A 244,059-nucleotide genomic window follows, 5' to 3' on the forward strand; every position below is an offset into this window, starting at 1 on the left:
ATATAGACTACCTAAGATAGAATCATTCTCACTCAATACATCAACACATAGATAATATGACATTCTCCTTCAAAGGGATATCAAAAGACTTACTTAAGTAAATCAAGAAGATAATATCCATGATTAACCTCTTCAAGGTTACCTAAGTTTGGATCATGTCCACATAAACAACCATCTTCCCTAACTAGAGTCATTCTTAAGACTTATCTAGGTAAGATAAGAAGTGACCATTCCCATGCCCCCTTCACACCTTAATTGGACAACCCTTAACTACTCTAGATAAGTACTTATTCATTTAACATAATTTCTTAACTTAAGTCATTACATTCATTAGTTCATTTAAAACTCATTCATCACATAAATACATTCAAGTAATGGTCTGGGAGAAGACCTAGGGACTCCAACTAACACCTTCAAAGCCTATTGTGCAATGTCTAGATAGCGTCTCATACCACCACTTAAACTTCATAGAACTTCTCTAATGCTAGTAAGTATCCCATATGATGAGAATAGACAATAACCGACATAGAACATGGTAGCAAAACATGGAATCCGAAGTTTTAACCTACTCCGATGAGGGTCTTCTACTTGTCAATGGTAGAACTTGGACACATCCCATGTAGGCACATGGTTAAGTAATATGAAGGGCATGCTTTGTATTCTAGTCTCATCCTTTTAATAGAACTACTTCCCTTACCATACTCACTCGGTGCTAGCCTTTATTCTCATAGAGTAATTTGCACTTAAGGTTCATACAATTGGATTCCATATCTAGTTCATAACCTGATCACATTTACCCTAACAAAGAGGTCCTCTTAGGGCTACATTCTAATGGCGACAAGAAGCTCATCATGACTTTTCTAAGTATTGATATGACACCATTCCAGCCAATCAACCTTAAGTCCATCATTCATTACATAAAAGATACCATTACGGCTTTCGACTTCAAGTTTCATAACCATACCACTAGGTTCAAGGTTTCACATAAAGGACCTTCTTATCATCATTCAAGGTCTCACATATCATTCATACATTCAAGCCTAAGAGACTTTAGCATCCTAAGTCAAGACATCTCATAGTCACTTTCATACATGCCTCAAGTAAGGGACACAAGTCAACCAATACAAGACACCACATATTTCACGTTAACACATTTTATATGTTATTTTTAAGTCACTTAGGGATAAAAATTATCATCTTTATGTCATCCTAACACTAACATATCATCATCACTATAACCATCATAGACTCATATAGTCAAGTAGGTACAACCATGCATAAACTCTAAGACTACTCATAGAAGAACATAGTCATAGTCTACATGATCACCTAAACAACATCAATATAAGAATACATAATTTCACATTACTTCACATATAGGTAGATATGATAATACTTCACATAATCAACTAAAGAATTCATCATAATAATTCAAGTAGTGCTGACAAAGCCATGATCATCATATCGCAAAAAATAATGCCGACAAGACCATGATCATCATATCGCATAAAGTAATGCCGACAAGACCATGATCCTCATATCGCATAAAGTAATGCCGACAAGGACAAATCAATTCACATAGCACAGCCACAATAAGTGGACCATACAAATCACAACATAATTGAAGTCTAATTAACATGAAATAAAGGGAATTAGGGCATCATACCACCCATTCCATCTTACCACTTCAATCCAAAGTTAAATCATCCAATTCGATACCGTAAGGCCCTTACCCATGGCCATGAACATCAATTCAATACATAAACTATAGTACTCAATGAAACTAGGTCAATTCAATATATGATTATCAATCTATGACAAATTTGACATAAATTAAATACAATTATTACATCAATAAATAGCCCATAGAAAACTATACTAAAATTCATAAGCCTTAAGTCAATATCAATTCAATAAGCATAATATTCAATAGATCTAACAATATGCAATAATCAATGATAAAATTGAAACAACCTATAAACCAATTAATCATAATCTATAAATGAATCAAAGCCCATAGAAATCTATACTTGAATTCATTAATCTCAAAGCATGATTACATAACCCATATTTTAGTCAAATTGCGAGATTTGTGAAGGTCAAAGGATTCATGGAGAGTTTCATAGGAAAACATCATTTTAAATCAATACTCTCATATCTAAATGTTTGAAAACCTTAAATGCAAGAACCCAAGACTTAGAGTACAAATTGGACTTTTTCATCTTTGAAAATCATATTTGAAATTGGCTCTAAGATGATAGCAAGCCTTAGATGAAGAACTAACATACCTTATTAGAAAAATCCAATGATAATTTAAGAATAAACTCTAGTTAAGAACCATCTTCAAGCTCCATCTTCACCTGGAACTCTCATTGAGGTTTTTGAAGAAACTTTGGAAGGGAATGAGTTTTGATTTAGGTGTTACGGTTTAATTGAGAGTTTAATGTCTTATATACTCACAAAATAACCATAAACACTCAAAATAAAAGTCCAAAGTCTTATTGGGACGTGGGGTGAATTTACCGATTCACCTCTTGAGCTTACAGTGAACTGCACACAGGACACTACCATCCACGAATCGACTATTGGCTGCTCCTCCCTTGACCAACGGACCGTCTTGTTGGTCTGTGGTCTGGGACTAAGGCTTGTATTTGGTCCCTAATCTCCCATAAATAATTCTCAAATAATGATACCTAACCAACGGGGCGTCGACTGACCCAATGGGCGTCAATTGCCAACCATTGGTTGGGCTGTCTTGGACAGGTTTAGCCAACAACTGGGGTCCTTCCTCAAGGACCCTTGGACGGTCCTTGAAGATTTTTTTTCTCGGACGTTTCTGACCCAAACATGATTATATACAATTTTAGGACCTGATACATGAATTTCATCCAAAAATAACACGTAGAACTCGACGAAACATGCATAGACATAGAAGGTCGTTTCAAGACAAACCTTTCAAACGTCATGGACGTTCTTGGATGTTTAACCTCCAAACTTCACAAAATTTGACACACTTCCTATATACACTATAGTAACTAATTTAAGGAACCTATAACCAAATTAATCATATAAAATCACATATGAGGCACCTAGGTGACTTAGTCCTCGAACGTCATGGTCTTCCCTTGACATTTGACTTCCAATGCACCTAAACTCTTAGACTGTGACTTAAACCCATATTATAAACCATTTTAGGACCTTAGAACATAATGACAACCATGTTAGTCTCTAGCTTTACCTATGTCATTTTCGGGATCTTACATTCTCCCCCACTTGGACAACATTCGTCCTCGAATGACACTTGCCACTCTCCGAACACTTCCAAGTTTAGAGACTCAATTAGCAAATCATGACCATACCATGTAACATCTCTTACAATACAAACATCTAAAAGAACATCAATTTCACATAATTAAGAGAATCAGAACACAACAAGAAACATTCTATAACTCATCATGCTTCAAAACTCACATGATTAATCCCAAATAGAAAAAAACTCATTTTATATTCAATATCATGCTCATATAAATCAGTTCTAATTACATTACAACCATTTTCGAGGCAAGAATGAATAGTCAATTTTTGCAAAATGTTATAGTGAGTAGGCAGTCTTTACAGTGAACATGCTTCAAAATCTAACAATGCAACACTTTTGAAATTCCTTACAAATTCTCAACAAATCAATCTCATGTAACAATTTATACATGCTCACTATTCAACTTCATGAAACAATTAGCAACTTACACTAGATTCACATGAACTATAGGGAAGATACCATATTCAACAAAGCTTCAATCAAAACATGCATATCATAAGGAGAATATTTGGAACTCACCTTCCACAAGAGACTCCTACACCAATCAAGTTACTAAGAACTCTTTCTTTTAGGCTTGAGTAAACACATAAAGAAAAGTTAAGGGCACCTCACTCCCAATAACCATACCTTCACCATACTCCCCCACTTAGGATAAACCCATTCTAAGGTCAACATAACATCTACTACAAGGAACTCACTCAAGGCACCTTAAAATTTGCTAATTCTTTCTCACCAAATCTATCTCATGAAGACTAAAGACTCTAAAAGGTCTCATCATCTAACCACTACATCCCCTTTACTAGGAGAACTCGCCTTTACTCTTTCAAATCTCAACACCTCCATTCCTATGGTTGGGTTCTTAAACAACTTCAAACTATCTCAACCACCACTCCTTCACATTTCTAATAATATACCCGACCATTCTTTCCAACTTAACTACCCTGCAAAAGGTAACTAAGCCAACCTATGGTCATCAACACCATCTATCACACCTCCTCTAACAAGTCACATCTCATCTTTTCTCTCCCTCAACCCAAACTCAATAAATTCACCCTCAAGGGACCAACACATAAGGGGAACAAGGGAAAGACACCATATACAAAATCTCTTAGGCACGATTAGATGAATGAAGAAGTGAAATTTTTCCTACCACCCAATAGCCTCCTATTCATAATGTGGCGCGCTTCACATTATAAACAAGACTCTACTAGATGTGCTTCATGAGACAACTAAGACACTCCTAAACCTTATGCTCTGATACCAAGCTTGTCACGACCTGCAAGTACACCCTAGAAGTTATAGCGTCCTTGTGTCATCACATGGCAAATGAGACTTCAAGAAGTCTCATCTAAGCCACTCGTATCCCTCATTGCATAATAAGCATACTAAAATGAGTAAGAATTTAACACTTTCTTCACACACAAAGAAGTCTTTCAATAAATACTATACAAGCGGAAGACTTTCATTTAATAAGTTAAACCTTTACAACATCTCTTTGAACCATCTAAACATTTGAGTATACAACACTTGGGACTAAGCACATACAAGACATAATATAAAGAGTAAGATATAAAGGAACATGTTGATAATGTCCTCAAATCGATGAGCACTCACCAATACCTAATCTTCAACCCTTAGAAACCTATCCATCCTCAATGGAACATCAAGACTTCCAATTCCCTACACTTTAGTCAAAAAGGGAAAAGAAGGGTTAGCACATTAGATGCACTAAGTATGGAAGCAATGCAAAAATCATGAAAAAGGGAAATTTAGTAAATAACATGATTTTCATGAATTTCTATTAAAACATCATACTGTAATCATAAAAATAACATTTAACAACTTAGAAACACATAAAAAATCATTTAAGCAGATAGTCACCTTCTTAGGAAATATTACAGTGAACTCACTTCACTGTTATAGTATTCTTTAGCTTCACCTTTCACCCTTTTAGCATATAATTCCCTCACTAAAAGCTATGCTAAGACTCACATACGTAATACAAAGAGAGACCGCCCATACACCCTCTCTAGGCACACCTTAATGATCCTTAAGACCACCCAAAATGACATCAACATACATTTACAAGACATCAAACACATGAACATGAGATCCTCCTACCAAAGTTGATTTAAACGGATTACCTGAGTGAGTTGTGAGTCGTCCACCCATACAGTCCCTTATACACACCTTTAAGAGATCCTATAGACTACCTAAGATAGGATTATTCTCACTTAAACATCAACACATAGATAATATGACATTCTCCTTCCAAGGGATATCAAAGGACTTACTAAGTAAATCAAGAAGATAATCTTTAAGATTACTAAGTTTGGATAATGTCCACATAAACAACCACCTTCCATAACTAGAGTCATTCTTAGGACATATCTAGGTAAGATAAGAAGTGACAAGTCCCATGCCCCCTTCACACCTTAACTGGACAACCCTTAACTTCTCTAGATAAGTACTTATTCATTTAACATACTTTCTTAACTCAAGTCATTACATTCATTAGTTCATTTAAGACTCATTCATCACATAAAGACATTCAAGTAATGGTCTTGGAGAAGACCTAGGGACTCCAACTAACACCTTCAATGCTTATTGTGCAATGTCTAGATAGTGTCTCATACCACCACCTAAACTTCGTAGAACTTCTCTAATGCTAGTAAGTATCCTATATGATTAGAATAGACAATAACCGACATAGAACATGTTATCAAAACATGGAATTTGAAGTTCTAACCTACTCCGATGAGGGTATTCTACTTGCCAATGGTAGAACTTAGACACATCCCATGTAGACACATGATTAAAGTATATGAAGGCCGTGATTTGTATTCTAGTCTCATCCTTTAACTAGAACTACTTCCCTTACCATACTCATCGGCTCTATCCTTTGTTCTCATTGAGTAATTTACACTTAAGGTTCATTCAATTGGGTTCCATATCTAGTTCATAACCCAATCACATTTACACTACCAAAGAGGTCCTCTTAGGGCTACCTTCCAATGGCGACAAGAAGCTATCATGACTTTCCTAAGTATTGATATGATGTCGTTCCATCCAATCAACCTGATGTCCATCATTCCTTACATGAAGGATACCATTACGACCTTCGAATTCAAGTTTCATAACCTTACCACTAGGTTTAAGGTTTCACCAAAAGGTACCTTCTTATCATCATTCAAGGTCTCACATATCATTCATACATTCAAGACTAAGAGACTTTAGCATCCTAATTCGAGACAAATTAAATTCACTTTCATACATGCATCAAGTAAGGGAAAAAAGCCAACCAAGACAAGACACCACATACTTCACCTTAACACATTTTACATGTCATTCTTTAGTCACTTAGGTATAAAAATTATCATCTTTATGTCATCCTATACACTACCATATCATCATAAATATAGCCATCATAGAATCATATAGTCAAATAGGAACAACCATACATCAACTCTAAGACTACACATACAAGAACATAGTCATAGTCTACATGATCATCTAGATAGAATCAATAGAAGAATACATAATTTCACATTACTTCACATATAGGTAGATATGATCATACTTCACATAATCAAGTACACAATTCATCATAATACTTCAAGTAGTCCCAACAAGGTCATGATCATCATATCGCATAAAGTAATGCCTACAAGGCCACATCAATTCACATAGCACCGCCACCATAGGTGGACCATACAAACCACAACATTGTTGAAGACTAATTAACATGAAATAAATGGAATTAGGGCAACATACCACCCATTCCGTCTTACCAATTCAATCCAAAGCTAAATCATCTAATTTGATACCATAAGACCCTTACCCATCCATGGCCATGAATTGATGCTCAATTAAACTAGGTCAATTCAATATATGATTATCAATCTAAGACCAATTAGACATCAATTCAATAGAATTATTACATTAATCAATATCCCATATAAAACTACACTAGAATTCATAAGCCTTAAGTCAATATCAATTCAATAAGCCTAATATTCAATAGATCTAAGAATATACAATACTCAATTGATCAAATTGAAACAGCCTATACCCCAATTAATCATAACCTGTACATGAATCAGAAGCCCATAACAATCTACACTTTGAATTCATTAATCTCAAAGCATGATCACCTAACCCATATTTTAGTCAAATTGAGAGATTTGTGAAGGTCAAGGGTTCATGGAGAATTTCATTGGAAATCATCAATTATACATCAATAACATCATATCTAAATGTTTGAAAAACTTTCATCCAAGAACCCAAGACTTAGAGTAGAAATTGGACTTTTTCATCTTTGAAAATCATATTTGAAATTGGCTCTAAGGTGATAGCAAGCCTTAGATGAAGAAATCCCATACCTTATTAGAAGAATCCAATGAATAATTGAAGAATTAACTCCATTGAAGAAACATCTTCAAGCTCCATCTTCACCTTGAACTCTCATGGAGGTTTTTGAAGAAACGTTGGGAGGGTATGTGTTTTGATTTAGGTGTTAGGGTTTAATTGAGAGTTTAATGACTTATATACTCTTACAATACCCAAACCGTCAAAATAAACATCCAAATTCTTATTGGGACATGGGGTGAATTTACAAATTCACCCCTTGAAGATACAGTGAACTGCATGCAGGACAGTATCATCGATGCATAGACCATCGACTACCCGTCCCTTGAGCAACGGACCGTCCTGTTGGTATATGGTCTGGGACTGAGGCTTGTCTTTTGTCCCTTCTCACCGATGACTTAGTCTCAAATTACGAGACCTAACCAAAGGGGCGTCGAGTGACCCAGTGGGCATCGTTTGCCAACCGTTGGTTGGGATGTCTTTGACAGGTTTAGCCAACAACATGGGTCCTTCCTCAAGGACCCTTGGATGATCCTTGGGGATTTTTCCCTAGACGTTTCCAACCCAAACATGTTGTATACGAGTTCAAGACATCCTACATGAATTTCATCCAAATAGAACACGTAGACTTGACGAAACATGCATAGACACACAAGGTCGTTTCAAGGCAAACCTTTCAAACGTCATGGACGTTCTTGGACGTTTCACCTCCAAACTTCACAAAATTTGACACATTTCCTTTATGCACCATAATAACTCATTTAAGGACATTATAACCTCATGAATCACACATAAGCACATGAAACCACATATGAGGCACCTAGGTGACTTAGTCGTCGAAGGTCTTGGTCTTCCCTTGACGTTTGACTTCCAATGCAGCTAAACTCTTTGACACTGCCTCAAGCCCACATTATAAAAAAATTTAGGACCTTATACCATCATGACAGCCATGTTAGGCTATAGCTATTCAATGCCACTTGCCACTCTCCAAACACTTCCAAGTGTAGAAACTCAATTAGAAACTCATGATGATACCATATAACATCTCATACAATACAAACATCTAAGAGAAGATCAATTTCACATAATTAAGAGAATCACAACACAACAAGAAACTAGAAAACATTTTATAACTCATCATGCTACAAAACTTTCATGCTTCATCCGAAATAGAAAAATCTCATTTTATATTCAATATCATGCTCATATAAATTAATCCTAACAATATTACAAAAATTTTTGAGCAAAGAATGAATTAGTCAATTTTTGCAAATTGTTATAGTGAGTAAGCAGTCTTTACAGTGAACATGTTTCAAAATCTAACAATGCAACACTTTTGAAATTCCTTACAAATGCTCAACAAATCAATCTCATGTAACAATTTAGACATGCTCACTATTCAACTTCATGAAACAATTAGCAACCTACACTAGATGCACATGAACTATAGGAAAGATACCATATTCAACAAAGCTTCAATCAAAACATGCATATCATAAGGAGAATATTTGGAACTCACCTTCCACAAGAGACTCCTATACCAATCAGGTTACTAAGAACTCTTTGTTTTAGGCTTGAGTAAACACATAAATAAAAGTTAAGGGAACCTCACTCCCAACAACCATACCTTCACCATACTCCCCCACTTAGGAGAAACCCATTCTAAGGTCAACATACCATCTACTACAAGGAACTCCCTCAAGGCACCTTATACATTACTAGTGCTTTCTCACCAAATCTATCTCATGAAGACTTCAAACTCTAAAAGGTCTCATCATCTAACCACTACATCCCCTTTACTAGGAGAACTCGCCTTTACTCTTTCAAATCGAAACACCTCCCTTACTATGATTGGGGTCTTAAACAACTTCAAATTATCTCAACGACCACTCCTTCACATTTCTAACAATATACCTTACCATTCTTTCCAACTCAACTACCCTTCAAAAGGAAATAAGCCAACCTAAGGTCATCAACACCATCTATCACACCTCCTATGACAAGTCACATCTCATATTCACTTTCATACATGCATTAAGTAAGGGGCCCAAGTCAACCAAGACAAGACACCACATACTTCACCTTAACACATTTTACATGTCATTCTTTAAGTCACTTAGGGATAACCATTATCATCTTTTTGCCATCGTATACACTACCATATCATCATCAATATAACCATCATAGACTCATATAGTCAAGTAGAAAAAATCATGCATCAACTCTAAGATCACACATACAAGAACATAGTCATAGTCTACATGATCACCTAATAGCATCAATAGAAGAATACATAATTTCACATTACTTCTAATATAGGTAAATATGATCATACTTAACATAATAAAGTACACAATTCATCATCATACTTCAAGTAGTACCGACAAGGCCATCATCATCATATTGCATAAAGTAACAGCGACAAGGCCACATCAATTCACATAGCACCGCCACCATAAGTGGACCATACAAATTACAACATAACTGAAGTAGAATTAACATGAAATAAAGGGAATTAGGGCAGCATACCACCCATTCCATCTTACCACTTCAATCCAAAGCTAAATCATCCAATTTGTTACCATAAGACCCTTACCCATGGCCATGAACATCAATAAATACAAAAACTATAATACTCAATGTAACTAGGTCAATTCAATACACGATTATCAATTTAAGACCAATTAGACATCAATTCAATACAATTATTACATCAATCATTAGCCCATAGAAAACTACACTAGAGTTCATAAGCCTGATTTAAGTATCAACTCAATAAGCCTAATATTAATTAGATCTAAGAATATACAATACTCAATTGATTAAATTGAAACAGCCTATAAACCAATTAATTGTAATCTATACATGAATCAAAAGCCCATAACAATCTACACTTGAATTCATTAATATCAAAGCATGATCACATAACCCATATTTTAGTCAAATTGAGAGATTTGTGAAGGTCAAGGGTTCACGGAGAATTTCATCGGAAAACATAATTTATATATCAATAATATCATATATTAATGTTTGAAACTCTTTCATGCAAGAACCCAAGACTTAGAGTAGAACTTAGACTTTTTCATCTTTTGAAATCTTTGAAAATCATATTTGGAATTGGCTCTAAGGTGATAGCAAGCCTTATAGTAAGAACTCCCATACCTTATTAGAAGAACCCAGTGATAATTGAAGACGAAACTCCATTGAAGAAACATCTTCAAGCTCCATTTTCACCTTGAACTCTCATGGAGGTCTTTGAAGAAACTTTGGGAGGGAATGTGTTTTGATTCAGGTGTTAGGGTTTAATTGAGAGTTTAATGAATTATATACTCTAAAAATACCCATAAACACTCAAAACAACTGTCCAAAGTATTATTGGGACGTGGGGTGAATTTACCATTTCACCCCTTGAACTTACAGTGAACTCCACGCAAGACAGTACTATCGACGGATGGACTCCCGACGGTCCATCCCTTGACTAACGGACCATCCTGTTGGTCCGTGCTCTAGGACTGAGGTTTGTATTTTGTCCCTTCTCTACCATTAATAAGTATCAGAAGACAAAACCTAACCAACGGGGCATCGAGTGACCCACCGCGCGTCGATTGCCAACCGTTGGTTGGGCTGTTTTGGACAGCTTTAACCAACAACTTGGGTCCTTCCTCAAGGACCCTTGGATAGTCCTTGGTGATGTTTTCCTGGATGTTTCCAATCCAAAAATGATCTTATATGATTTTATCACCTCCCACCTGAATTTCATCCAAAATGAACACGTAAAACTTGACGAAACATGCATGTCTCACAAGGTCGTTTCAAGGCAAATCTTTCGAACGTCATGGACATTCTTGGACGTTTGAACTCCAAACTTAATTTGACAAACTGACTATATACACTATAATAACTCATTTAGGGACCTTATAACCTCATGAATCACACATAAACACATAAAACCACATATGAGGCACCTAGGTGACTTAGTCGTTGAACGTCTTTCTCGTCCCTTGACGTTTGACTTTCAATGCACCTTTACTCTTAGACACTTCCTCAAACCCACATTATAAACCATTTTAGGACCTTATACCATCATGAGAACCATGTTAGGATCTATCTTCACTTAAGTCATTTTCAGGGTCTTACAAAGGTGATATGGTTGTGGTATCCTGCCACCATGAAGCTCTCCCTTGAAACTTAAGCCTTAAGTGTTGATCAATTTGCAGGATATGAGTGTAGGATCGGTGTTGAGTTTTATTGAAGGTTTTTTTCCACTCGTTAAGCATGTTATTGGGGCAACCAAGTATTTCAACATTACAGTAAATTGTGGTCAGTTTCATCGTATGCTCAATTACTATTTTCTAAGATCATGTTTTCATATGAAACTACTTCCTAATGACATTTTCCATCTCAATATTTTCCTGTTGATTACTGTAAATATACAACTATTCTTTCTCTTTGGTAAGACATAAACTACATTCTCTAGAGGATGAAAACCATATGAGTATAAAAGAACAACTTTTTGAATACCGTATCTAAATAGCAAACCTTAATAATGAGTGATTCCTAAAGAGGTGGATGTATATGCAATCTGCCATGACACTAGGGCAATCAAGGATAAAGGCAAACTGAACAATCAATTAGACGTATATGTAAAATAACCTTTAAACTGAACCTCTTACTCTTAATCTAACAGAAAATGAGGAGATAGCTTAGTGTGTTGGATTATTACATATCCAAGTCAACTAAAGTATATTTGTGTCCTGCTCGACCCAACTTTCTGAATCATGATGACACCTACTACAAACCACCAGTAGGTAAGCCAACCTGTAACCAGAAGGACAAGTAAAACGACACTCCTCCGCGAACACAGACCTTCTTTTGATTATTTCTTTTGCTTAAATACTTCCTAATACACTTTTAAAGTGTCCACAAGAACTTTTGACATTTTCTGCTTTATTTATAGGTGTTTTGAACTAAAAATGGCTTTTGAAACCAATTCAAATTATCAAAAAATGGCTCTAGAATTGAGGAGAGAAGAGTGTTTTTGGTGAGAGCAGGTTCTTATTGGAAAAATGTGCCTGAAAAAATAATGATTACTTGACCCAAGTGAGGACACAATATTATTTTCAGTTGGAGATTCCTCCCTTGTAATTATTTAGTTGATTTTCAGCATACTGTACTATGTCCTTGTTGGGCGAACTTTTCTTTCTTTGTAATAGATTGGTGTTCCCTTGTCAGACTTTGATATTTTCGATGTTTATGTTGATATTGTGTTGGATTGGTATATTTTTGTTTTTGATTTGTAGTATGTAGCTTCTTTGTTTGTTTTGATAATAAGATTTGGATTGACAATGTCCGATGAAGGATAGTGAGTGACGACTTTCTCAAGAGTAAATCATTTATTGCTTGTGAGTGTTTGATTGGCGTTGATTGGGGCGAAGTCTGAGTAGGTGGTCCTGAATACATCCATGAGATTTCTTGATGATGGATTAGTTGACAAGTTTCTTAAGGGAAAAATCGTCGTTCTTTTGGGAAAGTTTTGAGTTGGTTGATACTAAGACCATATTCATGCATATGAATAGTTTTGAACATACCCGCTGTTTTTGAAACGTTGAGCATGTTATGAATGATTTTGTGACACCTCTTATGACTCATTTTGTGACTTTTGATTTGTTAGCGGTTAAAATGTTCAATGCTACTTGTATTTTGAAAAGGAAGTAACAACTTGCCTGGTTTTTCTTGATTGATTTTGGTTGATCAAATAATCTTAGGCTTCCTTTATGTTCTTGAAGTCCACTTGGCCTAAATATCTCATCTTTGAATTAAATATATATCCTTTATAATTGGCTACCACATTACAAGCCTTATCTTTTATGAAAAAGTAATCCTCTTTTAAACCATTTCATCCTTGAACTTGAGGTTGTGAAAGGGAAATTACCTTTGTGCTTAATTGAGAAAGGAAATTACCTTTGTTCTTAATTGAGAAAGGAAATTGATTTGTGGTGTGTCTTGAAATAAGAGCCTCTTGTGTTTTTTTATTTTCCTTACTTGAGTACAAACGAAGTTTCTAATTTGGGATGTTGATTAGTGGTTGAGTTCCACTCATTTGAGGCTCTTTTCGTAGTTATTTTGGCTTGATAGTTTAGAATTGGTGCTTTTAACGTGGGTTTTTCCCTTTTTGGATGAAAATGAAATGAAGAGTTGATTTGCGATATTTGAAGAAACCAAGTGAACTTGAGGTAAAAAGTGGTCAAGATCTCAAAATTCAATGAGGAGTTTGAAGAAAAATTCAATAAATTCGACATTGAGAGGAAGGAACAAGAACTGTTGCCAAAAAATGCTCAAAAGCCATCAATAGAAAGTGGAGAGATTCACTGTGACTGAAACAAAAGAAGTGGAAATCGATGAATTTGAAATTACTGAAGGTAGTTTTCCCTAAGTCTATTGCATGTTCATTTTGTTATTATTATTTCATGTTCTATTTACTAGGTTCTAATTTTGAAAAAAACATGGCGGAGGGAACTAGAGCTTTATGCTTGAATTTGATTTCACCTACAACAACAACGACAATGTGCACAACATAATGTCATAAAGTGGAATTTGAGGAGGGTAGAGTGTACATCATCCTTATCCTTACCTTGGGAGGTAGAGAGATTAGACTTTTTTTGATAGACCCTTTAGATGTATTTTCTTGCACCTTCGATGATAAAATTGTGGAAAGGCCTGGTTTATCTTCTTGATAACAGTGGTATATGGGCCACCGTGTATTGTAGTACATAGTACTATCTGTTTAACTATGCACATCAAGGTTTAGGTAGATAAAAGATATCACCTAGTGTTGTCTATTGTGAAAATTGGACCACAGTTCCCAAGCTGCTACTTGATCTATTTGATTGCTAAGCCACCCTATTGGGAAGATGAGGATTTACGATTTAATCGGGAACCAAGTGGCAAAATTTGTTACGCCTCGTATTTTTATACGTAGTGCGCGTGATGAACTAGTAGATGTAAGTCCAGGGAATGAGATTTTATTTTAAGTTCCAAGTGATTAAACAAATATTAGGCAAGGATGTTAATTCCAAATGTGATATTAAGTATGATTTGGATAATGTAAGTGTCATTAACATTAAGTGAGGGATTAATTAGTGGCTGATTAGGATTAAATTAATCAAGTGGGCCCCACCTCTCAAGGCAAATTAAAAGAAATCAGATTGGAAGCTGGCCCTTAGTGGGGCACGTGTAGAGGGGGGCTGCCTCCACTTCATATTCTGAATGAGGTGTTGAAATGTATTGCAAACATATCATCTTCTTCACCACTTAGCTTAGGCAGCCAAGGAAATGGAGAAAACCAACCATGCAACTCTTGGCCAGCAGCTACAAAAGAATTTGGATAGTACTCTCTTTTTTTGGTGTGTTGATTCCTTAGAATGCCATTGTTAATTAGCCATTAATGTTAAGAAGGGGGCGTGACCAGTAGCTTAGAAAATTTGTTTTAGTTATTGAATGTGCTAAGTATGAATGGAAACCATAATCGGATTATTAGTGGTGTCGTGTTAGTGTTTGGGCTGTTTTGATTAAACTGATTTATAGGTATGAAACATCTTTACACCTGTGGTTGGTTTTAGAATATTGTGTTGGATGAAATCCCATAAGGCTGTTGCAGCAACTAAGCGCTGGCAGGTCTCTCTCTCCTCCTTTTCCCTCAATTGAACAAAAGAAAAGTTAAATTTGTGGCATAACTGTTTGGAAGTTCATTAAAGGTAAACTATTTGGAAGTGTGTTGACCAATTATATGACATTAAAGTTCAATCATTGTTCCTCTTCTTCGTCTAGTTCTTATAAAAATATGATTTCCCTGATATCTCAAAACCAACTACGAACCTTTCAGATATTATTCGGCATGCATCTGCTCTATCATTCAGACATGTAATGCCTAGAAAAAAATTAGATAAAGGTTCAAATGCAATTCCTTTAGTTTCATTTTATGCACCTCAACTGTCTGATTTTTGTCAAAATCAAAAGATCAGTACGAATAGTAGAATCATCAGTATTGTTGGTGTTCTAACTAAGTAATTTCAATATCTTGATGGAGAATGCACAAAAATTTGCTGAATATTTATCTTACCATCCACGAGTGAACAAGGTCAATTATGCAAGTCTTCGTGACCATCAACGGTGGATCTTTGCACTTCTATGAGGTATTTGAACTTGTGATTTTTTGGAATTTTGAACTAAGGCATTATGTTTTTCGATATCCTTCCACCATGAAGTTCTGCCTTGAACTCTTTAAGAATGTTGTTGGGGCTACCAAGTATTTCCGCATTACAACAAATTTTTGCAAGTATCATCTTATGCTGAATTACTATTTTCTAAGATCATGTTTTCCTGTCAAAGCACTTCTTAACTACATTTGCCTTCTCAATTTTTTACAGTTAATTATAGTAAACGTGCAACTATTCTTTTGCTTTAGAAAGCAGAAACTATATTCTATGGATTATGAAAACCATATAAGTATCAAACAACAACTTTTTGAGTACCGCATCTAATATCAAACCTTAAGAATGAGCAACGCCTAAAGAGGTGGAAATATAGGCAATCTGCCTTGACACTAGGGCTATCAAGGATACGGGAAAACTAACCAACCAATCAGACGTATTGGAAAATAACATATGCATGGAGCCTCTAACTCTAAATCTAACAGAAAGATGAGGAAATAGTGTGTTGGATTTATTCATACCCAACTCATCTAAAGTATATTTCTGTCATGACCCAACCTCCCGTGACACAATGACACCTATTATAAACAACCAGTAGGTCAGCCAAATTGTACCTAGAACGACAAGTAACATGATACTCCTTCGCAAACACGGTAGAGACAATTTAGCTTTAATCACAATCATATAACTAAATTTGCGGAAAATTTAGAACTTCTAAATCATAGTTAAGTACACATAGACTTCATATGATTACTATATATAATAATATTTTAGTGAGCTCAAACTAAAAAACCATCTATAATCGATTAAACAATTCAAATGAAAGAGTCAATATATCATAAGAGTTTGTCAAACGTCCTTAATACAAATCTTTGAATAAAACATTTGAAATGAAATACTAGGGACAACATCCACTAGCTATTACTAAAGTGGAAAGTTAGAATGATAGATGTAGCATCCTTGAACTCAAGAGGAGCTACCAAAGTCTGGAGATCGCAAATCCAAACCGGGTCAATGCGTCTTCAATCTGTTCTCTGACCTGCACCTATAAAAATAATAATAGTATAGGTTAGTACACACTTGTACTATGTATGGGTGTATTCACATATACACGTAAGGACTATGCATGATCAAGGAAAGCTCTTCCTACAACAACATGTCATTTCTTGAAAGTGAAGTCACTAGACTTTCTTAATTTGTTATTTGTGAATCATGGTATGAATATGGAATATTTTAATGCATTTAAAGCACACAACTAATTTTCTATATGAACATAAGACCTTGGTATCATGAACATAATTTTAGAACAACTCAAGTGAAAATTTATAAATTGCTCCCATTAGGCCGAGAGCTCCCTTTCACAGCCTTAGTTTATTTTTCAATCTTTTCTTCTTTTTGTTGTGTAGTTCAATGATCTCTTTTGATCTTATGTTTTACTTACAAGTGCAATGATTCATTATAGTTCCATACCTACAATGAATCAAGTAAGTAATCCAAGAGATTAAGGAAATGATTTAACTATAATTGGGCGTGAAATCTTTATAAGCCAATCTTTATTAGCTAGGCCACTTATTTCATCATCTTCATATTATGAAGATTATGGGCCATTGATTAACCATTATGTTTTACTCCCCTTTATTAGCATAATATAAGAAGTCATTATAAGCCAATTTTATTTGGCTATGCCCATTATTTAATCATTCGCATAATGTGAAGATATTGAAGCATATATCTTGATTTGGCACAAGCCAATTACTTGTTAAAACTTCATTCTTATCAACCACAGATGATTTGACATACTTAAACTTTTGCTTTCTTAGTTCACTTTAAACTTACATTTCTTATTTTTTTCTTTCTTACTTTCTTAAAGAAATCTTTAACATTAAGATCATGCGAGCTAACATAAAATCCAGTGTCTCCCCCACACAGAAAAGGGGTGGTTCACTGATCATAGTGAACCTAGATCATGTGAGCTAAACATTAAATCCAGTGTCTTCCCCATACCGAAAAGGGGTGGTTCACCGGCTAAAGTGAAACCAAGTCCAGTGTCTTCCCTACATCGAAAAGAGGTTGTTCACGGCTAAATTGAACTAAATACTTTCTTTGAGCATTGAATGACATAGATCATGTGAGATAAACATGAAATCCAGTGTGTACCCCACACCAAAAAGGGGTGGTTTCACCGTCCAAAGTGAAACCGCATCATACCTATCTCTCTTAGGTGGAATCCACTGACTAGTTCCTATGAAGGAAACACAGTTAATAGACTAGGAGATTTTCGGGGAATCTTATCCACCTTGGTGGAGCCTCATCTCATGAAGCTTACATGTGCTGTCACAAGCTCATTGCTAGTCTACCGGTGCTTTTCTCAACTTCTTTTATTTTTATAACTTTTTGAGTTTACTCAAACATTATGGAAGTTTGCTTCTAGTTATGAGGTTTACTTAATCTTTGGATAACCGGTCATCCCTTTCTTTACTTGATGAAATGTGAATTTAACCTTACATTATCATCTTGATGTTAATGAGACTTGTCTCACGATTATTAACACCCTCTTATGTGAATATATTTAACATAATTGTCTAGGTGTGAGTGAGGCTTGTATCACTTCTTTTAACACCTCATTCTGGTCACTGTCATAATTTTTAAACTTTTAATTATGGCATTACTCACCTTATCTTGTTTAATGACATTTGATAGCTTTATACCATTCTTTATGAACGTTATAAACTTTGTTCAATGTACTTACTTATATTCGTAGTTCATTTGGAAAGGATATGTTGGGACTTGTCCCACTGATTGACATACCCTTGGTTATGAATTCAAAGTTACATTGGTCATGCTTAATTTTGTATACCTTAGTCATAAGCCAATTTTGTATCATATTTTGGAAATACATTGTAAGCCAATTTCTTGGCATAAACTAAACTTTCAATATTAGGGTAATCTAGAATATTGTTAGCCAATTATTGGCATAAGCCAAAATTTCACTAGACAATGGTCATGAGAATATGATTATCCAATTCAATGAACTTCATGAATATACTATAGTGATTTAATCATTCTAAGCAAGTCGACATTTAACAGTGAACTAAACTTCATGAACGATTCATAACAAGTTCATCTTCTCAAACACAATTTGGCATTACAACATTCTTTAACTCATGTAACTAATGCCCTAATCATACAAATCAAATCTATAGGCCTCACTAGACATTAACAGATCAAGAACCCTACACATAATGATCAATTTTCACCACATACCAACATGTTTGAGATTACATCTACATACTATTAGAATCGAAAACAAGGATAACTAGGGAGGTGGACGTTCAACAATGTCATTGGGAACAACCCTAGCTTCGATTTTCTTGAATTCATAAGACGTGTGACAAGCCTCCTGAGGAAAGGAAACCAAGAGAGAAAAAACATACCTTTTGTAGAATTGAATATACGAAGATCACCTTGCATGACAGCCTTGAAGAATATTTTTAAATCGCCTAAGAGAACTTTTTTTTCTTACGTTTTTTCTTACTGTTTCCAGTGGTGAGTTTTCTAGTGTTTGAACGTGATTCTAAGTCTTACGAAGTGATATTGACTAATTCAACTTATGATAATTAAGTTAATTAAATAAATTAATTAGTTAATTACTAAAATGCCCCTCCTAAGTTGACTAGACATAGGAGAACATTTAACTTAGCCAAATCTGAAAATTGAATAAGGGTCTTGTCCTAGCTTATGAAATTTCATTAATTAATTAAGTTGCTAATTTAATTAATTAAGGGATATATGTTAATAACTAAAGTACCCCTAAGTCATTAGGACCATAACTAACACTTCTTAACCATCCTAGGTTAGGTACTAGGTTGTCTTTTAGTTAGTTACACGGTTTGGTGTCACCCGACTAGGTCTTAGGTTGTCGGGTCCCTTAGTTAGTTATTTTTGGTTGGTCCTAGGTTATTTATTTAGTTAGGTCAGTTAGTTAGAGTCTAGAATTGGTCAGGGAATTAGGCCTCACATGGAGGGACCCGTTCGCGAGCGCCTTCCCTTAACCACCCATAACCGAATTCGGTTAGGTTGGTCGCGTGGTCCCCCTTGGTTGGTTACACATGTTCTTGCAAATGTGTTGCTGCCCACTTTCCCAACTAAATATTTTGGAAGGATCATCTGGAATGTTTACTTATTGTCACAAGGATCATCACTATGTCCTTGGACACTGCTTAATCTACATGATCATTTTAAATGATCATGTGCTATGGTACCTAGGCTTGACACTTGGATGCCTAGTACCTCATGTGTTGGGTTTAGCATCAATGTGTATTTTTAGCTTAGGGTTTTCATGGTAGGTACATTTCTTAGATAAGCTTGGATTATTATACACCCTTGTGTATATATAGAAATTGGCTAACACTCTTAAGACAATAGTTTCTAATATGTCCAATATTTCTCAATATTGGGCATTGGGATGCCTATGTACCCCCAATACCTATTCATAAAACATAATAGGTGATATACCGTGGTTTCACGGTATTATTAATACTTTTTCCTTAAGTTTAGTGTGTCCAAAAGCCTTTTTGTGCTAATTTTCATATAAGTTTCTTTTTATTTTATAGGAAATCTGTCCAAAGCTGAATGCGGAGATTTTGAGCGAAAAATGCATAAGAGACCACCTACGGGGCTTATGACGGTCCGTCATGCTTGTGACGGTCCGTAGGTGGCAGCGTAGTGCAACTGCTGAAGGAAGATGGGGAAGTCTGACCAAGTGTGGGGTTACGAAGCTTGTGACGGTCCGTCGTGTCTATGACGGTCCGTCATGCAGGTTCGTCATGAAGTTCAAAGAAGTGATCCCAGTACCCATATTTCAAGAGTTGAAGTGTTTTGAAAGGAAGGCCCTCGACGGAGCGTTGTGCCTATGACGACCCGTAATACTTGCCGTAGAGGGTAATGAAGAAGAGCAGCAGAAGAAATTGCATAAGTATGGGACGACGGAGTCCATGACGGTCCGTCGTGACCATGACGATCCGTCGCAAGGTCCGTTGACCCAACCGCGTTTTGGCAGATTTCCAGCAAATAGAGTTCTTGTTTAATTAGGTTTTTTTTTTATAAATAGTTCGAAAAACCTCGTTTTTGAGGTTAGACTCTGGATCATTGTTAGACTCTTAGACGGTTAGACTCTGGATTGTTAGACATCATACTATTAGACTTTGTGTATTAGTGTGAGATTCTTGATAATTATTAGACTTTTGATTATCATTGATTGTTGGTGATTTTTGGTGATTAATCAAACAAACTTTTGGATTTTACGCTTTCTCATTGAGGTAAGTACATGAATTCTTATTTGACATATTTGAATATTGTGATTATGACTATGGGTAAATAAACACCATAACTAGGGTTGTGGGAACCATAGGCAAATAATGAGATAAAACCTAACTAAAATAACAATTCTAGAATAGTGTCTTGCATGTATTACGCTTAGAAGTCTTTTTAACGGATGGCCAACGTTATAACTCACCTTAATGCTACTTGCCGGACCAAGTAGGTAGATAATAGGAAAAGAATTATTAGCATAGATTTAGTGTTTACTCTCTAATAGACTAGTATTGATTGGTATGAGGTAATAACTTAGTTAAATATCGAATACGATGCTTAATATGAGGTAAAGATAAGGGATAGGAAAGCAACACACGTAGCCGAACCAAGGTGCGGAGTGAAATTTTTAGATGCCAGACCAAGGATTTAGAAATACATAACTTATCGCTTTGCATGCAAGATACTAGGAAAGAATTGTTATAGTTAGAATTATCAAGTTATGAACCTGTGGGGAACACATAAACCCTAGTTACTTTGATTAATTGATTAAAATCCAACATTCAGAGCTGTTAAGTGTCCCTTTCAATTGCGTTAGTTATTTTCATTCATTTAGAAGAAATATAATCCCCCGTTTTATTGTTTTTTACTTTCCAAGGAAGTCATTGACCAAACAATAGTAATAACAGGTTGAAGTTAAGTCTAGACTATTTTCCTCGTGGGAACGATCCCAACCTCACTAGTTGGGTTATTTACTTGACACGACCGCTTTACTTCTTATTTGAGAAGTAAGTTTGAGCGTATCAAATTTTGGCGCCGCTGCCGGGGATTTTAGCTTTTAGATTAACTTGAACTTATTACTATAGTTTAGTTGATATTTTCTTGATTTTACTTTGTTTTATTGTTTTTGATTTTTTTAGAACTATCCTCCTTGTATGCCAAATACACGGAGAGGAAGAGAACCCTTGTTTCCCTACGATCACGAGTTAGAGCGTACACTGCACAATATGAATCGAAACTTGGGAATAAATGATGATGATCCGAACCAGAACATCCCAGCTCTGGTTGATATTCATGGTCAGATGTTACCCGATGCTCCGGGTGAACACTAACAGAGGGGACAAAATCCCGCTCCACGGCCCCAAGCATACTACAGAGGCTATGATAACATAGCAGACTCGGACAGGCCACTAGTTTTGCCTCCTCTACCCACAGGCCACACTTTTGTGGTAACTAGTAGCCTGATGCAAATGCTCACTGCCAGAGGTTTGTTTTCAGGGCTACCTTCTGAGGACCCACATGCCCATATAGCTAAGGTAAGGGCAGTGTGTAAAAGCTGTGTAGGGAGGCCTGATTTGGATCTAGATGTAATAGGTCTCAGAGTGTTTCCTCTCTCACTGACGGGAGAGGCTGCTATGTGGTTCACTGAGCTCCCATACAAATCAATCTTCACTTGGAACCAACTAAGGGATGTCTTCTTAGCACGCTACTATCCGGTCTCCAAGATATTAAACCACAAAGACATAGTGAACAACTTTGTGGCACTACCAGGAGAGTCAGTTAGTAGTTCTTGGGATAGATTCACCTCATTCTTGAGAAGTGTTCCAAATCACCGTATAGATGATGAGTCACTAAAGGAATACTTCTAACGGGGACAGGATGATAACAATAAAGCAGTGTTGGACACTATAGCAGGTGGATCTTATGGGGAGTCCTTTTGCTGAGATCGCTGAAAAATTAGAGAAAATCTCCCGGAATAACAAAGCTTGGAGTACTAGGAAGTCTGATACAGGGAGAAACACCTTCGCAGTGCAGTCCACTCACAACCCAACCACAGATGAGATTCATGAAGAAATGGCTCAGATGAGAACCGAGCTTGGGTTGGTACTAAAACATGTCACTGGGGTGCAGAAAAGATAAATGCAGTCAACTACTTGGCTAAACCACCACCTCCTAATGATGAATGCTATTATGCGGAGGACACTTATGCAGTAAATGAGCAGACGGGGGGGGGGGGGGGGGGGGGTTCTGACCAAGCGCCAAAGGCTCAAATCAGGATAATTGGCACCAAGGTCAAGGGAACCAAGGTCGAAACTATGGTAACTACAATCGTGAGGGTCATTATGTCCGAGATGGAAACTATAACCGCGACAACAACTTTAATAGGGGTAACTATGCTAATAGAAACAACAGGAATGGGCCCTATGTCCCTCCTCAAAATCGGGAAGTTACTCCTAGGGATGGTGGAGATAGTATGGCGCGAGTTGAGGATATGTTGCACAAAATGATGAGGAGGTTCGATGCTAGTGATGAGCACATCAAAGAGTTAAGGGGTGATTTAGCTAGTATTGGGCAAAAAGTTGATACACATGCAATTTCGATTAAACAGATCGAATTGCAAATGGCCCAATTATATGCGACAGTGAACACACGGCAACCGGGCACTCTTCCTAGCAACACTGTCCAAAATCCAAAGAATGATGTGCACTGTATGGCAATCACTACTCAGGGTGGTAAACAAACCATTGACCCACCTATGCCATCTACTGAGGAAAATATGAGAAAGGATAATGATAGTGTGGTAAAGGGTAGTGGTGAAGCAGAGAAAAGTAATGGAAAAGATGCAGAAGTACCTATCAAGGTAATTCCCATGCCTAGGCCACCACCACCCTTCCCTCAGAGATTAGTGAAAAAGACCGAGGATGGTAAATATCGGCGTTTCATAACAATGTTGAAGCAGCTTTCTATCAATGTCCCTTTTGGTAGAAGCTCTAGAACAAATGCCCGGTTATGCCAAATTTATGAAAGATCTGGTCACCAAGAAAAGATAGGTCACTTTCGAGGATGATGATAGACTACAGTACTGTAGTGCTATTGCTACAAGATCACTCGTAGAAAAGAAAGAAGATCCTGGTGCGTTCACTATTCCTTGTTGCGAAAGCATTATGTGAACTGGGAGCAAGCATAAATCTCATGCCCTCTCGATTTACAAGAAGTTGGGTTTGGGGGATCGAAAACCCACTGCGATGCGGCTACTGATGGCTGATCGGATAGTGAAACGACCTATAGGGATACTTCATGATGTGCTAGTAAAAGTGGAGCCATCGGACAGTGAAACGACCTATAGGGATACTTCATGATGTGCTAGTAAAAGTGGAGTCATTCATATTTCCGGCTGATTTTGTTATTCTTGATTGTGAGGTTGATTTTGAAGTGCCTATTATCCTTGGGAGGCCATTCCTTGCTACAGGTAGAGCCTTAGTTTATATGAAGAAGGGACAGATGACATTTCGGTTGAATAATGAAGAAGCGACCTTCAACATTTGTAGGACCATGAGGCAGAGTGGTGAGATCCAATCGGTATCTGCCATATCCCACAAAAAAAAGATGAAGAAGGAGAATGAAAAAAAGATGCAAAACAAGAGTTTATGGTTGGAGATTTGGTGCTTGTAGACAGTTCTGGGTCGCCTTGTCTTCCGGGCAAGCTCAAGTCCAAATGGACTGACCCTTACTTGATTACCCAAGTATTCCCTCATGGAGCAGTTGAGTTAAAAGCCAAGGAGGGAGTGCGGTTTAAGAGGAATAGAGATAGAATAAAACTCTATTTTGGGCATAAAGCATCAGGGAATGAAGTGATAGAGGCATACCATCTTGATGAAGTCTGAGTAATCAAGGGTCCCCAGTCGTGCCGCGACATTAAATAAGGCTCTTGTTGGGAGGCAACCCAATACTTATAGTCTTTTTAGTAATGGTAGAATTTTTCTACTAATGGGTTTTTAAATTTGCAGGCACATCACCAGGAAATTCTGCAGAAAATTACTCTGCATCAGTCACTGACGGATACATCGACGAACCATTGCGCCTGCGATGGACCGTCGTATGCCTCCATCATACTAGGTACATCTTTCTGTTAGTTTCAAACTAGGGCACACACAACAGAACCAATGACGGGTCGTCACAACTGCAACGGACCGTCATCGGGGAATCGTCGCGTGATTAATGAGTCGTACCTGACCCAACCCGGCTGGAGTCTTTTTCAAAATTAGACCGTTTAAACTCTCCAACCCCTAATTTCACCCCATTCCTTCATTATTCCTCCCACTACTCTCTCTTTTTCAACTTCCACAATCTATTCCTCTATCAACCACCGATCATTTCCCCCCACAATTCCCTAAAGCCCTAAAAGTGTTAATCTACTAGTCGGAGTTGCTGCTGTGGGTGTCTTCCTGGCCACCGAGTACTTGTCCATTTGTTTTCTCCTATTCTAAGGTATGTGTCTCTAATTTCTACTCATTTATCTTGCATTTTTGTTTATTAGTTAGTATTAGCTTAGTTCTTAGTCATATGTTGTTTCTTTTATACGATTCCGTCTAACCTAGGTTAAAAATGTTCGAAATTGCCATGTTTACAACCCTAGATATAGGTGCTTTTGCATTACCAATTTCCTAGGTAGTTGGGTTAGACAAATGTAGGTCCAACACACTACAAGTTCAATTTTGGGTTCGACGGGGATGAATGGGGTACACCATTTCTGTCACTGATCTACAGAACGAGACCCTGATGACGGACCGTCGTAGGGTCCGTTCCAAAATCCCTAACTCCCCATTGTCCATTTTTTCTAAGTGTCCCCCAACGGACACATGTGACGGACCTACACAACCGTTCTGGTTGTCAGAGACCCTGTTTCTAAGGGTCTCTCACCTTTTCTAAGTGTCCTTCAATGGACACATGTGACGGACCGTCATACCCACGACGGTCCGTCCTGCATGACCGTCATGACGGTTAGAGACCCCTCTCCTATGGGTCTCCATATTTTCTCCAAGTGTCCTACGACGGACCGTCGTACCTGTGACAGTCCGTCCTGCACATAACATCATACTAGTAAGAGACTCCTTCAGGGTTCTCCATATATACATAGTCTAAGTAACACACGACGGACCCCATGACGGTCCGTCATAGTCACGACGAGCCGTCACCAGGCCCGTCGTGTGTCACTGTTTCTATAGCAATGACATACTATTTTCTATATTTTATTTAGTATGGTTTTGCTTGTCTTGTTTGCCACTACTCGTACTAATATTGATCCTTTACAGGTACTATCTACTATGGCACCCAAGCAAGACAGAATCTACGCACGTGGGCGATCTAAGTCTGTCGCCCCGTCTGCCCGCATGGTCATTGGCTCTGATGATGAGCGTGACCCTGAGTATGTGCCCCCAGGTACTTCCACCCCTTCCCATGCTGCACGTGCTCCCAGAGCCACACCCAAAAAGGTGGCGTCTGGCTTAGTCACTGCCTCCCAGTCTGATGAGGAGCGCACCGTGACCGGCACACCCTCTGAGTTAGCCACAAATGAAGAAGGAGCGTCTGGATCCTTAGGAGTATCATGGTCCGAGGAAGCCTCCGGCTCTCCTGAGGTTCCCGCACCCGCCACCGCTGCAGCGTCGGCCTTGTCTGATGAGGCTGACAGTTCAGAATCTACATCAGGCTCACCAGCTCAGGTCCCTACCGCAGCCACTGACCAGCCCAACGGGTGGTGTGTCGATGGGCAATTTCAAGTCTACTCCGACGCTTAGTTCCTGACTGATAAAGGAGTGATGACTCAAACACTCATCTTGGAGCGGTGGGTCCTTACAGGGAGCCTCCCGACGATGCCTGAGATCCAAAATCTCTTCACTAGGCATCACTTGGAGTGGACAGCACGTCTGTTGGGACGTTACAGTGAAGAAATGGTTCGAGAGTTCTACGCATCCTACGTAGCGACTCTCTGATCGCAGATAGATAGGCGGGCTGCCCCCGCTAAACAGGCCCCACTGGAGAAGGTCCGAGTATGGGGCGTACAGGTTGCACATTTCCCTGCCTGCCATCCGACGGTTTCTATACAACGAAGGTGTTGATGCTACTCGGACCCCTCTCACTGCCGAGTTCGACTATCGCTTGCAGATAGTTAAAGATGGCCAGTTCCTGCGCGAGCCATCACTGAGAGAGACCACCAAGAGGTGGATGGCCCTGCACCTGTTAGTAGATGGAGAGGGTGCCGACTTGGTAACTGAGCCAAAGGGGGCCATCAAGAAGGCCAACCTCACTTTCATGGCGAAGTTCTTGTGGCTGCTTATCCATCACTGCCTTTCCCCCACAGCTGCTGATAATATCGTTACATGGGATCGAGCAGTGTTGATGGCGGTGATGATAGTCGGGTTCGATGTGGACTTCGCGTGCTTCTACAGGCAGTCATGCACGAGAGGGCATTCAAGGTCACTACTACTTACCCTTTCCTGTGCATAATCTTCGCTCTCTGCAGGTCCGCAGGTGTGCCGATATGGCACGTAGATCAGCTCAAGACCCCATAGGGCACTGTTGACGTCGGCCTCATTAGAGACGAGGCCAATGAGTTGGCTCCATGAAGAGGGCCCCGTCCAGAGCTGCCCCTACTTGCTGATGATCTTGCTGATACGGTAGCCCAGGCCCGCACGGCTACAGAGGCGGCGGCGTCCACTGACACTACCCCAGTCGAGTCTATCTCGGGTAGTAGCACTGCCACGAGCTCCTCTTGCACAGCCCCTCTACCGGCACTGGTCCCGCTTGCTAGGGTCCAAAAATTGGAGGCACAAATGGCTACCTTCTACATCATATCCAGCCGTGGATGCAGAAGTCGATTATTGAGTCAGAGGAGCGTCTAGAGCGGAAAATGGTACAGTATACAGAGCGAAAGATCGCTGAGGTTAACCAGCGCTTGGACGCCTTCGAGTTGAGGGTGCTAGCCCGACCAGCTCCTCCGGTGGATGTATCGACTCTTCAGGCTGCAGTTGACAGCCTTCGTGCAGATATCAACACGATCTTAGAGGCTAGGGTGCCGGAGTATGAGGCCCCTTCTGTCGAGCCTGCTGAGGACACAGTGCTAGCGGCCCTATTCGCCACCTCAGAGATTCCACCACCTCCCACTCGAGAGAATGCCAAGAGGCGTAGGGGTCGAGCAGAGGACGAGGCGCGAGCACGGAAGAAAGAGCACCGAGAGATGGAGGCTGCGAGGAGAGCCTCACTTGCTGAGGAGAGGCGCACCAGATGAGAGCATCAAAGTTAGCGGCTGGGGCGTCTAGCTCCCGTACTGTGGAGATAGCAGGAGGCACTACTGATAGTGCGGTTGTTGTTGAGGATGCTATTGAGGGTGTCTAGATTGTAGAGGACGTGAGTTTTGGGGAACCGGACCCACCAGCTTGCTGATCGACGGCGCAGGTTTGCTTCACCTACCACTCTAGTATTTAAATTTTTATGCATTGGGGACAATTGCATGCTTTTTTGTTGGGGGTGGGGTAAATGGAAAGTGAGTGTTAGGGTGAAGTCTGAGTAGCCCAATTCACTATCCTCTTTTGGGGTTTTCTTGCCTGTGTTCCCCAAAAGACTGATTACTTTTTCTGTTGAACCGACATGTTTATATCTTTTGTACATCGTTTAATTCTGGAGCTTGATGGCTAAAATGATATCCTGATAAACTGGAAAATGATGCATGACTAGGCATAGTAACTGATAATTGTGTGGCTCTAAGCATGACATAGAGTTACACCATTGCATTACCCTAAGTCTTAAATTCGAACTAGGTGTCTGATAATCTGGTATAGTGATGAGATGTCAAGTGAGTGTGAGGAAGATTTGAATAGTCCACTGTTTGTAGTGAGCTAGAACTTGCCTGGTTAGTCCTGCTAAAAGTAAGTTGTAATAGACAATTAAGAAAGGATCATAGAACCTTATTCAATATAGCCCATTTCTAGCCTAGATAAAATAAACCAAATGAAATTTATCCTTCTTTGATCCAAATGATCTGAGCTTAAATTAGACCTTTCTTTTTCACCCCAACTGATCTTTTCTAGGAACAATGTATTGTCCCTGGTCACCCTTGGACATGTGCACCACAGCTTATGCCAAAAGCATAAGTTGAGGGTGGCTAATGCAGTAAACAACCTTCGTTATGGCCATGACCCAACTTTGGGTATTGTGTTCCTTGACTCATGGAAAAGCCATGAGTTGAGGGTGGCTACTATGAGGAATGCTCTGGAAAGTGGGGTTGAAAGAACAAAGAGAGAGAAAGAACAAAAGTAAAGTAACTCAACAATTAGTCGAAAGAAAAGAAAAGAAAAAAAAAGGAAAATATACAAGAAATACAAGCAAGAAAAGAAGAGAGTCACTTACACAAATGAAGAAATAAGAGAAAATAGCAAGGTGAAAGAATATGAGAAACTGGGCAAGATAAAATGATAGAAAGTGGAAGGTTTAGCCAATATGTCAACGAGGGCAAAAAGTCACTAAAGTATACCTAAATATACCCTACCTGACCCTTAGCCTATGTTACAAGCCAAGAAAGTCCTATCGTGATCCTAAGGGTTGTATAGCGAACTTAAGGCAGTGAAAATAAGGGCAAGCTTATGGCAATAGGTATGAATGAGTGTGACTATTTTCTGAGAGCGTGTGTTGAAAAGTAATCCTTATACTCAAATTGAAATCATTGTGTGAAAAATGAGAATTTTGTTTTGAAGTGAGGACACTAGTTGCAATACCAGAATTGTTAGCACCTTAGTGAGAAATTGAAGAGGATAGGTGTTAGTGCATGGTGAGTCTGTGTCATGTTCTGATCCCACATAGTTCAAGCCTAATAGTGATAACATGCATAGTTTTGATGAGATTAATCGGGATTGATAGCCAAATGATTGCAATGGATGAAACATGGATACTATTGTACAAAGATATTGTATTGAGTCATAGTGCGTCGCTTGAGGAAAAACACGAATTTAAGTTGAGGGTGTTGATATACCGTGGTTTCACGGTATTATTAATACTTTTTTGTTAAGTTTAGTGTGTCCAAAAGCCTTTTTGTGCTAATTTTTATATAAGTTTCTTTTTATTTTATAGGAAATCTGTCCAAAGTTGAATGCGGAGATTTTGAGCGAAAAAATGTAGAAGAGACCACCTACGGGGCTTATGATGGTCCGTCGTGCTTGTGACGGTCCGAAGGTGGAAGCGTAGTGCAGCTACTGAAGAAAGATGGGGAAATCTGACCAAGTGTGGGGTTACGAAGCTTGTGACGGTCTGTCGTGTCTATGACGGTCCATCCTGTAGGTTCGTCATGATGTTCAGAGAAGTGATACCAGTACCCATATTTCAAGAGTTGAAGTGTTTTGAAACGAAGGCCCTCGACGGACTGTTGTGCCTTTGACGGTCCGTCATACTTGCCGTCGAGGGTAATGAAGAAGAGCAGCAGAAGAAATTGCATAAGTATGGGACGACGGAGTCCATGACGGTCCGTCGTGACCATGACGATCCGTCGCGAGGTACATCGACCCAGCCGCGTTTTGGTAGATTTCCAGCAAATAGAGTCCTTGTTTAATTAGGTTTTTATTTTTTATAAATAGTTAGAAAAACTTCATTTTTGAGGTTAGACAGAGATCATTGTTAGACTCTTGGACGGTTAGACTCTGGATTGTTAGACATCATACTATTAGACTTTGTGTATTAGTGTGAGATTCTTGATAATTATTAGACTTTTGATTATCATTGATTGTTGGTGATTTTTGGTGATTAATCAAACAAACTTTTGGATTTTACTCTTTCTCATTGAAGTAAGTACACATATTTGAATATTGTGATTACGACTGTGGGTAACTAAACTTCATAACTAGGGTTGTGGGAACCATAGGCAAATAATGAGATAAAACCTAACTAAAATAACAATTCTAGAATAGTGTCTTGCATGTATTAATAATTCTTTCACTTAGAAGTCTTTTTAACGGATGGCCAACGTTAGAACTCGCCTTAATGCTACTTGTCGGACCAAGGAGGTAGATAATAGGAAAAAAATTATTAACATAGATTTAATGTATACTATCTAATAGGCTAGTATTGATTGGTACGAGCCAATAACTTAGTCAAATATCGAATATGATGCTTAATATGAGGTAAAGATAAGGGATAGGAAAGCAACACACGTAGCCGGACCAAGGTGCGAAATGAGATTTTCTAGATGCCGGACCAAGGATTTAGAAATACATAACTTATCACTTTGCATGCAAGATACTAGGAAAGAATTGTTATAGTTAGAATTATCAAGTTATGAACCTATGGGGAACATATAAACCCCAGTTACTTTGATTAATTGATTAAAATCCAACATTCAAAGTTGTTAAGTGTCCCTTTCAATTGCGTTAGTTATTTTCATTCATTTTGAAATAGAATCCCCCCTTTTATTGTTTTTACTTTCCAAGGAAGTCATTGACCAAACAATAGTAATAACAGGTTGAAGTTAAGTCTAGACTATTTTCCTCGTGGGAACGATCCCAACCTCACTAGTTGGGTTATTTACTTGACACGACCGCTTTACTTCTTATTTGAAAAGTAAGTTTGAGCGTATCAATAGGCTCTTCACTAACAAGTACATTTTATGGAAATATTACGTTATCCCCCCTTAGGAAGATACGTCCCCGAATTACACTACACATCATTTTGAATTAGAGAGGGTATTTTCAAAAACACATCACTATACTTGGAACTTCATCTTTGTAAATATATGATTCACAACTTACCCTTGATAATGCACAACAGTCAAAGCTTATCTGAAGCTTCATATCTGAGATTAAGGAACTTCCTTCTCAATCTTACTTTAATGCACATCACACTCATGCAACACAAATCAGAAAATGCTATACAAAAATAGCTACATGAATGCAAGAATGAACTCATATTAACTCATATAGTGCAAGTATAAAACACACAGTTATGGAATTAAAAACCAAAACGAACTTATGCACTAAAATTTAGAGTTTCATAAACAGTATTAGACTTAGGAATAGTATATCTAACCTCAAGAACTGAACAAGTGAGGGTAACGTGATCTCATATCGGCCTCGGCCTCCCATGTTGCTCCCTCAACAAGGTGGTTCCTCCATAACACCTTTAAGTGGCAAGGTCCTTGTTCCTCAGCCGCTTCACTTGGCGATCTAAAATTTCAAGTGGAACCTCTTCATAAGAAAGGTTCTCATTGACTCCTAACCCCACGATAGGCAGAATGGATGCTGGATTGCCTAGACACTTTTTAAGAATCGAAACATGAAATACTGGATGAACAGAAGCCAACTCATTTGGTAATTTCAGTTCATAGGCAACATTCCCTACTCGTGGTAACATCTCAGAGTCAACTTCCCTTTCTTACCAAACCTCATCATCCCTTTCATGGGTGATATCTTCAGGTAGACTTGATCACCTACCTCGAATTCAAGAGCTCTCCTCCTGTTATCAGCATAGGATTTTTGACGATTGTAAGCAGTAGCCAATCTATCCTTGATCATTCTCACCTTTTCCACAGTCTCATGTTTAATGTTAGGGCCAAGAATGTAAGACTCTCCCACTTCAAACCACCCAACTGGGGACCTACATCTCCTCCCATACAGTGCTTCAAAAAGTGCCATCCCAATGCATGAATGGTAGCTATTGTTATAAGAGAACTCAATCAGTGGCAAGTGATCATCTCAACTCCCTATCTTCAATGGTCTGAATGGTACGCTCTGCTTGTCCATCCGTATGGGGATGAAATGTAGTACTGAGCTTCACCTGTGCAAGCAAGCTCTTTTGGAAAGATCTACAAAAGTTAGAAGTGAACTGGGATCCCCTATCCAAAATGATAGATAAAGGAATCCCATTCCACCTCACTATCTCATCAATATACAGATTGGCATAATCTTCAATCGTGTAAGTAGACTTCACAAGTATAAAGTGAACAGACTTAGTCATTCTGTCAACAACGACCCAAATGGAATCATGTAGTCTCCTGGTCCTGGGCAGACCAACTACAAAGTCCATATTAATAGCCTCTTACTTCCATGTCGAGATCTCAATCGATTGGGTAAGACCTCCAGACTTAAGGTGTTCGGCCTTAACCTGTTGGCTATTGGGGCACTCTTGCACAAACATAGAAATATATCTCTTCATACTTTCCCACCAATAGATCTCCTTGAGATCATAATACATCTTGGTGGAACCTGGATGAATAGAATACCTGGACCCATGAGCCTCTGCAATAATTTTAGACCTCAAATCATCAATATTTGGCACACAAAATGTGCCCAGGTATCTAAGCACACCATCCTCCCCTAAGGAGAATGATTCATTTAGCTTACTCAAAACTAAGTCGTTCAACTCCATGAGCACTGGGTCGAGATGCTTCTTATCTTTAACATCTATAAAAAATAAGGATTTAAAACTAGAATTAACTGAAACACCCGCACTTGGTGTATCTACAAGTCGTACACCTAACCAAGACAATTGGTGTACCTCTTTAACCAGCTCCTTCTTCTAATCTTTAATATAAGACACACTGCCCATGCTCAATCAACTCAACACATCAGCCGCTACATTGGCCTTACCTGGGTGATAGTGGCCACTCATGTCATAATCCTTGAGAAGCTTTAGCCATTTTTTTGGCAGAGATTCAATTCTCTCTGTGTGAAAACATACTGAAGACTTTTATGGTCAGTAAATATATCAACATGTACACCAAATAAGTAATATCTACAAAGTTTTAACGCAAATACCATAACAGCTAACTCAAGATCATGGGTAGCATAATTCTTCTCGTGGATTTTCAACTGTCTTGATGCACATGCAATCACCTTGACATCCTACATAAGAACACATACCAAACCTACTCGGGAATCATCACAGTATACCACATACCGTACACCACTACTCAACAATGCGAGAACTGGGGCTGAAGTGAGTCAGTCTTTGAGCTCTTGAAGGATCTTTTCACAAGTTTCAGACCACTCAAACTTCACCTTATTCTTTGTTAAAGTTGTCAATGGGGCATCAATAGTTGAAAAGCCCTCAACAAACCTGCGATAATTATTAGCCAAACCCAAGAAACTACAAACATCGGTAGGAGTTAGGGGTCTCAGCCAATTCTTTACTACCTCAATCTTTTTTGAATCAACCTCTACACTCTGGACGGACACAAATGACCAAGGAAGGTCACTGATCTCAGCCAAAACTCACATTTGCTTAATTTTGCATACAACTGATGTTCCGTGAGTACTTTCAATGTCATTCTCAAATGATGTTCATGCTCTTCTCTGGTCTTAGAGTATATGAGAATGTCATCTATGAATATTATGACAAAAGAATCAAGGTATTCATGGAAAACCCTTTCTTAAGGTCCATAAAAGCGTCTAGTTCGTTAGTGAGACCAAATGACGGAAAGCAGTCTTAGGAATGTCCTATCGTCGCACTCAAAGCTGGTGATACCCTGACTGGAGGTCTATTTTAGAATATAAACTTGAACCTGGGAGCTGATCAAATAGATCCTCAATTCTTGGAAGAGAGTATTTGTTCTTTATAGTGACTTTGTTGAGCTGCCAATAATTGACACACATTCTAAGGGTTCAATCATTTTTCTTAACGAACAACACTGGAGCACCCCATGTGGATATGCTCGGCCGGATGAAGCCCTTATCAAGTATATCTATTAACTCTAACTTCAACTCTTTGAGTTCAGCTGGAGCCGTTCTATAGGTAAGAACGGAAATTGGTTAGGTGCTGGGATCTAACTCAAAAACGAATACCCCTTAGATAACATCTTATTGGCTTAATGATTGGAAATTATTTGGCTTGTTGGATTTGAACCACAACCTTCCCATTGCAGGTCTAACTCATTTGGAAACTGACACCTTACTACCCTGGAGCCAATCCATACCCAAGATCATATCAAAATCAAGCATGGCTAATTCTATTAGGTCAGCATAGGTGACTCTATCAAGAACATTAATTGGGTAATCTTTATATACTCTTTCAGCTCTAATGTCGTCTCCTATGGGAGTACTAACTATAAAAGGCTCATGCAAGATCTCACGAAGCAAGTCAAATTTACTGGCTACTAAAGGATTAACAAATGACAAAGTGGATGCTGGATCTAATAATGCATAAACAGGAAAATAGAAGACATGCAACGTACCAGTGACCACATCAGTTGACTTCTCCTGCTCCTCTCTACCTTTCAAAGCATATAATATGTTTCTCTTGGGAGGTTCGGTTGCAGTAGTATGATTAGGACGAGGCTGAGTATATGCCTTGGACTGATTCCTCACCTGTGAACAGTCCTTGACCATATGCCCACTCTTGCCGCACCCATAGCAGATATTATTACCTACCAGGCACTCACCTCCTTGGAAACAGCCACATTTACCACACGACATATTGTTATGCTAGGCATTTCTATCATTGCCCCATTTTGGGCCAGACTTGTCCGCTTTATAATTCGAGTTCCTGGAAGGAGTAGGATTACCTAAGCGCTGGTGCCCCTTCTTGAACTTGGATCTGTCTTGAACTCCAAACGAACAAGCTGGTGCCCCTTCTTGCCTTCTCGTCCTCTCTTTCTCTGACGATTCTCCTCCACCTAATGTGCATGAACCATCAACCTACCAAGGTCCATGTTATCATGCAACATAGCTGCCCGACACTCCTCCTCTAGATCCTTCGATACACCAGTCATAAACATGTTCATCTCATCCCTGCTATTGGACACTAGAGAAGAAGCATATTTCGAGAGCTTAACAAATTTCAAGGAATACTCCTTGACTTACATTACTTCCTGTCATAGGTGGATGAAATCTTCAACCTTAGACTCCCTCTGTTCTTTGGGAAAAAACCTCTCCAGGATTGCATTCTTGAGGATATCCCAAGTGATGGGAACTTCTCTAGGTGCTCGATCACCTGTCCATGTTGTGTACAACACATGTGCCACATCTTTGAGTTGATATGCAACACACTGAGCCTCTCCTTTTCATTCACCCCCATGGCACAATGAATCTTGTAAATTTAATCCACAAACTCTTGTGGATCCTCATTAGTCTTGACCCGTAGTAGACTGGAGGATTCATTGTAGTGAAGTCTCTCAGTCTGCTAGCCGTGGTGCTAGCATGTGGGTTCTCCCTGGGAGCACCCTCTCTAGTGGCCTGGGATGTGATAGCATGTGCCTGAGTAGTGATGGATTGGGCCATCTGAACTAGTGCTTCTCTTACTTCTCCATCCGTCAACGCAGCTACGTTGACTGTCACTTGCACTCCAGCAACTAGGGCTTGAAGAGAAGCTTAGTTGCCTCCAACAGCTGCTTCTTCGACTCTTCTGCCTGTGTTTCTCCTTGTGTTCATTTTCTACACTTATACACAAGAAGGAGTTAGACACTTAAATTACACAAAAATTTCAAAGCTCTAGAAGAAGGGAAATTCCTAACATCACAAAGTCTCTAAGTCATGATTGTGGTGCACTTCACAACCATAAGTTAGAAGCTACGCAACGTGGTTGTTTTGAGCCTTAGTTCCTAGGTAATTTGACCTCATGCTTTGATACAAAGTTTTTCACACCCGGATTCTAGAATCTGAACACAACAGTCATCATTAACCTCTCAGAGGTCGCAGACAAGCCTCTTCTTAGCGTTCATCACTATCATATAGTTAAATTTGCGAAAAATTTAAAACTTTTAAAACATAGTGAAGTATACATAGACTTGATATGATTACTATATAGAACAATATTTTAATGAGATCAAACTAAACAACCATGTATGTCTAAAATGCTAAGCTAGAATGATAGATGTAGCATCCTTGAACTCAAGTCTGGAGATTGCTAATCCAAACCGCGTCAATGGGTCTTCAATCTATTCTCTGACCTGAGCCTATAAAAATAGTAATAGTATAGGGTTAGTACACACTTGTACTAAGTATGGGTGTATGAACATATACACGTAAGGACTATGTATGATCAAGAAAAGCACTTCCTACAACAACATGCCATTTCTAGAAAGTGAAGTCACTAGACTTTCTTAATTCGTTATTTGTGAATCATGGTATGACTATGACATATTATAATGAATTTAAAGTACACAAATCATTTTCTATATGTACAAAAGAACTTGGAATCATGAACATAATTTTAGAACAGGTCGAGCAAAAATTTATAAATTTGCTCCTTTAGGCTGAGAGCTCCCTCTCCCAGCCTTAGTTTATTTTTCAGTCTTTTCTTCTTTTTGTTGTGTAGTTCAATGATCTCCTTTGATCTTATGTTTTACTTAAAAGTGAAATGATTCAATAAAGTCCCATACCTACAATGAATCAAGTATGTAATTCAAGAGATTAAGGAAATAATTTAACTATAATTTGGGTGTGAAATCTTTATAAGCCAATCTTTATTGGCTAGGCTACTTATTTCATCATTTTCATATTATGAAGATTATGGAGCATTAATTAGCCATTATTTTTTACTCCCTTTTATTGGCATAATATAAGAAGTCATTATAAGAAAATTTTATTTGGCTATACCCATTATTTAATCATTTGCATAATGTGAAGATATTGCAGCATCTTATCAACCACAAAATATTTGACATACTTAAGCTCTTGCTTTCTTAACTCACTTTGAACTTACATTTCTTCTTGTTTCTTTCTTACTTTCTTAAAGAAATCTTTAGCATTAAGATCATGCGAGCTAACATGAAATCCAGTGTCTGCCCCACACCGAAAAGGGGGGTTCACCGATAAAAGTGAACCTAGATCATGTGAGCTAAACATGAAATCCAGTGTCTTCCCCACATCAAAAAGAGGTAGTTCACGGCTAAAGTGAACCGAATACTTTCTTTGAGCATTAACTGACATAGATCATGTGAGATAAACATGAAATCCAGTGTGGAATCCACTAGCTAGTTCCTATGAAGGAAACATAGTTCAAAGACTAGTAGATTTTGGGGGAATCTTATACACCTTGGTTGAGCCTCATCTCATGAGGCTTACATGTGATGTCACAAACTCATCGCTAGTCTATCGGTGCTTTGCTCAACTTCTTTTTATTTATTACTTTTAGAGTTGACTCAATCATTATGGAAGCTTGCTTCTAGTTATGAAGTTTGCTTAACTCTTTGGGTAATCGGTCATCCCTTTCTTTACATGATGAAATGTGAATTTAGCCTTACATTATCATCTTGGTATTAATGAGAGTTGTCTCACGATTATTAAAACCCTCTTATGTGAATATATTTAACATAATTTTCAAGGTGTGAGTGAGACTTTTCTCACTTCTTTTAAAACCTCATTCTGGTCACATTCATGATTCTTAAATTTTTAATTATGTCATTACTCGCCTTATCTTGTTCAGTAACATTTGATAGCTTTATACCACTCTTGTTCAATGTACTTACTTATATTCATAGTTCATTTGGAAAGGATATGTTGGGACTTGTCCCAAAGATTGGCATACCCTTGGTTATGAATTCAAAGTTACATTGGTCATGCTTAATTTTGTATACCTTAGTCATTAGCCAATTTTGTATCATATTTTGGAAAAACATTGTAAGCCATTTTATTGGAATACACTAAACATTCACATATTATGGTAATCTAGAATATTGTTAGCCAATTTATTGGCATAAGCCAAACTTTCACTAGCCAATGGTCATGAAAAATATCATTAGCCAATTCAATCAACCTCATGAATATACTACAGTGATTTCATTAATCTAAGAAAGTTGACATTTAACAGTGAACTAAACTTCATGAATGATTCATAATAACTTCATCTTCTCGAACACAATTAGGCATTACAATATTCTTTAACTCATGTAACTAATACCCTAATCATAAGAATCAAATCTATAGTCTTCATTAGACATTAACAGATCAATAACCCTACACATTATGATTAATTAGCACCACATACCAATATTATGTTCGAGATTACATCTGCAAACTACTAGAATAAAAAACAAGGATAACTAGGGAGGTGGACGTTCAACAATGTCATTGGGAACAACCCTAGTTTCGTATTCTTGAATTCATAAGACATTTCAAAAGACTCTTGAGGAAAGGAAACCAAGAGACAAAACCCATACCTTATGTAGAATTGAATCTACGAAGATCACCTTGCACGAAAGCCTTGAAGAATATTTTGAAATCGCCTAGGAGAACTTTTTTTTCCTTATGTTTTTGCTTACTATTTCCAGTCATGAGTTTTCCAGTGTTTGAACGTGATTCTATGTGTTAAGAACTGATATTGACTAATTCAACTTAGGATAATTAAGTTAATTAAATAAATTAATTAGTTAATTACTAAAACGCCCCTCCTAAGTTGACTATACATAGGAGAACATTTGACTTAGCTAAATCTGAAAATTGGATAAGGGTCTTAGCCTACCTTGTGAATTTTCATTAATTAATTAAGTTGCTAATTTAATTAATTAAGGGACCTAGCGTAATTACTAAAGTACCCCTAAGTCATTGGAACCAAAACTAACCCTTTTTGACCATCATAGGTTACGTACTAGGTTGTGTCTTAGTTAGTTACACGGTTAGGTGTCACCCGACTAGGTCGTAGGTTGTAGGTACCTTAGTTAGTTATTTTTTGTTTGTCCTAGGTTAGTTAGTTAGTTAGGTCAGTTACTTAGAGTCTAGAGTTGGTTATGGAGTTAGGCCTCACATGGAGGTACCCGTCCGCGAGCCCTGCCCTTAATCACCCCTAACCGAATTCGGTTAGGTTGGTCTCATAGTCCCCCTTGGTCGGTTACACATGTGCTTGCACATGCGCTTGGACATATGTTGCTGCCCACTTTCCCAACTTACTATTTTGGAAGGATCATTTGGAATATTTTGTTATTGTCACAAGGATCCTCACCATTTCCTTGGACACTGCTTAATCTACATGATCATATTAAATGATCATGTGCCATGGTACCTAGGCTTGATACTTCGATGCGTAGTACCTCATGTTTTGGGTTGAGAATCAATATGTGTATTTTTAGCTTAGCGTTTTCATTGCAGGTACATTTCTTAGATAAGCTTGAATTTTATTATACACCCTTGTGTATATTTAAATATTGGCTAACACCCTTAACCCAATATTTTCTAATATGCCCAATATTACTCACTATTGGGCATTGGGATGCCTATGTACCCTCAATACCTATTCTAAACTTAATAGGCTCTTCACTAATAAGTACATTTTCTGGAATGTTACAATGATGGCAAGCCCAAAATAGTAGCTTCGATTATCTTAGATCAGACCTTCATTTAATGATTTCTTTGGCTTAAATACTTCCTAATACACTTCTAAAGTGTCCACAAGAATTATTCACATGTTGTCTTTAATTGTTGGTGTTTTGAACTAAAAATTGCTTTCGAAATCAATTCGAATGATCAAGGAATGGCTCCAGAAATTGAGGAGGAAGAGTATTTTTTAATGAGAGTAGGTTTCTATTGGTAAAATGTGCCTGAAAATATGATGATTACTTGGCCCGAAAACAGGCACATTCTCATTTCAGTTTGGCAGGCCCCCTTTGTAGTCATTTTTATTGATTGTTTCTGCGTAGCGTGATTGTGTCCTTGTCGGGCGTACTTTACTTTCATTGTTATTGATTGGTGTGCCCTTGTCGGACTTTTATATAGAGGATGTTTTGTCGATATTATGTTGATCAGTTTATTTTTGTTTTTGATTTGTAGTTTGTGGCTTCGTTGTTTTGTTTTGATAATAAGATTTGAATTGTTGATGCCCGGTGATGGATAGAGCGTGATGACTTTCTTTAGGGTAAATCATTAATTGCTTGTAAGTGTTTGATAGCATTGATTGGGACAAAGTCTGAGTAGTTATTTCCCGATAGATGCATGAGGCTGACTAATGATGGGTTAGTTGACAACTTTCTTAGGTGAAAAATCGTTGTTTTTATGGGAAGGGTTTGACTAGGTTTGTGCTAAGAACATAGTTATGCATGTGCACAATTATACCATACCTCTGTGAGGTTTTCAAAAGGTTGAGCATGTCATGAATTATTTTGTAACAACTCTTTTTGGGACTTTTGATTCGTTAGCGGTTAAAATGTTTAATGTTACTTGTATTTTCAAAATGAAGAAAGATTTTGAACCATAGTTGCCTGTGTTCTCTTTATTTCCTAGAACTTGCTCGTTGGTCTTGAATGTTTGTTTTGATTGAGTTGATTGGAGAAATGATCTTAGGATTTCTTTGATGTTCTTGAAGTCCACTTTGCCACGCCCCGTGCTACCCCTAGGACGCAGACACAGGACTTAGAATCACAAGTGATCCCAAACTGACCCTGATGGCATGATCATGAGCATACTAAAGATAACAAACTGATGCAGAAGCAAATCATAATTAAAATTAAAAGATGGGGAATACCCACATACTTTAACTTAGATATATGAAAATTGATGATTTTAATACAAAGAAGATAGTAACTCAATACTAAGTTGAAATTAACCATCTCTAAAATAGCCTCTAATTGACAAAAAATGTTGGGACAGGCCCAGCTAAGTCTAGCAAAAAAGAAACTAGAGGACTAAAAATACTAAAATAAACTCATGACTCATGACTATTGTCCTCAAAGAATGAGGACTCGCCACTGATTTTGTAGAAATGGAGATCACGAATTGATCTAAATGTGATCTAGATGTTGAGAATGTTAACCTACATCATGAGAAGATGTAGCGCATGTATGCGCCAGTACTTGCAAGGTACTGAGCATACAGGATAAAATAAAACTAAAATAATAGTGACTGAACAAGCACAAAAGCAATTACAATATTAATAATAGTAACTGAACAAGCACAAAAGCAAGTGCAATATTCTGAACATGATATACTGAATGTTGAACTAATTGGATGCAAGACCAAATTTATTACATGCTGAGACTGAATATTGACTGAACTATAAATACGGTCAATGCAATAGAGTATGAATGAACTGTGGGAGTTACTAATAAGGATAATAAAATCACATGAGCTAAATGTGGAGTCCGATGTATACACCTTATCGAAAAGTCAACATACCTTGACGGAGGTATAGAGGCATGCTGGCATGATCACTAAAGTGATGCCCACAGAAGGGACTTACAACCTACTTGGCTAGTAGTTCTAGGACTATTTGATTGTAGTGAATCCTAGTCCAGCTCGGTATTATGCTACTCCTAATGAATTAAGTTATTAACACATCATGACTGAGTTTCTGTAATATTGGATAGCTAAAAACTGAACATGCAAACTGAGAATGTAACAATTAATCTAATAATAATGCATTAATAGTTGAGGCATGTATAACTGAATGACTGATATATCTGACCTAGAATGTGTAATTCAAGAACTAAGGAAATGCATAGCTAGGGTTCAGAAATTCATGCAATACACTTACTAGTAACATAATAATCTTTGAAGATATAACTAACTAATTCATGATGATCTACTGTAATTGTAGAAATCCTATGTTTATTCATAATGTACCTAATGGGCGAAAGGAACCCACTAGTGAAATCTCACATACCTGGTGAAGAATTCCACAGAGAAATCTTTGGATTTTGGGCTTGGACTAATGGAAACTTGTTGGGTCTTGAACTCGGGTTCTTGACATTTTCCCCTTTCTTGCTTTTAATTTTCTAAGTTTTTATTAATGATTTGACTTAGGTAAGTTTTGATTATGTTTGTAGACTTAAACTGATTAAAACCTCATGATTTAGGGTCTAAATGATGTAGCTTAGGGACAAACAAACAAGGAAAAGACCAAAATACCCTTGACTTGAAAGTTGTCACTATCACTGATGGACCGTTAGTCGACTGACAGTCCATACTGGTCGACTGTCGTTCACGACTGAGGACTGAAAGTTCATTGGACCATTGATGGAGTCGAACTGACGGGCCGTAAGTTGACTGTCGGTCTATAATGGTTGACCGTCATTCACGACTAAGGATTGTAAGTTACTGGCCAATCGGCAGAGTCAATTAATGGACTGTAAGCTTACTGACGATCCATACTCGTCGACCGTCATTCATGACTGAGTATTGAAATTTGACTGTTCCATCGATGGAGTCGACTGACGGACTGTGTGTCGACTAACGGTCTGTAGTTGGCTATGTCACTAGCACCTACAACTAACTTCTTAAAATTGCATTTTCTACCTGTTTTGGATATGGGGTGTTACACACTTTGCCTAAAAGTCCCATATTTGCACTAAATATATCCTAAGTTACCCCCTTTGATCCTAATCCTTTTTAATGGTAACCACATTACATGCCTTATCTTTATGAAAAAGTAACCCTCTTTTGGACCCTTCCATCTTTGAACTTGAGATTGTGAAAGTTGAGGCTTACAAGCCTAAGTTGGGGTTGTTATGGGAAATTCATTAATGTTTATTATATTAAACAACTAAAAAACAGAAGAATAGAGAAATGACTAAATGAGACTTGAATCTATCCAAAGTTGAAAATGGTTTCATGGGGGACATCCACAGTGGAAATAAGAAAAGAAAAGGCTTACATCATTCGCAACCCCTTAAAGCTATCCACATATTTCATTTAAGCACCTCAACTAAGGCTTATACCTATTGAATACTTTTCTCTGACATGGCAAAGAGAGTGCAAACACATACATAGGAGCACGTGAAGAGACAATTATTAGTTATTTTTTGAAATATCTCTTTCTTCTTCCTTCTTCTTTAGTTATAACCCTTTTTTCAACAACACCCATTTTCGATGACGTCGCCGACATCCTCCATCTTCTTCTAAAAGCTAGTGATTTGATATTTTTTCAACTAGTATAAGTTTGTGTTATCTTTCTATCCAAAAGAAAAATCAAATCTAAGAATGATCGTTTCTGGTCAAATTTTATTTTTTCCGAAAAGTATGATCTCTACATAAACTTATGTTAATGTAACCCACCAATAAACATCCGCATTAATTAAGTAAAATTGATATTAACAAAACTAAGAGTTCTTCAAATCCAAGAAGTATCAGCTCTGCAATTGGAAATTATTTCAGTAATAACATTTTTTTCCGGCCATTGCGATAGGAATTTGTTATTTTTCACCGAAACCTTATTCATGTTCCTCGTACACACTCCATATGGAGAGAAGAAGATTAGAATTGAGAAATAGACTTATGGAAGAATTGTGTATTGGGAAGTTACATTTTAGAACTGGAGAGAAATATGGGGCTTGTCGTGGGTGGTTGAGGTGGATGGGTTTTTTCAAAAATTCTTTTTTAATTTTTTAGTAGTTAAATAGATTAAAATAATAAATTAATTCTAATTTAATTTTTTAAAATAATTTTTTGGTCTCCAATTCAATGTGCCATCGTTTAATTTTTATCAATTTTCCTTGTCATTGTCACGTCACAACGAGTGTAGTACACACATCTCATATTTTTGGTTGATTGTCAAAAAAATGTCAAATAGGTATCAACTTTAAGGGGTATAAGTGTTCAATAGGTACAGTTCTTAGTTGAGGTGTTTGAATGAATTGTGCGGACAACTTTAAGGGGCTGCATATGACTTAAGTCAAAGAAAAATGAAAAATAGTGTGGAATGTGCATTGGTTTGCAATTCTTCTCTTTCATCTTGAAGTAACTGCAAAGAACTACATATAAGAAATTAATAAATTTTAACAACACCCACATCAAAAGCAAAGCGTTAGGAGCCCGAATTTCAATAACCAACTTTTTAAAAAAAATAAAAATATCAACAAATAAATAGGGAAACACACATGGGAAGTAGAAAATGAACCATAAGTGATGATATCTAATTAGCCCTTAATTCGATGCATGTAATGTTATTAAAACCCAAATCTCTGAAACTAAGTCTAAATGAAAACAAAATAAACAAAAGGAAAAAAAGAAAAGTAAAGCAAATGATAGGAAATAAGTGTATATGGGGAGAAACCACTGCTTCTTCGTTGGTAGCTCCAAGAAGAAGCATCTCCAGCAAGGTCAGCAACATCGGCCACCTTCTAGTCACCGACATTAAGTTAAAATGATCAAGAACGTAGGCAGCATCCACCTGGGCGTGGATTGAAGAAAGCAAACAAATAAATAAATTGGGTTCAAATTTATGGTACAATTAACCATTATTGTAAAATTTAATTAGTATTACTAAATTAAATATTTTTAGTTAATAATTATAATTGAATGAACATAAGACAAGTGCTTTTAAATGATTAGTACAGATTGTCATAGAGTTGTATTTTGTAATCAAAATGGCCAGATATCATTGAAACGTTTCAAAATACATTCAAAGTTTAAATATGGGAGAAAGTGACATTTATTTAGTAGTAGTATTTATTTCTTCAATCAATTTTGTAAATAAATCTAATAAAAAAATAGAAAAAAAATATCCATTCAAAAAATGATACTAATACCCTTTCTATTGAGGTTATAAACATAAATGATGTACACCAATTAAGTACAAATTTTGGATAATTTTGAATTTAAATGTTCATACTTGAGATTTAATATTTAGTATGTGCATGAGACTAATTTTATGATTACCATAAATATTGCAATATTTTATCTTTATATATAATATATCTCATATAAAATATTATTACTCAAAGTAATATTTGAGTAAGGCTATCATAGAGGTAATTTTCTAAATAAAAAAATGTATTTTGTTGTTATAAAGAATGATGGTTAAATGCAAGTTTGAGTGTATGCCAAACATTTAGCTTGACCAGCTTTTTATTTTATATATATATATATATATATATATATATATATATATATATATATATATATATATATATATTTCAGTAGTATAATTTTATTTTAATATATGAACACCACCTTTGGTGAAAAATATTTTGATATGCCTCGTCTTTTTATACGTAGTGCGCGTCATGAACTAGTAGATGTAAGTTCGGGGAATGAAATTTTATTTTAAGTTCCAAGTGATTAAAGAAATATTAGGCAAGGATGTTAATTCCAAATGTGATATTAAGTATGATTTGGCTAATGTAAGTGTCATTAACTTTAAGTGATGGATTAATTAGTGGCTGATTAGGATTAAATAATCTAGTGGGCCCCACCACTCAAGGCAAATTAAAAGGAATCAGATTGGGAGCTGGCCTTAGTGGGGCACGTGTAGAAGGGGGCTGCCTCCACTTCATATTATAAATGAGGTGGTGAAATGCATTGCAACATATCATCTTCTTCACCACTTGGCTTAGGCAGCCATGGAAATGGAGAAAACCAACCATGCAACTCTTGGCCAGCAGCTGCAAAGAATTTGGTTAGTAATCTCTTTGCTTGGTATGTTAATTCCTTAGAATGCCTTTGTTAATTAGCCATTAATGTTAAGAAGGGCGCGTGACAGTAGCTTAGAAAATTTGTTTTAGTTATTGAATGTGCTAAGTACGAACGGAAACCATAATCGGATTATTAGTGGTGTCGTGTTAGTGTTTGGACTGTTTTGATTAAAGCAAACTGCGGGAAATTCTGTTTTGGCGTTATGTATATGTTAATGTGATTATGGGTATATACTCCAAAGGATGAATACGATAAGGTAGATGTGTTGCGAATTATAAAACGAGTTATCGCTCGGTGTGTCGTTGCTTCGTTACTATGGTTGCCGAGACGGAACTATTTTTTTTGAGGGGGGGGGGCTGTTTAATATGATTCGTTGGGTTATATGTGTTATTGGTATTGCTGTGGATAATTTGGTTTATTGTCGGATTGGGACGAAGTAAGGAAAATAGGGGAAGTGGTGCCGGAGTTTTGTTAGATTATTAGCTAGCTTACAATAACTAGTAAAGCGCGACGTTTATCTAATTGCGGCACGATTGTTGCTTATTATAGATTAATAGCTTGAGCAGTAAATATTGGACGTGCGGCTCGACTATACGGTATGTAACACTATCCTTTCTTTCTTTGTTTGGCATGACTTTTAAAAATGAGCGAATAACGGACAGGTTTGATACTTACTTCTAGAGCTTCTAGGTGACGTATATTCTTGCTTCCACAACTATTCCTCTATATATCGGCTATGTCTAAGGCTATGGTGATTTCTCATATCTATGGTAGTGCTTCTTAGAGTCATTGAGATTTTACATTTCCATATCGTATTAAAGGTTCATGATCTTGATAAAACGCTAATCTTTGGTAATACTCCTTGCTGGTTCACGTTGATTGTTCTATTGAGTTATAAGAAATGATTTTAATTGCATATGGTTGCTCATAATATTCTGCTGGTGCATAGAGTCATTTATCATTTCACCGAGTCCCGGGCCGGGTAATGTTCGTGCGGAGTTTCTTGCATATGTCACTGAGTCCCTCACTAGAGGGCCGGGTATGTATATTATATATATATTATTGGTGATGAGGATGGTTATGATGATGATGATGACGGGGATGATGTGATGACTATTTCACCGAGTCCCTCACAAGAGGGCCGAGTACGTATGATGTATATATATGATGATTATTTTGCCGAGTCCCTTACTAGGGAAGCTGGGCACCTTATATGTTAAAGATATGCATGATTTTCACTTAAAAGGTACATGTGTAGCAATATCTTGTTTCGACTTATCATGTTGGTCTTCTGTCATCTTTACCTTATGCTTTACATACTCAGTACATTGTCCGTACTGACCCCCTTTCCTCGGGGGGCTGCGTTTCATGCCCGCAGGTGTAGATGCACATTTTGGTGATCCTCCCGCATAGTATGTGTACTCTGCTGATTGGGAGAGCTCCACTGTTCCGGAGCCCAGTCGTTTTGGTACATAACTTTTTGTGCAATCTTTTGCTTGTCTATGGGTATGGCGGGGCCCTGTCCCATCGAGTTTCACTACTATACTCTTAGAGGTCTGTAGACATTATGTGGGTTGTATATATATGTTTTGGATAATGGTCTGGACATGGTTTGTTTGGGATGTCCGCTTAGACAGGGGCAGCCTTGTCGGCTGCGTACATCATTGTGTATTGTGTAGTGGCAGCCTTGTCAGCTTGCGTATGCTATTATGCTTTGGATAGTGGCGGCCTTGTCGGCTCGCGTATGTTGTTACGATTTAATGGTTATGACTCCTTATGAGACATGTCCACTTAATATATATATGGCGTTGGGGTTGTCTTGATTTGATTAAATTCCATATTGTCTTAGTTTTAGTTGGTTATACTTAGCAGGTTTGTATGTGAGTGTCCAAAACGGGCACTAGTCACGGCCCATCGGGTTAGGTCGTGACAACGAGTGGTATCAGAACGGTTCTTCCTTGGAAGTGTCTACAGACCGTGTCTAGTAGAATCTTGTTTATCGCTGTGTTGTCCACCAGATCTATAAACAGGAAGCTACAGACATTTAGGATGTCATCCTTTCTTCTTATTCTAGATCGTGCGATAGAGCTATATTAACAGGATAATCCCTCTCTAACGAATCCCTGTGTTTTCAGCTATGCCTCCAAAGAAAGCGACAGCCGCCCAGAAAGGCAAATTGGTAGCAGAAGGTACTAGTCAGACCCAGAGAGTTACTAGGGCCCGTGCCCAGTCTATGCCTGGTATTGTGCTCCAGTCGGAGAGCTCTGCTACACCGCCACCGCCTGAGGAGCTTAGAGCAGCAGCAACTGCAGTTCGGGGGACACCACCACCAGCCCCCGAGGCCCCAGCACCTGAACCTCCAACTCCTTAGCCAGGGGCGGAGGATAGGGCCATGAGAGATGCGGTTCAGTTTCTGACTAGATTAGTGGCTGGTCAGGCTCGCAGGCATTGACTAGGAGTTGATCATGCGGAAAGATCTGATAGCTTAAGGGCTCATGACTTCTTAAGTTGTAATCCTCTAGAGTTTTTGGGGTCAAGACCCTAGGATGATCTGCAAGAGTTTATTCATCGGATGCAGCGTACATTGAGGATAATCAAGGCTTCAGAGACCGAGTCTATTGAGTTGTCTACATATCATTTGCGGGATGTAGCTATTAATTTGTATGAGTCTTGGGAGTTATCTAGGGGTGAGAGTGCTCCTCCAGTGGTATACGATGAATTTGTGGAGGCTTTCCAGGGCCACTTCCTGCCTCTAGAGATGAAGCGAGCTAGAGTCGATAGATTCTTGCGTTTGAGGCAGAATGGCAGGAGCGTTCGAGAGTATATCCTCGAGTTTGATTCATTGGCTAGGCATACGCCTACTATTGTGGCTGATATGGCAGACAGGGTACATCGTTATGTGATGGGATTGGATCGTTATTTTGATTGACGGTTGTATGGCAGTGACTCTTCAGCCAGGTATGGACATTGCTCGGGTGCAGGCATATGCACATGGGGTAGAGGATCAGCACCGGGGACGTCCGCCAGATAGAGATTATAATAGAGGCCAGCATAAGAGGGCTAGATCAGCAGGTTATCCTGACGAGTTTCGAGGTGGGTAGTCTCAGCAGCAAGTTAGATTTTCTTCCCAGCCAGCACAGAGTTCACCCCACGTTCCATGTGTAGGGGGTTCGATCGTACGGGATATTTGGAAGCTGGTCAGAGCTCTAGGGCATCAGGGTCACAGATGGGCAGGGGTTTGAGCCAGTCGAGGCCACCTTGGCCTCGGTGTTCTCACTATGGTAGGTCCCATCCTGGGAAATGTCGTTGGGCTATAGGTGCGTGTTTTTCTTGCGGCCTTCAGGGTCATACTATGAGGGAGTGTCACCTTAGAGGTAGTGCAGGTGGTATGGCACAGCCTACTGGGTCCGTTGCTAGTTCATCTTCTCTTGTGGCTATGCGCCCTACGGGGCAGGGTATTTAGGCGCCAGCAGGCCGTGGTGGAGCTTCCAGTTCTAGCGGTCCCTCGAACCGTATATATGCTTTGACTAGTAGGCAGGATTAGGAGGCGTCACCTAATGTGATCATAGGTATATTATCACTATTCTCCCGAAGTGTGTATGCATTGATAGACACAGGTTCCACCTTATCATTTATATCTCCCTTCGTTGCTAGTAGGATCGGTATAGAGTCTGAGTTGATAGAACCATTTGAGGTAGCTACACCTTTAGGAGATTCTGTGATAGCTACATGAGTAAATAAGAATTGTTCAGTGGTTATATATAGTCGTTGTACCATAGCAGATCTAATAGAGTTAAATATGATTGAGTTTGATATTATCATGGGCATGGATTGGTTGGCTGCTTGTTATGCTAATGTTGATTGCAGAGGAAAGATAGTTCGATTTCAATTACCAGGGGAACCAATTATAGAGTGGAAGGGGAGTACAGTATCGCCGAAAGGTAAGTTCGATTCATACCTTATGGCCGGGAAGATGGTTAGAAAAGGCTATATTTATCATCTGGTTTGGGTGCATGACATAAAGGCAGAGGCACCGACTCTTCATTCAGTCCCGGTAGTTAATAAATTTCCCAATGTATTCCCAGAGGAACTTCGAGGTCTTCCTCCAGAACGAGAGATAGAGTTTACTATAGATGTACTGCCAAATACCCAGCCTATATCTATACCTCCTTATAGAATGGCACCCGCTGAATTGAAAGAATTGAAAGAGCAATTGAGAGATTTGCTAGAAAAGGGCTTCATCAGGCCTAGTACGTCACCTTGGAGAGCACCGGTACTATTTGTGAGGAAGAAGGATGGGTCGCTGCGGATGTGTATTGATTATAGGTAGCTGAACAAAGTTAACAGGTATCCCCTCCCAAGGATTGACGATCTATTTGACCAGTTGCAAGGTGCTAAGTGTTTTTCAGAGATAGACTTGCGGTCAGGTTATCATCAGGTGCGGGTAAGGGAGGCAGATATTCCAAAGACAACATTCCAGACCCGATACGGGCATTATGAGTTTAGAGTGCTGTATTTTGGGCTGACTAATGCTCCAGTGGTGTTTATGGATTTAATGAATCGAGTGTTTAAAACATTCCTTGATATGTTTGTTATTGTATTTATAGACGATATTTTGGTCTATTCACGTTCAGAAGAGGAGCATGCAGACCATTTAAGGACGGTACTTAGGGTGCTTCAGCACCAGAAGTTGTATGCTAAGTTTTCTAAGTGCGAGTTCTGGTTGACTTCAATGGCATTCTTGGGGTATATTATTGGAGCTGATGGTAATCGGGTAGACACGCAGAAGATTGAGGCGGCAAAGACTTGGCCCAGACGTACGACACCTACTGAGGTACGCAGCTTTCTGGGGTTAGTAGGATATTACAGGAGATTCATAGAAAAGTTTGCCTCAATTTCAGCGCCTTTGACAAGGCTAACTCAAAAGGCAGCCAAGTTCCAGTGGAATGGTGCTTGTGAGCGAAGCTTCCAGCTATTGAAAGACAAATTGACAACAGCTCCAGTCCTAACTCTTTCGGAGGGACCAGACGGCTATGTTATTTATTGTGATGCTTCGGGTGTTGGGCTAGGATGTGTATTGATGCAGCATGGCAAAGTTAAAACCTATGCCTCCTGACAGCTTAGGAAGCATGAAAAGAATTATCCTACTCATGATCTGGAGTTAGTAGTCGTGGTTCATGCCTTGAAGATATGGAGGAATTATTTATATGGTGTCCATGTGGACATCTATACAGATCATAAGAGTCTCCAATTGGGCTTTTGATCCATGTATAGATTATAGTTAATTGGTTTATAGGATGTTTCAATTTGATTAACTAAGTAATAAATACTCTTAGACCTATTGCATGCTAAGCTTATTGGATTGATATTGACTTAAGGCTTATAATTTCTAATGTAATTTTCTATGGGCTATCTAATGATGCAATAATTATATTCAATTGATATCTAGGTTGTATTAGATTTATAAGTATGTATTGAATTGACCTAGTTTCATTGATTATTGATATAATTGTATCGAATTGTTGGTTATGGCCTTGGGTAAGGGGCTTATGATATTGAATTGGATGATTTAGTTTTGGAATCAAAGTGGTAAGATGGAGTGGGGTATGCTTCCCTATTCCATTTATTTTGATGTTATTTATACTTCCATTATGTTTTGGTTGGTATGGTCCACTTATGGTGGTGGTGTTATGTGAATTGACGTGGCCTTGGGCGTTACTTTATGCAATATGATGATCATGGCCTTGTCGGTACTACTTGATGTAATGTGGATTTTGTGTAATCATGTTAGACTATGAATATGTGCTTAGATGTGTAGTCTTAGATGTTGATACATGATTGTTCCTACTTGACTATATGAGTTGTGATGGTTATATTGATGATGATATAGTAATGTATAGGATGACATAAAGATGATAAGGGTCATTCCTAAGTGCTTAAAAAATGATATGGTATATGTGATAAAATAAAAGATATTGTGTGTCTTGTTTGGTAGACTTGTGTCCCATGCTTGATACTTGTATGAATGTATGAGATTATGATATGTCTTGACTAGGTAGGCTTACTGCACCATTTTCATGTATGAATGAAAGATATGTAAGACCTTAGAGTATATTAAGAAGGTCATGTACGTGGAAAAGGTTATGTTATGAATGTTGAAGTTGAGAAACATCATGGTATCCTTCATTTAAAGGGATCATGGACTTAGGGTTGATTGGCTGGAAGGGCATCATATCATCCTTAGGAAATTCATAATGAGCTATCTTAGTCGCCATTGAAAGGTAGCCCTAGTGGACCTATTTGGTAGGGTGAATGTGATTGTGCTATGAACTAGATAAGCAACACTCTTCATGTGATCCTTTAATATAAATTACTCTATGAGATCAAAGGCTAGCACCGAGTGATTATGTTATGGAAAGTAGCTCTACTTGAGAATGAGACTAGAGTACAACGTAGCTCTACTTGAATATGATACTAGAGTGCATAAAAGCCCTTCATACTCCTTAACTATGTGCCTACATGGGATGTGTCCTAGTTCTACCCTTGGCAAGTTTTACAGCCTCATCGGAGTAGGTTATAACTCTGGATTCCATGCCTAGCTATCATGGTCTTTGTCGGTTATTGTCTATTCTCATCTTGCGGGATATTTACTAGCATTAGAGAAGTTCTATGAAGTGTAGGTAGTGGTATGAGACGCTATCTAGAATGGGTCTTAAATGAACTAATGAATGTAATGACTTAAGCTAAGAAAGTATGCTAAATGAAGTAATACTAGTCTAGAGTAATTAAGGGTTGTCTAGTTAAGGTGTGAAGGGGGCCTAGGAATGGTAACTTCTTATCTTACCTAGATAAGTCTTAAGAATGACTCTAGTTAGGGAAGTTTGTTGATTATGTGGACATGATCTAAGCCTTAGGTAATCTTAAGGATTATATAGGTAATCTTGAAGGGGTCACTATGGAAGTTATCTTATTGATTTACTTAAGTAAGTCTTTTGATAGCCTTTGGAAGGAGAATCTCATATCACCTATATGCTAATATGTTAAATGAGAATAATTCTATTTTAAGGAGTCTAAAGGATCTCTTAAGTGTGTGTGTAAGAAATCGTATGGGCCGTCGCTTCACAACTCACTCAAGTAAACCTTAGAGTCGCCTTGGTAGGAGAATCTCATGTTCTTATGTTGATATCTCTTAAGTGTGTATGTGACTCATTATAAGTAATCTTGAGGGTGGTTTAGGCACATCTAGAGAAGGTGTATGGGCGGTCTCTCTTAGTGTGACTTAAGTGAATCTTTGGATAGATTTTAGTGAGAAGGTTACATGGTAAAGGGTTTTTAAGTGAATTGAAGGAACTTCACTGTAACATGAATTGAGTTCATTGTACAGTGAAGTGACCTCACTATAATGTTTTCTAACAATGTGACTTTTTGTTAAATGGTTTTTATGTGTTTCTAAGTTGTTAAATGTTGTTCTTATGATTATTGTATGATTTTTTAATCGAAATTCATGAAAATCATGTTATATACTAAATTTCTCTTTTTCATGGTTTTTGCATGGCTTCCATGCTTTTAGTACATTTAATGTGCTAACCCCTTCTTTTCCCTTTTTGACTAAAGAGTATAGAAATGGAATGTTGATGTGCCATGGAGGATTGATAGGTTTCTAAGGCTTTTAAGATGATGTATTGGTGAGTCCTCATCGATTCGAGGAAAATATCCGCAAGTTCCTTATGTCTAAGTCTTTACCTTTTATGTCTTGTATGGGACTAGTCCCAAGTGTTGTTTACTCTAAAGTTTAGATGGTTCAAGGAGATTTTGTAAAGATTTAAGGTTTTAATGAGAAGTCTTCCGCTTGCCTATTGTTTATAAAAGAGTTCTTCATGTGTGAAAAAAGTTATAAATTTTACTCATTTTAGAATGTTTATTATGCAATGAATGATACGTGAGGCTTAGATGATACTTCTTGAAGTCTCGTTTGTTGTGTGAAGACACAATGATGTCTTAACTTCTAGGGTGTACTTGAGGGTCGTCACAAGATCCACCTAGAAAGCTACATTTATGTTTAGTTTTACTTTGGTCGGTTGACCACCTTCCATTAGTGTAAGGTTTTGCAACACCAAATTCCACACTTAGCTCTTGTGGTCTATGTCGGTTAAGGCAAGTGTTCCCTAAACTAAAATGAAGTAATGAAGTATATACTAACTAGAGTGACTTAAGGGGTTTGACTTAGACTAGGTAGAGGTATGGGACTCTACCTACGCCTTGCACTAGTTTGCCTTGAGGGAAGCTTTAGTAAGTTGGTACTATATATGTATATGCTAATGATGTGAATGATGATAATATGTTGACTTTACATGTAAATTATATCATATAATGATGGTTATTATTATGAACGTGTATCTAGTCTATGATGTTAAGTATCCTTAAAGGTTATATTATGTGAAGTTGGACATTGATTATGGGTTCTTGTTGGGTTACTTGATTCAGTAACGTTATGGGGCTTTGCTTGATTATTGCACTTGTTGACTTGATAGGGATTCATGAGTACTTGTGTTGCTTATTGTGCTCCGATAAACTCTTATTCATGCTTTTGATGTTATTCCTTGATGATAGGGTTGTAATAGATAATGGGTTCAAGTATGGTGGTATTCATATTACTTACTTTGCCTTAATGAATATGTCTTGTTTCTTGGTATGGGTTGTGTTATTATGCATAAGACTTTCAAAGGATAAAATGGCATGATTTAACTAAATATCCTTTTTAGCATGATTTCACATTATATGTGCATATGGTCTCACACTTAGTATAAGTGGCGTACTAACCCCATTTCCTCCCTTTTCCCCAAACATTTTAGGTTCTAGTCGTTGAAGGCTCATTCAAGACGACTTGCAGAAGACTTGAATATTCTCTACCATCCGATGGATAGGTCCTCACTTCTCGAGGGCGATACCAATATCGAGATTATGTTGTTTAGTTCTACACTTATATGTTCCTTCTATTTTCATTTGAGTACGATTTGTATAAGCCTATATGTTGCTTCTTTACATTGATGTAGGGATATGCATAATTTGTTATGATCATTTTAGATGGTTATGAGATGAGACAATCCTTAAGACTATGTTCTATCTTATATATATATATATATATATATATATATATATATATATATATGCTCAATAAAAGTAGAAGGGTATGAACCCTTCCTATATGAAGGGTCTATGTATACTCGATACGGTTATATATTTTGTGTATGTAGAGGTCTATGTAAACCTCCAATTAGAAATAATGAAAAGTTTTAAATTCTTTTGTACTTTGACTTATGAATGCAATGATTTAAACTAAGAGGCTAGTCTTAGTCCTCAAAGAGGATGACGATGCCGGTTACGCCTGGGGGGGTAAATCCGGAAGTGACATCAAGTTCATAAAAGCTACAAGTGCATTAGTCAATCCAAAAGACATAACCAAAAATTCATAGTGCCCATAACGAGTCCTAAATGTCTTTCTTTGGAATATCTCCAGGACTAATCTTCAGTTGTTGATATCTGGATCTTAAATCAACTTTAAAGAAGACCGATGCACCTTGCAATTGATAAAAAAGATCATCTATTCTAGGCAAGGGGTACCTATTCCGAATAGTGACCTTATTCAATTGTCGATACTCTATACACATCCTCGTGCTACCATCTTTCTTCATAATAAATAAAACCAGAGCACCCCATGGGGAAGCACTAAGATGAATAAAACCCTTATCAAGAAGCTCTTGGATTTGAGCCTTGAGCTCTCTCAACCCTGTCGGAGCCATGCGATACGAAAAGATAGAAATGGGGCGAGTACCATGCTCTAAGTCAGTACAAAAATCTATGTCTCTATACGGAGGCATGTGAGGCAAGTTATTTGGAAAAACTTCATTAACTTCAGACACCACCAAAATAGACCCAATGGGTGGAGCTTCAATCTCAATATCCCTAACATGAGCCAAATAAGCTAAACAACCCTGATCTACTAGTTTACTAGCCCGGATAGAGGATATTATCTTAGCTTGCTTAGGCCTCTCCACCCCTTCCCACTCTAATTTTTCCTTTCCCGGAATTTCTAGAGTCATTGACTTAGTACTACAATTAAGCACATCATAGTTGGGAGACAACCAAGTCATGCCTAAGATAATATCAAAATCATCCATATCCAAAATCACCAAATCACCCCAAGTCTGAAGTCTCATAAACAGATGAAGGCAAGCATGATAGACATCGGTGACTATGACTGACTCTCCAACCGGTGTAGAAACATGTATATGTGCATCAAGAACTTCAGATAGCATCTCAAAATTAGAGGCAAAACTCATAGACACATAAAAATAGGTAGAACCGGGATCAAACAACACATTAGTCATCCAGTCACAGACAAAAATAGTACCTGTGATCACTGCATCAGACGCCTCTGCCTCATTTTTGCCTAGAAAGGCATAGCATCGTGCTCGCTCATCCACACGAGCCACCTCTCTGCCAGGTTGTGTGTTACCCCTACCTCTTTTATCATCTCCTCTGCCTCCACAACTGCCTATTTTATTTCCTCCTTGACCAATTTGTTGACATCCTTTATCATTATTACTATTTCCCGCGGGTACAATTGCTGGAGAAGGTTGTTGTTTGGACTCGAACACATGCGGTTGTGGACAGTCTTTCATTATGTGTACAAGTTCCCCATAATTAAAGCAAGTGCGGCCGCCAGATGGTCTGCTTCCTGCCACATGCACAATACTCTGACAAGCTATAAAATTATAAAATGGAGTCCCCGAATAGTTACTTCTAGAGGTGGGCCTGGCAGACTAAATTTGCTTGAACGCGAGTGTAGGTCGACCGGATCCTATAGCATAGGAGCCTTGAAACTTTCTAGAATTCTCGGCCCATTTTTGGAACGCCTTACCTTAGCAGTCTCGCTTCACCCGTCCACTTTCTTGACCTAATCAATCACCTTACTAAAACTCTTTCCTTCAGAAGTCATGTGGACTCAGGATCCAAACCTTTAACAAATACACGGATCCTCTCCTCTTTAATGGTAACAAACTGTAGCATATTTAGATAAATCTTGGAACTTGGCCTCATCAACAGACACAAACACACTACTCTGCTCTAATTCCATGAACTCATCCTTCTTGCGATCTCTCAAAGTTCTAGGCACATATTCCTCTAAAAACAAGACATGAAATTGGGTCCAAGTAAGTAGAGGTAATATAGAAGACCTACACTCCACATAATCTCTCCACCATTGCTTCTCCTCACCTTGAAGTTGAAAGGATACAAACTTAACCCATGTTGGTGAATAATACCCACTCATTACCGGTCATCACAGAACCTAACAAAGGACAGAGCATCGTTACCTCCAACTTCACTCGTCTTGGACGCGGTCCTAGCTTCTGGAGGATTAGTAGGGGATTGATTATGTGGAATCATCCCCGGACCAGCCATCCTCTTTCAAAAATAAACATGATTTGTTGAGCTAGCACTGGATCAATGGGAGGAATCCCAATAGCTTCATCCTGCACTTCTTCCTCATTTTCAACCTCCTCAACATTCTCGAACTCAACTTCCTCTTCTATCTCTTTATTATGAACTGGAGGATTCTCATTTACTAGAACATTGTCATTTGGCACCTCATTCATAGAATGTGCCACTCTCCCACGGCCTCTTCCCTTAACTCTTCATCTCCTATGCCTCTACCTCGACCACGACCTCTATCTGTGGGTTCCTCAGCTGGAGCATTAACAGGAGCTACGAGCCTAACGCCAGTCTACCTAATTTTAATTATCTGTGGATAGAAAAGTGAAAGAAGTTAGATAACAATTTGAATTGACAGTTACCAATTAGAATCGAGTTATAGCACGAAGGAGACAAGAGAAAAAATGGAGATCTCCTAAAGTCCTATAGCCTCTCGAAAAAAGTAAAGGCAATCCCCGTACCATTCCATGAGACTTTACTGACTCGTTTTGGTATATCAAGATCAACAAACCTAGCCTCTGATACCAACTATGTCACGACCCAAACTATCATGATTGGCACCCACTCGAACATATCGGTGGTAGAACAATTATTATCACCCAACTAAAGTGTATAAGCTAAAATCTAAAGCAGTTAAATTATGAAAGTGAGCAAATAACTAAATTAAGTCCCATTACTAATATAAATAGCTACAACTAACTCATAATGCGGAAGATAAACCTAGAATCTGAAAGTCAATGCACCAAAACTAGAAATGATATCCAAGTCTATACAAGATAATTATATTGAACTATCTAAGAAATAGTCTAAATCTGGAAAGGTTGGACTATAGATAAGGAGAATTCCATGGCAGCCCGAATGAAGTGGCTCACCCTTAAACTCGAAGTGATCACTGATCACCTAAGTGAGGTATGTCAATAGTCGTGTGAAGTTGCGTTGTACTCAAAAAAATAAGAGCAAGTGTAGAATCAGTACACAACCACAATGTAATTGTAGTATCACGCGGCTATACCACTAGGGCAACATAAAGAAGCCAACAACATTATAATAACATGCATATATATATCAACATATTCAATATCATCATAAGGATAAAATAACACACTTCACATGCTTAATCACGTAGTTGGTCATCTCACATAACCAAACCAAAATTGTTTTAATGTTGAAACATGGCAATCCGATCAAAAAGTTAGCATGCTGGCGTATATGGCTATCATATCCAAAAGTTAGCATGTCAGAACGTGGCAATCTGATCCCAATCACAAGAATGCATCAAGATCACACATTCAAGTCATGATTTCATGGTATCAATAACCATATATCTCATTTCAACATTTATGATCCATATCTTAACATCCATGCATAATACAACTATCACAATGACGAGAGAACAAGTATATATCACACAATCATAGAATTACAACCATCACCTACCTCAAAAAAAAGCTTAGAACCCTAAGAAACTTGATCCTTCCCTTCTGAGTTTCGTTCCGCTTGTTCTTGGTCTACAAACAGTCAATAATATTCAGGAATTAATAATAAATCGCTAAATTCCCGAAACTTTAACAAATTCATGAACCTTCGGTCAAATACATGACTCCAACTAGACAAACTAGGTTGTTTCCTCCATGAATTCTATCAAGAAACCCTTCCCTATAAATGATGACCCATTCTAAAGTGTTCCACAAATAAAAAAGTGAAATTGGGGAGTGAAAACTTACCTTTGGCCTTAAGAATGGTGAAAATGTGTTGAAATCGCCCAAGGGTCGTTCTTTAGCTCAAAAATTTGAAAAGTTCCAAATAAGGTGGTTTAAGGGTTTTATTATGAATTAATAACTCACCATTATCTACAACGACACCCATCCCATGCAGTGGCAGTATTTGAACAAGTGAGATCTTATTCGATAAATCCCAAAATCTCATAATTTCAAACCCCGTCTCATCCGCTATAATGACACACATCCCGATGTAGTGGCATCACTATAGCGACATCAATCCCCCTGTAGCGGAAGGATTTGAGTCAGTGAGCTTTGTAAAGAATTTCAATTCTCCCTTTCCACAACACCCTCTTAACCCACTACGCTCAGAAAATATCCTTAATGCCACGACCAATTTTCGGAGATCTATATATCAAATCTGATTCCGTAAATTCGTACGATTTCCTCAATGACTTATCTAACCACTCATGCAATAAAATTCACATATTCGATTGCTACTAGATTTCCCTACACCTTGATGACTCCAAATTCCTCCAAGTCTTGTCAAGGTTGGGAAAATCCTATTACTACAAAAAAGTTTTTCTGGTCCTGATTTTTCCCTTGTTTGGCATTAATGTAACAAAGGAACCCGATCGTTAAACTATAAAAGGCTAAAAAGGTCATAATCAATTCAACACAGTTGTTGAAAAATAATGTAATTTATGAATTAGTTTCTATTTTTCATTTTTATTTTTGAGAAGTTTTACAAGGACTAAAAGAGTATATAAATTTGTTTCAGAGGACTGAACTTGCTATATGAAGAAAATACTACCTTTAAACTCTGGTTCACAAGTTTAGTAGTTAAGTTCTCGAGCAAATCTTCACAACAACTAATTATTAGAATTCAAAAGCTTAAGTCAGAAGGCAATTGAAATATAACTTAAAGAATTCATGCTACTATGCACAAATTGAATAATCCGTTGACTATTTTTCTTTGAGAAAATGGTCAAATGCCCCCTCAACGTATGCCCCGATTTCCAACTACATACTTAAACTTCACCGGTGTCCTATCACCCTCCCTGAACTATTCAAAAATAAAATAATTATACCCTTAAAAAGCCATAACCAGATCTATGGTGGCATGTGATTTTCACGCATTTGACACGTGGAAAAGTCATCAAGTATAGTTTTTTTCATTTTTTATATTCCTTTACTCGTTTTTTTATTTTTACCCATCCCTTCCATCACCAAAGCACTTTCACCATTTTCAACTTTACAAAGACATCACAAGTTCATGAAAATTGGGTCTTTGAAGAAGATAGTTGAATAATGAACTGAGTATTTCAAGAAGATAGGTTAATGATGATATTGGAATATTTGAACATTGCTTTGAAAATCTAAAAACCAAATTAATAAAATGAAGGAATAGGGGAGAGAGGACGAACATGGAATATTATTATTGCCATTAATGGAGGTCACCGAAGCTCTCTAGGAAGATGAGGAGTCTTCGATGTCTTCCACATCATCATCGATAATTTTGAAGAGGGAAAGCCCGATGCAATGATGATTGATGATCAAATGAGGTTGATAGCGACAATTTCTGAGGTGTAGTTGAGATGTGTTGCCTCTCAAATGAGGTGAAGATATGAACATAAATCGGTCAATGAATTTGGGAGGAATGATTTAAGAATCCTTGAACTCCATAGAGATTAAGCACTTGATTTTTCTCAAATCAGATCTAAAGTATTTTGAAGTCATATGAATATTTTGAGGTCATATGAATATGTAAATTTATCTACAATTGATTTAGGTTGATTGGTTTTGCAAGAGTTTTACATGAGTTTAAAAAATTGTTTGAAATCAAATGACAAATTCATTGGAGATGGTGCTGACAATAATGGCTTAGAGATTGTGAAAGATGAAGATATTTGATTTTATATTTATATGGACAAGAAGAAAACAAATAAGAACAAGAAATAATTTAAAATAAATATATTTACTAAGAAGAGATATTTAAAACAAAATTTTAATATTGTTTTGGCTGCTCACTCTCTCAAAGGGAATGAGATACACTCACTTTGCCAGCTAAGCATTCAGGGAGGTAATAATTTCAGTTTTATAAAATTCAGCGGGGTGATAGGACCCCCGTAAAGTATGAGTGTGTAGGTGGGAATCCGGCTATAGATCGCGCGGGGAGGGGGGGGTGGGGCTTTTGGCCATTTTCTCTTTTTCTTTTAAAGAATTCATGCTACTATGCACAAATTGATTAATCCATTGACTATTTTTATTAAAGTGATCTAGCGAAGAAAATATCTATAAATAAGTTAGAGAGAAAAATAATTAACAAGTTGATATTCATCAAGTTAAACGCAAAATGTCATTTTCTATATTATTATTAACTTTGCATGTTCTATATTATTATTAGTTTTACTTTTAAAGTTAACTATAGAGAGAGCAAAAGCGAAGAGAAGTTAACTTTTAGATTGGAAGTGATAAGTTGTTCGAAATTTAAAATATTATCAAAGTATTGCATACCGTATTCAGAATCACTGTGTATATTCAGTGGCATTTTCTATATTATTATTAGCTTTACATTCATTTGGAGGAGTATTACAAAGTACGTTCATATTTATGTCTAACTTTATTTTGTCATCATATTGAGTAATATAAAATTCATCCATGACTAAAGGAGTTAATGTATTATATGCATGATTAAGCTAAAAGTAAAGAAAATAACAAAAGTACTTTGGTCAATAAATAAAAATTAGTTACATTAGTTGAAAATAAGCAATATACATGTGAAAGTAGATATATGAAGTCAAATATACCTGAGACATCAAGATGATCATTGGTCAAACATTAATGAGAAACAAAATCCACACTACTCAAACAACCATTTTCATGAGAAATAAACAATGCTAATATATTCATATTAGAAAAGGCATAATTACAAAATTCATGACACTTAAGTTCAGGAGCATACAAATTAAAAATTGAAATAGTTGCTTTTATCTACTTAATTAAAATCAGAATGAGATATCCTTACTAGAAACAACCACAATTTTGTCCCAAACTTTTATTTCCAATCACTTCAAGTCAGGTGAGTCAACCAAAAACTAAAGATTCAGTTCAATAATAATAGCAGTCAAAAAATAGAAGAACATAGAAAATCTTAAATGAGTAATTGAAACCTTAAACCTTACATGTACAATAAATTTTAAAAAATTAAAATTGGTGAGAAAATCTAAGAAGAGAAGAAATGGATATAAACAAGGGAGTACAATTAGAATAAAAAGAGACCCTAAATGCAAAGTGCCAACTTGCAAGTGAAGTATAAATTTGAGGTAGAAAAGAAATTTCTCTTGTATTTATACATAAAGTAAAGGAGGGAATGAAATTAAAAACAGATGGAGTTTAAAATAATGATATTTTAATTATTGATGACTTGTAAAAGCATTCATAAGTTTTATGGACAACCATTCTAATTGTCGCTAAAAATAATTGTATTCATGGCTAATATTCATTTGCCACTAGATTTTCACATCAAAAATATATATATATATCACAGGCAATTTGATTATTGTCGTTAAAGAATCGTCACTTATCATTTTTATGTGTAGTATCATTTACCAGTAAAAATAAACCCAAACAGACCTCCTAAGCTTGATGGGTACGCAAATAACTAAGACTAAAAGAATAAGACAGTCAAACCCAAGTCAAAAAGAAGGCAACTGGGCCTTGAACCTACAATAGTAGGATCTGGGCCTCGAATACAATGTGGTAGAAGCAGGGCCCTGAACCCACAATGATAGAATCTAGACCTTAAAACCAAGGTGATTGAATCTAGGCATCGAAACCAAAGCATTAGTCTCAAGCTGGAAATAACGTCCTCAAACCGTAAAACGTCATCCTCGAGATGAAAATAACATCGACAAACCACAAATAATCACTACAACCTACCAACTCATAAACTTTCTAACAACGGTCAAAGGTGTGTAAATTCGAAGGAGAATCCCATGTCAAGTCTCCATGGGACGCCGCCCACCCAAAGGTGTCAACAGAGGGCTCCAATCCAAGTACAACTTAATCTCCAATCGTCGCATAGCATAAACCTCATGTAACACCTCAGAAGTGCAGAAATAGGGAGACAGATGATAGAAGATATAATCAGCCATGAATTCACTTAAACTAAGGCTATTATCACACGCGAGTCTGTTTTTCTTGTCTAAAAGGATCTAGTTTGTCTAAAACAACGTTGGAGACAAACCAAAGCAACAAAGTTTGGGAGTATAGAAACACTTTTCTATCCTAGGTGAAGGCTGAGAAAGCGAGTAAATTCAAGTAATTCACATAGCATGCACAAAACCAAACCATCCAACTAGCAAGGTACAATGCCCAAAATAATGTCGATCAAACCTAAAATGTGGTGTCTAAGATGAAAATAGGTCTTCGCCCCTGATTCACATAAATCAACATGAATTCACTCATTCAAACTCAATCTGGATAGAAAAGAAGTTGTAGACTACCTATAGGCTGACAGCGCCATCCAACTCTCAAGGCCATACTTTATCCTTTCAAAGATCCTTTGAACTAGGCCTGTGCAAAATTTGGGTTAAACCATTAACCCGAACCGATTTTAGGCTTATCGGGCTAACAGTTTGAGTTATTAGGTAATTGGTTTGGGCTCGGTTCACTTATTTATTTTATTGGATAATCGATTCGGGGGTCGAGTAAGGAAGACAGCTTTTCGGGCTACCTGATACCCCCGATAAGACCTCCAAATATTTTTAATCCTGATTTTTTCTAATTTCACAATTCTCAGTTTCTCACTTCTCACTTCTCAGTTAGGGACTAAGGGTTTAAATGGACTTTAAAAACTTTTCATTCTCGGCTCTCCTCTGACCTCTCATTTCTCCAAATTCCAAACTCCAAACCGAAAGTTTCTCCAAATTCCAAACTCACACGAGGCGAGGTGACAACTACTCCAGTCACTCAGGCGATGAGACAAGGTATGATTCAAACGAAGAACATATTTCCATGGTGTTTTTGCATTGATGAGTTTGAAAAGCATATTAGGAGGTGGTAATAATATTCATGTTTTTATTCACCAAATAAAGATTTCAATATTTGAGTATCGAATTGGATGAACTGAAGTGCGACAATGAGTTATTATGAGTAAATGGTTGTCTTGAAATAATATCTCTTAGCTCTTTCATTGCTTCAGACTCTCTTGCATACATGCTTGTCTCAAGAATTTACTAAAGAAACGCAAATAGTACAAAAAAAAGTTAATTTAAATCAACATGTTCTACATAACACTCGCTAACTTTTGCACAAGTGAATTTCTTATGTCACAATATGGATGAACAAAACAAAAAGTTCATTTTTTTTGTTCATCGAACTTCAGTTACTATGAAGTTTGAAGAAGGGCATGTTGATGCGTACAGACTACAACATACTATTGTGTACAGACTACAACATACTATTGTTGTATCTTCTGATAGTGTCTATCTATGTTATACTATTTTGTTGTCTAGTCAAATTGAGATATGAATTCAGTGCATTTGTTTAGTATATTCTGGTTTAATGTATGATTTTCGTAATGGTGTAGTTCATTTGTAGCACAGTAGCATTGGTTCTAAAATTTCATCCATTAAATGTCATTTTTTGGTTGTCTAATAGGTGAACAAGCCCAAATTTCAGAAGTTAGAAGCTTGTCTGATCGACACTTTGAGTCTTACTCCTCTTAGTTCTCACGACTTTTGTAGTCTGCACAGAACTACTCTGTAGTCGTCTCTCCAGTCTTACATTCTTAGTCGCTCACTGCTCACCTCACAAGTAAGTTTTTGTAATTTGTAGTTCTTGCTTTAAGAACAACTACTGCCTATTGTTCCAAAGTATGTGAATAATGGTTTCAAACTTCAATGTTTTATATATGCAAATAAACAATCACATATCCTTAAATCCAACAAAAAAATTAGAAGATCACATAGGATCAGTTAGTTCCTGAACCACCTGTTTATATTACAGTTGTAAGATCCCAAAAATGACTTAGGTGAACTAGAGACTAACATGGTTTTCATGATGGTATAAGACCCTAAATTTGTCTGTAATGTATTATTGAGGCAGTATCTAGAGTTTTAGGTGCTTTGGAAGTCAAACGTCAAGGGACGTTCAACGACTAAGTCATCTATGTGCCTCATATATGGTTTTATTTGTTTATATGTGATTCATGAGGTTATGAGGTCCTTAAATGAGTTATTATGGCATATATAGGCAGTGTGTCATGTTTTGTGAAGTTTGAATGTCAAACGTCCAAGAACATCCATGACGTTTGAAAGGTTTGCCTTGAAATGACCATTTCTATCTAAGCATGTTTTGTCGAGTTTTACGTGTTCGTTTTGGTTGAAATTCATGTGAGAGATCCTAAACTCGTATAGGAACATATTCAGTTTAGAAACATCTGGGAAAACATCCCCAAGGACCATCCAAGGGTCCTTGAGGAAGGACCCTTCAAGAGTGCTCAAACTGTAAAAAACAAGCCCAGCCTACGGAGGCAATTGGCGCCCGCCCAATGGGTCCGTCAACACCACGTAGGTGGAAAATTAGGCATGGGATAGGCCAATCAAAATACCAGGATCAGTCCCATACCACGGACCAACAGGATGGTCCATTTGTTAAGGGACGGGCCGTCGATGGTCAACCGTCTGTGAGGACTGCCTTCCTGCACAGTTCACCGTAATGTTAGGGATAAAGTTGTAAATTCACCCCACATCCAAATTAGAAGTTTGGCGGTTCCTTAAGGGTCTTTTGGTTATTTTTAACATGTTTATAAGTCATTAAAACATAGAAGAATTCATTCTCCGAAAATCAAAATCCAAAATCCCTTAGAAATTCCTTACAACTCCATTGAAGCCAAACCTTAAGGAAGAGCTTGGATTGGTGATTTGAGTGGTGATTCTTCATCAAATTGGAGGATTATCATCATTGAGGTATGATTTTTGATCCTTGAAACTCTATTCATCAAGGAGCCCCAAATTCAAAGAAGTTTTCTAAAGTTTTCAAAGATGAACTTGTCCAATTTCATGATCTATCCATGGGTTCTTGCATTAAAGGTTTTTAATCATTAAGTGTTGATTATATTGTTTCTAATTATATTATTTTAACTCAACTGACCTATGAACCCATGTAATGGATGAACCCTAGTTTTAGACGACTTTATGGGTTACTTGATATTGACTTAATGCTTATGAATTCTAGTGTAGTGTTCTATGGGCTATTGAATAATGTACAAATTGTATTCAATTGTTGTATCATTTGTATTGGATTGATAAATCTATGTTGAATTGACATAGTTTAAATGAATATTATGATTTATTTATTGAATTGATGTTCATGGCCATGGGTAAGGGCCTTATGGTATTGAATTGGATTATTTAGACATGGATTGAAGTGGAGAGAATGGATTGGTGGTACTATGACCTAAATCTCTTTATTTTATGTTAATTAGACTTCAATTATGTTTTATTTGTATGGTCCACTTAAGGTGGGCGGTGTTATGTGACTGATGTGGCCTTGTCGATGTTACTTTATGTATTATGATGATCATGGCCTTGTCAGTAACTACTTTGAGTAATATGATGATTTGTGTAGTTGATTATGTGAAGTATGATCATATCTAACTACATGTTGAGTAATAGGAAAGTATGTGTTTCTTCTATTGAAGTTTTTAGTTGATCATGTTAGACTTTGACTATGTGCTCATATGTGTATTCTTAGAGTTGATGCATGGTTATTCCTACATGATTATATGAGTCTATAATGGTTATCTTAATATTGTTATAGTAATGAAGAGGATGACATGAAGATGATAAGGGTCATTCCTAAGTGCTTCAAAGAATGATATATTATATGCAATAAAGTAAAGTATATTGTGTCTTATTGTGGTAGACTTGTGTCCCTTACTTGATATATGTATGAATGTGAATATGAGATGCCTTGACTTAGGATGCTTAATCCTTTTAGTCTTGTATTTATGAATGGTATGAGAGGTTGAATGATGTTAAAAGGGTTCTTTATGTGAAACCTTGAACCTTGTGATAAGGTTATGAATTTTGTAGTAGAAAGTCTTAATGGTATCCTTCTTATAATGAATGATGGACTTATGGTTGGTTGGATGGAACAACATCATATTAATCCTTAGGGAAGTCATTATGAGTTTGTTTTCATCATTATAAGGCTTCCCTAGGGGGCCTCTTTGGTAGGGTAAATGTAATAGTTGGTTATGAACTTGATATGGAACCCCTTCGTATGAACCTTTGATGTGAATTACTCTATGAGAACAAAGGCTAGCATCGAGTGATTGTGGTAAGGGAAGTCGTTCTAGTTAAAAGTATGAGGCTAGAATACAAAGTAATCCCTTCATATTCCTTAACCATGTGCCTATATGGAATGTGTCCAAGTTCTACCATTGGCAAGTAGAACACTCTCATTGGAGTAGGTTAGAACTCCAAATTCCATGTTTTTCTACCATAATCTATGTCGGTTTTTGCCTATTCTAATCATGTGGGATTCGTATTAGCATTAGAGAAGTTCTATGAAGTTGAGGTGTTGGCATGGGACACTATCTAGACATTACACAATATGCTTTGAAGATGTTAGTGAGAGTCCCTAGGTCTTTTCCAATACCATTACTTGAATGTCCTCTATGTGATGAATGTGTCTTAATGAACTAATGAATTATGTTACAAATCATGTAAATGAATGAGTACCTAATCTAGAGTGACTTAAGGATTCCCTAGTTAAAGTGTGAAGGAGGCATAAGGGATGATCTCTTCATCTCTTATCTAGGGAAGTCTTGAGAACAACTCTAGTTACAGAAGTTTGTTGATTCTTTAGGCATGATCTAAACTTAGGAAGTCTTACGAATTATTTAGGTAACATTGAAGAGGCTATATGGGAGTTATCTTCTAGGAGTACTCAAGTAACTCTTTTGATAGCCTTGGTAAGGAAAATGTCATGTCATACATGTTATGTGGTTGGTGTCTTGTAAGTGTGCATATGTCTCATTATAAGTAGTATTGAGGATTAGGCATGCTTAGAGAGGGTGTATGGGCGGTCTATCTTTGTATTGCTTAAGTGGGTCTTAGGATAGCTTTTAGTGAGAGAATTACACACTAGAAAGTCTCCATTGTTAAGTTAAAGGACTTCACTGTACAGTGAAGAAACTTCACTGTAACATTGAATTTTTTCACTATAAAGTGACCTTAAAAATGTACTAAATTGTTAAATGTTATCTTTTGTGTTCCTAAGGTGTTAAATGTTGTTCTCGTGACTATATTATGATGTTTAAATGAAAAAGATGGATATATCTAGTAAATGTCCGTTTTCACGTTTTTATGAATTATGCTTTTATCTATCTCTATAGTGGTTGGTAGGTGAGGAGCATTTGGAAAGCAAGAATTGGATCGTACCATCATTCAAGTGAAGTTGAAGTATGTCCTCATTTGACTCGAGGACATAGATGTCTTTTATTTCTCTTATTAAAGTATTGTAATAGACTTAGTAGTACTATATTTCTATTATGTATGGTCTGTGTCCCAACTACTCTTGTGTCTATGATTTGATGAAATGAGACTTAGTATCCCTATGAGTTTTATATGAAAGAAATTTTAAAGAATATAAATTATTTGTGATTAGTTTTAATTCTGCACTACTTTTCACTATCTATATGTGATGAGCAATACGAAAGGGCTTGTATAAGAACTCCGAGAGGTCGAGTACACCGGTCGCACTTCGAGTGTTCCATATCTTCTAGGGTGTGGTCTCAGAATATGACAAGCTTGGCATCAGAGCATAGGATATGAAAGTAGTCTTAGGAATCAAAAAGTCTAATCAAGTCACGTCTAATAGAGTCTCGACCATACGTGTGAGTCACAACACATCTATGGGCGAGTGTCTATAGGACGATAGAGTTTCCCTTCTTTTCTACTCCTATGTCGTTCCATAGAGAAAAAGTTATGAGTAATATTTTTTTTATGGTTTTCGTTGTGTTTCTAGGAAGATGAGTACGAAGAGGACACCGTCTAGGAGGGTTGTGGAGAATGATGTTCATGAGGAGATTCCTCCTCAAGTTGAGCAAGTTGACCATGTTCGTCAAGGTGCTCAAGGAGTCCATGGTGCTCAAGGTGCTGAAGTGCCTCCCAAGGTGATCAAGACCCTATTGTGGAAGGAGGTAATGAGGTTCCAGTGGTTCCCTCGGAGATGAGTATATTGAGATATTAGCGAGGCTTTGCTTGCTTTAGCCCGAGTTGTGACTACTCAAGCGAATTTGAGCATGGTGCCTAGGATGAATGTTGTGGAGACCACTATGACCTCTAGGTTGAGAGACTTTGTGAGGATGAATCCTCCTATCTTTCTTGTCTCTAAGGTGGGAGAGGATCCTCAAGACTTTGTGTTGAGTGCTATGGGGGTTACATCTAGGTAGAAGGCGGAGTTATGTTCGTACCAATTGAGGGATGTTTCTCAAATATGGTACACTCAATGGAATGATAATAGGCCGGTTGAGTCGGGTCCTATAGAGTGGGAAGAATTTAAGGAAACTTTTCTAGGTAGCCCCGTGAGAGGAGGGAGGTGAAGGTAGAGGAGTTTATCAATATCAAGAAAGGCATATATATGAGTGTTGATGAGTACTCTTTTAAGTTCTCAATGTTTTGTATATATGCACCATCCATAGTGTTAACTCCTAGGGATGAGATGAGTCATTTTGTGTTCGGGGTCGCCGACTTAGTGAGGGAAGAATTCCGTCCATGCTACATGATGATATGACCTTAGCTAGACTCATGGTGTATGCTCAATCTATTGATGAGTCTAAACTTGGAAGGATTTCTAGAAACATGAAAAGGAGTGGATCTAGTGATGAAGGTCAATATAGGTTCAAAAAGAGGATAGTCCACCTAAGGTGAAATTTGAGAAGGGGGGGGGGGTTTAAAATGTCAAACCTACATATGTCACTTGTGGAAAGAGGCATTATGGTGAGTGTCTAAGGGGTACCGGGAGTTGCTTTGGATGTGGAAAGCATGGAGACAAAGTGAGAGATTGACCTAATAGAGATGGTAAGCAAGTTGCTCCTAATGTTTCATAAGATGATGCTCCAACAAAGAGGCGTTTCTATGCACTCCGGACTAGAGGAGAAAAGCCGGATGAGGGAGATGATGATGAGGGTAAGTCCTTGAATTTCTCTTTTTAGTGATGTGAGTTCCTTCTAAGTTAAGGAGTATGGTTAGTAGATGAGCTAGAAAGTCATAGAAGCATGTTGCATGTGCATGGTTTTAAGGAGTCTTATTGAAATTAAATTTCATTGATTTATTGCATTGTTTATTTTATGAAGTTCTGATTAAGTATAAAAAGGTATTTATGTGATTTTACCTTGTATAATAGCATGTTTCTATCATGAATTGCCAAAAAGTTGCATTTTTGAAAAATTTGCAGAATTAACTGTAGCCTTTGCTTGCTCACTGTGAAGATTTTGAGAAATTGACTAATTCCTTCTTTGGTAGAAAATTGTTGTAATGTGGTTAGAAATGATGTATATGAGCATGATAATGAATATAAAATGAGTTTTTGCTATTTGGAATAAAAGATGTGAGTTTTATAGCATGATGAGTTATATAATTTATTCTTGTTTCTGGTTGTGCTGTGAATGTCTTGACTATGTGAAATTGATGTTTTGTCTATATTCTTGTATTCTATAATGTGTTATATGGTATGGTTTTGAGCTTCTAGTTGAGTCTCTATTCTTGGAGTATTCAGAGAGTGAGAACGATGTTGTCCAAGTGGGAAAGATTGTAAGATCCCGTAAATGACTTAGGTGAACTAGAGACTAACATGGTTATCATCATGTTCTAAGGTCCTAAATTGGGCCATAATGTGTTATTGACAGTGTCTAGAGTTTTTGGTGCAATTGAAATCAAATGTCAAGGGACAACTAAGACATTCGATGACTAAGCACCTATGTGCCTCATATGTGGTTTTATGTATCTATTTGTGATTCATGAGGTTATGAGGTCCTTAAATGAGTTATTAAGGTATATATAGGCAGTGAGTCACGTTTTTTGAAGTTCGAAGGTCAAACGTCCATGACGTTCGAAAGGTTTGCCTTGAAATGAACTTATGTGTCTAAGCATGTTTCGTCGAGTTTTACGTGTTCGTTTTGGATGAAATTTATGTGAGAGGTCCTAAACTTGTATATGAAAATATGCGTGTTGGAAACGTCCGTGAAAACATCCCCAAGGACCATCCATGGGCCCTTGAGGATGGATGGACCCTTCAAGAGTGCCCAAGCTGTAAAAAAACCAGCCCAACCTACGGAGGCAATCGACGCTCAGTGGGTCAGTCGACGCCCCATAGTTGAGGGGGCGTAGGTGGAAACTTAGGCGTGGGAGATTTCAATACAAATACCAGCCTCAGTCCCAAAACACAAACCAATAGGACAGTCCGTTGGTTAAGGGACGGGCCGTCGATGACCATTCATCGTTGAGGACTGCCTTCCTGCGCAGTTCAGAGTAATGTCAGGGGTGAAGTTGTAAATTCACCCCACGTCCACATTGAAAGTTTGGAGGTTCCTAAATGGTATTTTATGTATTTTAAACATGTTTATGAGTCTTCAACACTTAGAAGAATTCATTCTTCAAAAATCAAAACCCAAAATCCCTTAGAAATTTCTTAGAACTCTATTGGAGCCAAAACTCAAGGAAGAGCTTGGATTGGAGAATTGAATGGTGATTCTTCATAAAAATGGAGTATTAACATCATTGAGGTATGGTTTTTGATCCTTGAAACTCTATTCATCAAGGAGCCCAAATTCAAAGAAGTTTTCTAAAGTTTTCAAAGATGAACTTGTCCAATTTCATGATCTATCCATGTGTTCTTGCATTAAAGATTTTTAATCGTTAAGTATTAATTATATTGTTTTTAATTATATGGTTATAACTCAATTAACCTATGAACCCATGTAATTGATGAACCGTGGTTTTTGACTACTTTATGGGTTACTTGACATTGACTTAATGCTAATGAATTCTGGTGTAGTTTTCTATGAACTACTAAATGATGTAAGAATTGTATTCAATTGATGTATATGTTGTATTATATAGATAAATCTATGTTTCATTGACCTAGTTTCATTGTGTATTATGATTTATGTATTGAATTGATGTTCATGGCAATGGGTAAGGGTCTTATGATATTGAATTGGATGATTGAGACATAGATGATGGATTGGTGATACGCTTCCCTAATTATCTTTATTTTATGCTAATTAGACTTTAATTATGTTATGATTAATATGTTCCACTTATGGTTGTGGTGTTATGTGATTGATGTGGCCTTGTCGGTGTTACTTTATGTATTATGATGATCATGGCCTTGTCGGCAACTACTTGAAGTAATATGATGATTTGTGTAGTTGATTATATGAAGTATTATCATATATACCTGAATGTTGAGTAATGTTAAAGTATGTGTTTCTTCTATTCAAGTTGTTAGGTTATGATGTTAGACTATGACTATGTGTTCATGTGTGTAGTCTTAGAGTTGATGCATGGTTGTTCCTACATGATTATATGAGTCTATAATAGTTATCTTGATGATTTAATAGTAATGAATAGGATGAAATGAATATGATAAGGGTCACTCCTAAGTGATTCAAAGAATGATATATTATATGCAATAAAGTAAAGTATGCTATGTATTGTTGTGGTATACTTGTGTCCCTTACTTGAGACATGTATGAATGTGAATATAAGATTTCTTGACTTAGGATTCTAAAGACTCTTAGTCTTGTATGTATGAATGGTATGAGACCTTGAATGATGTTATGAGGGTCCTTTATGTGAAACCTTGAACCTTGTGATAAGGTTATGAACTTTGTAGTATAAAGTCTTAATAGTATCCTTCTTATAATGAATGATGGACTTATGGTTGGTTGGATGGAACAACATCATATCAATCCTTAGGAAAGTCATTATGAGTTTGTTGTCATCATTATAAGGCTTCCCTAGAGGACCTCTTTGGTAGGGTAAATGCAATTGGGTTATGAAATTGATATGGAACCCTTGTGTATGAACATTCAATGTTAATTACTCTATAAGAACAAAGGCTAGCACCAACTGAGTATGGTAAGAGAAGTAGTTCTAGTTAAAGTATGAGGATATAATACAAAGTAATCCTTTCATATTCCTTAACCATATGCCTACATGGGATGTGTCCAAGTTTTACCATTGGCAAGTAGAACACCCTCAACGGGGTAGGTTAGAACTCCAGATACCATGTTTTTCTAACATGATCTATGTCGGTTATTGTCTATTCGCATATGTGGGATACCTATTAGCATTAGGAAAGTTATATGAAGTTTAGGTGGTGGTATGAGACGCTATCTAGTCATTGCAGAATAGGCTTTGAAGATGTTAGTGAGAGTCCATAGGTCTTCTCCAAGACCAATACTTGAATGTCCTCTATATGATGAATTTTTCTTAATAAACTAATGAAATAATGACTTATGTTAGAAATTTATGTAAATGAATGAGTACCTAATCTAGAGTGACTTAAGGATTCCTTAGTTAAAGTGTGAAGGGGGAATAAGGGATGATCTCTTCATGTCTTATCTAGGGAAGTCTTGAGAATGACTCTAGATGGGGAAGTTTGTTGATTTTTTAGGCATGATATAAAATTAGAAAGTCTTAAGGACTATTTAGGTAACCTTGAAGAGGGTGTAAGGGTGTTCACTTCTAGGAGTACTTAAGTATCTCTTTTTATAGCTTTGATAAGGAGAATTTCATGTCCTACATGTTATGTGTTTGGTGTCTTGTAAGTGTGTATGTGTCTCGTTATAAGTAGTCTTGAGGATCATTGAATGCTTAGAGAGGGTGTATGGGCAATCTCTTTGTGTTGCTTAAGTGGGTCTTAGGATAGCTTTTAGTGAGGGAATTACATACTAGAAAGTGTCCAAGGTGAAGTTAAAGGACTTCACTGTACAGTGACCTTAAAAATGTACTAAATTGTTAAATATTATCTTATGTGTTCCTAAAGTGTTAAATGTTGTTCTTATGATTATATTATGATTTTAAATGAAAAAGATGCATATTTCTAATAAATATCCGTTTTCATGATTTTTATGCATTATGCCATACTTAGCCATACTTAGTACATGTGGTGGTACTAATTGCATACTTTTGTCTATTTCTATGGTGGTTGGTAGGTGAGAATCATTTTGGAAGAAAGACTTGGATCATAGCATCATTCAAGTGAAGTTAAAATACATCCTCATTTGACTCGAGGGCATATATATCTTTTATTTCTCTTTTTGAAGTAGTGTAATAGACTTAGTAGTACTATATTTCTATTGTGTATGGGTTGTGTCCCAAGTACTCTTGTGTCTACGATTTGATGAAATGAGACTTAGTGTTCCCTATGAGTTTTATATGAAAGAAATTTTAAAGACTATGAAATTATTTGTGAAAAGTTCTAATTCCGCACTACTTTTCACTATGTATATGCGATGAACGATACGAAAGGACTTGTATAAGGCCTTCGAGAGTTCGAGTACGCTGGTTGAACTCCTATAGTGCCATATCTTCTACGGTGTGGTCTCGAAATGTGACAACAGTTACCAATTTACCTGGGATTCTATCAATATTAGTATCATTTATTTAGTACTCAGGTGCATAATAAGTGAATTCATGGGCTTAAACTTCTTTTATATTTATTAGTTGAAGAGATTTTTTCTTTTGAGGCTTAAAAGATATAGCTTGATAAAAACATCTAGCGTAGCTGTTGTCTTCTAGTTGCTTCTTTATGTGATTTTTTTGTCATGTGTGTAAAATTTGCTACTACTTTTGGTCTTTGCCTATTGTTTGTACTTTGTAGTTCTTTATTTGATGAAACTACTTAGTCTTTGTTTAGTCACTCAAAGGCTTCAACAATTCATTACTTTATCGACCTCTTTAAAAAATAGTTCAATAAATGATTATTTTATATTTTTTTTTGCAGTTTTTGGTGAAATAATGGCTAAAATATCATAATTGATAAGGTTATTGGTGAAAGTGGGGCTTCTAATTCAAATGCAACATATCAAACTCAAACTGTTAAGTCTAAAGTAAAGAAAGGAAGGAAAAAAAGATCACGTGTGTGGGACCATTTTACTTATAAAACTGATTCTGATGGAAGTGAAAAGGTTGTTTGTAACTATTGTAGGAACGAGTATTTTGCTGACACAAAAGAACATGGTACGACATCAATACTTACTCATATAACCAAATGCAAAAAAATACCTTATAATATTGATATTAAACAATCAAGATTAGCATTTCAACCAATGATATGAGGTAACAATGGTGATGTAGTTGTCGTTCTATGTAATTTGACCAGGACGAGTGTAGAGGGGTCTTGTGTCGTATGATAATTATTGATGAGCTTCCTTTCAGATTTGTTGAAAAAGAAGGTTTTAAACTATTTATGAAAGTAGCACAACCTTGTTTTCATATTCCTTCGTGTACCACTGTGACTCGTGATTGTTTTGATATTTTTGATGAACAAAAATGTAAGTTGATGGTTGTTTTTAAGGAAACACAACAAAGGGTGTCTTTAACCACTGATACTTCGATTTCCATACAAAAAATCAATTACATGGTTATTACTACTCATTGGATTGATAAAAATTGGACTTTGCGTAGAAGAATTATCAACTTTTGTCCAATTACTAGTCATAGAGGTGAAGATCTTGGAAAGTCTATTAGTAAGTGCTTACATGAGTGGGGATTGCATCGAATTTTCAATGCTACAGTGGATAATGCTGGTTCAAAATAGTGCGGCAATAACTGAGTTGTCTAAGCAATTAACTAAATGGGGGACCAACTTAATGGGTGGTAGTCACCTTCATATAAGGTGTATGGCTCATATTATAAATCTTATTGTTCAAGATGGTACAAAAGAAGTACAATAAGATTTGTGTTTCTGAAAAGGGAGGAGAAAGTTCAAAGTCAGAATTAGTTAAATGTCTTGATGAAGAAACTGAAATTGGAAAATCAGATTTTGATGTATTGCTTTGGTGGAAAGTTAACTCACCTATATTTCCATTTCTTTCTGAGATGGCTCGAGATGTGTTGGCTATTGCCATTTCAAGTGTGGCATCTATATGTGCTTTTAGTAATGGAGGAATCATACTTTATTCATTTTGGAGTTCATTAACTCCTAAATTGGTATAAGCTCTAGTGTGTCTTCAAGATTGGCTTCGGAGTGAGCCACAACACATAAGTATTGAGGAAGATTTAGATTTTCTTGAGCAACTTGTAGAAGGTAAGAAAAGAACCTCATTGATGTAAAATTGTGAATTGTTTATTTAATACTTTTATTGTTTAAGCCTTGAGTCTTGACTTGTTATCGTATTTCTCCTTAGATTTTTCTAAACTTGGAAAAGAACTCTGCATTATTGACATGTAAAATAAGAGGAAGGAAGGTATATACATGTGTTATCTTTTCTTTATATTTGATTATGATTGATCTAATACTTTCTCTGTTTCTTTGTTAATTAGATTCCATCATGCCTCGACTTCATGGTTCTAATGCTCGATCTCCTGTTTGGAAACTATGAAAACCTTGAGGAAAATGAAGCTGGATCGTGGACAGTAAAATGTATTCATTGTGGCTGTGCTTATTACCATTCACACAATACTGAGACTGCCTCCATAAGAGGCATGTTAAGTGTTGTTTGGAAAACAAAAACCAGAATCGTCAACTCTCAAGAATTGATACCTAGTTATTATTTTGTTTACTTGAACATGAACTATTAGACTATGTTTGGACTCAACTTTCAGATTGTGTGACTGTTATTTTGAATTTGTGTGTGCATGTGTGGGCTGTGGCATATTTTCATACTGGACAGTGGACACTCGCAATTAAGTTAAATTTTTTACTTCTACAATGTTGCAACTTGCATGCTTGCAGCTTGTAGTGCTGCTGTTTTGTTCTGTTATTTTGTTATGATATTTCATATTTGTGTTGAAAAGTTTATCAAAGTGTTAACTTTTATGTGTTGGCTGTTGACGTATTGTTATGGCAATTGACGGTTAGCCTATTATTGTTGTGACATTGTGTACTTGTGTTGAGTGTTGTCCTGTTGGATATTAACTATTGAGTGATTGAATTATGATATGTTTACGTAATGAGTTATTGGCTTGATGTTGTGCTGGCTGCTGAGTTTTTGGTGGTTATTGTCTATTTAGTGTTCAATTGTAAGTATACCACTATAAAAGTATTGTTGACGACTAGGCCTTACGGGAGTTGTGTTGTGTTGAGGGTTGGGTGACAGTGAGGCCTTACAGGTGTTTCTTGTGCCTGGCTTGCTATTGGGTGACAGTGAGGCCTTACAGGTGTTTCTTGCGCCTGGCTTGCTGTTGTGTTGAATGAGGAGAAAGAAAAAGGTGAAAGGGACTATTTTTACTTCCCTTTTTTGCATTTGGTTTTGTTTAATTTGCGATATCTTTTGATTTTGATGCCAAATTTGTTTCTTTTCATATTATTCTGGAATTCCAAGATTTTACACTTTGAAAGCCTCACGTTGTGGATTCACGAGAAGAGGGAGTTGTTGCAGTTGTACTTTCTCAATTACAAGTTTAATATAACATAATCCTTTTTTCTATGCTTCTTAGTTCTTAGAATATGTTTTGCCTCTCGTGTTTTCACTAATCTGCCTGTAAATTGCAATGTGCAATTCCGCTGTAAATAATTATATCTTCAATTTTTCATGTGATTTTTTATTTTAAAAAATTGTATGATATGTTAACGATTAACCCGATAACCAAACCAATAAATTTCTATAACTGATTAACTGATAATTTAGTGGTTCTTTAACAGTTCAGCTAGTCTACAAACCGATAACCGATAAGAAAAACCGATAATATTCAAAACCGAACCGAATTAACCGATATGCAACCCTACTTTGAACACCGCTTACCATTAAAAAAATAGGATCACAACGTTAATACAATCGTTTAGACACAAAAATCACCCAAAATGGAGCCGAGCTAATTTCTAGAGTCAAACATGAACAGTGGGACCAGCGCCGAAATTTCTGGAGTTGACTCCGTCATGAGGTCCTAAACTTTGCCCCAAACTTGTGTTCCAAAGAAGAACACAATCTGAATCCAAAAATAGCCCCAAGAAACACATGCAATAAAAACCCAATTCAAGCCTTTTTAAAGAGAGGGCAGTAACTAAAATAAGAAATTCCCCTAAAAAGGTGATTTGTCAACATCTCCTATTATAAACCTAAGTAGCCATACTCTAAAAGATTATACAAGACTTTTAATCACTCAAATCATAGCTTGGATGAGGGAGAAATCACCTTTTGAAAATAAGAAATGAGGCTGGAATTTCCCTATATAAATATCCAAGATATGACTACTAAAATCCTTATTCTAGTCGCTAAAAGTCTTATTTCTGGTCGCTAAAACCATGCACCAATATCAACACTTCAGCTATTTTTCTTAAACTCTTAATTCTTCAACAGGATGTCCTGGATTCATTTAGAACTCTGTGTATGCAAATAAAATATGTTACCCCATCAAATTCAGTATTCCAAACACAATAGAACCATAAAGAATTCCATCCAATGTCGTTTTGATAAAATAAATGGGTCACATACCCAATTTCCATTTTAAGTCAGAATCCACGAGGGGCGTTGGAATTAGACCAGAAGCCTTGGGACGTAAACAAAGGGAAATATTTCAGAGCATACCGCGCTGAAGAAATTCTCATCTCAGCTCGTTTACAAAGTATGTTGACTAAAGTCAAACTTTGGCTTCAACTTGAAAGTTAAAATGCCTAATCACACAAACTCATACAAAAAGCATCAGGAGCCATGATGAATATGATAGCCTAAAATAACCCTTCTGGAGCTGAAGAAATTGTCAAAATTGAATTATGAGTCCTACTTCTTGAAATTTTGATCAAAACTATCCATTCAATGTTCAAAAGCTCCAAAGCACTAGAAGTCACATAAAAAAATAAATAAACAACAAGGTGACTGAAATGTCAGTACCAATGAATCATATGAGTCAGGGCCTCTACATAAAAGATCTAAATGATAAACATGAGGCAAAAAGACATAAATGAACGAAGGTAATTTCAAGAATTAGAAAATAATTGCAGAAAAATTTCTAGAGCTAACCCCGCTGACAAGATTCTCATCTCAGCTCGTTTATCAAGAATGTTGACTAAAGTCAAACTTAGGCTTCACCTTGAAAGTTCAAATGCCTAATCACATAATACATATAGACTAATACTTACTTTTGCATGCCTCAACTACATATTTTCATCCTTCTCGTCGATCTAAAAAAGACGAGGACAGTTCATCTTCATTGCTTCTTCCACTTCCCATGTAACTTCTTCAATCTGTTGGTTCCTCCATAATAATTTTATAGAAGCTACCTCTTTATTCCTTAAACTTTTAATTTGTCGATCCAAAATAACATGGATACTTATTCATAAGTGAGATATCCCGTAACTGGTAAATCTTCAATAGGAGTAATACAAGACGGGTCAACTATACACTCAAAGCATTGATACGTGAAACACCAGATCACTGATGAAAGCTCTTGTGGTATCTCTAAAATATAGTCTACATGCCCAACTCTTCGAATAATCTTGTATGTCCGTATATATTGGGGACTTAACTTTCCTTTTTTTTTTTACCAAACCTCATTACCCTTTCATTGGACACACCTTCAAGAACACCCAATGTTATGCCTCGTATTTTTTTTATACGTAGTGCGCATCGTGATCTAGTAGACGTAAGTCCGGGGAATGAGATTTTATTTTAAGTTCCAAGGATGTTATTTCCAAATGTGATATTAAGTATGAGTTGGCTAATGTAAGTGTCATTAACTTTAAATGAGGGATTAATTAGTGGCTAATTTGGATTGATTTAATCCAATGGGCCCCACCACTCATAATTGGTGGCTGATTAGGATTAATTTAATCCAGTGGGTCCCACCACTCAAGGCAAAAATTAAAAAGGGATCATATTGTGAGCTGGCCTTAGTGGACAGGTGTAGAGGGGGGCTGCCTCCACTTCATACTATTAAATGAGGTGGAGAAATCCACTCCATGCTAAATAAAGTGGTGAAATGCATTGCTGCATATCATCTTCTTCTTCAGCACTTGTCTTAGGCAGCCATGGAAATGGAGAAACCAACCCTGCAACTCTTGGCCAGCAGCTGCAAATAATTTGGTTAGTAATCTCCTTGTTTGGTGTGTTAATTCTTTAGAATACCTTTGTTAATTATCCATTAATTTTAAGAAGGGGGCGTGACCAGTAGCTTAGGAAGTTTGTTTTAGTTATTGAATGTGCTAAGTATGAACGGAAACCATAATCAGATTATTAGTGGTGTCGTGTTGGTGCTTGGGCTGTTTTGATTAAAGCAAACTGCAGGAAAATTCTGTTTTTGCATTATGTATATGTTGAATGTGATTATGAGTATATACTCAAAGGATGAATACGATAAGGTAGATGTGTTGCGAATTATAAAACGAGTTATCGCTCGGTGTGTCGTTGCTTCACTGCTATGGTTGCCGAGACGGAACTGTTTTGGGGAGGGGGCTGTTTAATATGATTTGTTGGGTTATATGTGTTATTGGTATTGCTGTGGATAATTTGGGTTGTTGTCGGATTGGGACGAAGTAAGGAAAATAGGGGAAGTGCTGCCGAATTTTCGTTAGATTATTAGCTAGCTTACAAGAAAGTAAAGCGAGATGTTTATCTAATTGCGGCACGATTGTTGCTTGTTATAGATTAATAGCTTGAGCAGTAAATATTGGACGTGCGGCTCGATTATACGGTATGTAACTCTGTCCCTTCTTTCTTTGTTTGGCATGACTTTTTAAAATAAGCGAATAACGGACAGGTTCGATACTTACCTCTAGAGCGTCTAGGTGACGTATATTCTTGCTTCCACAATTATTCCTCTATATATTGGCTATGTCTAAGGCTATGATGATCTCTAATATCTACGGTAGTGCTTCTTAGAGTCATTGAGATTTTACATTTCCATATCGTATTAAAGGTTCATAGTCTTGATAAAACATTAATCTTTGGTAATACTCCTTGCTGGTTCACGTTGATTGTTCTATTGAGTTATCAGAAATGATTTTAATTGAATATGGTTGCTCATAATATTCTGCTCGTGCATAGAGTCATTTATCATTTCACCGAGTCCCGGGCCGGGTAATGTTCGTGCGGAGTTTCTTGCATATGTCACCGAGTTCCTCACTAGAGGGACGGGTATGTATATTATATATATGATTGGTGATGAGGATGGTTATGATGATGATGATGACGGAGATGACGTGATGATTATTTTGTCGAGCCCCTTGCTAGGGAAGCTGGGCACCTTATATGTTAAAGATATGCATGATTTTTACTTAAAAGGGTGCATGTGTAGCAATATTTTGTTTCGACTTGCCATAACGGTATCCTGTCATCTTTACCTTATGCTTTACATACTCAGTACATTGTCCGTACTGACCCCCCTTTCCTCGGGGGGCTGCGTTTCATGCCCGCAGGTGTAGACGCACAGTTCGGTGATCCTCCCACCTAGGATATCTACTCTGCTGATTGGGAGAGCTCCACTGTTCCGGAGCCCAGTCGTTTTGGTACATAACTTTTGTGTAGTCTTTTGCTCGTCTATGGGTATGGCAGGGCCCTATCCCGTCGAGTTTCACTAATGTACTCTTAGAGGTCTGTGGACATTATGTGGGTTGTATATATATGTTTTGGATAATGGTCTGGACATGGTTTGTTTGGGATGTCCGCTTGTACAGGGGCAGCCTTGTCGGCTGCGTACATCATTGTGTATTGTGTAGTGGCAGCCTTGTTGGCTTACGTGTGTTATTATGCTTTGAATAGTGGCGGCCTTGTCGGCTCGCGTATGCTGTTATGGTTGAATGGTTATGACTCCTTATGAGACAGGTCCTCTTTATATATATATATGACGTTGGGGTTGGCTTGATTTGATTAAATTCCATATTGTCTTAGTTTCAGTTGATTATACTTAGCAGGTTTGTATGTGGGTGTCCAAAACGGGCACTAGTCACGGCCCATCGGGTTGGGTCGTGACACCCAATCCCCTATAGAAAATCCTAGACCTCTCCTTCTAACATTCGTATATGATTTATGTCGACTTTGAGCTGTTTGTAGTCTATGTTGTATCACTTTGACTTTTTCCATACCTTGATGAATAAGATCTGGCCAAAATAAGGCAGTTTCACTTGGTTCGAACCAGCCAATTGGGGATCAACACTTTCTCCCATATAAAGCTTCATAAAGTGTCATTTGGATATTAGAATGGTAGCTATTTTTATAAGCTAATTCAGTAAGTGGTAAATGATTATCCCAGCCTTGAAATCTAATATTCAAGCTCGCAGCATATCCTCGAGTATTTGAATTGTATGTTCTACCTGACCATCCATTTGAGGGTGAAAGGTTGTACTTAAATTCACTTGTCTGCCCAAACTTTTCTGAAATGACTTCCAAAAATTTGCAGCGAATTGAGCTCATCTATCAGATATTATAGATATTGGCACTCCATGTAGTCGAACTATCTCTTTAATATACAACCTTGCATACTCTTTGGCTGTATAAGTAGTTCTTCACCGACAATAAGTGCACTGATTTGAGGAGTCTGTCAACTATTATCCATATAAAATAAAACTTCTGAAATGAACGAGCAAACAAGTGACAAAATCCATGTTGATCATGTCCCATTTCCAAATCGGAAGTTCTATATGCTTCATATAACCTCTGGGCTTTTGGTGCTCTACTTGCTGAAAATTTGGACATTGAGCCACAAATTCCGCAATGTTCTTCTTCATGTCACCCCACCAATACATTATTTTCAAGTCATGGTATATTTTAGTTGACCCCGAATGAACATAATATCTTGAATGATGTGCTTCAATCATGATCCTCTTTCTTAGTTCATCTACATCAAGTACATACAATATGTTTTGACATTTAAGTGCTCCCTCTTGGGTAAACTCAATAACTTTGTCATACCATGTTGTGCATTCTCCTTAAGCTGTAATAGAATAGGATCAATGTGCTGCTTCTCTTTGACTTCCATTATTAATGAGGAATCTGCCGCATTTTGCACAATAACCCCTTCTTCTGGAGATTGATGAACGTGAATCTCTAAGATAGCTAGTTGGCATAGATCCTTAGTTATTCCTTGTCTTTCCACAGACTGCCCATAAGTGCTTGCCACTATTTTATGACTTAAAGCACAAGATACTACAGTTGTTTTCCTGGGATGATACAACATATCAATGTTATCTTTTAATAGCTCCAGCCATCTTTGTTGCCTTGATTTTATGTCCTTTTGCTTAAATATATATTGCAAAATCTTGTGATCAGTGTATATGTTAACATGAACTCCATACAAGTAGTGGTGCCATACTTCTAAAGCAAATACAACTGCTACTAGCTCTAGATCAGGATTTGGATAATTTTTCTCATATGGAGGCAGTTGCCTGATGTGTCCTCAACTTGGACTCAATTAGGGCTTTATTTGAATAGAAATAATGTCCTCAAAAGGTTATTTTCTATCATTATGTGATGAAAATGCTTAAGTTTTAGATATTTGAAGATTTAGTGGAAGCATGGACACTTAGGAGCAAGAAGGATGAAAAAGAACGAGGAAGATGAAGTTGGAGTTTCGCCAAGCACGCTTGGCGAATTGCAAAAGGGATGTATTTCTCCCTTTGTTAGTACACGAATTTCTAAAGGAAGCAGATCAAAAGGCGATAAAAGAAGAAGTCGGCGCTTCGTCAATCAGTTCCACGAAATACTAATTTACCGCCCATTGGTCCATAATGCTTAGATGTTGTAGGAAAAGCACAAAAGGCGATGAACCAGAAGAAGGGTGAATCGCTGAATTACTCGGTGATTGCGACTAACCTCACCGTATGGTCCGCTGCAACACTATTTTCTAGAGCTATAAATACTATCTCTTTAGTAGTTTTTAAGAAGGTCCGGACATTATGTAACACCCCTATTCTACATGTACTAGTTCTATGTATAAGTCGCTAAAGATTTTCTTGTGGTATAGTTATGGACTCGATTTCCTATGCGACTGGTGACAACATAATATGTTTAAAGTTGAAATGCCCCATGCCTTCCAACACATATACGCATAATTAAACTCAAAAATGATTCAAACTCGAGATAGTAAAAGGTGGTATTCGATGTAAAAGTCAATGTGGTCAAGTGTGTATTAGTGCTACGGTCTTGTAAAGAAACTAAGATGGGAAAATGGTGTAAAATAATTGAGTTGCTTGCTTGACTAAACTATGCTAGTAGGTGACAAGTAGGTTATCCACCTACTTAGAATTAGTGGACTGCATTTTAAGTGAAAAGGAACAAGTAGGTTATGCACCTACTTAGAATAAGTGGAGTGAATTTAAGTAAAAAGAGCAAGTAGTTGATGCAGGCAATTAAAAACTTGTGACAGAAATCGAGGTGATGCACCTGCTTGATTAAAGTAAAGGACCATATTATTTCCCAATTTACTAAAGGGAAAACGTCCAAAATGGAGCCTTTAAGGCATCAAACTTATCATATCTCCATCGTATAACTTATTCTCCATAAAATTACTCCCAAGGAAAGTCATAGAATCTCCAAGAATTCTAATCTATAGCTTCACCATAAAAATCTGAAGCAAACCCATTGTTTCAAAAGTACAAGATGGTAGAACATCTCCCATATTAAGGAATTAAAGTGAATAATCTGATTTAACATCAAGGTAAGTGAAAGAGCACAACTTAAACCTTGAAGAATTCAAGTCTTTGCAAGTGAGGTTTCTGTATAGCAAGGTAAGTTATAAAAATTTTCATCTCTCTCTTGTTTTTGCTTTATTTGTAAAAGTTTGTATGTGTTAATGAACTGAGGAATGTTGCCTCTATATGGTGTGAGATTGGTGAATGTTCACGAAGGAGGTGCTTGTTGGGACATACATGGAGTGGAGTCCCCTTTAATTTTGATTATGAGCTTGTTTTGAGAATCTAAATGTTAGTCGGAACTCACGGGATGTTGATCGGAAGTCAGGAGTTCATATTGCTATTTCTACATTGTGAGGCTTAGGGACTGCTTTGTGTATCGTAAAATAAGAGGGGTGGATGGATATGTGTAGAGAAGTCATGGGAATTGGTTAGAGTATTGAACATTGAAAATTGTAGATATATGACGCATAATTGAGTGTTGCATGAGCTTGATTCCTCCCATCCCTTTGTATATTGTTTTCCAAACGTGTGAAGCACAAGGAGTTTCGGAGGACCTTATAAGAAGGATATATAGTATAAGAAAAAACTTTAGAGGAAAAAGGGTGGGAAGAACACCCTTGATGGTATTAATTATTGATTAACTGTCAAGTACTGTTTTGGTCTTTATCAAGTAGCCCAAATTTGTTGATCAACTAGTAATGCTAGTTTTATTATTTACACCATTGTAGATAAATAATCTGAAAGGAAGATGATTAACTCATTGTAATATCAATTGTTGTGCAGCAAGGTATGTAAGGCTATTCAATTTCCTATTTCTTTGGAATGAACCCAACACTCATAAGCTTTCTAAGTGCCCTTGGTAGTAACTGATCCATAAATGCAGTTCGTACTCCATAGAGCATTAAAGTGAGCACTCTAATATGAGTTTGTTACTAAATGTGTGTGTTTACTCTACCAAGTGCTAGCGTTCAAGGTTTAAACTTGTTTCATTGTCAAAGTACCAATGGCATGTATTTCCCTTATATAAGTCAACGTGATCCTAGATTACACATGGTACATATGTTTATAGGATAGAAACACGATCTGCCTTTATCTTGCCAACTTGTTTTTATAGTCTATTCCATCGTATATGTCATCTTTTCACATGTTCATGTGTTTCCCTTTTTTGGTTATTACTCCCATTGTGTTAGACTATTATGTTACCTAACAAGATGTCTACTTTCTCTATTGTACATTTATATGTAGTTACTTGGAATATGTATCCTTCCTTAAGTTGAATTTTTCCCCATTCTTCATAGGTTTCACATTCATGTTTACCTTGTCTTTGAAATTAGTTGGTGAGTATTTGGCTATCATATAGAGTTCGAATCTCTAGGCCGAAACTCAATTGTCTTCACGTGATATGTGCTTGAATTTGAGATGTCAAAATTTTATGTTGGTATCACATTTGTTTCCCAGATCATTGTCATTATCGTAATCCATATTCGTATGTCTTATACTACTGGTCCATATTTTCAAATATCAACAATGATTATGACCGCCAAAACATCAATCTTAAAAGAGTTATGATTATCCAAAGAACAATCTCAAAAGAGTTATAAAAATCAAACAACAATGTCAAATATTAAAGAATCTAAGTCAAGTTATCTGTATAATTATGGGTGACAGCCTAGGGGAAAACGCCTAGCATGGGTCGATCCCAATTGGTATAAAGGGTGGCAACTCAGGGGCGAAATCCTAGCATAAGCCGATACCAATTTGTGGAATTATGAGGACAACATCTCAAGGGTTAAAATGCCTAGCATGGATCATCCTTTTCTACCGCTGATCAGCTAGTCACTTCTATCACATACCCTACAAAGGTTATAATGTGTAGAAAAGTAAAGAAAAGAATGTAACCTAAACAATTCTCGACAAGTATAAGCAAATGTGGTCTCTAATCCTTATCTATTGGTATTTGGTTTCACTTGAGCTCTCATTTTACTTATGCTTGTGTTATGCCTTACATATTAAGTACATTCTTTCGTACTGACGTCCCCTATTGGGGACGCTGCTATTCATGCTGCAAGTATAAGTACTCAACTAGTAGACCTCCTCAATAGAAACACATTATACTCAGCAGTTGTTGGTGAGCTCTAGGTTAATTCAGGGCTTTGCCGAGTCTTTACAAAGTGTATTTTCAAGTGGTATCGTCATGTATTTCAGTAGTTGCGTTGTAGACATTGTAATGCTACCATTTGTATTCATAATTTTACTTGTCACATGTATTGGTTCAGCTAGATAACATGTGTTGTATATGAAACTTCTCATCAGTAAATCTATCTACATCGTAGTTTACTTTCTCATCATAGAATACTATTAAAGCACGTGCTCATATGTTACTTGTCCGCCTCACCTAGGGTTGGGGTGTGACACATTATTGTAATTTTTACACCTAGAATATTAGCTTTCATATTTTCTCTCAAATTTGGAGAGGGTTTTTCAAAGACTTGAAGCGAGAAGGATTTCATCTTCCCCAATTGGAAGTGGATCATCTCCATTCTTCTTCCTTTGCTTATAATAAGGTCTATTTTTTATATCCATTTGATTTCGTTATCATTTTAGGTATAATTTCTTATATCTTAAAACCCCATTCTTGGGGTGTGACTTAGCCAATATGAGTTAAGATTATTGTTGGATTTTGATTGTTGATAGGTTATGTATATTTTAATGGTGATTTCACCTAGTGGTTGTGGTTTAATTTAGTGGGTTTTTAGTTGAAAATACAAAACCACCTATGTGTTTTCGATTTGCTTGAGAGAGAGAGGTTGTGAAACCAAGACCGCTAGATTGATGGCCTAAAGTGTGGGTCAACATGAGGTTCAACCCAAGAGAGTGAGCCCTAGTCCCATATCCTAAAACTCAACTCGAGAGAGTGAGTGGGGTAAGGCGTAGGCTGGTCTTCATGCGAGAAATGGGTGTCCGAGAGGAACCAATTTGAAACGGTGTGAGTTTCTCGAGAGAGAACTTATTTCCATTTAAAACTTAGCATAGTCACTATTATCTTGCAAATTTCCTATCAAAAGCATTAACCCAGTGATTTATATTAACTTGTATCTCTACCCATACTTGATTTCTTTTATTATTTTTGTTGTTTTAGATATACTTGTGAGAAAAAAAACCCATCGATATTTGACACTTTTTTGTCCCATCGAATTTACTTTGTTTTTATTAGCAAATTTCTTGAACTACATCTAATTAGAATAAAATTCTAGTTTAACTACTATTTTCACTACCACTCCCTTGAGACACGACCCCAACCCTCATTTGGGTTATTGTATTATCGACAATTGTAGACACTTGAATCGTAGTTAGTGTCATTGGTCATGATAAGCATCAAAATGACACCGCTGCCGGAGAGTGGCGTCACATGAAAATGTACTTAGGTAGAATTTTGTCCTTCTTAGTGTAGTGATTCTAATTTAATTTCTAGTTTTGTTTTGTTGATTGTGTGAACATGACGGAAAGCATAAGTGTTAACGATAGTAATGGGAGTCAGGTGTGCCATCAGGACGACATCGACAACCTCAGTGATGTCCAAGCCCAACATCAATGATCCGCATCTCTTGGGAGGTGTTGGACCCATTTGTCTACCTTCAGTAGAGGGAAGTGCAGTATTCCACATATAACAAGCACCATGTTGCAACTAAAGGAACTTTTTAGTGGATTAGCTCATGAGGAACCACACAAGCATCTTCGAAACATTGTAGATGCGTGTGGACCATTCTCATTTAAAAACATCTCTCAGGAGTCAGTTCGATTGAGGCTATTCTATTTTTTATTGATGGGTGAGGCATGCAAGTGGTTGGCAGAGTTATCACGTAACTCAATCACTTCATGGTAGGAGTTGTTTACCATATTTAATGTGCAATTTTTCCCTTCCTCGAAGATGATGACCATTTGAGGTAGAATCCAAATCTTCAAGCGTTATTTGTGTTATGCTTCTTTACTTGTTTAAATTCTCGTATGTGTTGCTCGTGATTTGGCTTATGTGTATTGAGGTAACCATGGAATGGAAAATATCGTAATATATACTTGTTTGTATCTATTGTTATCCTTTAGCAAGTTTAAACTTATAGTTCAAGATATGGAGAGTTGTCATGGGAGAGAAACACTAGAGGAGCTGAATTATTTAGTTTGTGTTTTTGTACAATATTTGATTTATTATTGTATTATGATAATTTGTGTAACTCTTAACTCTCGACATATGATATAATTTGGGGGAATAGTCTAAAAGGGGAGGGGATTTACGTGCTAATTTGTTATTTTATAGCAAACTTAGTTGTTGTTAGAAAGCTTGAACATAGGAGTGTGCTTTAATTGATTTTCATTCCTCACTCTACATCTAATTAGAATAAAACAAAAGTGATCTTGCTGAAATTTTTTACTTCAAATGTTGTTTAACTCATTAACTTGTTATTAATTGGCCACTTATTCTTAATGTTAACTAATACATACTAAAACAAATTAATAATCTCGGCAATGCACTTTTTAGCATAATATTAATCATCTTAAGTGCTTGTCTTCTACGTGTTTATCTAGTTGTCATTGTTTAGTTAATTACAACTTTCTTATGAATGTTTTTGCTCAATAAGTTGTCTCATATTAGAAATATCATATATACCATGCCTATAGAGGTTAAATAATCTTTAATATATTATTCGGTGTAGCAACCATGCCTATAGGTTGTAGATCTGGTTTTATTTCATTTTTTATTTAGAAATCACACTTAGGACTTAATTAATAAAATTGTTAATTAGTGTAACTACTTTCAGCATATGCCAAAGAATTAAGCTTGTTAGTTAATTAATCATGTTTAATTAACTTTAGTTTTCAGCAGGTTAAACAATTAGAAATCTTGCCTATAGGAATTAAATAATTTGTCATTTTCAATTTTAATAAAATTTATCTATGTGCATATTTTGTAAATTTCCAGCATGCTATAATTGAAGACAACAAATTTTTTGAATGACTATTTTTTGCATTTGTTAATGCTCAAATATTTTGCATATTTAAGAATAAAACCTGCATAGTAATAATTATTATCAAAATCACCGTCTCAAATTAAAAGTTGTTCTAGCTGCTCAAATAATTACTTTCTGCAAATGGCTATTTTCTGTCACTCAAGATAAAATTAATAAATCATTTTCTTAATGTTTACTTAAACTCCGTTACTTTAAATAAACTACCCTGATTAAATCTAGCTCAAAATTAATTATTTTCTGCAAGCTGTTTTGCCACTTAAAATCAATAACTAAATCATTTCTACACCTGCTATTTGTTACCCTGATCCAAATCTGCTTAAAGTTAAATTGTTGCATTTAATAATCAGATTTGCTACTGCTCTAAAACATGTTTTCCATTTGTGTTCATTTTTTCTTCACTTTTAAATTCAGTTAAAATTGCTTTATGAATCTGCTATTCTTTCTGCCCCTCCTAATTAAGTAAGTATACTATTATAATGCTTGTATGTATGTTGACACTTCGCATGAGACATTTCACCTTTTTTTTGTGTTTGCAAGCATGCTAATTACAACCTAGAGGTCAATATGAGATTGATGCTAAATGCTCGTCCAAATTGTTTTTCTTGGTGTCTAGAGGCCTAATTATAAACCCCTAATTTATTTTAGTCTAAAACCTCCCTAGAAGTAGTCCAATGACTCTTGGACATTAGGCGGGGATGCTAGAAACCTTCTAGGATGTTTTGCATGTGGAAGGCGGGGTAGGGGTATTTAGGCCCTTTACGGAGATGATGAAAGGTAACTCAAGCTTAAAATGACAAAACTATGGGTTTTATCTTTTCAATAATAAGTTTTGAGCATAATAAGTCGAGAATTGATCCATCGAAGTGGGTTGATTTAGGTTTTAGTGTCACATCCGGGTTTACCCCCTAGACGTAACCGACGTCGTCATCCACTTTAGGACTAAGACTAGCCTCTTAGTCTTACATCATTACATTCATATGTCAAATTAAGCGAAAAATTTAAAACTTTTCATTACTTCTACTTGAAGGCTTACATATACCCTCTACATACACATAACATATATATATATATATATATATATATATATATATATATATATATATGTACATATATCGAGTATACATAGACCATTCGTATAGGAAGATTACATAGCCTTTTACTTTTATTGCACATAATTATATACATAAAATAGAACATAGTCTTCAAAGATTATGTCATCTCATAACCATCTAAAACGACCATAGCAATTCGGGCATAGCCCTACATCAATGAAAATAGAAGGAACATAAGAGTCTTTAAACTAAAAAACTCCATAAGCTAAGATATTGGCATCTCCCTTGGACAATAAGGACCTATACTACTTGGATGATCAAAGGATCCAAGCCTTCTTCAAGTCCCCTTCCAAAACACTTCAATGACCGAAACCTATAATGTTGGGGGAAAAGGAAGAAATGGTGTTAGTACGCCACTTGTACTAAGTATGAGACCACATGCACACATACCTTGAAATCATGCTAAGAAATGGACATTTCATAAAATATGCACTTTCCATTTAAAATCCTTATGCACATTCAACAAAAGCAATCAATATTGCATATTCCTTAAGTCATAGGCATGTACAATACAAAGACTACAACATCAAGACTAGTCAAGTCAACCATACATATCATATATGTAACTACATACTCAATGTAACTTTATCATCAAGTTTTATTAACAATAAACATGAATAAGAGTACCTTTCAACATAACCAAAGCAAGGCAACTAACCATGAACCTTACAAAATCAAGTAACCGAACAAGAATCATGACTAACATTCAACTTCACATTACATAGCATTTAAGAGTACACATCATCTTACATTAAGCATATAGACCAACATATATACATAAGTGAAACTAGTCATCATATAGTATCCACAATATGCAAGTTCATGATAAACATGTCATATAACATTATAAGCATATTTATACAAAAGAACATCCTCCCAAGACTCCCCTCAAGGCTAACTAGTGCAATCCTTAGGTAGAGTCCCATACCCCTACCTAGACTAAGCCAGACCCCTTAGGACATCTTAGTTAAAGTTCAATCCTTTAGTTCATTTACCTTTTTAGAACATCTTGACCTAACCGACATAGACCACATGAGCTAGTGTGGAATCTGGTGTCATACAGCCCTACATCAAAGGAAGGCGGAATACTTGCCAAGGTAGTATTAAAACATAGAACATAGCAACTACATGGATCCATTAGATAGTATTCCTATGGGGGCAACATAGTTCAAATACTAGGAGATACAATTGGGACCCTCTTTATGCTATATGCATTATAGCTCCAACCGTAAGAGTACATTAGTGCTCCTACCTTCCATATGTGGGAACGGACACTCCTCAATCTATTTCGCTCGGTGCTAAGCATAGTCCCTTTTTGAAACTTTTTTAAGCCTTTTATTATCAATCGTAGCTTAATTTACTTCAGAGGTCTAACTCTTGTGTAACATTATAATCATCATAGCTCAATAAGAATTGCATGAGTATAAGTCCTTTTATTACAACTTTGATAGGTTAGGTTAGCACATTTACATATATATTCATAATAAGGCACATTGGTAGTCATCAACATCCTTATAACATTTCATTTTAATAAACCTCACAATCATTGTCAAGACATTTCAATTCAACATCATACCACCATATCAATCCTAAATAAGGCATACTCCAGCACAACATCATGACTTAATCACAATTAACTATAGTTTGAAGTGAAGTATAAGGATCACAAGACTTACCAAATCTCCTTCATAGTTCATCATAAAGTTCTTACCATCAACCCATAACTCAACCCTATTAGGGGAGTAACGTCATCACAAACAAGGCCAATTGCATCACTATAACACAATTCAACACTAGATCATAACTTAAGACAAGATACTTAGGTCAATTTCCCAATATACTTCATAACCTAAATCCACATCTCAAGAACTAGCATAATACACTTAGAATTTATCTTAATCTATTCATAATAACATCATAGGCTAGTAATTTAATAAATAACCAAGTCAATTGAACGATCATAAAACAATATATGTCAAAATCACAACCTAGGGTTAAGGGTTGAGGATCATGTTTTACAATTTAGGACAAACCATCATGAATTATCATAATCAAGTTAACATAAATGTTAATATATTCATTATATCCTAAAGAAATCATAAACAACTTAGTTTATAACATAAATTTGAGTAGATGAAACCTACTTGAAAACTCAACTTTTGGAAATACTTTGAAGGAACCCTTTGAGGAAACAAGTCTGATAGGTGAATTAGATCTCATACCTCAATGTTTGATGAAGATTTGATGGTGAAGTCGTCCCTTTTAAGCCCCCAAATCCCTCCCCTGGCTTGTCAATCCGAGGGATAGGATACTTGTTCATAATAGTGACTTTATTGAGTTGGCAATAATCAATACACATTCTTAAGGACCCATATCTTCACAAACAAAATCGGAGTACCAAATGGAGAAATACTAGGTCTAATGAAGCCTTTGTCTAGTAAATCTTTGAGTTGAGCCTTCAACTCTTTCAATTTATTCGGAGTCATTCGATAAGAAGGAATTGAAATGGGATTCTTATCCGGCAGCAAATCGATACCAAAATTAATTTCCCATTCTGGAGGAATACCGGAAAGATCATTAGAATAGACCTCCGAAAATTCGCTCACTACGAGGACAAACTCAATGGAAGGAATTTCGGAGTCTAGATCTTGGACTCTTACAATATGGTATAGACAACCATTAGAGATCATTTTGCATGCTTTAGACAAGAGATGATACGACCTCTATGAATAGAATTTTCCCCCTTCCATTCTACCACGGGTTCATTTGGAAAGTTAAATTTCACCACCCTTGTCCTACAATCAATAGAGGCAAAGTAAGCATGCAACAAATTCGTATCCAAAATAATATCAAAATCAAGCATACCGAGTTCTACTAGTTCAACATAAGAAACTCTATTGGGAAACATTATTGGACAATTTCTATACACCCTTGTTGCAACAACAGACTCACCCACCGGAGTAGACACTATAAAAGGTTCATGCAAAATATCGAGCAAAATGTCAAAATTTTTGGCAACTAGAGGGGTAACAAATTATAAAGTAGCACCGGGATCAAGTAAGGCATATACATCAATAAAGAAGACTTTCAACATACCTGTCACCATGTTGGGAGAAGTCTCTTGCTCACCTTTTGAGTAAAGAGCAGAAAAGCGGTTCTTCTTTGGACCCTTATTTGAATCACTTGCTTGAGATTGACCACTACCCTTGACTTTACCTCTCACATTAGGAAAATCCCTAACCTTGTGCCCTCTTTTACCACAACCAAAACAATTATTCGTTCCCTTAGGACAATCAACCTACTGCTTCTTGCCACACTTTCCACAAGGTGGCTTTTCGGTTGGTGAACTTGTGTCATCTCCCTTCTTAGGCTTAGGTTTAGCTACCATATCACCACTATTCATAGGGGACTTGGAAGGAACTTGATTAGGAACCTGCTTTTTAAATCTAGGCTTGTCTTGTATCTCAAGCCTATTATTTGAAGAACCTCCATCAAAAGATCTTGCCCTCTTAGCATCTCTGCTCTTTCTATTATCTCTTGTCTATTTCACATGTTTGGCACAAGATGAGAAATGTTCATATTTTCATGTAGCATAGCCGAATGACACTCCTCTTGCAAATCATACGATAACCCCGTCACAAAGCAGATCATTTCATCTCTATGATCGGAAACCAAAGAAGGAGCATATTTTGATAATTAAATGAATTTCAAGGAGTATTCACGAACACTCATACCTCCTTGGGGAAGGCTGATGAACTCCACCACTTTAGCTTCCCTCATCTCACTAGGAAAGAACCGACCAAGAAAAGCCTTCTTGAACATCTCCCAAGTCACCAAACCACCTCTTAATGGCCTATTATCCCTCCATTGGACATATCATGCTTGAGCCACATCCTTGAGTTGATAAGTGGCTAACTCGGCCTTCTCACTAATGGATAACCCCATAGCCAAGAGTATCTTATAAACTTCATCAATGAACTCTTGGGGGTCTTCTTCAACCGTAGACCCGTAGAAAGTAGGAGGGTTCATCCTAGCGAAGTCCTTTAGACGGGAGGCCATGGTAGCCACTTGTTGGTTTGGATGGGGTACAATCTCTCGGTTAGCTTGGGACGTCATAGCTTGGGCTTGAGCAGTGGCGGCTTGTGCTTGAGTAGTGATGGCTTGGGCAATTTGAAAAAGAGCGGGACTTGTATTCTCATCCGTCAAAGAAGGAGGATTCATAGGGGCTTGGTCATCATTCTCACCTTCCTTAAGAGGAGAAACTCGATAAACATGGGGAGGAACTTCCGCATTGGCAATCTCCTCTTAAAGCCTTCATGCTGCATTTCTTTGAGTGTTCATTTCCCTATAATCACAACAATAGGATTAGATGCAAAAGTACACAATAAGTATACTCTAATGGCACGATATTGGATTTCCAAGAAAGTGAGAGCTTCTTAGGCATCACGTAAGTTCATATCCATAAGTGTGGTGCGCTTCACGATTATGAACACGAACTTACATAGACGTGGTTGAGAGAGACACTGACTCAAAGATAACTCAACCTCATGCTCTGATACCAAGTTTGTCACATTCGAGTTTACGCCCTAGATGTAACTGGCATCGTCTTCCTCTTTGAGGACTAAGACTAGCCTCTTAGTATTACATTATAACATTCATAGGTCAAATTTAGCAAAAAAAATTAAACTTTCAATTACTTCCACTTACAGGTTTACATAGACCTCAACAACATACACATAACATATATATATCAAGTATAAATAGACCCTTCATATAGGAATGTTACATAGCCTTCTAGTTATATTGCACATAATTATATATATATAATAGAACATAGTCTTCAAAGATTATCTCATCTCATAACCATCTAAAACGACCATAGAAATTTTGGCATAGCCCTACATCAATGTAAAGAAGCCAGATATAGGCTTATACGAATCATACTCAAATGGGAATAGAACGAACATAAGATTCTTTAGATTAAACAACTCCATAAGCTAGATAATTGCATCGCCCTCGCACAATGAGGACCTACCCTACTTGGATGATAAAAGTATCCAAGCCTTCTTCAAGTCGCCTTTCAAAACACTTCAATGACCGAAACCTATAATAATGGGGGAAAAGGAAGAAATGGGGTCCACTTATACTAAGTATGAGACGGTATGCACACATACCTTGAAATCATGCTTAGAAAAGGATATTTCATAAAATATGAACTTTTCAATCCTTATGCACATTGAGAAAAACCATAACAATCAATATTACTTATTCCATAAGTCATAGGCATGTACATTAAAAATACTACAACATCAAGTCTAGTCAAGTCAACCATACATATCATATAAGTAACTACATTCTCAATATAACTTTATCATCAAGTCATATTGACAATAAACATGAATAAGAGTACCTTTCAACATAACTAAAGCAAGACAACTAACCATGAACCCCTATCAAGTCAACAAGTGCAATGAACAAGTAAAGCCCCATAACCTTACTAAATCAAGTAACCCAACAAGAATCATGACTAATATTCAACTTCAACAACATAGCATTTAACATCACACATCATCTTACATTAACCATATAGACCAACATATATACATAAGTGAAACTAATCATCATATAGTATCAACAATATGCAAGTTCATCATATACATGTCATATAGCATTATAGGCATATTCATACATAAGAACGTCCTCCCAAGACTCCCCTCAAGGCTAACTAGTGCAATGCTCAGGTAGAGTTCCATACCCTCCTACCTAGACTAAGCTAGACCCCTTAGACATCTTAGTTAGACTTCAATCCTTTAGTTCATTTTACCTTTTGGGAACATATTGACCTAACGGACATAGACCACATGAGCTAGTGTGGAACCCAGTGTCATAAATCCCTAACCCAAAGGAACGCGTACTACTTGCCAAGGTAGTACAAAAACATAAAACATAGAAACTACGTGGATCCACTAGCCAGTATTCCTATGGGGGCAACATAGTTCAAGAACTAGGAGATACAATTGGGACCCTCTTTATGCTATATGCATTGTAGTCTCCAATATCAAGAGTACATTAGTGCTCCTACCTTCCTTATGTGGGAAGGGACACTCCTCATTCTAGTTCACTGAGTGCTAATCTAGAGTTCCTTTTTGAAATGCCTTTCATTAACAAATCATAACTTAGTTTTAGGTCATAGGGTGTACCCCTATTATAGTTATAGTAATAGCTCAAAGAGAATTTCATGAGTATTGTCCTTTCAATTACAATTCACACATGTTATGTTAGCACATTTACATCACCATATCATAATAAGGCACATATGCAAATCATCACCAGCCTTGTATCATTACATCTTAGCCAACGAATCACAAGCCATATCAAGACATTCTAATTAAACATCATACCAACCCTAATTAATCTCATCATAAGGTATACTCCAATACATTATCATCATTAACCACAAGTAATCATAATTGAAGTAAAGGTTTGAGATGACAAAGACTTACCCCATCTCCTTCACAAGCCATCATCCAAGGTTTTACCATCAACCATCCAATACAACCCAACAATGGTTTTAATATAATCACACAATATTAATTAATACAATAATGAATTCAATTGAATCATTACACATCAATTCATCACTAGTTCATAACCTAGGGTTAGGGATTTGGGTCAAATTCATGATCTACTTCACAAACTAGGTTAATTCATCAAGAACTAGCATAATTGAATCATAATACATCATAATCTTATCATAATCACCTAAATAAATCATAAACAAAGCAAATTAGAAGATTAAATTCGTATTGGAAAGAAGCCCATATGAAACCATCTTTTTGAGAACCAATTTCGGAAGAACCCTTTGGGGAAAAGAATCCCAAAGGTGAAAGGATACCATACCTTTTTTTTGATGAATAATTTTGGAGAAAATTAGTATTCTTGCTTCCCTATAACCCTCCTTTAATTTGTCTTCTATGGAGTTTCTTAGAGAAAGAAGAGCAATTGGGTTTTGGGAAATATGAGAGTTGGGTTAGTTTAATTAGGTTTAGGTCCTATATAAGTCATTAAATAACTTAATTAGACCTACCTTAGCCACTTACTAATTAAATAACCAACTAAAATTAATTTAGTGGACTAACTTAAAACTTTACAGCAACCAGTGACCCTAACCTACGAGACCCCGACCTACGAGTTGTAGGTCAGTAGACGGTCCTTGAGACTAACCGTCCTGCAGGTCCGTCGTTTTGGTAGGATATTTGACAAATGACCCCTTATGAAAATGACTGAGTGACCATCAACGCCTGGTCGATCAGGTTATGCCTCGTAGCCTGCAACCGTCGATGGCTATTGTCTCAAGACAGTTTTTAGCCACAGTGCAAGAGTCCTTGAAGAGTCTTACCCGGACTTTTCAACCCTAAACCAACTTTAATACGTATTAGACACCTTATTACGTAATTCCATCGAATTCTGACTGCTTAAACCTAGTCAATTAGGCTAAGGCACACAAGCACCTCTTGAACTAGTTTCCGGACGTCATGGACGTTTCTTGACGCTTCGATTCTAAAACTTCCTAAAGGACTTATAATACATTATATATGAACTTAAAACAGTGTTACAACCATTATACACTCATGTTAGGCTCTAGATTAGATCTTGGACTTTCGAAGTGTTGCAATATCCAACTTAACTAAACTACATTTTTGTCATGACCTGACTTCCCAAGTTACGATGACACCTACTACAACCCACTGGAAGGTAATCCAATATGTACCCAAAATGATACTTAACATGGCAGTCTACCGTGAACGCGGATGAGACATTGGTTAGAATCTTTATTGTCGATGTAACTTTGTTTTCAATTAGGTTACTAGATTCTTGATTGTCATCTAATTTCTATGGGAGAGTGGATACCACTATAACTTAAATGAGGTTATTTCTGTGATTAGACACGAACAAAGCCTGTTTGGCTAGAAAGTCCAACCAACCCTCATAAACCAATTTGCCGTATTCATGTGGGTGATTGACAGTGGCATTTGTTTAATCTGCACTTATAGTTTTCAGCTTTTGTTGCTGATAGATAGTAATATATCAATCTTCAAAAGATTATGATTTTTTTTCTCCAACTGTTGTCTTTTCTGATTTATCATAGAAAATTTTCAAGATGGATCATGCAATGGGGCTCTTGTGCTGGAGTCAACATTATGTCCCCAGTACTGTTCCTATCCTTTGGAGCTCAGAGAAGGTATTTTGCAAATAATTTTTGTTCCGCTAATTGGAATACTCTCCAATAAAATGCATCAAATGCTAGATTACTTGTCCATGGTTTTGTAGATATTTTGGTGAATTCAGCTACTAAGTTCATATCTGGTTATAGTGATCTCATGGCTGGTAAACTTTCTTTCAGAGTAGAAAGTTGTTTCCTCTAATTTTCATATATTTCAAAATTTTAATTATTATTATCTTATGATTGGAAGTTCATTAAAGGTACACTGATTGGAAGTGCTTTTGACCAACTATATGACGTTGAAGTTCAATCATTCTTCCTTTTCCTCTTCTAGTTCTTATAAAAATCTGATTTCTTTTATATCTAAAAACCATCTATGAAGCTTTCAGATATTATTCGGCATCCATCTGATCTCTCAGTCAGACCTGTAATGTCTAGCAGAAATAAGATAAAGGTTCAAATGCAATTCCTTTAGTTTCATTTGATGCACCTCAACTGTCTGGTTTTGTCAAAATGTCAAAATACAAGTCAGAATGGTAGAATCATCAGTATTGTTAGCGGATGAATACGTTGGAGCAGCAATGTTGATCCAACAAACATCTTGACCAATGGGTCTATTGTATTGTTTCTTCTCAAAATGCTTCGTGACTCCAAGGTTTCTTTGTTGCGTGCTTAACTTTCTTCACTTATTGGCTTGTTGATTCATCACTCTACTTTTTTGAGGTTGAGCTTGCAAATTCTGGAATATTAGGTTCACTAACTGATGGTCTGAGAGACAGGCAAGAGAAAGTGAGATAGTTTTCCATGACTTGTTTGGGCGAATTACTATATATATCTACTCAAAATTAACATTCTCGGGATAATAAACCAATAGAATCTCCATCTAATGACGGTCGTACCTCATCATGTTGGCAGATATCTTTGTTGCTGTAACTTCTAATTGGTGCAGATTTTCAAGTTCATTACTCCCTCCACATCAATTTGTCTTGTCTTGACTTGGCATGGATTTTAAGAAAGTAAAGAAAGACTTCTGAATCTTGTGAACTTAAACTAAAGATATGTAAAATGTACCAAATGTTCTTAAATCTTGTGGTCTTAAACATGCCATGAGGAAAAATGAAATTTAAGAGTTTCCAAAAAAGAGAAGAAATATTGTTTCTGAAACAGACAAAAAAGGAAAGTAGGAAAAACAAATTAAACCAAAGAGAGTGTTATATTTGTTAAAATTCCTCTACACAATAAGTTACTAAGCTATATTGCAATTAGGTTTTAAGTATTCAATGTTCTATGATCAATCACATAAAAGCATAGACAGTGTCAGAAACACAATTCATGAACAAATGCAGCTCTTATGAGAAATAATTTGTCACAACCGGAGAGCACCCCCTAGAAGTAACATGTTGTACTTGACCTCTAAGAGGTCTTATACAAGTCCGTAGACATTTTTCATTGCATCTTAAAAATAGCAAAAAATTTAAAATTTTTCATAGAACTGGATATGCTAGAAACATCACTTCATATATAAATATATAAAGTATCATAACTCGTTGCCATCTTAAGACACAACTCAATAGAATAGAATAGGGACACATCCCTTAACAACACAAAATAATATCTAAACTATTACATAATTTTAATAAGAACTTGACATAGGAAATTCTTGAATTATAGCATCCCTTTTCTTGAACTTGGGAGATCTATCTAAGCCCTTCACTTAGGAGACATCCTCTAGCCCATCACCTACACTGTGTAAAAAGATGAAGAATAATGGTATTTGTACAAGAATGTATTAAGTATGAGACCATGTAAAAACATGCATTATAGAGGACATTTAGTTAGAAATCATGCATCATGTGTTTTTAGTAAACTTCATGAACATTGGCACAATAACCACAACATAGTTCACATACATAAAGTAGGCACGGATTCTATTCATAATAACACATAAGACACTTATCACATTTTGAGGCACATTCATTACATATAACACATTACTTCTTCTTTCTACCGCAACATCTTTCTTTAAGCAACCCTCAAGTGTATTTTGTACAATGTATCACCTTGAAGTCACCTAAGATAGTCTTTCATAGATATACTATATCAACACAACTACATATATTCATAAAGTCATGAGCACATCATAGAAATAAGCTTCACATAAGAACCATCACCTAAGACAACCCCCACGTCACACTACTGCAATGTGTAGGTAACATCTACCATTACTACTTACACAGAGTGTTCCCTAAAAGTCACCCTAGACTAGACAGAACATACTCAACAAGTCATAACACCTTCATTTATCACTAGACATAAGTCCACATACTTCATAGCATCATATACGGACTCGTCCCTTACTACAAACTTAGTCATAACTCATTTAGTTCATATCATAGATAAACCACCGTCATAACCCCTTCACAAGCTTACTTGTGCAATTTACACATGGAGTCTCATACCCCCACATATACTAAGTAAACTCACTTAGAAGACATAAGTGTAACTCATAAGCATAATCATATTTCATGTCTTGACATAGCAAAGTCACTTTAACATGAATTCATACAATTCATACATAACATAAGTCTTCATTTCATAAGAATACTAATCTTATCCTTTCTTGAAGTTCACTACTGCAATTTATGTGTATGGTCCATAGTCCTACCTATAGTAAGTAACCTCCTCAAGTAGTTATGTAGGTCCATATTTTTATCTTAGTTCATTTCTTAACTTTCGGGAGACGTAGGAATAACCGACATAGACCATGTGAGCTGCATGGACTCCAGTGTTCTACACCCACACCGAAAAGAGAGGGTATTGCTTGCCAATGTAGGACCTTCATACATAATAGATATTCTAGTGTATCCACTAAGCTAAAACCTATGGGAACGTAGTTATGGAACATATAGAGATTGATACTAGAAACATTGAATTGCTAGCATGGAGGTTTCCCTCTCATGAGACAACATCTATGTTGGAAACCTGGACTTGCTAAATCTGAAAGTTTTCTTGTGGGAAGGAGACTTACTAAACGTGAAGCTCCTACTTTCATTTGTCATGTTCAATCGGTGCTAAGATCAAACTCCCCTTTTAAACATATTTACACCTTTAGTACATTAGTTTATAAGCTTGCTCCTTCATACATCATATAGCTCAAAGGTTTCTAAGATGAGAATGTACTTTCATCATAGAACCTACTTCATGTGAGAATTTCCTTTTACGTAAGTCACCAATCATACAATAATGTGTGTGTGCATACAAATGTGAGATCTAACTTCACATAAACACCTCTACACCACTCATATTACATCATAGGACACAAGAGCATATCCAACATTAGAATAGAAGACTCCTAGCATACTTTGATCACACATTCATATAGTTAGGGTCATGCTATAAGAGTATTCATCATCATTAGCCACATAGACCACACCTAACCCTAACATTATCATCCACATATATACAACTTCATCCACACACCTATATCACGAAACTAGTGTGGAAGACTATCCATATAACTTTACATAACATCAATTCACTTAGACATGGTACTAGAATCAAGGGTTACACCCACCAACTTCATAGACATGAAATCATCATATCAGTTCACCTTGCATATAATACCTTCAAGGCCATGATCTCAACATAAAGATGTACAATAAGGTAAACACCACCACCATAAGTGGACAATACCAATCATCACAATTCAATATACATTCTAAGCTAATTAGAAGAAATAGGTCAAACCAGATCTCCAAGATATGATCATCATAGATCAATTCCAAAAAAGAGAAAAGACATAAAGTCACCACTGAAGTTGTTACGTATTTTTATAAAGACACCTTAACTTTGAAAGTGTCCTATCACCCCACATAACTTTTTAATATCTTCGTAAATGGGTCATTTTGACTCATTCCTTCATCCGGGTTGACGCGCGTGATGCTCACTTTTTTTAACCCGTTTAGCCCGACCCGATTCTTTACTAAAGTAGAAAAATCTTTTTGTCTTTGTTATTTTTTAACTTTCCAAGTTCTTGATATTTTCTTCTCTCACTCTCTCAAGATTCTTGTTTCTGCACAAAAGTAAGAGTAAGAAGAGAGCCAAGCCTCTCTTGGGGAAGCTTTCATCAGAGGTTGGATGGAGCCATTTTTGATAAAATCAAGGAACTCGAGAATAAGAGGAAGAGGAAGGAGAGAGCTCAGGTAGCATACGATAGGAGAAAGAAGATTGATAAATCATCTAAATCTCGTCCTTTTTCTTTTGTTACATTGTCTTTCTGAGTGGTGTATTTTCAGTTTAGCATTGTTTCTCCGACTCTTTTATCCTTCATTATTTTCTTTAACGAAATTGAATCTGAAACTTTAAGTGATCTTGAAGAAAAAAAATCATTTTACTGAAAATTAAAAGAGAAAATGAATTCTTATCATATTGCGTTTCAGGAAGATGATGAATTCATCAAAGAGAGTACCAATGTTGATCTTGTTTTGGAAAAAATAAAGAAGATGAGATCATCAAAAGTGGGTTATCAATGGCTCTTTTGAGTTTTAATTTGGGGAAGATGATGTAAATTAATAAAATATTTAATGATAGAGAAATAAAGTGACATGTGGCACTTCTAAACTGGTTAATGACATTTAAAACATTACATCACGCTCCTCATGTGTGTGGTCACAACGCAGAATAGAGAATGGGTCAAAATGGCCCATTTACAATGATATTAAAAAGTTTTGTGGGGTGATAGGACACTTCAAAAATTAAGGAGTCTTTATGAAAATACGGGATAACTTCAGTGGTGGTTTATGTCTTTTCTCTCCAAAAAATTCAGTATCAATTAACAACAATAAAATTAGGAATAAGCAATACAGTATATTCAATACCATAATTAGATCATTATCTAATCAAGATCACAAGGCCCATATCAAATGCTAATTTGAAAGAGTAAGGAGATCATGGGTTCTTCATGGAATTTGATTGAAAATCATGTTTAAACCATAGATTAATCACATATTCACCATTAGAATGCTTTTGAAATCATATTAACAATGAACCCATGACTAGATTGAAAGATGGGATTTTTGACTTTAGGATCAAGTTTGAAAAACCTTTGAAAGGACTCCTTAGATGGAAGATTAACTAAGTATGAAGGATTAACATACCTTCTATAATATAAGCCACGAAAATTGGAGAAGAATTCAACAAGAATCCACCACCAAAACTTGTTCTTGAGCTTGGTCTTCAATGGAGGTTTTGGGGTTTCAATTTCGGTGGGAAGGTTTGATTTGGAAGAGTGAATTCTAATTAGTTTTAAGGCTTATATACGAACTTAAATTACCTATATACACCGAAATTAATCGTGCTTAGTTCAATTATGAAGTGGGGTGAATTTCCCGATTCACACCTAACAAGGTAGCATGGAGCAGATAGAACTGCAAGTCCAATTGATGGAAGCTAGCGACGGGGTGTAGTCTGATCGACGAGCCATCCTTATGCTCCGTCGTTTGTGATTGAGACTTTATTTTGGTGGGCATAACTCCCACACTGAGTGCATAGCAATACTCCCAATCGATGAGGCGTCGATCAAGGCACGGGACATCGATGCTACGATGTCATTTGAACATTGCCAAGCCAGTCCTTGGCCAGCCTTTAAGTCCTCCTCAAGGACCCATAGGGTGGTCCTTGGGGAGTCTTTCCCGTACATTTAGAAACTAAATACATCTATTTACATGTTTTGATCCTTACCTATCAACTTAGATCCGAAACAACACTTAAAACATGCAAAGGTATACTAGAACACAGTAGTACGTCTAAAGTCCAACTATAGAACGTCTTGGTTGTTCTTGAACGCTCGACCTCCAAACCACTTAAAATCAAATATACGAGCTCTAAAACACTTCATTAACATGTTAATAACATTTTTAGGCACATGTGAGGCTCTAGACATCTTAGTTCATTTTGAGGGTGTTGACAATATCCCCCACTTTAGAACACTCATCCTCGAATGACACTTGGGACTTTTTAAAACACTTTCAAGGACTAAATGAACCATAGAGCAGCTCACAACATTCAACATGTTACCACATAAGATTCAATGCACCAAACTTGCAAGGAACACCAACTTCATACTATTATGCAACTAAAGCAACATAACCAAACATCCATTACTCTTGCATTTTCTTTCCATGCTTACAAGCTTCTTCATTCTCATTGCCATTTGAAGGAACTGCCTTCTCAAACTTTAGGCATGCTCATTATCTCATCATAAAGTTAGACATACGATGTATTTCACTTGCACACATAGGCATAATCCACACTTCAACTCATGAGAAATTGAGCAATTCACTTAGTTGCACAAAAATCATGAATCATGTAGTTCAACTTCAATCTTATATTCTAGACATAATACCATCAAGGTCATACATAACATTACAATTCTTAACTCTTTTCAAAGAGGAACTACCATCTCTTAGTCATAACATACGCACATGACATCATAAAGTTCACATAAAAGCATGCATGTTATGCCTCGTATTTTTAGACGTAGTGCGCGTCGTGATCTAGTAGACGTAAGTCCGGGGAATGAGATTTTATTTTAAGTTCCAATTGATTAAAGAAGTATTAGGCAAGGATGTTAATTCTAAATGTGATATGAAGTATGATTTGGCTAATGTAAGTGCCATTAACTTTAAGTGAGGGATTAATTAGTGGCTGATTAGGATTAATTTAATCCAGTGGGCCCCACCACTCAAGGCAAAAATAAAAGGAATCAGATTGGGAGCTGGCCTTAGTGGGACACGTGTAGAAGGGGGCTGCCTCCACTGCATACTATAAATAAGGTGGTGAAATGCATTGCAGCATATCATCTTCTTCACCACTTGGCTTAGGCAGCCATGGAAATGGAGAAAACCAACCCTGCAACTCTTGGCCAGCAGCTGCAAATAATTTGGTTAGTAATCTCTTTGGTTGGTGTGTTAATTCTTTAGAATACCTTTGTTAATTATCCATTAATATAAAGAAGAGGGCGTGACCAGTAGCTTAGGAAGTTTGTTATAGTTATTGAATGTGCTAAGTATGAACCGAAACCATAACCGGATTATTAGTGGTGTCGTGTTAGTGTTTGGGCTGTTTTGATTAAAGCAACTGCAAGAAATTCTGTTTTGACGTCATGTATATGTTAATGTGATTGGGTATATCCTCCAAAGGATGGATACGATAAGGTAGATGTGTTGCGAATTATAAAACGAGTTATCGCTCGGTGTGTCATTTCTTCGCTGCTATGGTTGCCGAGACGAAACTGTTTTGGGGGGGGGGGGTGTTTAATATGATTCGTTGGATTATATGTGTTATTGGTATTGCTGTGGATAATTTGGGTTGTCGTCGGATTGGGACGAAGAAAGGAAAATAGGGGAAGTGCTGTCGGATTTTCATTAGATTATTAGCTAGCTTACAAAATAGTAAAGCGCGACGTTTATCTAATTGCGGCACGATTGTCGCTTGTTATAGATTAATAGCTTGAGCAGTAAATGTTGGACGTGCGGCTCGACTATACGGTATGTAAGCTATCCCTTCTTTCTTTGTTTGGCCTGACCTTTAAAAAAATGAGTGATTAACGGACAGGTTTGATACTTACCTCTAGAGTGTCTAGGTGACGTATATTCTTGCTTCCACAACTATTCCTCTATATATAGGCTATGTCTAAGGCTATGGTGATTTCTCATATCTATGGTAGTACTTCTTAGAGTCATTGAGATTGTACATTTCCATATCGTATTAAAGGTTCATAATCTTGATAAAACGTTAATCTTTGGTAATACTCCTTGCTGGTTCACGTTGATTGTTCTATTGAGTTATAAGAAATGATTTTAATTGCATATGGTTGCTCATAATATTCTGCTCGTGCATAGAGTCATTTATCATTTCACCGAGTCCCGGGCCAGGTAATGTTCGTGCGGAGTTTCTTGCATATGTCACCGAGTCCCTCACTAGAGGGATGGGTATGTATATTATATATATGATTGGTGATGAGGATGGTTATGATGATGATGATGATGTGATGATTATTTCACCGAGTCCCTCACTAGAGGGTCGGGTACATATGATGTATATATATGATGATTATTTTGCCGAGCCCCTTACTAGGTGAGCTGGGCACCTTATATGTTAAAGATATGCATGATTTTCACTTAAAAGGTACACGTGTAGCGATATCTTGTTTCGACTTATTATGTTGGTAACCTGTCATCTTTATCTTATGCTTTACATACTCAGTACATTGCCCGTACTAACCCCTTTTCCTCGGGGGGCTGCGTTTCATGCCCGCTGGTGTAGACACACAGTTTGGTGATCCTCCCGCCTAGGATATCTACTCTGCTGATTGGGAGAGCTCCACTGTTCCGAAGCCCAGTCGTTTTGGTACATAACTTTTTGTGTAGTCTTTTGCTTGTCTATGGGTATGGCAGGGCCCTGTCCCGTCGAAATTCAATACTGTACTCTTAGAGGTCTGTGGACATTATGTGGGTTGTATATATATGTTTTGGATAATGTTCTGGACATGGTTTGTTTGGGATGTCCGCTTGTGCAGGGGCAACCTTGTCGGCTGCGTACATCATTATGTATTGTGTAGTGGCAGCCTTGTCGGCTTACGCATGCTATTATGCTTTGGATAGTGGTGGCCTTGTCGGCTCGCGTATGGTTTTACGATTGAATGGTTATGACTCCTCATGAGACAGGCCCTCTTTATATATATATATATATATATATATATATATATATATATATATATATATGACGTTGGGGTTGGCTTGATTTGATTAAATTCCATATTGTCTTAGTTTCAGTTGGTTATACTTAGCAGGTTTGTATGTCAGTGTCCAAAACGGGCACTATCACGGCCCATCGGGTTGGGTCGTGACAAAGAGTTGTAACAGAGCAGTTCTTCCTCGGAAGTGTCTATAGAACGTGTCTAGTAGAGTCTTGTTTATCGGTGTGTTGTGCACCACATCTATAAACAGGAAGCTAGAGGACATTTAGGATGTCATCCTTTCTTCTTATTCTAGATCGTGCGATAGAGCTATACTAACAGGATAATCCCTTTCTAACGAATCCCTGTGTTTTCATCTTTGCCTCCAAAGAAAGCGACAACCGCCCAGAAGGGTAAATCGGTAGCATAAGGTACTAGTCAGACCCGAAGAGTTACTAGGGCTCGTGCCCAGTCTATGCCTGGTATTGTGCTCCAGTCGGAGAGCTCTGCTACACCGCCACCGCCAGAGGAGCTTAGAGCAGTAGCAGCTCTAGTTCGAGGGACACCACCAGCCCCCGAGGCCCCAGCACCTGAACCTCCAGCTCCTCAGCCAGGGGCGGAATAGGGTCATGAGAGATGCGGTTCAGTTGTTGACTAGATTAGTGGTAGCTCAGGCTCGCAGGCATGGACTAGGAGTTGATCATGCGGACAAATCTGATAGCTTAAGGGCTCGTGACTTCTTAAGTTGTAATCCTCTAGAGTTTATCGTCAGATGTAGCGTACATTGAGGATAATCAAGGCTCCGAAGACCGACTCTGTTGAGTTAGTTACGTATCGTTTGCGGGGATGTAGCTATTAATTGGTATGAGTCTTAAGAGTTATCTAGGGGTGAAGGTACTCCTCCAGCGGTATAGGATGAATTTGTGGAGGCTTTCCAGGGACACTTCCTGCCTCTAGAGATGAAGCGAGCTAGAGTCGATAGATTCTTGCTTTTGAGGCAGAATGGCAGGAGAGTTCGAGAATGTAACCTCGAGTTTGATTCATTGGCTAGGCATGCTCCTACTATTGTGGATGATATGGTAGACAGGGTACATCGTTATGTGATGGGATTGGATTGTTATCTGATTGACGGTTGTATGGCAGTGACGCTTCAGCCAGGTAAGGACATTGCTCGGGTGCAGGCATACGCACAGGGGGTAGAGGATCGGCACCGGGGACGTCAGCCAGATAGAGATTATAATAGAGACCAGCATAAGAGGGCTAGATTAGCAGGTTATCCTGACGAGTTTCGAGGTGGGCAGTCTCAGCAGCATGTTAGATTTTCTTCCCAGCTAGCATAGAGTGCACCCCCACGTTCCATGGATAGGGGGTTCGATCGTACGTGATATTCGGAAGTTGGTCAGAGCTCTAGGGCGTCAGGGTCACAGATGGGCAGGGGTTTGAGCCAGTCGAGGCCACCTTTGCCTCGGTGTTCTCGCTGTGGTAGATCCCGTCATGGGGAATGTCGTTGGGATACAGGTGCATGTTTTTCTTGCGTCCGACAGGACCATACTATGAGGGAGTGTCACCTTAGAGGTAGTGCAGGTGGTATGGCACAGCCTACTAGGTCCGTTGCTGGTTCATCTTCTTCTGTGGCTATGCGCCCTACGGGGCAGGGTATTCAGGCGCCAACAGGCCGTGGTAGAGGATGTGGTGGAGCTTCCAGTTCTAGCGGTGCCTCGAACTGTATATATGCTTTGACTAATAGGCAGGATCAGGAGGCATTACCTAATGTGATCACATGTATATTATAACTATTCTCCCGAAGTGTGTATGCATTGGTAGACCCAGGTTCCACCTTATCATTTATATCTCCCTTTGTTGCTAGTAGGATCGGAATAGAGTCTGACTTGATAGAACCATTTGATGTAGCTACACCCGTAGGAGATTTTGTCATAGCTACGCGAGTATATAAGAATTGTTCAGTAGTTATATATAGTCATCGTACCGTAGCAGATCTAATATAGTTAAATATGATTGAGTTTTATATTATCATGGGCATGGATTGGTTGGCTGCTTGTTATGCTAATGTTGATTGCAGAGGAAAGATAGTTCGATTTCAATTTCTAGGGGAAGTGATTATAGAGTGGAAAGGGAGTACAGTATCACCAAAAGGTAAGTTCATTTCATACCTTAAGGCCGGGAAGATGGTTAGAAAAGTCTATATTTATTATCTGGTTCGGGTGCATGACATAAAGGCAGAGGCACCGACTCTTTAATCAGTCCCGGTAGTTAATGAATTTCCCGATGTATTCCCAGAGGAACTTCCAGGCCTTCCTCCAGAATGAGAAATAGAGTTTACTATAGATGTACTGCCAGATACCCAGCCAATATCTATACCTCCTTATAAAATGGCACCTACTGAGTTGAAAGAGCAATTGAGAGATTTGCTAGAAAAGGGCTTCATCAGGCCTAGTACGTCACCTTGGGGAGCACCTGTACTGTTTGTGAGGAAGAAGGATGGGTCGCTGCGGATGTGTATTGATTATAGGCAGCTGAACAAAGTAACAATAAAGAACAGGTATCCCCTCCCAAGGATTGACGATCTATTTGACCAATTGCAGGGTGCAAAGTGTTTTTCAAAGATAGACTTGCGGTCAGGTTATCATCAGGTGCGGGTAAGGGAGGCAGATATTCCAAAGACGGCATTCCGGACCCGATACAGGCATTATGAGTTTAGAGTGCTGTCTTTTGGGCTGACTAATGCTCCAACGGTGTTTATGGATTTAATGAATCGAGTGTTTAAACCATTCCTTGATATGTTTTTTATTGTATTTATAGACGATATTCTAGTATATTCACGTTCAGAAGAGGAGCATGCAGACCATTTAAGGACGGTACTTAGGGTGCTTCAGCACCAGAAGTTGTATGCTAAGTTTTCTAAGTGCGAGTTCTGGTTGATTTAAGTGGCATTCTTGGGGCATATTATTGGAGCTGATGGTATTCGGGTAGACACGCAGAAGATTGAGGCGGTAAAGACTTGGCCCAGACCTGCGACACCTACTGAGGTACGCAACTTTCTGTGGTTAGCAGGATATTACATGAGATTCGGAGAAAAGTTTGCCTCAATTTCAGCGCCTTTGACAAGGCTAACTCAAAAGGCAGCCAAGTTCCAGTGGACTGATGCTTGTGAGTGAAGCTTCCAGCTATTGAAAGACAAATTGACTATACTCCAGTCCTAACCCTTTCGGAGGGACCAGACGGTCATGTTATTTATTGTGATGCTTCGGGTGTTAGGCTAGGATGTGTATTGATGCAGCATGGCAAAGTTATAGCCTAGGCCTCTAGACAGCTTAGGAAGCATGAAAAGAACTATCCTACTCACGATCTGGAGTTAGCAGTTGTGGTTCATGCCTTGAAGATATTGAGGCATTATTTGTATGGTGTCCATGTGGACATCTATACAGATCATAAGAGTCTGCAATATATCTTTAAACAGAAGGAGCTGAACTTACGACAAAGGAGGTGGTTAGAGTTGCTAAAGGATTATGATGTTGATATTTTATATCATCTGGGGAAAGCAAATGTTGTAGCAGATGCTCTTAGCCGTAAGTCCACGGGTATCTTGACAGATGTACAACCAGAAAGGAGGGATATGGTTTGGGAGATTCAGCGGCTATCCAGCCTTGGAGTCCATCTGGCTTATTCAGAAGATAGTGGAGTTTCTATTCGAGAGGTTGCTGAGTCCTCAATCATAGATGAGGTAAAGAGACACCAATATTGCGGGGCTATGACGGCAGGTTATGGGAGAGGCACACTCTACTCGTAATACTATTCACCTAGGGTCAACAAAAATGTATCATGACCTCAGATGCTTATATTGGTGGGATGACATGAAAAAGGACATAGCAGAGTTTGTTGCTCAGTGCCCGAATTGTCAACAAATCAAGATCGAACATCAAAAGCCTGGTGGATTATTACAGGAGATAGAGATCCCGACTAGGAAATGGGAGATGATTAATATGGACTTCATTACAGGCTTACCTCGCACTCAACGGAAGTATGACTCTATATGGGTTATTGTAGATAGGCTGACGAAATCGACCCATTTTCTTCCAGTCAGGACTACTTATTCAGCTGAAGATTATGCAAGGTTATATGTCAGGGAGATAGTGAGACTTCATGGGGTTCCCACGTCCATTATATCAGACAGAGGAGCTCAATTTACAGCCAACTTTTGGAGATCGTTTCAGAAGGGATTGGGGACACAGGTGAACCTTAGCACAACATTTCACCCTTAGACTGATGGGCAGGCTGAGCATACTATTCAGACATTAGACGATATGTTGCGGGCCTGTATTATTGACTTCAAAGGTAGCTGGGATGACCACTTTCCGCTCATTGAGTTTGCCTATAATAATAGCTACCATTCTAGTATCTAGATGGCACCGTGCGAGGCCTTATATGAGAGGAAGTGCAGATCACCTATTGGTTGGTTTGATGTTGGTGAGACTAAGTTAATAGGCCTGGATGTGATTCAGCAAGCTGTTGACAAGGTGAAGCTTATTCAAGAAAGATTATTAGCAGCCCAGAGTTGACAGAAGTCATATGCAGATAATCGGCATCAAGATTTGGAGTTTTAGATTGGTGACTGGGTATTCCTGAAGGTATCACCCATGAGGGGTGTGATGAGATTCGGCAGGAAGGGGAAGCTTAGTCCGAGATACATTGGGCCTTATTAGATTGTTCATAGGATAGACAAGGTTGCCTATGAGTTGGATCTACCATCTGATTTGGAGGCAGTACATCCAATCTTCCATGTATCGATGCTATGTAAATGTATTGGTGATCCTTCTAGAGTATTCCTGTAGATGATGTTCAGGTAACAGAGGAGTTGTCATATGAGGAGAAACCCGTAGCCATACTTGATCACCAGGTTAGAAGGTTACGTACTAAGGATGTGGCTTCCGTCAAAGTGTTGTGACAAAATAATAATAGAGAGGAGATGACTTGGGAAGCGGAAGACGAAATGAAGAATAAGTATCCTTACTTGTTCCCCGTACCTGCAGGTAATTCAATTCCTAGCTTGACTATATTGATTGATAAACGAGATTATGTAGTAAGTTGTGACTCTGTGAGGCATTTGTAAGTTATGGAATGCAGGTTGATAGGTATAACTGTTAGAGAGACCTCGCTGGAATTTGTTTTTGTAAGACGCTAACTTAACATTCGAGGACGAATGTTCCTAAGGGGGGAAGGATGTTATGCCTCGTATTTTTATACGTAGTGCGCATCATGATCTAGTAGACGTAAGTCTGAAGAATGAGATTTTATTTTAAGTTCCAAATGATTACAGAAATATTAGGCAAGGATGTTAATTCCAAATGTGATATTAAGTATGATTAGGCTAATGTAAGTTCCATTAAATTTAAGTGAGGGATTAATTAGTGGTTGATTAGGATTAATTTAATCCAATGGGCCCCACCACTCAAGGCAAAAATAAAAGGAATCAAATTGGGAGCTGGCCTTAGTGGGACACGTGTAGAGGGGGGCTGCCTCCACTCCATACTATAAATAAGGTGTTGAAATGCATTACAGCGTATCATCTTCTTCACCACTTGGCTTAGGCAGCTATGGAAATGGAGAAAACCAACCCTGCAACTCTTGGCCAGCAGCTGCAAATAATTTGGTTAGTAATCTCTTTTCTTGGTGCGTTAATTCTTTAGAATACCTTTGTTAATTATCCATTAATACGAAGAAGAGGGCGTGACCACTAGCTTAGGAATTTTGTTATAGTTATTGAATGTGCTAAGTATGAACGGAAACCATAACCGGATTATTAGTGGTGTCGTGTTAGTGTTTGGGTTGTTTTGATTAAAGCAACTGCAAGAAATTCTGTTTTGATGTCATGTATATGTTAATGTGATTATGGGTATATACTCCAAAGGATGGATACGATAAGGTAGATGTGTTGCGAATTATAAAATGAGTTCTCTCGATGTGTCGTTGCTTCGCTACTATGGTTGCCGAGATGGAACTGTTTTGTGGGGGGGGGGGCTGTTTAATATGATTCGTTGGGTTATATGTGTTATTGGTATTGCTGTGGATAATTTGGGTTGTCGTCGGATTAGGACGAAGTAAGGAAAATAGGGGAAGTGCTGCTGGATTTTCGTTAGATTATTAGCTAGCTTACAAAGTAGTAAAGCGCGACGTTTATCTAATTGCGGCACGATTGTTGCTTGTTATAGATTAATAGCTTGAGCAGTAAATGTTGGACGTGCGGCTCGACTATACGGTATGTAATGCTATCCCTTCTTTCTTTGTTTGGCATGACCTTTAAAAAATAAGCGAATAACGGACAGGTTTGATACTTACCTCTAGAGCGTCTAGGTGACGTATATTCTTGCTTCCTCAACTATTCCTCTATATATCGGCTATGTCTAAGGCTATGATGATTTCTCATATGTATGGTAGTACTTCTTAGAGTCATTGAGATTTTACATTTCCATATCGTATTAAAGGTTCATAATCTTGATAAAACGTTAATCTTTTGTAATACTCGTTGTTGGTTCACGTTGATTGTTCTATTGAGTTTTAAGAAATGATTTTAATTGCATATGGTTGCTCATAATATTCTGCTTGTGCATAGAGTCATTTATCATTTTACCGAGTCCCGGGCCGGGTAATGTTCGTGCGGAGTTTCGTGCATATGTCACCGAGTCCCTCACTGGAGGGTCGGGTATGTATATTATATATATGATTGGTGATGAGAATGGTTATGATGATGATGATGATGGAGATGATGTGATGATTATTTCACCGAGTCCCTCACTAGAGGGCCGGGTACGTATGATGTATATATATGATGATTATTTTGCCGAGCCCCTTACTAGGGAAGCTGGGCACCTTATATGTTAAAGATATGCATGATTTTCACTTAAAAGGTACACGTGTAGCAATATCTTGTTTCGACTTATCATGTTAGTATCCTGTCATCTTTACCTTATGCTTTACATACTCAGTACATTGCCCGTACTAACCCCCTTTCCTCGGGGGGCTGCATTTCATGCCCGCAGGTGTAGACGCATAGTTCGGTGATCCTCCCGCCTAGGATATCTACTCTGCTGATTGGGAGAGCTCCACTGTTCCGGAGCCCAGTCGTTTTGGTACATAACTTTTTGTGTAGTCTTTTGCTTGTCTATGGGTATGGCGGGGCCCTGTCCCGTCGAAATTCACTACTGTACTCTTAGAGGTCTGTGGACATTATGTGGGTTGTATATATATGTTTTGGATAATGGTCTAGACATGGTTTGTTTGGGATGTCCGCTTGTACAGGGGCAGCCTTGTCGGCTGCGTACATCACTATGTATTGTGTAGTGGCAGCCTTGTCGGCTTACACATGCTATTATGCTTTGGATAGTGGCGGCCTTGTCGGCTCGCGTATGTTTTTACGGTTGAATGGTTATGACTCCTTATGAAACAGGTCCTCTTTATATATATATATGACGTTTGGGTTGGCTTGATTTGATTAAATTCCATATTGTCTTAGTTTCAGTTGGTTATACTTAGCAGGTTTGTATGTGGGTGTCCAAAACGGGCACTAGTCACGGCCCATCGGGTTGGGTCGTGACAATGCACAAGGGTCAATTCATTTTAAGGTGGTTTTTTTTACCCCAAATCAAAATATGCTCATACTCTCTTCCTATGAAGTAAAAATGAAAATCACACCACAACAATAGGAAGTTATTTCATACAACTTCAGTTTCTAGCATGACACTAGCATTCATAAACGTACAACATTAGGGAAGTTGTTACAATTAAAAGGCACACATTGATGCTCAAGAGTGAGCCTACAAAAATAATTTCTAAGTAATAAAAGTCATACATTTTTAAAGGGCTCATCATTTCTTATTTAAAGAAAACTCAACACCTCATTATCGGGTCAAAACACCCTCATCAAAAGTGTTATCAAGCATGTTCATGTAGCCATCTCATGAAGTTAAATGCACATTTACCATATCAAGGGGCACACTAACATGAGAAATATGCAATTTGATCGAAATCCCTTTTTCATGAAATAATTAGGGGTGTGCAAAAATCGAATCGACCGATAAACTGAATAGAAAAAAATGTTATTGAGTTATTGGGTTTTTAATGGGTTTATAAAAAAAATTTATTTGCTTATTAATTCAGTATCGGTTTTTACTATTAGGTTATTAGATAAACCTATTATTTCACCCTTCCTAATTATTAAATATTAAAAATTTAATTTATAATTAGAAACTATAACTATATCAAATTATTAGTACCCTACCAACTTCAGACTAGGCCCCTTTACTAGTTTTTACTATTTACTCAAAACCTAAAAGTAAGGGATTCATAATTATTGTTATTTGATTTTAGTTTTAGTTTTAGTTTTACTCTTGTGGGACTATTTTATTTTAGTTTTAGTTTGCAATTGTAGGTTGTAGCAATTGCAAGTTTGTAAATGTCTGTAATTTAGTTAACATAAAAAATTTCATACTATGTTTTGGTGGTAGCATTTAATTATAGCCTTCGTACTTTATTTTCTCTTATTGATGCAACTTCTCAATATCTTTCTTGTTTCACTATATCAAAACATTTTGAGAAGTGAGAAGGCATATAATATTTTATGGACATTTTCTTATTGAGTAAACAGAAAAACCATAAAAAAAATTCATACTATGTTTTTGGTGATAACATGTAATTATAGCCTTTGTACTTTATATTTTCTTATTGATGCAACTTCTCAATATCTTTTTTGTTTCACTATATCAAAATATTTTGAGAAGTGAGAAGACATATAATTTTTTATGGATATTTTCTTATTGAGTAAACCAAAAACCGAATCGATAATAATCAAAAATCAATAAACCAAAAACAGAAAAAAATAACTTATTGGTTTGTTGTTGGTTTAGCATATTTATAAACCAAAAATAGATAGGTTGAACCGATAATACGTAAAATCAAACCTAACCGACTGATCCACACCCTTAGCAACAATGACCTTTCATAACATGGAAAACATAGTGCCATTCAAGACATGCATAACATATGGGGAACATGCAACTCATACTCATATGCAAGACTCCCATTATAAATAAGCTACTTAGGAACTTTTTTATTTCAATCTTGAGTAGGAATAGAAGGAAAAGATAGGGATATCTACCACCTTACTACTAACATCATCATCCCCCACTTAGGGTAAACCCCTTTAAGAGAAACTTTTCTCGTCCAAGAGAACTTGGACTTATCAGTCTTTCCAGTCAAGCAATTCAAGGGAACACAAATGAGTAGCTAGATTACTCCCTTCGATAACCATCACTCGAAGTGATTCTTAACCTAGGGAAGTTCAAGGGAACTCAAAGTAGGATCATTAAGGGCACTCATAACCTGACAATCTAGGCACATTATCCCCCACTTGGGGTAAGCCTAATCAATTATTAATAACTTCATGCCCTTATACATCAGGTCATGGCAAGTCAAGACCAGACCTACAATGGTAATCACTTTTGATGGAAACTTCCAACCAACCATGCCTAGATACATCCAAGAACATCCTCAAATTACCATCCTTAAGATCAATCTTAGAATTCAACTAACCACTTAAAAGTAGGTCAACATCAATTCTCTCCTTCTCTTTGAGAATTGAGGGCTACATACTACCCTCTAAGTCACTTTAGGGCAAAAACATAATCCCAACTCATGGAATCAAAACCCTTTCTCCCTTTTTCTCCACTCTTAGAATAGGTTCATATAGGAACTCATCAACTAATCATAAGGGTTTTCCCATTTACTAGCATAATCCACAATTTCCTTACTAGGTTCAACACTTATCTTCCATCCTTAGGAGCAAGTCTATACAAAAGACTCCAATCCACATAAGGGCAACTATGAGGCATTACACATATATAAGGGAACCATTCCTGTTTCACTATTTACCACTTTTCTCCAAAACTCTTCAAGCCTATTTCATAACATTTCACTACCATCATACATAACCATAATCAACTAATCATTCAAAAGGGATATCCATCCCACTATAGCAACCATTAACAATCTATGTTCACATCATAACCATACCTTATCAACATATCACCTCAATTCTCATAAATTATCTATAGCCATAATGGCATCATATCAAGACATACCAATTTTCACCATCACACATACTCATTAAGCCACAAAATCAAAGTAAGCATTAAGACTCACCTTTTCTCCCTCAAGCTTTGAGACATAATCCTTTCCAAACAACCATATCTTAAAGACCACCAGATAAGGAAATATAAGAGAGAAATCATATAGATGTGCCGTGACTCGCCACCGATTAATGAGACTTAACTAGACGTGGCAATATGAGACTTTTGACTCTTAACCATTTTCTATAACCTTATGATATGATACCAAGTTTTTCACGGCCGGGGAACACCCCCTAGAACTAACACGACAAACTTGACATCTCAGAGGTCATATACAAGCCCTTACACATCTTTCATTGCATAATCATAAAAATAGCAATAAAAAAAATTCATAGCATATCATATGCTAGAGACATTGCTTTATATATATATATATATATATATATATATATATATATTTTATATTATAATACATAATTAGACTCTAAGTCTCGTTGCCATCTGTCACATCTGGATTTACCCCTAGACGTAACCGGCGTCGTCGTCCTTTTTATGGACTAAGAATAGCCTCTTTTTCTTATGTCATTACATTCATAGGTTGAAAATGCAGAAAAATTTAAAACTTTCGTTATAACTACTTGGAGGTTTACATTGACCTCTACATACACATAATGTATACATAGACCCTTCGTGTAGGAACATTACATAGTCTTCTACTTTTATTGAACATACAAATATATAAAATATACAAATAGTCTCAATGATTGTCTCGTCTCATACCATCTAAATGATTATCACAATATGGTCATAGCCATTACATCAATCCACCACGACCACATATAGGTATTCAAAAGTATAGTACTCAATTGAAAAGGAAAGAAATGAAACAGTCATTAAGCTCATAACAAGTCCATAAGCTAGATGATGGCATTGCCCTTGAATGTTGAGAACCTACCCCACTTGGATAAAAGGAAGAATCCAAGCCTTCACAATGTCGTCTTCCAAACTCTTCAACGACCGGAACCTAAAATGTTTGGGAAAAAGGGAAGAAAATAGGGTTAGTACTACACGTGTTAAAACATGCTAAAAAGGGACTTTTAGTTAAAACATGTCATTTTACCTTTTTAGGAACTTAATGCAAAGTCACGCAAGTCATGTCAAGCAACCAAACATGCTTACTATCTCACAAGTAATACTTATCCCAACACACTTGAAACCATGATTTACTATAACCCTATCATCAAGGAATAATATCACAAGAATGAATAAGAGTCAATCATATCATAATAAGCAAGACAACTACTCATAAATACTTATCAAGTCAACAAGTGCAATGACCAAGCAAAGAACCATAACCTTGCCCAACCAAGTATACTCAACAAGAAAACATAACCAATGTCAAACTTTAACAATATAATCCAACTAGATATATCAAGAGGATAATCATAATCATATATAGACATTTACATTGTAGCATCAACATATTATCATCATATACATCATTATCATATGCTCACATAATATCAACTTCCTAAATCTTCCATCGAAGTCAATTAGTGCAAGGCAAAGGTAGAGTCCCATACCACTACCTAGGCTAAGTTAAACCTCTCAAATCACCTCAGTCAGTTTACACTTCATTACATTATTTTACTTTAGGGAACACGTGCCTTAAACGACATATACCACATGATATAAGTGTGGAATCCAGTGTTGTAAACCCTTACACCGAGGAAGGTAGTCTATCGGACAAAGTAGAAGCAAACACAAACTTAGCTTTCTAGGTGGATCCACTAGCTAGTGTTCCAATGGGTGCAATATAGTTCAAGAACTAAGAGATACTGTATTCCCTCTTGATACCACTTGGTCATTGGGGCCTCCTCTAATGGGAATCCGTTGGATGGTTACTCCTCTTTGGGAAGTCAATATCTCATATAGAACTATAGGTCAAATCTTCCTCTTTGGGAAGTCATCACCTCCCATTGTCAAGTTCACTTTATTGAAATGTCTTTAAGCCTTTATTTCTCAATCATAGTTTCGTTTAGGTCATAGGGTCTACCCGTTGTATAATCATCATCATTAATAGCTCAATAAGAATTGTATGAGTATATATCCTTTCATCACAATTAATACAAGTGAGGTCAACACATTAGTATTTCATAGCATATCAAGACACAACGACAGTTTCCACCATCCTTATATCACATACATCTTAATCAACCTCAAAACATAGTCAAGACATTTCAATTTAACATCATACCACCATATAATCCTAGTATAAGGCATACCAATGTAACATCATGACTTAACAACAATTAATCACAACTGGAAATAAAGATAGAGATTCTAAGACTTACCAATTCTTTCTCATAGTCTATCATCAAGGTCTTACCATCAACTCATCACTCAAACCAATTTGGAGAGTAACATCACACAATTATAATCAATAAGATAATATGGTCAATTGCATCTCTATAACATAATTCAACACTAGCTCACAACTTAAGACAAGATAAATTGGCTAATTTCACATTACAATTCATAACTGAAATCACATATCAAGAACTAGAATAATTGGCCTATAATTAATCTTAATTTAATCATAATAACAACATAGGATAGTAATCTAATCAATAACCAAGTTAATTAAATGATTACAATACAATATAGGTCAAGATCACTACCTAGTGTTAGGGATTGAGTATCATGTTCTTCAATTTAGACCAAACCATCAACAATTACCATAAACATGTTAAATTACATGTTTATCTATTCAATTTAACCTAAAGAAATCATTAACAATTCAATTCATAACTTCAATTTCGTAATTGAATGAAACCCATAAGAAAACTCAACTTTTGAAATCTATTTTGAAGGAACACTTTGAGGAAAGAGTTTCAAAGGTGAATAGAACCCATACCTTAATGTTTGACAACAATTTGATGGTGAGTTCGTCCCTCTCCAGACCCAAAAACCTAATCCTTTCTAGCCTTCAATCGTGAGTTTAAGTAGAGAGAGAAATAAGATAGAAGGAAGAGAGTTTAATTGAGAGTTGTCTTTAGATTAATGAGAGTTGGGAGTATTTATATTGGGTCTTAAATCAACTTAATTAGACTCCCTTAACCCTCAATTAAACCACCTAACCCCCTAACTAATTAAAATGAGACCAACTTATATTAGGCAGAAAACTCAACCCTCACAGACGAAACCCTGATTGATGGGCCGTCTGTGAGTCGACGGTCCCTCACCCCTACGTCCTGCACTCCGTGTATGAGTTTAGAGAATGTGCAGGTGAGGGTCTTCGATGCATTGGCTAAGTGTGGGATGAAGGTGGCATCGACGCCCCATCGATCCACACATAGACTTAGCCTGCACCTCTGCACTCCATATATGAGTTAAGAGGCTGTGCAGGTGAAGGGACCTTCTCAACCAGCCTAAGTGTGGGATAATGGTTGCATCAACTCTCCATCGATCCACACACAACCATGTTATCTCCCATCGATGCAGACTACCAGGCAGTATTGCATCAAACTACAAGGGTCCTCCTCAAGGGCCCATGGTTGGTCCTTGGGGAATCATACCCGGACATTTCAACCATGAAAGAACTCAAACACCTATTAGCTACCTTTCCATGAATTTTTCTTACTTTTTCGACTCCTAAAAGTTAGTCAAATAGGTTAAAGGACACTAACACCCCTTTGAACCAACTTCCCATACGTCATGGACGTTTTGGTCTAAATGACCTATATCAATTAAACATGGACTTAGAAACAATACTTAGACTTTATGACACCTATGTTAGTCTTTACGACACATCTTGGATTTTCAAGGTGTTACATTATCCCCCCCCCCCCCCCCTCCATAGGAACATTCGTCCCCAAATGACACCAAAACTCTTTTTGAAGGAAGGAATAGACTCAAGACTAGCCCAACAAATCAACAATATCAAATCAACATAAATCATACCATTTCAACAAGTCAAATACCAAAACTCATATTACCACACATAATGCTCAAAACACTTCATCATGAGGCATTTTCTTCTCACAACACTTGTGAGCTCAACATACATTACATGAGTTAATTAGCACAAAGTTTAATTTAACAACATGCTACATATCATTTAATGAAGACTCACCATATTAAAATGCACAACATGACTCAAAACTAGCAAAAAGAAAAATTTCAAGTTTTTTAAAGAAATACTACCGTAACTTCACTGTAAGTTTTTCAAAAATGCATAATATGCAAAGCTTCATCCAAAACTCAAGATACTTTAACTTCTAGTCATATTTATATTATTTAAAGAATGACTAACCTTAATTCTCAAAAAGATGAGGGTAACGAGACTTCATGTCGGCCTCAGCCTCCCATGTTGCACCCTCAACTAGATGATTTTTCCATATCACCTTTACGGAAACCACCTCTTTATTCCTTAACTTCTTGACTTGCCTATCAAGAATTTGAACCAGAACTTCCTCATAAGAGAGGTTATCCTTGACACCAAGACCCTCAATAGGAAGAAGGGACTCAAGACCACCGATACACTTTTTCAACATAGAAATATGGAAAATCGGATCGACCAAAGCCAATTCACTAGGAAGTTTCAATTCATAGGCATACTTACCAACCCTTTGCAAGATTTCATAAGTACCCACATAACGAGGATTCAACTTCCCTTTCTTGCCAAATCTAACCACCCCTTCAATTGGTGAAATTTTCAAATACACCTTATCTCCTTCTTGAAACACCAAATCCCTTCTCCAATGATCGACATAAGACTTTTGCCGACTATAGGCCATTTGCAATCAATTTCTTATGATATGAACCTTTTACAAAGTCTTATAGATCAACTCGGGACCAAGAAGTGATGGCTCACCCCTTCAAACCATCCAATAGGAGACCTATACCTCCTACCATACAAGGCTTCATAGGGAGCCATGAAAATGAATGAGCAAAAACTATTATTATAGACAAACTCCACCAAAGGTAAACGTTTACACTAATTCCCTTTAAAATCAATAATGCATGCCCTAAGCATATCTTTAAGGGTTTGTATCATACGCTCCGCTTGACCAAATGTTTGGGGATTAAAAGTGGTGCTCAACTTCATCGTAGTACCCAACCCTTTTTGGAACGACCTCCAAAATCTAGATGTGAATGCTGCACCCCGACTCGATATGATGGATAACGGAATGCCATGGCAGCATAAAATCTCATCTAGGAAGATTCTTGCATAATCCTCCGTCGAATATGTAGACTGACGGTAATAGATTGAGCGGACATAGTCAATCAATCCACAACCACTTATATGGAATCATATGACTTTTGAGTCCGAGGTAAACTTACTACAAAGTCCATATATATCTTCCCAATCCCAAGTAGGAATTTGGATCTCTTTAGTAAGACACCCGACTTTAGGTGTTCGGCCTTTACTTATTGGCGATTCGTACACTTAGAGACAAACTCCGCTATGTCCCTTTTTAGACCTGCCCACCAATATATCTCCCTTAGGTCATGGTACATTTTTGTCGACCTTGGATGAATTGAGTCGCGGGACCCATGTGCTTCTTCTAGGGTCTGATCCCTCAACCCATCTACACCGGGAGCACATAATCTCCCTTGGTACCTTAACACACCATCCCCCCTAAGGAGAATGATTCATTCAACTTGCCGATAACCGATTATTTCAACTCTATTAAGGCTAGATCAAGGTGTTGTTGTTTGGACTTCACCTCAACCACTAACGTGACTCGGAGTTATGATGAACTATAGCACCCCCATCTGGAGAAATCTCCGACCTCAACCCCATCCTATCCAACCTATGTACTTCCTTTGCTAGGTCCTTCATGGCTTCATCAAGATGGGATACACTACCCATAGTCATACAACTTAGGGCATCCACAAATACATTAGCCTTCTCAGGGTGATAATGGACACTCACATCATAATCTTTCAACAACTCTAGCCACCTTCTTTGTCAGAGATTCAAGTCCTTTTGGGTAAACAAGTTTTAGAGACTCTTATAATCGATAAAGACATCAACATGAACTCCGTGCAAGTAATGCCTCCAAATTTTCAAAGCAAACAACACTGCCTCTAACTCAAGGTCATGAGTGAGATAGTTTCTCTCATGTACCTTAAATTGCCTAGAGGCATAGGCTATAACCTTCCCATGTTACATAAGCACACACCCCAACCCCTTTTGGGATGCATAATTATACACTACAAAACCTTTTGTACCCTCCTTTAAAGTCAACACCGGAGCGGAAATAAGCCTATCTTTCAACAATTGGAAGCTTTTCTCACACGCCTTCGACCACTCAAACTTCTTACTATTTTGGGTCAAAGTAGTCAAAGGAGACCCAATAGACGCAAAACCATCTATGAACCTTCGATAATAACCCGCTAGACCCAAGAAACTCCTAATGTTGGTTGGAGTCAATGGTCTAGACTAATTTTTCACTACGATTTTCCTTGGGTATACCTCATCTCCCTTACTAGAGATAATGTGCCCAAGAAATATCACCGACCACAACCAAAACTCCCACTTACCATATTTGGCATACAATTGATGTTCTCTAAGAGTTTGCAATACCACTCTCAATGACCCATATGATCACCCTTATTCTTTGAATACACCAAGATATCGTCAATGAAGACAATGACAAATGAATCTAGGTAATTTCAAAACACACTATTCATTAGGTCCATAAACGCCGCTAGAGCATTTGTGAGACCGAAAAACATCACCAAGAACTCATAGTTCCCATAATTAGTTCGAAAAGCCATATTTGGTACATCCTCACCTCTTACCCTAAGTTGGTGATACCTCGATCTCAAGTCAATTTTTGAAAAGTAACTCGCCCATTGGAGTTGATCAAACAAGTCGTCAATCTGAGGGAGAGGGTACTTATTCTTAATGCTGACCTTGTTGAGTTGGCGGTAGTCAATACACTTTCTCATGAAACCATCTTTCTTCTTCACAAACAAAACCGGAGCACCCCACGGAGAAATACTAGGCCTTATAAAACCCTTATTTAGTAAATATTTGGGAAGCTAAATCTCACCACTCTTGTCCTACAATCAATGCATGCAAAACATGAATGCAACCAATCCATACCCAATATAATATCAAAATCAAGCATATCGAGTTCTACTAGATCAACAAAAGAAAATCTATTGGGAAATATTATTGGACAATTTCTATACACCCTTTTTGCAATAACTTACTCACCCACCGGAGTAGACACTATAAATGTTTCATGCAATATATCGGGTAAAATATCAAACTTTTTAGCTACTAGAGGTGTAAAAAATGATAAAGTAGCACCGGGATCAAGTAAGGAATATACATCAAGAGAGAAAACTTTCAACATACCGGTTACCAAGTCGGGAGAAGTCTCTTGCTCACCCCTAGAGCGGAGAGTATAGAAGCGGTTCTTCTTTGGATCATCACTAGAACCACTTGCTTGAGCTTGAAAAATACCCTTGTCTTGACTTTTCAAGTTAGGAAAACCTCTCATCTTGTGACCACTCTTTCCACAACTAAAGTTAATCCCCTTTCCTACCAAGCACTCACCAAGATAGCCCTTCCCACACTTGTTACAAGTAGGCTTCTCATTTGGTGAATTAGTACCTTTTCCCCTCTTGAATTTAGGGTTAGACACCCTATCACCCACAGGTTTTGGAAATGTAGAAAAGACTTGATTAGAAACCCGCTTCTAATCTAGGCTTGTCTTTTATTTCAAGCTTATTCTTTGAAGAACAACCATCATATGACCTTTCTCTCTTAGCATCTCTACTTTTTCGCTTAGCCCTTGCCTCCTCAATCCTTCTTGCATGCACCATAAGACGGGAAATGTTCATGTTGTCATGTAGCATGGCCGATTGGTACTTCTCTTGTAAGTCCTTCAACACCCTCGGAATAAAGCGACTCATTTGGTCTCTAGGATTGGAGACCAGAGAAGGAACACATTTGGACAACTTAATGAATTCCAAAGGGTACTCATGGATACTCCGTCCTCCTTGGCGAAGATTGATGAACTCCACCACTTTTTCCTCCTTCATATCCCTAGGGAAGAACCGCTCTAGAAAACCAACCTTAAAGATATCCCAAGTCACTGAACCACCACTCAAAGGCCTATTATCCCTCCATTTATACCAAGTTTGAGCCACATTTTTGAGTTGGTATGTGTCCAACTCGGACTTCTCACTTTAAGACACTCCCATAGCATATAGTATCATATAGACCTCATCGATGAATTCTTGGGGGTATTCATCAACCTTAGACCTATAGAATGTAGGAGGATTCATTCGAGTGAAGTCCCTTAGACAGGAAGCCATAGTAGGGACTTGTTGATGAGGACGGGGAACAATCTCTCGATTGGCTTGGGCTGTCATAGCTTGGGCATGAACCGTCACAGCTTGTGCTTGAGTAGTAATGGCTTGGGCCATTTGAGCAACAATACCCCTCATCCCCGCCTCCGTGGGTAGAGGGTTAGCCGGGGCTTGGTCAACATTAGCATTTTCCTCAAGAGCAGGAACTTGGTGACCATAGGGAGGAGCTCCCGCATTAGCAACTTCCTCCTCAAGTCTTCGAGCCGTATTTCTTCTAGAATTCATGATTCCTATAATCACAATAATAGGTTTAGATGTAAAATCACACATAAGTATACTCTATTGGCACGATATAAGATTTCCAAGAAAGAGAGTGATTCCTAAGCATCATATAGGTTCCTACTCATAAGTGTGGCGCACTTCACAATTATGAATACAAACCTTCATAGACGTGGTAGAGAGAGAGACATAACTCAACTATATTCAACCTCATGCTTTGATACCAAGTTTGTCACATCTGGGTTTATCCCTCTAGATGTAACCATCATCATCTTCCTTTTTAAGGACTAAGACTAGCCTCTTAGTCTCATATCAGTACATTCATAGGTTGAAAAATGCGGAAAAATTCAAAACTTTCCTTATAACTACTTGGAGGTTTACATAGTCCTCTACATACATATAAAATATATTCATATCAAGTATACATAGACCATACATATAGGAAGGTTAAATAGCCTTCTACTTTTATTGCACATACAAATATATAAAATATAGGAATAGTCTCAACAATTGTCTTATCTCATACCATCTAAACAATTATTACAATATGGGCATAGCCCTTACATCAATCCAACAAGATTACATATAAGTCATAAAAAGTATAGTACTCAATTGAAAAGGAAAGAAATGAAAGAGTCATTAAGCTCATAACAAGTCCGTAAGCTAGATGATGGCATTGACCACAAATGTTGAGGACCTACCTCACTTTGATGAAAGGAAGAATCCAAGCCTTCAACAATGCCGCCTTAGAAATTCTTCAACGATGGAACCTAAAATGTTTGGGAAAAAGGGAAGAAAATAGAGTTAGTACTCCACATGTACTAACTATGAAACCTTATGCACATATACAATCAAAACATGATAAAAAAGGACTTTTAGTTAAAACATGCCATCTTACCCTTACAGGAACTTAATGCAAAGTCACGCAAGTCATGTCAACCAACCAAACATGCTTACTATCTCACAAGTAATCCTTATCCCCACATACTTGAAACCATGGTTTACTACAACCCTATAATCAATGAATAATATCACAAGAATGAATAAGAGTCAATCATATCATAATAATCAAGACAACGAATCATGAATCCTTATCAAGTCAACAAGTGCAATGATCAATCAAAGCCCCATAACCTTGCCCAACCAAGTAAACACAACAAGGAAAGATAACCAATGTATAAGTTTAACAATATAGTCCAACATATATCAAGAGTATAATCATCATCATATATAGACATTTACATTGTAGCATCAATATATTATCATCATATACATCATTATCATATGCTTACATAATATCAACTTCCTAAAGCTTCCATCAAAGTCAACTAGTGCAAGGCATAGGTAGAGTCCCATACGCCTACCTGGGCTAAGTTAAACCTCTCAAGAAACCTTAGTTAGTTTATACTTCGTCACTTTATTTTACTTCAGGGAACACTTACCTTCACTGGCATAGACCACATGAGCTCAGTATGGAATCCGGTGTTATAAACCCTTACACCTATGAAAGGTGGTGTACTGGCCGAAGTAGAACCAAACAAAAACATAACTTTCTAGGTGGATCCACTAGCTAGTCTTCTTATGGGGGCAACATAGTTCAAGAACTAAGAGATAGTATATTCCCTCTTGATACCACTTGGTAGTTGGGGCCTCCTAACATGGGAATCCATTGGATTAGTATTCCTCTTTGGGAAGTCAACATATAATTTTGAACTATAGGGAAAATCTTCTTGTTTGGGAAGTCATCATCTTCCACTGTCAAGTTACTCAGTGTAAAAGTCCCTTTGTTGAAATGTCTTTAAGCCTTTAATTATCGATCATAGCTTAGTTTAGGTTATGGGGTATACCCCTTGTATATTCATCATCATCAATAGCTCAATAAGAATTGTATGAGTATAAGTTACAATTCATATAAGTGATTTCAACACATTAGCATTTTATAGCATATTAAGATACCTTGATAGTTTCTACCATCCTTATATCACATACACCTTAATCAATCTCACAACATAGTCAAGACATTTCAATTCAACATCATACCACCCTATAATCCTAGTATAAGGCATACTCCAATATAACATTATTACTTAACAACAATTAATCACAATTGGAAATAAAGATAGAGATTCTAAGAAAATGTACTTGTCTAGTCAAGAGTCTATTCAGTTTTAAGAATAGGTATTGGGGTACATAGGCATCCCAATACCCAATATTGAGTAATATTGGGCATATTAGAGAATATTGGCTTAAGGGTGTTAGCAAATTTATATGTATTAAGATATACTTTGGTGTTAAAATGCTCCAATCCAACTTTATTTAGGAATTGTACCTACAATAAAGACCCTAAGCTAAAAATTTTAACTATATATTACATACATCAGGTACGAGGCATCCAAGTGTCAACCCTAGTTGCCATAGCACATGATAATTTAAAATGATAATTTAGAGCGAGATGTGCCAAAGGATATAGTGAGGATCCTTCCGACAACAAGAAATGAGCAGCAACCCATGTGCAAGCAAATGTGCAAGAATTCGCTTAGGGTGGTTAGGGTGGTTAGGGGCATGCGTGCACATGTGGGGGTCAAGTCAAGTGTTCTTCTAATTCTAGTCAATTTAGGAGGGGCATTTTAGTAAATTAGGTTATTGAATTATTAATTAAGTTAATTAGTCTAAGTTAAATTACTAAATATTAAGTTTCTAAGACCTAGAATCACGTTCAAACTCTAGAAAACTCTCAACTGCAAAAAAGTAAACAAACATGAGAAAATATAGAAAATTTCTCTCAATTCTCTTAAGTAATTTCAAGGTAATCTTAAAGATTTTCATGCAAAGTGATCTTCGTAGATTCAATTCTACATAAGGTATTGGTTTTATCTCCTGTAATTATTTATTCAAGAGGCTTTTCAAACATTTTTTCAATAAAAAATATCGAAACTAGGGTTGTTCCCAATGAATCACATGTTGATCTCCATAGTTCTCCCTATTTTCGATTCTTGCAAGTTGTATGATGTGAATTTTGAGCTTGTTATTGGTATGTGGTGTTAACTGATTATTATGCGTATGTTTCCATGATTTTATTGTCGAATGAAACCTACATATTATATCCGCATACTTAGGGTGTTATCTAGATGAACGTTAAAGTGTTGTAATGCCTACTTGTGTTCGAGAAGATGAAGTGTTATAAGTGTTCATTAAATTGTCTCATATCCAAATATAAGGTTAAAAGTTGGCTTGTTTATCCTGATAGTTTATTATAATGTATTTATGAAGTGATTGGCATGGATAGTGACATCGTTATTACAAGTATCTATGAAATTGTAATTTATGCCAACAAATTGGCTAGCAAAACTATGTCCAACCTATTATTTCCAAAACATGTAAAGGCATACCAATCACTACATCAATGAACTCATAACATAGGGTATGCCAATCTATGGGACAAGTCCCAACATACCCTATCCACACAAACTTGTGAACGCAATAGCATTGTATAAGTAGTTATTATAACTTTCATAGAGAATTGCACAAAACTACCAATGAATGTTGAACAAGTTAAGGTGAGTAATGAAGTAACTAAAAGCTTAAGTTATGAAATTGACCTAATATAGAGTGTTAAAAAGAAGTGAGACAAGTGGCAATTACACTTAATCTATTACGTCAAAAATACTCACATAAAAGTGTGCCATAGTCCATGAGAAAAGTCTCACTTGCACCATGATGATAATGTAATACCTAAGTTCATGTTCATCAATCAAAGAAAGGAATGACCAGTCATCCATAGAGTTAAGTAAATCTCATAACTAGAAGCAAGATTCCTTGATGTTTGGTCATACTCTAAGAGATAAGAAAGTAAAGTAAATCTGAGTTTAGCACCGATAGACTAGAAATGAGCTTGTGCTAGAACATGTAAGTCTCATGAGACAAAGGCTACCATCAAGGTAAACAAGTAGTCTTCGAACTATGTCTCGTAGTCTTCGAACTATGTTTGCCAGCATAGGGGTACTAGCTTAAGAAGGCTAGCAGTAGGTTTCACTTTGGCCAGTGATTCCACCTCTTTTCGGTGTGGCAGAGACACTGGATTTCATGTTTATCTCACATGATCAAAGTCAGTTATAGCATAGGAAAATATCCAATTCACTTTAGCCGTGAACCCCTCTTTTCAGTGTGGGGAAGACACTAACTTGGTTGCACTTTAGCTAGTGAACCCCCCTTTTCAGTGTGGGTTAGACACAAAATTTGGTTCACCTTAACCGGTGAATCACCTCATTTAGGTGTGGGGGAGACACTGGATTAAATGTTAGCTCGCATGATCTGCTTCCGTTAATGCTAAAGAATTTTGTAATGAAACTAAGAAAGAATGAAAATAGCATGTTCACGGTGAACGACAAATCAAAGAAGTAGAAACGTAAGTTCAAAGTGAACTAAGAAAGTAAGAGCTCAAGAATATCAATTACCAGTTTCGATAAGAATGATGTTTTAACAAGTTATGGGTATAACCAATAAAGATTGGCTTATAATGAATTCTTATATTATACCAATAAAGGGGAGCAAAAATTAATGGCTAATCAATGCTCCAATATCCTTATACTATGCAAACAACCACATAATGGGCATAGATAATAAAGATTGGCTCATAAAGACTTATGCCAATTTAACAAGAATAGAAGATATAACTTGTAAGTAAGGTAGCCAAATCATTTCTTGAGTCTTTTGGATTACTTACTCGACTCGTTGTAGGTATGGAACTATAATGAATCATTGCACTTGTAAGTTTGACATAAGATTAAAGGAGATCATCAAACTACACAACAGAAAGAAGAAAAGACTGAAAAATAATCTAAAGTGTTGGAAAGGAGTTCTCGGCTTAGAGGGAGCAAAAATACAAATTTCTGTTTAAGTTGTTCTAAAATTATGATCATGATTCCAAGGTCATATGTTCATATAGAAAATGAGTTGTATGGATTGATTGCATGAGAACATGTCATATTCATATAATAAATAAGAAGTAATGATTTAAGAAAGTAAAGAGACTTAACTTTCAAGAAATGGCATGTTGCTTTAGGAAGAGCTTTCCTTGATCATGCATAGTCCTTATGTGTTATGTGCATACACCCATACTTAATATATGTGTGTACTAACCCCATATACTATTACTATTTTTATAGGCGCATCTTCTAGAGAAGATTGAAGACTCGACGAAGCGGTTTGGATTAGCGATCTCTAGACTTTGGTAGGTCCTCCTGAGTTCGAGGATGCTACATTTATTATTCTATGTTAATACATTAGATATAGCTAGTGGTTGTTGTCCCTAGCATTTCATTTCAAACATTTGTTCAAGCATTTGTAATAATGTCGATTGGCAAGCTATTATTATAATTATGATAATTTATTTCAATTGATTAATCTATTGATAGATGGTTGTTTAGTTTGAGCTTATTAGAATCTCACTCTATATAGTAGTTATATGAAGTCTATGTACACTTCATTAAGCATTAAAAAGTTTTAAATTTTTTGGAAATTTAACTACATGATTGTGATGAAAGCTAAGAAAAGGTTTGTCTGCGATCTCTGAGAGGTTAACGACGCCGGTCGCATCCGGATTCCAGAATCCGGGTGTGATATAAGGCCAATTGCATCTCTATAAGATAATTCAACACTAGCTCACAACTTAAAACAAGATACATAGGCTAATTTCACATTACAATTCATAACCTAAATCACATCTCAAAAACTAGCATAATAGTCCTATAGTTCATATTAACTTTAATCATAATAACACCATAGGATATTAATCTAATCAATAACAAAGTCAATTGAATGATCACAACTACAATATAGTTCAAGATCACTACCTAGGGTTAGGGATTGAGGATCATGTTTTTCAATTTAGACCAAAACATCAACAATTACCATAAAGAAGTTAAATGACATGTTTCTCTATTCAATGTAACCTAAAGAAATAATTAACAACTGAATTCATAACTTCAATTTCGTAATTGAATAAAACCCATAAGAAAACTCAACTTTTGAAATCTATTTTGAAGGAATCCTTTGAGGAAAGAGTCTCAAAGGTGAATAGAATCCATACCTTAACGTTTGACAACAATTTGATGGTGAATTCGTCCCTTTTCAGCCCCCAAACCCTAATCCTTGCTAGCCTTCACATGGTGAGTTCAAGTAGAGAGATCAATAAGAGAGAAGGAAGAGAGTTTATTTGAGATTTGTCTTTAGATTAATGACGGTTGGGAGTATATATATTGGGTCTTAAATTTACTTAATTAGACTCCCTTAACCCATAATTAAACTACCTAACCCCCTAACTAATTAAATGAGACCAACTTAAATTAGGCAAAAAACTCGACCCTCACAGGAGAAACCCTGATCGACGGGACGTCTGTGAGTCGAAGGTTCCTCACCCTTTGTACTGGACTCCATCAATGAGTTCAGAGATTGTGAAAGAAAGGGGTTCCATGCATTGGCTAAGTGTGGGACGACGGTGGTATCGACGCCCCATCGATCCACACACGAACTATAGTCTACACCTCTGTAATCCATCGATGAGTTCAGAGGTTGTGCGGGTGAATGGACCTTCTCAACCAGCCTAAGTTTGGGATGACGGTGGCATTTATGCCCCGTGAATCCACACACGGGCCTTCTTATGTCCCATCGATGCACATTGCCAGGCAGTGTTGCATCAAACTACAAGGGTCCACCTCCAGGCCCTTGGTTGGTCCTTGGGGGATCATACCCAGACGTTTCAACCATGAAACAACTCAAAAACCTATTAGATACCTTTCCACCATTTTTTCGTTCTTTTTCAACTCCTAAAAGTTAGTAAAATAGGCTAAGATACACCAACACCCCTTTGAACCAACTTCCCTGACGTCATGGATGTTCTTGGAAGTTTTGGTTCTTAAACCTCCTAAATGACCTATATTCATTAAAAATGGACTTAGAAATAGTACTTAGACTTTATGACACCTATGTTAGGCTTTACAAAAAGTCTTGGATTTTCAAGGTGTTACGCCATCTTAAGACAAAACTCAATAGACTAGAATAGAGACACGACCCATAACAACATAAGCTAATATCTAAACTATTACATCATTTGAATAAGAAATTGACATACGAAATCCTTAAATCATAAGATTCCCTTTTCTTGAAATTGGGAGATCTATCCAAGCCCTTCACTTAGGAGACATCCTCTAGCCATCAACATCTACACTTTGTGTAGAAAGATGAAGAAGAATAGTATTAGTTGAAGCATGCACTAAGTATGCCAACCATGCAAAAACATGCATTTAAAGAGGACATTTAGTTAGAAATTATGCATCATGCCTTTTTAGTTAACTTCATGAACATTGGCATAATAACCACAACATAGTTCACATACATAAAGTAGACATGGATGCTATTTATAACAACACATAAAGCCACTTATCACATTTTGAGGTGCATTCATTACATATAACACATTACTTCTTCTTTTTATCACATTTTGAGGTGCATTCATTACATATAACACATTACTTCTTCTTTTTACCTCAACAACATTCCTTAAGCAACCCTGAATGTACTTAGTACAATGTATCACCTTGAAGTCACCTAAGGTAGTCTTTCATAGATATACTATATCAACACAACCACATATATTCATAAAGTCATGAGTGTAACACCTTGTATTCTGCGTGTAATAGTTCTATTTATATGGCACTTATAAATTTCCTTGTGGTATAGTTATGGACTCAGTTTCCTCTGCAACTAGTGACAATAGAATAGGTTTAAAGTGAACTGTCAGGCAGATTTTAATGTGACCTCATTAAATTGAAACCAATGGAAGTATTTAAACTTGAGATCATCAGGTGGCATTTGAGTTTAAAGTTTAAACGACATTGTACACTAGTATAAGTTAATTTAAAGGTATTAAGTATAGAAATGGAATAAAATTGTCACGCCCCGAGCTACACCTGAGACGCAGACACGAGACCAAAGACCACAAGTGATCCCAAGCTAAACCTACTGGTATGATCATGAGAATACTAAAGAATATAAACTGATGCGCAAGCTAAATCATACTAAAAATGAAAATATGGGGAATAGTCATATACTATAGATGAAATATTTGAAAACAGATGAGTTTAATACAAGAAAATATTAATTCAATGCTAAGCTGAAACTAACTATGTCTAAAAATAACCTCTAAACTGACTACAAATGCTAGGAGAGTTCCAAGCTAAGTTTACAAAAAGTAAAACTAAAGACTAAAAACTAAAATGAAACTCATGGCCGTTGTCATCACAGAATGAGGACTCACCACTGATTCTGCTAAAATTTTTCTAAACATGATATACTGAATGAGGAGATAACTGAATGCCATGACCAATTTATAACATGTTGAAACTAAATAGTGAATATACTAACAAATGGTCAATGCAATAGAATCTGACTTAACCGTGGGAGCTAATAATAACCGATAATAAAACCATATGAGCTTAATGCGGAGTCCAATGTATACGCCCGATTGAGAGGACCCAATATACCCTGCCAGAGGTATAAAGGCATGCTAGCGTGATCACTACACTGATGTCCGCATAAGGGACCTACAACCTACTTGTCTAGTAGATCTAGGACTATTTAGGTACGTTGAACCCTCATCCAACTCTGTATTATGCTAATCCCAAGTAATTAAGGGATTAAGACATTATGATTGAATTTATGTAAATGTTGGATAGCTCAGAACTGAACATGAAAATTGAGAGTGCAATAATTAATCTGATAATTATGCATTAATAACTGAGGCATGTATATTTAAAGTAACTCAAATATCTAATGTAGCATGTGTAATTCAAGAAATAAAGAAATACATAGCTAGGGTTCTGAAATTCATGCGATAAACTGAATAATAACTTTACAATATGATTTAGAATATATATCTAACTAGTTCATGATGATCTGCTGTAAACTACAAACCTTAGCTATTTATGATGAGAGAATCAAGAACTGACTGAAAACTAGGTACCTAATGGGTAAAAGGAACCTACAAGTGAAAACCCACATACCTGGTTATGAAATCCATGGAAAAATGTTTAGATCTGGGGGCTGGAACTACTAAAACCTTGCTGCGTTCTTGAACTAGGGTTCTTGACCTTTTTCTCCTTTCTTGCTTCTAATTTTCTAAGTTTTGATTTATAATTTTGACTTAGGTAAGTTCTTTTTATGTTTCAACGCTTAAACTGTCTAAAATATGATGATTTAGGGTCAAAATGACGTATCTTAAGGTAAAACGAAGTAGAAAAAGACCAAAAGACCCCATAGTTAATTGTTGTCGGACCAAATGATGACCTGGACTGACAAGCCGTTGTTCAGTCAACGTTCTGTCGTTTGGGTCCGTAGGTTGGGTCTGCTCGACAAGCCTTTACTAAAACGGGCATAACTTTTTATTCGGAGGTTGAATTTTATAAAACTCGGTGGCTATTGAAAGATAATTCAATTATCTATATTTTGAAGGGTCATAGGACATCTTATTCATTTTGTTCTAAGATTTATGATCATTTGAAGTTGACCCAACAACATTTTCCACCTAACTGACTGCTAACTCTAACCTATAGTCATACCTATGGACCGTAGATCAAACGACGGTCCATTCTAGTCATCCATCATTCGTGTCAAAGACTGGGTAGTAAGAGTCTCAATCCATGAACACCATCGATGGAGCGCAGTCTGATCTACGGACCGTCGACCCGTTTATGGGTCAAGACATAGTCAACTTTGCTGAGCTAAATTTTTGGAGGGCTACAGTGACAATCTATGGGCCTGCAGTACGGGCCGTAGATCAGACTATGGTCCATCTATGGTAACCATTGATTGGACTTTCATGTTTTATTTTTTTTCTGAAAATCTGATTTTTTGTCTGTTTTGAGTACGGGGTGTTACATTATCTCCCCTTTGAGAACATTTATCCTCGAATGAACACTAAACTAGCTTTTTAATAGAGGGAGAGAACTAGAATCCTAACTACTAACACTGAAGACTAAATTTCTAATTGAACTGAGTTCCAAGAACATGCAAATATGTTGAAAATGCAAGTACAAAATGAGGGAACATGATTCTAAGACTGAATTCACGCATGAGTGACTGAAAAACTGAAGAGGAACTATAACATCAAGCTGGAGTGGAATCGGAAAGAAAGAGGAGGATATTTGTCTTTCATGGCTGCTTCTGCTTCCCAAGTAGCTCCCTTTATGGATTAACTCCTCCATAAAAACTTGACTGAAACTACTTCTTTGTTTCACAACCTTCTAACCTGACGGTCAAGAATTTGAACTAGTACATCCTCATAAGAAAGCCTATCTTTCACAACCACACTCTCTAATGGCACTATAGAGGCTGGATCACCCAAACAATTTTTGAAGAGTGAGATATGGACGAGTGGATGCACTGCTGCTAGTTCTGCTGGCAACTCTAACTCATATGCCACCTTGCCAACCCTTTTCAAGATCTTGTAAGAGCCCACATATCTAGGACTGAGCTTTCCTTTCTTTCCAAACTTTATCACTGCTTTTATAGGTGACACTTTCAAGAAAACCCAATCATCGACTTGGAACTCTAGTTCCCTTCTCCTTACATCTACATAAGATTTTGACAACTCTGGGCTGTCATAAGTCTATTCTAATGAGTTGTACTTTCTCCATAGCATAAAGAACTTAGTGTTACCCTATTAAAGCCTATTCACCTACTTCAAACCAACCAACATGAGATCTACATTTGCGCCTATACAGTACCTCATAAGGGGCCATCTAAATGCTGGAATGGTAGCTATTGTTCTAGGCAAACTCGATAAGAGGAAGGTGATCATCCTAACTACCTTTGAAATCGATAACACAAGCTCTCAAAATATCCTCTATGGTCTGAATGGTACGCTTTGCCTGTCCATCCGTCTGCGGATGAAATGTTATGCCAAGGTTAACCTAAGTACCAAGACCCTTCTGAAATGACTTCCAGAAATGAGAGGTAAACTGAGGTTCTCTATATGAGATGATAGTCAAAGGAACCCATGTAACCTCACAATTTCATTAATGTAAAACTTGCCATAGTCTTATGCCGAATTTGTAGTCTTGACCGCCAAAAGTCGAGAAGACTTAGTCATCCTATCAATTATCACCTAAATGGAGTCATGCTGTCGGCGAGTACATGGTAACCCTATGATGAAATCCATATTGATCACTTCATACTTCCAAGTAGGAATGTCTATCTCTTGAGTCATACCCCCTGGTGTTGATGTTCTACCTTGACTTGCTGGAAATTGGGGCACTTACTCAAAAAATCTGCTATATCCCTCTTTATGCCATTCCACCAATAGACTTTTCGCAAGCGATACGTCTTAGTGGAACCTCGATGAATAGAATATCTGGAGTTATGGGCTTCTTTAAGAATATGCTGTCTCAACTCGCTCATATCAGGAACACATAATCTACCCTGTTAGCTAAGTACACCATTGCCCCATTAGGAGAAAACCTCCACTCTCTTATTATGGATTGCACCCTTAAGTTCAAGCAAGATTGGATCACTATCTTGCATTTCCTTAACCTCCACTACCAAAGAAGATTCTACCTCATTCTGAACTATTACACCACTGTTTGATATACTCATAAGGCGAACTCCCAAACGAGCAAGCTTGTGAACATCCTTCACTAGCTCATTCCTTTCTTCCTCAACATGGGTTACACTACCCATAGATAATCTACTCAGAGCATCTGCTACTACATTCGCCTTACAAGGATGGTAATTCACCCTCATATCATAATCCTTACGGAACTCAAGCCATCTCCTCTGGCGAAGTTCAACTCTTTCTGGTAAACACATACTTAAGGCTCTTATAGTCAGTGAACACATCTACATGAACACCATACAAGTAGTGTCTCTAGATCTTGGGTGCAAACACCACTGCTACAAGATCAAGATCTTGAGTTAGATAGCTCTTCTCATGCACCTTATGTTGTCTAGAAGCATAAGTTATAACCTTACCTTGCCGCATCAACACGCAACATAGGCCAACTCTGGATGGATAATAATAGATCACATAACCATCTAAACCCTCTGGTAGAGTCACGATAGGAGTTGTAGTCAATCTAGTTTTCAATTCTGCAAAGCTTTTCTCACAGTCATCTGACCATTGAAACATGATCATCTTCTGAGTCAACCTAGTCAATAGTGAGGCCATGGATGAAAATCCTTCCACGAACCTTCTATAATAACCTGGTATAACCAAGAAACTCTTGATATATGTTGTAGAGGTAGGTATGGGCCATTGTTTCACTGCTTTTATCTTCTGCGAATCCACTCGGATCCCCTCACTAGATACAATATGACCAAGAAAAGCAATGGATTGCAATCGGAACTCACATTTGCTAAGCTTAGTGAATAACTGGCGATCTTTGAGAGTCTGCTGAACAAATCTCAAATGACTTGCATGTTGTTCCTCATTCCTAGAGTAAATGAGGATATCATTTATAAAGATGATAACGAACAAGTCCAAGTACTGTTTGAACACTATGTTCATCAAATCCATGACAGTTTCAGGAGCATTGGTTAGTCCAAATGACATAATTATGAATTCATAATGACCATACCGAGTTCTAAAGGTTGTTTTTGGAATGTCACTATCTCTAAGTTTAAGCTGATGATAACCAGATCTGAGGTCTATCTTTAAGAAGTGACTAGCACCCAAAGTTGGTCAAACAAGTCATCAATCATGTGCATGAGATACTTATTCTTGATTGTGACCTTGTTGAACTGCCTATAGTCAATGCACATTCTGAGAGAACCATCTTTATTCTTTACGAACAACACCGGTGCACCCCATGGTGAAATACTAGGTCTAATGAAGCCCTTATCTAGAAGTTCTTTCAACTGCTCTTTCAATTCCTTAAGCTTTGTTGGAGCCATTCTTTAAGGAGAAATAGAAATAGGTTGGGTATCCGGAAGGAGATCAATTCCAAAGTTGATTTCCCTTTCGGGAGGAACTCCGGGATGATCTTCTGGAAACTCACTAACTACTGGAACTGACCCTAGAGTTGGGGGTTTCAGAGCTAGAATCCTTAACCCAAACTAGATGATAGAAATAACCCTTAGAGATCATATTTCTGGCCTTAAGATAAGAAATGAATCGACCCATAGGCGCTAAGCTACTACCCTTCTAATCTAAGATTGGTTCGTGCAAAAATTGAAAATGTACAATCCTAATATTACAATCGACTGAGGCATAACAGGAATGTAACCAATCCATGCCTAGAATGACACGAAGTCTACCATTTCTAACTCTACAAGATCTACTGAGGTGACTTTCTGATATACTGTGACAGAGCAATTTTTGTATACCCGTCTAGCTATAACTTTGTCACCAATTGGAGTAGAGACTGAGAAAGATTTTGAGAGAGTTTTTCCACTAACATTGAATTGGAGTAGTAAGTAAGGAGTTACAAAAGAAAGAGTAGCCCCTGAATCTAATAATGCATAAATATCAAGGTCAAAGACTCATGACATACGAGTGACTACATCAGAAGAACCTTCCTGATCCTGGCGAGCCTGAAAAGCATATAACATGTAAGTCTTGTTACCTGAAACACTTCCCTGAGACTTAGAGCCTGGTGCCCTAACATCATACTTGTTCTTGGAGGATGGAACACTAGATGATGAAGGGGTTGGGGATGAAAACCTCTGCTGACTCTGCGAGCGATATTCACCACATGATTTCTGCTGAGAATAGACATAGTTCCTAGTCCTAGCCTTCTTATTATCCTTAGCATGTTCCCTAAGCTTATCACCCTTAACCTACTGAGCATGAGTCATAAGCCTAGATATGTTCATACCCAGTAACATAGCATTTCTACACTCTGTTTTTACCAAATCTGACACTCCATAAAAGAACTAATTCATCTAAGCCTTGGAGTTAGCAACCATGTGAGGAGCATACCTAGAGATTTGGTTAAATGTAAGCCTATACTCTTGCACTTTCGTGTTACCATGCCTTAAGTTCATGAATTCCTGGGCTTTTGATTCTCTCAACTCTATTGGGAAAAACCTATCCAAAATGGTCTCACTAAAGAAATCCCAAGTGATAGGAGTTGCATCAGTACCCCTATTATCCTTCCACTATGTGTACCAGATATGAGCAACATCTTTCAGCTGATATGATGCCCACTCAACCCGATCATTCCCAGTGACTTGCATCACCTCAAATATCTTCTTGATCTCATCCAAGCATTTTGATGATCCTCACTGGTCTGTGATATTAAGAACTCAGGAGAATTCATTCTAACAAAGTCACGGACCCTGGTTGCTGTTGATCCACCATTTCCATTCTCATGAGCTTAAACCCGTTGATTGTTTTGGTTAGCACCACTTTGAGCCAATCGTGAATTAAGCATTTGAGACTTCCTGATTTGGGACTGGAGGAGCTACGTTTGCATTCCAGGTAGTCTCATTCCTAGAGTTAACTCTATGAAGAGGCATGATCGTAGAACGTCAAATTAAAATGAAATGAGATCATACCTTACGCACGATAAGAGTAAAAACAAAGTGAAGTTTTCCTAAAACACTTCGTAGCCTCCCTCTCATTAGATGTGGTGCTTCACATCCGTGAAAATGACTCTACTTAGTGCGGCTTTTAATACATCCTAGGACACTTAAACCTAGTGTTGTGATACCAAGTTTTTCACGCCCCAAGCTACACACGAAACGCGGACACGGGGACCTAAGACCACAAGTGATACCAAGCTAACCCTACTGACATGATCATAAGCATACTTAAGAATATAAACTGATGTGGAAGCAAATCATACTTATTGAAATGAGAAGATGGGGAATACCCATATACTATAGCTGAAATATTTGAAAACACCTGAGTTTAATATAAGAAAATATTAACTCAACGCTAAGCTGAAACTAATAATGTCTAAAAAAAAGCCTCTAAACTTACTAGAAATGCTGGGACAGGCCCCAGCTAAGTCTAGAAAAACTAAAACAAAAGACTAAAATACTAAAATTAAACTCACGACTATTGTCCTTGGAGAATAAGGACTCACCACTGATTCTACTAAACTGGATATATGAAGTCGATCTAATCGTGATCTGGATGTTGTGAACTTGAACCTACATCACGAGAAGATGTAGCGCACATATTCGACAGTATTTTGAAAGGTACTGAGCATGCATGATAGAGTAAAGTTGAACGAAAATATAACTGAACAAGAACAAAAGCAAGTAAAAATTTTCTGAACATGATATACTGAATCTTGAGTAAATGAATGCAATGACCAATTTATAATATGCTGAAACTGAATACTGAATATACTGAGAAATGGCCAATGCAATAGATACTGAGTGAACTGTGGGAGCTACTAATAACCGATAATAAAACTACATGAGCTTAAGGTGGATTCGGATGTATACGCCCTATCAAGAGGACACAATATACCCATGCCAGAGGCATAAAGATATGCTGCATTATAACTAAACTGACGCCCACAGAGGGACTTACAACCTACTTGGATAGTAGGTATGGGACTATTTAGGTACGATGAAACCTAGACCAACTCGGTATTATTCTACTCCCAATGAATTAAGTGATTATGACATTATGACTGAAATTCTGTAAATACTAGATAACTCAAAACTGAGCATGTAAACTCAGAGTGCAATAATTAATCTGATAATTATGCATTAATAATTGAGGCATGTATATCTGAAGTAACTGAAATATCTAACCTAATATATGTAATTAAAGAACTAAAGAAATACATAGGTAGGGTTCTAAAATTCATGCGATAAATTGAATAATAACTTTAAAATCTTATTTGGAACATATATCTAACTAATTCTTGAGGATCTGCTGTGATTCTACAAACCCTAGGTCTATTCATGATGAGAGAATCAAGAACTGACTGAAAACTAGGGGCCTAATAGGTGAAATAAACCCACAAGTGAAATCCTACATACCTGGTCATGAAATGCACGGAGAAATATTTAGATTTCGGGGCTGGAACTGCTGAAACCTTGATGCTCCTTGAACTAGGGTTCTTTGACCTTTTATTCCTTTCTTACTTCTAATTTTCTAATTTTTGATTTATGATTTTGAATTAGGTAAGTTTTGTTATGTTTCTAGGCTTAAACTAACTAAAATATAATGATTTAGAGTCAAAATGATGTATCTTAGGGGTTAAAAACAGTAAAAAAAAATCAAAAGACCCTTGAGTTAATTGTTGTCTGACCAAATGACGACCTGTACAGACAGGCCATCGTTCAGTCCATGGTCTGTTGTTTGGGTCCATATGTTGGGTCTGCTCGACAGACGTTTACTAAAATGGGCATAACTTTTTACTCGGAGGTTGGATTTTAGCAAACTCTATGGCTATGGAAATATAATTCAAATATCTATCTTTTGATAGATCATAGGACATCTAACTCATTTTGTGCTAAGAGTTATGATCATTTGAAGTTGCCCCAACAATATTTTCCCCCTTACTGACTGCTAACTCTCACCTACGGTTATACGTACAGACTATAGATCGAATGACGGTCCATGATGGTCATCCGTCATTCGTTTCAGAGGCTAGGTAGTAAGAGTCTCAATCCACACATAACATCGATGGACCATAGTCTGATCTACAAATCATCGGCCCGTTCATGGGTCGAGACTTAGTGATTTTGCGGAGCTGAATTTTTGGAGGGATGCAGTGACAATCTACGGACCTGCAGTACGGGCCGTAGATCAGACTATGGTCTATCGATGGTAACCGTCGATTGGACCTGCAATTATTTTCTGAAAACTAGATTTTGGGTCTGTTTTGAGTACGGGGTGTTACAAAAATATTGAGGTGCTTCCTTGAATACACTTAAGCTAATTGGTAATGCAGCTACTTAGAATTAGTGGACTGCATTTTGAGTGAAAAAAGGCAAGAAATTAAGGATACACCTGCTTGCTTACAATAAAAGTCCATATTATTTCCCAATTTATTAAAGGGAAAACGTCCAAAATGGAGCCTCAAAAGAATCAAACTTGTCATGTCTCCTTCATATCACTTATTCCCCAAAAAATTACTCCTATGGAAAGCCATGGAAGCTCCAAGAGTTCTGGTCTATAGATTTACCATTGAATCTCAAGCAAACCTATTGTTTTAAAAGTAAAAGTTGGTAGAACATCTCCCATATTAATAAATGAAAGTGAACAATCTAATTTAACATCAAGGTAAGTGAGAGAGGACAACCTAAACCATGAAGAATCCAAGTCTTCGAAAGTGAGGTTTCTGTCTAGCAAGGTAATTTGTGGAAATTTTTATCCCTCTCTTTTTCTAGCATTATTTGTAAAAGTTTGTATGTGTTAATGAACTGAGGGGTGTTACCTCTATATTGTGTGAGCTTGGTGAATGTTCAGGAAGGAGGTGCTTGTAGGGACAGACATGGAGTGAAGTCCCCTTAAATTTTTGATTGTGAGCTTGTTTTGAGAATCTAAATGTTAGTTAGAATTTACGGGATGTTGATTGGATGTCATGAGTTCATATTTCTATATCAATATTGTGTGGCTTATGGATTGTCTTGTGTATACTTAAATAAGGGGGTGGATCGATATGTGCAGACAAGACATCCGAACTGGTTAGAGGATTGAACATTGAAAAGTGTAGATACATGACGCTTAATTGAGTGTTGCATGAGCTTACTTCCTACCAGCCCTTTGTATAGTGTTTTCCAAACGTGTGAAGCCCAAGGAGTTACGGAAGACCTTATGAGAAGGTTTTATAGTATAAGAATAAAATTAGAGGAGAATGGGTGGGAAGAACACCCTTGATGATATCAATTGTAGATTTAATGTCAAATACTATTTTGGTATTGATCAAGTAGCCCAAATTTGTTGATTAACTACTAATGCTAGTTTTATTATTTACTCCATTGTAGAGAATGGGTGGGAAGAACACCCTTGATGATATCAATTGTAGATTTAATGCCAAATACTATTTTGGTATTAATCAAGTAGCCCAAATTTGTTGATTAACTACTAATGCTAGTTTTATTATTTACTCCATTGTAGATAAATAATTTGAAAGGAAGACAATTATCTCATTGTAATATCCAAAGTTGTGCAGCAACATATGTAAGGATATTTGATTTCATATTTCTTTGGCATGAATCCAAAACTTGCATTAGAAAAAGTAAGATTTCTATCTGCCCTTGGTTGTGACTGGTCCATAGTTACAGTTCGTACTCCTTAGATCAATAAAGTGAGCGCTCTAATATGAGTTTGTTACTAAATGTGCATGTTTACTCTATCGAGTGTTAGCATGCGAGTATAAACTTGTTTCATTGTCAAAGTACCCCTAGCACGTATTAATCCTATATTACACATGGTATAAATGTTTATAGGATGGATATACGATCTACCCATATCTTGCCAACTTGCTTCAATAGTCTATTCTATCGTATATGCCATCCATATGAATCCAATGCGAGCAGATATCTTTCACCCATTTTAACACATAATATTGAGAATTAACTCCAGCTCTCTCTCTCTTTTTTCTCTTCAAGATTATAAATGAAGTTTTGAGATGTTCTAGGGTTCTTCAAGAAACCCTCATATCTGCAAACCAAGGTAAGTGTAACATCCTGTATTCTACGTGTACTAGTTCTATGTATATGTCTCTTAAAAATTTCCTTGTGCTATAGTTATGGACTCACTTTCCTATGCGATTGATGACTGTAGAATATGTTCAAAATTGTAATACCCTGAGCCTTCCAGCACATATATGAATAAATAAACTAAAAAACAATTTAAACTGGGGATAGTAAAAGGTTGTATAGCTAGACGGGTATACAAAAATTGCTTTGTCACAGTATCTCAGAAGTCAACTCAACAAATCTTGTAGAGATAGAAATGGTAGACTTCGATGTCATTCTAGGCATGGATTGGTTACATTCCTGTCATGACTCAGTCGATTGTAGAATTAGGATTGTACATTTTAAGTTTCCAAACGAACCAATGTTAGATTAGAAGGGTAGTAGCTTAGCGCCTATGGGTTGATTCATTTCTTATCTTAAGGCCAGAAATATGATCTCTAAGGGTTATTTCTATCATCTAGTTTGGGTTAAGGATTATACCTTTGAAACCCCAACTCTAGGGTCAGTTCCAATAGTCAGTGAGTTTTCAGAAGTGTTTCTAAAAGATCTTCCTGTAGTTCCTCCCAAAAGGGAAATCCTCCAGAAAATTACTAACAAGGAAAGCCATGGAAGCTCCAAGAGTTCTGGTCTATAACTTCACCATTAAAATCTGAAGCAAACCCATTGCTTAAAAAATACAAGCTGGTTAAACATCTCCCATCTTAAGGAATTCAAGTGAATAATATGATTTAACATGAAGGTAAGTGAGAGAGGATAACCTAAACCTAGAAGAATCCAAGTCTTGGTAAGTGAGGTTTCTGTCTAGCAAGGTAAGCTGTGGAAATTTTCATCCCTCTCTTGTTCTTGCATTATTTGTAAAACTTTGTATGTGTTAATGGACTCAGGAGTATTGCCTCTAAATCCCTTATGGGTTCCAAGGTATTCCTTTAATTATTAAGAGTTAAGGGATTTATCATTCAAAGGGAAGTAGACTGGGTGAGCTTGGTGAATGTTAAGGAAAGAGGTGCTTGTTGGGACATACATGGAGTGGAGTCCCCTTAAATTTTGATTGTGAGCTTGTTTTGAGAATCTAAATGTTCGATGGAACTCACGAGATGTTAATCGAAACTCATGAGTTCATATCGCCATTTCCACATTGTGAGGCTTAGGGACTATTTTGTGTATCATAAAATAAGTGGGGGTGGATGGATATGTGCAGACAAGTCACTGGTACTGGTTAGAGGATACAACATTAAAAAGTGTAGATATAAGACGCTTAATTGAGTGTAACATGGGCTTACTTTCGTGTATGTTATTTTCCAAATGTAGGAAGCCCAAGGAGTTCCGGAGGACTTTATATGAAGGCTACATAGTATAAGAAAAAAATTTAGAGGAGAATGGGTGGGAAGAACACCCTTGATGGTATCAGTTATAGATTTACTGCCATGTATTGTTCTGGTCTTGATCAAGTAGCCCAAATTTGTTGATCAACTACTAATTCTAGTTTTTATTATTTACTCCATTGAAGATAAATAATATGAAAAAAATATGGTTAACACATTGTAATATCCGTTGTTGTGCAGCATGGTATGTGAGGCTATTCGATTTCCTCTTTTCTTATGCATGAATCCGAAACATGCATTACAAAAAGTAAACTTTGTAAGTGAACTTAGTAGTGATTGATCCACAATTACAGTTCCCACTCCCTAGAGTATTAAAGTGAGCACTCTAATATGAGTTTATTACTAAATGTGTGTGTTTACTCTGTCAAGTGTTAACATGCAAGGTTTTAACTTATTTTATTGTCAAAGTACCCCTGACACGTATTTCCCTTATGTAAGTCAAACTGATCCTAGATTACACATGGTACTTATATTTATAGGATGGATATATGATCTGCCCATATGTTGCCAACTTTCTCCAATAGTCTATTCCATTGTATATGTCATCTTTTCACATACTAACGTGTTCCCTTTATGGGTTATTACTCTTATTGTGTTAGACTATAAAGTTACCTCACAAGATCCTACTTTCTCTAGTGTACATTTTATATCTATACTTGGAATATGTACCCGTCCTTAAGTTGAATTTTCCCACATTCCCCCTTGGTTCTACATACCTTGTATATTTGTATCATATAGAGTTCAAATCTCTTGTCCGAATGTAAAATGTCTTTACTTGATGTGCTTCAATTTTAAATGTCAAATGGTACCAAATGGTTACCGAGTCATATAAGCTTCTAAGTATAATTTTGGTGTCACATTTGCTTGCCATGTCATTGTTATTATAGTAAGTCCATATTCATATGTCTTCTACTACTGGTCCATAGTTCCATCAAATTCAATAGAGCTAATATAGGATTCATTTAATATATGCAGCAGTAATTCTATTACAACCAGAATCTAGACCCCAGACGAGACCGGAAACATTGACCTCTCAAAGGTCACAGATAAGCCTACATACGCCATCTTTACTTCATCTAGGTTAATTTTTGCGAAAAATTTGATTTTTTATTATTTCAAATTCGTATGAGTTCTACTTAAACTCATAAATGTTCAAAATCAACCATCTAACATTAAGATCATCAAATGAAAGAAATAGTTCATAGGTTCATTAAAGGTGTACTTGCCAAAACGGCACCAATACAAAATCTGAAATGTTGTGGGAAATGAAACACTAGTGGGATATGCTCCACTAGCTAAGGCCTATATTTGAGCTAGATAATAACAGTAGACAACTTCAAAAGCATGAGGGCCTACCAAGTACGGATGAAATCTCCACGTCAAGATAGCTGTAACGTTGTACCATACGATCTAACGTACACCTGTGCCTGCACCTAAAAATAGATAATTGAATGGAATTAGTACACACTTGTACTAAGTATGTGTATATGCAAGCACACACAAAGGACATGCATGAGTAAGAATATATATTTCCTAACAACATGATTTATGGAAAGTTAAGTCAGTGGACTTGTCAAATTTGGAATAGGAAAGTCAATGGACCTGCCAAATTTGGATTAGGAAAGTCATGCCATAACAGTGTAACATGCATCATCAAATTTATCATTTTGCAAACAGCACATAACATATTTTACATATCATATCACGTAGTTCATATCATTCTTTCATATGACATGAGACTTTGGAATCATGGACTTGACATTAGGACTTCCCAAATTGAGGGCTCAACATATGGGACCTCAACTAGGGAGCCTTCTTTATCAAACAAGAGTTTGCTTCACTCATTCATACGTACTTAATTTTTCATTCTTTGATATACTAGTATAATCACCAGTCATACATAGGATGTAGTTTAAAACTGTCATCGGGTTTGCTGTAGCAATGACCAAGAATAACCTAGCGTCATTACGTAAGTCTAGCTCACCTCTTGATTATCCTATCCTTAAACATTTGGTATTGTTCATCTTCCCTAGATCAATATCTTCCGAGGGAGCAAGTCAAATTAGCTGACTGGGCAATCAATTTATTGGAGAAGAGAAAACTGGAAAATATCATAGATCCCGACCTTCAGAGCGAAGTAAAACCAGATCCTTCAAGTTTTGAGAAACAATGGTGAAATACTTAGATAAATCTGGTGTAGACAGGTGCTACGAAATTTGGAGTATGCACTTTATTTCCAAGAGTCTGTCACTCAAGAAAAAGTAACATCCCTATTAGCAAGCTATCACTGCAAACATGTAGATGCATGTTAAGAAGTAGAATCCCAATAACCTAAACAGTAAGCCAAAGAAGTTGAGCACTGGTAATATAGAAAAAAGAATTATTCAAACTACGGTATACCCACCCTGTCATCAATACTTCTGCAGTTCTCGAAAGTACCTCCCAGATCTTTTTATAACTTAGAAATCTGCATGTGACCCTCCCTTTGGACGAATCATAGCCTTCTAATCTTGGTAAATAATGGGCCCGCCCTCTACCCCTCTCCACTAAAATTCCGGGCTTCACTTTGCATGGTGTGGGGATCGAACCTGCGACACCACCTTCTTCCACTCGAGCTAAGCCTCGGAGGCAGTCTGTGCAAGATTATTATGCCAGCTTTCGATGGAAATTTCCTCGATAATTGAAGATCATCCAACATTTTCAAGTTTACAAGCAGTGAATAATTAGCATCACCATCCTGCACCAAGAAAAATTGCACATTCAAAAAAATGCATCACTAAAACGCATAGTCCCCTGCAATTTGTTAAGGTGCTACAATACTTCTTTTATTGCAGATTAAAGTTTGAGAGGCTGAGCTAGAACAGGCCTGAGAAGACAAAGACAAATGTTTTAATGATATAAACAGGCTAAACTAAGATTGGGGGTGGAAAGGTAGATACACATTACTTTACATTGAAAGTGATGCAGAATCTCGAAAATAACTAAACATTATTCGAGTTATTTAACATATTCTATCATAAAATAAAAAATATGCTTCATATGCTCTCTATTTGAGTAAATAAAAAAAAGGAGATTCATTGCAGGCTATCATATAATGAATCAATTTGAGTCTTGCACTACCTCCTCATATTAAACATTCTAAATTGAGTTCTCATGGTGATGGCCTAGTGATTGTGACAAGGAACTTTGAGGTGCTTTACACCAAAGCGCATCACTCACAATGAGGTCCAACTACTACTGATGTAGCTGATGTAATGCTCTATTATTTTCAAAAGTGAAAGAAAGGAAAAGGACTAGAAGAGGGCTATTAGTTTTGGTAATGGAGAAATAAAGCAAGAGGCGCAAATTATGTCATGGGTCTTTCTGTTCTTTGTGCAAAGCCATAGCTAAAAATATTCAAAAATTCAGATTTCCCCGCCAAGACAGCAGCTACCGAACTCTAACGTCTTCCAAAAAAAGTTGAGCCACTAGAAGACTAGGCTCACTGCCCAAAACTACATTACTATTTTCATGTTTAAATGTAATGTCCACTCTACTAAGATGATAAATCATTTGCAGCATATCCTCAAGTCCATAGGAATAATTTAAGACTGTGACAGAGTAGACTTAAGCTAGTAGATCGAATTTTGGATAAAAATGGTGTGTACATGTATTAGTGGGAAAAATTTTGAGATCCCTGCATCATGTATTCCTCATTTTTTAAGGTGCATTATTTCTCTGAGGTTATATCACCTAGAACATTTACATCTAAGCACAACTAGAATTTTAAAACATAAGTTGAAATAGCATAGTAGTTCTTGTCAGTTGGATTGCACTAATTGATTAATCACAAGAACTGTGACAAAAATAGATCATCCTATTAAATTAAATAAAGAAGTGTTACCCGTATGAAAGCCAACCACTCCGTCCTTTCATTGCCTAGTTCAAGCTTATCCAATCTGATCCATTAAGGGCAACCAGACTCTTCAGGTCCATAGGATCTTCTTGATTCCATACGCATGGAAATAAGGGCATCCATCATCAGTTTACCAAGTCTGGAAGCTGCTTCCTTTGCATATATCTGATGAGTACCCTAAAGCTACCTGTGGATTATACAAGGGTTGCTTTCATGAAAAGCCATTGTTCTTAAAAAAAGACCACAACCTAAACCAAGAAAAACAACATACTCAATTAACCAAAAGAGAACATAGAAGGCACTATCAGGAGATGAGTGAACCAAGCTGCAACTCCCCACGACTCTCAGAAGCACAGAAGTTCAATGCTTTTACACAAGATTCTACGAGATTCCTTCTCACCATCCTTAAAAAATGCCTCTTTAACCAGAACGAACGGAAGATTTAAAATCCTGAAAAAGCAAAAGAAAACAACTTTTAGTTACTAATTCAAATAAAAATTATTTCATATTGGCAATCCCCTATGTTGTTCATAATCGTAATAAGTTCCACAAATGCACCTGAAGGAAGACTTGACAGACATCAGTGGGAGCATTTAATGAAATTCTCCTTCTTAAATACTAGACTTCTCCATACTGCACTAGTGCCCATTTCTGGAACAATGATACGTTGATAATGAACTCATCTTCAATCCCCTTAAATTTATTGAGGTTGAAGTCCTGTAACTCCCAACAAATCTCAGTAGCCCAGAATTTCAAAAGCCCTGTTGAAGGGAGGCACCCCAAACTAAAAATGAGATTGTGTCCTCGCAGTCCAAATATCAAAAGAGAATACTATAGCACTTCATAGTAACATTTCGATATTACTATTATTAATAAGGAAAAGATTGAGAAGTCAAATGTCATTTGGAAGTAGTTCGATAGGAAAAAACAATCTTAGAAAACTATAATCGAGCATAAGATGAAACTAACCAAAACTGACAACAATGCTAAAGTACTTCGTAGGCGCAGCAACGTGCTTGAAGAGTGTCAAGGAACCTGTTAGAAAACTGAGCACTAATCCTGCATCCATAGCCTGCAAATTGATCAATATTTAAACAGTAAGTTTCAAGGGAGAGCTTCATGGTGGCAGGATACCAACAACTATACTGCTAACATAAGGCATTATTCAATAATTCGTCACACATCAAGATGGTTCAAAATCTTACTTCCTTTTCAAAATACAAGTAGCATTGAAGATTTTAACCTTAAGAAAATAAGAATTTGGTCTACTTGTGGATAAAACAGCGAACAAGCTAAAACGAGGAAATACAACCAATAACAGCATTTGACCATAAAATATTTTGGAAATCCAACACAAAATAGAATGTAAGATGACCCCAAGTGGTAAATTTAAAGTCTCAGATCTTATCAACTTATAAACAAGTATTTTACTAAGATACGAGTAAATCAACCAAAGAGACATGCTTCGAATATACCCAAAATTAGAACAAGAGACAACAGGCACAATGTAAAAGAGAGTAAGGCGGTAAGTTATCCGACTCATCCTGTTTACACTAGTCAAGATACAAATTTAGTAATCAGCCCATGACATATTAGGAAAACAAACCCACCTAAAAACTAAATTTAGAATTTCAAACTAAATCACAAATCACAGACAATATGATAAGATTAAACATTGATTGCAACCACACCTTTGAAATCAAAGAGGAAAATCTACAAATAAGAAAAAAGAAAGAACCTCTTTTAGTGTATGTATTTGCTAAACTAAGGTCGGTCGAGCTGTATTGTCTATCTTTTTTCCCTATTTTATTCAACCCCTAACTCTGAAATTTAGGGAATCCGAAATTGGGAAAATAACAAAGCAACAGAAACCATTATTGGACAATAACAAAGGATTCAGAAAGATATGAAAGCGAGGTTACCTTTCTAGAAACAGCGTTGTTGCAGATTCTACCATAAGCTGAGAATTCCAAAGAGACCCAAAAGTGACTAACCTTAAAAAATGGAGATAAGGTCGAATTGAGGGAGGGAAACAAAACGGATGAAAGAATGAAGAGAAGAGAAAATACCAATGGATTCCAAATCGGAGTGGAGGTGGACGGGTCTAATCGAACACCTTTTGTACGAGGTGAAGAAGGAAGGAAGATGAAGCGACTGGAATGCCGTTGACGACATTAATGAACGTTGGAAGTGGCAAACGCCAGAGTCTCCTCTTTCAACGTTGGAATTATCGATTTGTAGTGTTAGTGTATAGACGTTGTGTAAAGAATGTTAGACTTAGAGTTGAATGGTTTTACAGAAATTGGATCGGTGGGGTTGGGCACAATTTTGGTCTTTTTGATGGGTTGGATATTTGTAATAACGAAATAGCAAAAATTGAGTTCGTTTTGTCAATTCGACTAAAATTTTAATACAACAAATTAACTAACAACCTTAACAAAATTAAATATTAAACCTAAATACAAATATGATTTTCTAACGTAAGTCATTAACTTTATTCAATAATGAATTCTACTTTTCTTTAAAAAATAACATACAAACAAAATTATACTAATGACAAAAACTATATATTTATAATAGGAGAGGTGAAAAACGCCACATGTCAGCATCCCAAAAAAGGAATTTCTAAATAAATAAAATTAATTATATATAATAAGATTAAATAATAAATTATTGTTTAATTGATAAAATATTTTCAAATAAATGACACATGGCAAGCGATTGCAAAAAAAATGGTTTACATGTTTACATAACAAAATTTTAGAAAAATAATAACTTATAAATTATAAATGAAAAAAAATAAAAAAGGTTGTGGAGGAACACAAAAAAAAACATTTATATATTTGAATAACAAAATGTTTGAAAAATAATAGATTATAAATTACAAATGCAAACTTTTGTATATTTAATAAAAAAAAATTAGAAAAATAACTCTCATATTGACACATGGCAGGCGACAACAACATAAGTAAATACTTAAATAATGAAATTTGAGAAAAATAATAAATAATAAATTATTTATGAAAAAAATCAAAAACGGTGGATTTTTAAAAAAACTTATTAAGACTTTTTTTCTTCCTTTTGAAAACTCTATAATTTGAATTATTGTAATTAAAAAATAAAAAAATAACATATATAAAACAAAATTATAAGATCACAAATAATTTTAAAGCTAATTATAATTTTCTAAACTACTTACAGTTTTTAAAATTAATTTCATACTAACTAAAGACTCAATTATTACATCAAAAAAGTTAAAATTAAGAATAAAATGATTTGTAAAAGAAAGAATCACTATCATGTTTTATTTTATCTTTGTATTATACAATATAGGAAGAAAATTTTAAAAAAGATGTTAAAAAAAAAAAAGAAAAAGGGAATCTCCCATACGTTCGCAGAAAAAAAAATCTTCCACACGTCTGCAAATTTTTCATTAAAACAAAATAATATGCATACATATATATATATATATATATATATATCATATGAAAATAAAAATAAAAACAATAAACACTAAAAAAAAGATGCTATTTGAAAAAATAAAATAAAAATAATTTAACTACCCTTTTTATTTTTTTAAAAATGATAGTTAGATAATAAGATTTAATAATAAACTATTGTTGAACTGATAAAATATTTTAAATAAATGACACATGGCAAGCGGTTGCAACAAAAAAAGGTTTGCATATTTATATAACAATTTTTTAGAAAAATAATAAATTATAAATTAACAAAAAAAAAGGTTGTGTAGAAACAATTTTTTTTTAATATATTTAAATAACAAAATGTTAAAAAAACAATAAATTATAAATTACAAATGCAAAAATCAAAAACGGTTGTGTAGCAACATATAAAAAACTTTTATATATTTAAATAACAAAAATTTAGAAAAATAAGTCCCATATTGACTCATGGCAGGAGACAACAACACAAGTAAATATTTAAATAATGAAATTTTAGAAAAATAATAAATTATATAGGGAAAAAATCAAAAACATTGGATTTTTATTATAAAACTTATTAAGAATTTTCTTCTTCCTTTAAAAACTCCATAATTTGAATTATTGTAATTAAAAATAAAAAATTAACAAATATATAACAAAATTATAAGCTCACAAATAATTTCAAAGCTAATTATATTTTTCCAAACTACTTCCAATTTTTAAAAAGTAATTTCATACTAATTAAAGTACTCAATTACTACATCTAAAAAAATTAAAATTAAGAATAAAAAGATTTGTAGAAGCGAGAATTCCTATCATGTTTTATTTTATCTTTGCATTATATAATATAGGAAGAATTTTTTTTTAAAAAAAAGAAGATGTTAAAAAAAAGAAAAAGGAAATTTCCCACACGTTCGAAGAAAAAAAACTCTTTCACACGTTCGCAAATTTTTTATTAAAATAAAATAATCTACATGTATAAATTAATATGCAGAACTTGTATATTTAACATATGAAAATAAAAATAAAAACAGTAAACACTAAAAAAAGATGATATTTGAAAAAATAAAATAAAAATAATTTAACTACCCTTTTTGAATTATTTTTTTTAAAAATGGTAATTATCTAATTACTATCCAAACGTAAGTTTTTAAAATTTGGCTAATTAATTTAAAATTTAAAATTTAAAATTCAAAAAATAAGAAACTAATTTTATCTTTATCCCTAGAAAAAAAGCCAATCGAATAACGTAGTACTTAAATAGCAAGAACTATTCTTAACTCTTATCACTTACATATTCTTAAGAGTCTATTGATTTCAGAATTTCATATTCTCTTATATTTATTCGACCACTTGAACACGGTAACGTTTTTTTTGTTTTTCCTGTTATTTTTTATATTACATTTGTTTATGGTGATTAATCTTCGCTCTTTGAAGTGATTGTAATATATACATAATTGTGGTTGTATGCAAATGATTTAGGTAGTAATTAGTAATTTATTTGTAATTGATATCAAGATTAAACAGGTCTTGATAATGATCATGAAATAATAAATATTGGTATTTGCTTATGGAATCTACTTTTATTTGTTAGATCTATTAAAAATTCTATTAGATCAACGAGAAACACTCTCATATATGTATTCAATGGAGAAATATGTTTACCTTTGTAATTATTATTGTGCAAGTATAAATTGGATAACTCAAATTTAAACTTGATTTTTTGAATTGTATGCAATTTTTAAGTTTCTGACATTATATAATTTAAATTTTAAATTTATATTTTAAGTTATACAAAAATGTATTTAATATGTTGAAAAGGTGTCATAATTTGAAATTAACAACATGATTTCATCACAACATGATTTCATCTTTTATTGAGTTAGTTAAGGAAAATCATAGTAATAATTTTATGAGAATTTGCACTTTTCACATAACAATTGTTTGATAACTTAATTTTTTTTAAGAAAATATTAATATCTTTATTGTAAGTTGTATGTTTTTACGTTTTGTACTTATTTCAAATAACTATTAATATAATTAATTTGTCTTTCTAATAAAGAAAAGAAATTACTATTTAGTATTTAAGTTAGAGTCTTTTACTTAATAAAATCAATTGTTTCTTTCTTATAAAAATAATGTGTAAAAGAGTATTTACAATCTTAAATTTTGAATTTTTCTTAAAAATTAATTAAATAATAAAATTAAAAATTGATTAACCAAAGTACCTATTTAATAATTATATGATAGTAATTAATCTTTCCACAACCTCATTGATAATAACAAAACAGATATAATAATAATAATAATAATAATAATTAAAAAAAAACTTAATTATTAAATGTATAAAATTAATTTTGAAAATCACGTAAAAATAAAAATAACCAACCGATGTAATACTATTTTTAGGACTCTAAATCAATATATATATATAAATGAGGATCATAGAGGAGCTGATGTGGCACCTCTCTATGGCCTCCATTTCAATCTCTTTTTTTCCTCCTTTTTATTTTTTTCATTTCTTTTCATTAAAGAATTTGTTTATTAATTAAAAAATTTATTCATATTTATTATTTTAATTATACCTAATAAGTTACAACAAAACCTCCATCTATTTACATTCCCTACTTAAATAATATGTCTCTTCAACTTATTTTTAAAATATTCTTATGGTTTACTGTAACGACATGTTTAGTCGTTTTGAGCAGTAGATTTTATTTCTGAAAAAACTGGCTGAGACGACGGATCCCACGACGGACCGTCATAGGCACGACGGACCGTCGAGGGGGTCTCGTTCCAAAACACTTAGAATTCTGAAATTTGGGTACTGAAATCGACTCTCTGAACTTCGTGACGAAGTGGCAGGACGGACCTTCACAGGCATGACGGGCCGTCACAGACTCTTTAATAAATCGAGTCTCTGAACTTTGTGACGGAAGCAGCAGGACGGACCGTCGCAGGCACGACGGGCCGTCACAGGCTGCGTAAACCCTGACTGGGTCGGATTTCTGTTTAATATTTTAAGGGGCGTTTTGGACTATTCCTCCTATAATTATAAATCTAGTGGGTTAATGTTAATAATTTAACTACTGGAGGGTTAAAGGAGATAACCTTGAATTAATTAATGGGTTAATTCATCATCTTTTATACTTAATTATATGCTAATTAGGGTAAAAGAAAGAGGGTTTGAATAAGAAAGATAGAAAGAATAGAGAGAAGAGGGAGAAAAAATCGATTGAGAAAGAGGAAGAACGCAGCTTTGGGAAAGTAGATTGCTTGATCACAATTCTTCGGTGGAAGTAGGTTATGGTTTTTATGCTATTCGTAGTAAACTCTTAATAGCGAATGATATGTATTGGGTAGTGTTGTAAACCCTTCTATATGCTTAATTGTATGCTTGCATGGATGTGATGATATAATTGTGATGAAAGAAGCATGATGAAGCTATTGAATCCTAAATCTTGAAAACCTCTTGTTAATGATGATGCCTTGGTATAAAAGAAGGCTTGATGAACTAAAAGAATGAGGTTAGGGGATCGGGTGTCACGAACCGACACGTAGTAATAGGGGGATCGGGTGTCACGAACCGACACGTAGTAATAGGGGGATCGGGTGTCACGAACCGACACGTAGCAATAGGGGGATCGGGTGTCACGAACCGACATGTAGTATTAGAAGGATCGGGTGTCACGAACCGACACGTAGTATTAAGGGGATCGGGTGTCACGAACCGACACGTAGTATTAGGGGATCGGGGTGTCACGTTCCGACACAAGAGGAATAAAGAGAGTGAATCTTGAATTATGGTAATATACTCAGATTTAATGAACCTATTTCCCAAATGAGTATGGTATGGAGGCTTGCGTCCTCATGGGTGTACTTGGCGTACTTATTAATGATTATAGTACTTGATGTTGCTACCTGTTGAGTATTGTAGTTGATTTTATGATATTATCTGATATATATTGTTTTCTATTTTGAGTTGACCGATGATATCTACTCAGTACTCGTGTTTTGTACTGACCCCTACTTGTATGTTTTCTTTTTGTTCATTGTGGAGTGCAGCAAACGTACTATCGTCTTCAACCCAACCGCAACTCTAGTCAGTCTTCATCACACCAGATTTCAGGGTGAGCTAAAGCTTCTAGCTTGGACTGGATCTTCTTCTTCATGTCTTGATGCCTTGAAGTTCCGGCATGGACTAGCTTTTTATTTATTCTAGCTTTCTAGATACTCTTAGAATTAGTAATTTGAGGATAGATGTTCTTGTGATGATGACTTCCAGATTTTGGGGATAATAATAAGTGTTTGAGTTTTAGAAGTTATTAATCTATTTTTATTAATGAGTTTTAAGTCTTCCGTATTGTATTCTGTTTATTATGGTTAAAATGTTGGGGTTTAGATTGATTGGTTCGCTCACATAGGAGGATAAATGTGGGTGTCACTCACGACTCGATTTGGGTCGTGACATTTACACAAACTATAAATAACAACTATCTATGTTCAATGATCATTCTCATTTTCTCATTCTTTCTTTTTATTAGTATAGTTTTTTCCTCTTTTACATTTTTTTTCTTCATCTTTTTCATGAATCATGTACTTAATAAGTTCACCATATGATCTTCATATTGATAAAGATCATAGGATTCATCAAATTGATGTTTGCATTAGTTTGGTACAAGTTTATGAAAATGAAGAAGGAATCATAATTATTTCAAAATTTCATCAGATAGTCATATTAGTAAAAAAGTTTGAATGATTTCCAAGTATTTTGAAGATTAATTAATTCATGTATTGTTTTGATTATATTTTTTTTATTAGATATATAATTTCATGTTATTCAACAAAAATTAAATTATGAAACTCTACAAATCAACACATTTGAAAGCTCAATTAACATTACTTTCTTCATTTTACTTTGCTTTTCTTCTTCTTCTTCTTCTTCTTCTTCTTCTTCTTCTTCTTCTTCTTATTATTATTATTATTATTATTATTATTATTATTATTATTACTATTATTATTATTATTATTATTATTATTATTATTATTATGTGAATGAATGTAGATGAAAAGTTATATAGTTTTATTTTTATGTAATTTTTTCGTCAAGTTCTAATTAATATCTCAATTTTTGTCACAGTTGAAAAATATAATATTGCACGTGATACATTTCTTATAGCTATTGCATATTGATGTCCCTAAAAAATATATGATGTAGTTCATCATATTAAAAAATAGTCATAGACTAAACAAAAAATAAATTAATCATCTTTTAGTACTTTTAAAAAATTTAATGAATAAATAAATTAGTTAATGAAAAGAATGAAGAAAAAAATTCCCCTTAATCACATTAATTATATTAAAACTAAAAAATGTAATTTATTTAACTTCTCTTAATAATTGAAAATGAGATACATAAAAAAAGTGATGTGACATTTATCTTCTCTTTATTGACCTTTTTTCTTATTTAAATTAATTAATTTTTTGTAAAAGTAATTTACTTAATTAATTAAAAATAATTTTTATTAATAGAGGAACATTTACAACAAAAACTTTTCACATACTACTTTATTAGGAGTGAATAATAATCATTCATAACTCACCTTTTTCTAATTTTCAATTCTAATAGATTAATTTTTCACTTTCTTTTCCTTTTTTTTTACCTTCTTCTGATTATAATTTCAGAATAACAATTTTAAAAAAATATTTTAAGTTATTTTCTCTTTATTATTTACTTACAACCAATATATCTATTTACATATAAAGTTATAATGTTAGAAATAAATAAGATGATGTGGTACATTTCTATCACCTCCGATCACATTTATCTTTTCTCTAAATTATTTAGCATGTTTTTTTATTTTTCTTCACCAGTGTGATATTGTAAAATGTATTTTCAAAATTTCCTCTTCAAATAATTACTTAATAGTATTATTGTGCATAATTAACATTTTTTTATATATGTAACTTTTATTTTTAATTGTTAATTGTTAATTTATAATATTCATGACTTCAAAATCTTTCGTGTGGATAACCCTCTAAAGTAATTAATGTGCAAGTTATATAGTTTATCCTGTCTTACTTAGTTGCTACACGTAACAATTTTAAAGAGATTTTCTATAGAGTTTTTGTGTTTTATTAGTATTTTCTTATATATATATATATTATAAATTTATAAGTGTTTATTAACAGTTTGGTATGTATCATGAGCAATATTATATTTTTCAACTGTGACAAAAATTGAAATATTAATTAGAACTTGACGAAAAAATTACATAAAAATAAAACTATATAACTTTTCATCTTCATTCATTCACATAATAATAATAATAAGAAGAAGAAGAAGAAGAAAAAAGCAAAGTAAAATGAAGAAAGTAATGTTAATTGAGCTTTCTAATGTGTTTATTAGTAGAGTTTCATAATTTAATTTTTGTTGAATAACATGAAATTATATATCTAATGAAAAAATATAATCAAAGCAATACACGAATGAATTAATCTTCGATATACTTGAAAATCATTCAAACTTTTTTACTAATATGACCATCTTCTTGATGAAAGTTTGAAATAATTATGATTCCTTCTTCATATTCATAAACTTGTACCAAACTAATGCAAACATCAATTTGATGAATCTTGAAGAATATATCTATGATCTTTATCAATATGAAGATAATATGAACTTATTAAGTACATGATTCATGAAAAAGATGAAGAAAAAAATGTAAAAGAGAAAAAAACTATAGTAATAAAAAGAAAGAATGAGAAAATGAGAATGATCATTAAACATAGATAGTTGTTATTTAAAGTTTGTGTAAACCATAAAAACAATTAAAAATAAGTTGAAGAGACATATTATTTAAGTAGGGAAGGTAAATAGATGGAGGTTTTGTTGTAAATTATTAGGTATAATTAGAATAATAAATATGAATGAATTTTTTAATTAATAAACAAATTATTTAATGAAAAGAAATGAAAAAAATAAAAAAAGGAGAAAAAAAAGAAATTGAAATAGAGGCCATAGAGAGGTGTCACATCAGTTCCTCTATGAATTTATTAAATTATTGGTTATCAATTTGTTTAGAGTAACTTTTTTCATTAATATTTTTTTATGAACACTGTATAATTTAACTCCCTTCTAAAATATGATTTATAATTTACTATAGCTGCATAAACAAAAAGAAAGTTTTCATAAGAAAATTTTTCTTTCTTTACATGTTTCTAAAGATAACATACCAAATAGATTATACGAAATCAACTATATTTAAAATACTAAAAGCATAGATAGTGAACAACATGTTGAAAAATATAATTTATTGAATTTAACGATAATAATATTTGACTCAATATATTTAAACAAAATAATTTATTCATAAATCTAATAATGTCCGCGCGAAGCGCGGATATGTTAACTAGTTAATAACTATTTTTTGATCTAAACCGTTCTAAAAAATAGGACTTTTAACGTTATTAAATAATAAATAACTATTTATTAAATGAGTTTAAAACCAAAAAGTTCTAAAAAAAAAGTAGGACTTTTAAGGGTATTAAATAATAAATAACTATTTTTAAATAATTTTAAAACTAAACAGATCTAGAAAATTAGGGGGAAAATTCAAATTAAAGGAAAATAAAAAAAAACAATGTGGGTCTAAGATAAAAACAAAATAAACTTTGTAAAATTTTGACTTTATTTTAAACCGTTGAGGTTTTTGAATTCAAAATTGATGATAACTTCTATTTACAGTTTTGGAGTTTTTACTTTTTTGTTCTTTGTTTTCTCTTGCTATAAATACAAACACTGGATTCACGTTCTTTATTATGTGATTTTTTTTCTCAAAAAAATCATAGTTGAGTAATTTTCATTATGTTTCACGTCTTTCAGGTAACAATTTAAAATATTCTCTTTTTTTGATGAGTTTATTTCTTTGCACTATTTTTATAATAAAAATTTGAATGAAGAAAATATTCATTGTGAAAAAGAGTATCTTCATTTGAAAGATCCAAATTCTAACATAAGATTAAAATGAAGATATTGCAACTTAGTATCAAATAGAGTATATATATTGCAATTATATGAATGAAAACTCTTTCATCTCTTAGAATTAAAGTTTTACAAAAACACTTTAAATATAGTTATGTGTACACATAAGCAAGAAGAATCTTCTTAGTGTAAATTATCACTTAATTCATTAAATATAAATTAATTATTAGTTTGATTACTAATTTTCTTCTTCTTCTTCTTATTATTATTATACTTATTATACTTATAATTATAATATTTATAAGTATTAATATAATTATTGTAATTATAATTATCACACAACCTTTTCAGTTTCAAAAGGAAGTTACACACGTTCTTTATTTCCACAAAATATGTCTATGTCTGAGATAAAATTACATTTCTAAAACTCACTTGTTTACATTTACTTAAAATTTAAATTATTGTTAATTGTTTTAAAATTTTATATATAAAAATTGTGACAAAAAATATTACTACCAAATAATCAACAAACAATTGACATTTACAGTGCAACCCTTGAAAGTTTCATATTTTAAATAATAAAATATGTATTTAATAGTGTCCTTTAATTTTAACACTTTGCCATTTTATGTTTTATTTGATCCTCTTTACTTATTTTGATATGCGTTTGAAATTTACTTAATTTAATACAAGACATTTGAAATTAAATTTAGAATCAAATCAAAACGAAAGATAAAAAAAAAGAGAATAAATCAAATAAATAGAAAAAAAAAAGAGAACGAAACAATGAATAGGTAAAAAAAATGTTCTAAGGTAAAAACAATTTATTAACTTAATTTAATAAAAGATAAAGAAAATAAAATATTTTTTTAATAAATAAAAATTAATATTTAAACACATGGTAGGCGAGCGTGTACAAACACAACCAATTTGGTGGTTGAAGGTGACATTTCAGCACAAAAGGTGCAAAAATATGAAGAAGAAAAATTGAGTTAGGATGATAATATCGTTAAGTTTGAGTGTGTCGCTTGTCGACATTCATTTTCATGTGTCGATCATCATTCAATAGTTTTATTCTCCAAGTTAAATTAATAATGAATAAAATAAGTAGTAGAAACATAACAATCTAAAAGACTAATGTGATTATTTGTCCAAAGTCTTACAATGCTTTTATTTAAAAGATAAAAATATGAGAATATGACTATTAATTATTTAGAGATTATACTACGATAAAAAGTTTGTAAAAGAAAAATAATAAACATAATCTTAGCCAAAGAACGTGTAAGCATCACAAATATTTTCCAAAATTTTAGTTTTAAAAAGAAAAAACTATAATTGAGCATGAGTTGGAACTGGTCTCTTGTTTCCAGGTTTTTTCTTCTTAATCAACCATATATAATGACAATTTTGACAAATTTAAAGAAAGCATGACTCACTTGTCGGGCTTTATGTGTTTTCTTTTCTATAACCCACATAGGAACGGTGACCCTACCCTATAAAGTGAAAGAAATTAGACATTAATTACTTTGAAATAAATAATATTTTTAAGAAACTCATAAGTTTCATAGTAAAACCGTCTCCTGGAATAAGATGTATTTTCGCCAATAAAATTCATATCCAAATTGATCATTTCGTCATGTTCTTGAAAGTATTTCACATTCCACATTTTACAACTCATAAACCTAATTATTAAATTATCTGCATCCATAATTAACTCTTAAAAAGAGAAAAAGTTATTGACAATCCAATTGAAACCAAGAATTATAGATTAAGCAAACTATATTATGATATAGACTACGAAAAGATTAAAAAAAATAATTAAAAAATGTAATTGTGTATATATCAATACAAATTTTAAAAAATCATTGATAGAGAAATGTTCCAGAGTACAAGTTTCATGTTTGAAAAAGAATTATGTATAACTTATTTTCGAAAAATAAATTCAACTCAAAATTTATAGAAAAATAATTTTTAAAAAGATTCTCCACTTAATTTTTTTTTGTAAGAAATAAATAAAACATGTAATTTTTCAAAGACTTAAGCAATCAAATATTTGAAAGAAAACCCCAAGGGTGTTCGGGGTTTAATTCCCGCTTTGAGAAGAGTTTAAGCATTTGAAGCATCCGCTAACGTGTGGTTGACCTACGATTTGACTAAAACTTGACTAACTTTGGAAGTAAATAAAATAACATATTTTTTACTTGAAAGGAAATGAACATAATTTATAATTTATATCTCAATAAAGTATTAAATAAATATGTAAAATTTAAATACTTCAATTGAAACATAATAACTATCTTTTAGAAATTTAATTAAATTAAATTCAAATAAAACAAAGGTTAGAAAGCTAATACAAATAAACAAATAATAAGAAAAAGGAAGTAAAGTCAGAATTTGGGCTTTTGTACCAACATGTCCTAACTCTAAAAAAGAGTCAGCCACAAATAGATGGATTCCAACCCATTATCTTAAACTGGACCTGCTGTGCAAAACAAAAATTGGGCTTCGCCTATTCTCATGCCTAAAAGACTGAATATACACCGATTGTAAACCACTGTATACATGTTGTATTTGGTACTTATTTTTGTATATCAGATTGTATACCAAGTGTATATAGTCTAATTCAGCTTTGAATACATGTATTCATTTTTTGGCTCTGTATTTGTTGCACTCAATCCGTATATCAATATATACAGAGTGCATACGGATCGTATATCAGTTTATTTTCAGCTTTCCAAGACCTGTATTTTGCTTTTGGAACCTGTAATTCATTTTTTTCACTTGAACACTCAACAATAGGCAATAAATGAACTCCATTAGACTTGAATTAGATTTACATGCATAAAAATAAAATCACACAAAAACCATGTCCGATCCATGAGATACACGAAAATATTTGCATCTCGTAGTTGTACTCTCCAAAAATCGGTACAATAAATTAATATTGCATCGATTTTTGGAAAATACAACTAGGAGATGTAAATATGATATATCTACTCATGCAAGGGTTGGAACTTCATTAAGAAAAAAAGATTACTAATCATTAAATGATGAAAATAAAGGCTCATGAGCAAGAAGAATTCATAATATTTAACAAACACAAGCAAAGAGATTAACAAATAAACAAACAAAATGGTCATGAATTAAAGCTAAAGTATCATACCATCAAACCACAATATGCATGTTTTTAAAGTAATAACTAGTCCTAATTATATTCAAAACAAACCAACCAAACTAGAGTGATTAAATGAGTTCTGGCTACTTCATCACAAGTCCAAAACTAATTGTGAGTATGAAAAGTAAAGTTATACATATATGAAATTCTTCACTTATAAGCAAATGATAAGCTTTCAATTGCAATAACAAATCATTTAAGAACAATATTGACCACAATATATATTACTTTCAGCTAGATTGTACTCATAACACATATCCCGTCGAGCTCCAATTAATTCGAGCAGAAAAAACCTAAGCCTTTTTGAGCTCTTAATACATGTTTAAGTAGCTAATATCTTTTTAAGAAAATGCTCTATATTTTAGATGATAAATCAGTGTTCAAAAAAATCCCCTAAAACGTTAAAGGGAGGAAAGTATATATAGAGAGAAACAGGGAAGATTGAAGAGGGAAAATGAGGTCCAAATTCAAATAACAATTCCATTGAAAATCACGGAATTTGAATTCGATAAGATTTGACAACCAAGAATTAGTAGAAGAATTTCTGAAGGGAGCTGTCTGATCTTGAACAAGGACCAGCAAACACAAAGAGATGCCTCCACCTAGATGATTCTTAAAACAAATTCGTAAGAGAGGATAAGGGAGAAGAGGAGAGACACGCACTTCGTGCAATAATAAATTTTTAAATAGTAATAATATGTTAGTAATAAAAAATATAGTATAGAATCTATATATTAAAATTCAAGATTTAATCTAACTTTTATCAATACAATTGGTATAAGGGACAAGTGCCCCTCTAGACTAAAACAGAAATATTAGTGTACACATTCGTTTGAGGGGAAGTGATGGATGCATAAATTGGGCACAAGTCATTTTTAATTGGTAACTTTAAATTAGCCCTTTGGTATGTCTTCGTTAGTATGGCGGGTGGTTATCCACATGGATGACCCGGGGTTGATCCCCCCTCAATGTCTTCTGAGTCGAGAATGTCGCATAGGGATTGCCTAGTGCGGTTTACATTACCTGTGTAGTTTGCAGGCTATTACACAGTGGAGGGTTCACCCAGTGAGCACAAAGTGGTCACCCAAACAGCAGATGTTGTGGCATAGGTTGTAACGGCTAAGGATTTAGAATTTCTTAGGGTATAGGATTTAGCATTTAGGATTTCTTAGTGTTTGGTTTATTTAACGGTTTTAAGGGTTTAGGGTTTTGGCTTAAGATTTTCTAGAATTTTTTGGTTCAGGATTTTAAAAGGTTTTTATTTTATTTCTAATTAAGAAGACTTTCTAAGAGCTTAGGGTTTTTACAGGGTTTCAGGTTTTCAAAAGTTTAGGATTAAGGATTTTAAAATGTTTTTACATTTTGTTTTGGTCATTTCTAAGTTTTAGGGTTTCTTAGGGTTTAGGATTTCTTTGGGTATAGAGTTCAATATCTGGGGTTTAAGGTCTAGGTTTTCTATTTAAAAGTTTTTATCTTTGAAGTTTTAGGGCTTAAGCTTTTGTAAAAAAAATTAGGTCGAGTGTTTTTTTACGTTTAAGGTTTAGGGTTTTCAAGATTTTTATGATTTTTTACGATTTTGGGGTTCATGGGGTTCGGTTTCATTGGGTTTATAAGAGCTTAAGTTTTTGTAAGATTTTTTTAGGTTAAGAGGTTTTTTTTACTTAGGTTTTTTAAAGATTTTTTAGGATCATTACCGTTTTTACGATTTAGGAGTTCTAAGGGCTTAGGGTTTTATATTAATGATTTTTGTTAGGGTTTGTTTTAAGGGTTCTTTGTTTGGGTTTTAAAGGTTTTTATCGAGTTTTTGTGTTTGATTTTTCCTAGGATATGAGGTTTCTTAGGGTTTAGAGTTGGAAGTTTATCCTTAAGGTTTAGGGTTTAGGTTTGACATTTAAGGTCTCCTAAGTTTTTTTAAGGGTCTTTTAGGTTGTAGGATTAAGGGATTAGGTTTGATATGTTTAAGATTATTTAGAGATTTTAAAGTTTTCTTTTGTTGTTCTCAGGGTTTGGAGTTTCATAGAGTTTACGATTTTAAAAATATTGTTTTTAGGATAAGTTATGGTATAGGGCTTAATGTTTATTAGGCTATTTAAGGTTAAGGTTTTAGGGTTTGTAAAAGGTTTTTTTCTAGACTTTTTTAAGGTTGCATAGGGTTAAGGGCATTCGAGTTTTTTAGGTATAAGGTTTCTTAAGGTATATATTTTAGGATCTTAGGTTTTAGGGTATTAGGGTTTGTTTATAAGGGTTTAAGGTTGAGAGTTTTTTTTAGGATTTACGATTTAGTGTTTCTTCTTGTTTCTTAGCGTATGTCAGGGTTTCTTGGTTGCTTCAGGGTTTAGAAAGATTTTAGGGGTTTAATGATTTTTTTAAAGGTTTCTTTATGGTTAAGGTTAAGGACAAAGGTTTAATGTTTAGTAGGTATAGGGTTTCGAGTTTTAGGTAAGAGTTTTTTTTAGGATTTAATCGTCTTTTTTAGGTTTATCATTTTTATGATTAAGGTTTTTAAATGTTGTAAGGGTCTCTCAAGTCTTTTTAAGATTTTGGATTTCTTATGATTTAGGGTTATGTAGGATTTTATGTTTAAGATGTTGGTTTTAAAGAGATCTATTGTGTGTTTTGTGGTATTATAGTTTTAAGGGTATTAAAGGTAGGCTTAGGGTTTACTGTGTGTTTTGTGGTATTAAAGGGTTATATTTCTTTGACGGGTGATCGGGTCTTAGAATCCTCAGGAAAGTGTAAAGGGTTGCATTATGGTTAAGAGTTGAAGATTTAGAGTTTCTTAAGATAAAGGATTTTCTGTTTGGGCATGCTTAAGGTTTTCAAAGTTTTTTTTAGGTTTAGAGGAATTTTTCGGTATAGGTTTTAGACGGTTTTTAGGATTTTTATAGTTTTTTACAATTTAAGGGTTTAAGGTTTAGGGTTTTTAAAGGGGTTTTACAGGGTTTAGGGTTTTACACTTGGCTTTTTAAATGTTTATAGTTTTTTTTTTAATTCTTAAGAGTTAGAAGCCCTAAGGTTTATGGTGAAGGGTTTAGGATTTGTTAGGTATAGATTTTTAGCATTTAGGATTCTTAGAATCTAGGTTTTATGTTTAGGTTTTTTATTTAAGTGTTTTTAAGATTTAAAGTTTAGGGCTTAAGTTTTTGTAGATATTTTTTAGGTTTAGAGTGTTTTTAGGCTAGGGTTTTAGAATGTTTTTTCAAGATTTTTACAGTTTTTTTACGTTTAAGGGTTCTTAGGGAAGGTTTCTTTGGGTTTAGGGCTTACGATTTTAGACTTAGAATTTTTTAGGGGTTAGGGGTTTTAAAGGCTTTTTTAGGTTTATTGTTTTAAAGGTGTTTTTTAGGGTTAAGGATTTTTTAGGGTAGAGTTTCTTGGTATTTCATAAAGCTTGGGGTTTAGCGTTTTTCCTGAAGGAATAGGGTTTAAAGTGTTTCTTAGGTTTTAGCCTGTATGATTTAAGGTTTTTAGAGGTTTTTGATTTCTTAGGTTTTGGCTTCTAAAAGTTTTTTAAAATTAGATTGAGGTCACTTGTACTCCTAGGTTCCTTGTTACGTCAACAGGTAACCTCGGAGGGCGACAAAAACTAATTCTGAATAAAAAGTCTCTAACTACTAGAGATGCTGGGACATGCCCCCAGCTAACTCTATCAAAACTAAAACTAAAATGGAAAACTGAATATAAAATATGTCAATCGTCCTCGAAGAATGAGGACTTACCACTGATATTGTTGAATACAAATGGGGAGATGATCTCCAAGTGATTTGAATGTTGAGGACCTGACCTACATCAGGAGAAGAAGTAGCGTAGAGTGTGTGTTAGTACTTGAAAGGTACTGAGCATGCATGATAGGATAAAGTTGAACAAATATGTATAACTCAACACAAAGCATATTGAACAATGATAAAATGTGAACATGATGTATACGGGTTTAAGAATTTGGTTAAGGGTTTTTAGGTTAGGATTCAAAGCTTCAGTTTTCCTAAGATTTTTTTAGGTTAAGAGCTTTTTTTTATCTAGGATTTTAAAATATTTTTTAAGATCATTATTATTTTTACGGTTTAGAGGCTTTTAGGGCTTAGGGTTTTTGATTAAGGGATTTTTAGTTTTAGGGTTTTTTTTAATGCTTTGAAGGGTTTTTTAGTGTTAAGTTTTTCCTAGGATTTAGGGTTTCAAATGGCTTAGGGTTGAGAGTTAGCATTTAAGATTTCCAAGGCTTATTTTGGGTCTTTAATGGTGTAGGGTTTAGGGTTTTCTAGGGTTTCAGGTTTTAGGTTTAAGATTTTTTAAGGATTTTTTAGGTTAAGAGTTTATGAAGTTCTTTTTTGTTGTTTTTAGGGTTCAGGTTAAACACTTGGTGTTTTTTTGTATTTAGGGTTTGCTTAGGATAAGTTAGTTTTAGTTTTAAAGAGTAATAGATTAGGTTAAGGTTTTTTTTAGGATTTAGGGTTTAATATCTTAGGTTTTAGGGTATTAACATTTACGATTTAGTGTTTCTTGAGTTTCTTAGCTTATGTTAGGGTTTCTTGGTTAAAGGTTAAGGGCTTAGAACTTTAGGTTTAAAGATTTTTTTTTTACCTTTTTCAGTGTTTATGATATTTATAATTGTGTTTTAAAAGTTTTTGGGGTTGCTTAGATCTTTTTAAGATTTTAGATTTCCAAAGATTTACGGTACTTAGGATTTTATGTTTAGGGTTTTCTTTAAGGGCTTAGGATTTTAAATGGACTTATTGTGTTTTTTGGGGTATTATAGTTCTAGGGATTTAATAGGGTTTTAGGGTCTAGGTTTTCTTAGTGTTTCATAAGGTGTTGCGTTTAGGATTTAGCCTTATAGTTTTGAGTATGGATCTATAGTTTCTTAAGGTATAGGATTTAACATTTAAGATTTCTCAGGGTTTGGTTTTTTAAGGGTTTTTAGGGTTGAAGATTTCTAAGGTTTTTCAACGTTTAGAGGAATTTTTAGGTTTAGGGTTTCTAGGATTGTTATGATTTTTTAATGATTAAATGGTTCTTAGAGATTTGAATTTTTTTAGGGCTTTTAAACATTTACTGTTTAAGGTTTTTATATATTTTTTAAGGTTTTTTATTTCTTAAGTTTTAAGGTTTCCTTTGTTTAGCCTTAAGGATTAGGGTGAAGGGTTTAAGGTTTCTTAGGATTTAGAATTTTAGGTCTAGGTTTTTAATTAAGAGTTTTTTAAGGTTCAAGGTTTAGGACTTATGTTTTTGTAAATTTTTTCAGGTTTAAAGTTTTTTTAAGGTTTAGGTTTTCAAAGGTTTTTTCACGATTTTTTACGATTATAGGGTTCTTAGGGTTTAGGGTTTAGGATTTTATTATATTTAGGAATTTTTTAGGGGGTAGGGGTTTTAAGAGTTTTTTAGATATGGTGTTTTTAAAAGCTTTTTTAGGGTTTTTGACTTCTTAGGGTTTAGGGTTTTTCCGTAAGGTTTAGGGTTTCGTAGGGGTTTAGATTTCTTAAGGTAAGGTTTTAAAGACTTTTTAAGGTGTTGATCTATCTATTATGCTTTTATGATTTGCCAACTCTCAAGGTAACCTCAGGGCGTGACAAAAACTATGTCTCAATAAAATCCTCGAACTGAATAGAGATGTTGGGACACATGCCCCCAACTAACTCTAAAAAAATCTAAAACTTAAATGGAAGATTGACTATAAAACATACATGTCAATCGTTCTCAAAGAATGAGGACTCACCACAGTATTGCTTAATACGGATCGAGAATCGATCTCCACGTGATCTGAATGTTGAGCACCTGAACCTACATCACGAGAAGATGTAGCGTAGAGTATGTGTCAGTACTTGAGAGGTACTGTACAAAGCATATTGTACAATTGATATATCTTAAACATCAATAGTTCTAAAGTTTTTGGAAGTCACTACAACGACAATCACAATTCTACAACAACTAGCTGGTCAATTAGCTGCATTGAGAAGTTACAAGGAAGGAATTATAAAATAATGGATCAAGAATATGTAAGGGACAATTAATTACCTTGCTCAAATATGCTAGCATTTAAATCAACACCAATACAATTCTTGCTCCTTCTGCAGCCTTACCAAATGAGATAAGATCATTAGAAAGATTAACAGATATATGGATAAAAAAACATAACAAGAAAGTTATTTGCCATGTGAAGAATACTCATAGCTCACCTACAACCCCGGTCAAAAATTTAGCCACACTTGAACCTTTTGTTGGTTTAGCAAATGAACCTTTTGTTGGTTTAGCAACATTTAAAGTTGCTCCAAGGCTTTGAAAAATATCTGCAAATGAATGAATGAACGTCCTATAATAAGCTTGTGTAAACCATCTCAATAGATATAACAAAAAAGACTCAACAGCAAAGTAAAATCTAATTAGAATCTATTAAAGAGGAATTGAAGCAAGCAAGCACAACAAAGCTTCTGATGGTTTCATTCCTTGAATAGGAAGGAAACAAGTCACCTTCAAAGAACAAGATTATCTGTAGTGACTTTTTTTGGGAACTGATAAGGTAAAGTGACTTTTCAAAGAGAAATGAGTAATTTTTACGGAATAATCACAATAGGCCTTTAATTGTAGTGTGGCTCCAAAAGCGATCAAAATGCTACAAGATTGCCCTTCCCATATACTTGGGAAGTCATTGGTTGAAAAGAGACATCAAATGGAGAAGGGAAGCTAGAAGATTTGACCATTCCACAATATTGATATATTTTTAGATCTTAAAAAAACTAGATTCATTAATTATTAGCAAGTGAAAGATCGATCTCTTGGAACCAATACTCTAATACTATTGGAAGATTTGTAATAGAGCATGGTTGAGACCAATGTGGAAATACGAATGCGAGATCCACAATCTTTGGAAACGGAAGACCCCATGCCTTATTGAACAAATACACAAAAATAAGTATATTTAAAATTCTCCTAATTCTTTCTTAGAAGTTCCTATATTCTCTTAGTTGAAAACATAATACACCTAACCTTAGGAACTGCGTCAATAGCAACCAACTTTTCAACAACAATGATTACCAATTTGCATAGGTCTGGTAGTTTTGGCCCTTCTTTGTTAACAGTTAAACTTAACCATAGAGATTTAATGGAAATCTAACGAGAAAGTATAGATCAAGACTACATGGCGTCTCAATTCTAATTCAAGTTTCTTCAATAAATAAATGTGCTATAATATGAAGCATGATACCAAAAATTAATCGTCTAGATGCAGGCTTTTCTACAGTTTAAATATAATTCTATCAGAGCCATACAATATTCTTCCATAACACAGTGACATTTGAGCTACAACTGCCACGCATTGAAAGAAAACAATGAATAGGAGAGCAAAAACCACCTGGAATATGTTGTTGGCATTAGCAAAGTTTCTAGAACTTTTGAAGAATGGATTCATCTGGAGCGTACCCAAAAAGCTCTGTGGATGCAAGGGTTGCTTTTCTGAAACAACCACCATTGTTCCATTGTTCTGGAAAAAAAACACAAAGCTAGACCAAGAAAAACAACAAACTCAATTAACCAAAAGAGAATAAAAGGCACTGACAAGAGACATGTTAGAAAGAATAAAATCTAATAATCTAAACAAGTAAATTATAGCAGTTGTGTATTGGCAAGACTAAGAAAAAGAATTACTCAAACTAATGCACCCACCTCGTCATCAATACTTCTGAAGTTTTTGAGAATTCTGCAAGATCTTTATGCAAGCTTTCAATGGGTATTTTCCTTGACAATTGAAGTTCATACAACCTGTTCAAGTCAACAAGCAGTGAGTATTCATCATCACCATCACCATCACCATCCTTTAACGACGACAATTGTACATTTGACCAAGCTGCATCAATAAAACAATCACCTTTAATTTGTTAAGGGCACATACATCAACTTCTATCATAGAAGATTTAAGTTTGATAATGAGCTCATCTTCAATCCCCTTTGATTTGTTAAGGACCGAGTCCTGTAATTCAGTAGCACAGAAGTTCAATTCTTTTACACAAGATTCTACGAGCTTCCTTCTCACCATTTTGAAAAAATGCCTCTTTCACCAGAAAGACAGAAGATCTAAAATCCTGGAAAGCAAAAGAAAGCAGCTTTTAGTTACCAGTTCAAAATAAATTATTTCATATGGGTCGAAAGTGAATATGATATCACATTCATTTTTATTGAAGTCATATATTAAATCAAAAAAAATGGTGTTGTTTCACTTGATTTACGCTAAAACCAAAGTAAAGTAACCTTATTATGAAAATATTACTACAACTTGGAGAGAAGATTTAACATGGTCTCTCATTGGTGTTCTTGACTTCCTTTAAAATTCAATTTGGTAATTTTATTTATCCAGAGGTGAAAACCAACTCTTCAAGCATAGGGTAACTATCATATCATATATTTATATAAAAGAGAACCCTAGGCCAGCCAACGTGGCGCCACCACAATCAAGAATTCCTTTTTAAATTATTTATTTTCAAAACTAGCCTTCCTTTTTCTTGAAAAGATGGGACTTTTATGAAAAATAATCTTTAATGAAGAGTTATGACTTATATGAAAAGTTGTGACTTTATGAAGAGTTGCGACTTTTATCAAAAGCTGTGAGTTTTATGAAAAGTTGCGACTTTAATGAAGAGTTGCGACTTTATGAAAAGTTGCAACTTTATGAAAGATTGTGAAGTTCCCTATGGGCCGTAATTTTTCAAAATAGTTATAATCTTTCTGATAAGGCACAATAAAGATTTGTTCACACTACCCTAAGTTGTCTATAAATAGTTGAATTTTCTCTCATTTTTAAACAACAAAAATTCTGATCTTCTTCTTCTACTTTCGAAAAATTTAATATTCGTGTTGACTGACTTAATAACCACAACTTTTGTATCAATAGGTTGGTGAATAGCATTGTTCCATCCTGAGAGGATATAATGCTTTAAACCTCTGATATTGAAGGGGAATAATTTTCTTAAAGGAAAGTTGTGCATTCAGTATCAATTTTTTTCTTTCTATTGCATTATGTTTCTACATATCTTGGTATGTTTTTTTACACTCATTAATTTATTCTTACGATATTAATTGTTGTTTTTGAGTACATGTTTTAAACTCCTGCAAAGTTATTGTCTCCGGTTATATTGAACATATAACACATATATTACATATATTCATTGTGAAGAATATAATTTATTATACTCAGTTCCAAGAATTCATGTATTGATATTTTATATTAAATTCAATAACTTAAAAGTACCATATATAATATTATATATTATCTATTTTTAAATAGATTGAAATTTCTCACTTATCAATTGAAGAAATTCATTATGCAAGTTCAGAAGTTTTAATTGTTTTCATGTTCAAGCGTAATTTTTTTTTTTTTTGAATATGTTAACAATCTATTGAATTTTCTCCTAAGACGTATATCAAAAATGTGTAATCTATGCAACTTAAATGTTTTTTTTTAATTATGAAATGCCTTTGTATATATGTTTATATTTACTTCTTTATGTTTCTTTTAATGTTGATTAAAGAACCAATGATTTATTATTTCCTCAATATTTCATTCATTAGAGGTTCTTGAGTTATGTGATAATGAAAAATAATCAAATTCATGTTGAAATATTCCTAATATTTTCTAAGAACCTATTTTTAACATTATATTTAATGTATGAATAATTAGAAAAAAAATATTTGCAAGGTTAATGTAATTAATATTTATAAACGCGCAGAGCGCGGGCAAATTACCTAGTTCTTCCTATAGTTTGAAATAATTATATATATTTTTTTATTAAATAATAATTTCATATTGGATACACCTAAACACATATATTTTTGTTACCAAATACACTAAAATAGGGAGAGAGGTGAAATATGAAAAAATGCACGTGAGATCCTCAAATACATGCAAATCACACTAGATACATGTAGATACATGGAGAGAGGCGTGCAAACTGATTTCGACAAATACCACCATTATAAAATAAAAGGAAAAAGTACAGAGAAGAGAAAGAGTGTAGACTCATCATCTGACTATTAATTTTGGGGATTCAAGATTGTGCAAGTTATAAAAATGGCTTTCCAATTTTGTTATTTCATCTTTTCTTTGTTTTTCCAATTTGGCTTTCCTTGGTTCAGTGATTATATGTTTAGGATCATGTCTTCTCTGATTGAGATATGGTAAGAACTATGTTGCTAAATAACAACTTACACAAGTTTTGTACAAGAACTATCCTTCCAGTTGATGCATGCTATATATATATATGACCAAATTTGAGTTTTTATCCTTGTCATGCAGTTTTGGAAATAATATATAAGCACATGAACATCAATGGGATACTTACTGCATCATAATGAATATACATTCCCAAGTTCAACAACTTACAAGTAATAGTTATCTGTTGATATAACAAAAACAATTGACCTTGCAATTTTTTAAAGTACATGCACACAACATTCCTCTTTCAGTGACATTGATATTGGAAAAACAAGTTTCATATTAACATCTATGTATATTGTTGGATAGAAGATTGTTATTTTTTACAAAAGCATTTCTTAAAGTACATGGCCACCACACACGCTGGTGGCCTCACAAGAACACATAGTGAAACAGCACTCTTTTGATAAGCTACGAGTACCATCAGTCAACAAAAAACCTATTACTATAAAACCTGTTACTTATCTTCACGGAGAGCCTAGAGTGATTTGCGAGGAAGTGGAGATGATACAGAGCGAGAATGCAATATGCGATAATCAGACAATTGTCATAAGGATGGCCGAACATTCACGACCTACGCAGATTGATCCCAAAACAATACGAGCTGAAGGTGAATGCAATATAGGCCTCTTGAGCAACAACACGTTGATCAGGACATTTAATTTGGAGGACTACGTGAGCCTACTCTCAAAGCCAGCTTTTTATATTGCACATCGAAAATTGGACATATATATACCCCATGAGGACTTCGAAGTGGGAGTAATTATTTGATCCGAAGGAGGAAATCACATGCATCTCTTTTCCATCCTTGCCACCAAATTTTTTTGGGAAGGAGTCAATATTTTCGTTATTAGCAGGCAGCGGTTGGAAAGCCTCTCCAGGTGGATCTTGCTATAAAAGAATTAAACTAGGCCAAGTTGCTCAAGGGTTAAAGTTGAAGTAGATCTACGAAATTTCCCCAAAAGGATTTATGTGGGCATTAGAAAACAAACAGGAGAGATTACGGAGAAGGATACAACAAGATCATGACGATCAGCAGTGCTATGTCATCCACCCGAAACTATATCCTAATAAGGAGGAAAAAACTACAGGAAAGGAGGAGATGAATCAACCAAAAGAGGCTACAGAGAAGAACAAGGAAGATGGACAATTCACTTAGCAGAAGACAAAGAAAAATTGAAGGGAATGGCAATATGAAAGAAGAAAACCAGAAAAAGTGTGGTGTAAGAAACCTGAGTAACAAACAAATGTAGACATAACGACAAATCAGTTTGCGGCCTTGGCAAAACAAGAACCTGATCAGAAAGAGGAGGAGGTAGAGAGTGCCCAAAACAACAAGAAGATTAATACTACAGAAGGGAAAGGGAAGACGGAAGAAACTACAAAAGGCTGGGTGAATGACACTTTCTTTTAACAAAAATAACAACTATGGGAGAGGATAAGAGTTGTTAACAGATTGGAGAAGCCTGCACATCATGTTTGATGAAATTGACGAGTCCTAACTCGAAGAGGGACGTAGGAAAGAGGTGGATGATGAGTAAAGTTCAAACAAAAATAATGAGGCAGTTTTTGAGAGAGGGGAGAACTGCCAGCCAGAGGGTAGAATTAATGAAGTGACTCCAAAAAAGAATGGGAAGAGTGGGACGGTATTCCTGATGGTCAAGAATTGATAGAAGATCAAGTAAAAAAGAGAAAAGATACAGAAGAGGATGAAGATCAAGAAACAGAGACTTATCACCCCGGCAAATGGATAACATGAAGAGTGGAAATAAAACAATCCCTCTTCAAGTTAGAACAAGGCGTAGTAAAGATAAGTTATAGTGATCAATGATTGGAAGTACTATCTTTTGGAATATTATGTCTGTTTACACACAAAAAGCTTTTGAGAGGCTAATAGACCTAAATATAACACATCAATACTCATTTATAGCTCTTATGGAACCTTTTCAAGGACCACATATGATAGGAAAATACCAAAATAATTGGCTTCAAGAATGCTTTTTGTAAATGTACATCAAAGATTTAGTTGTTTTTGGAGGAGAGATGAGTGTAAAATGTAATGATGTGGAGCTTTTAATCATTGTAATATATGAAAGATGTAATGATGATGACAAACTTGAATTATGGGAATCCATATGGAGGAGATAGCAGGACAATGTCGAAAACAAGGCGGGCTACCTTTCTTACAGCAAGAAGCATTGGACTTTACACAATGCATCAAAAATTGTGGTCTAGTGGAAATAAAATACTCAGGAAATAATTTTACATGGTGGAAGAAAGAATAGAGGAGCATTGTATTTTCAAGAGACTCGTTAGAATGTTGTAAAATTAGGAGTTAATGAACCTATTTCCGTCATCTGAGGTACACCACTTAACCAAAAGATCATGCGCCCTTGCACTTTATTTGTAATACAGAGGAAGAACCAGTGGTGAAGCCTTTTATATTCCTAAATTTTTGGACAAAACACCACCAATTTAAGTGACTGATTGAGGACAATTGGAAAGTAAACTTTGTGGGGAACCCCTTTCTAGTATTGATATATTTCTCTTATAGAGTATTTTCCCCCACAATATCAATAAACTATTGCACCCTCCCCCACCCCAAAAAAATAACTTGATTTCCTAGAAGTAGCTTTTAAGCAGTAGAGATATAAAAAAAAAAGTATGTCTGTGATAAAATAAATCATAGATAAACCCCGTAGCTGTTAAACACAGGCAATCTCATGTTTTTACTAGAGATCTTGAAAAGAGAAATCAGAAAAACATAGACAACTCCACCGATAGATACTAATTAACCAGCATCCTACAAGAACATGATAAGAGCAAGTGAGCTTAAGGACAGAGCATACCTTCATCTTTTCATGAGTCTCATTAACAATTTCACCATCCTTCTTCTTCCTCCAATGGTGACCATTACGGAAATCTCGTAGTACTTTCCAAATTCCGATCAAATAGAAACATGGAACCACCTGAAACCAAAAAGCTATATTAGTTAAAAATTCTTTTTTTTTTTTAAAAAAAAAAAGGGAAGTCGCTTGGGCATCTATAATGATGAACTGGAGTTGGAGTGGGAGGCCGTTGATGTAAGATGTCCTACAACTACCAAGAATTAGTTGGCGATAACAAAGCTTCCAGAACTTTTGAAGAATGGATTCATCTGGAGTAGCAGAGCTACAGTGGATGCAAAGGTTGCTTTTCTGAACAGCCACCACCATTGTTCTGAAATAATACAACCTAGACCAAGAATAACAGCAAACTCAATCAATAAAAAGAGAACATAGAATGCACTAACATGATAAAAACATAGAAGTTTGGAATAATGGTTACCATACATGCAAGTTGACTTGCACGAAGACCTTCCAGAGATTTCGTAGTCAGGAAGATCACAAGTTGTTCAAACAAGGCACTGCGCTTGGAGATAAAGGAATATGTAGATTGTTCCAGGACTGATCCAGAGTTTATGATAGTGTGTAGGTATGCAGATACATGTTCAGAAGCAGAAATCCAATAACCTAAACAGTAAGCCAAAGAAGTTGAGCATAGACAAAAATACAGGAAAAAAAAAAGAAATTTTCAAATTACAGTATACCCACCTTGTCATCAATACTTTCTTTGGAAGATCTCGAAAGTCTCTGCAAAATCCTTTTTTTTGATAACCGAGAAATCCATTTGTGACTTGCCCTTTGGACCAATCATAGCCTTCTAAACTTGGTACCTCCCCCCCTTTACCCCCGCCCCACTCTCTTAGCCCCCGGCCCCCCTTTAACCCCCATTCGAGACCCCTTTAGCCCCCCCCCCCCCTCCCCCTTGCCACGACACCTTCGGAACCCACACCTCCACACCCTTACCCCCATACCCCCCAGCCTTACCCCCTTCACCATACCCACCATTACCCCCAAAACCCCATCCCCTACCCCCTTCCCACCCTTTTCCCTTACCCCACATCCCTTCCCTCCACCTACCTATACCCCCCTTAACCCGTACCCTTTCCAAAACCACCCTAACCCTTCCCCTACCCACCCATACCCCACACCCCCTTCCTCTACTCACCCTTGCTTACCCCTTCCACTACCCCCTCCCCTTCCTTACCCCACTAACCCTTTCTTACCCCCCCCCCCCCTTCCCCTACCCCCTTTTCACCCACCTCCCGTACCCCCCCCCCCTTCCCCTACCCCCTTTTCACCCATCTCCCTTACCCCCCCCCCCCCCTTCCGCTACCCCCTTTTCACCCATCTCCCTTACCCCCCCCCCCCCCCCCCCCTCTTCCCCCTCAAACCCTTTCTTAACCGCCCCCCCCCCCCCTCCCTATCCCCTTATACCTTACCCCTCTTCCCCTACCCCCTTCTCCCGTACCCCCCCCCTACCCTTTTCACCCTTCTCCCTTACCCCCCTTAGCCCCCGGCCCCCCTCTAAACCCCATTCCAGACCCCTTTAGCCCCCCCCCCCCCCCCCCTTGCCACGACACCTTCCGAACCCACACCTCCACACCCTTACCCCCATACCCTTCCAAACCCCCCAGCCTTACCCTCTTCACCATACCCACCATTACCCCCACAATCCCATCCCCTACCCCCTTCCCACCCTTTTCCCTTACCCCACATCCCTTCCCTCCACCTACCTATACCCCCCATAAACCGTACCCCTTCCAAACCCACCCTAACCCTTCCCCTACCCACCCATACCCCACACCCCCTTCCTCTACTCACCCTTGCTTACCCCTTACACTACCCCCTCCCCTTCCTTACCCCACTAACCCTTTCTTACCCCCCCCCCCCTTTCCCCTACCCCCTTTTCACCCATCTCCCGTACCCCCCCCCCCTTCCCCTACCCCCTTTTCACCCATCTCCCTTAACCCCCCCCCTTCCGCTACACCCTTTTCACCCATCTCCCTTACCCCCCCCCCCCCCTTCCGCTACACCCTTTTCACCCATCTCCCTTACCCCCCCCCCCCCCCCTCTCCCCTATCCCCTTATACCTTACCCCTCTTCCCCTACCCCCTTCTCCCGTACCCCCCCCCCCCCCTACCCTTTCACCCTTCTCCCTTACCCCCGCCCCACCCCCTATCTTACCCCTTCCCCTACCAACCCTTTCTTACCCCCCCCCTCTTCCCCTACACCGTTATCCCTAACTCCTTTTCCCCCTACTCCCCCTCCCTTTCCCTACCACCTTTCTTACCCCTTCCCCCACCAACCCTTTCTAACCCCCCCCCCCCCCTCCTTTTTCACCCTTCTCTCTTACCCCCGCCCCCCTCTTCCCCTACTCATACCCCCCACCCTCTCCCTTACCCCCCACCCCGTTCCCATACCCCTTATACCCCTTCCCCTACCCATACCCCTTACACTTCTTCCCCTACCCATACACCACACTTCTTTCCCCACACTTTCCCCTTCCCCTATCCACCATCCATACCCCTTACACCGCTTCCCCTACCCCTCAACCCCCTCCCCTTCCCACGCTTCCCCCTTACCCCACCTCCTCCCCTACCCTTCTTAAACCCCTTCCCCTTTTTCACCCTTCTCCGTACCCCCCCCCCCCTTCCCCTACCCCCCTTCACCCTTACCTCCACCCCCTTCCCCTACCCATTCCCCCCACCCCCTTACCTACCCAAATGCCCCCGCCCTTTCTCCCTACCCATACCCCTTACCCCCCCCCCTTTTTCCAACCTTCTCTCATACCCCACCACCGCCTCCCCCCCCCCTCCCCCCGCCCCCTTCCTCTACCCACCCACCCTTTCCCCTTCCAACCCCCCTTCCCGGTTACCCCCTACCAACCCTTTTCTTACCCCCCCCCCTCCCCTACCCTCTTTTCACCAATCTCCCTTACCCCACCCCCCCTTTCCTTACCCCCTACCCCTTCCCCCACAAACCCTTTCTTATCCCCCTCCCTCCCCTATCCCCTACCCCCTTCTCCCGTACCCCCCCCCCTACCCTTTTCACCCTTCTCCCTTACCCCACCCCTATCTTACCCCCCCCTCCTTTCCCCCACCCCACCCCCTATCTTACCCCTTCCCCTACCAACCCTTCCTTACCCCCCCTTTCCCCTAACTCCTAACCCCTTTTTCCCCTACCCCCCCCCCCCTCCCTTCCCCTACCCCCTTTCTTACCCTTTCCACTACCCCCCCTCCCCTTCCGTACCCCTTCCCCACTAACCCTTTCTTACCCCCCCCCCCTTCTCCTACCACCCCCCTTTCTTAGCCCCCCCCCCCCTACCCCTTCCCCCAAATACCCTTTCTTACCTCCCCCCTCCCCTATCCCCTTATACCTTACCCCCCTTCCCCTACCCCCTTCTCCAGTACTCCCCCCCCCCCCCCCCACCCTTTTCACCCTTCTCCCTTACCCAACCCCACCCCTATCTTACCCCTTTCCCCTACCAACCCTTTCTTACCCCCCCCCCCCCCTCTTCCCCTACCCTGTTATCCCTGACTCCTTTTCCCCCTACTCCCCCTCCCTTTCCCTACCACCTTTCTTACCCCTTCCCCCACCAACCCTTTCTAACCCCCCCCCCCCTCCTTTTTCACCTTTCTCTCTTACCCCCGCCCCCCTCTTCCCCTACTCATACCCCCCACCCTCTCCCTTACCCCCCACCCCGTTCCCATACCCCTTACACCCCTTCCCCTACCCATACCCCTTACACTTCTTCCCCTACCCATACACCACACTTCTTTCCCCACACTTTCCCCTTCCCCTATCCACCATCCATACCCCTTACACCGCTTCCCCTACCCCTCAACCCCCTCCCCTTCCCACGCTTCCCCTTTACCCCACCTCCTCCCCTACCCTTCTTAAACCCCTTCCCCTTTTTCACCCTTCTCCGTACCCCCCCCCCCCTTCCCCTACCCCCCTTCACCCTTTTCCCTTACCTCCACCCCCTTCCCCTACCCATTCCCCCCACCCCCTTACCTACCCAAATGCCCCCGCCCTTTCCCCTACCCATTCCCCCCACCCCCTTACCTACCCAAATGCCCCCGCCCTTTCCCCTTACCCATCCCCCCCCCTTTTTCCAACCTTCTCTCATACCCCACCACCGCCCTTTCCCCCCCCCCCCCTTCCTCTACCCACCCACCCTTTCCCCTTCCAACCCCCCTTCCCTGTTACCCCCTACCAACCCTTTTCTTACCCCCCCCCCCCTCCCCTACCCTCTTTTCACCAATCTCCCTTACCCCACCCCCCCTTTCCTTACCCCCTACCCCTTCCCCCACAAACCGTTTCTTATCCCCCTCCCTCCCCTATCCCCTACCCCCTTCTCCCGTACCCCCCCCTACCCTTTTCACCCTTCTCCCTTACCCCACCCCTATCTTACCCCCCCCCCTCCTTTCCCCCACCCCACCCCCTATCTTACCCCTTCCCCTACCAACCCTTCCTTACCCCCCTTTCCCCTAACCCCTAACCCCTTTTTCCCCTACCCCCCCCCCCCCCCCCTTCCCCTACCCCCTTTCTTACCCTTTCCACTACCCCCCTCCCCTTCCGTACCCCTTCCCCCACTAACCCTTTCTTACCCCCCCCCCCCTTCTCCTACCCCCCTTTCTTACCCCCCCCCCCTACCCCTACCCCCAAATACCCTTTCTTACCTCCCCCCCTCCCCTATCCCCTTATACCTTACCCCCCTTCCCCTACCCCCTTCTCCAGTACTCCCCCCCCCCCACCCTTTTCCCTAACCCCCCCTTACCCAACCCCACCCCTATCTTACCCCTTCCCCTACCAACCCTTTCTTACCCCCCCCCCCCTTCCCATACCCCCCTTATCCCTAACCCCTTTTTCCCCTACCCCCCCTCCCTTTCCCTACCCCTTTCCATACCCCTTCCACCACCAACCCTTTCTTACCCCCCTCCCTCCCCTATCCCTTTATACCTCACCCCCCTTCCCCTAACCCCCTTCTCCCGTACCCCCCCCCTACCCTTTTCACCCTTCTCCCTTACCCCACCCCACCCCTATCTTACCCCCCCCCCCTCCTTTCCCCCACCCCACCCCCTATCTTACCCCTTTCCCCTACCAACCCTTCCTTACCCCCCTTCCCCTAACCCCTTTTTCCCCTACCCCCCTCCCCTTCCCCTACCCCTTTTCTTACCCTTTCCACTACCCCCTCCCCTTCCGTACCCCTTCCCCCACTAACCCTTTCTTACCCCCCCCCCCCTCTCTCCTACCACCCCCCTATCTTACCCCCCCCCCCCCACCCCTTCCCCCAAATACCCTTTCTTACCTCCCCCCCTCCCCTATCCCCTTATACCTTACCCCCCCCCCCCTTCCCCTACCCCCTTCTCCCGTACTCCCCCCAACCCTTTTCACCCTTCTCCCCCCTTACCCAACCCCACCCCTATCTTACCCCTTCCCCTACCAACCCTTTCTTACCCCCCCCCCCCTTTCCCATACCCCCTTATCCCTAACCCCCCCCCCCCCTTCCCCTACCCCCTTCTCCCGTACTCCCCCCAACCCTTTTCACCCTTCTCCCCCCTTACCCAACCCCACCCCTATCTTACCCCTTCCCCTACCAACCCTTTCTTACCCCCCCCCCCCCCCTTCCCATACCCCCTTATCCCTAACCCCTTTTTCCCCTACCCCTCCCCCCCCCCTTCCCCCCCCCCCCTTTCCCTACCCCTTTCCATACCCCTTCCACCACCAACCCTTTCTTACTCCCCCCCCCCCCCCTCCTTTTTCACCCTTCTCCCTTACCCCCGCCCTCCTTCTTCCCCCACCCTCTCCCTTACCCCCCACCCCGTTCCCATACCCCTTACACCCCTTCCCCTACTCATATTCCCTACAATTCTTTCCCTAACCACCATCCATATCCCTTACACCGCCTTACACTGCTTCCCCTACCCCTCAACCCCCTCCCCCGCCCATGCTTCCCCCCTCCCCCTCATAAACCCATTCCCCTTTTTCACGCTTCTCCTTACCCCCCCCCCCCCCTTTCCCCTACCCCATTTCACCCTTTTTCCCTTACCTCCACCCCCTTCCACCTATACCTTACACCCCATTACCTACCCATGCTGCACACCCCTTTCCCCCTACCCTTACCCCTCCCCCTTTTTTCCAACCTTCTCTCTTACCCCACCCCCCTTTCCCCTACCCATCCATACCCTCCTTCCTCTACCCACCCTTCCCCACGACCCACCCTTTCCCCTTCCACCCCCTTTCCTTGTTACCCCTTATCCCTACCCCTTCCCTACCAACCTTTTTCTTACCTCCCTTTCCCCTACCCCATTTTCACCCATCTCCCTTCCCCCCCCCCCCCCCCCTTCACCTAACCCCCTCCCCCCTTTCTTACCCCCACAAACCCTTTATTACCCCCCCCCCCTCCCCTATCCCCTTATACCTTACCCCCCCCCTTCCCCTACCCCCTTCTCCCGTACCCCCCTACCCTTTTCACCCTTCTCCCTTACCCTTACCCTACCCCTATCTTACCCCTTCCCCTACCAACCCTTTCTTACCCCTTCCCCTACCCCCTTTCTAACCCCTTCCATACCCCTTCCCCAACAACCCTTTCTTCCCCCCCCCCCCCCCTCTTCCATACCCCTTCCACCTATACCCTACACCCCATTACCTACCCATGCTGCACACCCCTTTCCTCCTACCCTTACCCCTCCCCCCTTTTTCCAACCTTCTCTCTTACCCCACCCCCCTTTCCCCTACCCATCCATACCCCCCCTTCCTCTACCCACCCTTCCCCACGACCCACCCTTTCCCCTTCCACCCCCTTTCCTTGTTACCCCTTATCCCTACCCCTTCCCTACCAACCTTTTTCTTACCTCCCTTTCCCCTACCCCATTTTCACCCATCTCCCTTCCCACCCCCCTTTCACCTAACCCCCTCCCCCTCTTTCTTACACCCACAAACCCTTTCTTACCCCCCCCCTCCCCTATCCCCTTATACCTTACCCCCCCCCCCTTCCCCTACCCCCTTCTCCCGTACCCCCCCCCCCACCCACCCACCCTTTTCACCCTTCTCCCATACCCTTACCCTACCCCTATCTTAACCCCTTCCCCTACCAACCCTTTCTTACCCCTTCCCCTACCCCCTTTATAACCCCTTCCATACCCCTTCCCCAACAACCCTTTCTTCCCCCCCCCCCCCCCCCCCTCTTTTTTCACCCTTCTTCCTTACCCCCACCCCTCTCTTCCCCTACCCATACCCACACCCTCTCCCTTACCCCCCACCGCGTTCCCATACCCCTTACACCCCTTCCCCTACCCATACCCTACACCTCTTTTACCACACTTACCCCTTCCCCTATCCACCATCCATACCCCTTACACTGCTTTCCCTACCCCTCAACCCCCTCCCCCGCCCACACTTCCCCCTTACTCCCACCTGCTTCCCTACCCTTCTTAAACCCTTTCCCTTTTTGACCCTTCTCCTTACCCCCCCCCCCCTCCCCTACCCCCTTTTCCCTTACCTCCACCCCCTTCCCCTACCCATACCCCACACCCCCTTCCCTACCCATGCCCCACACCCCTTCCCCCCACCCCCTTCCCCCTCCCCCCTTTTTCCAACCTTCTCTATTACCCCACCCTCCCCCCTTTCCCCTACCCATCCATACCCCCCCCTACCTCTACCCACCCTTTTCTCTTCCACCCCCCCCCCCCCTTCCTTGTTACCCCTTATCCCTACCCCTTCCCTACCAACCCTTTTCTTACCCCCCCCCCCCCCTTCCCCTTTTTCACCCATCTCGCCTATCCCCTCCCCTTCCCCTATCCCCCCTACCCCTTTTCCAGCCATCTCTTTTAGCCCCCCCCCCCCACCCTTACCCCCCTACCCCTTCCTCCACAAACCCTTTCTTATCCCCCCTCCCCTATCCCCTTATACCTTACCCCCCTTCCCCAACCCCCCTCCCTACCCTTTTCACCCTTCTCCCTTACCACACCCCCCCCCCCTATCTTAGCCCTTCCCCTACCAACCCTTTTCTTTACCCCCCCCCCCCACATTTCCCTACCCCCTTATCACTAACCCGTTTTTCCCCTACCCCCCCCCCCTTCCCCTACCCCATTTCTTACCCCTTCCCCCACCCCCCCCCCCCTCTTTTTTCACCCTTCTCCCTTACCCCCGCCCCCCTCTTCGCCTACCCATACCCCCTACCCTCTCCCTTACCCCCCCACCCCGTTCCCATACCCCTTACACCCCTTCCCCTACCGATACCCCTTACACTTCTTCCCCTACCCATACACCACACCTCTTTCCCCACACTTACCCCTTCCCCTATCCACCATCCATACCCCTTACACCGCTTCCCCTACCCCTCAACCCCCTCCCCCGCCCACGCTTCCCCCTTACCCCCACCTCCTCCCCTACCCTTCTTAAACCCCTTCACCTTTTTCACCCTTTTCCTTACCCCCCCCCCCTTACCCTACCAATACCCCCCACCCCTTCCCTACCTATGCCCCACACCCTTTTCCCCCTACCCATACCCCCCCTTCCCCCTCCGCCCTTTTTCCAACCTTCTCTCTTACCCCCCCCCCCTTTCCCCTACCCATCCATACCCCCCCCCCCCTTCCTCTACCCACCCTTTCCCCTTCCACCCCCCCTTCCCAGTTACCCCTTATCCCTACCAACCCTTCCTTGCCCCTTTCCCCAAGCACCCCCCCCCCTCTTCCATACCCCCTCCTCCTCTCCTCCACCCCCTTTCTTACCCTCCGTACCCCCTTTTTTTTATAACCGAGAAATCCGTTTGTGACTTGCCCTTTGGACCAATCATAGCCTTCTAAACTTGGTGCCTCCCCCCCCCCCCCCCTTTTACCCCCGCCACACTCTCTTAGCCCCCTCTAACCCCCATTCCAGACCCCTTTAGCCCCCCCCCCAACCCACCGCCAAACCCCCCTTGCCACGACACCTTCCGAACCCACACCTCCCCACCCTTACCCCCTTACCCTTCCAAACCCCCCAACCTTACCCCGTTCACACTCGGATCAAATTTGCAATCAGTCATCTCAGCAATTACCTAATCAAAATTCAAGAAAAGATGATCAACTATGACTCACACCTGTCTTTTTCTTCTTTCGCAAAATGATCCATTAGGAGAAGCAGATATTCGTACCTCATGACCTGGTTTACTTTAATCCTTTGGGTTCACAAACTTTTTCACGCAAAATTTCTTAGCTGTAAAATAAAAGTAAAATGGATGAATTAGTTGCTTTGCTATATAAGATAATGGATCGAGAATGTGTAAGGCACAAGTTAATTACCTTACTCAAATCAGCTAGCATTTAAATCGACACAAATTATCCTTGAAGCACTAGCAATTTTTGCTCCGTCTGCAGCCTGACCAAAAGAGATTAGATCATTATTAGTAAGAACATATATATGGATTAAAAAAACAAAACAGAACAAGAAGGTTATTTGCAATGTGAAGAATACTCACAATAAGGCCAACAGCTCCAAGTCAAAAAATAGTCACACTTGAATCTTTTGTGGGTTTAGCAACATTCAAAGGTGCTCAAGACTTTCAAAAACATCTGAAAATAAAGGAATGAACATCCTATAATCAGCATGTGTAAATCATCTCAATAGATATACACAAAAAGGATTCAACAGTGAAAATCTAATTAGAATCGAGTAAAGAGGAATTCAAGCAAGCACGCACAACAAAACAAAACAAAACTGACTAGTATAGCTTATGATGGATGGTTCATTCCTTGAATAGGAAGTGAGTCACCTTCAATGAACATGATTATTTGAAGTGACTTCTTTTTGGGACTGCGAAGGCACAACTGAAGTGACTTTTCAAAGAGGATTGAGTATTTCTTATGGAATAATCAGATAAGGCCTTTTGTGGCTATCCATGTTGCTCCCTAAGTGATCAAAATGCTACATGAATGCCCTTCCCATATACCTTGGAAGTCACTGGTAGAAAAGAGACATCAAATGGAGAAGGCAAGCCAGCTTAATTGACCATTCCACCATATTGATGTACTTTAGATCTTGAAAAAACTAGATTCATGAACGATTAGCAAGTTATGGACCGATTTGTTTGCACCAATACTCTAATACTGTTGCAAGACTGGTACTAGAGCATGGTTGAGACCAATGTGAAAATGCAAATGCCAGATCCACAATATTTGGAAATGGGAGACCCCAGGCCTAATTGAACAAATAAAGAAAAGAAACCTATTGAAAATGCTCCTAATACAAACACTTCCTTCGTAGAGCCCTTGTAGCAACATCCGTACTTAAGCAATTCTTCTTATCCTATTTTTTTCTTAGTTGAAGTTCCTATATTCTCTTAATTGAAAACAGAATACACCTAACATTGGGAACTGCCTCAGCATCTAATAAGTTAAGATACAAAAATACATTATAAAGAGAGATTAAATGGAACAATCCTCAATTTCAAAATAAAAATCCACTAGGGCTGAAACAGAAAGAGACTTTAGTATATCTGCTGGTCTTCTTCCACACAAATCCCAATAAAAATAAATGTTCCCAAATTTAAAGTGTAAAATTCTTCTTCCTTTCTATTTAAATCTTATTTTAGGAAAATTAAGAAACGAACTACAGATGAATGTTTCAAACAACTGTAAATAACTTACTCTTTATCAAAAAAATGAATATTTCAGATAACTCTATCCTTGACTTACTGTTAAAATTGAGGAAAGAAATCAAGAAAAAAGACTCTTATCAAACAAACAAAACATCCAGGCTATCTCACATTTTTTACTACAGATCTTTAAAATAGCAATCAGTAAAACATAGACAACTCAACCAATAGATACTAACTTACTCTTTATCAAAAAAATGAATATTTCAGATAACTCTATCCTTGACTTACTGTTAAAATTGAGGAAAGAAATCAAGAAAAAAGACTCTTATCAAACAAACAAAACAACGAGGCTATCTCATATTTTTACTACAGATCTTTAAAATAGCAATCAGTAAAAAATAGACAACTCAACCAATAGATACTAATTTACCAGAAAGGGTAAAAATTTGTCTTTGAAAATGACAAGACATGATAAGAGCAAGTGAGCTTAAGGACAATAGAGCATACCTTCACCTTTTGGTGAGTGTCTTAAACAGTTTCACCAACCTTCTTCTTCCTCCATTGGTGACCATTTTATGTGAAGTTCTTTGTGCTAGGTCTGCCCGAGATCGATCTCTTCCGAGGGCAATGTAAGACCAGATTCCTTCAGCAAGTTTGGAGAAACGCAGTGAAATACTTAGCTGAATCTGGTGCACATTCCATCTATGGGTGAGGTGCTAAGGAATTTGGAGAATACACTTCATCTCCAAGAGCCCATCATTCAAGAAAACAGTACCATCCCTATTGGCGAGCTATCACTGCAAACATGCAGATGCGTGTAAAGAAGAAGAAATCCAATAACCAAAACAGTAAGCGAAAGAAGTGGAGTGTTGGCAAAACTACAGAAAAAAAAGAATTTTACAAACTACAGTATACCCACCCTATCATCAAAACTTCTGGAGTTCGCGAAAGTCTCTGCGAGATCTTTCTTTTTTGTTATGATAACCGAGAAATCTGCCTGTGACCCGCTCTTTGGACCAACCATAGCCTTCTAAACTCAGTGGATAATAGGCCCGCCCTCTACCCCTCTCCACTTAAATTCGGGGCTTCACTTTGCATGGTGTGGGGCTCAAACCTGCGACACCACCTTCTTTCACTCGAGCTAAGCCTTGGAGGCAGTCTGTGCAAGATTATTATGCAAGCTTTCGATGGAAATTTGCCTCGATAATTGAAGATCATCCAACATTTTCAAGTTTACAAGCAGTGAATATTCAAACATCACCATCCTGCAACAAGAAAGATTGCACATTAACAAAAATGCATCAGTACAACACATAGTCCCCTTCAATTTATTAAGGTGCTACATCAACTTCTTTTATTGCAGATTTAAGTTTGAGAGGCTGAGCTAGGAGAGGCTGGAGCTGACAAATGTTTTAATGACATTAACAGGCTAAACTAAGATTGAGGGTGGAGAGATACACATAACTTTACATTAAAAGTGATTCAATAGCTCTGAAAATCACTGAACATTATTCAAATTATTTAACAGATTCTGTCATCAAATAAAAAAATATATACTTCATATGCTCTCTATTTGAGTTAATAAAAACAAAAGGAGATTCAATGCAGGCTATCATGCAATAAATCCGTTTGAGTCTTGCTCAACCTCCTCATATTAAATGTTCTAAATTGAGTTCTCATGGGGATGGCCTAGTGATTGTGGCAAGGAACTTTGAGGTGCTTTTGAACAGAGTGCATCACTCACAATGAGGTCCAACTACTACTGCTATTGCTGATGTTAATGCTCTATTTGTTTTCAAAAGTGAAAGAAAGGAAAAGGACTAGAAGAGGCCTGTTAGTTTTGGTAATGGAGAAATAAAGCAAGAGGCTCAGATTATGTCATGGGGCTTTCAGTTCTTTTTGCAAAGCACTAGCTACAAATATTCAGAAATTCAGATCGCCCCGACAAGATACCAGCTAGAAAACTCTAATGTCTTCCAACCAAACTTGAGCCATTGGAAGACTAGGCTCACTAAAAGTCTAAGGGAGATACTACTCTAACCAAAATTACATACTATTTTCATGTTGAAAATTAATGTTCACTCTACTCAGATGACAAATCATTTGCAGCATATCCTCATTGAAGACTGTGACAGACTGAAACTTGTAGATCGAATTTAGGATTAAAAGGGTATTTGCTTGTATTGGTGGGAAAATTTTTTACATCCCTGCATCATGTGTTCCTCGTTTTTTAAAGTACGTTATTTCTCTGAGGTTTTATTGCCTAGAACGTTTACATCTAAGCACAAATAGCATTTTAAAACATAAGTGGAAGTAGTAGAGTAGCTCTCATAAGTTAGAACACACTAATTGATTAATCACAAGAATTGTGACAAAAATAGATCTTTTTATTAAATGAATTAAAGAAGTGTTACCCGTATGACAGCCATCCACCAAGCTATGTCCTTTCACTGCCTAGTTCAAGCTTATCCCATCAGATCCATTGAGGGCAACCACTCTTCAGGTCCGTAGGATCTTCTCAATTCCATATGCATGAAAATAAGGGAATCCATCATCAGTTTACCAAGTCTGGAAGCTGCTTCTGTTGCATATATCTGATGAGTACCCCAAAGCTTCTTACAAGGGTTGCTTTCCTGATTAGCCAATATTCTGAAAAAAGAACACAACCTAGACCAAGAAAAAAAATACTCAATTAAAGAAAAGAGAACATAGAAGGCACTATCAGGAGATGAGTGAACCAAGCTGCAACTCCCCACGACTCTCAGAAGCACAGAAGTTCAATGTTTTACACAAGATTCTAGAGATTCTCACCATTCTAAATAAATGCCTCTTTTAACCAGAAGGACGGAAGATTTAAAATCCTGGAAAGCAAAAGAATATAGCTATTAGTTACTAGTTCAAAAATTATTTCATATTGGCAATTCCTTATACAGTTCATAATCGTAATAAGTTCCACAAATGCACCTGAAGGAAGACTAGGCAGACATCTGAGGGAGCATTTGATGAAAGTCTCCATCTTAAATACTACAGTTCTCCATACTGCACTAATGCCCATTTCTGGAACAATGATGCGTTGATAATGAGCTCATCTAAAATCCTTTTCAATATGTTGAGGGTGAAGTCTTGCAACTCCCACCAAATCTCAGTAGCCCAGAAATTCAAAGCTTTTATACAAGATCTCAGAGCTTCCCTTTCACCATGATTAAAAGATGCCTCGTTCATCAGAAAGACAAAACATTTAAAAATCTGAAAAAGCAAAAGAAAACAGCTTTGAGTTACCAGTTAAAAAAATACTTCACATCAGCAATCCCATATATAGTTCATGATCGTAATAGGTTTCACAAACGCACCTAATCTTGTCTTTTAAGAGAGTAGAGGTGTAGGTTCATATAAACAATGAGTTTAAGAAGATAGGGAATTTTTGCTTCATTAGACATAAATTTGTGCATAAGCTGTGGATAATTCCTCATCATAGCAATGGTTATATAATACATAGAACTTTCAAACACGTCCTGGCGAGCATTCAAAGAATTCAGTATCCCGGAGTAGTATGGCGGAACAACACCAACATAATTTCTCATTGACAAAGAACACATAAAAAGGGAACTTACCAAATTAACTCAAACATCATGTTCAATAGTCTAGCCATTGGAGCTTTCGGATCCTTCTCATAGTGTTCCACCCAATTCTTGGTCTTTTCTCAAACAAAAGCGACTAGCTAGAAGCTCCTTTTCTAGGATAGTAAGTTTAGCACTCCATGGTGATGATGCAACGAAGGCCTTCTCCCTTCAACATTAATTAAAAAAGCCTTGTCGATTTCATAGTATGGGAAGTGTATGAGTGATGAATTTCTCCAATTTAAGTTCCTTATTCATGTATTTCTCAACAAAAGAAGGAATATCCGAACGAGGTGTCCAGTTTCCAAAGAAGGTTACTTTGATAGTACTTTCATTAAAAAGTTCAAAAGTGTGTCTTGAACACAGCTTCCATATGGGGTACATAACAATAAGGACAGCCAATACCGCACCTGAAAATTAATAACGACAATGTTCGTTAAGATTATTATATAAATAATATACAATTAAGGAAATTTGATGATAGAAAACATACATCATGGACAATTCAAATGCTGAAATCATAGCATCAATATGGCCAGTACACTTCACACTCAGATCGAATTTGCAATAAGTCATCTCAGCAATTACCTAATCAAATAATCAAAATTCAAGAAAAGATGATCAACTATGACTCACACCAGTCTTTTTCTTCTTTCGCAGAATGATCCATTAAGAGAAGTAGATATTAGTACCTCTTGACCTAGTTTACTTTAATACTTCGGGTTCACAAACTTTGTCACACAAAATTTCTTAGCTGTAAAATAGAAGTAAAATGGATGAATTAGTTGCTTTGCTATATAAGATAATGGATCGAGAATGTGTAAGGCACAAGTTAATTACCTTACTGAAATCAGCTAGCATTTAAATCGACACAAATTATCCTTGAAGCACAAGCAATTTTTGCTCCGTCTGCAGCCTGACCAAAAGAGATTAGATCATTATTAGTAAGACTAACATATATATGGATTAAAAAACAAAACAGAACAAGAAGGTTATTTGCAATGTGAATAATACTCACAATAAGGCCAACATCTCCTAGTCAAAAAATAGCCACACTTGAATCTTTTGTGGGTTTAGAAACATTCAAAGGTGCTCCAAGACTTTAAAAAACATCTGCAAATAAAGGAATAAACATCCTATCATCAGCATGTGTAAAGCATCTCAATAGATATACACAAAAAGGATTCAACAGTGAAAATCTAATTAGAATCGAGTAAAGAGGAATTCAAGCAAGCACGCACAACAAAACAAAACTAAACTGACTAGTATAGCTTCTGATGGATGGTTCATTCCTTGAATAGGATGTGAGTCACCTTCAATGAGCAGGATTATTTGAAATGACTTTTTTTTGGGACTGGGAAGGCACAACTGAAGTGACTTTTCAAAGAGGATGAGTATTTCTTATGGAATAATCACTGGTAGGGAAGAGACATCAAATGGAAAGGTCAAGCTAGCTGATTTGACCATTCCACTATATTGATTTAATTTAGATCTTGAAAAAATTAGATTAATGAACGATTAGCAAGTGAAGGACCGATCTCTTTGCACCAATACTTTATTACTATTGCAAGACTGGTAGTAGACCATGGTTGAGACCAATGTGAAAATACAAATGCCAGATCCAGTCTTTGGAAATGGAAGACCCCAGGCCTCATTGAACAAATACACAAAAGAAACCTATTGAAAATGCTCCTAATCCGAACACTTCCTTCGTAGAGCCCATGTAGCAATATACTTACTTAAGCAATTCTTCTTATCCTAATTTATTCTTAGTTGAAGTTCCTATATTCTCTTAATTGAAAAGAGAATACACCTAACCTTGGGAACTGCATCAGCAGCTAATAAGTAAGCTACAAAAATATATTATAAAGAGAGCAATAAAATGGTACAATCCTCAACTTAAAAAAAAATTCACTTAGGCTGAAACAGAAGAAAGACTTTAGGATATCTGATGGTCTTCTTCCACACAAATCCCAATAAAAATAAATGTAAGCAAATGTGAAGTAAAGCATGCTGCTTCCGTTCTGTTTCAATCTCTTTTTAGGAAAATCAAGAAACGGACTATAGATGAATGTTTCAAACAACTGTACATAACTCTTTATTAAAAAATGAATGTTTCATCTAACTCTATCCATGACTTGCTATTAAAATTAAGGAAAGAAATCAAGAAAAAGGACTCTTAATCAAACAAAAACAACATCCAGGCTATTTCATCTTTTCACCACAGAGCTTTAAATATGACATCAGAAAAACATACACAACTCCATCAATAGATACTAATTTACCAGCAAGTGAGCTTAAGGACAATAGAGCATACCTTCACCTTTTGGTGAGTGTCTTTAATAGTTCTTTTACAGTTTCATCAGCATCCTTCTTCCTCCAATGGTAACCATTTTATGCGAAGTTAAAGTGCTAGGCCTGCCCGAGATCGATCTCTTCCGAGGGAGCATGTCAACTTAGCTGACTGGGCAATGAATTTGCAGGAGAAAAGACAACTGGAACATATCATATATCCCGACATTCTGGGTGAAGTAAGACCAGATTCCTTCAGCAACTTTGGCGAAACGCAGTGAAATACTTAGCTGAATCTGGTGCACATTCCATCTATGGGTGAGGTGCTAAGGAATTTGGAGAATACACTTCATCTCCAAGAGCCCGTCATTCAAGAAAACAGTACCATCCTTATTGGCGAGCTATCACTGCAAACATGCAGATGCGTGTGAAGAAGAAGAAATCCAATAACCTAAACAGTAAGCGAAAGAAGTGGAGTGTTGGCAAAACTACAGAAAAAAAAGAATTTTTCAAACTACAGTATACGCACCCTATCATCAAAACTTCTGGAGTTCGCAAAAGTCTCTGCGAGATCTTTTTTTTTTGTTATGATAACCGAGAAATCCGCCTGTGACCCGCTCTTTGGACCTATCATAGCCTTCTAAACTCAGTGGATAATAGGCCCGCCCTCTACCCCTCTCCACTTAAATTCCGGGCTTCACTTTGTATGGTGTGGGGCTCAAACCTGCGACACCACCTTCTTCCACTCGAGCTAAGCCTTGGAGGCAGTCTGTGCAGGTTTATTATGCAAGCTTTCAATGGAAATTTGCCTCGATAATTGAAGATCATCCAACATTTTCAAGTTTACAAGCAGTGAATATTCAAACATCACCATCCTGCAACAAGAAAGATTGCACATTAACAAAAATGCATCAGTACAACACATAGTCCGCTTCAATTTATTAAGGTGCTACATCAACTTCTTTTATTTCAGATTTAAGTTTGAGAGGCTGAGCTAGGAGAGGCTGGAGCAGACAAATGTTTTAATGACATTAACAGGCTAAACTAAGATTGAGGGTGGAGAGATACACATAACTTTACATTAAAAGTGATGCAATAGCTCTGAAAATCACCGAACATTTTTCAAATTATTTAACAGATTCTGTCATAAAATAAAAAAATATATACTACATATGCTCTCTATTTGAGTTAATAAAAACAAAAGGAGATTCAATGCAGGCTATCATGCAATAAATCAGTTTGAGTCTTGCTCTACCTCCTCATATTAAATGTTCTAAATTGAGTTCTCATGGGGATGGCCTAGTGATTGTGGCAAGGAACTTTGAGGTGCTTTTGAACAGAGTGCATCACTCACAATGAGGTCCAACTACTACTGCTATTGCTGATGTTAATGCTCTATTTGTTTTCAAAAGTGAAAGAAAGGAAAGGACTAGAAGAGGCCTGTTAGTTTTGGTAATGGAGAAATAAAGCAAGAGGCTCAGATTATGTCATGGGGCTTTCAGTTCTTTTTGCCAAGCCATAGCTACAAATATTCAGAAATTCAGATCGCCCCGACAATATACCAGCTAGAAAACATTAATCTCTTCCAACCAAACTTGAGCCATTGGAAGACTAGGCTCACTAAAAGTCTAAGGGAGATACTACTCTAACCAAAATTACATACTATTTTCATGTTGAAATGTAATGTCCACTCTACTCAGATGACAAATCATTTGCAGCATATCCTCATTGAAGACTGTGACAGACTGAAACTTGTAGATCGAATTTAGGATTAAAAGGGTATTTGCTTGTATTCGTGGGAAAATTTTTGACATCCCTGCATCATGTGTTCCACGTTTTTTAAAGTACGTTATTTCTCTGAGGTTTTATTACCTCGAACGTTTACATCTAAGCACAAATAGCATTTTAAAACATAAGTGGAAGTAGTAGAGTAGTTCTCATAAGTTAGAACACACTAATTGATTAATCAGAAGAATTGTGACAAAAATAGATCTTTTTATTAAATGAATTAAAGAAGTGTTACCCGTATGAAAGCCATCCACCAAGCTATGTCCTTTCACTGCCTAGTTCAAGCTTATCCCATCAGATCCAATGAGGGCAACCACTCTTCAGGTCCATAGGATCTTCTCAATTCCATATGCATGAAAATAAGGGCATCCATCATCAGTTTACCAAGTCTGGAAGCTGCTTCCGTTGCATATATTTGATGAGTACCCCAAAGCTTCTAGCTATGTGGATGATACAAGGGTTGCTTTCCTGATTATCCAATGTTCTGAAAAAAGAAAACAACCTAGACCAAGAAAAAAAATACTCAATTAACGAAAAGAGAACATAGAAGGCACTATCATGAGATGAGTGAACCAAGCTGCAACTCCCCACAACTCTCAGAAGCACAGAAGTTCAATGCTTTACACAAGATTCTAGAGATTCCTTCTCACCATTCTAAATAAATGCCACTTTAATCAGAAGGACGAAAGATTTAAAATCCTGGAAAGCAAAACAAAATAGCTATTAGTTACTAGTTCAAAAATTATTTCATATTGGCAATTCCTTATACAGTTCATAATCGTAATAAGTTCCAGAAATGCACCTGAAGGAAGACTAGGCAGACATCTGAGGGAGCATTTGATGAAAGTCTCCATCTTAAATACTACAGTTCTCCATTCTGCACTAATGCCCATTTCTGGAACAATGATACGTTGATAATGAGCTCATCTATAATCCTTTTCAATATGTTGAGGGTGAAGTCTTGTAACTCCCACCAAATCTCAGTAGCCCAGAAATTCAAAGCATTTATACAAGATCTCAGAGCTTCCCTTTCACCATGATTAAAAGATGCCTCGTTCATCAAAAAGACAAAACATTTAAAAATCTGAAAAAGCAAAAGAAAACAGCTTTGAGTTACCAGTTAAAAAAATACTTCACATTAGCAATCCCATATATAGTTCATGATCGTAATAGGTTTCACAAAAGCACCTAATCTTGTCTTTTAAGAGAGTAGAGGTGTAGGTTCATATAAACAATGAGTTTAAGAAGATAGGAATTTTTGCTTTATTAGACATAAATTTGTGCATAAGCTGTGGATAATTCCTCATCATAGCAATGGTTATATAATACATAGAACTTTCAAACACGTCCTGGCGAGCATTCAAAGAATTCAGTATCCCGGAGTAGTATGGCGGAACAACACCAACATAATTTCTCATTGACAAAGAACACATAAAAAGGGACCTTACCAAATTACCTCAAATATCATGTTCAATAGTCTAGCCATTGGAGCTTTCGGATCCTTCTCATAGTGTTCCACCCAATTCTTGGTCTTTTCTCAAACAAAAGCGACTAGCTAGAAGCTCCTTTTCTAGGATAGTAAGTTTAGCACTCCCATGGTGATGATGCAACGAAGACCTTCTCCCTTCAACATTAATTAAAAAAGCCTTGTCGATTTCATAGTATGGGAAGTTTATGAGTGATGAATTTCTCCAATTCAAGTTCCTTATTCATGTATTTCTCAACAAAAGAAGGAATATCCGAACGAGGTGTCCAGTTTCCTAAGAAGGTTACTTTGATAGTACTTTCATTAAAAAGTTCAAAAGTGTGTCTTGAACACAGCTTCCTTATGGGGTACATAACAATAAGGACAGCCACTACCACACCTGAAAATTAATAACGACAATTTTCGTTAAGATTATTATATAAATAATAATATACAATTAAGGAAATTTGATGATAGAAAACATACATCATGGACAATTCAAATGCTGAAATCATAACATCAATATGGCCGGTACACTTCACACTCAATCAGTCATCTCAGCAATTACCTAATCAAATAATCAAAATTCAAGAAAAGATGATCAACTATGACTCACACCTGTCTTTTTCTTCTTTCGCAAAATGATCCATTAGGAGAAGTAGATATTAGTACCTCTTGACCTAGTTTACTTTAATCCTTCGGGTTCACAAACTTTGTCACACAAAATTTCTTAGCTGTAAAATAGAAGTAAAATGGATGAATTAGTTGCTTTGCTATATAAGATAATGGATCGAGAATGTGTAAGGCAGAAATTAATTACCTTACTCAAATCAGCTAGCATTTAAATCGACACAAATTATCCTTGAAGCACTAGCAATTTTTGCTCCGTCTGCAGCCTGACCAAAAGAGATTAGATCATTATTAGTAAGATTAACATATATCTGGATTAAAAAAAACAAAACAGAACAAGAAGGTTATTTGCAATGTGAAGAATACTCACAATAAGGCCAACAGCTCCTAGTCAAAAAATAGCCACACTTGAATCTTTTGTGGGTTTAGCAACATTCAAAGGTGCTCCAAGACTTTCAAAAACATCTGCAAATAAAGGAATGAACATCCTATCATCAGCATGTATAAATCATCTCAATAGATATACACAAAAAGGATTCAACAGTGAAAATCTAATTAGAATCGAGTAAAGAGGAATTCAAGCAAGCACGCACAACAAAACAAAACTAAACTGACTAGTATAGCTTCTGATGGATGGTTCATTCCTTGAATAGGAAGTGAGTCACCTTCAATGAACATGATTATTTGAAGTGACTTCTTTTTGGGACTGCGAAGGCACAACTGAAGTGACTTTTCAAAGAGGATTGAGTATTTCTTATGGAATAATCAGATAAGGCCTTTTGTGGCTATGCATGTTGCTCCCTAAGTGATCAAAATGCTACATGAATGCCCTTCCCATATACCTTGGAAGTCACTGGTAGAAAAGAGACATCAAATGGAGAAGGCAAGCCAGCTTATTTGACCATTCCACCATATTGATGTATTTTTAGATCTTGAAAAAACTAGATTCATGAACGATTAGCAAGTTAAGGACCGATTTGTTTGCACCAATACTCTAATACTGTTGCAAGACTGGTACTAGAGCATGGTTGAGACCAATGTGAAAATGCAAATGCCAGATCCACAATATTTGGAAATGGGAGACCCCAGGCCTAATTGAACAAATAAAGAAAAGAAACCTATTGAAAATGCTCATAATACAAACACTTCCTTCGTAGAGCCCTTGTAGCAACATCCGTACTTAAGCAATTCTTCTTATCCTATTTTTTTCTTAGTTGAAGTTCCTATATTCTCTTAATTGAAAACAGAATACACCTAACATTGGGAACTGCCTCAGCATCTAATAAGTTAAGATACAAAAATACATTATAAAGAGAGATTAAATGGAACAATCCTCAATTTCAAAATAAAAATCCGCTAGGGCTGAAACAGAAGAAAGACTTTAGGATATCTGCTGGTCTTCTTCCACACAAATCCCAATAAAAATAAATGTTCCCAAATGTAAAGTGTAGCATTCTTCTTCCTTTCTATTTTAATCTTATTTTAGGAAAATTAAGAAACGAACTACAGATGAATGTTTCAAACAACTGTAAATAACTTACTCTTTATCAAAAAAATGAATATTTCAGATAACTCTATCCTTGACTTACTGTTAAAATTGAGGAAAGAAATCAAGAAAAAAGACTCTTATCAAACAAACAAAACATCCAGGCTATCTCACATTTTTTACTACAGATCTTTAAAATAGCAATCAGTAAAACATAGACAACTCAACCAATAGATCCTAATTTACCAGAAAGGGTAAAAATTTGTCTTTGAAAATGACAAGACATGATAAGAGCAAGTGAGCTTAAGGACAATAGAGCATACCTTCACCTTTTGGTGAGTGTCTTGAACAGTTTCACCATCCTTCTTCTTCCTCCATTGGTGACCATTTTATGTGAAGTTCTTTGTGCTAGGTCTGCCCGAGATCGATCTCTACCGAGGGAGAAGGTCAACTTAGCTGACTGGGCAATGAATTTGCAAGAGAAGAGATAGATGGAACATATCATAGATCCCGACCTTCTGGGCAATGTAAGACCAGATTCCTTCAGCAAGTTTGGAGAAACGCAGTGAAATACTTAGCTGAATCTGGTGCACATTCCATCTATGGGTGAGGTGCTAAGGAATTTGGAGAATACACATCATCTCCAAGAGCCCGTCATTCAAGAAAACAGTACCATCCCTATTGGCGAGCTATCACTGCAAACATGCAGATGTGTGTGAAGAAGAAGAAATCCAACAACCTAAACAGTAAGCTAAAGAAGTGCAGTGTTGGCAAAACTACAGAAAAAAAAGAATTTTTCAAACTACAGTATACCCACCCTATCATCAAAACTTCTGGAGTTCGTGAAAGTCTCTGCGAGATCTTTCTTTTTTGTTATGTTAACCGAGAAATCCGCCTGTGACCCGCTCTTTGGACCAACCATAGCCTTCTAAACCAGTGGATAGTAGGCCAGCCCTCTACCCCTCTCCACTTAAATTCCGGGCTTCACTTAGCATGGTGTGGGGCTCAAACCTGCGACACCACCTTCTTCCACTCGAGCTAAGCCTTGGAGGCAGTCTGTACAAGATTATTATGCAAGCTTTCGATGGAAATTTGCCTCGATGATTGAAGATCATCCAACATTTTCAAGTTTACAAGCAGTGAATATTCAAACATCACCATCCTGCAACAAGAAAGATCGCACATTAACAAAAATGCATCAGTACAACACATAGTCCCCTTCAATTTATTAAGGTGCTACATCAACTTCTTTTATTGCAGATTTTAAGTTTGAGAGGCTGAGCTAGGAGAGGCTGGAGCAGACAAATGTATTAATGACATTAACAGGCTAAACTAAGATTGAGGGTGGAGAGATACACATAACTTTACATTAAAAGTGATGCAATAGCTCTGAAAATCACTGCACATTATTCAAATTATTTAACAGATTCTGTCATAAAATAAATAAATATATACTTCATATGCTCTCTATTTGAGTTAATAAAAACAAAAGGAGATTCAATGCAGGCTATCATGCAATAAATCAGTTTGAGTCTTGCTCTTCCTCCTCATATTAAATGTTCTAAATTGAGTTCTCATGGTGATGGACTAGTGATTGTGTCAAGGAACTTTGAGGTGCTTTTGAACAGAGTGCATCACTCACAATGAGGTCCAACTACTACTGCTATTGCTGATGTTAATGCTCTATTTGTTTTCAAAAGTGAAAGAAAGGAAAAGGACTAGAAGAGGCCTGTTAGTTTTGGTAATGGAGAAATAAAGCAAGAGGCTCAGATTATGTCATGGGGCTTTCAGTTCTTTTTGCCAAGCCATAGCTACAACTATTCAGAAATTCAGATCGCCCCGACAATATACCAGCTAGAAAACTCTAATGTTTTCCAACCAAACTTGAGCCATTGGAAGACTAGGCTCACTAAAAGTCTAAGGGAGATACTACTCTAACCAAAATTACATACTATTTTCATGTTGAAATGTAATGTTCATTCTACTCAGATGACAAATCATTTGCAGCATATCCTCATTGAAGACTGTGACAGACTAAAACTTGTAGATCGAAGTTAGGATTAAAAGGGTATTTGCTTGTATTGGTGGGAAAATTTTTGACATCCCTGCATCATGTGTTCCTCGTTTTTTAAAGTATGTTATTTCTCTGAGGTTTTATCACCTAGAACGTTTACATCTAAGCACAAATAGCATTTTAAAACATAAGTGGAAGTAGTAAAGTAGTTCTCGTAAGTTAGAACACACTAATTGATTAATCACAAGAATTGTGACAAAAATAGATCTTTTTATTAAATGAATTAAAGAAGTGTTACCCGTATGACAGCCATCCACCAAGCTATGTCCTTTCACTGCCTAGTTCAAGCTTATCCCATCAGATCCATTGAGGGCAACCACTCTTCAGGTCCATAGGATCTTCTCAATTCCATATGCATGAAAATATGGGCATCCATCATCAGTTTACCAAGTCTGGAAGCTGCTTCCGTTGCATATATCTGATGAGTACCCCAAAGCTTCTAGCTCTGTGGATGATACAAGGGTTGCTTTCCTGATTAGCCAATTTTCTGAAAAAAGAACACAACCTAGACCAAGAAAAAAAATACTCAATTAACGAAAAGAGAACATAGAAGGCACTATCAGGAGATGAGTGAACCAAGCTGCAACTCCCCACAACTCTCAGAAGCACAGAAGTTCAATGCTTTAAACAAGATTCTAGAGATTCCTTCTCACCATTCTAAATAAATGCCACTTTAATCAGAAGGACGAAAGATTTAAAATCCTGGAAAGCAAAAGAAAATAGCTATTAGTTACTAGTTCAAAAATTATTTCATATTGGCAATTCCTTATACAGTTCATAATCGTAATAAGTTCCAGAAATGCACCTGAAGGAAGACTAGGCAGACATCTGAGGGAGCATTTGATGAAAGTCTCCATCTTAAATACTACAGTTCTCCATACTGCACTAATGCCCATTTCTGGAACAATGATACGTTGATAATGAGCTCATCTAAAATCCTTTTCAATATGTTGAGGGTGAAGTCTTGCAACTCCCACCAAATCTCAGTAGCCCAGAAATTCAAAGCTTTTATACAAGATCTCAGAGCTTCCTTTTCACCATGATTAAAAGATGCCTCGTTCATCAGAAAGACAAAACATTTAAAAATCTGGAAAAGCAAAAGAAAACAGCTTTGAGTTACCAGTTAAAAAAATACTTCACATTAGCAATCCCATATATAGTTCATGACCGTATTAGGTTTCACAAACGCACCTAATCTTGTCTTTTAAGAGAGTAGAGGTGTAGGTTAATATAAACAATGAGTTGAAGAAGATAGGGAATTTTTGCTTTATTAGACATAAATTTTTGCATAAGCTGTGGATAATTCCTCATTAAAGCAATGGTTATATAATACATAGAACTTTCAAACACGTCCTGGCGAACATTCAAAGAATTCAGTATCCCGGAGTAGTATGGCGGAACAACACCAACATAATTTCCCATTGACAAAGAACACATAAAAAGGGACCTTACCAAATTAACTCAAACATCATGTTCAATAGTCTAGCCATTGGAGCTTTCGGATCCTTCTCATAGTGTTCCACCCAATTCTTGGTCTTTTCTCAAATAAAAGCGACTAGCTAGAAGCTCCTTTTCTAGGATAGTAAGTTTAGCACTCCCATGGTGATGATGCAACGAAGGCCTTCTCCCTTCAACATTAATTAAAAAAGCCTTGTCGATTTCATAGTATGGGAAGTGTATGAGTGATGAATTTCTCCAATTCAAGTTCCTTATTCATGTATTTCTCAACAAAAGAAGGAATATCTGAACGAGGTGTCCAGTTTCCTAAGAAGGTTACTTTGATAGTACTTTCATTAAAAAGTTCAAAGGTGTGTCTTGAACACAGCTTCCTTATGGGGTACATACCAAAAAGGACAGCCACTACCACACCTGAAAATTAATAACGACAATGTTCGTTAAGATAATTATATAAATAATAATATACAATTAAGGAAATTTGATGACAGAAAACATACATCATGGACAATTCAAATGCTGAAATCATAACATCAATATGGCCAGTACACTTCACACTCGGATCATATTTGCAATCAGTCATCTCAGCAATTACCTAATCAAATAATTAAAATTCAAGAAAAGATGATCAACTATGACTCACACCTCTCTTTTTCTTCTTTCGCAAAATGATCCATTAGGAGAAGTAGATATTAGTACCTCTTGACCTAGTTTACTTTTAATCCTTCGGGTTCACAAACTTTGTCACACAAAATTTCTTAGCTGTAAAATAGAAGTAAAATGGATGAATTAGTTGCTTTGCTATATAAGATAATGGATCGAGAATGTGTAAGGCACAAGTTAATTACCTTACTGAAATCAGCTAGCATTTAAATCGACAAAAATTATCCTTGAAGCACTAGCAATTTTTGCTCCGTCTGCAGCCTGACCAATATAGATTAGATCATTATTAGTAAGACTAACATATATATGGATTAAAAACCAAAACAGAACAAGAAGGTTATTTTCAATGTGAAGAATACTCACAATAAGGCCAACAGCTCCTAGTCAAAAAATAGCCACACTTGAATCTTTTGTGGGTTTAACAACATTCAAAGGTGCTCCAAGACTTTCAAAAACATCTACAAATAAAGGAATGAACATCCTATCATCAGCATGTGTAAATCATCAAAATAGATATATACAAAAAGGATTCAACAGTGAAAATCTAATTAGAATCGAGTAAAGAGGAATTCAAGCAAGCACGGACAACAAAACAAAACTAAACTGACTAGTATAGCTTCTGATGGATGGTTCATTCCTTGAATAGGATGTGAGTCACCTTCAATGAGCAGGATTATTTGAAATGACTTTATTTGGGACTGGGAAGGCACAACTGAAGTGACTTTTCAAAGAGGATTGAGTATTTCTTATGGAATAATCACTCGTAGGGAAGAGACATCAAATGGAAAGGTCAAGCTAGCTGATTTGACCATTCCACTATATTGATTTAATTTAGATCTTGAAAAAATTAGAATGATGAACGATTCGCAAGTGAAGGACCGATCTCTTTGCACCAATACTTTAATACTATTGCAAGACTGGTAGTAGAGCATGGTTGAGACCAATGTGAAAATATAAATGCCAGATCCAGTCTTTGGAAATGGAAGACCCCAGGCCTCATTGAACAAATACACAAAAGAAACCTATTGAAAATGCTCCTAATCCGAACACTTCCTTCGTAGAGCCCATGTAGCAATATACTTACTTAAGCAATTCTTCTTATCCTAATTTATTCTTAGTTGAAGTTCCTATATTCTCTTAATTGAAAAGAAAATTCACCTAACCTGGGTAACTGCATCAGCAGCTAATAAGTAAGCTACAAAAATATATTATAAAGAGAGCAATAAAATGGTACAATCCTCAACTTAAAAAAAATTCACTAAGGCTGAAACAGAAGAAAGACTTTAGGATATCTGATGGTCTTCTTCCACACAAATCCCAATAAAAATAAATGTAACCAAATGTGAAGTGTAGCATGCTGCTTCCGTTCTATTTCAATCTCTTTTTAGGAAAATCAAGAAACGGACTATAGATGAATGTTTCAAACAACTGTACATAACTCTTTATTAAAAAATGAATGTTTCATCTAACTCTATCCATGACTTACTATTAAAATTGAGGAAAGAAATCAAGAAAAAGGACTCTTAATCAAACAAAAACAACATCCAGGCTATCTCATCTTTTCACCACAGAGCTTTAAATATGACATCAGAAAAACATACACAACTCCATCAATAGATACTAATTTACCAGCAAGTGAGCTTAAGGACAATAGAGCATACCTTCACCTTTTGGTGAGTGTCTTTAATAGTTCTTTTACAGTTTCATCAGCATCCTTCTTCCTCCAATGGTAACCATTTTATGCGAAGTTAAAGTGCTAGGCCTGCCCGAGATTGATCTCTTCCGAGGGAGCATGTCAACTTAGCTGACTGGACAATGAATTTGCAGGAGAAAAGACAACTGGAACATATCATATATCCCGACATTCTGGGCGAAGTAAGACCAGATTCCTTCAGCAACTTTGGCGAAACGTAGTAAAATACTTAGCTGAATCTGGTGCACATTCAATCTATGGGTGAGGTGCTAAGGAATTTGGAGAATACACTTCATCTCCAAGAGCCCGTCATTCAAGAAAACAGTACCATCCCTATTGGCGAGCTATCACTGCAAACATGCAGATGCGTGTGAAGAAGAAGAAATCCAATAACCTAAACAGTAAGCGAAAGAAGTGGAGTGTTGGCAAAACTACAGAAAAAAAAGAATTTTTCAAACTACAGTATACGCACCTATCATCAAAACTTCTGGAGTTCGCGAAAGTCTCTGCGAGATCTTTCTTTTTTGTTATGATAACCGAGAAATCCTCCTGTGACCCGCTCTTTGGACCTATCATAGCCTTCTAAACTCAGTGGATAATAGGCCCGCCCTCTACCCCTCTCCACTTAAATTCCGGGCTTTACTTTGCATGGTGTGGGGCTCAAACCTGTGACACCACCCACCTTCTTCCACTCGAGCTAAGCCTTGGAGGCAGTCTGTGCAAGATTATTATGCAAGCTTTCAATGGAAATTTGCCTCGATAATTATAGATCATCCAACATTTTCAAGTTTACAAGCAGTGAATATTCAAACATCACCATCCTGCAACAAGAAAGATTGCACATTAACAAAAATGCATCAGTACAACACATAGTCCCCTTCAATTTATTAAGGTGCTACATCAACTTCTTTTATTTCAGATTTAAGTTTGAGAGGCTGAGCTAGGAGAGGCTGGAGCAGACAAATGTTTAAATGACATTAACAGGCTAAACTAAGATTGAGGGTGGAGAGATACACATAACTTTACATTAAAAGTGATGCAATAGCTCTGAAAATCACTGAACATTATTCAAATTATTTAACAGATTCTGTCATAAAATAAATAAATATATACTACATATGCTCTCTATTTGAGTTAATAAAAACAAAAGGAGATTCAATGCAGGCTATCATGCAATAAATCAGTTTGAGTCTTGCTCTACCTCCTCATATTAAATGTTCTAAATTGAGTTCTCATGGGGATGGCCTAGTGATTGTGGCAAGGAACTTTGAGGTGCTTTTGAACAGAGTGCATCACTCACAATGAGGTCCAACTACTACTGCTATTGCTGATGTTAATGCTCTATTTGTTTTCAAAAGTGAAAGAAAGGAAAGGACTAGAAGAAGCCTGTTAGTTTTGGTAATGGAGAAATAAAGCAAGAGGCTCAGATTATGTCATGGGGCTTTCAGTTCTTTTTGCCAAGCCATAGCTACAAATATTCAGAAATTCAGATCGCCCCGACAAGATACCAGCTAGAAAACATTAATCTCTTCCAACCAAACTTGAGCCATTGGAAGACTAGGCTCACTAAAAGTCTAAGGGAGATACTACTCTAACCAAAATTACATACTATTTTCATGTTGAAATGTAATGTCCACTCTACTCAGATGACAAATCATTTGCAGCATATCCTCATTGAAGACTGTGACAGACTGAAACTTGTAGATCGAATTTAGGATTAAAAGGGTATTTGCTTGTATTGGTGGGAAAATTTTTGACATCCCTGCATCATGTGTTCCACGTTTTTTAAAGTACGTTATTTCTCTGAGGTTTTATCACCTAGAACGTTTACATCTAAGCACAAATAGCATTTTAAAACATAAGTGGAAGTAGTAGAGTAGTTCTCATAAGTTAGAACACACTAATTGATTAATCACAAGAATTGTGACAAAAATAGATCTTTTTATTAAATGAATTAAAGAAGTGTTACCCGTATGACAGCCATCCACCAAGCTATGTCCTTTCACTGCCTAGTTCAAGCTTATCCCATCAGATCCACTGAGGGCAACCACTCTTCAGGTCCATAGGATCTTCTCAATTCCATATGCATGAAAATAAGGGCATCCATCATCAGTTTACCAAGTCTGGAAGCTGCTTCCGTTGCATATATCTGATGAGTACCCCAAAGCTTCTAGCTCTGTGGATGATACAAGGGTTGCTTTCCTGATTAGCCAATGTTCTGAAAAAAGAACACAACCTAGACCAAGAAAAAAAATACTCAATTAACGAAAAGAGAACATAGAAGGCACTATCAGGAGATGAGTGAACCAAGCTGCAACTCCCCACAACTCTCAGAAGCACAGAAGTTCAATGCTTTACACAAGATTCTAGAGATTCCTTCTCACCATTCTAAATAAATGCCACTTTAATCAGAAGGACGAAAGATTTAAAATCCTGGAAAGCAAAAGAAAATAGCTATTAGTTACTAGTTCAAAAATTATTTCATATTGGCAATTCCTTATACAGTTCATAATCGTAATAAGTTCCACAAATGCACCTGAAGGAAGACTAGGCAGACATCTGAGGGAGCATTTGATGAAAGTCTCCATCTTAAATACTACAGTTCTCCATACTGCACTAATGCCCATTTCTGGAACAATGATACGTTGATAATGAGCTCATCTATAATCCTTTTCAATATGTTGAGGGTGAAGTCTTGTAACTCCCACCAAATCTCAGTAGCCCAGAAATTCAAAGCATTTATACAAGATCTCAGAGCTTCCCTTTCACCATGATTAAAAGATGCCTCGTTCATCAGAAAGACAAAACATTTAAAAATCTGAAAAAGAAAAAGAAAACAGCTTTGAGTTACCAGTTAAAAAAATACTTCACATTAGCAATCCCATATATAGTTCATGATCATAATAGGTTTCACAAAAGCACCTAATCTTGTCTTTTAAGAGAGTAGAGGTGTAGGTTCATATAAACAATGAGTTTAAGAAGATAGGGAATTTTTGCTTTATTAGACATAAATTTGTGCATAAGCTGTGGATAATTCCTCATCATAGCAATGGTTATATAATACATAGAACTTTCAAACACGTCCTGGCGAGCATTCAAAGAATTCAGTATCCCGGAGTAGTATGGCGGAACAACACCAACATAATTTCTCATTGACAAAGAACACATAAAAAGGGACCTTACCAAATTAACTCAAACATCATGTTCAATAGTCTAGCCATTGGAGCTTTCGGATCCTTCTCATAGTGTTCCACCCAATTCTTGGTCTTTTCTCAAATAAAAGCGACTAGCTAGAAGCTCCTTTTCTAGGATAGTAAGTTTAGCACTCCCATGGTGATGATGCAACGAAGGCCTTCTCCCTTCAACATTAATTAAAAAAGCCTTGTCGATTTCATAGTATGGGAAGTGTATGAGTGATGAATTTCTCCAATTCAAGTTCCTTATTCATGTATTTCTCAACAAAAGAAGGAATATCTGAACGAGGTGTCCAGTTTCCTAAGAAGGTTACTTTAATAGTACTTTCATTAAAAAGTTCAAAAGTGTGTCTTGAACACAGCTTCCTTATGGGGTACATAACAATAAGGACAGCCACTACCACACCTGAAAATTAATAACGACAATTTTTGTTAAGATTATTATATAAATAATAATATACAATTAAGGAAATTTGATGATAGAAAACATACATCATGGACAATTCAAATGCTGAAATCATAACATCTATATGGCCAGTACACTTCACACTCAATCAGTCATCTCAGCAATTACCTAATCAAATAATCAAAATTCAAGAAAAGATGATCAACTATGACTCACACCTGTCTTTTTCTTCTTTCGCAAAATGATCCATTAGGAGAAGTAGATATTAGTACCTCTTGACCTAGTTTACTTTAATCCTTCGGGTTCACAAACTTTGTCACACAAAATTTCTTAGCTGTAAAATAGAAGTAAAATGGATGAATTAGTTGCTTTGCTATATAAGATAATGGATCGAGAATGTGTAAGGCAGAAATTAATTACCTTACTCAAATCAGCTAGCATTTAAATCGACACAAATTATCCTTGAAGCACTAGCAATTTTTGCTCCGTCTGCAGCCTGACCAAAAGAGATTAGATCATTATTAGTAAGATTAACATATATCTGGATTAAAAAAACAAAACAGAACAAGAAGGTTATTTGCAATGTGAAGAATACTCACAATAAGGCCAACAGCTCCTAGTCAAAAAATAGCCACACTTGAATCTTTTGTGGGTTTAACAACATCAAAGGTGCTCCAGGACTTTCAAAAACATCTGCAAATAAAGGAATGAACATCCTATCATCAGCATGTGTAAATCATCTCAATAGATATACACAAAAAGGATTCAACAGTGAAAATCAAATTAGAATCGAGTAAAGAGGAATTCAAGCAAGCACGCACAACAAAACAAAACTAAACTGACTAGTATAGCTTTTGAGGGATGGTTCATTCCTTGAATAGGATGTGAGTCACCTTCAATGAGCAGGATTATTTGAAATGACTTTATTTGGGACTGGGAAGGCACAACTGAAGTGACTTTTCAAAGAGGATTGAGTATTTCTTATGGAATAATCACTGGTAGGGAAGAGACATCAAATGGAAAGGTCAAGCTAGCTGATTTGACCATTCCACTATATTGATTTAATTTAGATCTTTAAAAAACTAGATTGATGAATGATTAGCAAGTGAAGGACCGATCTCTTTGCACCAATACTTTAATACTGTTGCAAGACTGGTAGTAGAGCATAATTGAGACCAATGTGAAAATACAAATGCCAGATCCAGTCTTTGGAAATGGAAGACCCCAGGCCTCATTGAACAAATACACAAAAAAAACCTATTGAAAATGCTCCTAATCCGAACACTTCCTTCGTAGAGCCCATGTAGCAATATACTTACTTAAGCAATTCTTCTTATCCTAATTTATTCTTAGTTGAAGTTCCTATATTCTCTTAATTGAAAAGAGAATACACCTAACCTTGGGAACTGCATCAGCAGCTAATAAGTAAGCTACAAAAATATATTATAAAGAGAGCAATAAAATGGTACAATCCTCGACTTAAAAAAAATCCACTAAGGCTGAAACAGAAGAAAGACTTTAGGATATCTGATGGTCTTCTTCCACACAAATCCTAATAAAAATAAATGTGCCCAAATGTGAAGTGTAGCATTCTGCTTCCGTTCTATTTCAATCTCTTTTTAGGAAAATCAAGAAACGGACTATAGATGAATGTTTCAAACAACTGTACATAACTCTTTATTAAAAAATGAATGTTTCATCTAACTCTATCCATGACTTACTATTAAAATTGAGGAAAGAAATCAAGAAAAAGGACTCTTAATCAAACAAAAACAACATCCAGGCTATCTCAGCTTTTCACCACAGAGCTTTAAATATGCCATCAGAAAAACATACACAACTCCATCTATAGATACTAATTTACCAGCAAGTGAGCTTAAGGACAATAGAGCATACCTTCACCTTTTGGTGATTGTCTTTAATAGTTCTTTAACAGTTTCCTCAGCATCCTTCTTCCTCCAATGGTAACCATTTTATGTGAAGTTAAAGTGCTAGGCCTGCCCGAGATCGATCTCTTCCGAGGGAGCAGGTCAACTTAGCTGACTGGGCAATGAATTTGCAGGAGAAAAGACAACTGGAACATATCATATATCCCGACATTCTGGGCGAAGTAAGACCAGATTCCTTCAGCAACTTTGGAGAAACGCAGTGAAATACTTAGCTGAATCTGGTGCACAGGCCATCTATGGGTGAGGTGCTATGGAATTTGGAGCATGCACTTCATCTTCAAGAGCCCGTCATTCAAGAAAATACTACCATCCCTATTGGCGAGCTATCACGGCAAATATGCAAATGTGTGTTAAGAAGTTGAATTCCAATAACCTAAATAGTAAGCGAAAGAAGTGGAGTGTTGGCAAAACTACAGAAAAAAGAATTTTTCAAACTACAGTATACCCATTCTATCATCAAAACTTCTGGAGTTCGCGAAAGTCTCTGCGAGATCTTTCTTTTTTGTTATGATAACCGAGAAATCCGCCTGTGGCCCACCCTTTGGACCAATCATAGCCTTCTAAACTCAGTGGATAATGGACCCGCCCCTCTACCCTTCTCCACTTAAATATCGGGCTTCACTTTGCATGGTGTGGGCTTGAACCTGCGACCTAAGACTCAAATCCATCCCCTTTTTCCACTCGAGCTAAGCCTTGGAGACTGTCTGTGCAAGATCATTATAGAAGATTTCGATGGAAATTCGCCTTGACAATTGAAGATCATTCAACCTTTTCAAGTTTACAAGCAGTGAATATTCAGCATCACCATCCTGCAACAACAAAAATTGCACATTTAACATAAATGCATTCAATTTGTTGAGGTGCTACAACAACTTCTTTTATTGCAGATTTAATAATAGTTGTTAGGTATAGGTGCTTTTCTTCTAGTATAGAATAGCTAACCTTGAAGATGCTAAAATCTCTCAAATTGAAAACATCAGGTGGAAAAATTTCGTGAGAAAATATGTATCAATATCTTCAAAATCGAAAAATGTGGAAAAACTAACCAAGTTAAGAAGTGTAGCAAGAATTTCAGGTGGGATATTTGGAGAAGAAAATGTCATTTCTAAACTCCGTACTAGCCTCACTAAGTTGTGACCAGCAACTAACAAAACCTGCAGCAAACAGCTCTCGCCCAACAAAAAGGCTGCAAACATTCAACATTAGAAAAAAGTAAGACAACTAGAAGCGCTTACTTTTTTTTAGAAAGTCTTTAAGCTATTGTTTCTTTTTCTAATGAACAATGAAACAGAGGTTTTGTATTATTTATTTTTTTGAGATAAAGGTATCCTGATAAGGATGAGGATGTTGAAGAGGTAATACCTGTAGTTGAGCCAGTGTTGTACATGTTCTTATTGCTGGACTAGGTGATTCTTTCAAAAGTTCAATGTTGAAATGCCTATCCACTCTGCCCAATCATCTTTAGTACTCTGTTGATAAGCCTCACTGGCGGTACACAATCTGCTGCAATCATTGACCTACACAAAAATTATCTTATCAAGAACAAATTTAGTATAAGCCTTTATATTGTCATAGTAGTGATAGGGAGAACCCAAAAAATCAATGCAGATCTGCAACCTATGTTTAACCATAATCTTAAGAATAGAAGGAATAAAAATGGTGAAGTCCTCTACAAGAGCATGAACTAGGCAACAAAGTGCAACAATAGCATCTTTCCTGAGCTCTTCTTCGTTCCTTTGTATGGAAGGGAGCACCCACAATTTATCAACATAAACTTAAAGAAAGTATTGCAGAAATTACATCGTACAAAGCCTTTATCAGGTTCAATAACTTACAATTCAGTCTGCTTAGTATTAAAATAGAAAGGATTAGGTCGAAAACGATAATCTAAAATCCCATGAGTACTCGAAAACAGGAATAGTAGAATCGTCTTGCAATTGTTCATGACATAAGGAAAGGAATTGCATTCAAAATGAAGTTTGGACAGACATGAGAAAAAATCTTGCAATGTTGACTGAAATTGAAACACTAATTTAATGATTTTAAACTTTAATGTTTGATTCAGCATTTTCCAGCGATTTGTGTCAAATTAGTGGATGACCTTCAGTAAAAGGAAGCAGAAGCTGCAATTAGTATACACTCCAAGGCAATAAATCAAAGTTCAAGGTTCACTTCTATATAAATGTGTCTGAGTGTATCTATGGGTCAGAATTTGATGTCTGAGAGTGTACTCACTAGAACCAACATCAAAACTGACAAACAGTAGATCTTGTCGTTTCATTTGTTATCTATTGATTTGAAGAAAATAAGTCTCATATATTCTGAGTGATGTTAATGTGAAGGAGAAAAATCAGACCCTCCAAAAGAAGCTTCAAGTGATGTACAAGCGAATATAAGAAAACAAACAATCAAATGGAAACAATGACACTTAGAACATTCCCTTTAGTCCCTTATACACCAACATGAACACAAGGTATCAATCTTGTAAGAGTTTTGGTTGCACCACGTCTTACTGTTACTGAAGCGTCCACTTTAAAAAGCCAAAATATGTGCAGAAAGAAGAAGATGCATATGCTTATCTAATGTCCCAACACCTTAGGGCATAAATATTAAACCATATATCATACACCTTAAACCTTAGAGTCTAAACCCTAAACCATGTGGCCTAAACCATAAACCACGTCTTACTTCTACTGAAACATCCACTTTAAAAAGCCAAAATAAGTGTAGAAAAAAAGAAGATGCATATGGTCATCTAATGTCCCTACACCTTAGGGCCTAAATACTAAACCATATATCATTAACCTTAAACCTTAGAGCCTAAACCCTAAACCATGTGCCTAAACCATAAACCCAAAACCTTAAACCTTAGGGTCTTGATCGCGCCCCATTTTTCCGGATTTTTTCTCTCTCTACATTTTCTCTCTCTTCGCAAAAGCTCTCTTTCACACAACGGCTGAAACTCCTCAATCGTCAGCGCCGCCGCCGGCAGCCGTCAGATGGCCACCGGACCAAAACCAAAAGGGGCGCCTTGATGAGAGCTCCTTAACCATACATAGCACGCCCCAAAATCAATCTCAGAACGCCTCGAATCTGCAGTACAAAGATGCGATGAACCTGCTTTTTCTGAAGGAGTCGTCTTTGAAGATCGCGAAAATATTTCCCCACGAATTTCAGGATGGAATCGAGAGGAATCGAGTAGGGAAATGAATTCCCCTCATCATGATCTACTGCAAGTCCAACAATTAGCCATTTCCATCGTCCCAATCGCTCAGACGAGAGAGGCGAATTTGGAAGAAATCGCGACGAAGTCGCCTGAGTCGCACATCGATATTCAACCGACTTCCAGTTCGATTCGCAGGGATTCGATCACTGGGGTTTGTTCCCCCAAGGATGAGGACCCTCTCAGCCAAAATTCGAAGCAAATGGACAGTCGAATCGCCGCAGTGAAAATTCCGGCGACCTTACTGTTCCATACGCCGGAATTAATGGAAGCTCATCGAAAGAGGCTGACTCTCAAGCTCAAAATACTCAAGTAACAATTTTAATCAATCATCCTAACAGTGGAATCATCACACCAATGATCCAGCATCCTCCACAAATCGCAATTCAAATGCTCATCCTGGGCGACATGAAAGGGCAGGGGAAACGTCAAGTTGTGCTCGAGGAGAGGAACGACATATCTCTGCAATTGTTCCTCACGCAATTGAAGCAAAAACAATGGCTAAAGGAAACAACAATCACCAGGAGGAAGATTCGAATGAACAACAGGGCAATAATAAGAAAAACATGGCCACACAACCTGCAGCATCAACAGCAGGAACTTCTAATTTTTCCTTTGCAATGACAAGTACTTCATCACATTTAACCCCTAATCTTAATGCAGGTAACTCTCCAAAAATGCATAACCAACAAGACAAAGGTCGAAGAGAAGAGACAGCAAATGAGCAAAGTCATGAACAAGAACAGGGGCAGAATGCTAAGGCAGAAATAGCAAAGACATCAAACCAACCAAACAAAAATCAAAAAGGAGGAAATGGAAAAAATGAGGTGCAGAATCAATCAAAAACACAGCTGACAGGGGCAGCAAGAGGAGATACAAGAAGAATAATGGCAAATACAAAGGAGGAGACACCAAAAAACTCAGGAACAGGCCACTTCCAATGCTGTGTGGAGACCTGTCATTCCTCCAGCACAAAAAAACAGCAGCAGCCAGCAGCATGAGCAGGAAAATACAGGTGTATCCAACCTTCCAACTCAAAATATTTTTACAAATCTTGAAGTGCAGGAAAAACAGGATAGGCAGCAAGCTGAACAGATTGGGATCAGGGAAGCAGCAGGTCAAATAAACCAATCCAGCAATGGAAACTTAATGAACAACCAGTCAGAAACAATCCAAATAACCACAACCTTCACACCAACAGACTGTTGACAGCAATAAAAGCAAGAGAACAGGTATTGACTTATCTCTCCCAAACCCCAAACCCCCCAATATTATTGATGTTGACGCTGGTTTTACTGATGAAGTAGTTGGAGGTATGGATGGGGGGTGTCAGGAGATAGCCACTAACTTGCAGGAAGGGGATACCAAAGGGGGGAATTTGCCTCATGTTATGCATGTGGGGTTGGTTCATGACCTTAGGACAGACCATAGAGCCCCTAAGAATGCTGAAAACAATCAGAAACAAAAAGAGCAACTACAGCAGCAAGTTCAAAACAGTGACAGCAGGAAACAGGCTGCCAAAGAAAAAATAAAGGAACAAATTGAAAAAATGAATGACAAGGGCCAAGAGAAGCAAAGTGTTACTATGGTTAATGAAAGCACTCCTAAGAGTAAGAATAAACCTAGTAAACAAAAAAGAGACGCTGCAAAGAAGAGACAAAGCAAGCAGCAAGACAAGGATATGGAACAAGAGCAAGAAGTAAGGGAAGAATTATGTAACAAATTTGTGATGGTTGATGATAACCAAGGTTTGAATATTCCTCCCTTACAAGTTCAATACATGACCCCTCATACTTCAGACCCTCCGGATAAAATGCAACAAAAGTGTAGACTCAATACTGAACATATCCTGGATGAATATGATGTGATCAATTCAGAAGATGATCCGGTTGAGGATAACCAATCTCTACAAGACTCTGATGATAATGATGAGACTAGTCAGGCTCTTATTAGGGCCTTCAGTCCTTATAAAGATCAGACAATAGAGAATGAGATCCAACAAGTCACTAAAAATCAGAGCTTATCTCCAAGGAGATTCCAACAAGACAGATTTCACTTCACTAAGCAAGACTCCAATACTGTCACTGCTGGCAGACCTAACACTAGGCTCTTTTCATCCAGATCTTCCCAATGATTAGTACAATCATATGGAATGTGAGGGGAATCAACACTCAAGGAGTATTGGAAAGACTCAAAATGCTTAGGAAAATGCACCATTTGTCAATTATTGCAATTTTGGAACCTTTCTCTGATAATGTTAATATTCAAAGCTTCAAAGTGCAATTGAACATGGATAATGCTACTAGTAATTGTAATAGTAAGATTTGGGTTTTTTGGAACAGTGATATTGACTGTAATATTCTTGATGAAGATGAACAGCAAATTACTTGTGACATGAAACACAATGAATTACAATACCAATTTACTACTACCTTTATCTATGCAAAATGCAAAGAATATCTAAGGAGACCTTTATGGGAGAAATTGCTTCATCATGCCTCAGTTAGTACCAATCCCTGGTGTGCAGTAGGGGATTACAATGTTATTTCTGATGTGGAGGAAAAACTAGGTGGCCTACCCTACAATATGAAGAAGAGTATGGATTTCATTGCTGTCATTGAAGCCTGTGGGCTTATAGACATAGGTTTCAGTGGTCACAGATTTACTTGGTCTAATAAGAGGGGCATTAATCACAGAATTTGGAAAAGACTCGACAGGGCTCTGGTTAATGATTCATGGTTAGAAAAGATGCCTCAAACCACCATAACCCACTTATCATCTACGGGGTCAGATCATTGTCCTTTACTCTTGGAAATGGTATCCACTAAAGCCGACCACATCAAATATTTCAAATTAACTGTTGGGTTGACAACCCCAACTTTATGCTTACTGTTAAAAACTGTTGGGATAGACCTGTGGAAGGTCATGCTATGTGGAAATTTCACCAGAAAATGAAAAGATTGTCTAACACTCTGAGTGTTTGGTCTAGAGATGAATTTGGGGATATTTTTCAAAAGGTTAGGATGTATGAGGAACAAGTGCATGAAGCGGAAGAAAACTACATCCTGAACCAAACTGATTCAAATAGGAGTATCCTCTATGAACTCAATGCTCAATATATCAAATTCCTCAAATGTGAGGACACCATTTTGAAGCAAAAAACTCAGCTTCAATGGTTTAAAGATGGCGACACCAACTCCAAATATTTTCACTCCATTATAAGGGGAAGGAGGAGGAAATTATTCATTCATAAAATTACTACTGAAAATGGGGATTGGATACAAGGTGAAAACAATATTGCTCAGGAGGCTTGTGAGCACTTCCATACCATTTTCACAGGTGAGAATAGATATATCAATGATCACAACCTGGAATGCATTCCCAGAATGGTCAATGTAGATCAAAATACTCAGCTTACAAAGTTACCTGACATGGATGAGATTAAAGAGGTAGTATTTGCCATGAATCCTAATTCTACAGCTGGTCCTGATGGTATGAATGGATACTTCTTCCAGAAATGCTGGAACATTATCAAGAGTGATTTGATAGAAGTACAACATGCATTTTTCAGTGGTCAAATGATTCCTAAGTATTTCTCTCATTCTTGCATTGTGTTGCTCCCTAAAGTGAATAATCCAAACAAGCTTACAGAGTTTAGGCTGATAAGTCTGAGTAACTTCACTAGTAAGATTATATCTAAACTAGTAAGTAATAGACTTAGCCCTATCCTCCCGTCTTTGATTTCTACCAACCAGTCTGGTTTTGTGAAAGGGAGAAGTATTTCTGAAAATATCATGCTCGCTCAGGAAATCATTCACCAAATCAAGAAACCCAACATTGGAAGTAATGTAATTATCAAATTAGACATGGCAAAAGCTTATGACAGGGTCTCTTGGTCATATATTTGTTTGGTTCTAAGGAAAACGGGGTTTAATAAGGTGTTTATTGATATGATTTGGAGAATCATGGCCAACAATTGGTACTCCATTATTGTCAATGGCAAAAGGCATGGTTTCTTCCGCTCTACTAGAGGCCTCAAACAAGGTGATCCTCTCTCCCCGACCCTATTTATTTTAGGTGTCGAGGTATTATCGAGATCACTCAATAGGCTGCACATTCACCCGGATTATCAAGTTTTCATCATGGAAAAAAAGGGGCCCCAAGTGAATCATCTAAGTTTTGCAGATGACATTATTCTTTTCACTTCGGGAAGATCCAAAACCCTGAAACTCCTTATGAATACCTTAAAGGAGTACGAAGAGATTTCGGGGCAACTCATCAACGGAGATAAAAGCCATTTTATGCTACACCCTAGTGCCTTCAATAGCACTAGGAATAGAATTAAAAGGCTGACAGGTTTTAAAGAGAAACAAGGCCCTATTACTTACCTAGGTTGCCCTTTATTTGTTGGCAGACCTAGGAATGTTTATTTTTCTGATCTTATTAACAAAGTCGTTTCCAGAATTACAGGTTGGCAAACTAGGCAACTTAGTATGGTGGAAAGGCTGTACTTTCCAAACATGTTCTCCATGCCTTGCCTATACATCTCTTATCTGCAGTAACTCCTCCAAATACAATCATCAGACAGATCCAAATGCTCATTGCAGATTTCTTCTGGGGATGACAGAACAATAGAAAAAAATACCATTGGTCCTCTTGGAAAAATCTGAGCTATCCTTATGAGGAAGGAGGGATAGGGATGAGAAATTTACATGATGTTTGTAGATCTTTCCAATTCAAGCAATGGTGGATATTGAGAACAAAACAAACCTTGTGGGGAGACTTCTTGAGAGCTAAATACTGCCAGAGATCAAATCCGGTGAGCAAAAAATGGGATACGGGAGAATCTTTAACTTGGAAACACATGTTAAATACTAGACAGCAAATGGAACAGCACATTCATTGGAGACTTCAAGCCGGGAATTGTTCATTTTGGTGGGACAATTAGCTTGGAACATGGCCATTAGCTCATCATACCAGCAGCTGCAACAGGTTCAACAACACCACAATTGCAGATTTCTGGGAAAATGGGGGATGGAACTGGAGGAAATTGGTAAAATACGCACCAGTCAGCCACCTAGGCAGCATCATGGCCACAGAAATCCCTCATCAGCAGCACATGCCTGACCAAGCTTTATGGAAACTTAGCAGCCATGGCAGTTTCAGTTGCTCCACTGCTTGGGAGGAAATCAGAAACAAAAAGGCTAAGAACAACCTCAATTCCCTTTTATGGCATAAATTCATTCCTTTTAAATCTTCTTTTCTTTTATGGAGAACACTAAAAGGTAAACTTCCTACAAATGAAAAACTCTCTAACTTTGGCATTGAGCCATCACCTTGTTTTTGTTGTTTTGATAGAGCAGGCATGGACAGCATCGACCACACCTTCAATTCAGGACCTTTTGCAGCTAGGGTGTGGAACTTTTTTGCAGCAAGTGCAGGGCTGCAGGCAGATCACTCATCACTGCAGGCAAGGGTGCGACAGTGGTGGACAGCCAGGCCACAAAATGAAGGCCATCAACTGCTGCTGCAAGCCACGCCAACCTTTATTTGCTGGAATTTATGGAAGAACAGATGCGCATGCAAATACGGAGCCAAAGCAACTAACATCAGCCGCGTCAAATACGCAGTCTACAAAGACACATTCAAGATGCTGAAAATTGCCTTCCCCCACATTAAATGGCTGGCAAGCTGGACAGCTCTAATCCAAACAAGTGAAAAGTGTAAGCATGAAATCAAAGTGTGCATGGTAGCATGGAACAGACCTCCAGAACAATGGATCAAAATAAATACAGATGGAAGCGCTCTCACTAATCCGGGACAGATTGGGGCTGGAGGTATCCTTAGAGACAGAGAAGGCAAAATGGTGTTGGCATTTGCAACACCACTCGGAGAAGGATCGAACAACAAAGCAGAAACTGCGGCTGCCCTCTTCGGACTGTCGTGGGCATTGGAATTAGGATACAGAAATATACTAATTGAGTTGGACTCTCAATTGGTAGTGCAGTGGATCTCCAAGAAAACAGCCCCTCATTGGAGTGTTACTAAACAAATTGAGAGGATCCAACACCTTATCATGCAAACTCAAAATTTCAAATGCACTCATATTTTCAGAGAAGCAAACTGGGTAGCAGATTCACTATCAAAACATAGCCACGACACAACAGCCCCTCAAGTTTACTTCAGCAGCACTCAACTACCTAAAGAAGCACAAGCCTACTACCAAATGGACCTTCTGAACATGCCAAGCTTTAGAAGAAAGAAGACTAAGAAGATTTTTGATCCTCCTTGATGTTATTCCCTTTTCAACTTGGCTATATTCAAATAATATAGCTACTTTGAATAGGGGTATAGGTAGTTAGTTTGACATAGACTTTCCTGTAAAGGGAGAGTCTCCCTAATTTATGTTTCCTAGATACTTTGTAACGAGAGGAGTCCTCTCCTTAGGTGCTTAGTATTTTGGTTTCACCTTTCACTGTAAGGGGCGGAAATTGACATTCTTTGGAACGTCGACTCCAAACCACATCAGGATTGGAGGTTAGGTTTTATGCCCCCCTCTTTGTATTTTGTTTTGTTATTTAATGATAAGGCCTGGGGGTGTCGTTCAGCCCCTACACCTCCAAGGGTTATTCAACTAAAAAAAAAACACCTTAGGGTCTAAACCCCAAAATCTAAATCTTAAGCCTAAACCTTACTGCTAAAACCCATAACCCGAAACTCAAACCCAAACCCAAACCCAAACCTAAACCTAAACCTAACTGTAGGGGCTGAATCTTAACTGTAACCTCTAAACCCTAACCCTTAAGGCCTAAAATCAATCCCTAAACTCTAAATCCTAAGTCTTTGATCAAAGTCTAAACCTTTGGGCCTCAACCCTAAACACTAAACCATATACCCTAATGCCTAAACCATAAATCTTAAAACATAAGCCCAATACCTTAGGGTTTAAACCATTAACCCTATACTTTAGGTCCTAAGCCCTAAACCTTAAAGCCTAAACCCTAAACCATAAATCCTAACCCTAAACCTTAGGGCCTAAACTTTATATCTTAAACTTAAGGGCCTAAACCCTAAAACCTTAGGGCCTAAATCCGAAACAATAAACCTTAAACCCTACACCCTAGGGCCTAAACCCTAATCTCTGAAACCCTAAACCTTAGGGCCTAAATGCCAAAACCCCAGACCTTAAATCCAAAAGCATTGGGTAAAACCCTAAACCTTATGGCATAAACCCTAAACACTAAACTCTAAACCTCAAGGCCTAGACCCTAAAATCAAAACACTAAATCGTAAACTCTAAACCATAAATCTTAGGTCGTAGACCCTAAAACCTGAATCCAAACCCCTAATCCTTAGTGCCTAAACTCTAAACCTTAGTGCCTACACCCTAATTAAGCTTCTTTTTGATCATTCACAGGTAGCATATCTTTATCCAATTCATCTTCATAGTGAACCACTTTGTAGCCTAATAGAGGATCATGGGAATTATCAGTAGTCTTAGGCAAAAGTTAGGATGCATATAGACATTACGAAAGAAAGACCACGTCATGTTTGGATGGGGTTTAATGAAGAAGACTAAATTGTGGGAAGATGGCAAGCCATCCAATATGAGGTACTACTAGAGTATTGTTCTTATTGCAAACACCAAGGTCACATATCACAACTTTGTATTATAGAGAGAAGAGACGAGGAAGACAAGAAGAGAAAAGAACCTGAAGCTGCAAACAAAATCAAGGGCAAGAAGACTGCAGATGCCAGCAATCAGGTAATTCCCCAAACTTCTCCTCAACAGATTAATGCTAATATGACTGCTACTGTTTCAGGTGTTGATAATACCCAAAACAAATGCAAGAAACACAACCTGAGATGGACAAACAACAAATGGATGAGTGGAAAACTCAAAAAAGGAAAAATAACAAGGGTTAACAAGGCCATGGTCAGCAAAATAAATTCTATAAACCAATGAACAACCTAAATTTGCAGGATAATAATTTTGAAAAGCAGCAGGTGGAGAAGTCAGGTATTGACTTAACCCTCCCACAACCCCCAATTCCCTTGATAAAGTGGATCAAACAGGTCCATGTGATGGTAATCAGAAAGCTCAAAATAAACAGAGCAAGATGGCAAAATAATCGAACCCCTGCTGTACGAGGTGAAGGAGGAAAGAAGACGACTGGAATGCCGTTGACGCCATTGATGAACGTTAGAAGTGGCAGACGCCGGAGTCTCCTCTGTGAACGTTGGAATTGTCGATACTGTGTTGTGAATGTTGTCTTGGAGTTTGAATGGTTTTACAGGAATTTTAGTTTATTTTATTTTTTTTCCATAAACATTCCTATGATAATTCCGTATCGAATCTCACATGAACTTAGAAATTTAAATGTTTAGTAATTGGCCTCATTATGGTCCAAAATATGTACGTGTGGGTTTGGACTCAATTTTGATTTTTTTTATGGGTTGGATGTTTGTAATTACGAAATAGCTATAATGAGTTCATTTTTTTAAAGAAAATTAAAATTTTTTATAATAATAAATTAACTAACAACCTCAAAAAAATAAATATTAAATATTTACGTAACAAAATTTTCAAAAAATAATGAATTATAAATTATAAATGAAAAATAAATAAAATGGTTGTGTAGCAACACAAAAAAAAAGAGTTATATATTTAAATAACGAAAATGTAAAAGAAAATAGATTATAAATTGTAAATGCAAAAAATAAAAAAAAACGATTGTGTACCAACATAAAAAAAAACATTTATATATTTGAAAAATAACTCTCATATTGACACATGGCAGGCGACAACAACACAAGTAAATATTTAAGTAACGAAATTTTAAAAAAACAATAAATAATAAATTATAAATGAAAAAAAAAACGGTGGATTTTTTAAAAAAAACTTATTAAAAAAAATTCTTCCTTTTAAAAACTCCATAATTTAAATTATTATAATTAAAAAATAAAAAATTTAAAAATATAAAACAAAATTATAAGCTCACAAATAATTTTAAAGCTAATTATAATTTTCTAAACACTTACAATTTTTGAAATTAATTTCATACTAATTAAAGTACTCAATTATTACATCTAAAAAATTAAAATTAAGAATAAAAAGTTTTCTAAAAGCAAGAATTACTATCATGTTTTATTTTATCTTTGGATTATATAATATAGGAAGAATTTTTTTAAAAAAAAGATGTTAAAAAGAAAGAAAAAAAGAATCTCCCGTATGTTTGCTGAAAAATAATCTTCCACGCATCCGCAAATTTTTTATTAAAACAAAATAATCTGCATACATAAATTAATATGCAGCATTTATATATTAAACATATGAAAATAAAATAAAAACAGTAAACAACAAAAAAGATGCTATTTGAAAAAATAAAATAAAAATAATTTAACTATCCTTTTTTGATTTTTTTTAAATGATAGTTATGTAATAAGAATAAATAATAAACTATTGTTTAATTGATAAAATATTTTTAAATAAATGACACGTGGCAAGCGTTTGCAACAAAAAAAGGTTTACATATTTACATAACAAAATTTTAGAAAAATAATAAATTATAGATGAAAAAAACGGTTGTGTAGCAACACAATTTTTTTTATATATTTAAATAACAAAAATTTTTAAAAATAATAAATTATAAATTACAAATGCAAAAAATCAAAAACGGTTGTGTAGCAACATAAATACCCTTTTATATATTTAAATAACAAAATTTTAGAAAAATAACTGTGATATTGACAAATGGCAGGCGACAGCAACAGAAGTAAATATTTAAATAACGAAATTTTAGAAAAATAATAAATAATAAATTATATATGAAAAAAACAGTGAATCTTTTTATAAAACTTAGTAAGAATTTTCTTCTCCCTTTTAAAAACCCCATAATTTGAACTATTGTAATTAAAAAAATCAAAAATTAACAAATATAAAACAAAATTATAAGCTCACAAATAATTCTAAAGCTAATTGTAATTTTCTAAACTACTTACAATTTTTAAAATTGATTTCATACTAATTAAAGTACTCAATTATTACATCTAAAAAATTAAACTTAAGAATAAAAAGATTTTATAAAAGCGAGAATTACTATCATGTTTTATTTTATCTTTGCATTATATAATATAGGAAGAAAATTTTATTTTATTTTTTTAAAAAAGAGAAGATGTTAAAAAGAAAGAAAAAGGAAATCTCCCACGCGTTCCCAGAAAAAAAAATCTTCCACGCGTCTGCAAATTTTTTATTAAAACAAAATAATCTACATATATAAATTAATATGCAGAATTTTTATATTTAACATATGAAGATAAAAATAAAAATAGTAAACATTAAAAGAAAATGTTATTTGAAAAAATAAAATAGAAATAATTTAACTATCCTTTTTGAATTTATCTCTTTTTAAAAATGGTAATTATCTAATTACTATCCAAACGTAAGTTTTTAAAATTTGGCTAGTTATTTTAAAATTTAAAATTTAAAAAATAAAAAAACTAATTTTATCTTATCCCTAGAAAAAAGCCAATCTAATAACTTAGTATTTAAATAGCAAGGACTATTCTCAACTCTTATCACTTAAGTACATATTCTTAAGAATCTATTGATTTTAGAATTTCATATTCTCTTATATTTATTCAACCATTTGAATACGGTAACATTTTTTATTTTTCCTGTTATTTTTTTATTTTATATTTGTTTATAATGATTAATCTTCGGTCTTTGAAGTGATGGTAATATATATATAATTGTGGTTGTATGTGAATGATTTAGGTAGTAATTAATAATTTATTTATTATCGATGTTAAGTTTGAACAGGTCTTGATAATGGTCATGATCATGAAATAATAAATATGGGTATCTGCCTATGGAATCTACTTTTATTTGGTAGATCTATAGAAAATTCTATTAGATCGACGAGAAACACTCTCATAGATGTACTCAATGGAGAATTATATTTACCTTTGTAATTATTACTGTGCATATATAAATTAGATAGCTCTAATTTGAACTTGATCTATTAAATTGTATGCAATTTTTAAGTTTCTGAAATTATATAATTTAAATTTTGAATTTACATCTTAAGTTATATAAAAATGTGTTTGATATGTTGAAAAAGTGTCATAATTTGAAATTAACAACATAGTTTCATCTTTTGTTGAGTTAGTTAAGGAAATTCATAGTCATAATTTTATGAGAATTTGCACTTTTCACATTATAATTGTTAGATAACTTAATTTTTTAAAAAAAGTATTAATATCTTTATCGTAAGTTGTAAGTTTGTATGTTTTGTACTTATTTCAAATAACTATTAATATAATTAATTTGTCTTTGTAATAAAGAAAAGAAATTACTATTTTAGAATTTTAGAGTCTTTTACTTGATAAAAATCAATTGTTTTTTTCTTATAAAAATAACGTGTAAAAGAGTATTTACATTCTTAAATTTTGAATTTTTTTAAAAAATATTAATTAAATAATATTATTAAAAATTGATTAATCAAAGTATCTATTTAATAAAAAATAATAATAGTAATAATCTTTCCACAACCTCGTTAATTATAACAAAACAAATATGTACTACTACTACTACTACTACTACTACTACTACTAATAATAATAATAATAATAATAATAATATAAACATAATTATTAAATGTATAAAATTAATTTTGAAAATCACGTAAACATAAAAATAACCAACCGATGTAATACTATTTTTAGGACTCTAAATTAATAACTATTTTTTAATCTAAACCGTTTTTAAAAAAAAATAGGACTTTTAATGTTATTAAATAATAAATAACTATTTATTAAATGAATTTAAAACCAAAAAGTTCTAAAAAAAATAGGACTCTTAAGGGTATTAAGTAATAAATAACTATTTTTAAATAAGTTTATAACCAAATAGTTTTAAAAAATTAGGGGAAAATTCAGTTCAATGGAAAATAAAAATCAACAACGTGGGTCTAAGATAAAAACAAAACAAACTTTGTAAAATTTTGACTTTATTTTAAACGATTGAGGTTTTTGAATTCAAAATTGATGATAACTTCTATATAGTTTTGGAGTTTTTAATTTTTTTTTCTTTCGCTATAAATACAAACATCGTACTTACATTCTGTATTATGTATTTTTTTTAAATCATAGTTAAGTTATTTTTATTATGTTTCACGGCTTTCAGCTAATAAATTAAAATATTTTTTTTTGATGAGTTTATTTTCTTGCACTATTTTTATAATAAAAATTTGAATGAAGAAAATACTCATTATAAAAAAGAAGATCTTCATTTGAAGGATCCAAATTCAACATAAGATTAAAGCAAAGGTATTGCAACTTAGTATCATATAGTGTATATATATTACAATTATCTGAATAAAAAAGTCTTTCATCTCTTAGAATTAGAGCTTTACAAAAACACTTTAAATATAGTTATAGTGTACACATAAGCAATTGAAGAATCTTCTTAGCGTAAATTATCACTTAATTCATTAAATATAAATTAATTATTAGTTTGATTACTAATTTTATTTTTCTTTTAATTATTATTATTATTATTATTATTATTATAATTATAAGTATTATTATAATTATTATAATTATCATAATTACAATTATCACACAACCTTTTCAGTTTCAAAAGGAAGTCACACACGTTGTTTATTTCCACAAAATATGTCTATGTTTGAGATAAAATTACATTTCTAAAATTCATTTATTTACATCTACTTAAATTTTATATTATTATTAATTGTTTTAAAATTTATATATAAAAATCTTCTAACCAAAAATATTACCACCAAATAATCAACAAACAATTGACATTTGCAGTGCAACCCTTGGAAGTTTCGTACTTTAAATAATAAAAGTTTTTTAAAAAAAACTGATGCAATTTTTTCCCCATTAAATGTAAAATTTAAAGCAAAAGTTGGATTCTAATTCGAGAATAAATTTACAAATAAATAAATTATGTATACTTTATTAGTTTAGAGTTGATATAGTTATTTTTAATTTGAATTAAGATGTAAACATTTTCAACTATTTAATGAAAAAATAAAAACTTAAATGCATGAGTTTTCTTTTAAATGATTAGTTGGAATTCTCACACCATCGTAATTTGCCCTTTCTAAAATAATTTTAAAATAATTATGAAGATTCAATCATCTTTTTTATCAAACTAAAAATTTTAAAAAAAATAGAAAAGAGTCCTATTAGCTGTGGTAACATTTTAATTTCCAATTCAGTAATCATATGATTATGGTGTGTTATGAATAATTCTTATCATAATTTTTATTTTTTATGTTTCAGTTATACTATTTTTTAAATTTTGAAATACATTTATCTACAAAAATAATTTATAATTTAATTATTAATAAAGTGTGAATGGAGAGGAAAAAGAGGAAAAGTAAAATTTTAACTAGGAGTTTATGCTAACTCTTTGTTTTGTTTTTATTGCATATTTTCTTGTTAAATTAATTATATTAACATTTTTTATCATATTACATTTTTTAAAATTGTAATTTATAAATAAAAATTATTTGAATTATGAAATTTCAAAAGGGAAGTAGAAAAATCTTAATCAATTTACTTATATTTTAGAAATTCACTAAAATCTCTTTACATAATTCAAATTTAAAGATAAAAATATAATATAAATTTAAAACTCATTCCACTAACTTATTTAAAATTGATCTATCAATCTTAAAATAATTAACTGCAATTATATGCATGTGTTATTTTTTTTTTGCAAAATATAACTTTTAGTAAAAATTATTTTTTATAAATATTTATTCTTAAATAAAGAATCTTCTAGGATTAATTTTAATTTTAATAATAAATATTAATTTTATGGGTAAGTAATGGTGCATATGATTGCATTAGTATTTTTCAAAAAATAAATCATTAAATATCACAACTATGATGTTCATAATTAATACACAACATGTCGTATCTTTTAAAATATTTTTTTTTACAATTTTTTAATAACAATAATAATAACAATAACAACAACAACAACAACAACAACAACAATAATAATAATAATAATAATAATAATAATAATAATAATAATAATAATAATAATAATAATAAAGTTCATGACACCTAAGGATGGAAAGAACTTTTACGGTTCTAACACGGTCCAAACAACGCCTTATTCACAGCTAACATGGGTCTTACCAGGAACACCGGACTAAGTCAAGATCTTCTTATCCCCGGACTACATTACTTTGACCTAAAATACATCGGAACATTCCTTTACTTATCACGTAGTAATAGTTCAAGTTGTTGTTAGCCCAACACAAAGTATTTAGCCTATCAATTAGGCTTTTATATATTAAAAATATTTAAATTAATAATAAAAGATAATACCTTAATTAGAGTAGACTCTCAACAATAAATCTTCTAAGTAGAAACAACAACAATTTTATTTATATGGTAGTGGAAATACAAGAGTAGTAATACCCAGAGAGGTTGGCCAAAGTCTTTCCTCTACCTTCTACTAAAAGATCCTTATATAGAATGGACCTGAAGAATAGTCTAATATTTATGACGTAAGTGCTTACGTCATGTTACATTATTGAACCGACATTGGGGTCCTAACTTTATAAAAGCTTACAATCATCTAAACTTTTGTAAAAGTTAGAGTCTTATCAACTAGTCTTTTCTAGTCTCCTTCCCCTTTAGCGTGTCTGAACTAGAAGATTCTTCTATCTGATTCCTGAACTGTTGAAGAAATATTTCAATGTCCATCTCTTCTGCGCTATGAATTCTTTGGGATTCTCCAGCTATAAAGGTGTCTTCTTCTTCATTTGAGGTAGCCATAGATATATTATTCGAAAATTTCATGCCCATATTTTTTATTAGATCTTTTTTGACTTCTTCCATGTATGAAGTAAGAAGTTTCAATTTTGAGATGGCTCCTTTCTTCATCTGTAGCCTTCTGGTTATTAATTTGAAAGGATTGATATCATCTCGACCTTGTATGACTTCTGATTAACGCTTGTTGATCTCGATAGAGTCTTTAATGGAGTTTATAATCTCCTGTCCATTTCATTATCCACGGAGCATAGAATTATATGAAAAATTACATCAATGACATTTCTTTAAAAATGACATCATCTTTTTGTAATTTTATCAATTTAGGTGATACATCAACCCATTCAACATATAACATTTTGTATTCCTCTGGCAATATATTTATAGATGGACCATATAAAATCCACCATTGACAAAACCAATTTGGTATATGCTGCTTATAAACGTGAGAGCATATTTTTATAAACTATGAATGTTTTCTATTAGAGTTTTCATATAACAAGGTATTATTAAAGCTCTCAATATAATCCAGTAATTAAACTTGAGTGCAATTTTTTGTTATGGATGGGTGCATTCTCTTTCTTTCATCGTGCTTATTCCCCATTCTTCTGGGGGTGAATATCATTTTTCTAATGAATTTTGAAATTATAAACCTTTTTAGTATTGGCTAGGTAAAAGTGCTCAAATTCAGCTAACTCAATAGATGAGAGTATTATCTCATAATATATTCTGTATTTATAAGTTGGGACAATATATGATGTTGTATCAAAATACCTGGTCATTCTTTGCCATGGATCGTCTTTCCAATGTAAATATATGGGCTCAAGAAGAAGTCTTACCTTATCTTTCTCATTTTTATCATATACTTCAATATTTTCATTTCCTTCGTCAGTTACAGCTGAAGAATAGGATGGTGGGTTATTACCCTGAGCTTGTTTGGATTGTATAAAATTCATGAATTCTTTGTACATTTGATGTTCAATGTCAATTCCCAATGTGCTTGTATATGCTCCTGCAATGTTTGAAGCTGTTAGCTTCTGGTTTCCTATTTAGGCCAAGATATTATTTCTTCCCATGAGTGCGTTTCCTCTTCCTTCCTCTATTAGAGGAAGAATTTCCCGATGGCCGCATCAATCCTGGTATTAATAGATAAAGAGTTATTAACTTAAATATTCTCTAGTAAAAAAATCGGGAAGACTATTATATGTTCCCTTTTTATAATGTATTTCAAAATCAAAAGGTGCTAACAAAACTTTCAATCTTACAAACATTTGTTTTGAAACATCATGTTTTACATATGTATTAAAGATGAATTTCTCTGCTTGACACTTATGATAAATTTTTGATTATATAAATCTCTTTGAAATTTTAAAACACTTTTAACTATAGCCAAAATTTCTTTACCTATAGTAGATATTTTTTTTAATAATATTCCATTTTCCAGAATAGAAGTGTATGAGATATTCTTGTTTTTTCATTAAGAGAAATTTGTTTTAAAATACCCCCGTAGCCAATATCAGAGGCATCTGTTTCCACTATGTTCTGCCAATTCGGATTGGCTAAAGTGAGGCAGGGTAGGTTATTAACCGTTGTCTTAATGTTATTGACTGCTTTAGTATGATTATCAGTCCAAGCTTTAGGATTTTTTCTAAGTCTATCATATAGTATAGTTGTGTCTTTAGACAAATCTTTTATAAAAAGAGAGATGTAATTTAAACTAACCAAGAATCATTGGATCTAAGTTTTATCAGTAATAACATCAGGGAATTTTGAAGCAAACTCTATACTTCTTTAGATGGGAATAATTTTTCCTTTTTCAATATTATGGCCTAAGAATCTAACATTAGTTTGTAAAATATGCATTTTTGGTCTAGATATAACCAAATCATTCTGAATAATAATTTTCTTAAATAGATCAAGATGTTTAAAATGCATTTATATGGTTTTTGGAAATACCAAAATATCATCTATACATACGATGATAAAATTGCTAAAGGGCTTAAAAAATATCATTCATAATTTTTTGAAATTTCGAAGGAGCATTTCTTTATTCAAAAGGCATAATATTCCATTCATATTATCCCATTGGGACGTTAAAGGCTGTCTTATATTTATCTTCTTCATAAATTCGAATTTGCCAATAACCTGATTTTAAATCAAAATTTGAAAATATGATAGCTTCATAAAGTCGATCCAATAAATCTTTTTTATTGGGGATAGAATATCTGATCCATTTTAAAACTTTATTTAGCGGTTTATAATTTATGACAAGTCCAGGTACTCCTTTCTCTTATTCTGCTTGTTTATTAACATAAAAAGCAGTACAAGACCATGGAGATTTTGAGGGTTTTATTGAACCCTTTTGGAGAAGATTATCAATCTCTTTTTAATATAAATTTAGATATTTCGAATTTATTTGGCATGGTCTTGCCTTAGTAGGAATATTATCTTTTAAAAATTCTTCTTCATAAGGAAGACTCACCACATGCGAGTCCTTTCCCAAATACATTTGGGTGGTCACCACATATTTGTAGAGAGAATTGACTCTTCAAAATCTCAATGTTTCCTTGGATTTTAGGATTTTGTAAAGTCTCTTCAATTGTAAGATTACAAATTGCATTTTAAAGAAAATCAATTTGTTTATTTTTTAAAGAGATCATATCTTTAACCTCATTAACGAATTTTGAAAATGGTTGAGATATCAAATCTATTCTTATTTTTCTTCCTTCGAAATTACCAGTAATTCTGTTCTCATTCCATGAAGTTGTAGGATATATATGCCAGTAAAAAGTCATTCCTTGAATGATTTCGTTAGAAATATTTTTTATTAACAAAGCTTTCAGGCATACATATATTATTTGTACATATATATGCTTTAGGAATTTTATATTCAATATCCATTTTATGACCACAAGCATTACAAAGACTATGTGTAGTCTTTTTAAAATATCTTGATGAAATTAATCCTTCTTGAATGCAATTTAAATCAGCTCCACTATTAGAGCAATAAAATCCTTTTTTAGGTTATAATCAATAAAAAGAGTAATTTTTGCTAAAGGTTTATGTGCTGTAATTAGCTCAATAGTTTCTAAAAATAATTCTCATTATCAATAGACTCACTAGGGATGTCAGGAAGATTACTTTTTGGAACATTATAGGAGGATCATCTTCAGCTCTGACATGTTTTCTATGATGATTTTTGTCCTTACTTTCTATATAAGTAATTCTTTCATCAATAATCATATTATGGTTTTTGAGAAAAAGATATTTCTTTTTTTGAGATTATTTATCTCCTCAACCAAGTCTTGGATTGTAGTAGGAATGTGATCCCTTTGAGACCTCAGTTTTAGTTGTCTTCTAACCTCTGCCATGGTATAAACATTATTATGAATAGGATTTTCTTTAGGAATTCTAGTATTACTAGTAGAGGTGCTGGTATTACCAATTTTGTCGATAATTTGGGAACTTAATGTTGGGTCATCAATCATCCTAAGAATTTATATTCAATTGTCATTACTTATAACATCGATGTTTGAGTCCTTGAACTGAGAGTATAACTGATAGAATTCATCCTTATCTTTATCAAAAGGTTGGCCAATCTTGCAAGACGTACATTCTTCCTCAGATGAGGACATGTAGTCTTGTTCATGATGAACTTTTAGGTCTTCACTAGTAGAGGATCCCTCTCCGTCACTATTATTAGAACTTAAATTTTATGAAGAGGAATTCGATGTACCGTAGTTTTACGATAATTTTAGTGCTTTTTCCTTAGGTTTCGTATGTGTCTAAAGCGTTTTTGTATTAGTTTTAATGTATTTTCACTTTGTTTGCAGGAAATCTGTCCAGAATGAAAACGCGAATGAATTATGCTGAAACTGCAAAAGTGACTACCAACGTAGCTATCGACGGTCCATTAGTGGCCACCATCGTATGAAGGAAAAGAATTGAATGAAGATTGGGGAATTCTGACTAAGTGTGGCGATACGGAGGCTCTCGACGGACCGTCATCTCCACGACGGATCTTGCTTCACATCCGTCATCGTCAACAGAAAGTAGCCCCAATACCCATCTTGAAAAGAAGCAAAGTTCGGAGTGGACCACGACGGTTCATCGTGGCCTTGACGACCGTCATCTAGGTTTTTGACTCAGACGCGGTTTTTGGGCAAATTTTTCTTAAATAGATTTCCCTATTTTATTAGGACTAGTATTATAAATACTTGTAAAAACCTCATTTTTGAGGTTAGACTCTTGGGTATTTTTTAGATTTTATTATTCTAGTTGTGAACTTGTGATTTTGGGAAATTATTCTATTTTTTGGAAATCGTTTATTGCAAGCTTATTGATTAATTCAAGTAATTTTCTGGGTTTTCTTCAATCTCATCAAAGTAAGTGCATGAATTATTATCAAACTAATATGAATTGTGTGATTATTAACATGGGTAACTAAACCCATAGCTAGGGTTGTGGGAACCATGGGTAATTAACAAGGTAAAAACTAGTTGAAATAATAATCCTAGAATAATGTCTTGCATATATTGATAATTCTTTCGTTTAGAAGTTTTTTTAACGAGTGCACGTGTTAGAACTCGCCTTGTTGCTACTTGCCGGACCAAGGATGTAGATAATAAGAAAAGAATTATCAATGTAGATTTAGTATATACTATCTAATATGCTAGTGTCAATTAGTGCGAAGTAACAACTAATCCATACATCGATTATGATACTTAATATGAGGTAAAGGTAAGGTTTAGTAAAGCATACACACGTAGCCAGACCAAGGTGCGAAGTGAAATTCCCTAGTTGCTGGACCAAGGAATTAGGGATACATAACTTATCACTTTGCATGAAAGATACTAGGAAAAGATTGTTATAGCTAGAATCACCGCGTTATGAGACTGTGGGGAACACTTAAGCCCTAGTTACTTTCATTACTTGATAAAAATCAAATCTTTGAACTTGCCACTTGTTTACTTAGACATAGCTAATTACATTCGTTACTTAAAACCCCCTTTTTGTTACTTGTTTTCAGAAAGGACTTAACTAAATAAAAGTAATAGTAGATTAAAGTTAAGTCTATCGAACGGTGAAGAGGCTTATTGAAATGCTCTACGATGTGTTAGTTAAGGTGGAGTCATTCATATTTCTGGCCAATTTTGTGATTCTGGATTGTGAGGTTTATTTTGAGGTGCCTATTATTCTTGGGAGGCCATTCCTTGCTACGGGTAGAGCCTTGGTTGATATGGAGAAAGGGCAAATGAAATTTCGGTTGAATAATGAAGAAGTGACTTTCAACATTCGTAGGTCCATGAGGCAGAGTGGTGAGAACCAATTGGTATCTGCCATATCTTACAGGGTTGAAAAGTCACTTGAGGTACAAATAGAAGAGCGTCTGGGTGTAGAAGCACTAGCGGCAGTGATCATGAATTTTGGTAGTGATTGCATTGAAGAGTATGGGTTATTGGTCGCGACACTTGATCGAGGTGATGTTCGATTTAAATCAAAGAAGTTGGAGTTAGATGTGAAGCATCACGAGTCTCCACCTACGAAACCATCTATAGATGAGGCTCCAAAAGTAGAAATTAATGCTCTACCACCTCATATGAGGTATGTATTCTTGGGAAAAGGTGACACTTTGCCGGTAATTATTGCATCAGATTTGAATGTGCATCAAGTTGAGAGTTTGGTAGAGGTGTTAAAAAGGTCCAAAAGATCTATTGGGTGGACTATTGTGGACATTATTTGGATCCCTCCCGGGATTTGTTCACATAAAATCCAACTCATTCCAATCATAAGCAAAGTATTGAGCACCAGAGACTTTTAAATCCACCTATGCAAGAGGTGGTGAAGAAGGAAATCATTAAGTGGTTGTTGCTGGAGTGATATATCCAATCGCTGATAGTAGTTGGGTATTCCCTGTTCAACGTGTAACTAAGAGAGGGGGAATGATTGTGGTCCCTAATAAGAAAAATGAGCTTTATCCAATGAGGCCGGTGACTGGATGGAGGGTAATGATAGATTACCAGAAATTAAATGCATGGACCGAGAAGGACCATTTTCCTATGCCCTTCATGGATCAAATGTTGGATAGATTTGCAGGAAAGGGGTGGTACTGTTTTTTTGATGGCTTTTCAGGTTATAATCAGATTTCTATTGCACCGGAAGATCAAGATAAAACCACCTTTACTCTTCCTTATGGGACCTTCACATTCAAGAGAATGTCGTTTGGGTTATGTAATGCACCAACCACATTACAGAGATGTATGATGTCAATATTCTCTGATATGGTGGAGGATACTATTGAGGTGTTTATGGATGATTTTTCAGTGGTTGGTGACTTCTTTGAGTGGTGTTTGAGTCATTTGTCCGAGGTTCTTAAGAGGTGTGAAGATTGCAACCTTGTGCTAAATTGAGAAAAATGTCACTTCATGGTGAAAGAAGGTACTATATTGGGTCATCACATTTCAAACAAGGGTATAGAGGTGATCAAGCTAAAGTTGAGGTGATAGAGCAACTTCCTCCACGTATCTCTATAAAAGGTGTGAGAAGTTTTCTTGGGCATGCAGGATTTTACCAGAGGTTCATCAAGGATTTTTCAAAGATTGCACATCCTTTGTGCAAGTTGTTTAAGTTTCATTTTGATGAATCTTGTCTTAAGACATTTGGTGAGTTGAAGGAAAAGTTGGTGTCTTCACCTGTCATCATTTCTCCGGATTGGAGCAAGCCTTTTGAGGTAATGTGTGATGCGAGTGGGGTTGCTCTTGGTGCGGTATTTGGACAAAGAAAGGAGAAAATCCTTCATCCCATTTACTATGCTAGAAAGCCCTTAATGAATCCCAAAAGAACTACACCGTGACTGAACAAGAGCTCCTTGCAGTAGTCTTTGCTTTCGAGAAATTTTGCTTCCATTTGCTTGGCACGAGGTTTATAGTGCATACTGATTATTCTACTTTAAGATATTTGATTGCAAAGAAGGATGCAAAACCGAGGTTGATTTGTTGGGTATTACTATTGCAAGAATTTGACTTTGAGGTGAAAGATAGAAAAAGGACTGAAAATCAAGTTACTGATCACTTGTCCTGATTAGAAGATGAAGCAATGAGGGAGTTAGGTAAAAAGTCTTAAATTTATGATACTTACCCTGATGATCATGTACTTGCTGCCTCCCAAGACTTGATTCCATGGGTTCGCACATTTTGCAAATTATATGTCTAGTGATATCGTCCCACCGAACTTGTTCTTTCATCAAAGGAAAAAGTTCATGCATTATGTGAAAAATTTCTTTCGGGATGAGCCATACTTATATAGGAGTTGCGCCGATGGGCTTATTCGGCGTTGTGTGCCTGAAGTTGAGACGTTGAGTGTTTTGGAGGCATGCCATTCTTCGCCTGTAAGTGGGCATTATAGTGGTATCCGGACTGCTCACAAGATCTTGAAGTGTGGCTACTATTGGCCAACCATCTACCAAGATGCTCATGAGTTCGCCAAGGCATGTGATAGATGCAAAAGAGATGGTTGTATTTCGAGAAAGCAAGAGCTCCCTTTAAATCCCATTCTTGTGATTGAATTGTTTGCTGTGTGGGGCATTGAATTTATGGGCCCTTTTGCGAGTTCTCATGGGATGAAGTACATTCTTCTGGCAGTCGATTATATGTCAAAATGGGTAGAAGTTATCGCATTTGTGAATAATGAAGGGAAGAGTGTCACTGTGTTCTTGAAAAAGAACATATTTTATAGATTTGGCACCCCAAGGGGTATTATCAGTGATGGGGGATCCCACTTTTGCAACAAGCTGTTTAAGGGATTATTGGAATAATATGGGGTTCGCCATAATGTGGACACTCCTTACCATTCTCAAACTAGTGGGCAAGTTGAGTGTCAAAAAGGGAATTAAGCAGATTTTGGAAAAAACGGTGAATTCTAGTAGAAAAGATTGGTCAAGGAGGCTTGATGATGCTCTTTGGCCTACCGGACAGCATACAAGACTCCCATAGGTATGTCCCTACACCAACTTGTATATGGGAAGGCTTGTCACTCATCGGTTGAATTAGAGCATAAGGCCATGTGGGAAATGAAGAAGTTGAAAATGGATTGGAATAAGGTTGCGGATCAGAGGTTAAACAGGTTGAATGAGCTTGATCAATTTCTCTCGAAGGCATATGAAAGTTCAGCCCTCTACAAAGGAAAGATGAAGAAGTACCATGACCAAAAGATTGAGAAGCGCAATTTTTTGGTTGGGGATTTGGTGTTTTTGTTCATTCTAGTCTGCGTTTGTTTCTGGGCAAACTCAAGTCCAAATGGACTGGTCCCTATTTGATCACCCAACTATTCCTAGATGTTGCGGTTGAGTTGGAGAACAAGGAGGGTATGAGGTTCAAGGTGAACGGGCAACGACTCAAAATCTATCTAGGGCATGCTCAAACAGCGAAGGAAGTGATCGAGGCATACCATCTTGATAAAGTCTGAGTAATCAAGAGTCCTCCGTCGTGCCGTGACGTTAAATCAAGCGCTGATTGAGAGGCAACCCAATATGTATCCTCTAGCCAACTATAGTTTTTCATGATTTTCTAGGCATAGTTACATTATTTTTGCTTTTATTACTTATGTCACGTCTGAATGTTCCTTTATTTTTCTTTAGAAGTGTTGGTTAGAGCGTACAGTAGGGTCCGTGTCTAAAAAGTGTTCAGAAAACACAAAAAGATTAGCTTAATGGGTGTTAAATGTGCGGGGACCAAATCCCCAGAAATCTGTAGAAAATTGGTCTGGTACACCCATCGACGGACCCATCGACACACCGTCGTCCCTTCAACGGACCGTCGGTAGGATCCGCCGTGCCATGGTATGTTATTTAAATTTTTCCAAGTTTGGGAACTGTCGACGGAAGGATCGATGGACCGTCGACCGGCTTACGGTCCGTTGACAGGGACTCGTCGATCCCTCACCCACAAACCCGACCCGAACCGTCCGGCTACATATTAAAAGTTTTTGAACTCTTCAGTTACCCACCTCTTCACATAACCCCCATAACCATTTCCCTCCCTGTTCCTCTCATTTCCCCCCACTTTCTTACCCATTCACTCCCATTCCATCATTAGATTCCCACACTTCCCCACTTCCACAAAATCCATTCTATCCCAAAATCTCCCATTTTCTTTAATTCCTTTGTCAATCGGTGTTCATGGTGGTTGTTGCTGATGATTAACTACTAGTGTTCATACTCTTTCTCCTCTACTACAATTGTCAGTTATGTTTTCTGAGCTGCAAGATTAGATTTGTTAATATTCCTAATTAATGTGATGTCGAACTGTTTGAGTACTTAATTTTGGACTATTTTGCATGCTAAAACTTACACACAAAAGTCCTAAGTCCCTTAGAACACTGAAACTGAAAAGGGAAGGAGTGTATTGTTAAAAAAAATAGCGTATGTTTGCATGATTGTGTTCCTGACCTAGGGTTTGACAGGCCGTCTAAAATGCATTTTAAAACTAGGAAAATTCATGCCCTACGAATGATAAAATGCTGGGTAAATGTTTAGTAAACTTAGGCTTATAAGAATACTTCAAATTAGTATGATTGGTTACCAAATTGGCTGCAAAAATGTGTTCCTTGTAGGTCAGTATGAGACCCCGTCGTTGGACCGTCGGTCCCACGACGGACCGTCGGTCCCGGGATGGACAGTCGGTCACACGATGGACCATCGTTGGGGTCCATCAACCCCAATTTCTCGAGTTTATTCTAAGTATCCGTCGACGGACCATTGTCCCTTTGACGGTTCGTCCTGCACAACCGTCGACGGTGTCAGAACCTTTGCTTCTTATTTTTTATAAAATTAATCTAAGTGTCTGTCAACAGACCCTTATGACGGACTGTCATCCCTTCGACGGTCTGTCCTGCGAAACCATCGACGGTGTCAAAACCTTTGTTTCTAAATTTTTTATAATTTCTTCTATGTGTCCCACGACGGAACCTTATGACGGACCGTCGTAGGGACGATGGTCCTTCCTATACAACCGTCGACGGTGTTAGAACCCTTGTTTTTGATGTTTTTATAATTTCTTCTAAGTGTCCGTCGACTGGCCCTTATGACGGACAATCGTGCCTTCGACGGTCCGTCCTACACAACCGTCGATACTGTCAGAACCTTGATTTCTGATTTTTAATAAAATTAATCTAAGTGTCCGTCGATGGACCTTATGACAGACTATCGCCCCTTCGACGATCTATCCTGCACAACCTTCAGAACCTTTGCTTTTGATTTTTTATGAAATTAATCTAAGTGTCCGTTGACAGACCCTTATGACGGACCATCATCCCTACGATGGTCTGTCCTGCACAACCGTCGACGGTGTCAGAACCTTTGTTTCTAACATTTTTATAATTTCTTCCAGTGTCCTGCAACGGAAGCTTATGACAGACAGTCATCCCTTCGACGGTCCTTTCTGCACAACCGTCGACGGTGTCAGAACCTTTGTTTCTGAGTTTTTATAATTTTTTCTAAGTGTCCCGTGACAGACCCTAATGACGGACCTTCGTGCCATCGATGGTCCGTCCAGCACAACCGTCGACATTGTCAGAACCTTTCTTTCTGATGTTTTAAAAATTATTTCTAAGTGTCCCTCGATGGACCCCCATGACGGACCTTCGTGCCTTCGACAGACCTTCTTGCCTTCGATGAAGCGTCGATGGGTACGTCCTGCACTCTGTACTTCTGTGCTGTCATTCCTTTTCTATGTTTTGCTGCTTCCATTGGTACTAACTACATCTCTGGCACCTAAACACGACCGTGTCTACTCACAAAGGCGTTGCAAGTTTGTCGCCACGTCGAACCGGGTTATCACAGGCTTAGATGATGAGCGTGACCTAGAGTACGTGCCACTGCGCACCTGCACTCCTACCCATGCTGCCCGCCCTACTAGAGCCACACCCACGAGGGTGGCGCCTGGCGTAGTCACTGTCTCCCAGTATAACTAGGAGCACACACTGGCACACCTTCTGGGTCAGCTGCATAGTCCAAGGGAGCGTCTGGATCCGTGGAAACATCCGGTTCTGAGGAAGCTTTCGACTCTGTGGAGGCTTCCGAATCGGAGGAGGCATCTGCTTCTGCCTGTCTGATGAGGCTACTAATGCTGACTCTACTCCAGCACCCCAGACTAGCGTCCCCACTCCGGTTGCTGATCAGCCCAACCGGTGGTGTGTCGAGGGGCAGTACCAAATCTACACTGATGCCTACATGCCCAATGACAAAGGGGTCATGACCCGGACCTATCACTTGAGCAGCGGTTTCTCATGGGGATTTTTCCCACCATGCCGGCCATTCATTAGTTATTGACCCGAAATCGGCTGGAGTGGACAGCTCGAGATGTAGGCCACTATAGCGAGAAAATGGTCCGAGAGTTCTACGCCCCCTATGCGGCAACTCTTCGATCTTTGCTGGACAGTCGGGCAGCCCCCGCCAAGCATGCACCGTTGACATTTCCTTGCAGTCCATCCGTAGATTTCTCTATGGAGTGGATGTAGATTCCACCCGAACTCCTCTCACCGCCGAGTTTGACTAGCGGTGGATATTGATCAAAGATGGTCGGTTCCAGTGTTAGCCAGAGGTGAGAGAGACCACCAAGCGTTGGATTGCACAGTACATCTCTGTAGATGGTGAGGCTGCCGATTGGGTTGGGTAGCCCAAGGGGGGTATCATGAAGGCCAACCTCACCTTCACAACCAAGTTCCTATGGATATTTGTCCGACACTGCCTTTTTCCCATTGCTGCTGATAATATTGTCACCTGGGATCGTACAGTGCTAGTGGCTGCCATAATTGCGGGGTTCGAGGTGGACTTCGCATGGCTATTACAGGCGGTGATGCACGAGAGGGTCTTTAAGGCCATTCTTACTTACCCATTCCCGTGCATGATTTTTGCATTGTGCTAATTTGCAGGAGTGTCCGTGTGTCACATTAATGTGATCAAGACCCTACCTGGATAGGTTGATATCGGTCTCATCCGGGATGAGGCCAATGAGTTGGATCCCAACAAAGGGCCCTGTATTGAGGTGCAGCCGCTAGGTGAGAACCTGGAAGCAATGATAGATTAGGCCCAAGGGGCTAATCCAGCTACATCTAAGCCTACCGATACCACTCGGGTCTATCCCGGGTGCTAGGACTGCTCTGAGCTCCTCCCGCTTTATCCCATCTGCTACGCTGGTCCCTTTTGCTAGGGTCCAGAAACGAGAGGCCCAAATGGCCACACTTTTGCATCATATCCAGCCTTGGATGTAGAGGTCCATTTCTGAGGCAGAAAAGCGTATAGAGAGGAAGATGGCCCACACTGATCGGAAGAGCATGGAGGTCCAGCAGCGTTTGGACGCATTTAAGCTGCGGGTTCTCGCTCGTCCAGCACCTACAGTGGATGTGATGACTCTCCAGGCTGCAGTGGAGAGTCTGAGAGCCGACTTGGACACTATACTGGAGGCTCAGTGCCTGAGTCTGAGGCCTCTTCTACAAAGCCTGCTGAGGACACAGTGATGGCTGCCGTGTTCGCCACTACTGATATGCCACCACTTCCACCACGAGAGCCTACCAAGAGGTACCGGACTAGAGATGTGGATGAGTCCTAGGCTCGGAAGAAGGGACCCCATGAGTTGGAGGCTGCAAGGAGAGCCTCGCTGATTGATAAGGAGGCCTGCCAGTTGAGGGGTATCGAGGTGGCTGCTGGGGCGTCTAGTTCCAGAGTTGCAGAGGCGGAAAGGAGCACTACTGATGGTACTGTCATTGCTGAGGACACTATTGATTGTGTCCCTACTTTAGAGGGAGCGGGTTCCGGGAAACCGGACCCGCCAGCTTGTTGATCACTGGCGCTTTGCGCCTTAGGTTTGCTTCACCTACCACTCTATCTTATATACTTTTATGCATTGGGGACAATTGCATGTTTGTTTGTTGGGGTAGTGTAAATGGAATAGGGTGAGTCAGAGTAGCCCAACTCACGATCCTCTCTTGGGGTTTTCTTGCCTGTGTTCTTTTTCCCCAAGATACTGTTGCTTTATTGTTGAACCGGCATGTTGGTATATTTAGTACATAGTATAGAAAAGGACACAAAATGATATCCTGATATAAAGAAAATGTTGCATAACTAGGCACTGTAACTGATAAATGTGTGGCTCTAAGAATGACATAGATATACACCACTGCATGACCTTGAATCTAAAACTCAAACTAGGTTTCTGATAATTTGGTAGAGTAATGAGATGTCAAGTGAGTGTGAGGAAAATTTGAATATTCCACCATTCGTACTGAGCTATAACTTGCTTGGTTAGTCATGCTAAAAGTAAGTCGTAATAGACAATTAGGAAAGGATAATAGTCCCTTGTTCAATATAGCCAATAATTAACCTAAATAACAAAAAACTCGAATGAAACTAATCCCTTCTTGATCCAAATGATTTGAGCTTAAATTAGACCTTTCTTTTTCACCCCAACTGATCTTTTTTGGGAACAATGTGTTGGCCCTGGTCCCTCCTTGGACATGTGCACCTCAGCTTATGCCAAAAGCATAAATTGAGGGTGGCTAATGTAGAAAACAACCTTGTGTGGCCCTGACCCAACTTTGGATATTGCGTACCTTGACTCATGGCAAATCCATGAGTTGCGGGTGGCTATTATGAGAAATGCTTCGGAAAGTAGGGTTGAAAGAACAAAGAGAGAGAGAGAACAAAAGAAAAGTGACTCAAGAAAAGTTGAAAGAAAAGTGAAAAAAAATAATATTTGAAAATGTGAAAATACAAGCAAGAAAAGAAAAGATTCACTTACAGAAAAGAAGAAAGAAGGGAGAACAACAAGGTGAAAGAATACAAGAAAATTAAGACATAGGGCAGAATAAAACGATGAAAAGGTAGGTTGCTCTGCCATTATGTCATAAAGGGTAATAATTTACTAAAATGCAT

The 244,059-nt window shown here is 36.7% G+C and overlaps 7 protein-coding genes and 3 long non-coding RNA genes across 56 annotated transcripts; 7 read left to right on the plus strand and 3 right to left on the minus strand.

Annotated features, from left to right (window-relative positions):
• Window positions 1-32,142: 32,142 nt before the first annotated feature.
• On the minus strand, window positions 32,143-32,654 carry LOC138348757 (uncharacterized). The gene is made up of 2 exons (XM_069298331.1): window positions 32,399-32,654; window positions 32,143-32,357 (listed from the first exon to the last, which is right to left on the minus strand). Exons 1-2 carry the CDS (start codon window positions 32,652-32,654, stop codon window positions 32,143-32,145), a joined length of 471 nt encoding a protein of 156 aa, XP_069154432.1.
• A 13,433-nt stretch (window positions 32,655-46,087) lies between these two features.
• LOC138348563 (uncharacterized) lies at window positions 46,088-48,108 on the plus strand. The gene is made up of 3 exons (XR_011221250.1): window positions 46,088-46,278; window positions 46,845-46,891; window positions 47,674-48,108. It is a non-coding gene; the product is annotated as an uncharacterized lncRNA (long non-coding RNA).
• Window positions 48,109-49,231: 1,123 nt separating this feature from the next.
• On the plus strand, window positions 49,232-49,758 carry LOC138348758 (uncharacterized). The gene is made up of 2 exons (XM_069298332.1): window positions 49,232-49,392; window positions 49,461-49,758. The coding sequence occupies exons 1-2, from the start codon at window positions 49,232-49,234 to the stop codon at window positions 49,756-49,758; spliced, it is 459 nt and encodes a 152-aa protein (XP_069154433.1).
• A 30,897-nt stretch (window positions 49,759-80,655) lies between these two features.
• Window positions 80,656-82,561, plus strand: LOC138348564 (uncharacterized). Its single transcript, XR_011221251.1, has 3 exons — window positions 80,656-80,774; window positions 81,335-81,381; window positions 82,106-82,561. It is a non-coding gene; the product is annotated as an uncharacterized lncRNA (long non-coding RNA).
• Window positions 82,562-119,247: 36,686 nt separating this feature from the next.
• Window positions 119,248-179,661, minus strand: LOC101251981 (uncharacterized). 29 transcript variants are annotated; one of them, XR_011221255.1, is made up of 22 exons: window positions 179,504-179,661; window positions 179,243-179,422; window positions 179,014-179,144; window positions 178,760-178,879; window positions 173,571-173,784; window positions 173,369-173,464; window positions 173,058-173,205; window positions 171,886-171,996; window positions 171,725-171,784; window positions 171,426-171,490; window positions 169,435-169,499; window positions 152,083-152,185; window positions 151,672-151,874; window positions 151,385-151,563; window positions 151,102-151,300; window positions 149,623-149,955; window positions 149,203-149,505; window positions 148,575-148,651; window positions 128,069-128,182; window positions 127,872-127,940; window positions 125,933-127,181; window positions 119,248-119,578 (listed from the first exon to the last, which is right to left on the minus strand). XR_011221255.1 is itself a non-coding variant. In XM_069298003.1 (13 exons), the coding sequence occupies exons 1-4, from the start codon at window positions 153,286-153,288 to the stop codon at window positions 151,732-151,734; spliced, it is 390 nt and encodes a 129-aa protein (XP_069154104.1). In that variant the 5' UTR covers window positions 153,289-154,058; the 3' UTR covers window positions 119,248-119,578; window positions 119,675-119,788; window positions 127,872-127,940; window positions 128,069-128,182; window positions 148,575-148,651; window positions 149,203-149,505; window positions 149,623-149,955; window positions 151,102-151,300; window positions 151,385-151,563; window positions 151,672-151,731. The 29 variants fall into 29 exon arrangements, 6 of the variants coding, with proteins under 6 accessions (XP_069154104.1, XP_069154105.1, XP_069154103.1 ...); XR_011221256.1 differs by lacking the exons at window positions 119,248-119,578; window positions 125,933-127,181; window positions 127,872-127,940; window positions 128,069-128,182 and having other exon boundaries at window positions 148,400-148,651; window positions 149,203-149,462; XR_011221273.1 differs by lacking the exons at window positions 119,248-119,578; window positions 125,933-127,181; window positions 127,872-127,940; window positions 128,069-128,182; window positions 149,203-149,505 and having other exon boundaries at window positions 148,400-148,651; window positions 169,435-169,494; window positions 171,725-171,777.
• Window positions 179,662-190,341: 10,680 nt separating this feature from the next.
• Window positions 190,342-224,110, minus strand: LOC138348565 (uncharacterized). 19 transcript variants are annotated; one of them, XM_069298010.1, is made up of 48 exons: window positions 223,284-224,110; window positions 223,025-223,173; window positions 220,649-221,013; window positions 220,379-220,486; window positions 220,083-220,295; window positions 213,452-213,606; window positions 213,136-213,275; window positions 212,535-212,898; window positions 212,037-212,412; window positions 210,740-210,833; window positions 210,561-210,636; window positions 210,413-210,474; window positions 210,227-210,308; window positions 209,724-210,140; window positions 209,077-209,358; window positions 208,925-208,973; window positions 208,510-208,776; window positions 207,013-207,361; window positions 206,509-206,890; window positions 205,211-205,305; window positions 205,033-205,108; window positions 204,884-204,946; window positions 204,685-204,779; window positions 204,182-204,598; window positions 203,535-203,816; window positions 203,383-203,431; window positions 202,968-203,234; window positions 201,473-201,817; window positions 200,979-201,350; window positions 199,540-199,634; window positions 199,360-199,435; window positions 199,212-199,273; window positions 199,026-199,107; window positions 198,531-198,939; window positions 197,877-198,158; window positions 197,725-197,773; window positions 197,310-197,576; window positions 195,816-196,161; window positions 195,312-195,693; window positions 194,013-194,107; window positions 193,835-193,910; window positions 193,687-193,748; window positions 193,488-193,582; window positions 192,989-193,404; window positions 192,342-192,623; window positions 192,189-192,238; window positions 191,792-192,044; window positions 190,342-190,642 (listed from the first exon to the last, which is right to left on the minus strand). In XM_069298010.1, exons 6-8 carry the CDS (start codon window positions 213,474-213,476, stop codon window positions 212,776-212,778), a joined length of 288 nt encoding a protein of 95 aa, XP_069154111.1. In that variant the 5' UTR covers window positions 213,477-213,606; window positions 220,083-220,295; window positions 220,379-220,486; window positions 220,649-221,013; window positions 223,025-223,173; window positions 223,284-224,110; the 3' UTR covers window positions 190,342-190,642; window positions 191,792-192,044; window positions 192,189-192,238; window positions 192,342-192,623; window positions 192,989-193,404; window positions 193,488-193,582; window positions 193,687-193,748; window positions 193,835-193,910; window positions 194,013-194,107; window positions 195,312-195,693; window positions 195,816-196,161; window positions 197,310-197,576; window positions 197,725-197,773; window positions 197,877-198,158; window positions 198,531-198,939; window positions 199,026-199,107; window positions 199,212-199,273; window positions 199,360-199,435; window positions 199,540-199,634; window positions 200,979-201,350; window positions 201,473-201,817; window positions 202,968-203,234; window positions 203,383-203,431; window positions 203,535-203,816; window positions 204,182-204,598; window positions 204,685-204,779; window positions 204,884-204,946; window positions 205,033-205,108; window positions 205,211-205,305; window positions 206,509-206,890; window positions 207,013-207,361; window positions 208,510-208,776; window positions 208,925-208,973; window positions 209,077-209,358; window positions 209,724-210,140; window positions 210,227-210,308; window positions 210,413-210,474; window positions 210,561-210,636; window positions 210,740-210,833; window positions 212,037-212,412; window positions 212,535-212,775. The 19 variants fall into 19 exon arrangements, with proteins under 19 accessions (XP_069154111.1, XP_069154123.1, XP_069154120.1 ...); XM_069298022.1 differs by lacking the exons at window positions 220,083-220,295; window positions 220,379-220,486; window positions 220,649-221,013 and having other exon boundaries at window positions 200,985-201,086; window positions 201,171-201,350; window positions 223,451-224,110; XM_069298019.1 differs by lacking the exons at window positions 220,083-220,295; window positions 220,379-220,486; window positions 220,649-221,013 and having other exon boundaries at window positions 200,979-201,086; window positions 201,171-201,350; window positions 223,451-224,110.
• LOC138348759 (uncharacterized) lies at window positions 216,310-217,446 on the plus strand. Its single transcript, XM_069298333.1, has 2 exons — window positions 216,310-216,429; window positions 216,514-217,446. Exons 1-2 carry the CDS (start codon window positions 216,310-216,312, stop codon window positions 217,444-217,446), a joined length of 1,053 nt encoding a protein of 350 aa, XP_069154434.1.
• Window positions 217,521-221,604, plus strand: LOC138348760 (uncharacterized). The gene is made up of 3 exons (XM_069298334.1): window positions 217,521-218,050; window positions 218,143-219,397; window positions 220,261-221,604. The coding sequence occupies exons 1-3, from the start codon at window positions 217,521-217,523 to the stop codon at window positions 221,602-221,604; spliced, it is 3,129 nt and encodes a 1,042-aa protein (XP_069154435.1).
• Window positions 224,111-229,951: 5,841 nt separating the features above from the next.
• On the plus strand, window positions 229,952-234,459 carry LOC138348567 (uncharacterized). The gene is made up of 2 exons (XR_011221274.1): window positions 229,952-230,130; window positions 233,966-234,459. It is a non-coding gene; the product is annotated as an uncharacterized lncRNA (long non-coding RNA).
• A 2,088-nt stretch (window positions 234,460-236,547) lies between these two features.
• LOC138348761 (uncharacterized) lies at window positions 236,548-237,945 on the plus strand. Its single transcript, XM_069298335.1, has 3 exons — window positions 236,548-236,898; window positions 236,949-237,118; window positions 237,438-237,945. Exons 1-3 carry the CDS (start codon window positions 236,548-236,550, stop codon window positions 237,943-237,945), a joined length of 1,029 nt encoding a protein of 342 aa, XP_069154436.1.
• The last annotated feature ends 6,114 nt before the right edge of the window (window positions 237,946-244,059 follow it).

Source organism: Solanum lycopersicum, chromosome 5 (assembly GCF_036512215.1).
Source record: "Solanum lycopersicum chromosome 5, SLM_r2.1".
In the NCBI taxonomy this organism is placed as follows: Eukaryota; Viridiplantae; Streptophyta; class Magnoliopsida; order Solanales; family Solanaceae; genus Solanum; species Solanum lycopersicum.

What these genes read in the sequence shown, in the direction of transcription:
- LOC138348761 (XM_069298335.1), top strand. Translation starts at nt 236,548, where the DNA reads ATGTCACTTCATGGTGAAAGAAGGTACTATATTGGGTCATCACATTTC. An exon ending in GTGGGGTTGCTCTTGGTGCG is followed by an intron (nt 236,899 to 236,948) that starts GTATTTGGACAA and finishes TTACTATGCTAG; the next exon opens with AAAGCCCTTAATGAATCCCA. An exon ending in AAGAAGGATGCAAAACCGAG is followed by an intron (nt 237,119 to 237,437) that starts GTTGATTTGTTG and finishes ATACTTATATAG; the next exon opens with GAGTTGCGCCGATGGGCTTA.
- LOC138348757 (XM_069298331.1), bottom strand. Translation starts at nt 32,654, where the DNA reads ATGGCACTTTTTGAAGCACTGTATGGGAGGAGATGTAGGTCCCCAGTT. An exon ending in GAAAGGGATGATGAGGTTTG is followed by an intron (nt 32,358 to 32,398) that starts GTAAGAAAGGGA and finishes TACCACGAGTAG; the next exon opens with GGAATGTTGCCTATGAACTG.
- LOC138348758 (XM_069298332.1), top strand. Translation starts at nt 49,232, where the DNA reads ATGGCAGTGACTCTTCAGCCAGGTATGGACATTGCTCGGGTGCAGGCA. An exon ending in CCTGACGAGTTTCGAGGTGG is followed by an intron (nt 49,393 to 49,460) that starts GTAGTCTCAGCA and finishes TTCCATGTGTAG; the next exon opens with GGGGTTCGATCGTACGGGAT.
- LOC138348760 (XM_069298334.1), top strand. Translation starts at nt 217,521, where the DNA reads ATGCACCATTTGTCAATTATTGCAATTTTGGAACCTTTCTCTGATAAT. An exon ending in GCTCTGGTTAATGATTCATG is followed by an intron (nt 218,051 to 218,142) that starts GTTAGAAAAGAT and finishes TATCCACTAAAG; the next exon opens with CCGACCACATCAAATATTTC. An exon ending in TATTTATTTTAGGTGTCGAG is followed by an intron (nt 219,398 to 220,260) that starts GTATTATCGAGA and finishes TGGGACAATTAG; the next exon opens with CTTGGAACATGGCCATTAGC.
- LOC101251981 (XM_069298004.1), bottom strand. Translation starts at nt 153,288, where the DNA reads ATGTCGTCAACGGCATTCCAGTCGCTTCATCTTCCTTCCTTCTTCACC. An exon ending in CTCCGATTTGGAATCCATTG is followed by an intron (nt 153,074 to 153,182) that starts GTATTTTCTCTT and finishes TGGAATTCTCAG; the next exon opens with CTTATGGTAGAATCTGCAAC. An exon ending in TAGCATTGTTGTCAGTTTTG is followed by an intron (nt 151,875 to 152,082) that starts GTTAGTTTCATC and finishes TCCCTTCAACAG; the next exon opens with GGCTTTTGAAATTCTGGGCT.
- LOC138348759 (XM_069298333.1), top strand. Translation starts at nt 216,310, where the DNA reads ATGAGCAGGAAAATACAGGTGTATCCAACCTTCCAACTCAAAATATTT. An exon ending in TGGGATCAGGGAAGCAGCAG is followed by an intron (nt 216,430 to 216,513) that starts GTCAAATAAACC and finishes TCACACCAACAG; the next exon opens with ACTGTTGACAGCAATAAAAG.
- LOC138348565 (XM_069298014.1), bottom strand. Translation starts at nt 213,476, where the DNA reads ATGTACAACACTGGCTCAACTACAG. An exon ending in CAACACTGGCTCAACTACAG is followed by an intron (nt 213,276 to 213,451) that starts GTATTACCTCTT and finishes GAATGTTTGCAG; the next exon opens with CCTTTTTGTTGGGCGAGAGC. An exon ending in TTGCTACACTTCTTAACTTG is followed by an intron (nt 212,899 to 213,135) that starts GTTAGTTTTTCC and finishes TTGTTGTTGCAG; the next exon opens with GATGGTGATGCTGAATATTC.